At 38.0% G+C, this 245,828-nt stretch overlaps 3 protein-coding genes, 1 long non-coding RNA gene and 1 pseudogene across 5 annotated transcripts; 4 read left to right on the top strand and 1 right to left on the bottom strand.

Annotated features, from left to right (window-relative positions):
• Window positions 1-8,339: 8,339 nt before the first annotated feature.
• Pde12 (phosphodiesterase 12) lies at window positions 8,340-13,526 on the bottom strand. The gene is made up of 3 exons (XM_090322546.1): window positions 12,218-13,526; window positions 10,196-10,274; window positions 8,340-9,805 (listed from the first exon to the last, which is right to left on the bottom strand). Exons 1-3 carry the CDS (start codon window positions 13,523-13,525, stop codon window positions 9,363-9,365), a joined length of 1,830 nt encoding a protein of 609 aa, XP_090178672.1. The 5' UTR covers window position 13,526; the 3' UTR covers window positions 8,340-9,362.
• Window positions 13,527-13,610: 84 nt separating this feature from the next.
• Window positions 13,611-19,555, top strand: LOC150066603 (uncharacterized). The gene is made up of 3 exons (XR_016533415.1): window positions 13,611-14,046; window positions 14,653-14,765; window positions 19,411-19,555. It is a non-coding gene; the product is annotated as an uncharacterized LOC150066603 (long non-coding RNA).
• Window positions 19,556-22,639: 3,084 nt separating this feature from the next.
• Window positions 22,640-183,547, top strand: Dnah12 (dynein axonemal heavy chain 12). 2 transcript variants are annotated; one of them, XM_090322530.1, is made up of 73 exons: window positions 22,640-22,830; window positions 24,835-24,916; window positions 25,490-25,516; window positions 29,378-29,567; window positions 31,810-31,882; window positions 32,676-32,834; window positions 33,761-33,956; window positions 36,806-36,994; window positions 37,713-37,869; window positions 38,692-38,783; window positions 42,183-42,361; window positions 45,557-45,692; window positions 46,790-46,915; window positions 48,516-48,650; window positions 49,371-49,564; window positions 50,013-50,256; window positions 52,259-52,444; window positions 53,786-53,986; window positions 58,159-58,353; window positions 60,711-60,832; window positions 60,932-61,214; window positions 63,908-64,027; window positions 64,723-64,879; window positions 65,446-65,618; window positions 69,860-70,012; window positions 70,264-70,503; window positions 71,145-71,390; window positions 71,931-72,050; window positions 75,018-75,127; window positions 77,789-77,972; window positions 78,098-78,238; window positions 80,277-80,360; window positions 81,170-81,358; window positions 83,011-83,130; window positions 86,974-87,162; window positions 89,637-89,788; window positions 92,080-92,218; window positions 92,818-92,984; window positions 94,016-94,271; window positions 96,579-96,878; window positions 98,423-98,601; window positions 99,164-99,356; window positions 109,967-110,128; window positions 111,456-111,650; window positions 113,068-113,201; window positions 113,972-114,134; window positions 116,147-116,227; window positions 116,573-116,749; window positions 117,795-117,926; window positions 120,084-120,173; window positions 121,021-121,161; window positions 123,453-123,694; window positions 126,028-126,175; window positions 127,058-127,203; window positions 131,032-131,246; window positions 131,907-132,099; window positions 134,908-135,100; window positions 135,316-135,488; window positions 137,694-137,834; window positions 141,877-142,035; window positions 144,499-144,643; window positions 146,417-146,567; window positions 146,789-147,042; window positions 147,445-147,585; window positions 152,379-152,516; window positions 156,120-156,353; window positions 157,379-157,567; window positions 158,677-158,780; window positions 176,894-177,098; window positions 178,298-178,435; window positions 178,907-178,998; window positions 181,266-181,333; window positions 183,302-183,547. In XM_090322530.1, exons 1-73 carry the CDS (start codon window positions 22,643-22,645, stop codon window positions 183,490-183,492), a joined length of 11,901 nt encoding a protein of 3,966 aa, XP_090178656.1. In that variant the 5' UTR covers window positions 22,640-22,642; the 3' UTR covers window positions 183,493-183,547. The 2 variants fall into 2 exon arrangements, with proteins under 2 accessions (XP_090178656.1, XP_090178663.1); XM_090322537.1 differs by having other exon boundaries at window positions 22,696-22,772.
• LOC150066602 (ragulator complex protein LAMTOR3 pseudogene) lies at window positions 67,300-67,820 on the top strand (annotated as a pseudogene).
• A 1,794-nt stretch (window positions 183,548-185,341) lies between the features above and the next one.
• Asb14 (ankyrin repeat and SOCS box containing 14) lies at window positions 185,342-205,996 on the top strand. The gene is made up of 10 exons (XM_090355268.1): window positions 185,342-185,469; window positions 189,684-189,737; window positions 190,127-190,260; window positions 190,355-190,513; window positions 193,809-194,054; window positions 196,964-197,135; window positions 198,322-198,865; window positions 200,558-200,711; window positions 202,401-202,601; window positions 205,240-205,996. Exons 1-9 carry the CDS (start codon window positions 185,345-185,347, stop codon window positions 202,577-202,579), a joined length of 1,767 nt encoding a protein of 588 aa, XP_090211394.1. The 5' UTR covers window positions 185,342-185,344; the 3' UTR covers window positions 202,580-202,601; window positions 205,240-205,996.
• Window positions 205,997-245,828: the final 39,832 nt, after the last annotated feature.

Genomic DNA, 245,828 nt, shown 5'->3' with positions numbered 1-245,828 from the left:
CTCTGGATTCGATTCCTCGATACCATATACTAAGAAAAAGCCAGAGCTTAATGCATGCTATCTGAGAATTCTTTACCACTAGGCTACATTCCTAGCCCTACCCTTTTGTGTAAAAATTCTTTCTTTAAACATTTGTATAATCAGCTAATTTTTAGGAAAATATTGATGGTCATATACTAGCTATACTTTTTTTTTTTTTTTAACCAGTCATGGGGCTTGAAATCAGGGCCTCAGCACTGTCCTTGAGCTTTCTCAAGGCTAGCGTTCTATCACTTGAGTCACAGCACTGCTTCCTGCTTTTTCTGTATCTGTGGTACCGAAGAATCAAACCCAGGACTTCAGCATGCTAGGCAAGCAACTCTACAACTAGACCACACTCCTGGGCCCTAGCTTTACATTCTTAAATCTTTTTTTTAAATCTTTTTTTCCCCATATATTTTTAATTCTAATTGTAATTGATAGAAGGGTTACATTATATTCACCAGATAGAAGGTGGATTACTTCACAAACATTGTTACCTTTTCTAATGTCTTGGTCCCCATTTCCTTCACCCCCCCACCCCTCATCTTTTTTTCCCCTCTTCCCTATCCTATTTCAAATAACCAAATAAGCATATATACAGTATATCAGATAACAAGGTGAGATACTGTAACAATATGAGATAACCAAGGGACAGCAAAAGAGATGAGCGATAATATAGTACATTAAAGACATTCACTCATTATATGGCTTTTGTTTCTATATTCTGGAGGTGTTTTCATTTAGCATCATACTATATGGCCTTATGTATCTAGGTTTTGTTCTATTGTAAATCTCTGCTGCTTTTGCTCAAGGCTAGTGCTCTAACACTCCAGACATAGCTCCATTTCTAAGTTTTTAGGCAGTTATTTGGAGATCACTAATTGGAAATTTACTAAAGGGATTAGAAAAAATTTATAAGATAGTCCCCCCCACACACATTATTTTGGTAATCTGGTGAATGTTATCACCTCTTGAAATTGCCTTTTCTTCTATCATAGTATTAAATTTTAACTTCTCAATGGAGAAGTTTTAGTTTTCAAAGAAAAATGATGAAATGCTTCAGGAAAATGCTAGGGTTGGGTTATGAGATAATCTTAGAATATCCTATACTATAACAGAAAAATCTATCATTGTCCTGGTTCACTGTTCAGTAATCTTACTAGATACTGTTGAGAGTCAATGCTAATTGTTAACTCAGTTGTTAAAACTAGTGTTGGTCCGGCAGTAAGATATCTCAGTGACTTCTCTTTATTATGCAGAACAGTTCATTGTATCCCAAGACTAGAAAGTGTTAATCTTACAGAAACTGAAGACAAATTGTGATTCCCTTTGTTCATTGGCATCAGATTTGGAAGATTGTACCATTATCTATTGTCTATTGTAATAGTTTTGTGCTCAATCATACTGTCTTTTGTGTGGCTTATCAGTTGCTTTTCTGTGAGGGTAGTGGTTTGCTGTTCTTTTAAAACATTTCAGCTTCAGATTATCTCCCAATTACCTTACATAACCACTTGAAACTGAAAAAATGAAGTATTTGTCTTGAGGACTAGACATTTCATTTACTTAAGAATAGGCAAAGAATTACATGATAATTTCTAGTCATTTATTGGATCAAATTTTGTCAAATGGAGTTTTGAATTGTTATAGAGCTTGGGAAGTAACTTCTTGACATAATGAAAACAAGTACTTTATTGTGGTGGCATTCTGGATACTTCAGAAATTCAACTTCAGTGGTAGTAACATGAAAATTAGGTTGAACAAGTAGAAAATGGTGTATGGAAAAATTAGTGAAACATCTTGTCTGATGACCTACTCAAAAGGTTCAGTCTACAGAATGTGATAGAAATACTCTATGAACAGCAGTTCCTACATATCTAGTTAATCTTGGAATAATACTTTTATTTTAAGAAAAATATTGGCAGTGACATGCTAACTTTACATCCTTAATCTAAACATTTTGTTTTAAGGACTATTGAAAGCCAGGTGCTACCTTCTTTAGGCTGACATCTTGAGACAAGGTTCAAAACATTTTGGGTAGTAAAATCCCAGTAATCCTTATCTCCAGTTAATCAGCAAAAAGCTGGGAATGGAGCCATGACTCGTGACAGTGTAGTAGCCTTGAATGAAAAAGCTAATAAGCAAGATTGTGATGTCCTGAGTTAAGGCTCTAGTGGTGGCACAAAAAAATACCTATATAGATACACAAAATGGGAATGTTGAGGACTGGGCTCCATTCACAGTGGCCAAAAGTTGGAAGCAATCCAAATGTCCATCAACTGACAAGTGGATAAATGTGGCTTAAGCCTACAATGGGATATTCAAAATCAAGATGAATAGTACTGATGGATGCTATAGTCTGGAGGCACCTTACAGAAATGTTACAAATGATTCCATTTATAAGAAATGTCCATTAGACTTCTATGTAGACAGGAATATGAAGTAAGTGGTTGCCAGGAACAGGCAGGAACGCAGTGAGTGCTCATAAATATAGGGTTTCTCTTCAGGCCAATTCTTGTCACATGGAATGACCAAAAGCTCTTCAATATTGAGGAGAACCGGACCAGGAGTTTGGCCTAGTGGTTAAAGTGCTTGCCTACCATGCATGAAGACCCGGGTTCGATTCCTCAGTACCACATACATAGAAAAAAGCCAAAAGTGGTGTGAGGCTCAAGTGGTAGAGCTCTAGCCTTGAGAAAGTCCAAGGACAGTGCTCAGGCCCTGAGCTCAAGCCCAGGACTGGCAAAAAAAAAAAAAAAAATATTGAGGAGAACCAGATTATGGGGATATCTTAATTAGAATAAAGAAAAAGGACACTCTAGGTAATGCAATTCATTATTTAGGATTCTTAAAAGGTCTGCTTTTATGGCGTAAAATAATCCATTTAACCAAGCTTTTCTAAGGAAGGCCCATTTTATTCTAAGTAATTTTGTATCTGGATACATAATTTCTCTAATTTACTCTGATATTCTTAAATTTTAATATAAAAAAGCCAAGTAAAATATTGGATTTTCTCCTTTGCCAACTTCAGTATGGGAAGAGCATAAAGAGAATGAAGTAGCTAAAATGCATCCTGGGGATTACTTCACTGTCATTACTATAGGATAACATTTTTGTTGTTGGTCATGGGGCTTGAACTGTCAGGTCCTGGGTGCTATTCCTGAGCACTTTCACTAGGTCATGGGCTTGAACTTTGGCGGGCACTGTCCCTGAGCACTTCAGCTCAAGGGTGGCACTCTTATCATTTGAACCACAATGCCACTTCTGGTTTTCTGGTAGTTAATTGGAGATGAGGCTCACAGGCTTTCGTGCCGGATTGGCTTTGAACCATCATCCTCAGATCTCAGCTTCCTGAGTAGTTAGGATTACAGGCATGAGCCACCAGCACCTAGCTCAGAATATCTTTAGAGCGAGTTACTGGCCAAGGACTGTAAGTCATTGAATCAGCACATAAAATGAGAAGATGGAGACTGAAGTTTCTCAAGAAAATTCTAAATAGAAGTATAAACCCAGAAATATATGGGCTTTGACAACCTGGTTTACTATTGTAGGTGAATCCAGCTGGTTTTAATGTATCATACAAAAATTTTAGGATCTAACCATGATGTGATTTAATATACTGCAGGTGACTTCTCCCACATTAAAAATGTTTTAAATGCCATTGCTTTACTATACATATATATATATATATATATATATATATATATATACACACACACAACATTTTTTGGGGGGGCAGTATTGGAGATTGAATTCAGGGCCTCTGGCTTATAAGGAAAACATTTGATCCATGTCCCAGCCCCTTTTTGCTTTGGTTATTTCCAAGGTAGGATCTCATTTCATTATCCTGGGCCGCTCACTGTATCTAGGTATTGGGATGGAATTCTTTGAGATCTTTTATCATGGGATGGCCTTGAACTTCCATCCCTTGATTTGTGCCTCCCAGGTAGCAAGGATTATAGGCAAGGCACTGTCCTTGAGCTCTTTAGCGCAAGGCTAGCACTCAACATTTGAGTCACAGTGCTATTTCCCTAATAAATACTTTTAACAGGATGAAAGCCAGAAAAGGTATACACAGGCTTGAGCCACTTTAATAGACATTTAACATTTTTTTCAACTTGTAAGTTTATCTTGAATGTAGGGTTTTAAATATTGATTTGATAACAGGCAGTTTAATCTGTGATTATACATTGTAATTTGGTAAGTTAGCCACAGCCACCACTTCAGAACATTTAAGCTATTGTCTACCTAAATTGGAAATTTGAACTATTTGAAAGCCAGTTAGCATGTTTTCTTTCAAATCACTAGAGTCACATTTCTAGAATTACATGGGGCTTGAACTCAGCCTGGGCACTGTCCCTGAGCTCTTCAGCTCAAGGCTATCTAGAGATTAACTAGAGATTAGTGTCTCAGGTCCTTGTATGCCTTGGGCTGGCTTTGAACCTCGATCCTCAGATCTCAGCCTCCTGAAGAGAATTGCATTTTTTAAAGGCTTATTGTTTAATTATACACAGAGCTTCAGTATTCTTGGGAACTTTTGTATTCCCAATTTGCTTCTAGGGAAGCAATGAGACTAATCCTTTCCCCTTGTTAAAGAGTAGTGGAAGGTGGGATCTGACAAAATGTGATTGGGTAAACCATTGTGAATGATCTTGATGATGACTATATTATTTCAACTGAATGAGGTAAAGGTGTGTTAATATGCCATCACTGCATAGCCATTTAGATGGTTAACTCAATAGAAAATAGGTCTGAGGTTGTAGAAAAAATGTAAAATGGTGCAGCCACTGTGGAAAACAATCTACCAATTTTCCAGTGGTTAGAAAATGACCATATAACCTAGTAATCCACTTTTAGGTATATACCCAAAGGAGCTGATAATGGTACAAAAATGTTCATAGCAGCACCTGTTGCAATAGTTAAAAGGTAGAGACAATCCATGTCATTTAGATAGCAAAATGTGGTATGCATGCAGAATATTCAGCCATAAAAAGGGATGGTTGTAAATATATACACATGCATAAATATACACATGAGATATATATATATATATATATATATATATATATATATATATATATATAGTCATCGGGCTTAAGATTCTGGGCTGGACACCGTCCTTGAGTTCTTCAGTGCAAGGCTAGCACTCTACCATTTAAGCCACAGTGCCATTTCCCTAATAAAAACTTTTACCAGGATGAAAGCCAGATGGAAAAGGTATACAGTCTTTTTTTTTTTTTTTTGGCCAGTTATGGGACTTGAACTCTGGGCCTGGGCAGTCCTGAGCTCAGGTCAAGGCTACTATCCTACCCCTTGAGCCACAGCGCCAGGCCACTTCCAGTTTTTTGGTGATTTATTGGAGATAAAGAGTCTTGCAGACTTTTTAGTGCCCAGGCTGGCTTCAAACCGTGATCCTAAGAGCTCAGCCTCTTGAATAGGTAGGATTACAGGCGTGAGCCACCACGCTTGGCAAAAGACTCCATTTATATGAAATATCTAATACAAGTAGATCCTAAGGCAGAAAGCAAACCAGTATTTGCTGCTTCAAAGATAAAAGGCCTTCTAAAATGTTTAAAACTAGAGAGTCACACACTATGGTGAATGTATAAATGAAGTTAATCTTACATGAGTTATTTCAACATTTTGGTGTCATTTCAAAGTGTGTTATTTTGGTGTCATTGCTTGAAAAACAACCCAAGTTAATACAGCTCTAGCAACTTTAATATCGAAAATGGTACCTGTTCTCATAAAACTGACCACAGAAACTGGCTCATCATTAAAGCTCTTAAAATTACTCCCTGAAACCTACACAGTATTTCCTGTAAGTACTATCTTTTATTTATTTTTTGCCAGTCCTGGGCCTTGAACTCAGGGCCTGGGCACAGTCTTTGAGCTTTCCCAAGGTTAGCACTCTAAACCTTAAGCCACAGCAGCAGTTCTGGCTTTTTCTGTGTATGTGGTACCAAGGATCTGAACCCAGGTCTTTGTGCATACTAGGCAAGCACTCTACCACTATGTCACGTTCCTGGCCCTGTAAGTAGTATCTTGAGAGGAATATTAACATTTTCAAAAACATTTTGATTAAAAATTCAATGCAGGCCATTTTTCAGAGGATTTTCTCTCAAGAGTTATATGAAAACTTTTGCTTTCATTACATATGTATGTATGTATGTGTATTTGTCTTGTGATTGTGTAGGGAACTTTTGTGTGTATTTTTTTTGCCAGTCCTGGGCTTGAGCTCAGGGCCTGAGCACTGTCCTTGGACTTTCTCAAGGCTAGAGCTCTACCACTTGAGCCTCAGTACCACTTCTGGCTTTTCTTTTATGTATGTGGTACTAAGGAATCGAACCCGGGACTTCATGCATCCTAGGCAAGCACTCTACCACTAGGCCAAACTCCCAGCCCTTGCCTGTATTTCACAACTAGGTAAAATGAACTATAATGGTGTCAATTTTGGGGGCAGGGAGCATGGCTGAGTGCTTGCCTAACATGCACAAAGCCCAGGGTTTGATTCCAGAAAATAGAAATAAGCATTTTTCTTTTGCTGTTTTTATTTTCCTTTCATCTTATTTATTTATGTCTTTAGGAGAGTAAGGGGAGGGGGCACAGAAATGGAGGGACAAAAGGTGAACATGCAATGCAGCAGTGGTACTCATGGAAATGAACTATATAACTTGTGGGTGGGGATGGAAGGAAAAACTGGGAGAAAAGGAGTGACGTCCAAAAAGAAATGTCCTGTGCTTATATAACGGCAACCCCTTTGTATGTCACCTTTATAACAAAAAATGTATATGAGTGTGGATGGGAGAGAAACTGGAAGAGTGGAGAAGACATGACATTGTCCATAAGAAACATACTCATTCCCTGACTTAACCCCTCTGTACATCACATTTATAAAATTGAAAAAAATCTCTTCTACCACCAAAAAAGTATATTAGCACTTCAGAATAACATCTCATCTATCTTGAAATACCTGTATAAAATCTGGTTATATTGTTAAGCCAGGAAATATCAAACTTGAAGGGTTTAGGACATGTGATATTTGAAAAGTGCTTAGTTTTCCTACCAGAGTTCAATCTAGACAGCTTTTGTGTTAAAGATCTGGATATTTTTCACAAGCAAGGAGAATCATCCCGGATTATATTTCTTTCAAAACGTTTTGTAACTTTCTGCCGAGAAACTTACCATTGTTTTTCTCTAGTTACTACCAGGGTCTGTCAACACATCTGTTTGAAAGCAGACCAAAACCAACTTTATTTTTTATTATTTTTATTTTTAGGTCTGAGACTGGGACTTGAATTCGATACCTGGCACTTTTGCTCTCTGGCTACTGCTCTACCAACTGATCCATACCCCCAACTCCCAAAACCAATTTTAAAAAAAGGAGGGGGGAAAAAAGGCAAGTCATGTAGCTTCATAGTGTGTATGCTCAGCGTGCTCACAACCCTGGGTTCAATCCCCAGCACCACTGAAAACAGGAGAAAAAGTCTTTTTGCAAAAGAATCAGGTTCTTGCTCTATCTACATATTTATAAATTACTAGTTAAATGTTCTAAAAGATGAAAACAATATTTAGGGGACTGGGATGTAGCTCAGTGGTAAAACCCTGGAATCAATCCCCAGCACCAAAGAGGAAGGGGACAGATTTAAGAAGGCACAATTTGGTAGTATTAAATTTTCTCATTTTTAAGTCTCTGAACAAGATTCCAAGACCTGCCACTTAAATCGTTCCCTTTAAGTACTTTAAATACCTCATGTATCCATGTGAGGTGCACTCTTAAAGTTACACCAGTGTTAACAATATATGGTGACAACAGAATATGAAGCAGACCCATTAAAAATGGACAGTTTTTATGGTATTGGGTTAGACATTAAAGAATTTGAAACAAGGGCTTTTTATGGAAAAACCATAGCTTTTGAGATGAGTAGGCTCTTAATAAGTGAGTTTGAAATTAAAATGCAGGACTATACTTACTTTTATACTTATTTATCATGAAAACTTTTAAAAAGCAAAAGCTACAGCATTACAAATAAAGTATAAAGTGATAAATATTTTAATGTTTGTATTCTGGACAACAAATTTCTAATTTTAAAATTTCGGCTTCCTATTGAAATTCTCTTACAGAATATGAATTATATATACAGTGATGTTTTGTAACTCATATTAGATTGCTCATCTATAAAAAGAAGTTTCTTAGGGCCAGGAGCATGGCCTAGTCACAGAGTGCTTGCCTAGCATGCACAAAGTCCTAGGTTCAATTCCTTGGTACCACATATACAGGAAAAAAAAAAAAGCCAGAAGTGGTACTACTGCTTAAGTGGTAGAGCACTACCCTTGAGAAAGCCCAGAACATTGTCCAGGTCTTGAGTTCTAGCCTCAGGACTGGTCCCCCTTCCCCCACCCCCTAAAAAAAGCTTCTTATTTCAGATGCCAATATTTCTATTACTCTTCTTCCTATTTATAAAAACTGAGAACTGCAAATATTTCCAACAGAGAAATGCTCAGTGGTTCATCCAGCATTTTAAGCTTCTATCAATAAAAGCTTTTTTATAAAAAAAGTTTTTTATAATGTTATGTGTAGTGCTACAGCCTCCAGGTTCTTATGGTCAAATACCCTGTTGATTTAAGAACCGTTTTCATGACCAAGAGTGAGAGTGATTCAAGTTGATTATGTTGCTACTCTGAATACTAAATTGTGCTTGTAATCTAAAAAATAAAATGAGCTGTAATAAGAATTAGAATACAAAGTGTATTAATAAGCAAAATAATACAAGTGAATAAAAATATCTTGTTAGTTGGAAAAGAAGCAATAGCGATGAGTGATTGTATATTTTAATTTTTTGTTAAAGCTTTCAAATTGTAATAACTTCCTAACCAAATTGAGGTAGAAATAGACCCTAATATTTCCTTTCAGACCTTGGGTTTTTTACCTTTACCTGTACATTTCCCCCCCTTAATTACAGGAACATAATTCAATGTGAAATGTTGTATGAAAGAAAAACGGTAAGATCCTTTGAATGGTACTTATAAAATTACCAGTTTTTAAAAAAAACATTTATAAAAGTTTACACAATAATTAAGTTTTCTTTTTGCTAGTCCTAAATATATTTGTTTTTACTCCAAGTCTAAGAAATTAAAAAAGGCAGAGAGAAACTATATGACGCAAACATTATGGATATTGTAACAAAGACTGGAACATAACTAGTAGGGAAGGAACGTGTGGTTTTACCTTAATGTCTGGATATCCTCTTTGAAGGTTACATGTAAGATTTGGTTCAGATTAATGTTCTGCAAAACAAATTACTTCCTTTTTAGACTTAAAACAAATTCTACCAAACAGAAATCTACTTCCATTTTAAATCACATACAATTGCTATGTGATCGGAGGGATGGGAAACACTGGGTAAGGCCTGGTGGGTGGTAACTTCTTCATGGCTAGGTAATGGAATCACTTGTTCAACTTCTAAAGCATTTAAGTCAATGAAAATGTAATCTAGACATCCATGAAAGCCACCCACATAATTTGTGTAAGCAGGTTCACCACAAGCACTCTTCAGTTTGAAGTTGTGTGTGAGAGATATGTTGCATCTTTCCTCTTCCCCATTGGAAGTCCAGTCTTCATGATCCTCTGCAATGTTTCCATTGATGACAAAATGATATGTTCCTGTTGATGGTGTACTATTAAAGTCCCCACAAAATATAACTGGTATACTGGGATACAGATCACATGAGACGTGTCTAATGTGGGCCAAAGCTACAGCCATTTGAATGAGTCGAATGTACCCACCTATGAATAAAAAAAAAAAAAAATTAATCCAAGTACTTATTGTCTTAAAACTGAAACAAAACAAAAATACCTCATAAAGTATTTGGGTTATATCTGAAATGTGGATTTATGTATAACATGTTCAGCAGCTTAAGTCACCTTAACCTAAGTCACAAGCTTCTGGGTGACAATGGAGAAATTTTTGTGGAGCCAGGGATGGATGGTGGTGCATCTATAATCCCAGCACTTGTGAGGCCAAGGCATGAGAATTACAAGTTCCAGACCAGCCCGACCTATACAGAAAAAAACCTGTCTCAAAAAAAAAAAAAACAAAAAACCCACAAAAAACAAACAGAAACAAACTTGTGCAAACTACCTTTGACATCACTTTTTATGCAGAACAAAACCTACCTTTTGGATGCCAGTAGAGATGGGTATTAGCAACACATATCTTTTTAGAGGAGTCCTTTGTAGATTGCAAAACTGAAACCTAAAGTAAACAAAAAGACCGGTTCAGTTAGTGTCTGATTATCTCCTAATGTTTTCCATCCAAGATTACCATGAACTAACTTGATACTAAGATCACAATTTTGAAATCTGACATGTAAACTTTAGGGTATAATGAATATGATCCAGCATAACTTTTGGGTGGACACCAAAATTTACTAGGCAGAAGCTTTATTGCTTTGGCCATGCAGGACTTTTTGCTCTGGTTATTTTTAAGGTAGGGCCTCTCTTTTCTCTGGAGCTGGCCTGGACCACAATCCCTAATTTCCTCATTGTTATAATTGTGATGATAGGTTCATACTATCACACCCAGCCTTTTCTTTTGATCCTCTGATATGCCTGAATGAGATGGAGTGCTGGGCACTGGTGGCCCACTCCTATAATCCTATTTACTCAGAAGCCTGATATCCAGAGAATCCAGCCTTGGAGTCAGGCCAGGCAGAAACATCCAACAGATTCAATCTCCAAAATAACCATCAAAAAGCCTGTCATGGCTCAAGTGATAGAGCACTAGCTGGGAAGAGCCAGTAAGAAAAGCCAGGTGAGCATGAGGCCCCTGAGTTCAGATTGGTTATAAGCAATTGTAAGGATTTCACAATTTTCTGTCTGGGTGGGCTCAAACTGCAATCTTCCCAGATTCATCTCCAAAGTAGGCAGAATTACAGGTGTAAATCACTGGTGCCCCACTTTCATGTATAACTGTACTAACAGTCCAACATATAAGGTTACTATGGAAACACAACAATATGAGGCTTTTCAAGTGAATAAACTCCCCTTTGAACTAGAAAGCTCTGTGTCTGAATACTCAGCATTTTCAGTAGTAGTACACTTCACCACCACACGATGGCTACTATGTGTACTCAAAGGGTGTGAAAAGTGCAGAAAACAGCAGGTGCTGGGGGGGGGGCAGAGACAGGTAGTCAAGTTACCTCGAATAAAACCAGTTAAGAGCTCTGACCTACAATGAACTATTTTTTTGTTTGCCAGTCCTAGGACTTGAACTTAGGGCCTGGGCATTGTCCTTTTTGCTCAAGGCTAGTGCTCTGCCACTTTAGTCACAGCACCATTCCGGCTTTTTTCAGGGCCTCCTGCATGCTAGGTGAGAACTTTACCACTAGGCTAGCTTTGGCCATATAATGAACGTTTTTAAAAAACCAAAGTAGCTTTAAGCTAAATAGCGGTTCACTGGCTAAGAATCATGACTCCATACTTGGGTAAAATCTGAATAAAGAAATTTGACATTTCTGGGGCCTGGAGTTTGGCCTAGTGGTTAAAGTGCTTGCCTAACATGCACAAAGACCCGGGTTCGATTCCTTGATACCACATATATAGAAAAAGCCGGAAGTGGTGCTGAGGCTCAAGTGGTAGAGCTCTAGCCTTGAGAAAGTCCAAGGACAGTGCTCAGGCCCTGAGCTCAAGCCCAGGACTGGCAAAAAAAAAAAAAAAAAAAGAAAAGAAATTTGACATTTCTTAATTTATAAAATGTAAATAATAGCTATAAAATGGGATTACAATGATTAGTGGGGATTAAATGAACCAAATTTGGCCAATAGTTAGGAAGCAACTCATAATGCACACTGAGCACTTAATTCTTTCAAGAACTTTAAAATGTATCAGAATAGCGCCTGAGAAATAGTCAAATATCTTAACTATTACAATATTTTATTTAGCAAATATCTCTCCCTGGATTGTAAGGACGAAAAAAGTCCCTTGGTCTGGTTCAAAGCAATCTGTGAGGTGGCAAGCATAATAGGGCTATTTAATGCACATATACCAGATAAACGAATGAAAATGACACATGTGGGCAAGGTACATGAGCAAAGAATAAAACGTGGACAGTTTCCATTACAAGCTCGCGGCTAACCCTGAACCCTGTCTTCCAGGCAGTCAAAAGTGGGAAGGAACGTTTCGGCGCAGGTGGCTCACCTGGAGGACCGAGGATCTCTGCAGCACCCTCTCCTGTGCCAAAGGGTACAAAGCTAGTTTCTCCAGCAGTTCTTTGTGAAGTGAGTCGGACTCCAGGGCTTCCTGGAATGAAATATCGTGTTGGCTAAGGAGGCTGAACTTGGACTTCCGGTAGAAAGTGGCCAGGCCTTCGTGTTGCTTGATTCGAAACACGCCCTCCAACCCAAAGGCCTCGAGCGCGGGAACCAGGCTGTCCGAGAACACGGCACGGTCAACCTCCTGCAGACAGATGAGGTCGGCGTTGTAGCCTGTGAGCTCTTTCTGGATAAGGTTCTGGCGGTAGTCGAGCTCCAGGGCGTAGGGGGCACAGTATGGGTACAGCACGGTCCTTGAGAAATCCGTTTGGGCGTAGGTATCAGCCAGGATGTTGTAGGACACAGTGCGGATGAGCGCGTCCTCGGTCACTTTTTTGGTGTAGAGATGCCGGAGATCAAAAGTGCAGGTGCCAGGCCCGGCCTCCACCGGGCACACACTCTCTAACTCCCGGCTCGGCCCGAAGCGCTGCCCATTGCCTGGCGTGCAACGAAGCTTCAGCCGCAGCCCGATGTCAGCATTGCACGGGGTGTACACGCGCTCCTCCACACCGGTTTCTGTCCAAGTAGAAGGCGGGGTGGAAGGAGACAATGACGAGGAGCCACTGCCCTCGGTTTCCGCCGCTCCGGGCTTGGACTCCTTGTACCAGCGGAAGAGGGATCCGGCGGGATCCCCGAATTCTAGGGTGAGTTTGGGACACACCGGGAAACCCGCCATGATGTAGCGAGGCAACTGCAGCTCGGTGAAGGCGGGCGGGTTGCGCTCCACCTTGTACTTGACGTCGCCGATCTGCAGCACGGCGCCGTCCTGCCAGGCGTCCACGTTGAGCACGTCGTCGGCCACGGCCTCCTCGCGGTAGTACAGCTTCACCACCGGCTCGCAGGCCGCGGCCGGCTCCGGCCCACTCCCCGCGCAGGCCGCCCCACCGCTCGCGCCGGGCCGGTTCTTCCGGCTCTTCTTGGCGGCCGCCGCCTTGGCGTGGCCCTTGAGAGCGTTGGTTGCGATCCGGCTGAGGGCCCGGCCGAGCGGCTCGCTCTGGTCCCGTTGCATGTTCTTGTGGCTGCCGTCGGCCAGCGAGAACGACAGGCTCAGCTTGGGCTCCGAGGGCACACAGCGCACTACAGCGCGCTCCATGGCTGCCAGCGCCGGCTCAGGGGCCGCCTCGGTCCGGCCGCACTGTTCCAACGCCCTCCGGACCCCACGAAGCGCGGCGCGGAAGCTCGGGAGCCTCCACATGAACCTGGCGGCACAGTGACAAACAAACCTGCCGGCCGAGGCGCCACTCGGTGTCAACTGGAGACCAAGGACCCGCGGCCGCCGGCTGGAGGACTCATTCAGACCCGGCGACTTCCGGCCGGCGAGGAAAGGAGCCCATTACTTTCGCTGCGCACTTTCGTCAGCCCCCCCCTTACCTGCTCCTCTTGTATATCACGCCAGTCGCTCAATTCTAGCACTCTAAATTTTATATCCGAAGTAAGATAAGGGTGAAGTAAATATAGATGTGTTAGGGGGAAATACTAGATTCCTAACTTTTAAAAGTGTTTTGTCGAAAGTGCGGACCGAGGACGAGGGAAAGCTCACCTAACCGGAAGTTCGTGGGCGGGGCCACACGGTCCTCTTGGAAGTAGACGGGCGGCTTTCCCTGACTCGACTACGGAAGAGCTCCTCGGTCCCTGAGCGGCTGTATCTCAGGAGACTGTGGGCAGCTCCAGCAGGATTGCGTGGGAAAACATGACTGTTTTCGTCTTCGTACTGTGGTTGGTTCTGCTTGCTCTGTTGAGAGGCGTGGTGGGTTCCGCTGAGGCGGGGCCGGCGCTTGGCTGTGCTGGGCCGCACATCCTGGAACTCGAATTTAGTGGGCGCCTGGCAAAACCCTGGGCCTTGTTTAAGCCGCCCGGTTCTTGTGAGGTAGAGCTCTCACCCGTCGCTTCACAAGTGAGGTCCAGAGAGACTGAGTTATCCGAGTGTAGAGTGACAAACCGATAGTCCTGACAAACTGCGGAAAGCGGTTGGAAGACCTTTTCTATGTAGAGTGACTAGATATAGCAAATACAAACAGGACTTCCAGTTAAATCTGAGTTACGGAGTAAAAGTTTGACGTACTTAAAAGATAAGTCTTTAGCTGAAATACAGACTTAACTGGGCATCTTTCTGTTTCGGTGCCATTTGCTGGGCTTGAACTTAGGACTGGCGAGCTATCCCTCAGCTTTTTCTCTCTAAGCTGACATTGCCACTTGAGCCCTGCCCTTGGCCAGCTTTCTATGGTGAATCTCGGATCTCAGTCTCCTAAGTAGCTAGGATTACAAGTATGGGTCACCATTGCTCAGCTGACATCTTATATTTTATTTCTGCTTATTTTACAGCTCCTGAAGTATCAACGGTATTAGTGGGCTTGTAGACCAGAAAGAAGTTTTTGACCAAAACAGTTACCCGAGAGAGTGGTAGTAGGCATCAAACAGCCCTCCACATTGATTAGGTTAGTCTTTTTTTTTTGTCGTTTGTGGGGCTTGAACTCAGGGCCTGGGCGCTGTCCCTGAGCTCGCTCAAGGCTAGCCTTCTACCACTTGAGCCAGTGCCCCTTCTGGTCTTCTGGTCGTTAATTGGAGATAACAGTTTCACCAGTTTTTCCTGGCCAGCCTGGCTTTGAACCCTGATCCTCAGATCTCAGCCTCCTAAGTGGCTAGTATTATAGGTGTGAGCCTTCAACGGCCAGCTTAGTCTTTTATTTTTTGTTGTTTGAGATCCAATCCAGGATTTCATGCCAGGCTATGGAAAGTGTTCTACCACTGGGTCGAAAACTCCAGTGCTTTCCCTCCTCTATTCCTTCCTTAAAGACCAGACTTAAATAATATGTGATTGTTGGCATTTTTAGAGTTCTGAACCATGATTAAATCTTAAGATTTAATCCATGGCTGCATATCTTTTTTTTACACCCTTGCTTGTTTATTTTTCTGTAGATAAATTTTGAAATTCAGCTTGAGTTTTCAAATTAATTCCCACACAACTGCATTTTGATTAACCATGGGCTTAGAGAAGGAGAACATAGGCTCTTAGGGAGTGTACCTCCTTGGATCTCAGGACACTTTACCTGCCAGGATCTCTCTGGAGAGATCAAGGGAGAGAAATCACCAAAAAGTAGAGAATATGTTAAGATTTAAAATTTTTTTCATGCAAAGTCTCCAGTAAACATTTAGAAAAGATCCTGGTATGGGACTGGGAGTCTGACCTACTGGCAAAGTGTTTGCCTAGCTTGCACCAAGACAGGGATTCGAACCAAAAGTGGTATTGTGGCTCAAGTGGTAGAGCTCTAGCCTTGAGAAAAAAATGCAAGGACAGTGCTCATGCTCTGAGCCCAAGCCCAGGGCAAAAAAAAATCCTGATATGGAATTCATAGGTATTGAATAAATGATAAGAGGCTGAAAAGAAATAGCCAATGGCTAAGAAGAAATGAGATGTGTAGATAAAAGCTAAATGAAAAAAAAACCCATAAAACTGGTGTTTTATATTGTATGCTATTGTAATTTCCACTCCATGATTAACTGAAGAAGAAATGGGGAAAATTACATTATCCCTAATGGCATATGGTATGATTCTAAACTTAAAAGAACTGAAAGTCTCCATCAGAAAAACTCATTGATCCTATAAACTTTTTGGGAAAATGGCAAGATATAAAATGAACATACAAAAATCAAGTGCATTTCCATATGAAAATAATAGACTGAGAAAGGAATCAGGAAAGTAATCCCATTTATAACCTCAAAAATAAGATGCTTAGGAATAAACTTAAGAGGTGTAAGAACTCTGTAATGTCAATTCTAAAATCCATGCAGAAACATGAAAGACCCCAAATAGCAATAATAATCCTGAATATAAGCAACAATGCTACCGGTATAATATTTTCTCTTTTCATGTTATAGTCCAAAGTAAGAAACAGCATGTACTAGCCCAGAAATGGACATATAAATCAATAAAATACCATAAAGGATCCATAAATGAGCCCAAGTATCTACACTCTTGATTGTTGACTAAGGAGCCAAAAATATATTAGAAAAGACTAGCAATTGTTGAGAAAATTGATGTCTGTATGTAGAAGACTACAACTAGATCTTCATTTTCACCCTGTAACCTTGTACAAAAAATATGGCAACTCCTTTGTATGGCTACTTAAAGATAATTTAAAAAGAATGATGTAAAAATCAATGTTAATAAATTCTTTAATAATAAGAAAAAAGAAATCTGATAACAACAGATGCTGGTAGGGATGTGGTCAGGAGGAATCGCTGCTACACTGTTGGTGGGAATGTAAACTCGTTCAACCACTATGGAAAGTAGTATGGTGGTTCCTCAAAAGACTAAACATAGATCTCCCTTATGACCCAGCAGTTCCACTACTTGGCATTTACTCAGTGGTCCAGAAACGAGGACATACTAAAGCCACTAGCACAACGATGTTCATTGCAGCACTATTTACCATAACAATGATATGGAACCAACTCAGATGCCCCTCAGTAGATGATTGGATCACAAAGATGTGGTATTTATACACAATGAAATTCTATGCTGCCATCAGAAAGAATGACATTGCCCCAGTTGTAAGGAAATGGAAAGACTTAGAAAAAAATCATATTAAGTGAAGTAAGCCAGACCCAAAGGAACATAGGCTTCATGGTTTCCCTCATTTGTAATAATTAGTACAAACCTAGGACTCTCCTAGCAGAGGATTACGATAGCTCAAACCCTGGATACATAAGGCCATTACGATAGCTCAAACCCTGGATACATAAGGCCATATAGGATGAGGCCTAATTAATGGACCTCAAGGACATGGAAACGAGCTTAATTATGAGTGACTGTTCTTAATGTACTATGTTTTTTTTTTTCTCTCTTCTCTCATGTTGCCCTTTGGTTAATCTAATATTGTTACAGTATCTGACTTTGTTACCTGGTATATTTTATATATATACATATATTATATATATATATATGTTTATTTGAAATAGGAGGGGAAAAAGATTAGGGTAGGGGGAGAGAAATGGGGACAAAAACATGAGAAGGGATATCAATGCATGAGAAATAATGCACCTTCTATCTGGTGAATATAACTGTAACCCCTCTATACATTAAAATAAAATAAAAAACAAAGATAATTTAAAAAGAAAAAAAATGGCTTGGAGACCTTAGTGTAATACCTGAAACTACTTTAGGGAAACAGAATACGCTTGAAAATACAGCCTTAGCAACTTTCCTGAATAAGGCTCTGACTGCCCAATATGTAAGAGCAATATTTGCCTAATAGAATTACATCAAATTTCAAAGTTCCTTCACATCCAAGAAAAAAATTACCTGAATTAAGAGGCAACACAATCTTTATAAGCTATTTACCAGAGAAAAGATTAACATCTAAAATATATAAAGAACAAATAAGACAATAAATGGGGAAATGATTTGAATAGATGGTTCTCAAAAGTACAATAGAGTATTATCCATTAAGAATAATGGAGTTCTAGGAAAGTGGGTAGAACTAGAGATCATACTGGATGAGAGAAGTCAGGCTCAAAAAAACAAACATTGCATGTTTTAATTTATGCAGACCCTAGACCTAAAATGATGCTAATGATGGGACATGAGTTTATAAGAGGGATTGTTTTTTTGTGAGGAATGGATGGAAATCAAGAGAGAATGCTGTGGATGAGGAGTGAGATATGATTGACATATATTTGTGAAGATAGCATGATGAAACAAACCCACTAAGTTACTGTTTTAGGAAAGTGTAGGAAGAGAGTATTAGGGATGTAATAGACCAGGTGAATTTTAGCAGGTGAATTTTATCAAAGCACATACACATAAGGAAATATTACAGTGAGGTCCTTTTCTGCAGTTAGTTTAGATTAATAAAGTATTTGTATCATTTTCATTATATATCACATAGACCATAATATAGTTATATTTAACATAAAAAAGTTCAAATAAAAATTCAAAGAAACTGTAAAATGCACTCAAATTTAATTTTTTTTTTTGCCAGTCCTGGAGCTTGAGCTCAGGGTCTGAGCACTGTCCTTGGGCTTTCTCAAGGCTAGAGCTTGACCATTTGAACCACAGCACCACTTCCAGCTTTTTCTATGTATGTGGTATGTGGTACCGAAGAATTGAACCCAGGTCCTCGTGCATACTAGGCAAGGACTATCAGTAGGCCAAACTCCTGGCCACTATTTTTTTTTATTTTTTAGAATAAAAGTTTTGTTTTTTTTCTTTTTTAAAAAATTGAGGTAGAAGTCTTCCTAAATCCCCCCTCCCAACCCCTGTGGCCAAGCCTCTAGCTTTGAGTTTCCCAATCTCAGCTACTCAAATGGCTAGGATTATAGGATTACTGGCTGTGCTACAAGTGACTTAGGAAAAAAAAAAAGCAAGCCGGCAACATTGTCTCACGCCTGTAATTCTAGCTACTCAGGAGGCTGAGATCTGAGGATCAAGGTTCAAAGCCAGCCCCAGCACAAAAGGACCTGAGACCCTTTATCTCAAAGTAAAGTCTGGAAAACAGGAAGTTGGGCTTGGCTCAAGGATAGGACAGTAGCCTTGAGCTGAAGAGCTCAGGGGACAGTGCCCAGGCTGTGTTCAAGTCCCAAGACCACCCCCCCCAAAAAAAAGATGCCAAAAATTTCAATGGACCAGCACTGTGTTTTCAGCATATAGTACTGAACCAGTTGTGTATTCATATGCAAAAAATTTACTTTGGCTCCAAAGCTGTTAGCACATAGGAAAATTAAGGAGACCATAGATGTAAACATAAAAGAAAACAGTCTTCATGACCTTATCTGCCTTTCATAGATGACTTCAAAATCACATTCTGTAAAAGAAAAATAAAAGGTACTTTGAATCTAATCTAAGTTAAAAACTTTTGCTTTTGCTTTTGTATTAATGAAAGGATGAAATAAAATAGATATAGACTGGTCTGATAAGATTAAAAGTCCCAAATGCACTAATAAACATCCAGTTAGAATTTTTTAATGTTATTTAATGGTGATATCCAGAGAGATTACAGTTACATAAATCAGGTAAAGAGTACATTTCTTTTTGGTTATCCCTTCCCTCACTCTGTTTTTCCCTCCCATCCTTATCTACAGGTTGTATAATTCATTGTCTGCATGGTGTCTATTAGTACTACAGCTGCTTTTGCTCACCCTTTGTCTCTCCATTTCTGTGCCTCCCCTTTATCCTCCCAAAGATAGATAAACGAACACAGAAGACACAAGGAAAAGAAAAGAAAAAAACAGCAAAAAATAAAAAACTTCTTGTTTCTCTTTCCTGGAGTAAACATTCATTTTGTAGAATCAGATGTATGTAGATGTCGTGTCTTCGTGTTCCTCTCCTAAGAGTATCCTCCTTTGGTTTCACTGTGTGTGAATGCCTGGAGCCTTAGATAATTTCTCATGTCTCTGAGTGTTTTAGATCTATCTTCTGCATATGAGAGAAAACATACACCATTTGTTTCTCTGAGCTTAGGTTGCCTCACTTAACATGATTTGTTCTAGGACCACCCATTTCCCTGCAACAAACACTCCAAGTTGAAAGTGGACAAAAGGTTCGAATAGACATTGTATTAAAAAAAAATTACAAAGTGGGCTAGGGATATAGCTCAGTGGTACAACATTTCTAACATGTATGAAACCCTAGATTTTTCATCCAGCACCATGTCCCCCCCCAAAAAAAAACCCAAGTATATCACTGCCTGATAAGCTTATGAAAGGTAGTCAACAATATTAGACATTAGGGAAATATAAATTAAAGCCACAGTTAAGTACTTACCAGGGTTAGCAAAGATATGGACAAACTAGAATCTTCATCCATTATTGGTGGGAATATAAAATCAATAGGTCACATTGGAAAACAACCTGCCCGTTCCTAAAAAGGTTAATCACAGACTTCCTGTTCAATCCAGTAAGATCCTATTTTAGACTTTGCTCCAGGAATGAAAATGCTCATCCAGAAACTTGGGAACAGATCTTCATAGAAGTACTATTAATAATAGTCCCTAACTGGTAGCAATCCATATATCCATCAACAGGCAAATGGATAAATCGAATATATTATATGTATGTATGCCATTATGTGTGGGTATACAATGGAATACTATTTAGCAATACAAAGAATGAACTTGTGTTACATACTATGCATAGATGAACTTCAGATTATCAAGTGAAAGAAGGCAGATGCAAATGATTACATAATACTGTTCATATGAAATTTTATAAGCTGCAATTTTAGAATTGGATTGTGGTATTTGTTGCTAATACAATTCTTTAAATTTATACCCCCCCCACACACACAAAGAAAAATTGTGTGCCAGCAGCTCACCCCTGTAATCTAGCTACTCAAGAAGGCTGAGATCTTGGATTTCAATTCGAAACCAGTCTGAGCAAGAAAGTCCATGAAACTCATCTCTAATTAATCACAGAAAAAAACAAAACAACAACAACAAAAAAAACCCAGAAGTGGTGCAAGTAGTAGAGTGCTATCCTTGAGCAAAAGGAACCCAGGCTTAAACTTCAAGCTCCAAGACCAGAACAAAAGAAAGGAAGGAAGGAGAGAAGGAAGGGAGGGAGGGATGGAGGGAGACAGAAAAAGAGAAAGAGAAAGAAAGAAAAAGGGGATTACTTAAAATATTTTCAGGAAGTTACTATGGGGGTCACTTGTGGGTGTATTTATGTAAAATTATTTTCCAGTGGATCTAAATTCCCAGTCTTGCACTTTCCCTCATTTTGAAGAACCGGATTTCCTGAATCCCTTCAAAAGTAAAGCAGTTAACTTGAAAAAGAAATCTCATTCCCTCATGCTCTGTTTACCTGAGTGAAGATTGTTGTGATAAACAATCCTAACCTGTTCCAGTTCAGCAAAGACCATCCATCTAGGCAACCTTTCTTCACCTAGTCCTCCTGGCAGCTGCCATTACTGTTTCCATAGAGACACCGTTGTTGACCTTGCTTCTACCGGTTCTTCGCAGGAACCGTCTACCGGTTTCTCTGCGGGAACCGGTGCAGTTCTCGGGGTTTCATCCCGTGTTACTGACTTCCTTTTTTCAGAAAAGACCTCTTTGCAAACCACTCTCGTCGGTGGAGCCCAGAGGAAACCACCAGGGAGGTACTGGATCTCTGCATTTCTCACTTCCTTTCTAGGGCAGTTCATCAAGATTCAGGTGCCAGCAACAATATTCTTTCAAGGCAGAAGTCTCCAAAACCTGTGGGAATTTGTGAAAATTGTCTGTCCCACAGTTAAATTATTTAGCTATGTTTTCAATACATTAAAGTGTGATTATTTTTGCCTGGTCAATTTTTTGGAAAGTAGATATAATATTAGTGTTAAAATATTAATAAAATTAAAGGTCAAACTTTTGGGGGAAAAGACTTTTTTTTTTTTTTTTTTGGATCATGGGCCCTGGGTGCTGTGACTGAGCTCTTCAGCTCAAGGCTACCGCCCTACCTCTAGAGCCACAACCCCACTTCCCTGTTTTCTAGTGATTAATTGGAGAGAAGAATCTCATGGTTGTGCCAGGGCTGGCTTTGAACCAATCCTCAGATCTCAGCCTTCTGAGTAGCTAGGATTTCAGGTGTGAGCCACCATGCTCGGCTTCTGGTGAGAATTCTTAACTAGACTTTTTTTTGGGGGGGGGATGTTGTTATTAAAGTTTGCATCTAGGGAACATTCAAATTGAGGAGATTAGAGCTAAGAGAGATTGAGAGCACAGAATTCAATTTCTAAATTTCAGTTTCTAAAGGGAAAATGTGTGGATTCATTTCTTCATAGCTAGTGGGTGGCAGAGCTCTACTAAGACATTCTGTCCCTCATCTTTTTTTCTTTTTTAATTGTAATTAATAGAGGGGCTACAGTTATATTTGCCAGATAGAAGGAACATCACACACATTGATATGTTTTTGTCCCTATTTCCCTCCCCCCACCCCCTGCCCACTCATCTTAACCACCATTCTTTGTTGTTGTTGTTTTGCCAGCCCTGGGGCTTGAACTCAAGGCCTAGGGACTGTTCTTGAGCTTTCTCAAGGGTGGTGCTATACTACTTGAGCCACCGTATCTCTTCTGGCTTTTTCTGTGTACCAAGGAATTGAACCCAGGACTTTGTGTATGCTAGGCAAGCACTCTACCACTAGGCCACGCTCTAGGCTCTCAACCACTATTCTTTAGCTCTACTATACTGTACTCAGGAGGAAGATCTAAAAAATTATGTAGAATTTTATTTTTGGTATTGATTTGTAAGGTATATTATGAATATATTGTGGCATCCTTTGTGATAATGGCTGGATATTTTTTCTACCTGAAAGTTGTTTTAATTTCTAGGGAACCAAGATGTCAGACCCAGACCCAGACCCAGACCCAAGGCAAGCTGCTATTGCAGCAGAGAAGGAGGCTCTGAACTTGAAGTTACCCCCCATTGCCCATCCCTCAGAAAATGTTGGTGTTGACACACCAAAGCAAAGTAAGTTACTAAACTACAAAAGATCCACGGAACAGCAGAAGAAAATGAATAAGTTGTTGTAAGTAGCCTGTTAATAAATAATTCTTGCTTGGAATTTAGTTGAAATGATTTGCATTTATAGGCTCATAAAGTTTCATCCATAGCCTGGGAGTCAGATCACCAAGAAGTTGAGATATACTAGAAGTCTGGCCTGTATCTCCTTCCTTCCTTCCTTCCTTCCTTCCTTCCTTCCTTCCTTCCTTCCTTCCTTCCTTCCTTCCTTCCTTCCTTCCTTTTTCAATTGGCATATACATTTGATTTTCTAGAATGCCCACAAAGCTTTGGCTTTCTCTGGGTTCCCATATCATCATCATCATCACCACCACCACCACCTCCTCCTCCTCTTCCCCCTCCTCCTCCCCCTTCTTCTCCCCCTCCTCCTCCCCCTCCTCTTCCTCCTCCTCCTCCTCCATGTTTTCCTCCTCCTCTTTTTTTTAATGCCAGTCCTGGGTCTTGAACTTAGGGCCTGAGCACTGTCCTTGAGCTTCTTTTGCTCAAAGGTAGCACCCTACTACTTGAGTCACAGTGCCACTTTTGGCTTTTTCCTGCTTATGTGGTACTAATGAATCAAACCCAGGGCTTCATGCATGCTAGGCAAGCATTCTACCACTAAGCTGAACTCCCCACCCCTGGTAACTTCAATTATCTTCAGTGTCCTAGTCTCTTGCAGCTTCTTCCATCATGGCCATCACATTTGACAATCTCCAATCTTCTTTCTGATCTCTTTCCTTTCCCTTGTATATATTTTTCTTTGATCATATCTTATCGATATGTTTTATCAACTATTAAGGAGATCTTCCTGAGCATGTTTACATGCTTAAAACTCTTAGTGATTCCCCACTGCCTTTTGAAGAAAAAACTTGCTATTTGAGGCCATTAACTGCATTTTTTCCAAACTAGTTTCCTACATTTCTCTCCATATCATCTGATCAGTTTTGGAGGGATTTGATACCTTTGTTTCCTCTCTTTCTCTATGTCTCTTCCTTTCCTTTGCTTTCCTGTTATTCAGGGTCATTTTTTTTAGATTCTAGGAAAAAAACACATTTCTGTAAAAATCCTCTTTCATTTACAGCTCTTTTGCAAATGTTTAAATGTTAATGTGGCCTTCTTTTTCCCCAAACCACTGGTGTGATCATATGACAGTTTTTATCCTCTTATTAAGTTTCTTACTTTCTATAGATTTGTAGCTGTTATATTGTAATAGCTGTTATGGTAACTTATGGTAATATAGGCATTCAATGAATATTTGTCGACAGATTGAGTGGGTTATTCAATATAATAATACGGTTCAAAGAGGAAATGACATTTTAGGTATGATTAAAATCCATAAGCGGTTTGAAAGGCAAACCCTTATTGAGCAATTACTACTATGCATGGTTACTGTTAGAGGCATTGGAGACTGAGCATGAATATATAACATTTATGAAATGATGGTAAGTGCATATAATGTAAATGAGGATAAAAAGTATGGATAGTGGAAGAGGTGCTTTAGAGGGAAAAGGAAGTATTCTCTGATAGGTGAGAACAGAAATGATGTACTCTATATCAGAATTAAAAGTTTGATTTTGGCTAGGTGTTGGTGGCTCACACTTGTAATCCTAGCTACTCAGAAGGCTGAGATCTGAAGAAAACCTTTTGAGACCAGCCCAAGCAGAAAAATCAGTGAGACTCTTACCACCAATTCACCACTATAAGCCAGAAATGGAAGTATGGCCTAAGTAGTAAAGTTCCAGCCTTGAGTGAAAAATCTAAGTGAGGGAATATGGCCCTGAGTTTGAACCTCAGTACTCTCAAAAAGGTTTTATTTTTTTTAGACTCATTCCTTTATATAATACCTGAATAATTTTAAAATTAAGGCCTTATCAATAATTGCTACTCTGGTTTATTTTTCATAGATTCAGTCAGATTAACAGCTCTTAAACATCCTTTTAATATTGTTGAAAATATTCAACTTACAATGTTTTAATAATTAATACCAATTCTATTTTCAAGAGTCATGCATTGTTCTAACTATAAATTTCAGAATTGATGGAGCAAAATCAAATCTAGCCAGAACTCTAGATAAAAGAGTACCTCCAGAACCAGAACCTGATTACCCTCCAACTGTAAGTTATAGTTTTTCTTTAAAAATTTTTTCTTATACCATTTTAATTCTTTTTTTTTGCCAGTCCTAGTGCTTGAACTCAGGGCATGAACACTATCCTTGGGCTTTCTCAAGGCTAGGGCTCTACCACTTGAGCCACTTGAGCCACAGCATCATTTCCAGCTTTTTCTGTGTATGTGTATGTTCAATTGAACCTGGGTCTTCCTGCATGCTAGGCAAGCACAGTACCACTAGGCCAAACTCCTGGCCTACCATTTTAATTCTTAAGTAAGTCAGTCTTAGTATAGCTAAGTTTTAAAAACTGATTTGTTTAAGGCGGAGAGCATGGTGATAGCGTGCTTGCCTCCCATGCACTAAGACCTAGGTTCCATTCCTTGATACCACATACACAATAAAAGCCAGAAGTGATGTTGTGGCTCAAGCGGTAGAGCCCTAGCCTTGTAGGATAGTGTTCAAGCCCTGAGTCAAAGCCCCAGGATTGGAAAAAAAAAAAGCTGATATATTTAAAACTATGTATGTAGTTTTAAAATTTAGTTTCCCTGGTTTAATTGTCATTTTGTTTTTGTTTTGACAGATGACCAGTGAACTTAAAAAAAAAGGAGTAAGTTCAATTTTTTGGCTATTAAGATAAAGTAATAATTACAAAGCAGTTTCTGAGTGCCATCCTAGGAGAGAAAGAAATTCAGACCATTTTGATTTTTTTTTTTTTGTCAGCCGTGGGGCTTGAACTCTGGACCTGGGCAGTTCTTGAGCTCTTCAGCTCAAGGCTATCACTCTACTTCTTCCACCATACCACTTCCGTTTTTCTGGTGGTTAATTGGAGATAAGAGTCTCATGGACTTTAGTGCACTGGCTGGCATTGAACCAGGATCCTCAGATCTCAGCCTCCTGAGTAGCTAGCATTACAGGCGAGAGCCACCATGCCCGGCTCATTTTTGTTTTCTTTATCTCAGAGAACAAGCATGTCATAGAGAACAAAATGGTTTTTAACAACTACATTGTTTTTGAAAATTTTTTCCATATATTTTTTATTGTAATTAATAGAAGGGTTACATTATATTCACCAGATAGAAGGTGCATTACTTCACAAATATTGATATCCTTTCTCATGTCTTGGTCCCCTTTTCCCTTCTCTCATCCCTGCCCCTCATCTTGTTGTCCCTCCTTCCCTATCCTATTGCAAATAACCAAATAAGCATATATATATACGATATATCAGATAACAAGGTGAGATACTGTAACAATATGAGATAACCAAGGGACAGCAAAGAGATGAGAGATAACATAGTACATTAAGGACAACAATCACTCATTATATGCCTTTTGTTTCAATATCCTGGAGGTCCTTTCATTTAGCACCATACTTTATGGCTTTATGTATCCAGGTTTTGTTCTATTGTAAATCTCTGCTAGGAGAGTCCTAGGTTTCTACTGAATGACAAATGAGGGAAACCATTGAACCTGTGTTCCTTTGGGTCTGCCTTACTTCACTTAATATGATTTTTTCTAAGTCTTTCCCTTTCCTTACAAATGGGGCGATATCATTTTTCTGACAGCAGCATATAATTCCATTGTGCATAAATACCACATCTTGTTGATCCACTCATCAACTGAGGAGCATCTGGGTTAGTTCCATATCTTTGCTATGGTAAATAATGCTGCAATGAACATCATTGTGCTAGTTGATTTAGTATGTCCTTGTTTCTGGACGTTTGGGTAAATGCCAAGTAGTGAAATTGCTGGATCATAGGGGAGCTCTCTGTTTAGTCTTTTGAGGAACTGCCATACTGCTTTCCACAGTGGTTGAATGAATTTGCACTCCCACAAGAGTGTAGTAGTGATCCCTCCTGGCCACATCCCCTCCAGCATTTGTTGTTATTAGATTTCTTGATCCTGGCCATTCTAACTGGAGTGAGGTGGAATCTTAGAGTTGTTTTGATTTGCATTTCTTTTATGGCCAGAGATATCGAACATTTCTTCATATGTCTATAGACCATTCTTATTTCTTCTTCAGAGAAGACTCTTTAAGTCTTTGGTTCATCTTTTAATGGGATGGTTGTTTCTTTGGAGATTAGTTTTGGAGTGATTCAGTTTTTTTTGAACTATAGATATATTTTAGATATGAGGCCTTTGTCTGTTGTATGGTTAGTGAAGATCTTCTCCCACTCTGTAGGCTTTCTAGTTAATTTGCTAGTTATATCCTTTGCCATACAGAAGCTCTTCAGTTTAAGGCAGTCCCACTTATCCAGACTTTCTCTGATTTGTTGTGTTTCTGGGTCCTTATTAAGAAAGTTTCGACCTGTGCCAAGGAGACCTAGTGTATTCCTTCTTGTAAAGTTTTCAGTTTGTAGGCTTTTACCTCCAGTTCTTTGATCCATTTGGAGTTAATCCTAGTGTAGGGTGACAAAAAAGGATCCAACTTTAGTTTTCTGCAGGTGCTTAACCAGTTCTGCCAGCACCACTGTTTTTCTTCTATTCTATTTTTTTGGCTCCCTTATCAAAGATTAGGTGGCCATAGGTCTGTGGGTTAATATCTGGGTCCTCAGTTCTTTTTTTTTTTTTTCTGCCAGTCCTAAGTTTGAGCTCAGGGCCTGAAGACTGTCCTTGGATTTTTTTCAAGGCTAGAACTCTACCACTTGAGCCTCAGCACCACTTCTGGCTTTTTCTAAGTATGTGGTACCAAGGAATCAAACCTGGGTCTCGTGCATGCTAGGCAAGCACTCTACCACTAGGCCAAACTCCCGGCTCCAGGCACAACCTATTTTTAGATAGGAAATGGATTTGAACTCAGGACCTGCAGTTTGCTTGGCTTGCTTGTTTGGCTGGTGCTCCACTACTTGAATAATGTCCCCCAGACCTGCTTTTTTTCTTGTTATATTGGAGTTGTAGTCTTGAGAACTTTTGTGCTTATGCTAGCTTTGAATTGCAATTCTCCAGATCTCAGCCTCTTGAGTAACTAGAATTACAGGTATGAGCTACCACCACACAGCTTGACTTGATGATTGTTTACTGGCCTGTCTATTCATGCACTGCATTGTAATTATATAGGCTTTGTAGTATTTTGCAGTGTTTCTTAAGGTAAGTCCCATTGTATATTTTTCCTCAAGGTTTTCTACCTATTCTTGCATTTTTATTTTTTTCCACCACAACTTTACTATCAAGTTATCTAGTATTATAACATGTAGGTATTTGTAGGATTTTTTTTTTTAACCAGTCCTGGCTTGAACCTGATCGGCCTAAGCATTATCCTTGGAATTTCTCAAGACTAGAGCTCTACCACTTGAGCCACAACATCACTTCTGGACTTTTCTATGTATTTTGTACTGAGGAATTGAACCCGGTTCTTTGTGCAAGCACTCTACCACTAGGCCAAACTCCTGGCTTATTTGTAGATTTTTAATAGAAATTGTGTTAATTTGTGGATAAACTGAAACTTTCATGATATTGAAATATTACTAAGATGAGGTATTTGTTTTTTCATTTGCCATTTTTGTCAGATCTTCCTCTCTCTCTCTCTCTCTCTCTCTCTCTCTCTCTCTCTCTCTCTCTCTCTCTCTTTCTCTCTCTCTCTCTCTCTCTTCCTACCTTCCTTTCTTTTTTGTCAGTCATGGGGCTTGAACTCTGGGCCTGGGCATTGTCCCTGAGCTTTCAAGGCTACCCCTTGAGCCAGAGCTCCACTGCTGGTTTTCTGGTAATTAATTGGAGATAGGAGTCTTACAGACTTTAGTGCTGAGGGCTGGCTTTGAACCACAATCCTCAGATCTCAGCTTCCTGAGTAACTTAAGATTATAGGCATGAGCCACCGCACTCAGCCAAACTTTTCATTCTTATGGAAGAATTGGTGAATTATACACACTCTTGTATCAAATTATATCTCTTGTATCAATTATCCCATTCTTGTATCTTAGTATAATTGTCACAACATGGGCTTTATTTCATACTATATACTCAGCAGTCAGAACAACGTTTAACTGCTTATTAAATTAATGAGCATTTGTTCAACAAAAGAGTAATAACTTAGACAAAGGATTGCTTTTGTCTGGAGAAAATGAAGTCTATAATTAAGAATATTAATTTTTCAAGAACTCATCATAAATAAAGGATAAAATGTCTACTTTTTTTTTCCAGTCCTGGGCTTGAGCTCAGGGCCTGAGCACTGTCCTTGGACTTTCTCAAGGCTAGAGCTCTACCACTTGAGCTTCAGCACCATTCCAGCTTTTTTGTATGTATGTGGTACTGAGGAATCGAACCCGGGCCTTTGTGCATGCTAGGCAAGCACTCTACCACTAGGCCAAACTCCCAGCCCAAAATGTTTACTTTTTAAGGCATAGTTTTGGCTAAAAAATTTTTAATCCTGAAAACATGCTTTTATAGAACATTTTTTATTATAAAGAAATACTGTCTTAGGAGTTACACTGAAATATATCACACAGATTATTTAACTTTTGTATTATCTTCTCAGTTCAACTATATTTATATGAAAGAGTGTGTAGAAAGTAGTCCTATAGTACCTATTCAGCAAGAATGGCTGGACCACATGTTAATGCTGGTACCTGAACATTTAAAAGAAGGGAAAGAAAGAGAAGAACTGATTGAAAGCCTCAAAAATGAGGTATCAAATGATTTTGAAAAAAGCATGAAGAGATATTTGGGTAAGTAGCATTTGATACTTTTACTTTTGCTTCTAAACAGAATGAACACTATATAGTTAAAGCTCATGGGATCAAGCATGGTGACACATGTATGAAATCTTAGCTAGCTAGGGAGTATAAGTAGGAGGACTTTGAGAGACTATCTGAAAAATAAAGTAAAAAGTGCTAGAGGTATTGCTTAAGTAGTAGAACACTTGCCTAGTACGTGTAAGGCCCCAATACTGGGGAAAAAAGAACAAACCCTATGTATACATTTCCTAGATATTATTTGTACTTAATTTTTATTCTGAAACTGTGATGTAATTTAAGTGCTTGGTAATTTTTTTTGCCTGTTGTGACTGCTTGATTTATTTTTTGCTTTGTCTTTATGGTTTTAGCTATCTTATTTACAGGATTTTTGGGAAATGTTAGTATTTTTGGAAGTTTTATTAGAAATTTAACCTTTACAATTTTTATTGGAGTTTTTCTATTTCTTTTCTTTTTTGCTAATCCTGGGGCTTAGACTCAGGGCCTGGGCACTGGCCTTGGGCTTTTTTCTCAAGGCTAGCACTTTACCACTTGAGCCACAACACCACTTCTGGCTTTTCTGTAGTATGTGGAACTGAGGAATCAAACCTAGGTCTTTATGCATGCTACGCAAGTACTCTACCATTAGATCAAAGTCCTGGACTGTGGAGTTTTTTGTTTATTTATTTGTTGTTGATCAGAGAACTTGAACTCTGGGCCTGGGCATTGTTCCTGAGCTTTTCAGCTCAAGGCTACCACCCTACCCCTTGAACACCACTTCCAGTTTTCTGGTAGTTAATTGGAGAGAAGAGTTACCATCTTTAGTGCCTGGGCTGGCTTTGAACCTCGATGCTCAAAATCTCAGCCTCCTGAATTGCTAGGATTATAGGTGTGAGCCACTGTGCCTGGCGATTTTTTCTTTCTTTTTTAATTGAAATATATATAAATATATATATACATTTATCATGAACAACCTGTTTTGAAATGTGTATACATTTTGTAATAGCTAAATTAAGTTATTTACCAGATCTTATGGATCATCTTTGTGTGTGTGTGTGTGTGTGTGTGTGTGTGTGTGTGTGTGTGTGTTGGTATTAGGGTTTTGTGTCAAGGTCTTGAGCTTGTCAGACAGGTTCTACTATTGAGTCAAGCCTACAGTTATTTTGTGTGGTGGTTATTTTTTGAGAGGCTTTCACTTCCTGCCTAGGTAGCTACCTAGTCTGCAATCCATTTATTTTGTAGCTAGAATAATAGATGTGTGATAAGTGAATAATAGATATGTGTCTAAGTGTCTAACTTTCTTTTGAGAAAGGGTCTCATGAGCTTTTTCTTCTCACGCTGGCCTCAAACTATGATTTTAACTGTGGTTTTTCTTAGCCTCCCATGTAGCTAAGTGCAGGCACGAGCCACAGGTTCTCTGCTTAGCTATAATTTTTTTCTTTTTTGTTGGTAACATTTAAATTTTCTCTGTTAGAAGTAAGTATTCATAGTGCAATACAAAGCCAAGTATAGTGGCTCACTATTGTATTCATAACCATTCCAGAGGTAGAGAAAGGAGGATTGTGACTTCAGAAGTGAGGTAGGAGGATTATAGTTAGAGGCTTACATAGGAAAGTGTGAGACTTTTTTCTGGAATAAAAAAGAAAGAAAAAAAAAGACTGAGCATGTAGGTCTTTGATTTCAAACCCCACTACTACTACTACAAAAAAAGGTCATTGTTTTTCACTATAGTTTACTTAGTTCTGCTGACCTTGCTTCTTCTTATCTACTTAACAACCCATCTCCCCAACTTCCTTTCCCATAGCATCTGGTAACTACTATGGAAAGTTTAAAAATGTATTAAAAAATAAATTTTAAGGAAGTGGCGATGTGGTTCAAGTTGTAGAGCCTTGAGCTGGAGAGCTCAGGGACAGTTTCCAGGCCCAGAGTTCAAGCCCCAACTGACAAAAAAAAAGCAAAAAGAAAAAGAAATTTTAAGAGATCATACCAGTGATCTTGAGTAGATAGAATGTAAAAGAAGTGGATAATAAAGTACTTTTCTGTTTAAATTTACTTCAGAAGTAAGGCAAAGGTAGTGCTAAGTGCTTTACTTTGTTTCAAGTAATATCTTTTTTCCTTATATTCATTTTAATGCACAACAATTTATAATATCCAATATCAAAAGTTAGACTTGGATATAAATAGGTCTTGGAAAGGAATTCCAAAAAATTAATTATATTACAAATGTCTATTTTAGTTCGAAGTGTTCTTGTGAGACCATCAATTGACTGGCTTGAAGACGAAGGAGGCCCCTTACCTGAATCCCCTGTGTGAGTAAATTATTTTGAAAGCAGTATTTTATGTAGGTTTCCATATGCCTTATATTCAAGTATAAAATTATGAAATGCAAAAATATTTTGACATACTGTAAAGAATCCAAAGGTGTCCTGTTCACTATTACTTATCAGGTTTTGCCTACATAACCTGGAGAGCCTTTATGAATGAATATCCAGGTTGACCTTGAGTAAACTTTGGTGTATGTCAGACAGATTTTTCTATTATTTTTCCCTAATTCCAAATACTGTACGCTTAACCTCTCTGTCTTTGGTAACTAAGCCAGAGAATAGAAGAACACTCACATTGGCCTAGGAATCTGTTAACCATAGACTATCTTTCTTTTCTTTGGAGATAATGCACTTTCAAAATTTTGATGTGGGGGCCAGGAGTTTGGCCTGGTGGTTAAAGTGCTTGCCTAGCATGCATGAAGACCCGGGTTTGATTCCTCGGTACCACATATAGAAAAAAGCCGGAAGTAGTGCTGAGGCTCAAGTGGTAGAGCTCTAGCCTTGAGAAAGAAAGTCCAAAGACAGTGCTCAGGCCCTGAGCTCAAGCCCAGGACTGGCAAAAAAAAAAAAAATTTTTTTTGATGTGTTTATCCTAACCATAAGAAATATTTCATGGGGGGGGAGGGAAATGGGTACCAAGTGAAAGGGTATCAATGTATGTGAATTAATGCACCTTCTATCTGGCAAATATCATGTAACCCTTTTACTAATTACAAAAAAAAAAGAAATATTTCTTAAAATGTAATATATATTATTTAATCATGTTTTTCTTTTGCAGAGGACTAGATTATTCCAAACCATGGCATTCTAGCTATGTACATGCAAGAAATCAAATATTAGCTAATTTACACATTATTCATCCAACTATGAAAATATTACTGGACCTTGGTCATGAAACATTTGCTAATACAGTTTTGCTGGACTTCACAGGAATTAGGTAAAAATTTGTATTTATTGAATAGCATTTAAAGCTTGAATATTTCTGTAACATTTGTTTTTGTCTATATAATTTTATTTTTTCCTTGCCAGTCCTCACGCTTGAACTCAGAGCCTGAGCACTGTTCTTGGGCTTTCTCAAAGCTAGCACTCTACTCTTGAGCCGCAGCACCACTTCCGGCTTTTTCTTTTTGTGTGGTACCAAGAAATCAAGTCCAGGGCTTCATGCATGCTTGCAAGCACTCTACCACTAGGCCATATTCCTGGCTCCTGTCTGTATTATTTTTACTTTTTTTTTTTTTTTTTTTTTGTCAGTCCTGGGGCATGAACTCAGGGCCTGAGCACTATCCTTGGGCTTTCTCAAGGCTAGAGCTCTACCACTTGAACCACAGCACCACTTCCAGCTTTTTCTATGTATGTGATACTGAAGAATCGAACCTGGGTCTTTGTGCATGCTAGGCAAAGCACTCTACCACTAGGCCAAACTCCCTTCTAAGAAGGAATTCACGGGCTGGGAGTTTGGCCTAGTGGTTAAAGTGCTTGCCTAGCATGCATGAGGACCCAGGTTCGATTCCTCGGTACCATGTACGTAGAAAAAAGCCGGAAGTGGTGGTGAGGCTCAAGGGGAAGAGCTCTAGCCTTGAGAAAGTCCAAGGACAGTGCTCAAGCCCTGAGCCCAAGCCCAGGACTGGCAAAAAAAAAAAAAAAAAGAAGGAATTCACAAATGTTCAAAATGTTTATTTATATTTTTTGATGCAAGATTTTTTTTATTTCAATAACGTTATTAAAGTGAGCTTTACATATGTTGTGGTCTGGGTTCAATTGCCAGCACTACCCAAACAAAATGAAACAAAGCAAAACCTCTGAAATCCTATCATTTATTTAATTCTATAACTTGTTATTTATTTTTATTTTTCCAATAAATAGAGGTAGAGGCCCAATTGATTGTGATACACTAAAAAGTGACCTATCAATTGAAACTATAAAGGCAGAAGAGAAGATAATGAACACATGGTATCCAAATGTTATAAATCTCTTTATCAAGAAGGACGCACTGGAAGGAATTAAGCCTGATAAATTGGAGTCCTTTTATAACTGTGTTTCTACACTTATGTCAAATCAGGTAAATATATTACCTATATTAAATTTTAGTATTGTTAAAATTAACTATTTTAAATAAAATCCTGTTAAACACAGTGCTAATTACTTATTTTGAAATAAAATTAAATATGTTTAATTACAGTTTTTATTTAAAAAGATTTAGCCAAAGAGTTTTTGAATAAGAATGGGATTGGAGATATAGCTTAGTTGTAGAGCTCTTGACTAATATACATGAGGTTTGGATTCGATTCCCATCACCAATGAATGAATGAACCAACAAACAATAAAGAAATAGGAAAGCTTGGGGTCGGGAGTTTGGCCTAGCGGTAGAATTTTTGCATAGCATGCACGAAGGCCCAGGTTCGATTCCTCATTACCACATACATAGAAAAAAGCCAGAAATGGTACTGTGGCTCAAGTGGTAGAGCTCTGACTTTGAGAAAGCCCAAGGACAATGCTCACGCCCTTAGCTGAAGCCCAGGACTGGCAAAAAAAAAAAAAAAAAAGAGGGAAGCTTAAAAATATGTGTTAATAGTATGAATGTATGTTAAGAAAAGCACTACTCTAGTAAATTTATTTTTTTATTGTATCTTATTGTCAGGGTAAATTTATTTCTGAAGTTTTCACATCCTAGATTGGTTGTCATTTTGTTCTCTGTAAAATGTAGGTTCAAAATGTTATTGATTGGGGGGCCAGGATTTGGCCTAGTGATAGAGTGCTTACCTTGCATGCACAAAGACCTGGGTTCGATTCCTTGGTATCACATACATAGAAAAAGCCAGAAGTGTGCTATGATTCAAGTGGTAAAGCTCTATCCTTGAGAAAGCCCAAAAACAGAGCTCAGGCTCTGAGTTCAAGCCCCAGGACTGGGAAAAAAAGTGTTATTGATTGCCAGGAGTTAGTGGCTCACACCTATAATCCTAGCTATTCTGGAGGCGGAGATCTGAGAATCTTGATTTGAAGCTAACCCAGACAGGAAAGTCTGTGAAAATCTTATTTACAATTATTGAAGAGCAAGGAGTAGGACTTTGGCTCAAGTAGTACAGTGTTAATCTTGAGTAAAAAAAGCTAAAGGAGGGGCCAGAAGTGTAGCCTAGTGGTTGCCTAGCATGCACAAAGCCCTGAGTTCGATTTCTCGGTACCACATACACAGAAAAAGCTGAAGTAGCAATGTGGTTCAAGTGGCAGAGCACTAGCCTTGAGCAAAAAGTGTCTGAGGATGGTGCCCAGACCCTTGTTCAAGCCCCAGAACTGGCAAAAACAACCAAAAAACAAAAAACTAAGCACAAAAAATGGTATTATCTTTCAATGATAGTTAATGCAGAATATTAATCTGTGCAATTGTATATAAGCTCCTCAAAATTTTACTATTGTATGATATAATTTTAGAAATTTAGTTTTGAATTAAATTTGGTAAAGATCTCTAAAGATTCCATGAATGGTGCCTTATATCTTTAACTAGATAATAAGTTTGTTTATTATCTACCTGTAATATTGTAACCAGTACACATGATTTTCTTTCCATCTTTTAAGAGTATATGGTTGTGGGCCGGGAGTTTGCCCGAGTGGTGTAGAGTGCTTGCCTACCATGCACGAAGACCTGGATTCAATTCCTCGATACTACATACAAAGAAAAAAGCCAGAAGTGGTGGCTCAAGTGATAAAGTTCTAGTCTTGAGAAAGTCCAAGGACAGTGCTCAGGCCCTGAGCTCAAGGTCCAAGACTGGCCAAAAAGAAAAAAAAAAACAACAAAAAAACCGAGTATATGGTTGTGTAGTAAGAAGTAAAGAAATGATCATTTTAGAGATCATACAGATCCACATTTGTTGGCTGGCCTAAATCTCTGGTAGTTAATTTTTGTGTAAGAATACATTTTTTTTAACCAATCATGGGGCTTGAACTCAGGGCCTGAGCACTATCCTTGGGCTTTCTCAAGGCTAGAGCTCTACCACTTGAGCCATAGCACCATTTCCAGCTTTTTTTTCTATGTATGTGATACTGAGGAATCGAACCCAGGTCTTTGTGCATGTTAGGCAGGCCCTCTACCACTATGCCAAACTCCCGGCCCAAGAATACATTTTTAAATCCTTAGAAACATCATGCATCTTTCTAAGTTCTAGTGGCTTCACTTTTACCAGGTGGTCTTCTAGAAATACAGCTCCAAAGGAAAAGACACACAGGATTCTAATGTTTGGTGAATTCTGCTTTATAAACAGTGTCATCATTATGGGTTTCAAGTTGCTCAGGTTTAGCAGCTCCTAACACCATTGGCTCTTGTGATAATAGGAACTAGCTTTAGTACACACACTCTGTGTGCCTGCTAAAATCTCACCTGCAGTTGTCAGGCCTTCTTTATCTCCAGTTTTCATATTGCTGTCTCTCTGAAATGTTTTATGTGCCAGGAGAAGACTTATTAAAGAACATGGAAAATTCTGGATTGTTGTTTTTAGGTTGTTGATAGTCTCTATAAAAGTTGTGATTTGTGTATATTGTTGTATTTATTGCTTTAGATTCCATTCATTAAGATTCTACTGTGCTGGGGCTGGAAGTTTGGCCTAGTGATAGAGTGCTTGCCTAGCATGAACCAGGTTCGATTCCTTGGTACCATATAAATAGAAAAAGCTGGAAGTGGTGCTGTGGCTAAAGTGATAGAGCTCTAGCTGTGAGAAAAGTCCAAGGACAGTGCTCAGGCCCTGAGTTCAAGTCCCAGAGATGGCAAATAAAAAAGATTATACTATGCTTAATGATGAGAATTTCAGGACTACTGTAGATGATTTGATAAAATGGCTTAATTATGTACATTAATTCATTGGTTTTAGTTTCCTAAATTTGTACTTTCCAAAATAATAGTAATTTTATGATATCATATAGCTAAAGGATTTCTTACGGAGAAGTGTAGAAGAATTTGTAAAACTATTTGACCCAAAAGATCAAGAACGGCTGCCAATATTTAAGATGGAATTGACATTTGAAGAAGAAAAAATGGAATTTTATCCTTCTTTTCAAGATTTAGAAGATGTTGTTTTGGGATTGGTAGAGCGAATAGCTGACACTCTTCAGGTATTACCACAGCTCTTCCCACCATGTTCTTTAAATGGCTCTATTATAGAATTTAAATTTATTTGAGTTGAATACCACTATAGCATTTGTATGTTATCTCTTTGATTTTCTTTCCTTTCCTCAAATATTTAAAACTAGAGTGTGGTTTCTTTTTGTAAATGTCTTCCATTTGAAGGTGATATTTTCTTCTTTGATCTTTTCTTATATTTATGAACTAATTATTTGTGCATATCCCCTCTAACTACAGATTTGTGAGCTTCTGTTTTGTTTTTTTTTTGGTCGGTTGTAGGACTTGAACTCTGGCCTGAGTACTGTCCCTGGGCTCTTCAGCTCAAGACTAGCCCTCTACCCCTTGGGCCACAGCACTACTTCCTGTTTTCTGGTGGTTAATTGGAGAAAGTGTCTCATGGACTTTTCTGCCTGGGCTAGCTTTGAATTGTGATCCTCAGAGCTCAACCTCTTGAGTAGCTAGGATTATGGGCATGAACCACTAGCACCCTGCCCAATATTAATAGTATTTTTTGAGTGAAAGAAAACTAAATCAGTTAAAGTTTTTATATTGGACTACAAACAACTCACTTTCGAACTAATAATTTGCATTGAGTAACCTTTTTTGGATCCTGAAAATCTAAGGAGAATGTTAAAATATAATTTAAGATCTCCATATCGATTGGTTGCAGTTACTTATTTATTACATGTGTTTTTATTTTTGTGATAGCATGTCCAAACAGTATCCTCTTGGCTATCAGGAACTCAAACACCTGTAACTCTCGATACAGAACTTCCTGAACATGTATTAAATTGGGCACTTAAGACACTGAAGAAAGCAGTACATGATAACCTAGAAGGTGCAAAAGGACACTATCAGGCATATGGTATATATTAAATATTTCATATTATGTATCTTTTATGACTTATAGCTAGAATTTGCTCAGATATTTGGTCTGGGGCTGTTATGAAGGAGCAAGAAGAGTCAAAGTGGGAATAAATGTGACTTTTGGTAGTTAGGGATCAAACCTAAGGAATCACATTTTGCTGAGTAGTCCAAAGGATGAATGAATGTTAATGGGAGCAAGGTGTCCTTATGATCAGGACAGATGATTGTTGTTTGACAGTCTATTAGTTAAAAATTTTCTATTATGTAACATTATCTGTTTCTTTAAGTCAGCTTAAAAGCATCAAATTCTATATTGCTTTTATTCTAAAAGATATTTTACTTAACTAAATCCTTTTTTGTTTGCCTGTTACTTTAAATGTAGTAATATATGTATATTTATGCTCTATTAATAAAATATTTGAGGAACTGGAGGCATAGCTCAAGTGGTACAGGTTGAAACATAAACCAGGCAAGGGCATGCGGCCCTGAGTTCAAAGTCTAAAAAATAGCAACATAAAAATATACTTGAGGGTTGGAAGTTTGACTTAGTGGTAGAGTGCTTGACTAGCATGCATGAAGACCCGGATTCAATGCCCCAGTTCCACATATATATATATAAAAAAAAAGCCAGAAGTGGTACTGGGGCTCAAGTGGTAGAGCTCTAGCCTTGAGAAAGACCAAGGACAATGCTCAGGCCCTGAGCTCAAGTCCAGGACTGGAAAAAAATATATACTTGGGTAAGCTACTCTTATTGTATGATAATGCAAAATGCATCTTATTCAATGCTATTAAAATTTTTAATTAAAATATTAATTTTCAGTTAAAAAATATAATTGGCTCTTGGATGGGACTGCAGTGAAGTTGTTAAAAACTTTTCAGTCAGAAAATCATAGTTTTGATGACTACACAGATGTAAGTAATAATTTTATTTATTTATTTTATTATTATTATTTTTTTTTTTTACCAGTCCTGGGCCTTGAACTCAGGGCCTGAGCACTGTCCTTGGGCTTTCTCAACGCTAGAGCTCTATCACTTGAGTCACAGTACCACTTGTAGGTTTTTTTATTTTTTGGAGGGGGGTCATGGGGCTTGAATTCAGCCTGGGTGCTGTCCCTGAGCATTTCATCTCAAGGCTACCGTCCTGCCCTGGGCTTGGGCATTGTCCCTGAGCTTTTCAGCTCAAGGGCCCACTTCCCGTTTTCTAGAGGTTAATTGGAGATAAGAGTTTCAAGTCCTTTTGGTGCCCAGGGTGGCTTTAAACCTTGATCCTCAGATCTCAGCCTCCTGAGCAGCTAGGGTACACGTGTGGGCCATTGTGCCTGGGAACTAGCCTTTTTTTTTTCTTCTTTGTATGTGGTACTGAGGAATCGAACTCTGCTCTTTGTGCATGCTAGGCAAGCACTCTACCACTAGGACAAACTCCTGGCCCCTTATTTATTTATTTATTTGCCAGTCCTAGAGCTTGAGCTTGGGGCCTGAGCCCTGTCCTTGGGCTTTCTCAAGGCTAATGCGCTACCACTTGAGCTACAGCATCATTTCTGGCTTTTTCAATGTATGTGGTACTGAGGAACTGAACCCGGGTCTTGGTGCACTTTAGGCAAGCATTCTACCACTGAGCCCAACCCCTGGCCCATAATTGTACTTTTAAATTAATATTTTTCATAAAAAATTAGGATCTTACTGTTCTAGGTATGAATGCTACTTTAGATTTACTGTGTATTTTTTGATAGTTTTTCCTGCTTTATTTTGAATTCTATTTACATAGAAAAACCTTATTTTATCTTATACATTCAGTCTATATGTGTCCTTAGAGGTAAAACAATTTTTTTTTGTCTGTCATGGGGCTTGAACTCTGGGCCTGGGTGCTGTCCCTGAGCTCTTCAGCTCAAAACTATTGCTCTGCCATTCGAACCACAGTGCCACTTCTGGTTTTCTAGTAGTTAATTGGAGATAAGAGTCTTACGGACTTTTGTGCCCTGGCTGACTTTCAACTGTGATCCTCAGATCTCAGCCTCCTGAGTAGCTAGGATTACAGGTGTGAACCACTAGTGCCTGACTAAAACAAACATATATATATATTTTTTTTTTGCCAGTCCTGGGCTTGGACTCAGGGCCTGAGCACAGTCCTTGGGTTCTTTTTCTCAAGGCTAGAGCTCTACCACTTGAGCCTCAGCACCATTTCTGGCTTTTTTCTATGTATGTGGTACTGAGGAATCGAACCTGGGTCTTCGTGCATGCTAGGCAAGCACTCTACCACTAGGCCAAACTCCCGTCCTAAAATAAATATTTTTATAGACAATGTTTAGTTGGGCCTTAGGTTTTTGTTTTTATTTGCTTAATACTTCTGTAGTGTTCTTCCCTTTAGTTAGAAATTTTAACCCATTTGCATTTAAGATAATATTGATAGGTAAGGTCTTCTGAGAATGATTTTATAACTTGTTGTCTAGTTATCTTTTTTCTTTCTTTCTCTCTCTTTTATAGTTAAGTGAGATTTTTATTTCAAATATATATTTCCCAAGTTTTAATGAATTTCAATTTTGTTTTCTTTATTTTATTCTTATTTCTCTTAACTATCTTGAAAATATTAAATGTATTTCTGGTAGAGATTAGGAATATTGGATGATATAACTTTAGTTTAACATATAGCCCTTTTCCATTTTACCCAATTTTTCTGTATCCCACAAGTGTAACACTGATTTTGTGATTTTTTTTTTGTTGTTGTTGGTTGGGGATCTTGAACTCTGGGCCTGGGCGTTGGTCCCTGAGCTCTTCAGCTCAAGGCTACCGTAACCTTACCCTTTGAGCCTCAGGGCCACTTCCAGTTTTCTGTTGATTAGTTGGAGATAAGAATCTCACGGACTTTTTAGTGTCCTTAGTGTCCAGGCTGGCTTTGAACCGTTTTCCTGAGATTCTAGCCTCCTGAGTAGCTAGGATTTCAGGTGTGAACCACCATGCCCCGTGGATTTTTATTTTTATTCTTTGTCATTTCTACATTTGGTTCTAGGGATTGAACCTAGGACATTGCTCTTACTAGGAGAGCCCTTTGCCATGGAGCTATATCCTAGCACTCTGAGGACATTTTTATGCAGTTTTATATCATTTGTAATAGATACTGTCCTTTCAATTCCATATACCTTTTATTTTTCTGACATTATTTGGCTAATATCTCTGAGACATTGTTCTTTTCCATTCTTGGTATATTAATTAATTAATTAATTTTTTGCTAATCCTGGGGCTTGAACTCTGGGCTTGAGCACTGTCTTTGGGCTTTATCAAGGATAACACTCAATCACTTGAGCCATAATACCACTTCTGGCTTTTTCTGTGTATGTCATACCCAGGGCTTCCTGTATGCTAGGCAAGCACTCTACCATTAGGCCACTAGGCAAGTACTCTACCACTAGGATCACGGTTCAAAGCCAGCCTGGGCACTAATGTCCCAGGCACTAACACTAATGTCCAAGAGACTCTTATCTCCAATTAACTACCAGAAAACAGGAAGTGGGTCTGAGGTTCAAGGGGTAAGGTGTTAGTCTTGAGCTAAAGAGCTTAGGGACAGTGCCCAAGCCTGGGGGTAGAGTGGTAGCCTTGAACTGAAGAGCTCAGGGACAGAGTTCAAGCCCATGACCCACCAAAAAAAAAATCTCATCTGCTTTTTATAATTGTAGATTTCTTTGTCAGTATTTGATGTATTGTAGTTGAGAAAGTATGCATATTTGGAGGGAGATTTTGAAGTTATTGAAATACAAGTTAATTACGGCAGCATAGTCTCATAGAGGAGAGGAAAGAGAATAGTGATTTCAAGGATAGCCCAGGCAAAAGGACAATGAGACCCTAATATCCCCCAATACAAAGCGGGGGGGGGGGGGCCAGTAATGTGAATGCATATCCCAGCTGTGTGGGAAATATAATAGGAACACAATTCGGTCTGTTTGGGAATAATGGAAGATCCTATTTAAAAATAATAAAAGCAGGAAGGGCTAGGGGCATGGTAGAGCACCTTTCTGGCAATTGCAAAGCCTTGTGTTCCAACCCATGTACTATCAAAAAAGATTTAGGAGGCTGAATGTGTAGCTCAATGGTAGAACCCATGCCTAATATCTTGAGTTCCATCCTTAGTTCTGAGTTCAATCCTTACCATCAAGAGAGAGAAGAACAAAAATATTTATGTAAGAGAAGGAAATTTTATTCATTAGCAAAAAGAATGAATTCTTAGGATTAAGAATGATTTTTATCATGATACACTTCTATGAAATCAATGATAAATTAGACATATCTAACCTCTTTTTGTTTTAAACATTTTTTTTAAAGTTAATAGAAGATTTTTTCAGTCTTGCCTCAGAAATAACACTTTTGTCTCAGTGGGTTCATTACCCTATGGTGCGTTTGGATTGTGAAGACTTGAAGACAGGCTTGACAAATAAAGCAAAAGACTTTGCAAATTTATTATTAAATGACATAGCTTCAAAACATAGAAAAGAAAATGAGTGGTAAGTAGAGTTAATTACCTAACTAAGGATAATAGGGCCCAAACAAACATTTTGCTAAAATTACCCTTTTTTGCATACAAAAGATTAAGATATATAAGTGCTTACATCTTTGCCTCTACAGCTGCCTCCTAAGGAAATTCCTTTAAAAATATTATATCTTATATAACATATAAGATAGTTTTATTTTTTGCCAGTCCTGGGGCTTGAACTCAGTGCCTGGGCACTATCCTTGAACTTTCTCAAGGCTAGTGCTCTACCACTTGAGCCACAGCACTACTTCCGGCCTTTTCTGTGTATGTGGTAACCAAGAAATCACACACAGGTCTTCGTGCATGCTAGGCAAGCACTCTCTTCTTAGACCAAACTCCTGGCCCTATATTATAGGCTTTTTATGATTGTGGGAAGATCTGGAATCATTCTTTACCCCAACATTGTGTTTTATAAGTTGTCTCACTTGTAAAATGGAGGTAGTGTAACTGACTTTGTATGGTGGTATGAAACTGGATTCAAAATCTAATGGCCTGCCATCTTTATGTGCCATAGAGATAAGTTTTAATTCTTTCACACTGTTTTACTTTGTTTTAAAAAAATTCAACTTGCTGTCAACATTTGAAAATCAGATAACATACTATCTCATATCCATATACATATGACACATTCTAGACTTCTTGCTTTTCCTAAAAAATGAACAGTCTATGCCACATAGGGCCTAAAATAGTACATGGAACTAAGAAGCAATTTTTCTCTTTTTAAAAAAGACTGTGACTTGTGTTTTGTTTAGTTAGTACTCTGGTACTGAGCACTCTGGTACATTCAATTAGTGACTGGTTTTCTGTCTATCCCAAACATGTGAGTTCTGTAAAATTAAAATATAGCACAGAGTCTGAAACATAGAATGTAATAAAAATTAGCTAATATGCTTTATTTCCCCAAATCAGTGTAAAAAGTTAAGTATTTTGTCATCAGATTGACCTGAATTTGAATTTTGGATTTGCCATTAATTCATTTTGTGACTCTGGGCAAGTTACTTAATTTCTCTGATCTCTAGCTTCTTGCTGTGATATCCATGAAGAGTACCTTCCTTGCAAGACTGATGCAGATAATTTACAAAAAGCATTTGAAATCTTTTAATACCATATCTGACATGGAATAGTAGGTATCCCAACATATTTTTCAGACTGTCAGAAACTGAAGCATTTATGAGGTGTATTTTGTGCAAAAATGTACACACAAAATGATGAGGGTGTATTAGCACCCTTTCCACCCCCCCTTTCTTTCTTTCATTCTCATCAGTATAGGGCGGGAACTAGAGGACTGGGCACTATCCCTGAGCCCCTTTGTGCGCAAGGCTAGTACTATACCACTTGAACTTACAATGTCACTTCTGGTTTTTGAGTAGTTAATTGGAGATAAGAGTCTCATGGACACTGTTCTGTCCAAGCTGGCTTTGAAACTTGATCCTCAGATTTCAGCCTTATGTGTAGCTAGGATTACAGGTATGAGCCACCATACCCAGCGTGAATTTTTTTTTGAACCACTTGCTTAACGAGGACCTTTTCTTTCTAACTGGGCAGAATGGAAGTCTTTGAATAAGAGATATTTCAGCAAAAATAGGCAAATAATATGATGAGTGCAAGAAATGTACTCATTACCTTACTTACATAACTGTAACCACTCTGTACATCACCTTTAAAACAAAATAAAAGTAAATTTTAGAAAATAAAGGGAGGGCTGGGAGTTTGGCCTAGTGGTGGAGTGCTTGCCTAGCATACACGAAGACCTGGGTTCAATTCCTCGGTACCACATACATAGAGAAAAGGTAGAAGTGGTGCTGAGGCTCAAGTGGTAGAGCTCTAGCCCTGAGAAAGTCCAAGGACAGTGCTCAGGCCCTGAGCTCAAGCCCAGGACTGGCAAAAATAAATAAATCAGAAATAAAGGGAAAGGTCTAGGAAAAAATAGTAATATGATGATGAATGCAAGGTGGCCTAATCTGATACTAAACTGATCTATGAAATAAGCCAAATGTCCTTTAATGATCCTGCACTTAACCTAGTGACACATATTTTCTATAGCTCAAGTATGGTATTTAAATAGGAATAACTTCAGAAAGTAGATGGAGGGAAACAGGAGAACTTTTCATCTGCTTTAATATCATGTGTTTATAAGATACAGTTATTTTATTGGAAATTATAGAATTTTCTGGAAATGTTCACAGCTACTATTTAAAAATTTTAAACTTTATAAGTCTTGTTAAACAGGGTACAGTGGCTCACACCTATAATCCTAGCTACTCAGGAGGCTGAGACCTGAGGATTATGGTTAAAAGCCAGCCTATGTACCTAAAGTCTGTGAGACTCGTCTCTAGCCACTAGAAAACCAGGAGTGGTGCTGTGACTCAAGGGGTAGGGTGGCAGCCTTGAGCTGAACAGCTCAGGGACAGCGCCCAGGCCTAGAGTCTAAGCTCCACGACCGACAAAAAAAAAAAGTCTTGTTAAAATTATTTGTAAAGTAACTATGGCATTGTCATTGCTCTTACTCAATAAGATGTTTTAAGACTTTCTAAAAAGGATGAGTAGAGCTGGGCATGGATGGCTCACACACACCTGTAATCCTACTCAAAAGGCTGAGATCTAAGGATCAAGTTTCAAAACCAGCCCAGGCATTAAAGTCTGTGAGACTCGTATCTCCAATTAATCACCAGAAAACATGAGGTAGCCTTGTGCTGAAGAGCTCAGGGACAGCATCCAGGCCCAGAGTTTAAGCCCATGACAGACAGAGAGAGAGGGGGGTGGGGAGAGAGGAGAGAGAAAGAGAGAGAGAGAGAAAGAGAGAGAGCGAGAGAGCGAGAGAGCGAGAGCGAGAGAGAGAGAGAGAGAGAGAGAGAGAGAGAGAGAGAGAGAGAGAGAGAGAGAGAGAGAGAGAGAGAAAAGAAAATGTCCTCTGGAAGATCATCTTTCTTGATGAGATCATTAGAAAAATATTTTAAATAGGATGAATCTGATTTTAAAATATAACCTTAATTTTAGGGTTTTTATTGACATAGGATGCAATATAAGTTCTATCAGACTTGATACACTTAATATTAGGTAATATATTAATGAATGAACCTATTTTTTTAGGATATCAAGTTCTTGTAATAGTAACATTTATGCATGTCAATTACTGTAAGTATAGTAACACAGAGTATTATGTCAGCATTTGTAGTGATTTTGAAGCAATTAAAGAACATGCATTAAAAGTTCCTGAGTCAACAGAAGAAATGATGGACATAATAACTTACGTTGAAAAAGCTCGGACTTCAGGAATAAAAGAATTGGCTACAAGGATCCAGGTAAGAACTTTAAATTTACATATTTTAGTTTTTCCATTGTGTAATATGTTTTGTATGTTAAGAATATATGAAAGAGTTAGGTAAATAATTCTGAAGTGAGCCTTATACTGTCACCACTACCCGGATCAGAAAGTCAGATAACTCCAGAAGTCCTTTTCTGTGCCTTTCTGATCACATCCTTAACCTCTCTTTTCTCTTCTCTAGAGGTTTCCATTTGACTTCTATGATAAATGTAGTTTCAATTTTCTTTCATTTCTTCAGTATTTTGTGCACTTTAAAACAATATGAACTTTTTATGGTACTGGGGTTTAAACTCAGGGCCTTGCACTTACTAGGCAGATGTTCTACCACTGAGCCACTCCACTAGCCTTTTATATTGGTTATTTTCCGGATAAAGTCCCATTTTCTCTGGGCTGATTTGGACTGTGTTCCTCCATTTTGCGCTCCTATGTCACGGAAGCACAGACATACACCATTGTACCTAGTCATTGGTTGAAGTGGAGTCTTACAAACTTTAGTTTTTCCAGTCCTGGGGACTGAACTCAGGGCCTGATCACTGCCCTTGGATTTTCTCAAGGCTAGAGTTCTACCACTTGAGCCTCAGCACCACTTCCGGCTTTTTTTCTATGTATGTGGTACCGAGTAATCGAACCCCGGGTCTTTGTGCATGCTAGGCAAGCACTCTGCCACTAGGCTAAACTCCCAGCCCCAACAATATAATTTTTAAAAATACTTTTTCTTGTATACTTCATGCATCTAATACAATGCTAATAGTGTACATGCTCGTCTATTTTTTTAATTTTGAAGGCTGGTAACATAACTCAAGCATCATAGGCATGACTGGTACCTGGCTATGAAAACTTTTGGAAGGCTTTTTTGCCAGTATAAAAGTACCGTTGTCGGGGCTTGATGCTAAATTCATGTTGTAGCCATTGAAATACTTGTGCGGTCAGGAAAAACCTGAAAGTGTAAAACCTTAGTTAATAATATGAGTCACATTGAAATTTGAAAGAATATTAGACATTGTTGGTTCTTTCCTCTTTCATAATGCCTTAAATTTCCCATCTGGCATGTTACATTTAGGGTTTCTTTTGTAGGAATCAAAACGACAAATGAATTACTTTTTAGATGTTTATCTGTATTCTCCAGAAGACTTAGCTTTAAATGCAAATGTCCTCTTGTGGCCTACGAAAATTAATCCCATCTTTGATGAAAATGATGATGTAAGTATGTTTTTAGTCTATATTTTATATTTTGATGTTTTAAGCACAGTATATATATCAAATATTCATATTTAATTGCCATGTAACTTAAAAAACTTCACATGTCAATATACATTTGAGTATTATAAGAATTATATCCTTTCTGGAGTAGGGCAGGCATTTAGGGAACTAGTGGTAGACAAATCAGAACTATTTTGCAACTTAATGATAGTAAGCATTAAACTAAGTGCTTTTCATTTATGTCACTAGTCATGCTTCTATTTTTACTATTTTATAGTTAAAAAAAGGGAACCTAGGGATATCAATATCACAGATGTAAGAGGTAGCAGATTCAGGATTTTATGATTTATTTTTTTGTTTTTTGCTTTCTCTCTCTCTCTCTCTCTCTCTCTCTCTCTCTCTCTCTCTCTCTCTCTCTCTCTCTCTCTCTCTCTATGCCTTCCTCCCTCTCTCCCTTCCTCCTTCCCTCCCTCCCTCCTTCCTCTCTTTTTCTCTTTCTCTCTTTCTTTCTTTCTGCCAGTCCTGAGGCTTGAAACTCAGGGCTTGAGCACTGTCTCTGGGATTTCTCAAGGTTAGAGATTTATCACTTGAGTCATAGCACTACTTCTAGCTTTTTCTATGTATGTGGTACTGAGGAATTGAACCCGGATCTTTGTGCATGCTAGGCAAGCACTCTACCACTAGGCTAAACTCCCAGCCCAGAATCAGGATTTTAAGTCAGACTGAATGTAGTTCAAAATTTGAAAAAGTCCTGAAATGAAGCAGTTTATGATAAATTGAGAGGAAACATGGAACATTATACAAAGCACAGGTTTCAATCAGATAGACCAAGGTTTTTAATCTAGACTTTATCTTTTATGATTTTATGACCTTGGATGTGCCTCTTGATTTTCATGTCTTGATTTCCTCATCTCTGAAATGAAATATTAATAGCTGTAATAATGTAGGTATAGTATTTACTAGTTCCTTATATATGAAATTTGTTAAATAAGTGGTAGCTTTTATTATTAACCTAGGATCTACTTAATAAATAAGTGTCTATTTAGTAAACAAGAGTTATGAAAGTCACTTCGGAAAGACATAAGATAATTTACTATATGGTTTCTTTCTTTCTTTTTTTTTTGGCATTAATCCTGGGCTTGAATTTAAAGTCCTGGGCACTATCCCTGAGATTTTTTTCTCAAGGCTAGTGCTCTACCATTTGAACCATAGCTTCACATGTGGCTTTTTGCTGGTTAGTGAATTTCATGTTCTTTCTTGCTTAGCTGGCTTTGAATTGTGATCCTCAGATCTCTGCCTCCTGAGTGGCTAGGATCACAGATGTGAACCACTGTCGCCAAGAAAAAGACAATGTTCATTTTTGTATTTTTCATCTGTTGGCTTAAATTATTTACAAAGCATTCTTTTTTTTTGTTTTCTTTTTTGTCGGTTGTGAGGCTTGAACTCTGGGCCTGAGTGCTGTCCCTGAGCTCTTCAGCTCAAGGCTATTGCCCTGCCCCTTAAGCCATAGCGCCACTTCCAGAAAGCATTCACATTTCTTGTGTAAGAATTCTTTACTATGTACCACAATAATTAGCATCATTACTATTTTTCTAAACAGCTCATTGAGACTGTTAAACTTAAGAGAGAAAATGAACTAATAGCCAAGAGGGAGAAACTGATTTTGGAATTAGAAAAGGAGTCACGCCGTATGGAAGAGTTTGCTGAATATGCAGAGTTGGAACGCATGCAGCAGGTGAGATGTCTTTAAGGCAATGGTTGTGGAATACCATTCATTCATAAAAAAAATTTTTTAGGGGCTGGGAATTTGGCTTAGTGGTAGAGTGCTTGCTTAGCATGCACAAAGACCTGGTACCACATACATAGAAAAAAGCCGGAAGTGGTGCTGTAGCTCAAGTGGTAGAGCTCTAGCCTTGAGAAAGTCCAAGGACAGTGCTTAAACCCTGAGCTCAAGTCCAGGATTGGCAAAAAAAAAATTGTTTAGTATAAATTTTAGCTGTAGGAGAAAACACATTCTATGGCAAAAGATTTACTTGATGTTGGTTTGTTTGTTTGGTTGTTTTTGTCAGTCATGGGGCTTGAATTCTGGGCCTGGGCACTGTTCCTGAGCTTTTCAGCTCAAGGCTAGCCCTCTACCATCACTTTCTGGCTGGCTTTGAACTCTAATCCTCAGATCTCAGTCTTCTGAGTAGCTAGGATTGCAGGTGTGAGCCACAGGTGCCTGGCTTACTTGATGTCTTATTCTTGTACTAGCTGATCTTTTTGTGACTTAATTTTCTATTTGTAAAGTAGATAAAGCAGCATTTTTTGTTTTCTACCTTAGTAATGTTGTGAAGTTAATATTTAAAGTGGTTATATAAATATACAAAAGAACATATTTTAGGTTAATGCCATATAATCTTAATTTTATAACATTACTGGGATATTTTTTGAGATGAAAATTATTTGCTTTCAGTATGTGATAGATGTAAGACAACTACAAAAACGTATTCAGGATTCCGAAGAAGCAGTTCAGTTTATCAATAAAGAAGAAGAACTTTTCAAATGGGAAATGACAAGTTATCCCGAACTGGATAAGTTAAAAGTTACCATTGAACCCTATCAGAAGTTTTTTAATTTTGTCTTGAAGTGGCAACGAACAGAAAAACGGTAATTTCTAGAATGTGATAAAGATTAAGCAAAAATGTAAAGGGATATATAAAATATAATTTTTATTTATTTATTTTTGGTTAAAAGTGTAAAAGTAGGGCTTACTCACTCACTTGAGTAAGAATGAAGTATCATATTAGAGAAGATTCAAGTTAATTAAATTTGACTAATAATTAGCAATATATATATATAGATAGATAGATAGATAGATATAGATAGATCCAAACACTATTTGGATAGTGTTTGTTACCTATCTGTAATCAGGCACATATTTTAGCATGTGCAGTATAGCTAAAATGGCAATTTGAGTTCTGTCTCTCTGCCTTCAGCTCTACCTGTGTGACTTTGCCTTCCCTTGCTCTTTTATAAAACAGAGGGGTCTAGCCTAAAGGTTCTCCAATGTCTCTCTATAATTCAAAGTCTGAGTTTAATCTTTTTTTTTTTTTAGGTGGATGGATGGAGGGTTTTTGGACCTCAATGGGGAAAGTATGGAATCTGATGTAGATGAGTTTTCCCGAGAAATATTTAAGACACTGAAGTTTTTCCAAACAAAGCAAAAGAAAGAGTTGCAAGAAAAAAGAAAAGCAGCAAGAAAGCGATCTCTGATGGAAGAGACATTCGAAGAAGAATTAAAAGAAAATCCTACAATTACTATGTGTTCTACAGTAATGGAACAGATAAGGGTTTTTAAGGTACAAATGTATTTAATGCAAATGGACTATTATAAATATTTTCTCAATTTTGTGTTGTGAATTGATCATCAGATCTTACTCTTTTTTTTCCTTTTGTCCAGTCCTGGGGCTTGAACTTAAGGCCTGGGCACTGTCCTTGGATACTTTTTGCTCAAGGTTAGCGCTCTGTCACTTGAGCCACAGCACCACTTTTGGCATTAGTTCTGAGTATGTGGTACTGAGGAATTGAACTCAGAGCTTCATGTATGCTAAGCGAGCACTCTACCACTAGATTACTCTCCTGGCCCTAATCTTACACTTCTTTTTTTATAACGATAGTCTAGCTTTTAGCCAGCATTATCTTTGTAGGCATCTGACTGAAGATAAACATATATTAATACATCATCTTTCTGGCTATAGTTATTTGTTTAGAGATAAGTCTGTGACCTAAGTGGGGCTGATTGGATGGTGAATTGTAGCATCTTGGAACAAAGAAGAACATACATATAGGGTCAGGTCTGGTAACATGCACACGAAGAGTTCCTCTTACCAAAGAAAGGGTAGTAGGAAGTTGCTTAGACCTGTTATTGCATATTGTACATGTCTTAAAAATGACACTTAATTAGCTCATGGAAACAAGAAGATTGTATCATTTTTACAACACATTATAATAAAATTTTTAGCTTCCTATTACTTTAACAAAACATGTGAGACAATTAAGAAGAAGAAAAGTTTATTTTGGCTCACAGTTTCAGAGGTTGATGTCCATGCCTAGTAGACTCCATTGCGTTTTGGCTTTGATGAGGTAGTATATCATGCATGGTAGGGCAAGTTGCTCGCTTTATGGACAGAAAGCAGAGAGGGGATAATATGGGAACATAATGGAAGAGAGGGAAAAGAAAAGGAGTTGAAGAAGAGAAAAAAAAAGATTGGAGAAGTTCTAATATCCCTGCCATGGGCATGCTTACATATGACACGAAGACTTCCAACTAGGTATCACCTCCTAATTGTACCATGAGCTGGGAACCAAGCTTTTACCAACACATGGACTTGGGGAGAGCAGTGGGGACACTTATCCAAGCCATAGCAAAAACTAAGCGAATAAGAGGTGGGGATGTGGCTGAAGTGATCAAGCATCTGCCCAGCAAACATGAGACTCTGAGGTTAAGCCTCTGCATAGTCAAAGGGGAGAAAAAGACTCTTGTCCTTTAATTCCTCATTTCCTTCATTGATAAAGAGAATAATAACAGTCTTTTTTGACAGTTAATTTCCAAAGGCAGTATGAAAGCAGTTCTAGTTTTAATAGTTCTTTTTTTTTTTGCCAGTTCTGGGGCTTGAACTCAGGGCCTGGGCACTGTCCTTGGGCTTTCTCATTGCTAGCGCTCTGCTAATTGAGCCACAGCACCATTTTTGGCTTTTTCAGTGTATGTGTTACCAAGGAATAGAACTCAGGGCTTTGTGCATGCTAGGCTAGCACTCTACCACTAGGCTTTAATGATCATAGTTATCACATACTTCAGTATCTTATAGAACAAGAAAAATGAGGGATAAGAGTCTTCCTTTTTACTTTAATAATTTTCTTTGCTATGTTTATTTATTTATTTATTTATTTATTTATTTTTTGCCAGTCCTGGGCTTGAGCTCAGGGCCTGAGCACTGTCCTTGGACTTTCTCAAGGCTAGAGCTCTACCACTTGAGCCTTAGCACCACTTCTGGCTTTTTTCTATGTATGTGGTACCAAGGAATCGAACCCGGGTCTTCGTGCATGCTAGGCAAGCACTCTACCACTAGGCCAAACTCCCAGCCCCTCTTTGCTATGTTTATATACTTATTGTTGCAGATGAACTTTAGAATCACTTTTGTTTCTTTTTTCTTCTTTCAAATGTAATTGAAATTTGATTGTTTTCATGTAATTGCATTAAACAATTTAAATAAATCCAATGTTTATATTATCAAACCTTCATTTATGAAATCTACATGTATGAAAATAATATGACACTAGTGTTTATATTTTTGCTATCAGGAATATATTCCTACTGTCTCCATTCTGTGCAATCCAGGCATGAGAGCCCGTCACTGGAAACAGATGTCTGAAATTGTAGGTTTTGACTTAACTCCAGACTCTGGTACTACACTCAGAAAAGTTTTAAAATTAAACCTTACACCATACTTAGAAAAGTTTGAAGTGATAAGTGCAGGTGCAAGCAAGGTAAGCATGAATATGAATGGAAAAATTTAATGTGTTTATTAATCTAATAATTACACTTTTTAATCCTGACTTAAAGTGTATAGCACTATATGGCAGGAGGAGGAGATGGACAGAAAAATGATAGAATTATATTTGTTTCACATACATAGTGGGTGCTTGCTTGCTTGTTTAGAATCTTAGTTAGAAATTGCATCTTTAACCTCTTCCTACTTCTTCCATATTGTGATGAGTAGATGATATACCACTAGAAATATCTAATTATTTTGTTAAGAATTCTGAGTAGGGTTTTTCTAGCCACATTTAATACCGAAAGGAAAGGCATCCAAGAGAAGATGATGACTGGGCCCCTGCTATCATGAAGAAGCAGGAGACCAAGAAGGAGTAGATCCTCTATTTGAAAAAAAAATGCTTAAGAACTTCAGCCAGCCCCAAAGGGACCTGACCTACTTTGTTAAATTACCCCACAACATCTGACTGTAGCCCAAAAGGGCTATCCTGTAATAGTAGTAGTGGAAAGTAAGCTATAAGTAACCAGTTCATCTAGGCCTTTGATTTTCAAATAGCCACACAACTATTTTAGCTTGCTCACAAGTAGGGGAGGTGAGGCAGAGGCCAAGGTTGTCAGCCTAGGCTGAGAAAGCTTCTGGCAAAGAGCTAGCTCCACCTAGACACAACCTATCCTACAAAAAGGCATCAGTACTGCCACTGGCTTTGTAGAGAACAGAAAGGCTCAGCTGACATTGCTTGTACAGGATGTGGATCCTATTGCTCTGTTGCTGCAAGATGGGAGGTTCCGGACTACATCATCAGGGAAAAGTCCAGGCTGGGATAGCTAATCCCAGGAAAATATGTACCATGGTTCCCTTCAACATAAGCTAACTCAGAAGACAAAGAAGCTCTAAGTTGCTGGAAGCTATTAGGACAAATTACAATGGTAATTTGTGATGAGGGGGCTACCCCTGAGGAGGTGATGTCTTGGTCCAAACTTAGTGGCTCACATTATCAAGCTGAAAAAGTCAAAAGCAAGAAACAACAACAACAAAACAGGCCAATAAATGGAATTAAATGTGTAATGTTGAGTTCTCCATACATGAAGATAAGAAAAATTGTATTTCCTCAATTACCATCATTATCGCCCTGGCTAGATACATGGGAGGTATCTGTGTCCCAGCAGAATAAGTATGGCCCTTGTCAAAGAGGTCTTGACCTGGCCCTATAGTCACAGATTGTCTTAAGGAAATTATAATACAGTGTATGAATTCTTATTGAATATCCTAGGAGGGTTAAGTGAAATAAGATTCTTAATTTCCTTCCCATTGTTACTCCATTTTTCTCTTTTAGGAATTTTCTTTAGAGAAAGCCATGCATACAATGATGGGAGCTTGGGATGATATTTCTTTTCATATAAGTTTGTATCGTGATACTGGAGTTTGTATTCTTTCTTCAGTGGATGAGATTCAGGCAGTCCTTGATGATCAAATTATAAAAACTCAGACAATGAGAGGCTCACCTTTTATCAAACCATTTGAGAAAGAGATCAAGGTATGTTATGTAGGATAGTCTGCTGTTGGTCATTTATGAAAATTGCAATGTTATTACATAGTTGCTCTATTGGACAGAGGTCCATTTGTTGAATAGCTTTACATTTCTAGTTTTGTCTGTTATTGTTATTTTTTTTTGATACTGGAGATCAAACCCAGGGCCTCATTCTTGTGAGGTAAGCACTCTACTACTGAAGCAACCCATTTCTTAAACAATTTATTCAAATTGTATCAAGGCAATAGTTCTATGATCAGAATATTAACTTGCTAAGATACAGAAACATAGGTCAAGATTAGTGTAGAGACATACACAATGAACCAAAAACATATAATGTTAATTGTTTTGAGAGGAGAAATAAATTTTATTAAATTCTTCTCCAATGATAATGATAGACTTGGAAGGAAAGCAATCTCTTTCTCTTTGTCTCCTCTGTTTCCCTCTCTCCTGTCATTTTCTTTGTCTTTTTTTTTTTTTTGTCTCTGGCTTTGTGCTTCTGTTTCTGTTTTTCTCTCAGTCTTTTGACAATTCTCTAATTGTGTTGATAATAGAGCAGGACTTCTCAACCTGGCAGTGTTGATATTTTGGGCCAGGTAATTTATTGTTATCGGGACTGTTCAGTTATAATAGGTACTTAAAGCTTCTGTTAAAAAAAAAAAGGACATAGCCAACAGACAAGATAAAATAATGGCATTCACAGGGAAGTGGATGAATCTAGAGCAAATCATGTTGAGTGAGACAAGTCAAGACCAAAGGAACAAAGGCACATGGTATCCTTAATATGTGGCTATTAGATCTACACAGTACAAGAGCGAGGACTCAATATTTGCGTACCCAATGCTATGGACATGGTATTGGAAATATAAACACAACTACATAGACATAAAAATTTATGACTCTATAGACATGTTTTATTACATAGATTAATATGTATCTATGACATACAAATCCTCAGTCTAATTTTAATTATGTTCTAAAATCTAAGTGCCAGTGATTGTATATAGAGATTCCCTTCTTGAATACTTATTTGTTAAATACATCATTTGAAATATGATGTAAAAATCAATGTTAATAAATTCTTTAATAAAAAAAGGAAGGACAAGACCAATCAATTACATCTTTAGAACAAAGGTCTGAAACTACCTGCAGGCAAGGAATAACAACACTTCCTGACACCCCCTCCCCCAAATATACCATGACAGGAGTAATCATCCCATTGGAACCAGATTCCTCCCTTCAATAATGGCTTCTCTGGAATTCTTTTCAAAACTACAGTGGAGACAGTGATCAATGAGGCCAACTCTACCAGAGACTATTTAACTATGCATACCTCTTTCTTTCTGCTCCAATATTTCGTTTACTTAAACTTAATGCACAGGTTTACACTCTGAGAATGGGCTAAAATGCTTACTTTGACCTTTCCTGTGGCATAGCTGTGCTTTTCATTGGATAGCTACACCCTTCATTTCTGCCTTTTAGAATCTCTCTCTCTCCCTCCCTCCCTCTCTCTGTCTCTCTCTGTCTCTGTCTCTGTCTCTGTCTCTCTGTCTGTCTCTCTCTCTCTCTCTCTCTCTCTCTCTCTCTCTCTCTCTCTCTCTCTCTCTCTCTCTCTCTCTCTCTGTCTCTCTCTCTCTCTCTCTCTCTGTCTCTCTCTCTTCCTTCCCCCCTCCTCTCGATTGTGGGGCTTGAACTCTGGGCCTGGGTGCTGTCCCTGAGCTCTTCAGCTCAAGTCTAGTGCTTTACCACTTTGACCCACAGAACCATTTATGATTTTCTGGTAGTTAATTGCAGATAAGAGTCTCATGGATTTTCGGGCCAGGAGTTTGGCCTAGTGGTTAAAGTGCTTGCCTAGCATGCATGAAGACCCGGTTCGATTCCTCAGTACCACATACATAGAAAAAAGCCGGAAGTGGTGCTGAGGCTCAAGTGGTAGAGCTCTAGCCTTGAGAAAGTCCAAGGACAGTGCTCAGGCCCTGAGCTCAAGCCCAGGACTGGCAAAAAAAAAAAAAAAAAAAAAGAGTCTCATGGATTTTCATGCCCAGGCAGGCTTTGTTTGAATCATGATCCTCAGGTCTCAGCCTCTTGAGTAGCTAGAATTAGAGGCCATTGTCTTTTTATTTGATGTATTGGGCAAATGCCTGGTCCTGATGTGTTAGTACCATTGGAAGTTGGACTACTGGTGCAGAACTCTTACTACACTGTAAAATATAGGACACTGGCAGTATTTCTGTCTTTTAGCCACTAGGTAATTGTAGCACCTTCTTCCTGTCAGTTATGATAACTGACACAGTGATAGTTCCAGATACTGTCAAATGTGGAAAGCAAAACCCACAAAAGTTAATAATCACTGGTGTAAAGTAGGACATATTCTTTCAGAACTTAGACTTTTTTTCTTTACAGATTAGAGAACTGGTTTAAATAACTTTATAATCACTTACAAATGTAAATTCCAATGATACAGGAAAACCCCATAACCTTCTAGTTTTTCAAAGCACCCAAAGTAATCTTATAAGCTGTTTTATATTGACACAAAAAGATTGGGAATTTAAAATAAAATTTTTAATAATTCATACTTTTTTATTTTTATTTTATTTATTTATTTATTTATTTATTTATTGCCAGTCCTGGGCTTGAGCTCAGGGCCTGAGCACTGTCCTTGGACTTTCTCAAGGCTAGAGCTCTACCACTTGAGCCTCAGCACCACTTCCGGCTTTTTTCTATGTATGTGGTACCGAGGAATCGAACCTGGGTCTTCATGCATGCTAGTTAAGCACTTTAACCACTAGGCCAAACTCCCGGACTTATTTTATTTTTTATTAAAGAATTTATTAACATTGATTTTTACATCATATTTCAAATGACATGTTTAACAAGTGTTCAAGAAGGGAATCTCTATATACAACCACTGGCACTTAGTTTTTAGAACTTAATCAAAACTAGGCTAAGGGTTTGTATATCATAGATACATTAATTTATGAAATAAAACAGTATGTCTATAGAGTCATAGGTTTTTATGTTTATATAGTTATGTTTATATTTCCATTACCATGTCCATAGCATTGGGTATGCAAATATTGAGTCCTCGCTCTTGTACTCTTTGGATCTAATAGCCACATATTAAGGATACCATGCGTCTTTTGTTCCTTTGGTCTCACTCAACATGATTCACTCTAGGTTCATCCACTTCCCTGCGAATGCCATTATTTTATCTTGTCTATTGGCCATGTAGAATTCCATTGTTTATATATATATCTCACATTTTCTGTATCCATTCATCTGCAGTAAGGCATCTGGATTGTTTCTATCGCCTGGCTATTGTGAATACTGCAGAGATGAACATAGCTGAGCAGGTGTCCTTATCATATCTTGGGTTATGATGTTCAGGGTAGATGCCCAGAAGTGGTATGTTGGGATCATAGGGAAGGTCTATTTTCAGTTCTTTAAGAAACCTCCACACTGCTTTCCAGAGTGGCTAACTAGTTTACATTCCCACCAGCAATGTAGTAGGGTTCCTTTTTCTCCACAACCCCGCCAGCAACCGTCATTGTCTGAGTTCAAAATCTTGGCCATTCTTATTGGGGTAAGGTGGTATCTTAGGGTTGTTTTTATTTGCATTTCCTTTATGACCATAGATGATGAACATTTTCTCATCTGCTTTTCTGCCATTTTAATCTCTTCTTCTGATAGGTCTCTCTTTAGTTCCCTTGCCCATTTAGTGAATGGTTTGTTGGGTTTGGGGGGGATTAGTTTCTTGAGTTCCCTGTAGATACTGGATATTAAGCATTTGTCAGATGTATTATTGGTAAATATTTTTTCCCAGTTGGTTGGCTATCTCTCTACTTTTGCGACTATGTTTTTATCTGTACAGAAACTTTTTATTTTTAGGTAGTCCCATTTATCGAGTCTCTCTCCAATCTGTTGTGACCATGGGATTCTGTTCAGGAATCTTTTGCCTGTGCCTATGAGTTCCAGTGTCTCTCCTACTTTATCATGTAGCAGATTCATGGTTTCCAGTCTGACATTGAGGTCTTTGATCCACTTTGAGTTAATGCTTGTGCATGGCGAAAGGCTAGGGTCAATTTTTAGTTTTCTGCATGTGGCTGTCCAGTTTTGTAATTCATACTTTTTTATGTAACTAAAATTTGCTTATTTAATTTGGTATTCTTTCAATTAAGGCCTGGGAGGACCGTCTGATTCGAATACAAGAAACAATTGATGAATGGTTAAAAGTACAAGCTCAGTGGCTGTACTTGGAGCCCATCTTTTGTTCTGAAGATATCATGCAGCAGATGCCAGAAGAAGGACGTCAGTTTCAGACAGTAGACAGACATTGGAGGGACATAATGAAGTTTTGTGCAAAAGATCCAAAGGTGAAGTGTTTGGCTTTTCTCTTTAGAATAAATGAACCTTTATTTTTGGATAGTGAAAACATTTGGGCCAGGTGCTGGTGGCTCATGCCTACAATCCTAGCTATTCAAGAGGCTTCAATCTTGAGGTTGCAGTTCAAAGCCAGTCGGGGCAGGCTCTTATCCAGTACACTACTCAGAAAAAGCTGGAAGCTCAAATAGTGGAGTGGTAGAGGCTCAGGGACTGTATGCAGGCTGTTCCTGAAATTGATTTTATTTTTTCTGATAACAAAGTTTATCTATTCCTACCAGTTGGAAAGTTTTGTTTTGTTTTTTACCAGTCCTGGGCTTGAGCTCAGGGCCTGAGCACTTTCCTTGGACTTTCTCAAGGCTAGAGCTCTACCACTTGAGCTTCAGCACCACTTCCAACTTTTTTTCTATGTACGTGGTACCAAGGAATCGAATCCGGGCCTTCGTGCATGCTAGGCAAGCACTCTACCACTAGGCCAAACTCCCGGCCCCATAGGAATGTTTAAAAGCATTAAAGTAATTTTATTTTTCAATTCATAAAATACAGTACAATTCTAATATATATTTACATAGTAGAGCTATATCAAGTGTATATTTAATTTACTTCTGCCACTCCTTACAGATTAAATAGATAAATAAAATGAAGATAGGGGAAATAATGGATAAGAACAAGTGATTCTCTATATGTTTGAGCATAGCACTTGTGTGTGATTCTAATGTTGACAGGCTATGTGTTTTTCATGCATGTACACATAGACCGTAGCTATAATCTACTTTTTATTGTTTTATTTTTTCATGTCTTGGGGCTTGTCCTTGAGCTTTCTCAAGGCTAGCACACTACATTTAAGCTATAGCACCACTTTTGTTTTTTTCTTTTCTTTCTTTCTTTTTTTGCCAGTTCTGGGGCTTAGACTCAGGCCTATACTTGGGCATTCCTCAAGGCTAGTGCTCTACGACTTGAGCAACAGTGCCATTCTGGCTTTTTCTGTGTATATGGTACTGAAGAATCAAACCTGGTTCTTTGTGCATGCTAGACAAACACTCTACCACTAGGCCATGCTCTTGGCCCACTTTTGGCTTTTTATGTGTACACAGAACTAAGGAATTGAACCCAGGGCTTCATGCATGCAATACATAAAATTTCCAGTGTCTGTAAAACACTGGCAAGCAGTCTAACACTAGACCATACTCCCAGCCCTTTATTGTTATTTTTAAGATTTGTTCAAAGGAATTATAATTTCAAAAATCCAGTTATGAGTGCAATGCTTCTTTTATATCTCTTTTTTAAAATCTAGCATTCATCAAGATGTATTATACTTACAAGATGATTTGTTGAATGGTCCAACTACTTAAAGAGAATAAAAACATAATTTAAAATATCTAAAATTTAAGTTAAAAGACAAGAACTTATTCCACTGGTGAATAAAAGCCTAACTTAGTAAGTGTTAGATTTATTAAGAGTCAATAATGTACTGAAATTTAATAGTTTCAAGGTCTTGGTCTTACCTGTTGACTTTAGAAACTTAATCATACCTGGTTTTATATAAATCAGAGGTCAAGAATTTTTTCTATGAAGGCATGATAATAAATATTAGGCTATATGAAACATGCTCATTTTTTCTAGCTATATTTTGTTTTGTTTTGTTTTGTTTTTTTGCCAGTCCTGGGCTTGAGCTCAGGGCCTGAGCACTGTCCTTGGATTTTTCTCAAGGCTAGAGCTCTACCACTTGAGCCTCGGCACCACTTCCAGCTTTTTTTCTCTGTATGTGGTACCAAGGAATTGAACCCGGGTCTTCGTGCATGCTAGGCAAGCACTCTACCACTAGGCCAACCTCCCGGCCCCCTCTAACTATATATTTCTAATTAAAATTTTTTAAAGGTGATGTACAGAAGGGTTACAGTTATGTAAATTAGAGAATGAATACATTTTCTAAGTGCTTAATTCTGTTTTCATTGTAGTGAAGAAAGTAATGAGACAATATGTAAATAATGGATGTGTTTGTGGTACAAAAAAGTGTTTTATAGACACTGAAAATTTTACCTATTATGAAGATATTGTTTTAGGATTTGTAACCTTTTTTCTGTGTGTGTGTGTGTGTGTGTGTGTGTGTGTGTGTGTGTGTGTGTGTGCCAGAATAGTACTAGGGCTTAAATTGAGGGCTAGGTGCTATTCCTTCCTTATTTCTCTCTCTCTCAATATTAGAGCTCTACCACTTGAGCCACAGCTTCACTCCTGGCTTTTTGGGTGGTTATTTAGAGATGAGTCTCATGGACTCTGGTTTGAACCACAATGTTTATATCTTATAAATTTAATATATAAGAGTCTCTTAATATAAACATGTCTCTTTTAGGTTCTTGCTGCTACTTCTTTAACAGGTCTACTGGAAAAACTACAAAACTGCAATGACCTTTTGGAGAAAATTATGAAAGGACTTAATGCATATCTTGAAAAGAAGCGTCTTTTCTTCCCTCGGTATGATGGATAATCAATTAATTGGGCCATACTTTAAAGCATTTTCTAATGTATGGTCAATTATCACTAAAACTTTTGTATTTGCATGTTTTTCTCTAGTTTTTTCTTCTTATCTAATGATGAAATGTTAGAGATTTTGTCAGAGACCAAAGATCCACTTAGAGTTCAGCCACACTTGAAAAAATGTTTTGAGGGCATTGCTAAATTGGAATTCCTTCCCAATTTGGACATCAGGGCCATGTACAGCTCTGAAGGTGAACGAGTGGCACTTATTGAACTTATTTCCACATCTGCAGCGCGAGGAGCTGTAGAAAAATGGCTCATTCAAGTGGAAGATCTAATGCTCCGAAGTATTCATGATGTGATTGCTGCATCCAGGCTGGTATGTCTCCTATGGCTTGATATAGACCTGGTATTCTACAAGTGTTGTGTCTTAAGAAATTTTTAATGAGTTCTAGTAAATTATTTTAAACAACTTATTTTATTTTTCTATTTGTTAGTAACAACATCATCATTGCGGTACTATTGTTTTGAACTGAAAGCATGTGTTTGCTATGCTCTATCTCTTGGGAACCTTTTTGCTTTAGTTAGTTTTGAGTAGGGTCTCATGGCTTTGCCTGGGGTGAGCCTTGGAATGCCATCTGCTTCTTTTGAGCTGGAATGACAATGACTATGTTTGGCTTATTGGTTAAGATGAAAGTCTTGCTGACTTTTTGCCCTGGCTGGCCTCCATCTATGATCCTCATTATCTCTGCCTCCCAAGTAGCTGAGAGTACTATGTACAGCTGATACTAACATTATTAAAAATAATAATACTATTAAAAGGTACACATTTTTTTCAAAAACTGCTTTGTTATATGGCAACTCCTCTGTACAACTATTTAAGGATTAAAAATTATTAGTAAGCCAGTGCTGGTTGCTCATGCATAGCTTTGAACCGTGATCCTCAGATCTCAGCCTTCTGAGTAACTAGGATTATAGGTGTGAGCCACAGGTGCCCAACTTAAATTTCTTTTAAGTGTAATGGAAGGCTATTGGTATTTAGATGTAATCTGACTAATATTTTTAGCCACTGTGGTTATAGTATAAAGGATAAATTACTCAGAGAAAATATAAAGACACATTAAGAGACCCTTGAATAAGCTTGAATATAAGTTGATATGACAGAAGACAAACTAGAAAAAAAGTAGAAAAGTAAACAGGTTTACATTATTTGTTATTGTTTTCTTGATAATGACCTTTTTTTTTTTTTTTGGTGGTTCATGGGGCTTGAACTGGTCTGGATGCTGTCCTTGAGCTCTTCAGCTCAGGGCTACCACTCTACCCCTGGGCCTGGGCATTGTCCCTGAGCTATTCAGCTCAAGGCTACCCTTGAGACAAGCCCCATTTCTCATTTTCTAGGAGTTAATTGGAGATAAGAGTCTCAAGTCCTTTTGCGCCCAGGGTGGCTTTGAACCTTGATCCTCAGATCTTAGCTACTCTGTTCCTCAGAGTAGCTAGGATTATAGGTGTGAGCCACTGCCCCTCCCCCCCACCACACGCCGCCCTCCCCCCCCCCAGCTGATAATAACCATTCTAACTGGGGTGAGGTAGAATCTCAGTGTTGTTTTGATTTGCATTTCCTTTCTGGACAAAAATATTGAGCATGTCTTTATGTGTCTATTTACTTTTTTTCCTGAGAAATATCTCTTTAAGTCATTAGCTCATTTATTAATTGAGTTTTCTCTTGAGGGCTTAACTTTATTGAGCTCTAAGTACAGTCTGGATATTATATCCCTTGTTTTTTGTTTTTTTTTTGTTGTCTTTTTACCAGTCCTGGGCTTGAGCTCAGGGCCTGAGCACTGTCCTTGGACTTTCTCAAGGCTAGAGCTCTACCACTTGAGCCTCAGCACCACTTCTGGCTTTTTTTTCTATATGTGGTACCGAGGAATCGAACCCGGGTCTTCATGCATGCTAGGCAAGCACTTTAACCACTAGGCCAAACTCCCGGCCCTTATCCCTTGTTTTTTGTGTGGCTGGTAAAAATCTTCACCCATTCTTATAGGCTTTCTTTTTAGCTTGTTAGCTATACCCTTTGCTATGAAGAAATGTTTAAGTTTGATGCAATCTTATTTATCAAGTTGTAGCAAATTTAAATTATGATTTTTTTCTCTAAAAATATTTAAATCATTTTCAAACAAAAGTATTAGTAGCAAATGAAAACATACTTTGGACTCAAAAGCATAGAATGTTCAATGGTACATAATTGAACAAATACAGCATGGTCATACAAGATTTTAAGTAAGTTATAGATAAAATAATATGAGTTCTAATTGCTACTCCAGTTTTTTTTAATTTTTTTATTAAAGAATTTATTAACGTTGATTTTTACATCATATTTTAAATGACAAGTTTAACAAACAAGTGTTTAAGAAGGGAATCTCTATAATCACTGGGACTTAGTTTTTAAAATATCTAGTCTCCTTTTAAACTGAATCTTAGTATCAATATAACTAATCTATTTGGGTCTTTTAGTTAATGAAATATCTATATTTTCATTATATTAGAATATATTTTCATTATATTAATTCTTTGTCAAAATTTGATGGCCAACCCAGCAAAGGCACATAAAAATCATAAAAAATAAACTTAGGAGAATCAATAATCAAATATGTTTAGTGATAATTCAGTCTTATCATTATTGGTACCTAGTTTTTCATGCTTTTTTTTTTTGCCAGTCCTGGGCGTGGGCTCAGGGCCTGAGCAGTGTCCTTGGGTTTTTTCAAGGCTAGAGCTCTACCAGATGGACCAAGCACCACTTCTGACTTTTTTTCTATGTATGGAATCAAACCCAGGTTTTTGTGAATGCTAGGCAAGTACTCTACTCCAAGGCCAAACTCCTGGACCTTCATGCTTTTACAAGCACAAAAATTAAAAGTGTAACCATTAATGTTCAGTTCAGGTCTTTTAAGGTTTTTAGTGATTATATGATAGTCTATCTTATAAATGTTCCAACTATTACATTTCTTATTGTTAGACATTGGCTTCTTTTCCTTCTGCAATCTTGTAAATTAGACATTCATTTTGGTTACTTAGGCTTATCCAGAATCGGCAAGAAGAGACTGGGTTAGAGAATGGCCTGGTCAGGTTGTACTTTGTGTTTCTCAGATGTTCTGGACTTCCGAGACACAGGAAGTTATAAGTGGTGGGACAGAGGTAATGTATGATTTTTTTTTTTTTTGCCAGTCATGGGGTTGAACTTAGGGCCTGGGCAAATGTCCTTGGATACTTTTTGCTCAAGGCTAGCACTCTACCACTTGAGCCACAGCTCCACTTCTGGCTTTTTCTGAGTATGTGGTACTGTACCACTTGAGCCACAGCTCCACTTCTGGCTTTTTCTGAGTATGTGATACTGAGGAATCGAACCCAGGGCTTTGTGCATGCTAGGCAAGCACTCTACCACTAGGTTATACTCCTGGCCCCATTATTTGATTTTTTTTTTTTTGCCAGTCCTGGGCTTGAGCTCAGGGCCTGAGCACTGTCCTTGGACTTTCTCAAGGCTAGAGCTCTACCACTTGAGCCTCAGCACCACTTCTGGCTTTTTTCTATGTATGTGGTACAGAGGAATCGAACCCGGGTCTTCATGCATGCTAGGCAAGCACTTTACACTAGGCCAAACTCCTGGTCCCAGCCCATTATTTGATTTTTAACAGCGTTCTTTTCTTCATTCTATATTTCCTAGTTTGCTTTTTCGTTCTTTATGAAGTTATAATTCCTTCATTAAAATGATGCAATTATTTGAAAAATTTTAATTTTAATAGGTTTACCCAAAATTTTGTTTCATAAATGAGTCTATAGAATGTTTGAAGTACTATGTATATAATCAATTAAATTACTCTATTATTTTGTAGGGATTAAAGAAGTACTATAAAGAACTCCAGTATCAACTGAATGATATTGTAGAGCTAGTAAGAGGAAAATTGTCTAAACAGACCAGGATTACTCTAGGGGCTTTGGTTACAATTGATGTCCATGCTAGAGATGTGGTCATGGATATGATTGAAATAGGTATGTGACTTTTTCTCTAATATTAAGAAACAAAGACTTATACTCTAAGTCCTTCTTTTCCTCTACAAGAGTCTTTTTACATGCTATTTTCTGTAAGTTGGGAGACATGATTTATTTTGATATTCATTGTTATAAAAGATAACACAATGCCTGGGTCCCTCTGATCATAAAAAAGTAATATTTATTGAAATGAACTCCAAGAAATGGAAACAAGAGGTTTTTTTTTCTTTGCTTTTGTTTTATTTTCTTTTTGTTTTATCTATCTGTATGTGGGAGAGTAAGGGAGGACAAAGAAATGGAGGGACAAAGAATGAACAAATACAATAGATACTATGCTGAAAATGAACTGTATAACTTATGGGGGGAATGAGAGGGAAAGACTTGTAAAGAACAAGGGAAGGAGTGACATTGTCCAAAAAGAAATGTCCTCATTACCTGACTTACGTAGCTGTAACCTCTCTGTATATTACCTTTATAATAACAATAAAAACAAATATATATATAATATTACAACATTTATTTTGAAATCATTTCGATTTAAGGATTATATGTCTTATTCTTTCTAGGAGTCTCACAAGATACAGATTTTCAGTGGCTGGCTCAGCTTCGTTATTACTGGGAATATGACAATGCTCGAGTTCGTATCATTAATTGCAATGTAAAATATGCTTATGAATACCTTGGCAACTCACCGCGTCTTGTCATTACTCCTCTAACTGACAGGTGTTATAGAACATTGGTATGTATTTAAATGATTTTATTTTGAGCACTAAAGATTAGTTTTTGGTGTAATAGCCTATTTTTTATCCACATTTAGTGTTGACCATCTTCTATTATTGTATCTGTAACATTTGAATTTAATTATCCCTTTGTCATCCCAAATCCTTTTAAAGTGCAATCAAGATGAATATTTACTTTTTCTCTTTTTTCCCCATATATTTTTATTGTAATTAATAGAAGGGTTACATTATATTCACCAGATAGAAGGTTCATTGCTTCACAAACATTGGTACCCTTTCTCATGTCTTGATCCCCATTTCCCTCCCCCCATCCCCATCCCTCATCTTGTTTTCCCCCCTTCCCTATCCTGTTTCAAATAACCAAATATACATATATACAATATATCAGATAACAAGGTGAAATACTGTAACAATATGAGATAACCAAGGGACAGCAGAAGAGATGAGAAATAACATAGTACATTAAGGATAACAATCATTCATTATATGGCTTTTGTTTCTATATCCTGGATGTGTTTTCATTTAGCATCATACTATATGGGCTTATGTATCTAGGTTTTGCTCTATTGTAAATCTCTGTTAGGAGAGGTCAAGGTTTCTACTGATTATGACATATGAGGGAAACCATTGAGCCTATGTTCCTTTGAGTCTGGCATACTTCACTTAATATGATTTTTTTCTAAGTCTTTCCATTTCCTTACAAATGGGGGGATGCTATTCTTTCTGACAGCAGCATTGAATTCCATTGTGTATAAATACCACATCTTGTTGATCCAGTAATCAACTGAGGGGCATCTGGGTTGGTTCCATATCTTTGCTATGGTAAATAGTGCTGCAATGAACATCGTTGTTTTAGTGGCTTTAGTATGTCCTTTTTTAGTATTTGAGTTCTACTGTTAATGTCATGGGTCACTTCCATTGGTAATAATTAGAAAAAGGAAGGAACTGGAAGTGTAAAGACAAAACCAAGCTGCAGAAAGTAATACCTATTTTTATAGTGGAGTTATGAGAGTTGATAAAAAGATGAGAAAGGCGTTTTGGGCTCTTAGAACTGTAAATTAGTGTCTCTGAAAGGAAGGAAGAGCTGAATGTAGTGGTTTGTGATGAAGTCTGTGCTTGGCTATGCAAAATAGAACTATAACTACTACAACCCTAGGATAAGGTAGCCAGATAAACACAGAACTTACAGGCAAATCTGAATTTCAAACAACCAACAATTACAATCATGTCACTTAATAAGAGACACATTCTGGGAAATATATTATTAGGTGATATATTGTTATTATGCCAACAGCACAGAACGTACATAAAACTAGATAGTATGGGAAGTGGAGGTATGGCTCAAGTGATAAGACATCAGTTTTGAGCAAAAAAGCAAAGTGAAAGTGCAAAGCCATCCTAGTACCAGCAGTGAATAAATAAATAGATAAATAGTTTACAAAACTAGATGGTATGGTCTTCTATATACCTAGGCAGTTGTCTGATGATAAAGCAAATTTGGGTAGAGCACCTAAGCTTCTATGATAAAACATGTCTGTAGAACTTCTATTTTTTTTCCAGGAAGTTACTTGAGGGCAAGGACCATGTCTGTTTTATTCTGAATCCCTGTGATGAATTAGTACATAGTTATTCCTAAAGATTTGTTGAATAAATGACTCTTAAGCATTAATGTCGGGAGACTCGTCTGTTGCTCTAACGCGGTGGGGATATTCCGGTGGCCGGGAAACCCAGGCGTGCAAGATTGAGCCTCCAAGGGGAAAAGGGTTCGTCATGGCAGATGACCTAAAGCGGTTCCTGTATAAGAAGTTACCAAGTGTTGAAGGACTCCATGCTATTGTTGTGTCAGATAGAGATGGAGTACCTGTTATCAAAGTGGCCAGTGATAATGCTCCTGAGCATGCTTTACGACCTGGTTTCTTGTCTACTTTTGCCCTTGCAACAGACCAAGGGAGCAAACTTGGACTTTCCAAGAATAAAAGCATCATCTGTTACTCTAACACCTACCAGGTAGTTCAATTCAATCGTCTACCTCTCATGGTCAGTTTCATAGCCAGTAGTAATGCCAACACAGGACTAATTGTGAGCCTAGAAAAGGAACTTGCTCCATTGTTTGAAGAATTGATCAAAGTTGTGGAAGTTTCTTAATCTGATGGTGGTTTTGATGTATACCTTATCTTGTTATAAAAACACAAGTCAATCTAGCAATCTTTAGACCACAATAATACTTTTCTGTATATGTATGTAAGACAGGGCCCCCTTTTCCACCTTATACTAAGAATCAGCCTGTAAGTTTAATTTATAGACAGATCAGGTATTACATTTACTTTGTAAGGTCTTTTCTTGAGATTTGAGGGTAACAGGGATAATCTGAAATGGTTCCGTCTGTCACAGCTCCCGTGGAGTTAGTGCAGTCACCACATATGGATGGGATCCTATTCAGTGGATCAGAATCAAAATGGTTCATTGATCCACTCGAGCCCTTGAGTGCTTCCTATCATAAAGGACATAATGAGGACATATTTTTCTTCCATTGTGTTTTATTTCTTTGCATTGAGTGTGAGGAAGATAAAATGGCTTAGTAAAAGTAATAAAAGCAGTACAATCACTAACTTTATATATAGTTACTTTGCGGTTTAGATATCTATCACTAATGAGTTCTTTTCAGAGGGTGCTTCTCTTTAATGAAAAGTAAAACTATAGCTTACTCTTTTCATCCAACTTTGCTCTCTGTAACCAATCAGTATTTTAATGATTGTTCTTTATAAAATTTAAATATGACTTGTTAATGAATCCTGTTTTCAGTATGTATATAAATGATAGTTTTGGCCATTTTTTTCATACATGAATATAAATAAAATAGTATTTTTAAAAATAAAGCATTAATGTCTTATCTGGCACTTTACACTGAATGTATTTCTAAGGTAGAAGTTGATTATTCTGAATTTTAAAAATCGGAATCACATTAAACACTTGAATACAATATTAGACATTGAAATAAGTCTCTTGATACATTTATTACTCAAAATAAAGGGAACATTTTGTGAGCAAATTCCAGAAACCTGAAGTTCCCAGCAATCAAGTTAATGGACATTGGCAGTTCAGCCTCTATTAAGCTAGGATGGGTAGAGAGTATCATGGATACTGATTTTTATTTACTTAGTTATCTGTTGTGGGCTTCTTTTTAGTACATGTAATATTATCATTTCATAGGTTTATTTAAAATTGACATTACTTATTAGAACAGATTCAGATTCATAGCAAAAATAGGGGGATTGCTCCTGTTCTCCCATTATGCAACCGTGATTCTTGACCCAATTTTCTCTAAAAAGAGTTGTCTCATACACTCTCATGGTAAGTTTTGTGAAGCAGATTTCATATGCTTCTAAAAGTTTCTGGCCACTGTCCAAGTCAAAGTATACTCCAGCAATAATTCCAATATGGCTGAACTTAAACATTAGGTAAGAAAAAAAAAAAACAGTGTATGTAGTTATATGTAACCCAAAGTAGAAAGTAGAATAGAACAGTAAGATAGGAATGTAGAAAATTAAGAACATTCAATAAAAAGACAAGTTAGGCAAGTCATAGAATTATATAGTAGGTTATCTGTTTTTCTCCCAAATATGGGCTCTATTCAAGCCACTCAATTTCAAGTATCTACCACCTGGGCTGTTAACCATCTTGACTATGTCGTTATTGTTCTCTTCTACCCTCTCTACAACCACTTTTAAGGAAAACCTTTCTCAATTAGGTTTACTTAATGTTGTCTAGTTTCTCTTTATTATTGTCTTTTTACTTAATGTTGGCTAGTTTCTCTTTTTTATTGTTTTCTTTTTAAAAAAGAAAATGGGTACATGTGAAATATTAGAAGAAAAAAAGTAGCTAGGGTAACAGGCATAAGCTACCAGCAGCCAGCTCTTAAGTCATCTCAAGTCATCAAATGTTAGCTTTCCATAACTGTGGTAAGATACCAGAATAAATCAGCTTAATGAAGTAAAAGTTTTGATTAATAAAAAAAGACAAGGAGATTTTGTTTCACTCATTTGTCTTTTATGTCTTATTGAACTGCTTTTACTTTGTGCAGCTAGAAAAGTTTGTGCTAAAAGTAACTGAATGTAATTAAATAACTAGTTTTTCTGAAGTTACAAATAAGAAAAACAATGTATGTGGTAATCCATTATGTGAGTTCGTTTTTTTTCTAGCTAAGCATAGAATTCTTTTCATATACATATTTTCTTTTCAGATAGGTGCCTTCTATTTAAATCTTGGAGGCGCGCCAGAGGGTCCAGCAGGCACAGGAAAAACTGAAACAACCAAGGACTTGGCTAAAGCTCTTGCTGTCCAGTGTGTGGTATTCAACTGTTCAGATGGGCTAGATTATCTAGCAATGGGAAAGGTAGTTTACTGAATTGATAATAATTAATGCTACATAGGTACAGCTAGGGCTAATTACATATTCTCAAGCAAAGTTATCTTTAAATATTATTTGAATATTGTTTAAGCATTACTTGATCTTTGTTTTTAGGAGTAAAAAACATTGTTTTTATCTTTCTAGCAAACTTTTCCAATTTGACTTAGTTAAATATTATTTTAAGAAATAATGTCATTTCCTAAGGGAAAATATTACCTCTTTTTTCTTGTTGTTAGTTTTTTAAGGGATTAGCTTCTTCTGGTGCTTGGGCTTGCTTTGATGAATTTAACCGAATTGAGTTAGAAGTATTATCAGTGGTGGCTCAACAGATCCTCTGCATTCAGAGAGCCATTCAGCAGAAGTTGGAAGTATTTGTTTTTGAAGGGACAGAACTTAAGCTTAATCCAAACTGTTTCGTAGCTATTACCATGAATCCTGGCTATGCAGGACGTTCTGAATTGCCAGACAATTTGAAGGTAAATTTTCTTTTCTTTTTTTTTATTGTTGGGATAATGTATAGAGTTATATTCATCAGGTAGTAGGTGCATTATTTCTCACATCCTGACACCCCTTCTCATGTGTTTGTCCCCATTTTGAAGGTAATATTTTCTTAAGAGTGTAAGTGTGTTCATCAAAAACAGCAGCATAATTTTCCCATGTATTTATCATTTTCCTTTCGCTTGTTTTCACTTGATAGGAGGTAAATAATTAAAACCTTTTTAGATATCCAAGAGTACTAAGTACACAAAAATATTCTGGTGAAAAAATTAGTTTATGAAAATATGTTTGGGGCTGGGAGCATATCCTAGTGGTAGAGTGCTTGCCTAGCACACACAAAGACCCAGGTTTGATTCCTCAGTACTACATACACAGAAAAAGCTGGAAGTGGTGCTGTGGCAGAGTGCTAGCCTTAAGCAAAAAGCATTCAAGGACAGTGGGTAGGCCCTGAGTTCAAGCCCCAGGACTAGCCAAAAAAAAAAAAAAAAAAAAAAGAAAAGAAAAAAAGAAAATGTGTTGAATATGGAGACTCTTCAGCTTATTGTTTTTTGAGGATTGTACTTAGCTTAAAAGTGGCAGCTTTTATGTAAATTGTTTGTTTCTTTTATTATACTTTCAGGTTCTCTTTAGGACAGTGGCAATGATGGTCCCAAACTATGCCCTAATAGCAGAAATCTCCCTCTATTCCTATGGATTTTTGAATGCCAAACCTCTTTCTGTGAAGATAGTAATGACTTATAGGCTTTGCTCAGAGCAGCTCTCATCACAATTTCATTATGATTATGGAATGCGAGCAGTAAAAGCAGTTTTAGTGGCTGCCGGAAACCTAAAACTAAAATACCCAAATGAAAACGAGGATATACTGGTATGTGTTAAATATGTACTTTGTGAAAACCTCAGTAGAAATTTTTTTTTAGTAAGACCAATCAGGAACTGAATATGGGTAACTGAGAGGGTTATTGATTCAAGTTATATATGTTGAAATAATTGCTTTGGGTTATGTTATTTATTTCAGTGTATGTTATTGGTTTAGTTATTAGTTTTTTATTATATGAATTCCATGGAGTAATGTAAAATAAACTTTCACTTTTAGGCCAGGCATGGTGGCTCATGTCTGTAATCCTAGCTACTTAGGAGGCTGAAATCTTAGGATCGAGGTTCAAAGCCAGCCTGGGTACTAAAGTCCATGAGACTCTTATCTCCAATTAACCACTAGAAAACCGGAAGTGGAGCTGTGGCTTTATGGCTAGGGTGGTGGCCTTGAGCTGAAGAGCTCAGGGACAGTGCCCAGGCCCAGAGTTCAAGCCCCACGACCGACAAAACAAAACCAAACACTTGCATTTTTGTCTAAGGGGATGTATAACTATAGGTGATTAATTTATGGTATCCATTTTTGTAATTTTAGCTTCTTCGATCAATTAAAGATGTAAATGAACCAAAGTTTCTATCACATGACATACCTTTATTTAATGGAATAACTAGTGATTTATTCCCTGGTGTTAAACTTCCTGAAGCTGACTACAATGTAAGTAAATCTATGAGAATTATTAACACTGTATGATAAATTTAGCTGATGCCTTGATTATTTTCAAAGCTTTATCACCAAGGATAAGTAAATTGTGATATTATTTTATTGATGTATCTTCAAGATTAATAATCGTTTTTTTTGGCTTTTTTCAATTTTCTGATAAACTCATTCAATGAATCTTTAACTACATTTTTTGTTTTTGTTTTGTGGTATGTTTAATTTGGTTCTCTCTCTCTCTCTTTTTTTTTTTTTTTTGCCAGTCTTGGGCTTGAGCTCAGGGCTTGAGCACTGTCCTTAGACTTTCTCAAGGCTAGAGCTCTACCACTTGAGCCTCAGCACCAATTCCAGCTTTTTTCTATGTGTGTGGTACCAAGAAATCGAACCAGGGTCTTCGTGCATGCTAGGCAAGCAATCTACCACTAGCCAAACTCCCGCTGTTTTTTTTTTTTTTTTTTAAATAGTAATTCCTGGGGCTGGGAGTTTGGCCTAGTGGTAGAGTGCTCGCCTAGCATGCACGAAGACCCGGGTTTGATTCTTCAGTACCACATACATAAAAAAAAAAAAAGCCAGAAGTGGTGCTGAGGCTCAAGTGGTAGAGCTCTAGCCTTGAGAAAGTCCAAGGACAGTGCTCAGACCCTGAGCTCAAGCCCAGGACTGGCAAAAAAAAAAAAGCAATTCCTCTATTCCTCTTTTCTATCTTTTCCAGTACTTTTCCTTCTTACCTGATTTCTTTTATAACTTTATAAAAAGTTGTTCTAAATTTCTTATTTGCTAATTAATATATCTTAATCATCTGGGAGTTTGTTTACTCTCATTACTTATAAGTTATGATTTTGTTAAGTATTATAAAAACAATTGTGAAAACTAAATGAATACTTTTTTATTATTACATTTATTGTCAGGGCGATGTATAGAGAGGTTACAGTTACATTCATCAGGTAGGGGTACATTACTTTTTTTTTTTTTTTGTGGGTCATTGGGCTTGAATGCAGTCTGGGTTCTTTCCCTAAGCTCTTCAATTCAAGGTCTCCACCCCACCCCTGAACCAAGCCCCACTTCCCATTTTCTAGTGGTTAATTGGAAATAAGAGTCTCCGGTCCTTTTGTGCCTACGCTGGCTTTGAACCTTGATCCTCAGATCTCAGCCTCCTGAGTAGCTAGAATTACAGGTGTGAGCCACCACCCCTGGCTTACATTACTTCTTGAACATTGATACCTTTTCCCATATTTTTCTCCCATTTTCCCTTCCTCATCCCCTCCCCTTCATCTTGTTTTTCCCCTTTCCTTCCCTATTTCAAATAAACATATATACAATATGCCAGGTGCCAAAGTCAGATACAGTAACAACATGAGATTAAACCATGAGAAAAAAAGAGAGAAAAGAACTTCACATAGTACATTAACAACAATCACAAAGATAAACCTCTTGTTTCATATCCTGGAGTTCATTTCGCTTAGCCTTTTCCTATATGGCCACATATACATAGCTTTGAGCTATTATAGCCTTCTGCTAGGAAAATTCTAGATGTACACTAATTATTATAAATGAAGGAAAGCATGGCACCTATGTTTCTTTGGGTCTGGTTTACTTCACTTAATATGATTTTTTTTTCAAGTCTTTTCATTTCCTTACAAATGGGGCAATGTCATTCTTTTTGATGGCAGCATAGAATTCCAGTGTGTATAAATACCACATCTTCTTTTTTTAAAATATTTATTCATATGTGTTTGCATTTTTATTGTAATTAATAAAAGGGTTACATGATATTTGCCAGATAGAAGGTGCATGTCTTTCACATGTCTTTGTCCCCACACATCTTCTTGATCCATTCATCTACTGAGGGGCATCTGGGTTGGTTCTGTATCTTAGCTATGGTAAATAATGCTGCAATGAGCGTGGTTGTGCTAGTAGCCTTAGTATGTCCTTGTTTATGGACATTTGATTAAATGCCCAAGAGTGGGATTGCTGGATCATAGGGGAGTTCTATGTTTAGTCTTTTGAGGATGAATACTATTTTCTCTTTTCTTTTATTGCCAGTCCTGGGCCTTGAATTCAGGGCCTGAGCACTGTCCTTGGGCTTTTTCAATGCTAGGGCTCTACCACTTGAGCCACAGCACCACTTCCAGCTTTTTCTATGTATGTGGTACCGAGGAATCAAACCTGGCTCTTGGTGCATGCTAGGCAAGCGCTCTACCACTAAGCCAAACTCCTGGCCATGAATACTATTTTCTAAAGGGAAAATATGTATTTCCATTTTCCAGGTAGCAATGTTAAGGTACTGATCAATTCAATCAGGAGTGGACCTAAGTTGGAATTCTGTTAAATCATTATTGAGCTGTAGTTTACCTCTGGTTTCAAATATCTTTACAGAGATATTTACAGAGATATTATCCTGCTTTATTATAATAGGTTCCTCTCTCCAGCAGGATTTTTTGATCTAAGCATCTGAAACAAAAGGAGTCCCTTATCTGTGACTTTCCAAATGAATTCTTGGTCTCTTGTGGAATTTCATGTGAAGTAAAAAATCATGGGCAGTGGAAAGAATCATCTTGCATTGGAGTTTTGCATTGAGGTTCCTACAGATTCTAACCCATCTTATCAGTCCACACAACTATTTCAATCTCTGCTAGTTTCTCCTGATTTCGGCAAAGTCTGTCTGTTATTAGCAGGCTCAATCAGATGCTCACTAGACCCATACTTTAAAAATGTTAGCAGTGATAGAAGTAACTGTCAGCTCTATGTAGAAAAGATTCTCCTTTCTGAAATTGGATTTTCTTTAGATTTATTTGCATCTTAAATGCTTTTGTGTTTAGCATATGTTATGCAGTACATAACCCACTGTTGTACTGCTATGACCATTAACATGTCTAATTGTTCTTACATTTAATTATGCAAATAAAGCCTTTTTGTAGTAGTTTATAATAACATTCTATAGAACTACATTCTATATTTCTTTTATTTTAGGAATTTTTAGAATGTGCTAATGAAGCCTGCTCTGAACATAATCTTCAGCCTGTTAAATTTTTTATTGAAAAAATGATTCAGACATATGAAATGATGATTGTTAGACACGGGTAAGATAACATCTGTCATAGTTCGAATTGTGGGTTTTTTTTTTTTTTTTTGCCAATCCTGGGCTTGAGCTCAGGGCCTGAGTACTTTCCTTCGTCTTCTCAAGGCTAGAGCTCTACCACTTGAGCCACAGCACCACTTCTGCCTTTTTTCTATGTATGTGGTACCGAGGAATCAAACCCAGGTCTTCGTGCATGCTAGGCAAGCACTCTACCACTAGGCCAAACTTCCGGCCCTAGATATTGTTTTTTTTAAGTTAACTGCTAAAACAACTAAAATTGAGAACCAAAAAGACAACAAACTTTATGTACTAGATAGGCTAGGAATTAAAGAAGCACTTTCTTCTTAGTTGTTAGACAAAGATTTATTACTCTGCCATACCACATGTCTAACAAGAGTTAAGAAGGAGCTGGGCAGAGTGGTGCATGCCTGTAATCCTAGCATTTGGGAGGTTGAGACAGGAGGACCAAGAGTTTAGGCCAGTCCACTTACATGATGAGAACTTTCAATTAAAAAAAAAAAGGAAAGGAAAAGAAAATATAAACTGATAAAGAGCATTTATTCAAGCCTAGCACCAGTAGCTCATTCTTATAGTTCAAGCTATTTTGGGAAGCAGAAATAGGGAGGATCATGGCTTGAGGCTAGCCTGGGCAGAAAGTTCATGATATTCTCTCTCTCTCTCTTTTTAAATTTCTGCCAGTCCTGGGACTTGAATTCAGGGCCTGAGCACTGTCCTTGGGCTTTCTCAAGGCTAGAGCTCCACCACTTGTGGCATAGCGCCACTTCCGGCTTTTTCTGTATATGTGGTACCAAGGAATCAAACCCAGGTCTTTGTGTATGCTAAGCAAACACTCTACATGGCCCTTTCCTTTTTTTCTTTTTCTTTTTTTTTTCTTGGTCCTCTCCTTCTTAACCTATTTCTTCATACAGGGTCACATCTAATGCTCCAAGTGAGGCTGAGATTAGAAGGCACACTGTTCTGGACTAGTCCAGGCAGAAAAATATATGGAACACTCCATGGAGGGAAGCTGAGATGTAGTGATATGTGCCTGTTGTCCCAGCCATGACAGAAAGTCAAAGGTGATGAGTTAAATAAAGCTTGACACTTGTCTGAATAGGAAGCAAAGTCCTATGTCAGAAATAGCCAGCAAAAAGTCAGGGCTAGAGGTGTGGCTCACATGGTAGAATACTAGCCTAGCAAATGTAAGTTCCTGAGTTAAAACTCCAGAACTGCCAAAAAATAAAAAGCCGGGTGTGGTGGCTCATCCCTGTAATCCTAGCTACTCAGGAGGCCGAGATCTGAGGATCAAGCTTCAAAGCCAGCCCAGGCACAAAAGGAGACTCTTATGTCTGACTAACCTTTAGAAAAGGGAAAGTGATGCTTGGCTTAAGAGTAGGGTGGTAGCCTTGAGCTGAAGAGTTCAGGGACAGACAATGCTCAGGCTGAGTTCAAGCCCCATGACCCATAAAAAAAATGAAAAAGAAAAAAGAGGAAAAAGTTTATTCAGTGATTTAATAGTAATGACTACTACAGTGTGCACTCTTAAGTATCCATAGTATTTTCATATTCCTTCTACTCTATTTCAGTCAGACCTGCCCTGCTGAAATATATATAGTTCCTTGTTAAATCCAGCCATGGCCTTTCATTATATAGTAACACTCACTTTACTATTCTTTCCCTGTAAAACTTGAATTTCATTACCTGTATTATCTTCTAGGTTACCTAAAGGGATACATTTATCTAATGTAAATTATTCTGGAAAAATAATTGTTAATCTTTTAGATTCTGATATATGTTCATTTATGACCTGTGATCTGGCTGTTAATGCTGTGTATATTAAGGGCTTATTATTATTGCAAGAATATCTTCCTGTCTTGTAGCTACCAAAAGCTGTTATTAAGTATAAGGTACTCTTCTGTAATTGAATTTAGTTACTTATAAAACAAAGGTTTATTTGTCACTTGTGCTAGATATTATAGGTTACCAAGGAGGCTCTGCTTATAGTCTTTCAGATCTTATGCTGATAGAGAAGGTATACCTCAACATTATGGGTCATATCTTTGCCTAGAGGGACATAGATATTTGTGGAAGTAATACCCATTAATTTACTTTTATCACTCATTAGTTTAGGACTAGTCACTTGGTCTTTTCAGAGTGTTTAGGAACCTTTGGCAAAAGCATTAGTAATTATGATAATAAGTAAATCCTTTAGAAACAGAAACCCTTCCCTCTTGTCTTCAAGCCACAGTTTTTATTTTAAGAACAAAGAAACATAGCTGGGCCTTTGTGGCTTACACCTATAGTCTTAGCTACTCAAGAGACTGAAATCTGAGGATTCTGATTCAAACCAGTTTGGGCAGCAAAGTCCATGAGAATCTTATCTCCAATTAACCACCAAAAAAGCCAGAAAGAAGTAGAGGAATATATAGACATAATGTCTTTTGTTGTCATTTAATGAATGTATTAGATTCTGTTTTGTTGATAAATGATATTAGTGTGAAAAATGTGATATAGAATCAATCAGTTTAAAAAGTGAATGTGTTTTTGACATATAACTAAAATTATATGTGGAAATTATTTCAGGACAATGTTTTATATACTGGTATAAGTAATTTAGCTTGTTAATTTTTATAATCTGATTGTATTATTACTTCTTTAATAGTTTTATGTTAGTAGGAGAACCTTTTGCAGGTAAGACAAAAGTTCTGCATGTACTGGCTGATACTTTAACTCATATGAACGAACGAGGCTATGGAGAAGAAGAGAAGGTCATTTACAGGACTGTAAACCCCAAGTCAATTACAATGGGCCAACTTTTTGGACAGTTTGACCCCGTGTCTCATGAGGTAATCTATCATACAACATTCTCAACTCTACTGCTGAAGTGCATGTTAAAGCAAGAAGTTTGAAGTGTTTTAAAAAAATCTTGTTTTATAAAAGTAACTTCCCAGTTCTTTCTATTTTTTCTCAGTGGACTGATGGTATCGTGGCAAACACTTTCAGAGAATTTGCCTTATCTGAAACACCAGACAGAAAATGGGTTGTATTTGATGGTCCTATTGATACTTTGTGGATAGAGAGTATGAACACAGTGTTGGATGATAATAAAAAGGTAAATCATCATGCTTAAAAGCAGCACAGATTCAGACATGAATAAACAATTATAGGGCTACAAATACTTTATAAAAAGGGTACAACAAATTAAGTAGGTTTATAAATTATCTTTTAAATGAAAACTTTATTATAGTAAGTCCTGTTTTTTTTTGTAGAAAGAGAGTAATTATATTCAGAATATTGAATGGGCAGAGGTGATATCCCATGCCTGTAGTCCTAGTACTTGAGAGGCTGAGGCAGGAGGATTAGGAGTCTGAGGTCCGCTTGTTATGCTCACCCTCTTAAGCATTGAATGAGGTTGGAGTTACAGTAGAGAGGAGACAGGGCCAATCTCAAAAGCATTAGCAAATGAGGAGGGAATTCTTTTTTTTTTTGGTTGGTTGTAGGGCTTGTACTCTGGGCCTGAGCACTGTCCTTGAGCTCTTCAGCTCAAGGCTACTGCCCTACCCCTGGGCCTGGGTGTTGTCTTTGAGCTCTTCAGCACAAGGCTACCACACTAACCCTTGAGCCACAATACCACTTCTGGTTTTCTCGTGGTTAACTGGAGATAAGAGTTTCATGGTCTTTAGTGCCCAAGCTGGCTTTGAACTGGGATTATCTCAGCCTCCTGAGTAACAGGATTACAGGTGTGAACCACCGAGCCCAGCTTAGAGAAGGGAATTCTTGACTGATGAATGACAGCAAGGGTTGTGAAAAGGGCAAGAGATGTAGCAAAATAGTAGAATAAATGGTATAATAAAGAAAATGCTAGTCCCATGGACCTGGGAGTTTGGCCTAGTGGTAGTGTGCATGTCTAGCATGCACAAAGACCTGGGTTTGATTCCTCAGTACCACATATATAGGAAAAAGATACATGCATAGAAGTGGTGTTGTGGCTCAAATGGTAGAGCTCTAGCCTTGAGAAAGCACAAGGACAGTGCTCAGGCCCTGAGTTCCAGCCCTGGGACTGGCAAAAAAAAAATGCTAATCCTACCTCTCAAACTGGAGGAACAAAGGAGAATGTTTACTGAAAAATTTCTTTCTTTCCTTCCTTCCTTCCTTCCTTCTTTCCTTCCTTCCTTCCTTCCTTCCTTCCTTCCTTCCTTCCTTCCTTCCTTCCTTCTTTTTTTTTGCCAGTCTTGGGGCTTGAACTCACAGCCTGGGCATTGTCCTTGGGCTTTGTCAAGGCTCTTTCTCAAACACTCTACTGCTTGAACCACAGCACCACTTCTGGCCTTTTCTGTGTATGTAGTATGGAGGAATTGAACCCAGGGCTTCCTGCATGCTAGGCAAGCACTCTACCACTAGGCCACACTCTTGGCCCCCTGTAACATTTATTTTAATAAAAGACTAAATGTATATCTTGACCAGTACTGTTGAGCAGAACTTACTGAAGTGTCGCAAAGACCCATACTATCTGATAAGGTAGATGCTAGTTACATGCAGCTCTTTAGCATCTGAAATGTATCATGTTGCATTTGGAAAACTGAACTACAAATATTATTTAATTTTATGTTGGTAAGTAAATGTAAGTAGCTCCTTATAGTTAATGGCTACAATATTGTACAATAAGAGCTGTAAACCACTCATATATTTTATAGCTAAGAAACTGAATCCAGAAACATTAATCATGTCAATGTTGACATATAACTGCATAGAGATAAAACTGGGGATACACAGATGATTGTGGAAGCACTAAGATGATGAATTTAGAAGACTCAGTCCTAATGTTAACTTAGTATATAAATACTTAACAATTATCATTGATACTACTAAAAGTAATAACTCCAAAGATGAATCACTGCAGGAAGGTTGAGTAATAATAACATAATAAGAATCTGAGAGAAAAGAGGCAATTTTGACATCTGATAAAAAAGTGTTTTAAATTAAAGGAAACTAGAATATGTAGAGCTAGGCAAAGCTAGACAAAGGTTTTCTGCTTCCATTCTAGTACTTATTGTATCACAGGAGACACTTTGTTTTATAAATAGAGTAAGTTTTTATTTAAGAAAGTTGAAAATATTTTAATAATGACTGGAAAAAATTCTTGCCTTTAGCTTTGCCTCATGAGTGGAGAAATCATTCAAATGTCCCCTCAAATGAGCCTCATCTTTGAAACTATGGATCTTTCTCAGGCTTCAGTAAGTTCCTCATTCAATATAATAATACTTTAATTTTTGCTCATTCATTGATTTAGTCAAAAGTGTAAGTGGTACTAGGATTGATATAAGGGATACTGGGACCAAAAAGATGAATAAGATAGAGCAATGTTTTGAAAGGATGAGACGTACACTAATAAATGTAGGTACTTGTTAAGTCTCTGAGGGTATGGAAGAGACTAAGGATTCCCAAAAGAAACGGGTAGAGAATTGGAAGTGGAAGTTGGAAGTGGGAGGTGTTGGAACGTTTGATCTGGTTTTGAAGACAATATGAGTTCTTTAGGGGGCTGAGTTAGGCCTAGGCATTCCAAAGTATAAGATGGTCTGTAAAAACATTGAATGATAACATAAAACTGGACCTTAAAGTAGTTTTCTGTAAGGGAAACATGCATGTGAGGCTGTAGAGGAAAACTGGAACATGAAGGACCTTATGGTGTCATACTAAAAAGAAACAATTCTTGGTATCACTGATCAAAAAAGTTACTGCTGGGTGCTGGTGGCTCATATCGGTAATCCTAGCTACAAAGGAGGCTGAGATGTATTTCGATTAGAAGTTAGCCTGTGCAGAAAAGTTCCCATGAGACTCTTATCTTGAACGACCACTCAAAAGCTGTCAGTGGAGCTGTGACTCAAAGTAGTACAGTGCTAGCCTTGAACAAAAGAGCTCAAGGACAGCACCCTGGCCAAGTTCAAGTACCCATGATTGGCAGAAAAAAAAAAGCAGTTATACAAAAGGAAACCTTGTTTTTGTTGTTATTATTTGTTTTTGTTTTTGTTTTCTGTCTCTGTAGCCTGCCACTGTAAGCCGTTGTGGCATGATTTATTTGGAGCCCTCACAGTTAGGGTGGGAGCCACTTGTATCTTCATGGTTGAATTCACGGGAAGAGCCTCTCAGTCAACCAGATCACCAAGCTCTTCTGAAAGCACTTTTCCAGTGGTTAGTCCCACCTGCTTTAAGGTTTCGTAAGAAAAAATTAAAGGTAATACCATAATTCTCTGACCCATGCAAGTTTTCCTCCTCTCTTCTTTTTCCCATTCTCTTTCCTTCCTTTTTAATGCTAACTAGGAATTGAACTGAGGATTTGCCTCTTGGCACTCCACACTTTAATTATGCCTCCAGTCCTTCTTCTTTTATTTTTTTTCCAGATAAGGTCTGGCACGTTTGCCAGGGTTGACCTCAGTCCCCTTGTATTTGTCTCCCAGGAAGCTGGGTTTATAGGCATGTGGCACCAGGCTCAGCCCTGTACATCCTATTTTCATATCCTAGGATCTCCTTTGTAATCTACATGTTTCACATCTCCATTTCTTTGAATGTGTGGTTTCTCTTGCATTAGACATTTTCCCTTTCTTGCCTACCTAATTTAATATTTCCTTAAAAACTCAAATTGGCTATGACTTCTTCAGGGAATTCTTTGGCTTACCTATCTTCAATTTCTGGGTCTGAGTTAATTGTTATCCCTAATACTCCAGTAGTAGTTTCCATCTACCCTGAGACTTTGTCTGTCACAGTGTTATTACATTTTTTTTTTCAGTTGTGGGGCTTGGACTTTGGGCCTGGGCATTGTCCCTGAGCTCTTCGGCTCAAGGCTACTGCCCTTCCCTTTGAGCCATAGTACCTCTTCTGATTTTCTAGTGGTTAATTGGAGACGAGTCTCATAGTCTTTCGTGCCCTGAACTGTGATCCTCAGATCTCAGCCTCCTGAGTAGCTAGGATTATGGGCATGAGCCACTGTGCCTGGCTATACCATATTATTTTTGTCTATTTAGTTTTAGCATCTTTTCTTTTCATGTCTCCCAGCTTGCTATATAGGTGTGTAGCTATGGTATGTCTTTCATAAATGTTCATTGAGTACATAAGTGAATGAACGGCTGTAAGAGACTTCTTTTGTGTCATATGTAAAGCGTTGTTTATTCTCTCTTTTTATAATTGTGTTTTATTGTTGGGGTAATATATAGAGCAGTTACAGTTACATTTGTCAAGTAGTGGGTACATTTTGAACATTGACACCCCTTCTCATGTTTTTTTTTTTTTTGAATTTTATTTGTTGGGGTAATGTACAGAGGGGTTACAGTTACATTTGTCAGGTAGTGGGTACATTACTTCTTGAACATTGTTACCTCTTCCCATAATTTTCTCCCACTTTCTCATTCCCACCCCTCCCACTCGTCTTGTTTTTCCCTTACCTTCCCATTTTCAAATACACAAATAAACGTGTATATATAGTATACCAAGTACCAAAGTCAGATACAATAACAACATGAGATAAATCTTAAGGGGAAAGGAAGGAAAAAGAAATATCTTCATATAGTGCATTAAGAATAACAGTCACAAAGATAAACCTCTTGTTTCCATATCCTAGAGTTAATTTCACTTAGTCTCTGTACCTAGTTTTTATTTGTCAGAGGATTTAGGATAAGAATATACTCTATAGAATTTTATGATATAATATGCCAAACTAAAATCTTTAAGAAAATTTTTATGATGCTGAAAATCTCAATTCTTTTAGTTTAAATGTTATAGAGACCATTATGAACACCATCTATGTTCTTATCAATTTGTAAAATTGAAGTATTTGCCTTCTTTTATTCTCTAAGAGAAAAGTTAAAAATATCTTATCCTTTCACCTTGCAGGAACTGATTCCTACAAGTGACATCAACGTGGTTGTATCTCTTACACGCCTCCTTGAAGTACTGCTGTGTAATGTGCTAACAAATGATCCTTTATCCAAGCATATTCGGATTTGGATAATGGTTGGTTTTTACATTTACTATAGAATTACAGAATTAGGTTTGATTCTGGCAATTTATTTTTATTCTGTTAGACATTTATAAGATTTGAAGCAGTTTTTTTTGGTGATCACTGAAGGGGTAGCTGAAAACACTCAAGTTGCCTTGGCCTGGTATTCTGATACAGTAAAAAGCACTTCAAGGAAAGCAAAATGTGTAGAATGAACACATTGCACTATTGCTTATGATATAATTTGATATTATCCAATTTGGATATTATTTAATATCCCACAATTAATATTCATATTAAACCTATTTGGACTGAATTAATTTTGTGTTAACATTTAGGCAGCAAACTAGGTATGAAAGACCAGGAACTGCTGTCCATCCACTCCTTCCTTCCTTCCTTCCTTCCTCCCTCCCTCCCTCCCTCCCTCCCTTCCTCCCTCTCTCCCTCCCCCCACTCCCCACTCCTCTCTCCCCTGTGGTTTGGAACTTAGTGTACTTGGCAGACATGCTGCTTCCTGAGTCATATCCCATCCCTTTTTGCTTTAATTATTTTTGGGACAGAGTACTATGTTTATACCAAGGTAGCCTGGATCACAATTCTCCTATATTAGGCTTCTCATGTAACTGGGCTGTCAGGTACACATACCACCTTGCCTAGCTGTTGGTTGAGTTAGAGATCTCATGAACTGGGCTGGCCTTAAACTGCAATCCTCACAATCTCTGCCCTTTGAGTAGCTAGGTTTATAGGTATGAGCCACCATATTTGTTTACCACTTTATTCTTAATGTCATGAGGTTCTCTTTTCTTTTCTCTCTGCTCTGTAACAATAGCACTTCCTTTTCATCAATTTCCCTTCATCTTATCTTTTCAGAAAGCCTTCTACCTCAACATGTCACATTCCAGGGATCCTTGCTAACCATATCCTTTACAATTCTGCCTTGCTTTTTACCTTTATGTACCTCTACTTTTGAAGAAATGGAGTAGACATGTTCGAAATATACTCTATTTATTACCTTTCTCCTTAGGTTTGGAACTATCTCTCACACTTCCAAACTCTGTCCCATACCTATCATTGTTACCTTTTATAAAACTATCTGAGGATTAGTCCCCCTAAATATAACCAGAACATTTTTTGTTCATTTGATCAAACCAAATTCCAACTTTTTCAAGTTTAGAATTGCCCACAAAGACTTCTGTTTTGATACCTGATTGAGAATTTTCTTCTAAAGTATACAGTATTTGATTGATTTATTTTTGTTGGTCGTGGGACTTGCACTCTGAGCCTGAACGTTTTTTCTGAGCTTTCAGCTCAATGATACCACCCTACCCCTTGAGCCACAGTGGCACTTCCGGTTTCTGGTGGTTAACTGGAGATAAGAGTCTCATGGACTTTCTGGTTCAGACTGACTTTCAACCACTATTCTCAGATCTTAGCCTCTTGAGTAGCTAGGATTGCAGGCATGAACCTTTGATTTTTTTTTTTTTTGCCAATCCTGGGGCTTGAACACAGGGCTTGGACACTGTACTTGAGCTTTCTCAAGGCTAGCCCTCTACTACTTATGCCATAGAAACTTCTGGCTTTTTCTGTATATGTGGTACTGAGGAATAGAACCCAGGATTCATGCATGCTAGGCAGGCATTCTACTACTAGGCAACAGTCCCAGTCCCTGATTGATTTTTTTTGACTAGTAAATTATATAGAGAGTGTAAATTTCAAAAAGCAAGTGGCTTTTCATTTGTACCAGTCCTCTAATCCTATGTAGCCATCTAGAGAAATAGTGTGTGTGTGTGTGTATGCAAGTGTGTATCCTCCCTCCCTTCCTCCTCCTCTCTCCCTCCCTTCCTTCCTTTTTTGGTGCCAGTTCTTGGCCTTGAGCACAGGGCCTGGGCACTGTCTCTTGTGCTTTGGTTCTCAAAGTTAGCTGTCTACCACTTGAGGTACAATTCTACTTCTTGCTTTCTGGTGATTAAATTGGCAATGAGAGTCTCACCAACTTTCCTGTGTGGATGCACGGGCTTTGAATCACAGCCTCCTGAGTAGCTAGGATTATCGGCGTGAGCTTCTCTCTGGTGCCTGGCTTGTGTATACAGTTTTTATAAATGTTAGCAAACTATCTGCACTAATTTGTATTCTCACTCACAATATGTTTTGGGAATTATTTGAGAGTTCTCTTAGTTGTGTGTGTGTGTGTGTGTGTGTGTGTGTGTGTGTGTTGGGGGGTACTGGGATTGAACTCAGAGCCATGTCCATTTTAGGCAAGTGCTCTGCCACATGATCTATATTCTAGCCCTTTGATTTTTATTTTGATTTGAACAGTCTTTGTTTCTAGGCTGGCCTCAAACTTGCAATCCTGCTGCTGCTGCATTTCTGAGTAGCTGGGATTACAAGTGTCTGTCGCTTCTTTTTTAAAAAGCTGCGTGTATGTATGCATATGCACTATAATTTAAGCAGAATTCCTGTTTAAGAACACTTGATTGTAGATAGTGCAGTATTTTTGAATAGGAATTGTTTTCATAAGTGGGAATATATTTGGTTGCCGCAGACCGACTCAGCGGGAGTGCGGGGAGGCCAAGTCTGAATTCACAGGTCAGGAATGGATTCGGCGATGACAGACAGACACAAATGCAAGGGAGGTTTGAAGTCTGCTGCGAAGCTTTACTTGTTGAATGTGAGATTATATACAGTCAAAGTAGGAGCATTTTCTTTCAGTTGGCATAAGGTCAAAAGATTACAATCATGTTTAAGAATGGTTACAGGGTACATTTTTCTGAGTAGAAAAGAAACTTCTCCCTTCATTCTAAGAAGCCATGGTTAATAAGTCAGACATTATGGTTAGGCGTCATCCGCCTTGGCATTAATTAATATTAGTTTTGTTTACCATTGTTTCATTCTAGTTCTTCCTATGATTCTGTTTCTGAGTCAGTAATTATTACCCTGTGCCAGGAATTGTAAAACCTTAAACCTAAGAGTCCATTGTTGCTGTTCAGTTAGAGCACACCACAGTGCTCTAGCCCTTCTAATCCTTTCCCATATGATTCATTATGTACTTGCAACATTTACACAAGTAATGCAAACGCATTAAAGGCATATTCAGGCAAACTAACATTTATTACTAATTCAAAGATCATATTTTCTGTTTTAGTTTCTAATTCTGTCTTATTATTAATAGTATGCATTGAGGTCATTAAGGCTGCTGTGGGTGTGTCTTGCGCCAGAGTAGCCGAGCATGCACTTTTAGTTCCTGGAACATCTAGTCGCTCAATCAATTGTTTAGGCCAGTAGCTGGCACAGAACATTACTGCCATACCATCAACTATCAGAAATGAAAAGAGTGATAAAAGAATCCCAGCACCCAGCATTATGAGCATTCCACACATATGTCCCGGTCTCTGCCAGGGACCTCCAGGAGGCCTGATCACCGCTGGTGCGAACCTCAGGACTGGCAGCCATTCAAGCTCTTTCTGCTCCATGCTGCACAGACTCCACTGGAGTGGGTGTAGCATTTGGTATAACGTAAAGAGACATAGTCTGTTTATTTGGTATGTGAAGTTAAAACTTTTTTTTTTTGGTCAATAATAGGGCTTGAACTCTGGTCCTGGGTGCTGTGCTCTCTCACCCTACCCTTTGAGCCAAGGCACTACTTCTAGTTTTCTAGTGTTTAATCAGAGGTAAGAGTCTCATGGACTTTTGTGCCCAGGGTATCTTTGAACCACGATCCTCAGATCTCAGCCTCCTGAGTAGTTAGGATTATAGGAGTGAGCCACTGGTGCCAGGCAAAACTTTAATAGATAATTTACTTAGCTGTGCTTGGTTCTATTTAAAAATAGTATAAATTAACTTTTTGTTTTCACCAACAGGCTTGCTTTATATTCTCTTTGGTTTGGTCCCTTGGAGCAAGTTGTGATACAGACGGTCGTGTTTTGTTTGACACTTTCATCCGAACAATGGTAACAGGGAAAAATGAAGAGAACCCATTGCCAGACACTGTGGGTAAATGGGAATGCCCATTTGATGAAAAAGGCCTGGTCTATGACTACATGTACGAGGTATGACATTTAATGTTTGTCATGATAAACTGTAAAATTCAGACTCCTAGATCAGTACACCAAGCACCCATTCACATCTCAAGAAAATTTTTTCACTCCTGAGAATAAACTTTATAATCTCTTCTCTGTAGTTCTCCTCTTATAATTTGTGGACAGCATAAATAATACCTTATAGTTGCATATTTAACTTTATTTTTCTATTTTATCAATGAAGTCACATGTTTCTTTAATATAGAAAGCATTTAAATACTCATTTTTTCATACAAATTGTATTTTACAAACCATACTATCTGAATAGAGTCTTACTGATGATTTTATATACATTATAGAAACTTAGAAAGTGATTGCCCAGCAAAGCCAGAACTCATACTCTGTTCTGACTAATAATGTAAGACTCCTTCTAAAAGCTTATGTGAATTCAGAATTTTAACAATATGACCAAAAAGGGGAGTATATGAGCCTTAGTTAATTAATCATAGTGAGACGTCAATAAACTAACCTATAAAAGTGAATAATCAGGGGCCGGGTGGTAGAGTGCTTGCCTAGCATGCATGAAGACCTGGGTTTGAGTCCTTGGTACCACATACATAGGAAAAGTCGTAAGTGGTGTTGTGGCTCAAGTGGTGGAGCTCTAGCCTTGAGAAAGCCCAAGGACAGTGCTCAGGTCCTTAGTTCAAGCCCTAAGACAGGCAAAAAAAGTGAATAATCAGAGGTGGTAACACAAACATACTCTGTGAATTGAAGGTAAATACTTAAATATACAGTTTGATGAGATACAGGAAGTTGCCATAGGGAAGGGGAACATAGGAGTAACATCTTAAAAATGTTTCACTCTAAAATATGTGTATGCATAACTAACAGAATCTAAAATAAAAAAACAAAGAAATGTTTATCAATATTTACAAAATCACCACTATCCAAACATAAAACATAAGGACATGTTACATGTTAGCAACTCGGAAAAGAGCCAGCAGTAGCACTGGAAGAGAAATCCTAGATTCTTGCTTTGTGTGCTGTGAGCTCTCTTCCCCACCCCCCAGAAAGCAAAATATTCTGAAGTTTATTTCTAGGACCTTAGGTAAGGAGACCTAGCAATGCATGATTATTTATTTATTTATTTATTTATTTATTTATTGTCAGTCCTGGGCCTTGAACTCAGGGCCTGAGCACTGCCCTTGGGCTTTCCAAAGACCAGAGCTCTACCACTTGTGAGTTCTTTTTTGTTAGTAGAAGGCCTGAGGATTTCCAGGGAGAGGAAAGGACAATGTAGAGAAGAAAGAAATGAATGAGAATGATGGAGAGTGGGAGATAGTTGGATGTGTCAGCAGCTCATTAAGCAAGTGGTTCAAAAGAATTTCAAGCCAGGCATGGTAGCTAATGCCTGTAATCCTAGATACACAGGAGGCTGAGATCTGAGGATTGCAGTTCAGAGCCAGCCTGGGCACTAAAAACCATGAGACTCTTATCTCCAATTAACCACTAGAAAACTGGACATAGAACTGTGACTCAAGGGGTAGGGCAGTAGCTTTGGGCTGAAGAGCTCAGGGACAGTGTTCAAGCCCCACAACTGACAAAAAGAAAAGAGAATTTCAATACTATACAATTAGTATAGCTATGCTTCTAGATCCTGGCTAAATATTAGCCTAGATCAGATTATTAGAGAATATTTTTAGAGAACCAAATAAAGAAAGTTCATATGACATTTTATTTTATTTTTTGCCAGTCCTGGGCTTGAGCTCAGGGCCTGAGCACTGTCCTTGGACTTTCTCAAGGCTAGAGCACTACCACTTGAGCCTCAGCACCACTCCCGGCTTTTTTTCTATATGTGGTACCGAGGAATCGAACCCGGGTCTTCATGCATGCTAGGCAAGCACTTTAACCACTAGGCCAAACTCCCGGCCCTCATATGGCATTTTAAATTAAGGTAGCTTATTGTCATTTACTTCAAGAGGAAAAAAAACGTGGTGTTGGAGGTGTGGCTTTAATTGGTAAGAGTACTAGCTGATAAGATAGTCAGGTATCAAATACAAGTCTTGGTCTCAGACCTAAGAATAAATAAATAAATAAAAATAAAAACATGAATCCAAAATTTAGCAACTTTACAAACAAACATGAAAACAGCTTTGAGATACATACTCAGTATATTAAAAAAACCAACTTAAAGACATTTTAGGGAAGATTAGATGTTAAGACATAAAAGATATGTAGGATTTATGACTATCTTTACATTCTTCAGCTTTTTGTTAAATAATGAAAGTCAAAGAAAATATGTGTCTTAAATTGGATGGTAGGTTTATAGATGTTTATTTTAAATGTATTTTATGACTTAAAAGAATAACTTACATTCTTTTAAATGAATCTATTCATTATAAACCTATTTTCATAATAGTTATTAAAAGCAAGTGAGTATTGAAAGAGCCCTTCTGATATAGCTCATGTATAATCATAATATTTTAAAATATGCTCTCTTATAGTTGAAAAACCGAGGTCGCTGGGTCCATTGGAATGAGCTAATTAAAAGTATTAATTTAGAAGATAAACGTGTCAAGATTCGAGATGTTATAATCCCTACAATGGATACAATTAGATACACATTTCTCATGGATCTGAGTATTACCTATGCAAAGTAAGGCACTCTAGGCATGAATTTTAAGTGTACCAAAATGCATTCAGTTTGAGGTAGTGGAATTGATACATCACTAATGGCTTTTAGCAAATCAGATAAGTTTTTTTTTTTCTTTTGGTAGTACTTGGGTTTGAACTCAGGGCTTTAAGCTTTAGATTAAGCTATGCCACCCATCCACTAATAGAAAACTAGAATCCAGGTTTCCTACTACCTACCCCAAAGCCCTTGGCTTCATATTTTGTTGTCTCAGTCTCTTATTTCCTCTTATGTATAAGAGCAGATCATAATGCAATGTTCCTGTTAAAAGCTATGTATTTGACTTAAAGGTTTAATATATTGACTGATCATGATTAATATTCTCCCAGTGCACTTAGCATTCTCTAACTTGAAATGAATATTAAAAATTAAACCTGGGGCTGGGAGTTTGGCCTAGTGATAGAGTGATTGCCTAGCATGCACCAAGATCCGAGTTCAATTCCTCGGTACCACATACATAGAAAAAAAAAAGCTGGAAGTGGTGCTGAGGCTCAAGTGGTAGAGCTCTAGCCTTAAGAAAGTCCAAGGACAGTGCTCAGGCCCTGAGCTCAAATCCAGGACTGGCAACAGCAACAACAACAAAAAATTAAACCTGAAGGAAGTAAAGGTGTGGTAGAGTGCCTACTGTGAGCAAAACATCAAATGAAGAATGTGAAGTTCGGAGTTCAAGGCACAGTTCCAGAATAAGAAAATTCAAATTGAATTGAGAAGAATACATTATTAAAAAGACTAAAAAATTGTGATCATAAACCTAGACATTGATGCAGGTCTATCAATACCAGTTTTCTTAAATTCCTATAGTAAATTCCTACTACAGGAATTCTTTTGTGTTAAAAATAATACTTTAAATGAATATGTATAAATATGTAGGAAAAAACAAAATAACATATTGGTTTACATTTAGTAAAACATATTTGGACAATAGTGATTTTAGGTATTAGAACAAAACAGTTGTACTGTTTAAGGTGACATTTGTGATTTGTGTTGGTAACTAATACTATTTAATGATAATTGATGTATTTTTGTCATCCAAGTTCACGGATTTTTTTTTTAATTCTAAGGATTTCTTTAGATTAATTATTTTTAGATCACTTATTTATTAAACTTACTTTAATGAATAGTGTTCATAAAATATTATCCCAGAACATGTAGGTAAATTCCTAGAAATCACTCTAGTTCTTAAAGAAATTTAATTTACTGTTTATACTATTATGATAATTAAATTTTTATATTAGCATAATTTGATATGAGCCTACTTTCTACTTAATATAGTACCAGTCTTTGTGCTTGTCTTAATGTATCGAAGGTTGATAACTTACCATCCCAAATGAAACTAAATTTTAATGCAGTATTTCTCAAATTTGGATTCCTCAGTGTTTTGTGAACATAAATCTTCCTGTTTCTCCTTAACACTAATAAATTTCACTCAAGGATGAGAAATCAAACTTGAAGCTCTGAAGCCCCACTAAATGAGGAATTTTTGAGTTTGTTTTTGGAGAAACATGTCCAATTATTAATTGAATAGGTTTTAAGTTGTTATTAACAGTTGTACATAATTATTCACTTTCATTCTCACATAAATTTTATACTGTTTAGTTAATTGAAACATCCTAAATCTATCTACTGCTTTCACCTAAGTTTTTTTACCTACTTTTTTTTTTTTTTTTTGGTCGTGAGGCTTGAACGCTGGGCCTGGGCACTGTCCCTCAGCTCTTCAGCTCAAGGCAAGTGCTCTTCCACTTGAGTCACAGCACACTTCTAGTTTTCTGGTGGTTAATTGGAGATAAGAGTCTCACAGACTTTTGTGCCTGGGCTGGCTTTGAACTGCAATCCTCAGATCTCAGCCTCCTGATTAGCTAGGATTACAAGGGTGAGCCACTGGTGCCCAGCTTCTATTCTACATTCTTACCTCCACTTCTATTAAAAAAAAAGTAAAAGAAAAACAAATACACTGTATTTTGAGGAGGCAAACTGACTTCTTTTGAAAAGCTAAGCATGCTACTTGTCTTATAAGTACTTTATATATAGCAATATTAATCTATTCAAATAATAATGTATTATGTTTCATTATCAGGCAAAATGTATGTATGTCATTACTTTGACTAGGCTTTCAAGGAATAACAGTTATATGTAAAAATGTAATGTTTGCAGGTTAAAATGATTTATTAAATTTTTAACTAAATTCTGCTTTCTTTAACAAAAACATATTCTGACTTTCTTCTGTTTTGAATGACATATTCATTATGTTTTTAAAGGCCATTGCTTTTTGTGGGTCCAACTGGCACAGGAAAATCAGTGTATGTGAAGGATAAGCTAATGAATCACTTGGTGAAGGATCAGTATTTTCCCTTTTATGTTAATTTCTCTGCACGGACCAGTGCCAATCAGGTTCAGGTTAGTTTTAATGCAGATACAGGTCTGTAATTATTATTTGCTGTATTTGATAAAAATTTAAGATTATATATCAAATGAGAAATATGTAAAACTCCTTATAAATTCAACAGGGATATTTTCTTAATAATAGCTTGTTAAGTTTTGTCACTTTTGTTGACCTGACAAGAAGCAACAATTAACTGGAGAAGAAAAATATACTCTCTATAGCTGTAGTGGTTGGGAAAGACAGAATTTTCACTTTTATTTTCTGCTTATTGGATCTTTAACACCATGACTTATTGTATAACAGAAACCATGCATCCCAATATTTGCCTCTAGATATAATAAGATGAAACTATTTCATGAAACCTTTTCTAATTGCGCATTTAGCAATTAGAATTATTCAATAATTTAGCATTTAGCAATTGTGTCTATCCATTCCCCTAACTAATTATTGCTCTACTGGGGATCAAGCCCAGGACCTTGTGCATACTAGACAAGTGCTCTACCACTATGCTCCATGCCCCAGCCCTTGATACTGATTTAACATAAGCAATCATCATAATGATAACTTTGTAATACTATCATAGGTAAATGTAACATTTTTTCTAACATTTTAGAACATTATTATGGCTAGATTGGATAAAAGGCGCAAAGGAGTTTTTGGACCACCTATGGGGAAGAAATGTGTAATTTTTATAGATGATATGAGTATGCCTGCATTGGAGAAATATGGAGCACAACCTCCTATTGAATTATTACGTCAGTTTTTTGACTGTGGACATTGGTAAATATTTAAAGTCTTAATAAGCTGTACCAAAGTTGTCTCCCAATATGTGTTTAGTTTGCAAAGAAAAATACTAATTTTCAGCTTATAATCCTAGCTACTCAGGAGACTGAGCACTGAGGATCATGATACAAAGCCAACCCTTATCTCCAATTAATAGCCTTGTGCAAAAGGAGCTTAGGGAACCCAGTTCCAGGGTTCAAGGCCTAGGATAAACAACAAAATAAAATAAAAATGTCAAATTATTTAGAGAATATAATGATTGATTAGTCTTTATTATATAGGAAGTTTTGGGAGAATTTTCTATTTTTTTGCAGTAGTACTAGGGATTGAAGCAAGGTCCTCTTGGATAAGAGACAGGTACTCTACTACCTAGCCATACCACCAGCCCAAGAGTTTTTCTTTTCAAAGAGGAATCTCATTATGCTGCCAGTGTTGGCTTGAACTTGTGTATTGTGAATACTTTCCATAATAGACTCCTTTCTATATAACAGTATATATATATATATATATATGGTTTAGATATCCTTTATGTATAAGGTTATGTATAAGATTTCAAATGAGAAAAAAAAGGAAAAAATGATTTTTCTTTAGTGTTACTAGGTTATTGATTGTTCAGAGTAAGACAGTTCTGCAAATAAAATGGGAAAGTTACTGATAATTACTCCAGGACAACAAGAACAAATCAGACTTATCCTAGGTAAACTGGGATGTAGAGTCAGTCAACCAATAACCAACTATAAGTAGGTTGTAGATGTATCCTTCTATGAGTCTAGTTGGAGAAAAGGAATAATTGAGTCAAATTGGAAGGAACAATCTTAGGAGAGAAAGGGAAAGGGTAAGGAAGGGATATTCTAGACACAGATTATGGGAAATAAAGTTTGTGGCACTGAAAGGAAAATAGAATTCTTTAAATAAAATATTTTCTTTTACTAGAGGCATTATCTAAAGTTATTCCTTTTATAGAAGCTAACATCATATTGAATTTCTAGGGACTATTTCATTTTATATTTCTTTAAATTGCTTTCCAGGTATGATCTTAAGGATACAAGTAAAATCACACTTGTTGATATAGAGCTAATTGCTGCCATGGGCCCTCCAGGTGGTGGCAGGAATCCAGTCACTCCCCGGTTTATTCGTCATTTCAATATTTGCACTATTAATTCTTTTAGTGATGAAACAATGATTCGAATTTTTTCATCAGTTATGGCCTTCTACCTTAGGACTCATGAATTTCCTCCAGAGTACTTTTTAATTGGGAACCAAATTGTCAATGGGACTATGGAGGTAAACAAATAATGCAATGTAAAATGTTTCAGTATTATATATTACTCTCATTTGGACTTTTAAAAAATTTGTATTTTTCCTTGGAATTGGAGTTGTGGTTTAAGTCATAGAGCACTAGTCACTGAACTAAAGCAAGCATCAGATATTGACTCTTAGTCCCAGAGGTCTTGGTATCTACTTTGTTCATTATTAGAGAAGCTGTTTAGAAGATTTGAAAGCAGAAAGATCACAGACTTTAAAAATTCATACTCTTTCTGGGATTGAGGCTTTTGTGTGTGTTTCCTAGCTCTATAACAGAACAAGTGATTTGACCTTTCAGAGACTCAAAGTTCTCTCTCTCTGTCTCTCTTTCTGTCTCTCTCTGTCTCTGTCTCTCTGTCTCTGTCTCTGTATCTGTCTCTGTATCTGTCTCTCTGTCTCTGTCTCTCTCTCTCTCTCCCCCCCCTTAGTATCCCTTTCTCCTCCCCCTCCTACAAAAAAATAATTCTTTTTGGGTTTCCTATTGTTTAAAAATTCAATCATATTCATCCCATATAACTCTCTACTTCTGTGATTTCTTTTCTTTTCTTTTTGCCAGTCCTGGGCTTGAGCTCAGGGTCTGAGCACTGTTCTTGGACTTTCTCAAGGCTAGAGCTCTACCACTTGAGCCTCAGCACCACTTCTGGCTTTTTTCTATGTATGTGGTGCCGAGGAATCGAACCCAGGTCTTCATGCATGCTAGGCAAGCACTTTGACCACTAGGCCAAACTCCGGGCCCCTACTTCTGTGATTTCTTTTGGTTCATTCCCCCCCCCCATTAAAAGTCCCACTGAGAGGCTATTTGGAATATCATGTCTTTCTTCTATGGTTCCTTCTCCCTCCAGCTTGTTTCAATGTAAAATTTGTGCTATTAAAGTAGAAAAGGTATGAGCAAAAAGATATATGCTAGTCACCTCTCCATTACTGTAACAAGTAAGAGATCTTTATTTTGGCTCATAGTTTCAATCCATGATTGGCTGACTTTATTGTGATAGGCCCAAGGCAAGGCTGAAAAATCAAAGCAGAGGCACAGGTGATGGAGCAGAGCTTCTAGGCTCATGGCAGCCTCCAAGTAGATTTACAGGAAGGAAATGGTGACAAGGCATTTCTTTCATGACATGAGCTCAGTGACCACCAGTTAGGTTCCTCTTCTTAGCTTCTATCATCTCCCAATAATGCCAACATGTTATGCATCTCTCTAGGGATAATCCATTCATTAGGTTAGAGCCCTTAAGATCCCAATAAGTTCTTTAAAACACATTAGTTGGCATCCAAACCCAACATAAAAACTTTCAAGGGACATTTCAGACACAAACCATGACAAAATAGTACATTTATTCTGATATAGAACAGTGCTTATTTTAATAAAATACAATAATTTGAGCATTGCTTTGAAAAGTAGGGGACTTGTGTAGAATGTGATATGGAAAAGAAGAATACTCTCCCTTTTTACTTTTTAGAATCCTATGTGTGGAGTTTGACACAGAGGATGAATTATACAAATCTAAAATACAAATCTAAAATAACTTTGCTATTATTTGTCAGATTATATTGCACATATGTAAATTGACTTCCTTAAAGAAAATGTTAACCTTCTGATAAATATAGTACAAATATATTTTATTTCCATATTATACCAAGAGTATATAAGGAAGACAGAGAGGCTATATAAAAGGATAAAGAGGGGGTATCACAAAGAGACAAAGAGAGAAGTAATGTACCTACTATCTGGCGAATATAACTAACATTACAATAAAAAAAGGACAAAGAGAAAGAAGATGATGTACAGATTTGTTTTTTGTGTTTGTTTTTTTATTATATCCTATTACATCTATAATGTACAATTTATTATGAAGCATAGATGGAATGATATTTAGGAATTTTACAGTATAATTTTATTGTTGTTATTGAAGTGTTGATATGTTTTGAAGTCAATGATAATAGGATATTATCTCATCCTCCTTATTTGGAAAACTTCAGAATGAGTTATCTGATTTCACTATTGCAGTTTTAAATTCAAGTCATCCTTAAGTGGAACAGTGATTACAAACAGGAAATAGAGGTAAGATTGGACAGAATCTAAGCTGAGGGATTGTCAAATTCTTCAATTTCATAATGCCTGCTTGAGCAGAATAGACAAAAATAAACATAAATTCTACATTAGGCATGGTATTTGACATTTTTCCAAGTTGATATAACCTGATAGAACATACAATTCTTACATTATTTGTTACAGATTTGCTAATTAAGAGCATTTCATTTTTGCTTTTTTGTATATTCCATATACAGATATATAAACAATCCATGCAAAATCTTTTGCCCACTCCCACAAAATCTCATTATACCTTCAACTTGCGTGATTTTTCACGTGTCATCCTGGGTTGCTTACTCATTGAAAGAGATGCTGTGGAGAGCAAGCACACTATGATTCGTCTATTTGTGCATGAGGTTCTTCGGGTGTTTTATGATCGACTTGTTAATGATAATGATCGAAACTGGCTCTTCAAATTAATTAAAAGTGTTATAAAAGACCATTTTAAAGAATCATTTGATGGTGTCTTTTCACATTTGAGGAAAGAGAATGCACCAGTGAGTACATTTAGTATATATTAGATCATGTCAGTTTAAAGCAGTTTAAAGTTTTATGAATTATTACATTTTATGAATTGTTATCTATAAATATTTTATTATCTAAAATATATAATTGTTATCTAAAATATATTATTACTTGTTACTGAACTTATTCTTTCAAATTCTGTCATGGGTAGGTGTTTATTTTGAGAGGTTTTCAGAGGAATATGTGCAATGTATAAGTTATTTAAAGATAAAGTCTTACATGATAGGATTAAATAATACAATAAATGTGATGGTATTAATCTCTAGTAATTACTTGATATATGGAGTTACACAAAATGATTCTAAAGACTATTAGGGAAAAGAACCTCAGAACTTTGTTTTTCTTCAAAAATTTTTTATTGTGATTAATAGAAGGGTTACATTATATTCACCAGTTAGAAGGTGCATAACTTCACAAACATTGATAACCTATCTCATGACATGGTAAGAACCTCAGAACTTTTATTGTTATTTCATAAAGATAGAATTTTAGGGAAGTGGTGATGTGGCCCAAGAGGAAGAGAGCTAGCCTTGAGGTGAAAAGCTCAGGGATAGTGCCCAGGCCAAGAGTTCAAACCCCATGACCCGACAAAAAAAAAGATATAATTTTAAATACTACCTTTATATATTTATATATTAATTTTAGAACAACAGTATTTCCTACCTTAATGTTCAAAAAATGTCCTACAATATACGAATAGATCAAGAAAATGTGATAATATATAATATATGATATATATAATATGTGACATAGTATATCACATCTAGTATATAATACATATAATTGAATATTAATATGTAATAATTGTGCATATACTATATTTTGTAGAATGGAATATTGTTCATCCATCAGGAAAAATAATGTTATATCATTTTGGGGAAATTTATGGACCTAAAAAAATTATGTTATGTAAATTAAGGCTTAGAGGGACAAAAAGGACATATTTTCTCTCAGATGTTGAAGTTAGATTTAAAATATAAACATATGCAAGATACATACATGGCCATTATTATACAAAATTAAATGGACTAATGTATGCATATGCAGGAATAGATTCCAATGGTGTAATTCCTTGAACAATTAACTTACAGTTTAACAAAATGAATACTCAGGAAGCTGAAACATGTTTTGTCTGAGAAGGGTGCACCTTAAGGGGAGAGAGCAAAAGAATGGAGAGAGGCATGATAGGCAAATATAGTCACAGTACTCAATATACATATTGAAAATGAAACCAGGTAACTTAAGGAGATGAGTAAGATTGGAATAGGTAAGGAGGAGAATGATCAAAGGAGTAACACTGACCAAGATGCATTGCATTTTGAAACAAACCCCTATGCACAACTATTTAAAGATAATAATAAAATAAAATAAATTTTAAAACTAAGTCTATATGCATGTATATGTACATATATATAATGACCTTTCCTAACACGAATAAAACGAAATTTTGTACATTTCTTAAGCTTATTTTTAAAAAGATTTTAGATTTTGTAATTTATCCATTTTTGTCCTATAGGTATCTGAGGAAGATTTAAGGAATCTCATGTTTGGTGATTATATGAATCCTGACCTTGAAGGAGATGATAGAACTTATATTGAAATTCCAAATATCCACCATTTTAGTGACATTGTAGATCAGTGCTTAGATGAGTACAATCAAACTCACAAAACAAGAATGAATCTTGTTATTTTTAGGTACTTTCATTTTTATATTGATGCTAGAAATTTCTATTTATGAAATATTTTAAATGTACAAAAAGATATAAAGAAAAATATAACACATCATTTTTATATGAAGATATGAAATACAAGTAACTTTTTTGAATTCTCTTTTGTAGCTAGAGACTCACTTTGTCCTCCATCATAACCTATGTTTCTTTGAACTTTCTCTATATGTATATATTCCTACATTTATAAGAACAGCCTAGGCCGGGAGTTTGGCCTAGTGGTTAAAGTGCTTGCCTAGCATGCATGAAGACCCGGGTTCGATTCCTTGGTACCACATACATAGAAAAAAGCTGGAAGTGGTGCTGAGGCTCAAGTGGTAGAGCTCTAGCCTTGAGAAAGTCCAAGGACAGTGCTCAGGCCCTGAGCTCAAGCCCAGGACTGGCAAAAAAAAAAAAAAAAAAAAAAAAAGAACAGCCTTAATTTGCAAGTTTTTATTTTAAAAATAAATTTTGTGCATATTTACAGGGAAATATATGATGTCATAAAATATGTATATTGTCATGATAATAAGATTGCCATTTTCTGGCAGGTATGTCTTAGAACACCTATCAAGAATATGTCGAATTTTGAAGCAATCTGGTGGAAATGCTTTGCTTGTTGGACTTGGAGGAAGTGGTCGGCAATCTTTAACTCGTCTGGCTTCATCTATGGCAAAAATGCAGATTTTCCAACCAGAAATTTCAAAAAGCTATGGTATGAACGAATGGAGAGAAGATCTGAAGGTAAAATTATGAACAAACCTTATGTTTAAAATGCTAATAAAGGGATAGCTAATCTGTGTGGTGGTGATTTTAATATTATCTACTCAGTACATGCTATGTGTGCTGCTCCCCATCCTGACCACTTTACTTACATGATCTTATTCTACATGTATGAGAGCAAAATGCAGCAGGCACAGTTGTCTCTCTGTTTTACCAATCAGGACACAGATGCTGAGAGAGATGTGCTGTTAAGCAAGTCTTTCTAATAGCAAGTCATGCTGGTAATTGTGATTTTTTTTTTGCCAGTCCTGGGTCTTGAACTCAGGGCCCTAGCACTGTCCTTGGTGTTCTCAAGGCTAGAATTCTACCACTTGAGCTATAGCACCACTTCCAGCTTTTTCTATATATGTGGTATAGAGGAATCAAACCGGAATTTTTGTGCATGCTAGGCAAACATTAGGCCAAACTTCCGGCCTTTGTTATTTTTTTTTTTTGGCGAATGGGGTGGGGGGCAAGGGGATGATGGGACATGACACTGTCCCTGAGCTCTTGAGCTTAAGGCTACTGCCCTATCCCTGGGCCTGGGTGCTGTCCCTGAGCTCTTCAGCCCAAGGCTACCGCCCGGCCCTTGAACCACAGCCCCACTTCCTGTTTTCTAGTGATTAATTGGAGATAAGACTCTCTCAGCTTCAGTATTGTCCGGGCAGGCTTTAAACTTTGATCCTCAGGTCTCAGCCTCCTGAGTAGCTAGGATTATAGGTGTGGCCCACGGGCTCGGCTCTTAATCATAATTTTAAACTTTGTTCTGGGATATATTTCAGATAAATATACTTCCAGCAGATGGTAAAATATGAGCCTTATGGGCTGGGCATGTAGCTTAGTAGTTGAGTGAATACATAAAATGTACACAAAATCCTGGGCTAGATACTTAGCACCTAAAAAAATGAACTTCATGATTTCAATCATGAAAATGTCATTGTTTTAAAAGTTTCTTCAGAATTTTGTTCCTGTCTCAGCAACCAGGAGAGTAGTGCAATGTACACTTACTGCTTCATGCTTATCTTGGTCTTTTGTAGAGAATTCTAAAAGAGAAATAATGTAGAAAAAGAAAGGAGATATTGCTAGTCTTCCACTCTCATAGATCCTTCTCAATTGAATTTTTGTATTCTAAAAATTAAAAGAGAACTGATTTTTCTTGAGTCCTTTGCAGTTCACTTACTATTTTCACCTACCATTTTCACAATGGTAGAACCCAAGCCAAGCAAAAAAGGGCTATAGAGATATAAGAAGAAAAAAATATTTTTATATATATTTTTATTGTAATTAATAAAAGGGTTACATGATATTTGCCAGATAGAAGGTGCATTAATTCACATACATTGATACCCTTTCACATGTCTTGGTAACCTCCCCCCACCCACCACCGACTCCCCCCCTTCCCTATCAAGTTTCAGATAACCAAATACAAATAAATTCAATATATCAGATAACAAAGTGAGATACTGTAACAATATGAGATACCCAAGGGACAGCAAAGGAGATAAGAGACAACATAGTACATTAAGGACAACAATCATATTATATGGCTTTTGTTTCAATATCTTGGAGGTCCTTTCAATTAGCTTCATACTATATGGCTTTATGTATCAAGGTTTTCCTCTATTGCAGATCTCTGCTAGTAGAGCCCAAGGTTTCTAGTGATTATGACAAATGAGGGAAACCATTGAGCCTAAGTTCCTTTGAGTCTGGCTTACTTCACTTAATATGATTTTTTCTAAGTCTTTCCATTTCCTAACAAATGGGGCGATGTCATTCTTTCTGACAGCAGCATAGAATTCCATTGTGTACAAATACCACAACTTGTTGATCCACTCATCAACTGAGGGACATCTAGGTTGGTTCCATATATTTGCTATGGTGAATAATGCTGCAGTGAACATTGTTGTGCTAGTGGATTTAGTATGCCCTAGATTCTGGATGGTTGGGTAGTGGAATTGCTGGGTCATAGGGGAGTTCTATGTTTAGCCTTTTGAGGCACTGCCATACTGCTTTCCATAGTGGTTGAATGAGTTTGCACTCCCACCAACAGTGTAATAGTGATCCCTCCTGGCCACATCCCCTCCAGCATCTGTTATTATTCGTTTTCCTGATCCTGGCCATTCTAGCTGGAGTGAGGTGGAATCTTAGAGTTGTTTTGATTTGCATTTCTTTTATGACCAGAGATGTTGAGCATTTCTTCATGTGTCTATAGGCCATTTTTGTTTCTTCTTCAGAGAAGACTCTCTTTAAGTCTTTGGCCCATTTTTTAATGGGATGGTTGTTACTTTGGAGGTTAGTTTTGGAGTGATTCAATTTTTTGAGTTGTTGATATATTTTAGATATGAGGCCTTTGTCCGTTGTTTGGTTGGTGAAGATCTTCTCCCACTCTGTAGGCTTCCTAATTAATTTACTAGCTATGTCCTTTGCCATACAAAAGCTTTGCAGTTTAATGCAGTCCCACTTATCCAGCCTTTCTCTGATTCGTTGTGATTCTTGGTCCTTATTAAGGAAGTTTCTACCTGTGCCAAGGAGGCCTAGTGTATCTCCTATTCCTTCCTGTAAAGTTTTCAGTGTGTCAGTTTTACCTCCAGGTCTTTCATCCATTTGGAGTTAATTCTAGTGCAGGGTGACAAAGAAGGATCCAACTTTAGTTTTCTGCAGGTGCTTAGCCCGTTCTGCCAGCACAACTTGTTGAAGAGGCTGTCTTTCTTCCATTCTATTTTTTTGGCTCCCTTGTCAAAGATTAGGTGGCCATAGGTATGTGTTTTAATATCTGGGTCCTCAGTTCTATTCCATTGGTCTTCAGGCCTGTTCTTGTGCCAGTACCAAGCTGTTTTGAGAATTATGGCTCTGTAATAGAGTCTAAAGTTTGGAATTGAAATTCCTCCAGCGCTGTCCTTTCTGCTAAGAAGTGTTTTTGCTATACGGCGTCTTTTATTATTCCATATGAAATTTTGAATTGCCTCTTCTATTTCTTTAAAGAATGCCATTGGGATATTGATGGGTATTGCGTTGAATTTGTAGATAGCCCTTGGCAAGATTGTCATTTTCACAATGTTGATTCTTCCAATCCAGGAGCATGGGAGGTTTTTCCATTTCATTAGTTCTGCTTTAATTTCCTTTTTTAGCGTTTTAAAGTTTTCATCAAAAAGGTCCTTTACATTCTTAGTTAAGCTAATTCCTAGGTACTTTATTTTCTTTGAGGCTACTGTGAAAGGGGTTTCTTTCCTGATTATTGCCTCGTTCCTCTCACTGTTGGCATAAAGGAAGGCAGTTGATTTTTGAGGGTCAATTTTATAGCCTGCTAGTCTTCCAAAGTTTTGAATCAGCTCAAGGAGCTTGGGAGTAGAGTCTATAGGATTCTTTAAATACAGAATCATGTCATCTGCAAAGAGGGATAGTTTTATTTCCTCTTTCCCTACTTGGATCCCCTTTATGCTTGCTTCTTGCCTTATTGCACTGGCTAGGAATTCTAGTACTATGTTAAAGAGGAGTGGAGAGAGTGGGCATCCTTGTCTCGTTCCTGATTTTAGAGGGAATGGCTTTAGATTTTCACCATTAAGTGTAATACTAGCAGTGGGTTTCTCATACACAGCCTTTATTACATTGAGGAATGTTCCATGGATTCCTAGTTTCTCCAGAGCTTTTAACATAAAGGGGTGTTGGATCTTGTCAAATGCCTTTTCCGGGTCTATTGAGACAATCATGTGATTTTTGTCCTTGCTCCTGTTGATGTGTTGAATTATATTAATTGATTTGTGTATGTTGAACCAGCTTTGCCTCCCTGTGATGAATCCAGTTTGATCATAGTGTATAATTTTTTTGATGAGTTGTTGTAGACGGTTGGCCAGTATTTTGTTGAGAAGTTTTGCATCGATGTTCATCAAAGAAATAGGTCTATAGTTCTCTTTCTTTGATGAATCTCTGTCTGGTTTGGGGATGAGGGTAATACTGGCTTCATAGAATGAGTTTGGTAGAGAGCCTTCATTTTCAATTTCGTTGAAGAGCTTGAGGAGTATTGGTGTGAGCTCTGCTTTGAAGACGAGAAGAAAAATTTTATTTAGATAATTTTTTTTGCCAGACCTCAGCTTTAGCTCAGGGCCTGAGCACTGTCCTTGGACCTTTCTCAAGGTTAGAGCTCTACCACTTGAGCCTCAGCACCCCTTCTAGCTTTTTCCTATGCATGTGGTCCCAAGGAATTGAACCCGGGTCTTCGTGCATGCTAGGCAAGCACTCTACCACTAGGCCAGACTCCCAGGCCCTTAGATAATTTTTTCACACTAACCTTAGAGGAAAAAAATCATTCACCTCTAATCACAGAATAGACTTAGCAGCATATTTTCTGTTCTGCTTCTTAGAAGTAATAACATGGACTTTGAAGTTAGACAAAATTTAGTCTTGGTTTCTGTTTTGTATTATTTGTTAACTCTGTTGTCTTGGGTACTTTACTAATTTTTTTTTTGCCAGTCCCAGGGCTTGATCTTGGGGCCTGAGCATTGTCCTTGGGCATTCTCAAGTCTAGAACTGGAGCCACAGCACCACTTCTGGCTTTTTCTATGAATGTGGTACTGAGGAATTGAATCTAGGATTTCGTGCATGCTAGGCTAACATTCTACCACTAGGCTACACTCCTGACTCATCTTTGCTAACTTTTTGTGCTGTAACTATTTCTATAATCTCATTCATCTTTTCTAGGTTATTTAACTTGTTGTAAAATCATGGTTCATACTATTTTCTTTCTTCTTTTCTTAATCTACTTGAGGCTTTGTCAATGCTGATGATGATGTGTGTGTGGGGGGGGGTGTCATGGGGCTTGAACTGGGCCTGGGCATTGTCCCTGAGTTCTTAAGCTCAAGGCTACTACTTTACCCTTGAGCTAAGCCTCACTTCCCGTTTTCTAGAAGTTAATTGGAGATAAGAGTCTCAGATCCTTTTGTGCCTGGGCTGGCTTTGAATCTTGATCCTCAGATCTCTGCCTCCCCAGTAGCTAGGATTACAGGCATGAGCCACAATACCCAGCAAAGCTGTTGATTTTTTAAAATCTTAATTTTATTGATTTTTTCTATTCTATATACTATATCTCTGCTCTTAACTTTTAGATTTTTTTTCATTTTGCTAACTTTGGGCTTTGTCTTTTACTTTTCTAGCTTCTTGAAAATATATACTCATTAATTTGAGATCTTTTTCTTCTTTTTAAATACAAGCAAATCAATGTTAAGAGGAACTTTCTCAGCATAGTCTTTTTTTTTTTTTTTGGCCTGGGCTTCAACTCATGGTCTGAGCACTGTCTTTGGGCTTTCTCAAGGCTAGCGCTCTATCACTTGAGCCACAGCACCACTTCCAGCTTTTCTATATATGTGGTACTGAAGAATCAAACCTCACTCTTCGTGTATGTTAGGCAAGCACTCTACCACTAGTCCAAACTCCTGGCCAGCATAATATCTTTTAGCCTATCTTAATTGAACTTTTGTGAGTGTGTGTGCTGGTCTTGGAGTTGGTGCTCTACCACTTGAATCACAGCTCCACTTCTAGCACTTTGGTATTTCATTTGAGATGAATCTCTTAGACTCTTGATCTGGCTTTGAACTATTATCCTTAGATCTTGGCCTAATGAGTATGTAGGATTACAGGCATGAGCCATTGGCCATACTGCTTATATCCATATTTTACTTTATTGTAAATTTATAAAAATTATTTTCAAATTTTGGTTGCATTTAACAATCTGCTTCAAAGTTCCTGAATTTTTTTTTGCCAGTCGTGGGCTTGAGCTCAGGGCCTGAGCACTGTCCTTGGACTTTCTTAAGGTTAGAGCTCTACCACTTGAGCCTCAGCACCACTTCCAGCTCTTTTCTATGTATGTGGTACTAAGGAATCGAACCCGGGTCTTCGTGCATGCTAGGCAAGCACTCTACCACCAGGCCAAACTCCCGGCCCAAAGTTCCTGAAATTTTACCAGTTCCAGCACACTGCAGAGTCCATCTTTATTTTGGTTACAATTGGCAATAACAAAGGAAAGAAAAAACAGTTCAAGCTATTTTAAGCAAAAGAAGAAATATGCCTTACATATGGCCTTGATTGGGCCTTTGTGGGCTTAAATTATATCCTTAGAAAATTATTCTTTCTCAGAATCAACAAAATTGACAAGCCCTTAGCAAATCTTACCAAAAAAAGAAGAGAGCATATCGAAATAAACAAAATCGCAGATGAAAATGGTAATATCACGACAGAAATTACCAAGATCCAGAATATCATGAGGGAATACTTCTCAAACCTTTACGCCAACAAATTTGAGAATCTAGATGAGATGGATGAATTCCTAGCCAATATTAACATACCCACACTGAACCAAGAAGAACTAAGCCAACTCAACAGGCCTATTTCAAGCTCTGAAATAGAAATGGCAATTAGAGAACTTCCACCTAAGAAAAGTCCAGGGCCAGATGGATTCACAGCTGAATTCTATAAGGTCTTCAAAGCAGAGCTCACACCAATACTCCTCAAGCTCTTCAACGAAATTGAAAATGAAGGTTCCTTACCAACCTCATTCTATGAAGCCAGTATAACCCTCATCCCAAAACCAGACAGAGATTCATCAAAGAAAGAGAACTATAGACCTATTTCTTTGATGAACATCGATGCAAAACTTCTCAACAAAATACTGGCCAACCGTCTACAACAACTCATCAAAAAAATTATACACTATGATCAAACTGGATTCATCACAGGGAGGCAAAGCTGGTTCAACATACACAAATCAATTAATATAATTCAACACATCAACAGGAGCAAAGACAAAAATCACATGATTGTCTCAATAGACGCGGAAAAGGCATTTGACAAGATCCAACACCCCTTTATGTTAAAAGCTCTGGAGAAACTAGGAATCCATGGAACATTCCTCAATGTAATAAAGGCTGTGTATGAGAAACCCACAGCTAGTATTACACTTAATGGTGAAAATCTAAAGCCGTTCCCTCTAAAATCAGGAACGAGACAAGGATGCCCACTCTCTCCACTCCTCTTTAACATAGTACTAGAATTCCTAGCCAGTGCAATAAGGCAAGAAGCAAGCATAAAGGGGATCCAAGTAGGGATCCCCCTACATGTCATCCTCTTTGCAGATGACATGATTCTGTATTTAAAGAATCCTATAGACTCTACTCCCAAGCTCCTAGAGCTGATCCAAAGCTTTGGAAGAGTAGCAGGCTATAAAATCAACCCTCAAAAATCAACTGCCTTCCTTTATGCCAACAGTGAGAGGAACGAGGCAACAATCAGGAAAGAAACTCCTTTCACAATAGCCTCAAAGAAAATAAAGTACCTAGGAATTAGCTTAACTAAGAATGTAAAGGACCTTTTTGACGAAAACTTTAAAACCCTAAAAAAGGAAATTAAAGCAGAACTAAGGAAATGGAAAAACCTCCCATGCTCCTGGATTGGAAGAATCAACATTGTGAAAATGACAATCTTGCCAAGAGCTATCTACAAATTCAATGCAATACCCATCAACATACCAATGTCATTCTTTAAAGAAATAGAAGAGGCAATTCAAAATTTCATATGGAATAATAAAAGACCCTGTATAGCAAAAACACTTCTTAGCAGAAAGGACAGCGCTGGAGGAATTTCAATTCCAAACTTTAGACTCTATTACAGAGCCATAATTCTCAAAACAGCTTGGTACTGGCACAGGAACAGGCCTGAAGACCAATGGAATAGAACTGAGGACCCAGATATTAAACCACAGACCTATGGCCACCTAATCTTTGACAAGGGAGCCAAAAAAATAGAATGGAAGAAAGACAGCCTCTTCAACAAGTTGTGCTGGCAGAACTGGTTAAGCACCTGCAGAAAACTAAAGTTGGATCCTTCTTTGTCACCCTGCACTAGAATTAACTCCAAATGGATCAAAGACCTGGAGGTAAAAGCTGACACACTGAAACCTCTACAGGAAGGAATAGGAGATACACTAGGCCTCCTTGGCACAGGTAGAAACTTCCTTAATAAGGACCAAGAATCACAACAAATCAGAGAAAGGCTGGATAAGTGGGACTGCATTAAACTGCAGAGCTTTTGCATGGCAAAGGACATAGCTACTAAACTAATCAGGAAGCCTACAGAGTGGGAGAAGATCTTCACCAACCAAACAACGGACAAAGGCCTCATATCTAAAATATATCAACAACTCAAAAAATTGAATCACTCCAAAACTAACCTCCAAAGTAACAACCATCCCATTAAAAAATGGGCCAAAGACTTAAAGAGAGTCTTCTCTGAAGAAGAAACAAAAATGGCCTATAGACACATGAAGAAATGCTCCACATCTCTGGTCATAAAAGAAATGCAAATCAAAACAACTCTAAGATTCCACCTCACTCCAGCTAGAATGGCCAGGATCAGGAAAACGAATGACAACAGATGCTGGAGGGGATGTGGCCAGGAGGGATCACTACTACACTGTTGGTGGGAGTGCAAACTCGTCCAACCACTATGGAAAGCAGTGTGGCAGTGCCTCAAAAGGCTAAACATAGAACTCCCCTATGACCCAGCAATTCCACTACTTGGCATTTACCCAACCATCCAGAAACAAGGACATACTAAACCCACTAGCACAACAATGTTCATTGCAGCACTATTCACCATAGCAAAGATATGGAACCAACCTAGATGTCCCTCAGTTGATGAGTGGATCAACAAGTTGTGGTATTTGTACACAGTGGAATTCTATGCTGCTGTCAGAAAGAATGACATCGCCCCATTTGTTAGGAAATGGAAAGACTTAGAAAAAATCATATTAAGTGAAGTAAGCCAGACTGAAAGGAACTTAGGCTCAATGGTTTCCCTCATTTGTCATAATCACTAGAAACCTTGGGCTCTACTATCAGAGATTTGCAATAGAGCAAAATCTTGATACATAAGGACATATAATGTGAAGCTAATTGAAAGGACCTCCAGGATAGTGAAACAAAAGCCATATAATGAATGATTGTTGTCCTTAATGTACTATGTTGTCTCTCATCTCCTTTGCTGTCCCTTGGTTATCTCATATTGGTATAGTATCTCACTTTGTTATCTGATATATTGAATTTATTTGCATTTGTATATTTGAAATTTGATAGGGAAGGGGGGAAAACCAAGAAGGGTGGGGGGTGTGGGGGGGGAGGGAAACGGGTACCAAGACATGTGAAAGGGTATCAATGTATGTGAATTAACGCACCTTCTATCTGGCAAATATCATGTAACCCTTTTACTAATTACAATAAAAAATAGAAAAGAAAAAAAAACAAAGAGTTTCTAAATTTTCTAAAAAAAAAAAAAAAAAGAAATTATTCTTTCTGGGCCAGGAGTTTGGCCTAGTGGTAGAGTGCTTGCCTAGCATGTACAAAGACCTGGGTTCGATTCCTTGGTACCACATACATAGAAAAAAAGCTGGAAGTGGTGCTGAGGCTCAAGTTGTAGAGCTCTAACCTTGAGAAAGTCCAAGGATAGTGCTCAGGCCCTAAGCTCAAGCCCAGGACTGGCAAAAAAAAAAAAAAAAGAAAGAAAGAAATTATTCTTTCTAGCTGGGCCTGTTGGTCCATTTCTGTTGTCCTTGCTATTCAGATATGAAGAATGGTAGTTAAAGTCAGATTAGGGAGATATGTGCTAGTCCATCTCCAAAATAACCAGCAAAAAGCATTGCTGGAGCCAGGAGTTTGGCCTAGTGGTAGAGTGCTTGCCTAGCATGCATGAAGACCCAGGTTCGATTCCTCGGCACCACATACATAGAAAAAAGCTGGAAGTGGTGCTGAGGCTCAAGTGGTAGAGCTCTAGCCTTGAGAAAGTCCAAGGACAGTGCTCAGTCCCTGAGCCCAAGCCCAAGACTGGCAAAAAAAAAAAAAAAAGAAAGAAAGAAAGAAAAAGAAAAAAAGCATTGCTGGAGGCATGGCCCAAGTGGAAGAGCATAAGTCTACCAAGCATGAAGCCTCAAGTTCAAACAATTACTTTCTTTGACCCTGCTGTTCTCCACTTGTGTTTTACCTACAGCAGGCTCATTCCATAAGGAAACACATGGTCCCAGTAATTGAGACTGCAGCCTTTAGGACCCTCCATTTCAGAATAAGCATTTTTTTTTTAAGTCCTTCTTAGTGAACTATCAGTGGAATTGGGTCCTGCTTAAATCACATATCTTCTACTTAATCAATGGTTATTTATTTGGGGAAACCGACTAGTTTGTATTGTCTACGTACAAGATGAAAATAAAGGGGGCTGGAAGTTTGGCTTAGTGATACAGTGCTTGCCTAACATGCACAAAGACCCAGGTTTGATTCCTTGGTACCAAATACATAGAAACTAAAAGCCAGAAACGGTACAGTGGCTTAAATGGTAGAGTTCTAGCCTTGAGAAAGCCTGAGGACAGTGCTCAGGCCCTGAGTTTAAGTCCCATCAAAATTTAATAAAAATAAAAATAGAAAAATAAAGACTGATTGACAGCCCCTCCAGAAGCAAAGTACCCTTAACTAGACATGTTGTTAAAAGAACAAGAAAGCATTGGAAAACAAAACCCACAGGCATCTACAACTTTCTGCTTACAAGTGCATTTTTTCTTTAAGGCTCTGTTGAGAAATGTGGGCATGAAAGGCCAGAAGACAGTGTTTTTAATCACAGACACTCAGATTAAGGAGGAGGCTTTTCTAGAAGATATTGATAGTGTGCTCAATACTGGAGAAGTCCCTAACATTTTTGCAGCAGATGAAAAGCAAGAAGTGATGGAGGTAAATGCTTTTGGGAAAATGTCTCAGCATAGGAGTTTTCTTATCTTGAAACCTTTTTCTAACTTTTAGGATTAAATATAGTTTATACAACTAAAAATTAAAATGTATTAGCTTAACACATAATTTTTAAAATCATGTATTAATTTTAGATTCTTTCCAATATAGTAGCGAGGCATAATTTTACTTTTATAAATCCTATCTTCATAATAATAGGTGTTTTACTTGGCATGGTTTTAGCATGGCTTATTAATAGAGTTTAATAGAGTTTAGAATCTTAAATTGATACTAGAAAGCATGACTTGAGGATGGGAGGAAGATAAACATGACTTTAATTATTCTTAACTAGCCTTATTCTTAACTTTTCTTATAGCTTACTATTACTCAGAAACAAATTTTAAACATTGAAATATGTTGTCTGACAATACTGTTACACAAAAGCCAAACTTTTAAAATATTATTTTATTGTTATTCTTATGTGTTGCACAGAGGGATTACCATAAATTTTAAAAGTCATAGAGCACTTATGCATCAGATATCAAATACTTGTATCCTAATTTCTAAAATGCTTCCACACAAGAGCTCTTGTAGTAGTAATTTCTCCCTTTCTCATTTACCAGCACTACTTTTTTTGGTGGGGGGTAGGGCAGTCCTGGCCTTGGGCTCAGGGCCTGGGCATTGTCTTTGGGTTTTTTTGTTGTTTTTTTCTTTTCAAGGCCAGAGCTCTACCACTTGAGCAACAGCATCACTTCAGGATTTTTTTCTGTGTGTGTGGTACCAAGGAATCGAACCCAGGTCTTTGTGCATGCTAGGCAAGCACTCTACTACTAGGCCAAACTCTCGGCCCTACCAACCCTACTTTTATCCGTAGAGTTTATCACTTACACCTCGATGTCTCATTCTGTCTCCAGAGATACCATTTACATTGAAGTACATTCAACGTAGTAGATTAGGCAGCCTGCTGTTCTAAGTAACAAGATAATACCCTCTGAGGTCTGGGAATCAAATAAAACACACATTTATGTAGTGCTAGAAATGTAGAAAACCTCCAAGAAGAATATAACTAGTTCATGGCCTAGTTTGGGGGAAGAAGAAAAGAAGAGAAAACAAAATGAAATAAGAATTATTTGCTTTTTTGTGGGAGACATCAAGACTATAACAAAGGCTGATATGAAATAGCAATTCTCCTAATTCACAGGAGAAATTTAACCTCCATATTCCCATTTAAAGAACAATCACCTTTGGAAAGTGGCAGTTTCTAAGCACTACCAGGCCTTCCTGCTCACATTAGCTGTTATCTGTCTTTTCTTATCATTTTGATATTCTCCAGGGTGTTCGCCCAGTGGCTCAGGCTGGCAGTAAGCATGAGGAACTCAGTCCCTTAGCCTTGTTTGCTTTCTTTGTGAATCGCTGCAAGGATAATCTTCATGTGGTGGTAGCCTTTAGCCCCATTGGAGATGCATTTCGAAATCGATTGAGACAGTTCCCGTCACTCATCAACTGCTGCACTATTGACTGGTTTCAGGTTTGTTATTTGTGGGGGAGTGTTAACTCTTGGAATTTTACTCAAATCGTATTTAAGTATTTAACATACAAGTAGAGCTTGGCACCAGGAGCTAATATGATTAGATATTCTCCAAAAGAAACTTATACATTGCAAGACACAAAAGGCATCCAGCAGCCAAAATTATATAAAGGAGCCATAATGTTGACATGTAAAAGGTATTCATATGAAGATAGCAAATTTCTGAAATATTTTGAAAATGAATTAGTTGAAAGAAGGGCATATAAGGAACCATAAAACAGCATATATACATGCTATTCATATTATTAATAATTTCTAGTACATTTGTTTTTTTCCTTTTGTCAATTGATTATCAATTTTATGCTTTTAAACTATTTTATCCTTATTCAGATTCATATGTGCATGTATATGTGTTATACATATTTAGAGTTAAAAAGAGATTTATTGTAAGAATTGGATCACATGATTAAGGGGGAAACAAGTTTCAAGATATGCAGTCAGCAAGCTGGAGACCTGAAAACCAATTATGTAGTTCTGATCTAAAGGCTTAAGATCCAGAAAAACCTGATGTTCCACCTTAAGACTGAAGACACTAAAATCAGTGTCTCAGTTTAAAACTGAGAAGATGAATTCTTCCCCATTTGGAAGAAAGCCAACATTTTTTGTTTTATACCGGTCTTCTATTGTTTGGATATGGTCTGCTGACACTGAAGAGGACAATATACATTACTTACTCTTTTTATTTAAATGTTAATCTCATGTAAAAATATCCTCACAGAGAAGGTGAAGTTGATTCAGATTTAGTGTTAACATGTATGGAAGTGTAACAATGAACTCCTCTTGCCTGTAAAACTGATATGTCAGTAAATAAAAAGAAAAATTAAAAAAAATCCTCACAGAAACATTCAGAATAATGTTTGAACAAATATCTGGGCACCTCATGGTCCAGTCAAGTTGACACATAATGTTGATCTTGATCTTCCTAAGGGAGTAAAACATGGTTCAATATGGGAGGTTGAAGGAAAAAAGATTCTCCCCATTGGGATATCTTTTTTTTTTTTTGGCCAGTCTTGGGCTTTGAACTCAGGGCCTGAGCACTGTCCTTGGGCTTTCTCAAGGATAGAGCTCTACCACTTGAGCCACAGCACCAGTTCTGGCTTTTTTCTATGTATGTGGTACCAGGGAATTGAACCCGGGTCTTCTGGCCTGCTAGGCAAGCACTCTACCACTAGGCCAAACTCCAGGGCCCAAGAAGAAGATTCTAACCAGAGCAAACAGCAAGTCCAGAAGCCCAATGGCAGGAACAGAGGGGTTACAATTACATTAGTTGGGTAATAAGTCAATTTCTTTTGGGGAAGTGTTACTCTTCTATTGCTCTCTCCCAGAAATTTTATAAACCTATTTTTCTTATTTTTAGTCATGGCCTGAAGATGCTCTTGAACTCGTAGCTGTAAAATTCTTAGAAACATTGGAGCTTACTGAAGTTGAACGACGTGAGATAGTTCCAGTCTGTAAACACTTTCACACCTCTGTTATGAATCTTTCAGAGAGGTTAGTAGTAATAAATTTTGAAGTGATGTGAATGCTTTGAATTTTAAAGCATCTGTTTAAAAGTCCAAAGTTTTAACATTATTATTGTTTTCTAAATCTTTCTGATCATTTCATTATTAACATCATCAACCTTCAAGTAATAGAAGTAAAGGAAGACTTTATTGTAAAGATCCCCAGGGTATTTCACAAACTCAAGAAACAAAAATACTACTGGTTCTCAAAAGTGACTGGAAGAAGAAGTTTGAAAGCAGTGTGCTACAGTATGCAGAATTTCTCTGAGATACCATTTTTCCCACATCAATATATAGTAGTTTGTACTTGGGACCTTATGTCATCAACCTACACATAACATACTTGTATGAGGAATGACACATGCTCATAGTTCTATCTATAGTCCTCTTTCCAACTCTGCGAGTGTGTATTACAGGTTTGGATCCTTTACAGGGTTAGATCCTTGTGACTTATTAAAGATCTAAAAATAACACCTGTATCTTTTTTGCTATAGTTCATCTTTTATATACCTCTTCACGGATTTATACTTTTTTCATATAGTTTTTTGTACTTTTAAAACATCATTTTTACTTGATATTTTGCTGACAGGAAATTAAAATGTAGTTATGTGTAGAAATACAGAGCTTTATAAAATTCAAGGATCAGCAGTTTCTGTATAAAACTTAACATTTGTTCTTGAAGATTGTGTTAATATTGTGTTGCTTTATCCTCTTGTGAAATTTCTTATTTATCATAAGGCTATACCTACTCTCCTTTAGGTTCTTGGAAGAGTTAGGTCGACATAACTATGTGACCGCTACTTCTTATCTTGAACTTATTGGGTCATTTCGACAACTTTTGACTAAGAAGCGGCAAGCTGTCATGAGAGCAAAACAACGATATGTAAATGGACTTGACAAATTAGCCTTTGCCGAATCTCAGGTAAAATGGAAGACTTGTGCAAAATGTATTAGAAACACAGGGCCAGGAATGTGGCCTAGTAGTGGTTGAGTGTGTGCCTAGCATTCACAAAGCTAGTACCACATACACAGAAGAAACAATGATAAAAGCTTCAATTTGTGGAAATTAAATTTTATGTTCTAGGCTCTGCGTTAGGTGCTTCACACTCATTCCTTCAGTTATTCCTCATATAAACTCCATGAGATGCACACTTTTATGATCCTCATTTTATAGATGCACACAATACTTTTTAGAGAAATTCATTAAGTTGCAGGTACCACAGGGACTCACGCACATTTGGTATTATTTTAAAGAATTTTGAGGATATTTGGAAAAATGTAAATGATTTTTATTGTTACTGCTATTAAATACAACATGCAATTTGGGGTTATTTTTTTGGCAATACTCAAGTTTGAATTCAGGGCTTTGCACTTGCTTTCTTTACAAATATTTAAAAATGTTTTAAAAAATTTGTGTTGATGCTGGGCTTGAACCCAGGGACTTAAGCTCTCACTTTGCTTTCTTGTGTAGGACTGCTGTTCTACCACTTGAGACACTTGGTGGCTCAATCTGGCTTTGAACTTTAATTCTCCAGATTTCAGCCTTCTGAGTAGATAGGATTAGAGGTAGGAACACTATTGCCCAGAAACACTGATTTTTTTGAGACAAGTTTCTTTTTTTTTTCTTTTTCGTCTAGGCCAGCCTGAGCCATGATTCTTTTTTTTTTTTTTTTTTTTTTGCCAGTCCTGGGCTTGAGCTCAGGGCCTGAGCACTGTCCTTGGATTTTCTCAAGACTAGAAATCTACCACTTGAGTGTCAGCACCACTTCCGGCTTTTTTCTATGTATGTGGTACCGAGGAATCGAATCCGGGTCTTCATGCATGCTAGGCAAGCACTCTACCACTAGGCCAAACTCCTGGCCCCTGAGCCATGATTCTTTATTTACACTCTTACCATATCTGAGATGATAGGTGCATTCTGCCCACCCTCAGCTTTTTTCTGAGATGAGGATATGTGAACTTTTTGTTTTACACAGATTTGTAACTCTCCTGTTCTCAGCCTTCTACATAGTTGGGATGACAAGTGTGCCTTTGTATCAAGTTACTGGTTGAAATAAGGTCTCACAAACTTTTTGCCTGAGCTGGTCTCAAACTCTGATTCTTTCCATCCCCTCAGTAGCTAGGATGATTGGCATGAACCATTAAGCACCTTGCCTTTGTTAGAGGTAGTTCTGTATAAGCAAGAGAGTTTTTTTGATTCATTTTGCCTTGTGATCTAATAGGAACACCTGAGCTGCTGCTTTCTTTTCTGGTTACATTTCTTTCATGACCCTGGCATTTTTCTACTGCAGTGAGATATGATATACCTCTGCTGTATTCAAGGCAGAGAAAAGTAAGCTAGATACACACTCTGTTTTTTTTTTTAATTTTTTATTTTTTTGGTCTGTAGTAGGGCTTGAACTCTAAGCCTGGGTGCTGTCCCTGAGCTCTTCATCTCAAGGCTAGTGTTCTAGTACTTGAACCACAAGGCCACTTCAGTCTTCTGGTGGTTATTTGGAGATAAGAGTCTCACAGAACCAAGTACGGTGGCTCACACCTGTAATCCTGGGCTACTCAGAAGGTTGAGATCTGAGGATCAAGGTTCAAAGCCAGCCTGGGCACAAAAGGACCTGAGACTCTTATCTCCAATTAACATCTAGAAAACAGGAAGTGGGGCTTGGTTCAAGTGTAGAGTGGTAGCCTTGAGCTGAAGAGCTCAGTGACAATGCCCAGTTTCAGGGGTAGCCACACGACTTTTGTGCCCCAGCTGGCTTAGAAATGCAATCCTCAGATCTCAGCCTCCTGAGTAGCTAGGATTATAGGCATGAGCCACCAGCACCCAGCGCTTTCTTGGTTTCTATCATGCAAAAAATCGGAAAAATATGCTAATATTTTTGTCTCTATTTTTTATATCTATGATAACAATGGACATTGAATGTCAAATTGACTGTTTAGGTTGGTGAAATGCAATTGGAGCTTGTTCAGTTACAGCCCAAGTTGGAAGAGGCTAGAATCGAAAATGCACGAATGATGCAGGTATGTTTCATTGATGTCAAAAGATAATTACAGAATGTAAAATTAGTCTTGAAATTAAGCCATAACTTTGTATCACTAGAGCCTAAGGACATTAACTTTTTTGACTGATGGAATATCTTCATGGTGTCCCATATGAAATTTGTCATTTTTGAAAGGAAATACCAAGCCCATTTCTAAATTAGGTCATACATATTTATGTTTCTCTTAATTTTATCCTAAGCCTTTCTATCCTTTAGAATTACCTGTTGCATTCCCTAATTCCCCAATATTCTTTTGTCTCTAGGATTGGGGAAATAGTAAGTTACTTGAGGAAATGTTCTAACTTAAAAAATTCTCTTCTTTTAGATTATTGAGATAGAATCTGCACAAGTGGAAGCAAAAAGAAAGTTTGTGAAATTGGATGAGGAAATAGCCAGTGGGAAGGCTGAGGAAGCCCAAGCTCTGAAAAATGAGTGTGAAAGTGACCTCGCAGAGGCAATTCCAGCCTTAGAAGCAGCTCTGTCAGCACTGGATACACTTAAGGCCAGTGTTGGAATTAGCCACCTTGAGTATCATTAACAAAATGAAACTGTATACAAATCTGGTTTATTAGCTGTGGTTCTATTTCAGTGTGTGGTATCATATTGTTTTGGTCAATGAAACCTGTCCAGCTAAGACAAGACTCTTAATGCCATCAAACGCCATCACTTTGGCTCATTAATCTTAGGCTCTCCTTTCATTAAAAAGCTGTTTTTGACACCCTTCCTGGTATACAATACTTTTTTACTATATAAGTTAGGATTCAATTCAGAACAGAGTTTACTCTTGTATTAACATTATAAATTTATACAGAATTGTTGGAAGTGCTATCAAAATAATCCTAAACTAGGTATCAGTGGCTCACACCTATAATCTTAGCTACTCAGAAGGCTGAGATCTAGAAGATAGGAGTTAGATAGATGCTAACTTGGATGAAAAAGTTTGCTAGGCTCTATCCTCCCAAAAAGCAGTAAGAAGCAGGGAAGGAGGCACAGCTTGAATGATTGAGCACTAGCCTAGTAAGCATGATTCATCTTTCCCCTGAAAGAAACAGATCTTATACTGAGTCAAATGTGAAATGTGCTGCCTAGTATAGTTGCAGAAATTGTGTACCAGAGTTTTCCCTCTGAGAAGACAGCCTACAGAACCACAGCCTCTATTATAATCCATATCAACAAAATGGAAGCCTTATACTATTAATACTCTTTCCATGTACTATCCCAGTTCTAGTACCACTCAACTGATCTGATAATGGAAACTAATTACCAGAGTTTGTAGCATAGGAAAGCTGTTAGTGTTTCAGCATTTGCACCACTATAAGAAATGTCAGAAGAGGACTGATATGAGTAATAAACAAGCCTTAATGATAAAAATATACCTATCTATCATGATAAAAGATAACTATTGAGAAATTAAGTTGACAATGCAAAGAAAAATATTACAATTTCAAATTTAAAGGGGTACTTTTAGTATTCCCCAACATTACTTTTAAAACTCTTATTTAAAAAAATGAACTGTTCTGAAGATGTCTTGTTTTCTTTTGATGTAGCCAGCTGATATTACAATTGTAAAATCAATGAAGAACCCTCCATCTGGTGTTAAACTAGTTATGGCTGCTGTTTGTGTCATGAAAGATATAAAACCAGAAAGAATCACAGATACTTCAGGAACTGGAGGCAAGGTAATAAATAACTGGACACAGATTTAAATAATGCCTTTGAAAGTACAGAACTTGATTGTAGCAACAATTACCAAATTACATATTAAACATACTCAATCTGAGGGAGAAACACTATTTTTCTAGTTGAACAGATTGAGAATCATCTGCAAACAACAAACAACAATAAAACTTACCACAATGCTAATGTGAAGATTAGATTAGTTAATACATATTTGGCTCTTATGTACAAAGCCTTATGAACAATAAACTCAAAAATGTTAGCTGTTATCATAATTGTCATTTAAGGGTATATACCTTATAAAGGAAGGAATAGTCCCCATCTAAAATGGAATTAATAGACTTTTCTTTTTTGGAAGAACAAAATTAATTATCTGCATACAAAAACATTGCATATCAAACCAAATTTTTAAAAAGAAATAGTGAAACAATAACTCTACTGAAGAGTAGCATGCAGTTTATTCAGAATTATTCTTCTGAAAAATATCTTTATTTGGTAGTTATCAAACTTTTTTTCAGAGTTATGTAATAATTGGATTTGGGCTTCTAAATTAGAAAATTGGGCTTTTTTTCTTTCCTTTATTGAGATAATTTTTTTCTTTTTGCTTAAATTCCATTTCTTTCTTTCCTTTTATTTTTTTTATTTTTTAAATTTTATTTTTTATTGCCAGGGTAATGTATAGAAAGGTTAGAGTTACATTCACCAGATAGTAGGTACATTACTTCTCACACATTGATACTCCTTAAGTTTTTGTCCCCATTTCCCTTGTTTGTTTGTTTCTTTCTTTTTTTATTGTTGGGATAATGTATAGAGGTGTTACAGTTACATTTGTCAGGTAGTAGGTGCATTACTTCTCACACATTGATACCCCTTCTCATGTTTTTGTCCCCATTTCCTTCCTCTCACCCCTGAGGTAATATTTTTTAAAGCTATCAAATTGTTCAAATTATTCTCATTTAGGGGCCAGGAATTTGGCCTAGTGATAGAGTGCTTGCCTAGCACGCACGAAGACCCAGGTTAAATTCTTCAGTACCACATATGCAGAAAAAGCGGGAAAGTGGTGCTGTGGCTCAAGTGGTAGAGTTTCAGCTTTGAGAAAGCCAAAGGACAGTGTTTAAGCCGTGAGTTCAAGTCCCAGGACTGGCAAAAAAACCCCAAAACTCTATTCTCATTTACACACACACACACACACACACACACACACACCTCTCCCAGATAAATCTTCTGGAAGTGGGAAAATAATACTGAATTTGTTATTAAATATTATTTTCTAACGTTTGGCTTTGTTCTGTGATTAGCAGAGCAATGTATAAGCATTAATTTTCTTCATTCTCATCTTATTTCAGTCAGCAAATCTAGATAGGTGAGCAGATTATCATTAAGAAAAAAAAAATTTTTGGTCAGTCTTTAACCCTGGGCCTGGGCACTCTTCCTGAGCTCTTCAGATCAAGGGTAGTGCTCTCTCAGTTTGAGCCACAGTGCCACTTCTTTACTTTGCTTCTTATTTGATGAATCAAAGAATACAGGAAAACAAAAATAGAACAAATAAAGTTGTGTTTTTTATTTGATTTTGTTTTTGCTTCTTGAGGCAGAATTTCACTAAGTAGTACAGGCTGGTCTGGAACTTGAAAAGATGGCTTCAAACATTAATATCCTACTCAGTGCTAGGACCACAAGTGTGTGCCACCACACATGGTAACACAATGTATTTTATTTTTCTTAAATATAATTTAATTATTATAAAGATGTCATTTAGAGGGGTTACTATTTCATAAGTCAGATAATGAGTACATTTATTTTTTGGATAATATCACCCGTTATTTTATATGCAATTGTGATAGTGTCTATGTTACCAGCTTTTCTTACATTTTCAAAAGAAATAATCACACATTTCCCTTTGATGCTTAATTTTTTATTAAAATTATTGATAAAATTAATCTCATTAAATTTCTAGATTCATGTCTGTATTTAAATTGTGTCATATATTTAAAATGTGGTTAGGGAGTAGAGTCTTAGTTTCTAAGGAGATTTATAAGTTGATATTTTGAAAGTGTACAAGTAGTTTTCGGTAAATAGTATGACAAACTTTAAGAAGAAAAGATTTACATTGAGTATTTTTGATCATACATTTAATAAGTTACTGTAAATTTTATTTATAGATATTTGATTACTGGGGACCTAGCAAAAAACTTCTGGGAGATATGAATTTCTTAAGAGACTTGAGAGAATATGACAAGGACAACATTCCAGTGAGTTAGACTTTTTCTCTTAATGTGACTTTGCCAAGATATATAAAATCTTTTAAATTATGGTATATCTTTATTTTTGTATTATTCCCATTTCCCAGAGTTGGGATATCTTATAGAATATAAAGAGATAGTCCTTTTGGTGGAGTGTTAAGATAATAAAGATACATTGCGGGGCCGGGAATTTGGCCTAGTGGTTAAAGTGCTTGCCTAGCATGCACAAAGACCCGGGTTCGATTCCTCGGTACCACATACATAGAAAAAAGCCGGAAGTGGTGCTGAGGCTCAAGTGGTAGAGCTCTAGCCTTGAGAAAGTCCAAGGACAATGCTCAGGCCCTGAGCTCAAGCCCAGGACTGGCAAAAAAAAAAATAAATAAATAAAGATACATTGCATTTATTAGTGACAATATTATAAACTCTCATAATGCATAAAACATATTTATATAATTAGAAAGTTATCAGGAAGTTATTATAACCAGTGTATTATTAACTTGAAAGAGTTCTGTCTTGTAACAGTAATCCAGTTTATTAGGAAATTTTATGCATATCTTTATGTAAGATTTAAAAGTATCATTTTCCTCTCAAAACTTTTTTAATGCTCAGTTGCGCTTTTCTCTTGCTTTCATTTATTTTGTTAACCCTCAAAAATCTTAGTATTCTTGGAAGAAACAAACTGTATATTTTTTTACAAATGTTTCTTATATTTCTGCTTCGATTATGCTTACAAATATCCCGAAATATGATTTTGGTTTTTGAAAACAATGTAACTTTATATTCAGATGTATGATTTTTAATTTTATGATTATTATTGTATATGCTAAAATTTAAAATCTAAATATGTATTGTATAGGTAAGTGTTATGCAGAAGATTCGTAGTGAATACTTGACGAACCCTGAATTTGACCCTCCAAAGGTTGCCAAAGCTTCTTCTGCAGCTGAAGGTCTGTGTAAATGGATCATGGCCATGGAAGTATATGACCGAGTTGCAAAGGTATTTTGAAGATGAGCACATCAATTTTCCTAGTTAAAGATTCTCATAAATTAAAACCTCTGCCTATATTTTCCTTTGCTCCGAAGGCAAAGGTAAATTAGAATTTGATGAGAAAACAGAAATAAAAAATTAACTCAGGGAAATAGAGATATGGCTGAAGTGGTTTAAGCCCCCACTCCAAGCACAATTTAAAAAAAAAAAACACTCAACATACCCCCAGCTACTTGGAAGAATGAAATAGGAGGATTACAAGTTCAAGGCCAGCTTGAGAAATTTAGCAAGATTTTGTTTGAAGTTTAAAAATAAAACAAAGAAAGCTGGATGCTGGTGGCTGACGCCTGTAATCTTAGCTACTCAGGAGGCTGAGATTTTAGGATCGAAGTTCAAAGCCAGCTCAGGCATGAACGTCCAAGAGACTCTTATCTCTAATTAACCACCAGGAGACTGGAAGTAGCCCTGTGGCTCAAAGTGGTAGAGTACTAGCCTTAAGCTAAAGAGCTCAGGCACAGTGTCCAGGCCCAGAATTCAAGACCAATGACCAACCAAAAAAAAAAAATCAAAGAAGGGCTAGAGTTATAACTTAGTGATAGAGTACTTGTAGGTATAAGGCCCTGGTCTCGCTTCTGAATACAAAAAAGAAGAGAGAGGGGAGAAAAAAAAGACTATTAGTTTTAGAGTCTATTTATGAGGGAGATCATGTAATACTTGTCTTTCTATTCTTGTATTCTTTCACTTCCCATAGCATCCCCCAAGTTCATTTGTAATAATGACATGATTTCATTCTCTTTGTGGCTGAATAGCATTTTATTGTGTATAGGTACCATATTTAAAAAAATCTTATCCTGTATTGATGGATACTTAGGTCAATTCTGTTATGATGGGTATATAGGTATCTTTTTGACATGCTGATTTTACTTTTTTTTGATATATTGAGTAGTTATCATAGACTTGAGATGTTAGTAGAAGAGAGGGTTAGAGGAGATGCTGGTCAAAACAGTAACTTTAGAAAGTCCTTTTTTTATTAAAGAATTTATTAACATTGATTTTTACATCATATTTCAAATGACATGTTTAACAAACAAGTATTCAAGAAGGGAATCTCTATATACAATCACTGGCACTTAGATTTTAGAACAAAATTAAAATTAGGCTGAGGGTTTGTATGTCATAGATACATATTAATCTATGTAATAAAACATTACGTCTATAGAGTCATAAATTTTTATGTCTATGTAGTTGTGTTTATACCACCTTACACCAATTAGAATGGCCAAGATTTTGAACAATGACAGATGCTGGCTGGTTATGGAGAAAAAGGAACCCTACTGCACTGCTGGTGGGATTGGAAGCAAGTTCAGCCACTCTGGAAAGCAGTGTGGAGGTTTCTTAAATAACTGAAAATAGAACTTTCCTATGATCCTGCCATACCACTCCTGGGCATCTATCCTGAACATCATAACCCAGGATATGATAAGGACACCTGCTCAGCTATGTTCATCTCTGCAGTATTCACAATAGCCAAGTGATGGAACCAATCCAGATGGCCTAAAGCAGATGAATGGATACAAAAAATGTGATACACACACACACACACACACACACACACACACACACACACACACACACACACACACTGGAATTCTACATAGCCAACAAACAAGATAAAACAATGGCATTCGCAGGGAAGTGGATGAGTCTAGAGCGAATCATGTTGAGTGAGACAAGTCAAGACCAAAGGAACAAAAGGCACATGGTATCCTTAATATATGGCTATTAGATCCAAACAGTACAAGAGCGAGGACTCAATATTTGCATAGAGAGTCCTTTTTACTCTGAATGAAGGGTGGAAAAATTTAATTTTGTGAAATGGAATATAAAGGTTTTCCTTCTTTGTATTATCAGTCTTAAGATACATTTTAAGGCAGTTGTGTGCCTTGGGCTAACTGGAAAGAAGATCGTAGATGTGGGTAGGTAATGTAAAACGCCAAGCTCAAAAACATTCATGTATTTTAAACAGTAATACAGAAACAAAACTACAGGTCTTTCTCTTAATTGAGTGGCAATTTCTTCTTATTTCAAGACTTTGCTATAGTACTTTTTGCTGTATTTATTGTGACATTTGCTAATTTATTTTGTGTATGACAGTTTACTAATCTTGATGATTAATATATAAGATGTGTGATTTATTGCTATAGTGCATTTAAAATTCACAATGCCTGTAAAGTAATGAAAGTGTTTCAATTGCACAGAGTATACATCACTCCTGCACATATTTTTTCCCCCACAAACAGGTTGTGGCTCCTAAGAAAGCTCGTTTAACAGAAGCTCAGAAATCCTTAGCTGAGACCATGGAACTTTTGAATCAGAAGAGAGCAGAACTGGCAGAAGTAGAACATCATTTAGAAAATTTACAAAGGACATTTCGTGAGAAAACTGAAGAAAAGGCTGCTTTAGAAGATCAGGTGGAACTCTGTGCTAAGAAACTTGAAAGAGCATCACAACTAATTGGGGGACTGGGTGGAGAAAAATCAAGGTCAGATTTCTACTCATTTTCAACAAGATGTAAGAATGTCAGGGTTGAATTTGTGACCTCTTTCATATTTATTATGATTGCTTCTGACTTTACAATGGCTGAGTAACAAAGTAGAAATTCTATAAGGCACTTGGCTGAGTCTCCCAAAGGAGGACTGTTTATGCTGAAGACAGGTGGCTTTTTGTTTGTTTGGTTTTGTTTTGTGAAAGGATGATGAACTGTTTATTCCTATTTTGTACTGTGCAGTATGCATTACTAAAACCCAAAGCACTTCAGTATACCACTTCTCCTTTCCTGTTGTCAACAAGAAGTACATAAGCCCCTCAGTGATGGACAGTATTTATCACTTGCTTTCAAATGGTTAGAAAAAGGGAAAAATAGGGCAACAGTGGATCACTCTTTAATCCTACATACTGTAGCTAAGATTTGAAGATCACTGTTTAAACTCAGCCTGGGAAGAAAAGTCCATGAGACTCACCTCTAACTTAGGACCAAAAAATCTGGAAGTACAGCTGTGTTTCAACTGGGAGAGCAGTTAGCCTTGGGCAAACAAAACAAAACAAAAACAAACAAAACACCCGCAGGATGGCACCAATTCTGAGGTAGAGCCACTGAGCCACTCTAAAAAATAAAAATAATAATAAAAATTAAAAAGAGGGAAAATATGAACGAGGCATACGTTAACAAATCTTTTGATCTAAATAGTCTGTGATTGTTGGTTATATATTTCCTTTCCAATTTTTATGTATAAGGTTTTTTTGGGGGAGGGGACAGTCCTGGGGCTTGAACTTAGGGCCTGGGTGCTGTCTCTGAGTGATTGTTTCTTTTCTCCATTCAATTTTAGCATTCTACACTTGGCCTTACAGCATCATTTGCACCTTTTTGGTGATTAGTTGGAGATAGGAGTCTCATAGGCTTTTATGCCCAGGCTGGTTTCAAACCACAATCCACAGGTCTCTACCTCTAGAGTATCTAGGAATATAGGCATGAGCCCATGGGTGCCCAGCTTCAAAACAAAATGTAAAAAGGTTTTATAAAAAGATTTTATAGGGCCAGGAGCATGACCTAGTGGTAGAGTGTCTGCCTAGCATGCATGAAGCCCTGGATTGGATTCCTCAATACCACATACACAGAAAAAAGCTGGAAGAGGTGCTGTGGCTCAAGTGGTAGAGTGCTAGCTTTGAGAAAGCCCAAGGATAATGCCCATGCCCTGATTTCAAGCGCCAGGTCTGGCAAAAAAAAAAAGCAGAAGTGGTGCTGTGGCTCAATGTTGGTAGAGTGGTAGCCTTGAGCCAAAAAGCTCAGGGATAATGCCCAGGCCTAGGGTTCAAGCCCCACAACTGACAAAAAAAAAAGATTTTATAAAATTTTGGGGAGGAGTATGTTTAGTTGGTTAAAATTTATTTTACAGAAGATGTATATACTATGCTATTTCTCATTTCTTTTGCTGCCCCTTGGTTATCTCATATTGTTACAGTAGCTTACCTTGTTATCTGATATATTGTACATATATTTCTTTGTTTGTTTGAAATAGGATAGGGAAAGGGGGAAAACAAGATGAGGGGCGGGGGGAGGGAAATGGGGACAAAAACATGAGAAAGAGTAGCAATGTTTGTGAAGTAGTACACCTTTTATCTGGCAAATATAATGTAACCCTTCTATTAATTACAATAAAAATATATTAAAAAATAAATAAAAGGGGGTAAATTTTTTTAAAAAAGATGTAATTGGCTTGATTGAACAAAGCCAGTTAGCTTTAATCTGTTTCCTTGAGCCACATGGCCAGTTAATTTACCTATTTATTCACTTCAACCAATATGATATGGGAATAGGTCTTTGACAGTAATTTGTAGCACAGGTTATATAGTTTGAGAATAACATTTTATTTTAAGGATTTTATTGAGTGGAAAATATGAATCTTAGAAATAGTGTCTCAATTTCTGTACTGCTTATGTGTAATTTTTTGTAATGGGCTTCTATACTTTACAGTCTAAAAAATACCAAAACAACAGAATTACAAAAATCAAATCATACTAACGATTGTTACTAGGCAAAAATACTGGTGTTTTGTTTGTTTGCTTTTGCTTATTCTAAAGGATCAAGTTCTCTAAGAAATACCGAATATTTTAGTAATGTGAGGTAGATTGTCATTCATGTAATATAGGTGTAAATTATGGCACATTAGAAATATAAGGGACCTAACTTCATCTTCCTTATCTGGCAGATAAGCCCTCTTTTGCAATGAAAGTTGGAGAAGAGGGTCCTTGCATCTTCAGTTACTGTCTTCTGCAATTTCCTATTGAGAATCTGTTTTGTCTTTGGTTGTTGCACAGATGGGCCCAGGCTGCACAAGACCTTCAAATAGTATATGAAAACTTAACTGGTGATGTCTTAGTATCAGCAGGAGTAATAGCCTATCTTGGTGCTTTCACCTCTGGCTTTCGACAAATATGTACAGAAGATTGGAGTTTGATGTGCAAGGTAGTAGCTTTATATTTAGTAAATTTTGTTTCAGAACATTTAGAGTGTATTTTGGGATATTCATAGAGATAATAAGGACAGACAAAGGAAGAAGCAAATGAAAATACTTTCTTTTTCTTTGTTTCTTCCTTGACTAGTAAAATAGTTCTATATTCAATTTTTAATTGTTTTTTCCCCTGATCCTTAGAGTTAGTACCCTATACCTAATGATAGGGTATATTTTATTTTATTTTATTTTTATTTTTGTGAGTCATAGGGCTTGAGCTCGGCCTGGGCATTGTCCTTGAGCTCTACAGCTTAAGGCTACTGACCTACCCTTGAACCAAGCCCCACTTCTCGTTTTCTAGTGGTTAATTGGAGATAAGAGTCTCTAGTCCTTTTGTGCCCGGGCTGGTTTTGAACCTTGATCCTCAGATCTCAGCCTCCTGAGTAGCTAGGATTACAGGTGTGAGCCACTGCACCCAGCTAGGGTATATTTTGTTTATTTTATTTTTTTTGTCAGTTGTGGGGCTTGGGAGCTGTCCCTGACCTCTTCAGCTCAAGTCTACTGCCCTACCCCTTGAGCCACCACACTACTTCCAAATCTATACTTTTTTTAAATTTTTCTTTTTTTTTTGCCAGTCCTGGGCTTGGGCTCAGGGCCTGAGCACTGTCCTTGGACTTTCTCAAGGCTAGCACTCTACCACTTTAGCCTCAGCACCACTTCCGGCTTTTTTCTATCTATGTGTGTGGTACCGAGGAATCGAACCCAGGTCTTTGTGCATGCTAGGCAAGCACTCTACCACTAGGCCAAACTCCCAGCCCCAAATCTATATTTTAATTGTAAAGTATTTTACTTAGCAAATTGAGAACAAAAACCAGACTATTATTTATTTCTTATAGGATAAAAAAATTCCATGTTCAGAGGAATTCTTATTGAGTAAGACCCTGGGTGATCCAGTAAACATTAGAGCCTGGAATATTGCTGGATTACCAACAGATACCTTTTCTGTAGATAATGGAGTGATTGTTAATAACTCTAGGCGGTGGTAAGTAACAACAAATTTAACATTTTCCATTATTTTATTTTAAAGTTTTCAAGCATATATAAAAAGTTAAAAAAAGATAAATTCTAGTCTTCATGTGCCACCTACTAGATTCTGCAGTTAGCAGTATGTTGTATTTGCTGCTTTATTATTTTAGTATAATATGAAAACATGTATTTCTGTCCACATATTTCCCCATGCATATCAATATTTGTTTATCTTTTCCTTTTCATTGTAAAACTTGCATGTGATTTTAAAACACACAAAATGTAAATATACCATGTGGTAAGTTCCCAAAATGAATGTACCCGTGCAACCCAAATCAAGAACACATCAGGTACTGAAGGCTCATACCTATAATCTTAGCTCCTCAACTGGATGAGGGCAGAGAAGGACTGACTGAGATTTGAAGCTAACCCAGGCAGTGAAGAAAGCACATGCAGAGTAAGTATGTTCAGTGCAGTGACAGCTGTTAACCCACTGCTGTTGACAAAATTTATTCATGATGGTATAATTGACATTATACTGTTGAGTCAGTCACATAGCACCTATGACACAGAGACTTTCTTTTTTTTATTGCCAGCCCTGGGGCTTGAACTCAGGGCCTGAGCATTGTCCTTGGGCTTTCCCAAGGCTAGCGCTCTACCACTTGAGCCACAGCACTACCTCTGGCTTTTTCCATGTATGTGGTACCAAGGAATCAAACCTGGGTCTTTGTACCTGCTAGGCAAGGACTCTACCACCAGGCTAAACTCCTGGCCCCACAAAGACTTGATCTGTGATTCAGCTAGTTCAGTACTTAGATCAAGATTGAGGTTGTTGCTGGGAGTTTAGCCTAGTGGTAGAGTGCTTGCCTAGCATGCACAAAGACCCAGGTTTGATTCCTCGGTACCACATACATAGAAAAAAGCCAGAAATGGTGCTGAGGCTCAAGTGGTAGAATGCTAGCCTTGAGAAAGTCCAAGGACAGTGCTCAGGCCCTGAGCTCAAGCCCAGGACTGGCAAAAAAAAAAAAAAAAAAAAAAGATTGAAGTTGTTTTTGACAAATGCAGTAATTCTTTTTGTAAGGCAACAAAAGTTCAACACCTCCATCTATAGTAATTTTAGTGTAAGTTTCTCATTGATAAAATGTCTGTCATGCAAGTGATAGCAGTTTCTCTCCCTATTCAAGCTCTACATTTACCCATGAATGAAAATGGCCAATTGGGCTGAATTTGTTATACCTATTGTCATCACAGGCCAGAGAAAATAATTAGAAATCTACTGCAGAGTCCTTCAATACTTTTTCAGTATCTGTGCTAAATCAGTAATTTGATCTGAGATAGTTCTCTTGAGTCAAACACTATGAATCAACTTTAATCTTTGTGGTGCTAACAAACTTTGCAGCAGCCACTAAGCACTGTCACAGATTTTGCTTGTATAACAAGCCTCAGGTCCTTTGCAATTAGCTTGCTTGCTAAGTCATTTGTCTGAATAATATTGTCTCTGTTTCAATGAGACCTAGTAAAACCAACTTGTGGTTTCAAACTCTGGAGGAACATTCTTTTTTAAAGTTTTTAAAAATTAAATTTAATTTTATTGTAAAGGTGATATACAGTTGGGTTACAGTTACATAAGTAGTGCATTTCTTGTCGAACAGTGTTACCCTTCCCTCCTTTTCTCCCATTTTCCCTCTCTCCAATTCATTTTATACAGATATATTTGGCATAATTGAGTTGAGCATGTTTTGAGATTTAATGACACACAGATTGGCTCTTTTCATTAATGCTAACACACCATCATACTTAGGTTTGCCTTTGACTCCAAAAAAATGAAATCATTTGTCCATTTCTTGTAAAGATTGAAACTTTATATCAACTTGTCATTGTAGAATGTCATAAAATTTAAGTTTTAATACCTGTCGTGTGTGTGTGTGTGTGTGTGTGTGTGTGTGTGTGTGTGTGTGTGTATGTGTGTGTTGCCAGCAGCATGACTGTTTTGCTTTGATTTGCTTGGATACAGAATGTACTCAACATTTTATCATTGATCCTTGGTGTTTTTTCTGTGTGCTGTAATGCTTCAATTTTCATTTGGGATTCCTTTTTTTTCAAGGATTGTAGATACATGGATAAAAGTTGGGTTGGAGAAATCTTCTGTGTTGACACAGTCATCTGAGGCAAGGCCATTCATGCCAGGAAGCATCTAATTATATCTCATATCACCATCATTAGATTGCTGTAATTTCACCACAGTGTTTTAACACTTCTGTAATGTGTACACTTCCAGACTGCCTGACATTGGCTGGCCTTTGAGTCACTATAATACAGGCAGATGGGCAACGGGGCAAAAAAGGAGACGCATAAGTGTCTGTCTGTCATATACTTATAAGGCTGCAGTTTATCCCATAATGGATGTTGCCTGCTTGTCCCTCAAATTTATGTTGTTATATTTATTAATATATTAGATATTATTATATTTATATTAAATAAATATAAATTTATATTCTATGGAAAAAACCCACTAGATTTATTGAATTTTAAGTCCCACCTACAATTGCCTTAAAATGACCAGACCAAATGATTTGACAGATCTTATACAACCCACAGATGAAATCCTACTTTAGGTATGATTTCAGCACAATTTGAACTGAGAAAGAAAACGACTAGGTACCTAGTTTTGTCTTGGAGCAGGAAAGAAAGTCAAAGAGTATACTTGTCTTGGAGTAGTTGATTTATAAACCTGTTCCTTTGTGTCTGACTTACTTTACTTAATAGGATTTTTTTCCAAGTGTTTCCATTTCATCCTTTCTGATGGCAGCATAGAATTCCATTGTATATGTATACAACATCTTCTTGGTCCACTTACCTACTGAGGGGCATCTGGGTTGGTTACATATCTTAGCTATGGTAAATAATGCTGCAGTAAATATGGTTGAGCTGGTAGGTTTAACATGGCCTTGTTTGAAGAAATTTGGGTAAATGCCCAGGAGTGGGATTGCTGGGTCAAAAGGGAAGTCTTTTGAAGAACTGCCACACTGCTTTCCAGAGCAGTTGAACAATTTTACATTGCCACCAATGATGTATTAGTGATTCCTTCTGGCCACATCTCCATCAGCATCAGTTATTATTATATTTCTTTTTTCACTAGTCCTGGGCCTTGAACTCAGGGCCTGAGCACTGTCCTTAGGCTTTCTCAAGGCTAAAGCTCTACCACTTGAGCCTCAGCACCACTTCTGGCTTTTTTCTATGTATTTGGTGCAAAGGAATCAAACCTGGGTCTTCATGCAAGCTAGGCAAACACTATACCACTAGGCCAAACTCCTGGCCTTGTTTAGATTTCTTGATAATGGCCATTCTAACTGAGGTGAGGTGGAATCTCAAAGTTGTTTTTATTCACATTTCTTTTATGGCCAGAGATGTTGAGCATCTCATTGTGTGTCTATTGGCCATTCTTTCATTTCCTTTTTTTTTTTTTTTTGCAGTTGTGGGTCTTGAACTCTGGGCCTAGGTGCTGTCCCTGGGGCTCTTCAGCTCTAGCACTTGAGCCATAGTGCCACTTCCAGTTTTCTGGTGGTTAACTGGAGATAAAAGTCTCTTGGACTTTTTGTGCCTGAGGTGGCTTTGAATCATGATCCTCAGATCTCAGCCTCCTGAGTTGCTAGGATTTTAGTTGTGAGCCACCGGCACATGGCCCTTTTACTTTTTAACAAGACTTTTGTGAAGACAGATCCTGATAATACATATGAAAATCTCAATATTTATAAAGATGAATGGTGATATCTGATTTAAATTACATACTTTTAAGAAATTGCACCATTTATATATTCCTTAGAAGTTTTCTTTCTGTTTCTAGGCCTTTAATGATTGATCCCCAGGGTCAAGCCAATAAATGGATCAAAAACTCTGAGAAGGAAAATCAACTTAATGTTATTAAGCTATCAGATTCAGACTATATGAGAACATTGGAAACCAGTATTCAGTTTGGACTTCCACTTCTATTAGAAAACGTTGGTGAAGAACTAGATCCATCTCTGGAGCCCTTACTACTTAAACAAACTTTTAAACAAGGTAGAATGCAGTTAATATTACTTGGTAGAACTGAAAAAGGTTTGAGTTATTTTTGAGGGTTAAAAGACAAATGCTACATAAAGATAATGCCAGTATTTCAGAAATTCTGTATCATTGTTGTTGAAAATTTGTCTCAAGTTAGCAGGAATGAACCTTGATTTATTCCTGGAAAATACTCTTTCTTCTTTACCTTAACTATTGGTATGTAGACTTCTGTTCTACAGAGAACATTCAGAAATAAGAAATAATTTGTAACTTTTGGCCACACAGAATCCATTACTATGAATAGTGATATTGGATAGTGATATGGACCAGTGTCGTGTTTAACTAAACATTGGCCACTTACAATCTTACTATTTATGAAAATTTTATCTCTTCCAAGTCTAGTACCTTTAAGAACTTCAGTAATACACAGGTATTTTGGAATCATGATTGAAATGTAGTTGAAAGGAGCTCTTGATTTATAAAGTTCCATGATAGAGAAAATGTCCTATAACTACTCCAAGATGAGTCCTATTATGTTGTTACTTAATCTATGTGTCTGTGACTTTTTACACACCTATTTCTACTTCAGATTTCTTTAGGATATTTTACTCATAACCTGAACAGGCATTATATAACTTTTAGTTACTTACTATACATTCTTTTTCTGAAATGTAGGTGGCATTGATTGCATTCGACTTGGTGAAGTCATTATTGAGTACTCCTTTGATTTCAAATTTTATATCACCACAAAGCTAAGAAATCCACACTACATGCCAGAACTGGCTACAAAAGTTTCTTTGCTCAATTTCATGATAACCCCAGAAGGACTTGAAGATCAGTTACTAGGTATTGTTGTTGCAAAGGAGCGGTACGTATCTTCTTAGATGCCTCCAATGATTTAGAGTGGTTTGTTCTTAAGTAGCTGTACAAAGGAGTTCCTATTCAACTTTATGTTGTAAGTATAATACATATAATCAATGTTACTCCTTCCACTATTCTCATCTGTTTCAACCCCACCCATCCTATCAAGTTACTTGTTTCCATTTTAACATATGAAATTGAAATATTGACTATCTGCTTACCTTAAAGAGGAATATTTGTAGGTCATTAATATTTTCATTTTGTGATATTTTGAAAGTGGTAAATGTTATACTTTGCAATTTGAAGTTAAATAATTCCTTTAAATTTGCCATATAAGCCAACTATGATATATTAGAGTTATAATGATGGTCATCCTGACTTCTGAGACTTAGGCTTCACATGTAGGAATCTATGCTATACACATAATTTAAAAAAATACACTTTTGCTGGGTGCCAGTGGCTTGTACCTGGAATCCTAGCTACTGAAGCTGTGAGCTAAGGATTTAGTTTTGAAGCCAACAGGAAAGCCTGGGAAATTCTTATCTTCAGTTGTTGACCAAAAGAGCTAGAACACTTGGTTGCTCTGGAGTAACAAAGCTCAGTGACAGTGTCCAGGCTCTAAATTCAAGTCGCAGGTCTGGCGTATACAAACATACACATGCACACAAAAATGTATTCTAATACTTTTGTACAGAATTTTTATAAAGCTAGAAGGAACAAGAAAGAAAAAAGTAGGGTAAATAACTACATATAGTAGGCATAATATTTTATTTAAAATTTTATGAATGAGAGCTGGAAATGTGGCTTAGTGGTAGATTTCTTGCCTAGCATGCATGAGGCTCTAGGTTTGATTCCTTAGTACCGCATAAAAAATGTATAAGTAAAATACATTTTAAAAAATTTATAAATGAGCTGGGCGTGGTGGCTCAACGACTATAATCCTAGCTACGCAAGGAGTCTGAGATCTGAGGATCAAGGTTCAAAGCTAGCCTAGGCACTAAAGTCCATGAGACTCTTATCTCCAGTTAACCACCAGAAAACCGGAAGTGGAGCGGTGGCTCAAGGGATAGGGTGGTAGCCTTGAGCTGAAGAGCTCAGGTCAGTGCCCAGGCCCAGAGTTCAAGCCCTATGACCAACAAAAAAAATTGTACATGGATATCTATAAATATAAAAAGAAAAACAAGATTAGAAAGGAACATTCCTGAATTCTAAAGTGATTTTCATAGTGTAGTAAGACTTGGGTACCAAAAAAAGATTTCTCTTCCTGTTTCATATCTTTTTTATATTTCCCCATTACTTCTCTGTAATTTTTTTTGCCAGTCCTGGGCTTGAACTCAGTGCATGGGCATTGTCCTTAAGCTTTCTCAGGGCTAGCACTCTACCCTTGAGTCACAGCACCCACTTCTGGCTTTTTCTGTGAATGTGGTACCAGGCTCAATCCTAGGGCTTTATGCATGCTAAAGCAAGCACTCTACCACTAGGCCACACTCCTGGCCCACTATGTGATATTTTCAATGAAAAAAAAAATAGTACCTGCAGCTGGTTGCTGGTGGCTCATGCCAATAACCCTAGCTAATCAGGAGGCCTGAGGATCCTGGTTCAAAACCAGCCTGCACACAAAAGTCCATGAGACTCTTATTTCCAATGAATCACCAGAAAACCAGAAGTGGCGCTGTATGCCAAGTGGTAGATCACTAGCCTTGAGCTGAAGATCTCAGGGACAGTGCCAAGGCTCAGAGTTCAAGTCCCAAACTCACAAAAAAAATAATAAATAATAAAATAATAGTAATAATAATACCTGGAGAAGCTGTAGTAAAGAATTTCTTTTTCTTTCTTTTTTTTTTCTTGCTAGTTCTGGGGCTTGAACTCAGGACCTGGGCACTGTCCTTGGACACTTTTTGCTCATGGTTAGCATTCTGCCACTTGAGCCACAGCAGCACTTCTGGCTTTTTCTATGTATGTGGTACTGAGGAATTAAATCTAGAGCTTCATGCATGCTATGTGAGCACTCTAGCACTCTATTACTAGGCCTATACTCCTGGTTCCTGTAGTAAAGAGCTTCTTCTGAAAGAAAATCTTTGGTTCTACTTGAATTTTATTTCCAATATTCCCTTGGTATAGTATTGTGACAGAACTATGTCAGACCATACTTTTTAACATGGTGTATTTTTTTGTTTGTTTGCTTTTTTTTTTTTTTGCAGTCCTGGGCTTGAGCTCAGGGTCTGAGCACTGTCCTTGGACTTTCTCAAGGCTAGAGCTCTACCACTTGAGCCTCAGCACCACTTCTGGCTTTTTTTTTCTATGTATGTGGTACCGAAGAATCGAACCTAGGTCTTAGTGCATGCTAGGCAAGCACTCAACCACTAGGCCAAACTCCCGGCCCCTTTATGGTGTATTTTTTAAAAATATTATACCCATCTTTATTAAGATGCACATGCCGGTTTTCCCTTTCACTTAAAGAGCTAGTTGTCTGACTTGTTCTGTTTGCTAGTGCAGAAGAAATGATGAAAATGAGAGTGATCACAAAGTCAAGGAATAGATTAAAAATTTCTACTGTGAGTCACTTGTCTCACTCTGATTCCTATGTATTTGGATATACCATAAGGATAAATCTCATGTACTTTTATATTTACTTTGGTACAATGTATGTGTGCAAATACATACATATATATATATATATATTTCCTCTTCAGTTATGGCAGAAAATTTAGTTTGTGTTACATTTATGTAAAATGATTGCAAAGTTTAACATTTTGATGAATGATATTTAGAAATAAGGACTACAAGTTTATGCTAAATGTTTTTACCTATTTAGACCAGAATTGGAAGAGGAACGGAATGCTCTTATTCTTCAGTCTGCAGCCAATAAGAAACAACTAAAAGAAATAGAAAGAAAAATTTTAGAAACATTATCATCTTCAGAAGGGAACATTTTAGAAGATGAAAGTGCAATCAAAGTCTTGGACTCTGCTAAAATTATGTCCAATGAGATATCAAAGAAACAGCAGGTGAGAAAAGCAGCCTAGAAATGTTTTGACTCTAAAATTTTAATTTGCAACCAGCCTATGAAAAAATTCTATGATACGTTTCCTGGGGAAGAAAGAATTCATGAAAGAGGAAAATACTGAAACTTTTAAAACTCACAACAAAATATCTTACTTTTGAATTAATCAAAAGTGTAAAAATCCATATGTATATTTTGTTTGTAATTTTTCTCTTCTAGATTGCAGAAAAAACAGAGCTCAAAATAGCAGAGTCTCGAGAAGGCTATAGGCCCATCGCTAAACATTCTTCAGTATTGTTCTTTAGCATTGCAGACCTGGCTAACATTGATCCCATGTACCAGTATTCTCTCACCTGGTTCGTGAACCTTTACATCAACTCTATTCATGACAGGTAAACACTCTGTAGCTTCACCATCTTCCTTAGATTGGATTTTCACTATCCTTTTAAAAAAGTACACATGTATGTATTCATTGTAGAATATTAAACAGTGATAGAGGAAAAGGAGAGAGAAGGAGTGTGGGAAGAAGGAAGAGAGGAGGAAAAAAAACAGGGAGGAAGGAAAGGAACAAAAGAATGGTAATGATAGCCTTTCTATTTTAAGTTGCTTCATACCTACTTAAGATGTAGATATAGAAGTATTCATTTTAGACTTTCCTCCTCTCTTTTAAATATTCCAGCAATACACAGTTAACTTTTTCCAGCCTTAAGGTGTCCAAAAAGCTTTAGTTCCCCATTTCTGTTAGCTTGCTGCATACTTTCATTTTAATTAGTGAACGTATATAGATTTTTGGAATTAAATCTCAGTTTTGCCCCAGGAGTGGCAGGAGTAGTGCAGTAGTATAGGCAAGTCAGTTATCGTTTCTCTAATTACCTCAATTTCCTTTACCTATAAAATAGAGGTAAAGTGTCTAGTAACTAATGTATTTGTTAAGTAAATAAAATATAATTTATATATACATATAAGATAATTTATATAATTCATAAAATATAACATGGTAGCCTACTGTAATTATTTTATTACAAGATTAATTGTTAGTAGAATGATCTCCTCTGAGTGATTAAAATCACATTTGAAATTTGAATTTCAAATCGTACATGATTAAGTTCTTCAAGTTGAAGAACTGACTTAAACAGCAATAATAAGTTTCAGTGAAATGTGAAATATAAAATTGAAAATCTCATATAGTACTGGGAGGGTTTTTAAATAGAATAGTTACTTTGGAAGTTCTTCAGATATTAAACATATTGTCCATGTGATCCAGCAATCCCACTACTAGGTACATACTCAAGAGAGCTCAACTTAGAAGTACACAGAAACCCATATATATAAATATATATACATGTATATATAAATTTTTGTATTCAGAAGTTATTGTATTGGGTGCCAATAGCTCATGCCTATAATCTTAGCTACTCAGAAGTCTGAGGCCGTAGAATCTGAGTTTGAAGCCACCCTAGGCAGGAAAGTCTGAGAGACTTTATATCTAATAAATTAATCACCAAAAACTTGAAAAATGGAAAAAAGTTATTTGAGTTAAACGTTTTCCTCTTTAATCAGATGATGTTAATTATGGAATACAAGTAGGACTCCACTTAGGGAACAGTTAGGTTTATTTGCATATATATATACATATATATGCATTTTTTTGCCAGTCTTCAACCTTGAACTCAGGGCTTGAGCACTGTCCTTGGGCTTTCTCAAGGCCAGTGTTCTACCACTTGAGCCACAGCACCACTTCCATTTTTTTTTTTTAATGTATGTGGTGCCAAGGAATTGAACCAGGTCTTTGTGCATGCTAGGCAAGCACTCTACCACTAGGCCAAATTCCTGGCCCTATTTTTATATTATATGTCAAGGTTTCCCCTCATTCTTAGTGCATTAGTTTATTATAGGTTTGAATACATAAATCATCTACCCCAAAAGTCAATTCTATTTCAGAAAGAGACAGTTTCTACAGTGATAACATTTTAAAAACCTATTGAACAATATCATGATTAGAGATTGACATTAATATAATTATGATAAAAATATTTTCATCACTACAAGGAGCTACATGTTGCCCTATAGTGGCTCTACTCACTTCCTTCCCATCCTTTCATTTCCCTCTCTAGCAGAGAACCTGACACTAGTAGGTTCTAGTGTTTTTATTTTTAAATTGGCTGTTTTGGATCATTTTGGCGTAATATAAGACATTTTGGATCTTTATTACAGATGCTGTAAATCCATATTCACTTTTTCATGGAGACATGCCCTATGTTATAAAATTTGAACTGCATTCACAACAAAAAGAACCAAAAGAAATGTATAGAGAAGCCCTGTATAAATGAATAGTGAGGCCCCATGTCCCTTTAACTCTGTTTCTCAGTAGTAACATCTTGTACAACTACAGTACAGTATAGCAACCAAGAACTGACCTTGTTATAATCCATAGAGTTTATTCAAATCTCTTTGGTTTTATATTCACTTCTGTGTGCAATTTCAAATATTTTAAATAGTGACTACCTAGCTAAAAGAAAAGTTGCCTACATATTAATTCATATTACTTATTTTTTTAGTTTCACTTGACAATTTATTTTCCTTTTTCAACCTTTTAGCAATAAATCTAAAATTTTGGAAAAACGCCTGCGATATTTAAATGACCATTTCACATACAACTTATACTGCAATATATGCCGATCATTATTTGAGAAGGACAAGCTGCTATTTTCTTTTTTATTGTGTGCTAATCTTCTTCTGTAAGTTACTTGCTTCTTCTTAATTTCCTTATTTTTGAAACTAAAGTCACAAATTTAATGTGTAAATATGACTTGTCACAGAAGAATCTCATGTTGTACTTAATTTAACTAGAATTTTATTAAAACCTTTTATTAAAGCTGAGCTTTTACATCATATTTAAATGTCATGCTCCACAGTTCAGTATTCAAGAAAAAAATCTCTATGTGCAATCACTGGCATATAGTTTTTTAATTTTTTTGTTGGGGTAATATATAGAGGGGTTACAGTTACATTTGTCAGGAAGGAGTGCATTACTTCTCACACATTGTTACCCCTTCTTATGTTTTTGTCCTCATTTCCCCCTCCCCCCATCATCTTGTTTTCCCCCTTTCCCTTCCCTATTTCAAATAAACAAATAAATGTACAAACAATATACCAGGTAACAAAGTCAGATACAGTAACCACGTGAGATTATCCATGAGGAAAAAAAGAGAAAATAGTACATTAAGAACAACAATCACAAAGGTAAAGCTCTTGTTTCCATATCCTAGAGTTCATTTCATTTAGTCTCATTCTATATGACCTTATGTGCATACCTATTTAATTATTTATTTTTATTGTAATATATAGAGGGGTTACAGTTATATTTGCCAGATAGTAGGTGTAGTACTTCTCACACATTGATACCCCTTCTCATGTTTTTGTCCCCATTTCCCTCCACCCACCCCCTCCCAATCATCTTGTTTTCTCCCCTTCCCTTTCCTATTTCAAATAAGCAAATAAAGATTCAAATGAAGATTCAAAATGACAGCTATTATTTACTGCCTTTTATTCTTTCTAAGCTGTGGGAATGCATGAAATTGTGTCATCTAGTAACCTCCAGTCATTAGACAACTAGATAGAAGTTTTGAGTGGCCAAGATGGGTGCTGCTTATTATTCTAAAATATGGAGATGTGTCTAGGCCTACTTGAAACATAGATACAGTAGATGCACTTTAGGATTTCCTTTCCTCAGATAAACTTTTCATCTTGTAATCACTACCAATTTTTTATTTTTTTCATATATTTTTATTGTAATTAATAGAAGGGTTACATGATATTTGCCAGATAGATGTTGCATTAATTCCCATACATTGATACCCTTTCACATGTCTTGGTCCTCATTTCCCTCCCCCCCACTCCCACCCTCATCTTGTTTTCCCCTGTTCCCTATCCAATTTCAAATAACCAAATACAAATATATCCGATAATCAGTTCAAGGAGCTTGGGAGTAGAGTCTATAGGATTCTTTAAATACAGAAGGGTAGCAGGCTATAAAATTAACCCTCAAAAATCAACTGCCTTCCTCTATGTCAACAGTGAGAGGAATGAGGCAACAATCAGAAAAGCAACTCCTTTCACAGTAGCCTCAAAGAAAATAAAGTACCTAGGAATTAGCTTAACTAAGAATGTAAAGGACCTTTTTGATGAAAACTTTAAAACCCTGAAAAAGGAAATTAAAGCAGAACTAAGGAAATGGAAAAACCTCCCATGCTCCTGGATTGGAAGAATCAACATTGTGAAAATGACAATCTTGCCAAGAGCTATCTACAAATTCAACGCAATACCCATCAATATCCCAATGGCATTCTTTAAAGAAATAGAAAAGGCAATCCAAAATTTCATATGGAATAATAAAAGACTCCGTATAGCAAAAACACTTCTTAGCAGAAAGAACAGCGTTGGAGGAATTTCAATTCCAAACTTTAGACTCTATTACAGAGCTATAATTCTCAAAACAGCTTGGTACTGGCACAAGAACAGGCCTGAAGACCAATGGAATAGAACTGAGGACCCAGATATTAAACCACAGACCTATGGCCACCTAATCTTTGACAAGGGAGCCAAAAAAAAAAAAATAGAATGGAAGAAAGATAGCCTCTTCAACAAGTTGTGCTGGCAGAACTGGTTAAGCACCTGCAGAAAACTAAAGTTGGATCCTTCTTTGTCACCCTGCACTAGAATCAACTCCAAATGGATCAAAGACCTGGAGGTAAAAGCTGACACACTGAAAACTTTACAAGAAGGAATAGGAGATACACTAGGCCTCCTTGGCACAGGTCGAAACTTTCTTAATAAGGACCAAGAATCACAACAAATCAAAGAAAGTCTGGATAAGTGGGACTGCATTAAACTGCAGAGCTTTTGTATGGCAAAGGACATAGCTAGTAAATTAATTAGGAAGCCTACAGAGTGGGAGAAGATCTTCACCAACCATTCAGCGGACAAAGGCCTCTTATCTAAAATATATCAACAGCTCAAAAAATTGAATCACTCCAAAACTAACCTCCAAAGTAACAACCATCCCATTAAAAAAATGGGCCAAAGACTTAAAGAGAGTCTTCTCTGAAGAAGAAACAAAAATGGCCTATAGACACATGAAGAAATGCTCAACATCTCTGGTCATAAAAGAAATGCAAATTAAAACAACTCTAAGATTCCACCTCACTCCAGTTAGAATGGTCAAGATCAGGAAAACGAATAACAACAGATGCTGGAGGGGATGTGGACAGGAGGGATCACTACTACACTGTTGATGGAAGTGCAAACTCGTTCAACCACTATGGAAAGCAGTATGGCAGTGCCTCAAAAGACTAAACATAGAGCTCCCCTATGACCCAGCAATTCCACTACTTGGCATTTACCCAACCATCCGGAAACTAGGGCATACTAAATCCACTAGCACAACAATGTTCATTACAGCATTATTTACCATAGTAAAGATATGGAACCAACCTAGATGTCCCTCAGTTGATGAGTGGATCAACAAGTTGTGGTATTTGTACACAATGGAATTCTATGCTGCTGTCAGAAAAAACGACATCGCCTCATTTGTTAGGAAATGGAAAGACTTAGAAAAAATCATATTAAGTGAAGTAAGCCAGACTCAAAGGAACTTAGGCTCAATGGTTTCCCTCATTTGTCATAAACAATAGAAACCTTGGGCTCTACTAGCAGAGATTTGCAATAGAGCAAAACCTTGATATATAAGGCCATATAGTATGAAGCTAATTGAAAGGACCTCCAGGATTTTGAAACAAAAGCCATATAATGAATATTTGTTGTCCTTAATGTACTATGTTATCTCTCATCTCTTTTGCTGTCCCTTGGTTATATCATATTTTTACAGTATCTCACTTTGTTATCTGATATATTGGATATATTTGTATTTGGTTATTTGAAATTGGATAGGGAAGGGGGGAAAACCAAGATGGGGGGGTGAAGGGAAGGGTAATGGGGACCAAGATTTGTGAAAGGGTATCAATGTATGTGAATTAATGCACCTTCTATCTGGCAAATCTCATGTAACTCTTTTATTAATTACAATAAAAAATATTTGAAAAAAAACAAATATATCCGATATATCAGATAACAAAATGAGATACTGAAACAATATGAGATAACCAAGGGACAGCAAAAGAGATGAGAGATAACATAGTACCTTAAGAACAACAATCATTCATTATATGGCTTATGTTTCTATATCCTAGAGATCCTTTCATTTAGCATCCTACTATATGGTCTTTTATATCAAGGTTTTGCTCTATTGCAAATCTCTGCTAGGAGAGCCCAAGGTTTCTACTGATTATGACAAATGAGGGAAGCCAATTTTTAAGGAGTTGGCAGGGTTGGACTTTCTTGTTTCTTCTTCAGACACTTTCAGAGGAGAGGGAAGATAGCTCCAGGTAGGCTTCCACTTCCAAGGGCTTGTAACTTATTACCTAAAAGGAGAGGTAGTGAGAACGAAGTTTGAATGCTTTATCAGTTGCTTCTTAATTTCAGTTCCCAAGTCTGGCCCTTTTGATATTTGTTGAAAATAATACAATTTTCACATAGCCTCATCTACTTTTCCTGTCTTGATTCTCCCCTTTTCTTCATATATTTTTATTGTAATTAATAGAAGGGTGACATTATATTCACCAGATAGAAGGTGCATTACTTCACAAACATTGATATCCTTTCTCATGTTGCTTCTCCTTTAAAAATCAGCAATTTACTATAGCTCTTATTTTGAGAATACAGGGCAAGGAAAGAAATTGAATACCAGGAACTGATGTTTCTTTTAACGGGAGGAGTAAGTCTTAAGAGTGCAGAAAGAAATCCAGATCCAAGTTGGCTACAGGATAAAAGCTGGGAGGAAATTTGTAGAGCAAGTGAATTTCCTGCCTTCAGAGGACTCAGGTAATTGCTTATATTTGATGGTTTTACATTAAATATTAATGGATAAATTTGTTATCTAGTGATTATTTCCCATGTTTCCTCAAATTTATTGTTCTTAGTCCTTTGCATAAACATTTTACAAACTAAAGTACCAGTACCAAAAAAATCCAAGCTAATTTTCTTTGTACCTGAGTCCTTGATATCCAAATCATCATAATAGAAGCAGAATTACTAACAACTTACATACATTCTGTATGTATGGTGCCCCAACAAAGATACATTCAGGAGTGCCTTAAACTTTCCCCACTTAAAAGCAGTCATCTTCCCATCTAATACCTGTGAATGACAATAAAGGGAAAATCCTAGAGATCTGTGGTTGAGTTTGATGGTGATGGTGAGTGTGAGAAGGCCAAGTTTACCTTTTTGTAAAGATTAAATATGACCTCCCTGTCCTCTCCATCCCAGCTGGCTTTCTCAGTTATACCTACATGTCTTCCTAGCACCCAGCACTGACTGCTTGGTCTCACCATTAGATTTCTTCAAACGGCTTTTGTGAAATAATAACATTTAATTGAGTTATTTTAGTTTTTGTCAATCTTCAGTCCTTAACAAAATAACTGTTTTGCTTTACTTTTTAAAGCAGAACATAGAGAACCATTTTGAGGAATTGAACAAAAAGGAAATAACTACTTTGTTATGAAAAAGATTTTCATTAATTGTTTAATTGAAATAATTTTATAAAGCATCCTCTTATAGAACATTTAGTGCCTTGCTTCTAGCAGCTGGATAGATGGGATCTGTGTGCTCTGGGCATCATTTAGAATGTCCTCATTAAAAATGGAAATAAGTTACTCTTTACTCTCTTAAGTCAAATCACATTCCCTCAGGCAGTACCTGGAATACTTAGTTAGCTATAGTGGGAATACTAAAGTTATGTAAGGTGGCCATATACAACTCCAGTGCTCCCCAGAAATCCCTGAGCCAAGGAAAGAAGGCTGTGCTTGCAATGTTGCAATGAAGGTGAGGTATAGTTACAGTTCTGAACATATAGTAACTGTGAAGTGATTTTTGTATAGCAGTCTTAACTCATTGTTAACAGGATTCCTCCTATTTTGTGTATATGCCAGGGCAATGTGATAATCACTCATGTGACTGTCATATTGGTTCATAGTATCCTTCAGGCACACAGCTTGATCCTTCAAGCATGTCTAATTACTATTCAATGGAAATTCCCACAGAGGTTGCTGCTGAGTTGTGGAATGGGGAGAGTGATCTTCTAACCCCCTTCTTGGCAATGCAGAGCACTGGTAGAGATTGCTCCATAATGTTAACCATTAAAAGAAGAGAAGCCCAGAGTATAAACTACTGGACCATGGTATCATAGTTGGTCCTACTTGATCGTCTTCACATCAGTCAGATCAGTAAGATCTGCCTGAGACAAGCACATACTAAAATAGTTATTTGCCTGGATGTTCAGGGGCCACACATAATACCAGATATCAGGGATCTGGAAACTTTAGAGCAAGCCAGGCTGGTCTGTACCTGGGAAATTCCTAAAGTGATAGTTGAAGTTTCTGTGAGACCTGTGAGGCACAATACAGCATGGGAACTCAAATGAACCCAGTAAAGCTTAACACATAGAATTCATCTTCCATTTGATGAAGTATAAGCATGCACCTTCAGCATGAGGTATTTGGGCTATTCAGATTGCTGATGGTACACTTGGAGCCTCTAACTTCAAATCCCATTCTAGCTACTTTCTTTTGCCCTGCTTTCCCTTTTCTCTGCTGCTGGTGCAATCCTCTCTTTCCCTTTACTTTGCCAGATGCTCTCCTTTATGAAAGGTTTACATTTTGGGGGTCAGGCAAAAGCAGTATTTTTTTCAGAGTCAAAATAATACCCTTTTAAAGATGGTACAGGAGAACTGCCAGGGACACTGGATGATGTCAAAGGAGACTTGTTATCACTGTGGCCAGTCTGGCAGGCTGTGTGTTACTCATTATACCTATACATCTCTTTCGAGTAAAGGTGTTGAACCACACATTTTATTGATGGTTTCTTTCATATCTTCTACTCTACCAGCTGCTTTTATTCATCTCCATTCTTGATTAACAGGTACTTTCTGCTACATTTTTTGTGCATATACTTCCAATATTTCCCCAGATATATGTTTTTTATTAGCTTATTTAAGTTTCAGGGGAAGGAGATTTTATTGTTACATTTTCACAAACATTTACATTGTACTCCAATCAATTCTACCCCTCTGTCACTTTCTTTTCCCTCTTTCTCCCCACTCTCCAAATTTCAACAACTTTCACTGATGTTTTCATAGTTGCAAGCAATCTATTTCAACCAAGTTCACCCTTTTTCAAATCCAGTGATGTAGAAATGGCCCTGTCGCTGTCTTATTTCCTCTCCTTGCTCAACGATCTCTTCTAAAATATTTCCCAATGAAAATAATAATAATAATACTTTTTCCACTAGGGAACATTTTCATGAACATAAAGATGAATGGAGGGAAATCTATGACAGTAAAGAGCCATACAATGTGAAGCTTCCAGAACCAATGGACAAGAATTTAAATGAACTACAGAAAATAATAATTCTCAGGTGTTTAAGACCTGATAAGGTAAAAGACAAATAAGTTCTGTTTGGAATTGAGATAATTTGTCATTTGTCAAGTATCAGTCTTAAAGATACAATAATGTTCTGCATAATGGTATTTCAGTCTTTCAGTCAAAGATTTCAATTCAGCTTTTGCCTTTTGAAGATACTTTTTAAGGTTTATTAGTGATGACCAACCTTTCTTTTTTCCAGTCCTGGGGCTTGAAGTCAGGGCCCGGGCACTATCCTTGGGCTTTCTCAAGGCTGGCATTCTACCACTTGAGCCACAGCACCAATTCTGGCTTTTTTTGTGTATATGGTACAGAGGAATCAAACCCAGGGCTTCGTGCATGCTAGGCAAGCATTCTACCACTAGGCCATGCACCTGACCCCCAACCTTTTCCTTTCCTCCACCCCTCCCAATCATCTTGTTTTCCCCCCTTCCCTTTCCTATTTCAAATAAATAAACATATATACAATATACTAGGTAACAAAGTCAGATACAGTAACCAGATGAGATTGACCAAAGGGCAACAAAGGAGAAGAGAAATAACAGTACATTAAGAACAACTGCACAAAATAAAGCTCTTGTTTCCATATCCTAGAGATCCTTTCATTTAGTCTCATTTTATATGACCTTATGTGCATAGTTTTTGAGCTATTGAATCCTCTGCTAGGAGAGTCCTAGATGTGTACTAATTATTACAAATGAGAATATTGAGAATCAGATTGTCATAGAGAATAACTAGAAGTTCTTTAATCCTTTTCTGGCTTTTGCTATGTTAGTTATAATCTAGAATTTTATGACAAAAATCATTTTAAGATTTTATGTATAAAATTATATCATACTTTTCAGTTTGTATATAAATTAATCATTTCAATTATGCTTTTAATGGTTTTTTCCAGAACTGAGCATACAAAAAACATTATCACCATTGTTATTGTCAGGATTTTGGTTCATAGTGACTAGATCATGGTACTATTTTACTCAATAAAGTTATGAATTTTGCCGAAAAGCAAAACAACAACAAAAACACTAGGCCAACCAGATATCATGGATAACTTTTTTATATAACCATGTGATAAGTAAAAAGTGATATCTAAGTGCAGTTAAATTTGTGTTTTGCTTGTTGAGTTACTTGTTTTGACTTAGAGATAGGATTTTGCTCTATAACTTAGGCTAGCCTGAACTGGCTATAGAGCCCAGGTCAACTGCAAAGTCTCAGTTCTCCTGCCTCAGTATAACAACTGCTGGGATTGCAGACTTTGTTTCTTGAGACCATCCAGAAGCTCAGGTTCTTATTCTTATATTTGAAAATTCTCTTAGAATGTAAGCTCCATCAGCAAGATTGGAGCTGCCTTGGGAACATTACATCTGCTTAAAGAAAAAAGTGTTGAAGTCAGTCAGCTTTCTTAAATTTGATCTGAAAGGTACATATATAATTTGTAGCTGTGTCCCTTTGGCCAAAACAGTCATGTGGCAACACTAGCAGAAAGAATGTTGGGAAACAGGTAGGGTTCTGTTACCAAAATGAAACTAAGTCAGTGGACAGTTTTCAGTCTCTGCTGTAATGAACAAGCTTGAGCATATTTCCAGGTTAGTACCATTTGTAGTTCTTTTTTCTGTAAACAATCTCTTCTGTTATTTTCTTTTTGGATTGTTTGTTCTTGTTTTATTGATCAATAAATATTTGATCATTTTACTTAAATTTTATTCTTTATTATTGTTCAAGAATTAAAGTTGTTATGTAAAATTTTTAAGAATGCTCCAATGACTCTTACCTCCTCTCTTCACTAGATTACCCCAGCTGTTACAAATTATGTAACTGACAAACTAGGAAAGAAGTTTGTGGAACCTCCACCATTTGATTTGGCAAAGAGTTATTTAGATTCAAATAGCACCATTCCCTTAATTTTTGTGCTGTCTCCGGGAGCAGATCCTATGGCTAGTAAGTGCATATACCGTAACCTTCTAAGAAACTTCAAATAAAACATTTTGTTTTAATTTATAGGATTATAATGAACAAGTTCTAGGATTATAAATCAGGTTACTACCTGAGTGTGTTTATAGGGAAAGAAAATGGGAATTTTCCATTATAACATCTAAGCAGATATCTGAAGGCATATTTTATAATTCTAGAGTGAGAGTTTCTTTTGGTGTCCCCTGTAGGCCTGCTGAAGTTTGCAAATGATAAATCCATGTCTGGGAATAAATTTCAAGCCATTTCACTGGGACAAGGACAAGGACCAATTGCAACAAAAATGATTAGAGCGGCACTAGAAGAAGGAACATGGGTTTGCTTACAGAATTGTCACCTTGCTGTCTCCTGGATGCCCATGTTGGAAAAAATATGTGAAGAGTTTTCTCCTGAAATTTGTAATCCATCCTTTAGACTTTGGCTTACAAGTTACCCATCTCCAAAAGTATGTTTGATTTTGTTGAGTTCAGTATGTTTACCATGCTGTCATACTATATATCTTTTTTTTTCTGATTGTTTTTCTTTTTGCCAGTCCCGGGGCTTGTACTCAGGAACTGAGTACTGTCCTTGGGCTTTCTTAAGATTAGAGCTCTACCACTTGAGCTACAGCACCATTTCCTGCTTTATCTGTGTATGTATTGCCAAGGAATTGAACATGGATCTTGGTGCATGCTAGGCAAGCACTCTTACCACTTGGCCAAACTCCCGGCCCCACTATATATTTTAATTTCTTTGAGAAATATTTCTGGAGTTTTCTATGTATTTTTTATTTTAGCTCGGTAATTTGTGTAGTTTTAGGGCTCAAGATTGCTATCTTTTATAATACTTTACATTTATTTTGTCTTAGTTTCCAGTAACAATTCTGCAGAATGGGGTGAAAATGACTAATGAGCCTCCCACAGGTCTTCGGCTGAATCTCCTTCAGTCATACCTCACTGATCCAGTTTCTGATGAACAGTTTTTTAACGGATGTCCAGGAAAAGAACAGGTACCCATTAATTTCTGAAACCTTAATCAGTGTTTTTATAATTATTAGATATTCAAGTTGCATAATTTTACAATGATTAGCTATTTTATGTGATCTATTTTAAACTTTGTGTATTTCCTAACAGGAGAGAAGTTGTTCATAGCTTGCTCGTTTTATCCCAATTCTCTGTGTTCTACTTATAATGCAGTATACAGTGAATTTCTTTTTGTGGTACCAAGATTAGAATTCATAGCCTTTTGTTTGCCAGGCTAGCAAGTGTTGTATCACTATAGCCTCACTATCAGTACTTTTTGCTTTAGTTATTTCTACAAATAGACTCTCTCATTTTTTTTACTCCACCAGCCTTAACCCACGGACCATCTCATCTATGTATGCCTTCCAAGTAGCTAGAATTGGAGGTGTGAGTGTAAAATAAAAAGCCCAACTGGGATTTCAACTATTATATGTATTAGATACGCTCCTAGATACAAGTTATAAAGTAAAGACAACAAATAGAACCAAAGAAATCTGCTTTTCTATAACAAATTATATTGGCAACATTGTGACATATTAATAATGCTTTCAAGCTGAGCACTGTGGCTCATGTCTGTAGTCCTAGGTACTGAAGAGACTGATATCTGAGGAATGTGGTTTGAAGCCAGCCATTGCAGGGAAGTCTATGAGACTCATATCTCTGAAAAAGTCACAAGTAGAGTTGTGGCTCAAATAGTATAACACTAGCCTTGAACAAAAGAAGCTCAGGGACAGTGCTCAAACCTGAGTTCAATACCCAGCACAACCACAATAATAATAATAACAATAATAATAATAATGTTTTCAGTATATCTACTTGAATAGTTCTCTGTAGTTGATATAGTTGATATCATGGTCATTTTAATTATCTAAATGATACTTCCAGAAATAAATTGCTCTATTTAATTCAATAAATATTTGTAAAGCACCTGCTAGATGTAAGGCACTCTTCATGGAACTGGTAATTTGGAAAATATATATAAATATATACAAATTTTTAAAAATGTGACCAGGCGCAGTGGCTCGCACCTATAATTCTAGCTACTCAGGAAGCTGAAATCTGAGGATAGTGGTTTAAAGCCAGCCCAGGCACTAAAGAGTCTATGAGACTTATCTCCAATTAACTACTAGAAAACCAGAAGTGGTGCTGGGGTTCAAGGGGTAGGGTGGTAGCCTTGAGCTAAAGAGCTCAGAGTCAGTGTCCGGGCCCAGAGTTCAAGCCTCAGGTCTGACAAAACAAAACAAAACAAGCCACTGTTCCCCTGGACAGCTGATGGAAAGCTATGGAAGGCAAACTGAACCATAATCTTACAAATATGTGGAACTTAATAAAGCTGTAGATGCCTATGCCCTACACCAGGATAATGTATGATTAAATGAAAGACTTAAAAACCGCCTATTTGTTTCAATAGATACAGAAAAATCATTTAACATAATTCAGTATTTGTTCATGATAGAATATGAACTAGAAAGAGAAGAAAATTACTTCAACATAGAAAGGTCGTATATAAAAAAAACCCCACAGCTGATATCATGCTCAACAGTAAAAAACTGAAAGCTTTTCAGGGTCAAGAACAAGGCAAGGATGCTCACTCCTACCACTTCTATTTGACACAGAAATGGCAATGAAAAGGAACAAAACAAAAGGCATCCAGATTAGATTAAAGGAAGACAATTTACTCTTGTTTGCAGGTGAAATTATCTCTCATATAGGAAACTGGCAATTCCATAAAAGAACTTTTAAAACTAATAAACAAAATCAGTGAGCTTACAGAATATAAAACATACAAACATCAATTGTGTTTCTATACACTGACAAAAAACATTTGAAAAGGAAATTAGGAAAACTATTTATAATAGTACCAAAAAATAAAACACAGGAATAAACTTGAAACTAAGGAAACAAAAGACTTCTACACATAAAATGACAAGAAAGATGAGTAAACTAAAGAAGATACAAGCGTGGAGAGACACCCCCATCCATGGGTTAGAAGATTCAATATTCTTGGAATGCCTAAACTACCAAAAAATATTCTACAAAGTCAGCAAAACATCTATAAAAATCTCAGTGATAATATTTTTTTTTTGTCGGTCATGGGGCTTGAACTCTGTGCCTGAACGCTGCTCCTGAGCTCTTCAGCTCAAGGCTACTGCCCAACCTCTCAGCCACAGCCCCACTTCCCTTTTTCTAGTGATTAATTGAAGATGAATCTCTCCAACTTTAGTGCCCGGGCTGGCTTTGAACTTCGATCCTCAGATCTCAGCCTCCTGAGTACCTAGGATTATAGGTGTGAGCCACTGCTCCTGGGTGCTTTTTAGATCTTAAATGAACTCCAAGAGTCATATGAAATTACATGGTGCTTCAACTAGCCATATCAGTGATGAGTAAGAACAAAGTGGGGGCACCATACTTTCTGATTTCACAATACATTACAAAAATAAAGTAATAACAGGCATAAAATAGACCAGTGGAACAGAATAGAGTGCCTAGAGGTCGGGAGATCTTTCCTAGCAAGCCAAGAGTAGACAATGGGGAAGAACAGCTTCTTCAGCAGTGTTGGGAAGACTGTATTTCCACGTGTAAAAGAATGTGTTCTTTTACTATATAAGATTTTTGAGTACTTTGTATATTCTAGATATTAATGTTTATCTGATGACTACCTGTAAGTTGTCTTTTTTTTTTTTTGCCAGTACCGGGGCTTGAACTCAGGACCTGAGCACTGTCCTTGGGCTTTCTCAAGGCTCTACCACATGAGCCACACAGCTCCACTTCCAGCCTTTTCTGGGTATGTGGTACCGAGGAATTGAACCAAGGTCTTCACGCATGCTAGGCAAGCACTCTACCACTAGGCCAAACTCCTGGTCCCGTGAGTTGTCTTTTTATACTGATAATTGTTTCCTTTGATGTGCAGCTTTTTAGTTTGATGCAATCAAACTTGCCAATTCTTATTATTGTTTCTTGGCTGCTTAGAAAATGATGGCCTATACTTACATATTTCCCAGTTTTTCCTATGTTTCTCTCTAATTATTTCAAAGTTTCAGATCTTACATTCATGGATTTTTTAAAATCTATTTTGAATTAACTTTTGTATAGGGTGAGAGTCTAGCCCAGTCTAGTTTTGGATTTTTGTATGTAGGTTTGCAGTGTCCCCAGTACAATTTGTTAAAGAGGCCATCTTTTTCTCCAATATATTTTTGGCTTTTTCTTTGTTAATGATCAAATAGGTGTAAGTTTAATTCTTGAGATTCCATGCTAACCAACTGCTGGATTCATGTTATCCCAGCACAAAGAGGAAGCACCAATACTCAAGTGGTAAAGTTATTTTATTGCTTAGCAAAATAAAGCCCTGAGTTCAAATTCCAGTACCACAAAAAATACTGTCGGGTATATTGTATATATGCTTATTTGGTTATTTGAAATAGGATAAGTAAGGGGGAAACAAGATAAGGGGCAGGGGTGGGGGGAAGGAAATGGGGACCAAGAGATGAGAAAGGGTATCAATGTTCGGTTAATAATGCCCTTCTATCTGGTGAATATATTGTAACCCTGCTATTAATTACAATAAAATATATGGAAAATAAAAACCTACTATGACCAGTTTAACTGGAAAAAAATACTGTCAGGGAGGCAGAGAAAAGGGTGATTTCATATAATATTGGTAAAGGAGTAAATTAGTGAAACCTCTGAAATCAGTATGAAGATTCATGAAAAAGCTAAAAGTGGACCTATCTTCTGACATTTTTCATAACACTCTATGGGCATACATCTGAAAGGATGCAAATAAAAATACAAGGTAACTGCATACCCAAGTTTATTAAAGCACTGTGTAGCCAAGTTGAGGAATCATCCAATCAACGGTTAAATAAAATATGGCATATATACACAGTGGAGCACTGTGCATAAAGCTCTAAAGAAAAATGAAATTATGAAGTTTGCATGAATTGCAGGAAATGTATGGAATTGAAGATCATCATATTGAGCAAGTATTGTATTTTTTTGCTTATATGTGAAATCTATGGTAATAGTAATAATGATGAAACTAAGACATGAACATAAATGAAAGAGTATTAAAGAAGAATTGGTGGAAAGGAGGAGGAGGATATCAGAGGGGAGAAGATGAAGAGATTTGAAGGATATTACATGTATATTTATGAAGATAGACTAATGAAACTAACCAAATATTATTGAAAAGGAAGGGGCTAGCACTCTACCATTTGATTATAGCTACACTTTGAACTTTTTTTGGTGGTTAATTGGATATAGCATATTTCCTGCCCAGGCTGGCTTCAAACTATAGTCTTCAGATCTCATACTCCTGAGTAATTAGAATTTCAGGCATGAAATCCTAGTACCACTGCCCAGTACATGAATGCTTTTTATTTTTACAACATGTTTTTTTTTAAAATAATATGTCTTTTTAAACATTTTTTATAACATGTCTTTTAAAAATAGACATTTAGCCAGGAGCATGACCTAGTGGTAGAATGCTTGCCTAGCATGCATGAAGGCCCTGGGTTTGATTCCGCAGTACCACATACACAGAAAAAACTAGTGGTACTGTGACTCAAGTGGTAGAGCACTGGCCTTGAGAACGCCCAACGACAGTGCCCAGACCCTGAGTCCAAGCCCTAGGACTGGCAAATTAATTAATTAGTTAATTAATTAATAGAAATTCATGATTATAGAATCTTGTTATATAAAGATTGTTCATCTCTCCTTATATCATTGATGGTAACCTTACCAGAATTTTTGTTGTTTTTGTCTAATTTTTACAATACAGGCATGGGAGAAGTTGCTATTTGGAGTTTGCTTTTTTCATGCTCTTGTGCAAGAGAGAAAGAAATTTGGTCCTCTTGGTTGGAATATTCCATATGGATTTAATGAATCGGATTTACGCATCAGTATCCGGCAACTACAGGTAAACTTGGAAAGGAATAACATTTATAACAGAGGACTGTTTACCAGACCATAGGCTATAATTAGTTAATAGTATTTATAACAGATTTGAAAATTTAAAATTATAACATTATTTTATCTTATTTATTTATTTATTTATTGTTAAAAATATTTTTTTACCAGTCCTGGGCTTGAGCTTAGGGCCTGAGCACTGTCCTTGGACTTTCTTAAGGCTAGAGCTCTATTACTTGAGCCTTAGCACCACTTCCGGCTTTTTTCTTTTTTGCCAGTCCTGGGCTTGAGCTCAGGGCCTGAGCACTGTCCTTGGATTTTCTCAAGGTTAGAGCTCTATCACTTGAGTCTCAGCACCATTTCTGGCTTTTTTCCATGTATGTAGTACCAAGGAATCGAACCCGGGTCTTCGTCCATGCTAGGCAAGCACTCTACCACTAGGCCAAACTCCCAGCCCATAACAGTATTTTATAGAAATTGTTGATATTGAGATGGGTATACAGATTAGTAATATAGCACTTGACTTGCATGTATAAGGCCTTGGGTCTGATTACCAGAACAGAAGAGGAAAAGGAGGAAGAGAAAGGAGAAAGAGGAAGAGAAGGAGAAGGACAAGGAGGAGGAGGAGGAGAAGGAGAAGGAGAAGGAGGAGAAGGAGGAGGAGGAAATCATTAACATGTTACCAACTTAATAAAATGAGTAGAAGCCTTAACTAAGTCCGTTAATTTGAAAATCCTAATACAATCATTAAAATTGGTGCTTATGAGATTGTCATGACATATGCTAACTTTTGCTTTAAACATCGGTTTATGAGACTGGCATTGTTTGTAGAAGCTGGAAAAATATTCCAGTGTGATGGTAAATCAAACTGCCCATAATTAGTCAACTGGCTGTTCATCATGTAGCTAGGCTCCAGTCTTCAGTCTCCAGTATCATCGGCCTTCCTAACCAGGACATTGAAATTTACAGGCATCATTTAGTCTTGTCTCTCATACGCTAGTGACTACAATATGAAAGGAGATCTATCTGCATGCCATCTTCACTTAATATACCAGTAGGAACATCTCTTCAAAAAAGCAAACCAGAAAACTGATGGCCAACAGGAGGGATCACTACTACACTGTTGGTGGGAGTGCAAACTCGTTCAACCACTGTGGAAAGCAGTGTGGCAGTGCCTCAAAAGGCTAAACATAGAACTCCCCTATGACCCAGCAATTCCACTACCCAACCATCCGGAATCTAGGGCATACTAAATCCACTAGCACAACAATGTTCACTGCAGCATTATTCACCATAGCAAAGATATGGAACCAACCTATATGTCCCTCAGTTGATGAGTGGATCAACAAGTTGTGGTATTTGTACACAATGGAATGCTATGCTGCTGTCAGAAAGAATGACATCGACCCATTTGTTAGGAAATGGAAAGACTTAGAAAAAAATCATATTAAGTGAAGTAAGCCAGACTCAAAGGAACTTAGGCTCAATGGTTTCCCTCATTTGTCATAATCAGTAGAAACCTTGGGCTCTACTAGCAGAGATCTGCAATAGAGCAAAATCTTCATACATAAGGCCATATAGTATGAAGCTAATTGAAAGGACCTCCAGGATATTGAAACAAAAGCCATATAACAAATGATTGTTGTCCTTAATGTACTATGTTGTCTCTCATCTCCTTTGCTGTCCCTTGGGTATCATATTGTTACAGTATCTCACTTTGTTATCTGATATATTGGATATATTTGTATTTGGTTATTTGAAATTTGATAGGGAAGGGGGGAAAACCAAGACGGGTGGGGGGGTGGGGGGAGGGTAATGGGTACCAAGATATGTGAAAGGGTATCAATGTACGTGAATTAATGCACCTTCTATCTGGCAAATATCATGTAACCGTTTTACAAATTACAATAAAAATTAAAAAAAAACTGATGGCCAAGTGTGCAGAAAACTGTATTCCTTGCATATGCTATAGATTTAATATTAAATTCTACTGGGGCTTCCTTCTTCAGTTTTGGCTAATGAGGGGACTAAGTTGAACATACTTTTGCCTTTCTCCCAAAGGGAAGAAAAATTCCTCTTTTTTACAAAAAATTCACTCTCTGAAAAGATGGTTTTCTCTCTTTTTGGTGCCCCTCTGAATTAAGACTTAGGCCTTATTTTAGCATGACTCTGGAGAATATAGAAAATATTTTTTAAACTATGTAGCATTTCTACTATAATTTCTGCTGTTGTAGCTAAATTACAGGGGCAGGCAGAACTCTCAACTAGTAATATGGCATTGAAATACATATACTATCCTAAAATCCTGTATACTGGAGATCAAGAACTGGAACAAACAAATTCAGGCCTTCGCTTACTTTTGCATTTTTTAACTCCATTTCTTCTTTTGTATAGTTATTGGGAAATGAATAAGACTATGAAAGTATGCAAGTTGTTTTTTCATTACTTTTATTACTATTATAATAAGGAATCGAGAAACACTATGTGTCATAGTGAATAAACAGTGCTCAGGTACCAAGTTTTTTTCCATATATTTTTATTGTAATTAATAGAAGGGTTACATGATATTTGCCAGATAGAAGGTGCATTAATTCACATACATTGATACCCTTTCACATGTCTTGGTCCCCATTACCCTCCCCCCCACCCCCACCCCTCATGTTGTTTTCCCCCTTGCCTATCCAATTTCAAATAACCAGATACAAATATATCCGATATATCAGGTAACAAAGTGAGATACTGTAACAATATGAGATAATCAAGGGACAGCAAAAGAGATGAGAGATAACATAGTACCTTAAGGACAATAATCATTCATTATATGGCTTATTGAACAATACATTTTATTTTATTTTTTCATATATTTTTATTATAATTAATAGAAGGGTTACATGATATTTGCCAGATAGATGGTTCATTAATTCCCATACATTGATACCCTTTCACATGTCTTGGTCCCCATTTCCCTCCCCCCACCCCCACCCCTCATCTTGTTTTCCCCCATTCCCTATCCAATTTCAAATAACCAAATACAAATATATCCGACATATCAGGTAACAAAGTGAGATACTCTAACAATATGAGATAACCAAGGGACAGCAAAGAGATGAGAGATAACATAGTATCAGGTACCAAGTTTTTAAAATTGTTTTGTCACATCATGCAAGGTGCCTAAGCCAGACACCATGATCCTAGCTTGGTGCTTACAACATTGAGGGCTGTAGGAAGTTGTCCTGTCCATTCATAAGTGACATCCCAGGACTCTACCCAGTAGATACTAGAAGGACTTCATATCTCTCCACTGTTATGACTATCTAAATTATGTCCAGATACTACTAGATGTCTTCCCGGAGACAAAGTTGACCCCAGATGATAAGTTTATCCAAATTTATAGTAAAATAACTTGGCTATTTCTATGTCAGCTTTTATAAATTAAATGTTTTATTACAAGAAATGTACATATATAATCAAACTCAGTTGATGCTAGTAATTTAAAATAAAACATTTATCTTAATTACAACCCATAATTCTTAATACTTTCAATCCCTCTTAAGTGTAGTAGATAGATAATATGGAAATGAGGTGAACGAATTTTCTTTTTTCTTTGTTTCAGTTATTTATAAATGAATATGATACAATTCCATTTGAAGCTATCTCTTACCTTACTGGAGAGTGTAATTATGGTGGAAGAGTAACAGATGATTGGGACAGGCGCCTCCTGTTAACCATGCTGGCTGACTTTTACAACTCACATATAATTGAAAACCCTCATTATAAGTTTTCTCCCAGTGGAAACTATTTTGCACCTCCCAGAGGTACTTATGAAGAATACATTGAATTCATCAAGGTAACATAACACTAAAAATAAGGTTATGTTTATGTGTGATTTTTCTAAGAGCAATGTTGAGACATTCCCTTCTAATGTATACATTTAGTCAAGTATTGCTTTGATCAACTTTGTCCTTTTTTTTCCTAGCAATTATTGGAAATGGAAAAGTCTGATGCTTCTATTATTTTATATTTGATTGTAGGGTTTTTTTTAGATCTTTTCAATCTACACATGTCTACTTTATGACTCTCCTGTTTTATAGGAGATAAAAAGGAGAACTTTCCTATATCCTCTTAAACTAATGGCTGTGGCCTCTAAATGAAAATAATTTATTAAAAACAATACAAAAAGAACACAAAAATGGATGGACATAGAATGAACATATGCAGCAGTGGTACTCAGTAGAAACTATGATGAAAATGAACTGCATAACTCGTGGGCAGGGATTGGAGGGAAAAACTGGGAGAGAACAAAAGAAGAGGTGACATTGTCCAAAAAGAAAAATATACTCATTACCTAACTAATAAAATGGCAACCCCCTTTATTATAACAACTTTTTAAAAACCAAATTAGCAGGAGAAAATGTATACAATTTGTATTGATATAAATGTTTTATGTCTAGAGGGGCTTCACTGAAAAGTGAAAAGCAAAAGAAGAGGTTTTATTTAGGAGTATATAAACTACTGAAATAAAAGGTAACAAATTATGGAAAACTGACTAAAGAAGAAAAAAATAGCTTGGGCTTCTAGGGGAAGTAATTAGGAAATATGTGGGGAAAACTAATAGAAGACAAGGGCTGAGCATGATGTGCATCTGCAGACTATCCTCAGTGCTAGGAATAGTACCTTTCTTCATTCTGCTGCAGGATGGGGGTGCTGGGTGGATTACCTGCTGTTAGGCAGATGAGGGAAGAGCAGAGAGCTTTCTGACACTATTGATGTGTTTACTCAATCCTAGGGCAAAGTGGCATATTCTGGTATGGCACATTTTGATTCCTTTCAGTATCCAGTGAAAATGTGATGCATACTTTTTTTTTTTGGTAGAAACTTCCATTTACTCAAGAACCAGAGATATTTGGATTGCATGAAAATGTTGACATCTCCAAAGATCTTCAACAAACAAAAACCCTTTTTGAATCCTTACTCCTCACTCAGGGAGGCTCCAAACAGACAGGATCCTCAGGAAGTACTGACCAAATTCTGTTAGAAATTACCAAAAACATACTGAAAAAGGTAATGTTTATCGTATGATAGAAACAAAGGAAGTACTGATATGATGTTCTGAAAATGCACTTCTCAGCATTATGACTCTGAGCCAGATATTTTACTTCTCTAAGCATTACTTTCCAAATCTGGCCTGTGATACATCAATGGTATATGAATGCCAATTTATAAGGTTTTGAAGACATTAAAGAGAGAACTAATTTAAAGTTGTTTCCAAGATGCCTGCTACACAGTTCAGATTTTAGTAACTATAGTTATAGATGAGCTAATGTATACAGATATAGATGAGCTAATATAGTTGACCTAATGTGAAATTTTCATTTCAAAAGAAGTACTGATATGAAAATGACTTTTAATCTATAGTCTAGGAGGTAAGGAAGTACAAGAAATAAGATTGGTGCCAAGTTAGCATTCTGTTTTTATAATGTACTTAACCCTAAGGAGTAAAGAGGAGTGCTCTCTATTGTCATTTTGTTTTGGAACTGCTGGATAATTATGTTCCTAAACACAGATTTTTCCAACTCCCTTCCAAGGAAGAAGGAGCCCATATTTCAGTTTCAAGCACACTCACAGGGAAGAATCTGCTCCCTAGTCCACTTGCCTCTGAAAGCACAAACAGCACCACTACTTGGTTCTTTAGGTGGAGCTGTTCATCATAATTTTGGCTATGGTTGCTGGAGAAGGGAGAAGAGAAACACTGCGTGCAGTCAAGGGTTTGCTTCCGCAAACCACTTCTGCCGTCTTCTCCAGACACTTAGCCCCTACTTCGGCAGTTTGTCTCTGTAGGGAAAGGGTCTTGCCCTCATACAATGGGGCTTCTACAAAAGATCCCCCAAAGAATAGTTGGGATAAGCATTTTGGTCACATCTGGGTGAAGAGGTAGTGCTGAGACAAAGGAGGGCCAGTAATTTAACCTCTTCTAACTTAAAGATCTTTGTCTATAAAATGGAAATAAAAATAGCCACTTAAGATTATATGGCAAAGAAAACTCATGCAAAGAAGTTAGCACAGTGCCTGCTGCATAGATAGACCCTAGTGTTAGCTATTATTGATATTATAGTTGGATGAAACTATCCATTCTGGAAGTAATTTGTGGTCTTCAAAATCCATTATTTTAGCTCCCAGGTGACTTTGACATTGAAACAGCACTACACAAATATCCTGTGAGGTATGAAGAGAGCATGAATACTGTGTTAGTACAAGAAATGGAACGATTTAACAAGTAAGTATATCCACAGTGATATAGAAAATAATTTACTAAAGTTGATAAAATGGGACACTGGCAAAGAATTAAATATTTTTTTAAGAGGAGCAATTTAGATTCCCCTTTTAAAATTTCTATGCTGTTTTGCCCCAGAAGGGTATCTTTTTCCTTTTTTTTTTTTTTGCCAGTCAGTACATGGCTGTAACTCAGGGCTTGAATACTGTCCTTGGGCTTTCTCAGGGCTAGAGCTCTCCACAGCACCACTTCTGGCTTTTTTTTATTATATATGTGGTACCAAGGAATTGAACCCAGGTCTTCATGCGTGCTAGGCAAGCACTCTAACACTAGGCCAATCTCCCAGCCCAAGAGTATCTTTTATAATGTAAAATAGGTTGTGGAAAAGAGAGCTGTTCTGATTTAAATACTCACTAATGATAACTTCACACCCATTTGTTACTATCCTCTTCAAAAAGACAAACTGAGAATTATCTAGACCTATGTGTAGTTATATCTTTTGTCATTTTTCTGCTATCTAACACACATAGACCTCACTCTTTATACTAAATCTAATGGGTTTCACCACATAGTAATAAAATATTTGCTTTACATTTTTATTGAATTTTCTGCAATTCGGTACTAGGTTAAGGAACAAAGATTTGTTGTGTTTATGAATTTTTATAGTGCTTCCAGGTTTATTTTGGTTTCTAGACTTGTTGACAGAAAAGTAAAGTATATTAAATACCATGTTATACCCGTTAGTTTAATTTCACAGTTGTTATTGTCAGTATTTGGAGGGTTGTGTAGTTATTGATTTTTTGTTTTGTTTGTTTTGTTTATGGTGCTGGGGATCATACCAAGGGCTTACTTATATGCTAGGCAAGAGCTCTACCACCAAGCTACATCCCTAATTCTTAATTTGGTATTTCTTATACAAAGACTATTATTTATATACAATAGTATATTATCTCTCAGGTACTCAGGCTTCTGTCTCACATGGGTATGTTTATGATGTTTTTGACTGTTTGGGTCTAAATGGAAAGCAAAGTATTTGCATATATATATATATATATATATATATATATATATGACTCTCTGCTTAAATTAGCTGAACTACGAGTCAATGAGACTCATATCAAACTTCCAACCTCATTTTTATACATAAAGAATAAAAATTCTAAAACTTATATGGAACCATAAAATACCCCAAACAGTCAATCAAAAAAAAATTAAACTAGAGGCATCACACTACTTCATTTCTTGCTATCCTTTCAAGTGACTATATTTAAAATACAGATATATTAATCAGTATAACAGAAGAGAAAGCCCAGGAAATAAACCCATACATATAGGGCCAATTGGTCTTTGAGATAAGTGCTAACAATATACAGTAGAAATGAGACAGTCTGTATGATAAATGGTTTTGGGAAAATTAAATACGAAAGAATAGAATGGATTCTTAAAACATACACACAAATCAGCTCAAAATAAATCAGAGACTTAAACATAAAATTTGAACCTATAAAAATACTGAAAAAAATTGACAATGATATTTAAGATCTGATCCCTAAATGTAAAAATAGACAAATAGGATTACCTAAAAATAGATTATTTATAGCAAAGATTGCTACAGAGTAAAGAAATACATTACACAATAGGAGAAAATGTTTGCAAGTCATACATCAGATAAGGTATTAATATTACCAGGATATATAAAGGTTTCAAACAGAAGAAGGAAGATGGCTCCGAGACAATAGGGACGCTGCCTAGCTCTCTTTCACAAAGAGAGAACCAGGGAGTCCCATGAGCCAACTACCTTAAGAAATCCACAACAAAAAACTCAAAAAGCAACGGAGAAGGACTCAAACTGGAAAAGAAATCCAGATAAAGCTCACATCCAACTTTCTCAAAGAATTCGGAATGTGAGGACCCCTCCCCCACCTCTCGCCGCTGGCTCCAAGCCACAAAAGCTGCGGAAAGCCAAGAAAAGCGGCAGCAGTGGAGGGCGCCAGGCCGGGAACCTTACTGCTGCAGAAACCAGCACAGAACCGGGCCAGCGAACAGCGGAAGCAGCGGAACCCAGATGCGGAACCAGAACAGCAAGCAGTGGAACCCAGACACAGAACACAGGCGGCGGCAGCGGAGACCCGAGGGGAGTGAAAGACTCCCCACCACCGTGGAACACCCGCAGACGGACGCAGAGGCGTGAGTAATACAGCGCATCCCCAAACACATCGGGAAAGCAGAGCGGGTACCAAGCAATAGAACTTAACTCAGACCCCTCCACCCCGCCTGAGAAAGACTGGCGGGAGCAAGGGGGCAAGGAATTTAGAATCCTGTCCCTTCCCTCAACAGCCCCCTCCCTCAGGCCATTGACTGGAGATTGACAGGTGGGCTACCTAAGACCCAGCACCCCACCAAGGGAGGCGGGGCTGTCCCAACTCCCACGCACCCAACGGGCTCAACCCCGAGCCCTCTGACTGGAGACTGACAAGCAGGAGGACCCTAAGACTCAGCACCCCACCAGGGGAGGCGGAGCTGTCCCAGCTCCCACCCACCCACCAGGCTCCTCTCCCAGGCCACTGGATCTGGAGAGTGGAGGGCACTGGGACCCTGCCTTACAACAGTGGGTAGGGGGTGCGGGAAAATAGGAGCCAGCATCTGCCCCTCCTCAGTTCTTGAGCGGGGCATCTTCCAGCTGGGAATCCTGAGCAAGACAGCACTGAGGGGCCCCTCACAGTCACAGACTCTGACAAAGCAGTGGAAACACAGCAGGGATCTGAAGGGCCAACCAGCAGCCAAGCTCTGCTTCTGAGAATCAAAAAGGCGCGGCTCTGCCCTTGGAGCCCACGTCCTCAGCTGGGCCCCGCCCCTGGGAATAGAGGGGTCTCCTGCTGGTCCTGCTGAGAGGCCCTGGAAACTCTAAATCCCCAGACCCTTGGCCTGGGGCCGCCCCTGGAAGCAGCACAGGAAAACGTCTGCCAACCACGCTCAGACGGAAGCTCGCAGATCCATCCCATGGTCCACTGTGAGGCCACTGGATGGGCTAAGAGCTAGTCGTGCAGCAACACATAAGTTTTATTCTAATACTTTCCAAACTTTGTACTCAAATACGCCACCTACTTACCAACTTAGGTCAGTTATCCTTATGCTATACCTTTTCTTCATTACTACAATATTCTTACACTCCTACGTTAATCCTCTTGTACCTCCCCTGACCTCTCTCATTCTATTTTTCTATCTCTGGACCTCTATTCATCTTTCAACCCTTATACTGCATGGATCTACACTTGATGGCTGTTGAGCAATACTGTATATCTAGGTGTTTAATTATTCTCTAGGCTCAGAGGGACTTAACGACAATAGAGATTGAATTGAGAGGCTTATTGTTTTGGGTATAAATTGCTTATCAGTGGATATATTAGACTGGTCTGTAACTGCACAAAAAGAAAGAGTGATAACACCAATCAAAACTTGTGAACATCTAGTGTCTGCCAGCTACAGAGGTCTAGGTTGGTTATATCTGAAAAACTATGATCGTGTTTAGTATTAATCTTGCTCCCATTTTCAAATGGGCAGAACAAGAAACTCAAGAAAAATGTCAAATCAAGAAACAACATCCCCCACCCAAGGTAAACAGACAACGGAACAGTCACTGGCAAACCTAGAGGAGAGTCTTCCAACTGCTATACAAATGCAATTGATAAACATCATGAATGAAAAACGTGAAAATATAAAGAAAGAGATAAGGGAGGAAGCCATAGCTGAACAAGAGGAAACCATAAACAAGGTGAAAAGTGAAAAAGAAGAAGCCATAAAGGAGGCCATAATAAAGGTTTTTCAAAGAAAGATGGATGAATTCATAGAATCCACAAATAAAAAGGTGACCGAACTCCAGCAAATGTTCAAAGAAAATAAAGCTACTGAGCTAACCACTCAAATGGAAATCAAGGAGCTAAAGAAATCCATACATGATCTAAAAGAAGAGATGCAAGGCATCAAAAATGAGCAATTAGAAGCAAGGGAGATGAAAAATGAAGTAGATAGCTTTGATAGCAGGTTAGACAATGCAGAGGAGAGAATTTCCGGGGCTGAAGATAATTTAGTTATTATAGAGAAAGAACAGAAAATGAGTCAATCCAAATCTAGGAAAAATGAGAGAGCGCTTCAGGAGGTCCAAGATACAATTAGGAAGCCTAATTTAAGGCTAATCGGTATTGAGGAGGGTGTGGAGAAAGAGGTCAATGGTATTGGAAATATACTTCAGGGAATCATCTCAGAGAATTTCCCAAATACCCAGAAGGGCAGGCCAATCCCGATACAAGAAGCTTTTAGAACCCCAAACAGACCTGACCAGAAAAGAACATCCCACCGCCACATCACAATCCGAACTGGATCAATAGAAACCAAAGAAAGGATCCTAAAGGCAGCCAGGGAAAAGGGATCAGTAACCTATAAAGGAAAGCCAATAAGAATAACCCCAGATTTCTCAGCAGAGACCATGCAAGCAAGAAGTGACTGGAAGCATATATGTCATGCCCTTAAGTCAAATAAGTACCAACCAAGAATACTGTACCCAGCTAAGCTCTCATTCATAACTGAGGGAACAATAAAAACATTCCATTCCAGGGAAAAGCTGCAACAATATGTCGCAACAAAACCAACACTACAGAGAATTCTCAAAGATCTTCTATACATAGAAAACCAAAATAAATGCAATATAGGGATAGAAAGGCACCTAAACAGCATACCATCTAAGGACCACAAGAACTGTCAAGACACAGGCCCAAATAAAAGCTTTTAAATATGGTAGGAACTAATAAATATCTCTCAATCCTAACTCGCAATATCAATGGACTTAACTCTCCAATTAAACGGCATAGGCTGTCTAGTTGGATCAAAAAGCAAGAGCCATCATTCTGCTGTCTTCAAGAGACACATCTTACCCAAAAAAACAATCATCTTTTGAAAGTGAGAGGTTGCAATAAACTCTATCAAGCTAACGGCCCCCATAAACAGGCTGGAGTTGCCATCCTCATATCAGATAAAATAGACTTCAAACTAAAATTAGTAAGAAAAGACAAAGAAGGTTACTACATACTACTAAAGGGATCTTTCCTCCAGGAAGACATAACGATCCTAAATATGTACACACCCAATCCCGGAGCTCCGAACTTCATCAAGCAAACTTTACTTACACTGAAACCATACATAGATGGAAATACAGTGATTGTCGGTGACTTTAACACACCACTCTCACCTATGGACAGATCAACAAGGCAAAAACTCAACAGAGAAACCTTAGAACTGAACAACTATATAGACCAACTAGATCTAACAGACATCTGCAGAACATTCCACTCAGCAACAACACAATATACGTTTTTCTCAGCAGCACATGGAACATTTTCCAAAATAGATCACATCTTAGGCCATAAAACAAACCTGGTCAGATTCAGAAACACTGAAATTATTCCATGCACACTCTCAGACCACAAAGGTATCAAATTGGAACTGAACACACATCTCTACCAACGAAAACCCTGTAACTCATGGAGACTGAACAACACATTGTTGAATCACCAATGGGTCATCAAAGAGATCAGAACAGAAATCCAACAGTTTATGAAATTGAACAGTAAGGAGCACACAAAATCCCAACTCCTTTGGGACACAGCAAAGGCAGTACTCAGAGGAAAATTTATAGCGCTGAGTGCCTACAACAACAAGTTGGAAAAATTGCAAACCAACAAGTTAATGTGTCACCTTAAGCTCCTGGAAAAAGAGCAACAAACCAACCCTAATCCCAGTAGAAGAAAGCAAATTATTAAAATCAAAGCAGAATTAAATGATTTGGAATCCAAAAAAACTATAGAAAGAATCAACAAAACAAGGAGTTGGTTCTTTGAAAGAATTAACAAAATTGACAAGCCCTTAGCAAATCTTACCAAAAAAAGAAGAGAGCATATCGAAATAAACAAAATCGCAGATGAAAATGGTAATATCACGACAGAAATTACCAAGATCCAGAATATCATGAGGGAATACTTCTCAAACCTTTACGCCAACAAATTTGAGAATCTAGATGAGATGGATGAATTCCTAGCCAATATTAACATACCCACACTGAACCAAGAAGAACTAAGCCAACTCAACAGGCCTATTTCAAGCTCTGAAATAGAAATGGCAATTAGAGAACTTCCACCTAAGAAAAGCCCAGGGCCAGATGGATTCACAGCTGAATTCTATAAGGTCTTCAAAGCAGAGCTCACACCAATACTCCTCAAGCTCTTCAACGAAATTGAAAATGAAGGTTCTTTACCAAATTCATTCTATGAAGCCAGTATTACCCTCATCCCCAAACCAGACAGAGATTCATCAAAGAAAGAGAACTATAGACCTATTTCTTTGATGAACATCGATGCAAAACTTCTCAACAAAATAATGGCCAACCATCTACAACAACTCATCAAAAAAATTATACACTATGATCAAACTGGATTCATCACAGGGAGGCAAAGCTGGTTCAACATACGCAAATCAATCAATATAATTCAACACATCAACAGGAGCAAGGACAAAAATCACATGATTGTCTCAATAGACGTGGAAAAGGCATTTGACAAGAGCCAACACCCCTTTATGTTAAAAGCTCTGGAGAAACTAGGAATGCATGGAACATTCCTCAATGTAGTAAAGGCTGTGTATGAGAAACCCGCTGCTAGTATTACACTTAATGGTGAAAATCTAAAGCCATTCCCTCTAAAATCAGGAATGAGACAAGGATGCCCACTCTCTCCACTCCTCTTTAACATAGTGCTAGAATTCCTAGCCAGTGCAATAAGGCAAGAAGCAAGCATAAAGGGGATCCAAGTAGGGAAAGAGGAAATAAAACTATCCCTCTTTGCAGATGACATGATTCTGTATTTAAAGAATCCTGTAGACTCTACTCCCAAGCTCCTTGAGCTGATTCAAAACTTTGGAAGAGTAGCAGGCTATAAAATCAACCCTCAAAAATCAACTGCCTTCCTTTACGCCAACAGTGAGAGGAACGAGGCAATAATCAGGAAAGAAACCCCTTTCACAATAGCCTCAAAGAAAATAAAGTACCTAGGAATTAGCTTAACTAAGACTGTAAAGGACCTTTTTGATGAAAACTTTAAAACCCTAAAAAAGGAAATTAAAGCAGAACTAAGGAAATGAAAAAACCTCCCATGCTCCTGGATTGGAAGAATCAAAATTGTGAAAATGACAATCTTGCCAAGGGCTATCTACAAATTCAACGCAATACCCATCAATATCCCAATGGCATTCTTTAAAGAAATAGAAGAGGCAATTCAAAATTTCATATGGAATAATAAAAAACCCCGTATAGCAAAAACACTTCTTAGCAGAAAGAACAGCTCAGGAGGAATTTCAATTCCAAACTTTAGACTCTATTACAGAGCTATAATTCTCAAAACAGCTTGGTACTGGCACAAGAACAGGCCTGAAGACCAATGGAATAGAACTGAGGACCCAGATACTAAACCACAGACCTATGGCCACCTAATCTTTCACAAGGGAGCCAAAAAAAAATAGAATGGAAGAAAGACAGTTCTGCTGGCAGAACTGGTTAAGCACCTGCAGAAAACTAAAGCTGGATCCTTCTTTGTCACCCTGCACTAGAATTAACTCCAAATGGATCAAAGACCTGGAGGTAAAAGCTGACACACTGAAAACTTTACAGGAAGGAATAGGAGATACACTAGGTCTCCTTGGCACAGGTAGAAACTTCCTTAATAAGGACCAAGAATCACAACAAATCAGAGAAAGGCTGGATAAGTGGGACTGCATTAAACTGCAGAGCTTTTGTATGGCAAAGGACATAGCTAGTAAACTAATCAGGAAGCCTACAGAGTGGGAGAAGATCTTCACCAACCAAACAATGGACAAAGGCCTCATATCTAAAATATATCAACAACTCAAAAAATTGAATCACTCCAAAACTAACCTCCAAAGTAACAACCATCCCATTAAAAAATGGGCCAAAACTTAAAGAGAGTCTTCTCTGAAGAAGAAACAAAAATGGCCTATAGACACATGAAGAAATGCTCCACATCTCTGGTCATAAAAGAAATGCAAATCAAAACAACTCTAAGATTCCACCTCACTCCAGTTAGAATGGCCAGGATCAGGAAAACGAATAATAACAGATGCTGGCGGGGATGTGGCCAGGAGGTATCACTACTACACTGTTGGTGGGAGTGCAAACTCGTTCAACCACTATGGAAAGCAGTGTGGCAGTGCCTCAAAAGGCTAAACATAGAACTCCCCTATGACCCAGCAATTCCACTACTTGGCATTTACTCAACCATCCAGAAACTAGGGCATACTAAATCCACTAGCACAACAATGTTCATTGCAGCACTATTCACCGTAGCGAAGATATGGAACCAACCTATATGTCCCTCAGTTGATGAGTGGATCAACAAGTTGTGGTATTTGTACACAATGGAATTCTATGCTGCTGTCAGAAAGAATGACATCGCCCCATTTGTTAGGAAATGGAAAGACTTAGAAAAAATCATATTAAGTGAAGTAAGCCAGACTCAAAGGAACTTAGGTTCAATGGTTTCCCTCATTTGTCATAATCAGTAGAAACCTTGGGCTCTACTAGCAGAGATCTGCAATAGAGCAAAACCTAGATACGTAAGGCCATATGCTATGAAGCTAATTGAAAGGACCTCCAGGATATTGAAACAAAAGCCATATAACGAATGATTGTTTTCCTTAATGTACGATGTTGTCTCTCATCTCCTTTGCTGTCCCTTGGTTATCTCATGTTGTTACAGTATCTCACTTTGTTATCTGATATATTGAATTTATTTGTATTTGGTTATTTGAAATTGGATAGGGAAGGAGGTAAAACCAAGATGGGTAGGGGGTGTGGTGGGGAGGGCAATGGGTACCAAGACATGTGAAAGGGTATCAATGTATGTGAATTAATGCACCTTCTATCTGGCAAATATCATGTAACCCTTTTACTAATTACAACTAAAAAAAAGTTTCAAACAACTGAAAAGAAAACAACCTGATTTTAAAATGTGCAAGAGAGGGTGCGGAAGATAGAGCCAAGACAATAGGGACGCTGCCTAGCTCTCTCTCACAAAAGAGGGAACCAGGGAGTCCCACAAGCCAACTACCTTAAGAAATCCACAATAACAAACTCAAAAAACAACGGAGAAGGACTCAAACCGGTAAAGAAATCCAGATAAAGCTCACATCCAACTTTCTCAAAGAATTCGGAACGTGAGGACCCCTCCCCCACCCCTAGCCGCCGGCTCCAAGGGGAGAAAAGCCATGGTGGAGGGCGCTGGGCTGGGCAGCCCCGACTGCTGCCGAAACCAGCATAGGACTGGGGCAGCGAGTCGCAGAAGCAGTGGAACCCAGACACAGAACCAGAACAGCAAGCAGCAGAACCCAGACGTGGAACACAGACGGCGGCGGAGACCCGAGGGGAGTGAAAGACTCACCAACACCGTGGAGCATCCACAGATGAACGCAGAGGCTCATGAGTAGCGCAGCGGGTCCCCAAACCCATCGGGACAGTAGAGCTGGTGCCAAGCAATAGAACTTAACTCAGACCCCTCCACCCTGCCCGAAAAAGACCGGCAGGAGCAGGGGGGCAAGGAATTTAGAATCCTGTCCCTTCCCTCAACAGCCTCCTCCCCCAGGCCATTGACTGGAGACTGACAGGCAGGCAGTGGTAAGACCCAGCACCCCACCAAGGGAGGCAGAGTTGTCCCAGCCCCCACCCACCCACCAGGTTCCTCTCCCAGGGCTCTGACTGGAGACTGACAGGCAAGCTACACTAAGACCCAGCACCCCATCAAGGGAGGCAGAGGTGTCCCAGCTCCCCCCGCCCACGAGGTTCCTCTCCCAGGCTTCTGACTGGAGTCAGACAGGTGGGTTAGGCTAAGACCCAGCACCCCACCGAGGGAGGCAGAGCTGTCCTAGCTCACACCTGCCCAACAGGTTCCTCTCCCAGGCCACTGGGTCTGGAGAGTGGGAGGCGCTGAGACCCTGCCTTACAACAGCTGGTGGGGTGGGCGGGAAAATAGGAGCCAGCATCTGTCCCCCTCAAATCTTGGGTCGGGCATCCTCCAGCTGGGAATCCTGAGCAAGACAGCACTGAGGGGCCCCACCACAGTCACAGACTCTCTGACAAAGCAGCAGGGAACTGGAGGGCCGACCAGCAGCACCGCTTGCCTTCTGAGAATCAGAAAGGCATGGCTCCACCCTTGGAGCCCATGTCCTCAGCTGGGCCCCACCCCTGGGAACAGAGCAGACACCTGCTGGTCCTGCTGAAAGCCCCTGAAAACTCACAAACTCCAGACCCTTGACTGGGGCCCACCCCTAGAAGGAGCACAGGAAAACCAACCGTCTGCCCAGCACGCTGAGACTGAAGCTCGCAGATCCATCCCACGGCCCAATGTGAGGCCACTGGTTGGGCTGAGAGCTAGTCATGCAGCAGCACACAGCCTCTGGGAACAGGCCAGAACACCTGAAAAAACTGCAAACTCTGACCTAGTCAGCAGAGGAATCAATTTGGCCGAGAACCACAGGTATTCCCATATTCCCAGAACCACCGGTCCCAATCCAAGTAAAGACCTCTACCTACTGACCACAGAGCAAACTACAACAACAGTTCTCGATGCCGAGGAGAGCGCAAAGATGAATTATGACATACATAAATAAAGTCCCACGCAAAGCCCAAAAGGAAACAAGAGAAAAGGGATGAGAGAGATGTCACCATCCCAAGAAATGACACCTGAAGAGACATGAAACATGACCCTATTCAAGGAGATGATTGTGGACATGACTAAAGAGATTAAAACAGAATTCCAAAAACAATTCCAGGAACATAAGCAGGAAATCACCAAAGAGCTCCTCGAATTCAAAAGAGAAATAGAAGAAAAGATTAATATCCTCCGAGCAGACATGATCAGCTCAGTGTCCACACTTCAAGCAAAAATGGAGGCATTAAGCAGCAGATTGACGGAGATGGAGAATCGAACATCAGAAACGGAAGATAAAACACAAGAGCTGGAACAGAGAATCGCCACCTTGGAAAAATCAGTCAGAATCTACCAGAGAGAGCTCCAGGAACTGGCAGATGCACCAAAGAAGTCTAATCTTCGTATAATAGGGATTGAGGAGGGGGCCAAATTATAGGACAAAGGTATGCAACCTTTATTCTCCAAAATCATAGCAGAGAACTTCCCCAACTTCAAAAGGGGAAATACTCACATTATTGAAGGTTTCAGGACCCCAAACAGGCAAGATCCTAGAAGGAACTCATCTAGACATAGCAAAGACACTAAACCCGAATACCAAGGAATTGATCTTAAATGCTGCAAAAACAAAGAAGGAGCTATATTATAATGGGAAGAAAATTCGAATTACAGCAGATCTCTCCATGCAAACCCTAAATGCAAGAAAAGCTTGGAAAAACATCATTGATGTCCTGAAGAGCAACAACTGCCAACCCAGACTGATATATCCAGCAAAACTAGCATTTACGTTTGAGGGAGAAACAAGAATATTTCGCTCCAAAGAGAAGCTTTATGAACACGTGCACACTAAACCAGCGTTACAAAGAATACTAATTAATCGAGAACAAATTGTAGAACATCAAGAACCCCCATCAAGAAGCAAATATCTATAACTCACTAATCACAAAAGGGGACAAAAGAGAAAGAAACTTAGAAGTAAAAATAAATAATGACAATGGATACTGACCACTTCTCCATAATCTCCCTAAATGTGAACAGGCTGAACAATCCAATCAAAAGACACAGAGCAGCAGACTGGATTAAGAAACACCACCCATCCATATGTTGCCTCCAAGAGACCCACCTCACTGCCAAAGACAGAAACAAATTCCAAGTGAAAGGATGGAAACCAGTTTTCCACTCCAATGCACCATGCAAAAAAGTGGGAATAGCAATCTTAATCTCCGACAAAATTAACTTCTCAGTAAAATCAGTACATAAAGATAGAGACGGCCATTATGTATTAGTAAAGGGTACAATCCATGCCCATAATATTACAGTTATAAACATCTACTCCCCCAACACGGGAGCACCCAAATTCGTCAAACAAACTCTTTTAGAATTACAGAACAAGATAGACTCAAACACAATCATAGTGGGAGACCTCAATACACCACTCTCAACAAATGACAGGTCAACTCAACAAAAGTTAAGCAAAGACACCATCAACTTAAATGACACCATAGCCCAGCTGGGCTTAACAGATATACACAGAGTCTTCCACCCAACGGCAAAACTTTTTACATTTTTCTCAGGAGCACATGGAACACACTCCAAAATAGATCATATAATAGTTCATACAGAAAACTTAAGCAGATACAAGAGGTCTGATATAATCCCATGCATTCTATCAGACCACAGTGGAGTCAGACTAATTCTGAACAATGCAGTCAAAGTCAAAAAACGTTCAATCACATGGAAACTGAACAGCACACTTCTGAATAACTCCTGGGTAACGGATCAGATCAGAAATGAAATTAAAAACTTCCTTGAATGTAATGACAATCAAGAAACATCACAAAGGATCTTATGGGACACAGCAAAGGCAGTTCTAAGAGGCAAATTTATCGCACTAGGAGCGCATATTAAAAAGACAGGAGAAGAGCATGTAACTAACCTAAAAAAAACCTGAAACACCTAGAGGAGCAAGAAAAAGTTAATTCTAAAACAACTAGAAGGACAGAAATAACAAAAATAAAACCAGAAATATCAGAGATTGAAATAAGATCTACTATACACAAAATTGATAAATCAAAAAGTTGGTTCTTTGAAAGAGGCAACAAAATAGACAGACCCCTGGCAAGATTAATCAATAAAAGGAGAGGGGAGACTCAAATAAACAAGATTAGAGACCCCACGGGAACAATCACAACTGATTTCCAAGAAATTCAGTCCATAATGAATAAGTACTACCGGGGCCTATATTCAAAGAAAAAAGAAAATCTAGTAGAAATGGATGATGTCTTAAATAAATATAGGCATACTGAACAATGATGAGATAAACAAATTGAACAAACCAATTTCTTACAACGAAATTGTGGAAGCAATCAGGGAAATGCCAACCAAAAAGAGCCCAAGTCCACATGGATTCACTGCGGAATTCTACAAGACGTTTAAAGATGAAATAACACCCATACTCTTGAAACTCTTCCTAGAAATAGAAACAGAAGGAGCAATACCAAACTCATTTTATGAAGCTAATATTACTCTCATCCCCAAACCAGGGAAAGACCCAACAAAAAAAGAAAACTACAGACCTATCTCTCTAATGAACACAGACACAAAACTCCTCAATAAAATATTAGCCAACAGTGGGCTTCATCCCACAAATGCAAGGCTGGTTTAACATTTGCAGATCAATCAATGTAATACATCATCATATCAATGGAGTTAAGGATAAGAATCATATGATAATTTCTCTGGACGCGGAGAAGAAATTTGACAAAATACAACATCCATTCATGTTGAAAGCACTAGCAAAATAGGAATAAGAGATACATTCCTCAAAATAGTGAAAGCCATATATGAAAAACCTACAGCCAGTATTATACTAAATGGTGAAAGACTGAAACCATTCACCTTAAAATCAGGAACTAGACAGGGATGCCCACTCTCTCCACTTCTCTTCAATATAGTGCTGGAACCCTTAGCCAGAGCAATAAGGCAAGAAAAGGACATCAAAGGGATCCACATAGGGAAAGAAGAAATTAAACTATCCCTATTCACAGACGACATGATCCTCACTTGAGTGACCCAACAAACTCCACTCCCACTTTAGCAAAGTGGCAGGATAAAAAAATCAATCTTCAGAAGTTAGTAGCCTTCTTGTACACCAACAATACACAAATAGAAGGCCAAATCAAGAAAATGATCCCATTCGCAATAGCCCCGAAAAGAATAAAATACTTAGGAATATACTTAACCAAAGATGTAAAGGAATTATTCAATGAAAACTATAAAAGCCTAATGAAAGAAATTAAAGAGGACACTAGGAAACGGAAAGACATCCCATGCTCATGGCTAGGGAGAACCAACATAGTGAAAATGGCTATACTGCCAAAATTGATATACAAATTAAATGCAATCCCCATCAAAATCCCAAAGACATTTTTTACGGAAATAAAAGATATAATCCAAAGATTCATGTGGAACAAGAAAAGACCTAGAATAGCCAAAACAATTCTAGGCAAAAAGAGCAGTGCTGGTGGTATTACAATACCAGACTTCAAGCTCTACTATAGAGCCATAATAACAAAAACCGCTTGGTATTGGCACAAAAACAAACCAGAAGATCAGTGGAACAGAATAGAAGACCCAGAAATAGAACCACATACCTATAGGCAACTTGTATTTGACAAAGGAGCCAAAGATATACAGTGGAACAAACACAGTCTATTCAATTATTGGTGCTGGCAAAACTGGGCAGCCACATGCAGAAAACTAAAAATTGACCCTAGCCTTTCGCCATGCACAAGCATTAACTCAAAGTGGATCAAAGACCTCAACGTCAGACCAGAAACCGTGAAACTGCTACATGATAAAGTAGGAGAGACACTGGAACTCATAAGCACAGGCAAAAGATTCCTGAACAGAATCCCAGGGTCACAACAGATTGGAGGGAGACTCGATAAATGGGACTACCTAAAAATAAAAAGTTTCTGTACAGATAAAAACATAGTTGCAAAAGTAGAGAGATAGCCAACCAACTGGGAAAAGATATTCACCAACAATACATCTGACAAATGCTTAATATCTAGTATCTACAGGGAACTCAAGAAACTAATCCCCTGAAAACCCAATAAACCATTCAGTAAATGGGCAAGGGAACTAAAGAGAGACCTAGCAGAAGAAGAGATTAAAATGGCACAAAAACATATGAGAAAATGTTCATCATCTATGGTCATAAAGGAAATGCAAATAAAAACAACCCTAAGATACCACCTTACCCCAAAAAGAATGGCCAACATTTTGAACTCAGACAATGACAGTTGCTGGTGGAGAAAAAGGAACCCTACTACACTGCTGGTGGCAATATAGACTAGTTAGCCACTCTGGAAAGCAATGTGGAGGTTCCTTAAGGAACTGAAAATAGACCTTCCCTATGGTCCCGCCATACCACTTCTGGGCATCTATCCTGAACAGCATGACCCAGGATATTATAAAGACACCTGCTCAGCCATGTTCATCTCTGCACTATTCACAATAGCCAGGCGATGGAAACAATGCAGATGCCCTACTGCAGATGAATGGATACAGAAAATGTGGTATACATACACAATGGAATTCTACATAGCCAACAGACAAGATAAAATAATGGCATTTCCAGGGAAGTGGATGAATCTAGAGCGAATCATGTTGAGTGAAACAAGTCAAGACCTAAGGAACAAAAGGCGCATGGTATCCTTAATATGTGGCTATTAAATCCAAAGAGTACAAGAGCAAGGACTCAATAACTGCATACCCAAAGCTATGGACATGGTAATGGAAATACAAACATAACTATATAGACATAAAAACCTATGACTCTATTGACATAATGTTTTATTTCATAAATTAATGTTTCTATGACATACAAACCCTTAGCCTAATTTTGACTAAGTTCTAAATACTAAGTCCCAGTGATTGTAATTAGAGATTCCCTCCTTGAACACTTGTTTGTTAAACTTGTCATTTAAAATATGATGTAAACATAAGCCCTATAATGAATGATTGTTGTTCTTAAGGTACTATGTTATCTCTCATCCCTTTTGCTGTCCCTTGGTTATCTCATATTGTTACACTATCTCACTTTGTTACCTGATATATCGGATATATTTGTATTCGGTTATTTGAAATTGGATAGGGAACGGGGAAAAACGAGATGAGGGGTGGGGGTGGGGGGAGGGAAATGGGGACCAAGACATGAGAAAGGGTATCAATGTATGGGAATTAATGTACCATCTATCTGGCGAATATCATGTATTAATTACAATAAAAATATATGAAAAAAATGTGCAGGAGATCTAGATAAACATTTCAAAGAAAATATAAAAACCTCTTCAAGGGGCTGGAGGATGGCCTAGTGGTAGAAAACTTGCCTAACATGCAGGAAAACCTGGGTTCCATTCCTCAGTACTATATACACAGAAGAAGCTGGAAGTGGTGCTGTGGCTTAGGTCATAGAGCACTAGCCTTGAGATAGCCCAGGGACAGTGCCCAGGCCCTGAATTCAAGCCCCAGGACTGGCAAGAAAAAAAACAAAAACTGTTCAATATCAGGGAGACAAAAATCAAAACTGAAATGAAATATCACTTTACTCTGACTAAAATGGTGATTACTAAATAGTCAAAAGAATTTTTGGTAAAATGTAGATTAAAGGGAACCTGCATACATGGCTGGTGGGAATGTAAATTAGTATAATCCTTATGGGAAACCCTATGGTTTTTCCTTAAAAAACTAAAAAAAGCATTTATCATTGATAATGCAATCTCACTTCTAAGTATTTTTCCAACATTTTGAAATCATTAGATCAAATATGTCTCTGCTATGTTTATTGCAGTAGTATTTATAATTGCCAAGTTATAGAATCAACTTTAGTATCAGTCCAGTGCTAAATGGATAAAGAAAATATGGCATATGGACAGTAGAATTGTATTCAGTCCTAAAAGAGCAAGAAATCCTATCATTTGTGATAACAAAGATGGAATACTGTGAGATGAGAGAATACTGTGCCAAGTGAAAAAAACAGAAAAGCAAATATTGCTTCTTCTTACTGATGTGTACAATCTGCAACACTTATATACGTGTGTGTGTGTGTGTGTGTGTGTGTTTGGTTATGGGGCTTAAACTCTGGGCCTGGGTATTGTCACTGAGCTCTTCAGCTCAAGGCTAGCACTCTATCACTTGAGCCACAGTGCAACTTCCAGTTTTCTGGTGCTTATTTGGAGATGAGACTCTCACAGACTTTCGTGGCCAGGCTGGCTTTGAACTGTGATCCTCAGATCTCAGCCTCCTGAGTAGCTAGGATTGTAGGCATGAACCATCAGCACCTGGCAACCTTAGCATGAAAATTATCATAGATCAAGTGATAGGGGAATAGAGAGATGATGTCAGAGGGTATAAAGCCGCCATCAGAATGAACAAGTTTAGTTTTTAGCTATATTAGCTAATATATATTAGCATATATATTAGGTATACTATATAGCATATATATTTAGCATACATTAGGTATGCTAATATAGCTAATAAGTGTGTACTATACATTTCAATACAGTACTGAAAGTAAATTTCTAACATTCTCACTACAGAAAATACTAAATATCCTCAGTGATAGATGTTTCAATTACTTTAACATAATCCTTACATTAGATTAAAAACTATGACATTTCTCTGTAACCCAAAATTATATTTTGTCAATATATAATAATTTTCAAAATTATTCAGATTTTAAGCAATGATAGCCAGTAAGTCAGAATATTTTTGTATGCTAAAACTGCTCTTCTATATTTTAAAATGTGTATAATATTTAAAATTTTTAAATGTTTATTCAAGAGAGGGAAAGAGTGATATTGTCCAAAAATAAATGTACTCTTTACCTGGCTTATGTAACTGTAACCCTTCTGTACATCACTTTTATAATGACGATGACAATTGTTTTGTTTTTTTTTGCCAGTCCTGGGCTTGAGCTCAGGGCTTGAGCACTGTCTTTGGACTTTCTCAAGGCTAGAGCTCTACCACTTGAGCCTCAGCACCACTTCCGGCTTTTTTTTTTCTATGTATGTGGTACCGAAGAATCGAACCCGGGTCTTCATGCATGCTAGGCAAGCACTTTAACCACTAGGCCAAACTCCCGGCCCCACGATGACAATTTTTTAAAAGAATATTTAAGACAAAATTTATTCAAATAAATCAAAGTCACCTCACATATCACCAGTGGGAGGTCATTATACTTTGTGATGTACTCTCATGTAGCCATGAATGTGATTCTTGCTATTTCTTCTGACAAAATTATTGTATTGATTATTTGTTATCTATCTATGACAATTTCTTAAATTGTAGTTTAAGCAGAACTATACGCAATACTCTACGAGATCTTGAAAAGGCTATTAAAGGCGTAGTTGTAATGGATTCTGCACTGGAGGCACTTTCTGGCAGCTTGCTTATTGGAAAGGTTCCAGAAATGTGGGCCCAACGATCATACCCAAGTCTTAAGCCCCTGGGAAGTTACATCACAGATTTTCTAGGCCGACTGAAATTTTTACAGGTAAAAGACTGTATGCATATAATGTTAACAATGGCCTGCATTCATATTAATGTTTCTGTTGAATGGGTTATGGCTAGTGATTCCATAAGAATCTAAAAAATTTACAAATACTGAAAACCACATCTCCCAAATATTGAATAGAAAGTATAAATTTTGCTTTAATCAAACCCAAGAAATAAGTGGCATTTTTATTTATGTATTTGATCTTAGCAAAAAGTCAAAAAGTCTTAACTTGTTATTTTTGAAGGCTTTAAGTTTGTAGTTGGTTTGTGGGTCTCTGAGACAAGCTCAACGCCATGAGAAACCCTGGTATTGTAGTAAGAAGAGAGACAAAGGAGGACAGGGGGCAGAGAGAAGAGAAGAGAGGATTGATGAGGAGAATACTCTAGGGCTAGATGTGTAATTAAAAAGCCCTATCTTGGGCCAGGAGTTTGGCCTAGTGGTTAAAGTGCTTGCCTCGCATGCACGAAGACCCAGGTTTGATTCCTTGGTACCGCATACATAGAAAAAAGCCGGAAGTGGTGCTGAGGCTCAAGTGGTAGAGCTCTAGCCTGGAGAAAGTCCAAGGACAGCGCTCAGGCCCTGAGCTCAAACCCAGTACTGGCAAAAAAAAAAAAAAAAAAAAAAAAAAAAAAAAAGCCCTATCTTGAATGGGAGACTAGTGGTCTTAAATCTTTACTTGAGTCATTAAAGAAATATGTAAGATGATAAATCTGAACCAAACCCTGTGTGACTAGGTGTATTGTGGCAGCATTTTCTGGGTGTACTGTTTGGAGAGAGGAAAGAAACAAGAAAACTGCACAGAAAGAAGACCCTGAATTTTGGCAGGTCCTCTGGGCATAGAGACAAAGGAGATCAAAGGAGTTAACACATGAGACTATATTTAGACTGTGTATCAGATGTCTAAAGATGGTAGCCTTTGAATGGAGTATAATAATAAATCCTCAGATAATTTATACTTGACCTTTTTGTAGAAGATTTGAGTCTTCCAAACTGTGACCCATTCATACTAAAATATTGTTTTGAATTTCTGAGAAGAATAACTAAAGGTGGAAAGGTGTGTTTGATTTTAGGGATGTGATAGAAAGAGGGATGACACACAAAAATCAGAAACTACGTGCGATGTGATATTTATATGAATACAAAGGTGGACCTAATGGTTTTTTGTTGTTGTTGTTGTTTTTGTTTTTCTTTCATAGGACTGGTATGATGCAGGAAAACCCTGTGTGTTTTGGCTCTCAGGTTTCTTTTTTACCCAAGCCTTTTTAACTGGAGCTATGCAGAATTATGCCAGAAAATACACTATCCCTATTGATTTACTAGGATATGAATTTGAGGTACAGTAACTCCTTACACTCAATAGTAGACTGTTATATTGACGCCATATATTTAAACAAGAAAGATATGCAGAATTTATATATTGCAACCCATTATAAGCAATTGTACTGTTTTTCATTCTTTATGACCCATGAAGAAAACATGTTTGTCTTGCTATCTCTAAGGATAAAACTTTCTTATGTCTTAGTGTTTGATTCAAACAATCCAAATTCGTTATTTTATTTTATTTTTTAAAGTGTGAGGTACAATAAAACTTGATAAAATGCTTCAAGAAGAATTACACAGTGTTGCATACTTCTGTATGCCAATGCTGAAAATATTTCAGTCTAACAAGCTATTTCATAGTAGAGTTTCTCTTAATGTGTCCTGAATATTTAGCTAGTGTTTTTTTTTTCTGTATGAGTACAAGGTAAATGGAAGATAACATTAGTTATGCGGACAACATTAATAGTGGTGGTCTCTTCCTTCAGATTATTCCTTTAGATGATTATGACATGGCACCAGATGATGGTGTTTACATCCATGGATTGTATCTTGATGGAGCACGCTGGGATAGAGTAAGGTCAGCACTTGAAACGTAACAATTCTCTTTGGTTACCTCTGAATCATAGATGAACTAGGAGGTCTGCTTATTCTAGGGAATAAGTCAAGCAAAGTACTATCAAAGTTTTTATGTAAATCACTATTCAATCTGTGGTAATTGATAAGTGATTTTAGGCCCTAGATGATTTTTTGTTAATATTTCAGTGGTCTTTATAGTAGAACCATTTTCTGAAAATATTTTCCTACTTGTTTTCTTTTATATCACTTTCCAGCTTAAAAAAGTTTTCTGGGTTTGTTTTGTTTTGTTTTTCTTGTCATTCATGGGGCTTGAACTCTAGGCCTGGGCTCTGTCCCTGAGCTCTTTAGCTCAAGGCTAGTGTTCTTGAGCCACACCACTACTTCTGGTTACCTGGCAGTTAATTGGAGATGAGTCTCAAGGGCTTTCACTCTCTCAGATCTCAGCCTCCTGAGTAGTTAGGATTATTAATGTGAGCCACCAGCACCCAGCTTGTTTGTGTTGTGACAATACTGGAGCATAAACTCAAGTCCTAGATGCTATCCCCTCATCATTTTTTACTCAAGGCTGGCATTTTAACACTACAGCTCTGTTTCAAGCTTTTTAGTGGCTAATTCGAGATGAAAGTGTCATGGACTTTGGTGCCTGAGCTGGCTTCAAACCAGAATCCTCAGATCTGATCCTCTTGATAGCTAGATTTATAGGCATGAGCCACTGATGTCTGGCTAACTTTACAGTTTGTGATGTGTAGCTGATAGTATTAGTAACATTCCCATTAAGTCAATGGAGAAAAATTCCTACATTTTGATGAGAAAATAAATACATATTTCAAATAAATACTAGGTTCTCAGCAGGAAAATAAGAAGCTATTTCTGGTTTAAAATAAATAGGAATAAAAGAGAAGGAAGGAAATATTTCTCTTAGAGCCTTGGGTTTTTAAAGATTCTATTTATTTATAAGCTGGCGCATCAGTGGCTCATGCCTCCAGCTGCTCAAGAGGGCTGAGATTTGAGGATTTCAGTTAAAAGCCAGACCAGATAGGAAAGTCTATGAGACTCCAGGTAAACACACACACACACACACACACACACACACACACACACACACACACACACACACACACACAGAGCTAGAATTGGCTGGGCACTGGTGGCTTACACCAATAACCTTAGCTACTTAGGAAGCTGAGATCTGAGGATCATGGTTCAAAGCAAGCCTGGGCAGGAAAGTCCATGAGACTTATCTGCAATTAACCAACAGAAAAGTAGTAATTGTGCTATGACTTAATGTTGTAGAGCACTAGCCTTGAGAAAAAAGAGCTCAGGGACAATGCCCATGCCTTGAGTTTAGAAAGAAAGAAAGAAAGAAAGAAAGAAAGAAAGAAAGAAAGAAAGAAAGAAAGAAAGAAAGAAAGAAAGAAAAAGTAGAATTGTAGCCCAAGTGGTGAAATGCTAGCCTTAACCAAAAAGGACAAGGACAATATCCAGGCCCTGAGTTCAAGTAGTAGGACCAGGATCAGCATTAAAATCTATTTATATGCATAATTTTCTGTTTCTAGAGACTTTGTTCCAAGGAGATCTTCAGAACTGAGATAGGAGAAATTGCCAGAGGGAATAGTAAGATGATTCTGCATAGAGAACTGGACAGAGTTAGGAAATAAACTCAACTACATATAGTTCACTTTAGCATTTCTTTTTCTTTTTTTTATCATTTTGTTGCCATTTCCCCTGCTGTATATATTCATTGTTCTCCCTTCTTTCCTTCCCACTTTTCCAACAAAGAACGTAGCATAGGAAAAATAAACCATTTCTAGATAGGCAGATCTATGCTTGAATCTTGACTCTGGCCCTTAAAAACTGTGTAACCAAAAGAAGTGATCATTTTCCTTGAACCTTCAGTCTTTACCTAGAAAATACAAATGGGAATGGGGATAGAATCATTGTGAAGGTTCAATGCAATGGCGTAATTTATGTTTTGTGGATAGTATGTAAAAACTGGCAGACACTGACATTTATCTACCATTTCCTACTTTGCCTTTACATAATTTTCTTTTGTTCCTCTTCTGCTTCCTCCCCTCTCCTTCTCCCTTATTGCTGTTTCTCCTCTTCCTTTTGTTTAGTCATATGGCTCGTTTTTCTTCTTCTATTTCTAATATTTCTTTTTTTCATCTTCCTAATCATCTCATATTAGAAGCTAATATCTAAGTAGCAATATGTTCTAAGAAGCAGATTTCAGAATAACTACTAACTTTTGTCAATTTCTCTTCACAGTGGATTGCTTGCTGAACAGCATCCCAAACTTCTGTTTGACCTGATGCCTATCATATGGATAAAACCCAGTAAGTATATTTCTAAACAAAATTTTCTCAAGGCTTAGGGAGAAGAATGATAGGTATTATTAGCTGCTCCCCAGATAAGATTTTGCTTTAGCCTTTTAGGATTTGTCCCAATTTACATTTTAAAAATGATAGAATATCTACATTGGAAATATATTGTTACTCCTTTGTGTGTGCTTCATTTACGCTATATCAGAAATACCATTCTGCCTCTTTATATTCTTATCCAATGGGAGGTCTCATTTCCTTACCCTTCTCTTACTCTTCTATAAATTGTTTCTGAGCTGGACTCTGGTGGCTCTTGCCTGTAATCCTAGCTATTCAGGAGGCTGAGATCTGAGTTCATGGCTGAGATCTGATAACAGCTCATGGCTACCTGGACATGAAAATCTGTGACACTTTTATCTCCAAGTAACTACCAGAAAACTGGAAGTGGCCCTGTGGATCAAAATGGTAGAATGCTAGCCTTGGGCAAAAGAGCTCAGGGACAGTGCCTTATCCCTGAATTTAAACTCCACAACCAACAAAAATACACACACACACACACACACACACACAGCTATACTGCAGGGAAAAATTTGTTTTCCGATTTCATACACAAAACAATTCAAGACACTAAATCTAGAATTGAAAATTCTCATCACTTAACACGTTGCTGCTGAGCCAATACATCACTGGGTTTCTCTGGTTTTATAATACTATAGTGATTTCTGCTCTACTGTCCTCCATCCCAGAAGAAAAAGCACTGAGTTCATACTATTCACACTGACTGTATTGTGTCATATACACCTAAACCTGCCTTTAGGGCTGCCTACCAAGCTGTTAGTCACTGAGCTCAAGCCCAGGACTGGCAAATAAACAAACAAACAAACAAACAACAACAACAACAAAACTAGCATATAGAGCAAGCCTTTTTGTGGAAAATCCTTCACTTAAAAAATAATCATTGCAGGGCTGAGAGTTTGGCCTAGTGGTAGACTGCTTGCCTAGCGTGCACGAAGACCAGAGTTCGATTCCTCGGTACCACATACATAGAAAAAAGCCAGAAATGGTGCTGAGGCTCAAGTGGTAGAGCTCTAGCCTTAAGAGAGTCCAAGGACAGTGCTCAGGCCCTGAACTCAAGCCCAAGACTGGCAATAATAATAATAATAATAATAATTGTAGATTTTCTGCAAAAAAACAAAAGCATTGTAATTCAGAATATTGAGTTTTTAATTTAAAGAAAGATATTTTGCTTGCAGGAAAAATACTACAGATTCATTTCAATGAGAATCTTTGAAATGTATTTATCTTTAGGGCATCTGGGCATCTTTATGCTGTTTGTCTTATGTCTTTCTCGAAATAAAATGTATATATATGGCTTTTGTTTCCTTATCCTGGGGGTCCTTACATTTAGTGTCATACTGTTTGGCCTTATGTCTCTAGATTTTGTTCTATTGTAAATCTCTGCTAGGAGAGCCCAAGGTTTTTACTGATTATGACAAATGAGGGAGACTATTGGGCCTATGTTCCTTTGAGTCTGGCTTACTTCACTTATTATGATTTTTTCTAAGTCTTTCCATTTCCTAATATACTATGTTATCTCTCATCTCCTTTGTCATCCCTTGGTTATCTCATATTGTTACAATATTTCATCTTGTTATCTGATATATTTTATATGTGCTTAATTGGTTATTTGAAATTGGATAGGGAAGGGGGGAATCAAGATAAGCAGGGGGGGAGGGGGGGAGGAAAATGGGGACCATGTCATGAGAAAGGGTATCAATGTTTGTGAAGTTATGCACCTTCTATCTGGTGAATATAATTTAATCCTATTAATCACAATAAAAAATATTTAAAAATGTATATATGTTACCTTTAAAAAAATCTTCAAATATGGTAATCAAGATCATCACCATTTCATTACAAGATAGTTGTACTAGAGGCTATTTTCATCATATTAAGTGGATATATTTCTCTCTCTTTATTAAGCGGAAAAGTCTCACATTGTGAAGTCAAATGCCTATGTTTGCCCTCTGTACAAGACAAGTGAACGTAAAGGAGTTCTTTCCACTACAGGACATTCGACTAACTTTGTTATTGCAATGTTGCTACAGACGAGTCAACCTCCTCAACACTGGGTTAAGCGTGGTGTGGCTTTGCTTTGTCAGTTGGATGACTAAATCGGGCAAACCTAAAAATAAAAAAACCTTGTTTTCACATAAAAATGTTATAAAATCAAGTGTCTTTGTGTCATTATTTGAAATCGTTTTTGCACTGTTCTCCTCTATGCTATACCACTCTTGACTGAAGTATAGCCTTCTGACTTTTGGGATTAGACCCAAACATCTAGGGAAGAAAAATTTGAAAAAAATTGTTACCTTGAAGCCATGTTGAGTTTATGAAATATGAATTGGGGAAATTAACTAGATAATATTTAACAGGAAATATTTTTCTCACTATTGCTGTAATTTCTTCAGCTTCAGTAGTAGTTTACTTTCTGATCACTTACTTGAATTATTGAACATTTTAAATGCTTAGGTATTTTAAGTAAAGAAATCTTAATGAACAATTAATATTAAACAAAGTGCCCATTTTCTTATTGTACATATTCAAAATATTTGTCCCATTACTCAGAATAACTGATGTGATAACTAATGTAGCTACCTCAAAGTGAAGTTAACATGTAAAGGCAGTAACGTGGCTGGCAGGATACTCCAGATCTTACACTTGAAGTGGCTTTGTACTTTTTGGTGTTTGTTTTATATTTAGACATATCAAGTATTCCTTTTGTTTATTCTTAATTCTTAGTATTCTTATTATTTAATGTGCACCCATTACACTATATATATATGATTTAGCAACTCTTACAACTGAAATTTCTTGTCAAAATTGTATTACTAGGTGTGGAATGGACACTTAGGATCCCAAGGATGTTTAAGGCTGCAGTTCTATAACCTCAGGAAATGTGGACATAGCTACTCAGTGAATCTGGGCCATTGGGACAGTCAACTTGATAATTCAGACAGAGAAAAATGTTTGGCTTCTCTTAAATAAGCTATGCTTGTTTACAATGTCTATGTTTACATTTCTTAAGAAAATACATTATCTGCATGGACAATCCCCTGCAACTGTTTTTTCTTCTAATAACAAAATGGAATCCTTTATATCTGATGAATCTAGCAGTGAAGAGAAGAGATCATGTGTACAAACATAACTAAATCACATGTGGAAAACAAGGAGAACATGCCAGACTTGTCTTATGATCAAGTATTTATAGAAAACTATTTATATCATTTGCTGCAGGGGAGAGGTAATCCTAAATATAAATGAAAATTCTGAGGTTAGCAGGCTAATCCTTAACAGTGAAAACTCCAGTGCTGTCCTCCAGGTAGAACAAAAGGTAAAAATTTCGATATGTGATCAAATCTATATTAAATCAGCAATGTTTTAAAACTATGTATTGCCTAATATAATACGTGGTTACTACTGCTATTCCTATCATATATTAAGAAAGTACATTTGTTTCTAAAACATGCTTATTTCAATGTTTACTAATAAAATATGTAATAAAATAATGAAAAAGCAATGTAAACATAAAATTATGTATCCTTTTAGTATAATTTTGTGTAGTAGGAAAGATGTTTTTTGGGGGTATACTATTGCAATTCAAAACTTAAAAAGTTAAGTCAAAATAGCTAAATGTAAATATTATGCATGTTATAATAATGGCATGAAAGGTTGTTTTCCCAAATAAGCTTTAAGTAAATGGCTACTCTTGAAGCTTCCATTTTATATGTAATCTGCAGCAGTCCAGAAAACTTTCTAATTTATTGATAAAAATGAATATTTTATTAAACATTTAATTTCTCTGATGCAAATGAAAATTTGTATTTTCAATTATCAGTAGTATCAACTTTGAAATTACCTTAACTTCATAATTTTAAGAACATTAATAATCTCTTCACAAAGAATTTCACTGGAAAAACAATTTTAATTTATTCCTAGTTCAAAGTAAACCTGCCAGTGATTTACATGGATAATTACAACAGTGATGAAGACACTGATACTGACTTTGACACACAGCTGGTCATTCAACAGAGTTTACTCAGGGATATTTACAAATTGGGAGCAATACAACATGAACCTGAAGATAACAGGTAATGGTTTTCTCCCTGACAATGTATTCAATGTATGTCAATTAAGTATTCAACTGTTGAAACTTGTTATTAGCATAACTAGTGTCCTAGCAAAAACAAGAGAGAAGGTCAGCATAGAGAAAGATGTCTTTCCCCCACCCCACCCCCCAGTGCTTTGGATAGAACTCAGGGCCTCATGTATCTTATACATATTATATGAATGTTCTACCACTGAGCTACACCTCAAGCCAGGAACTGTCATATTTAAAAGTGTATCCAATGCCTCAGAAAGCAAGAAATATGTGTGAAGACATTTAATTAATCAGGGAAATTGTTGAAGGAAGTTAGTGGCAAGTATGGATGAGAGATGCAAACTAGAAATCATAAATGATGAAAATATCTAACATAGCCTATCTTTAGGAAATAAAGAAATGTATAAATCCAACCAACACATACAAAGTTACTGAGCTCGTGAGGAGGGGGTCCAGTTTTTTATCTATTCAAGTCAAACAGGAATTATGTAATTTTAGCCACCAAAGAAACTAGCCACTGAAAATGTGAATTCAGACTTCTGTGACTATTAGAAAATGGCCAGTGAGTCATTGAATGGTGTGAAAATCACCCTAGATATGAACAGTACAGTTAGGCTGATCAGCAACCTCAGCTCCATAAAGTAGGAACCATTGTTTTCTGAAGTGATAAGCCAAGTTTGTGTGGTGATCTCTATTTTCTTACTGAAGGTATGATTATTCAAATGATGAAGTACTTTAAGCTTACACAATTTATTAAAATATTATAAACCCATGTAGTGATCACTATGTGTCACAATATTTAAAGCATTTCATACATAATTGAGTTGAAATTCTAGTTACTTATTAAATATCTATCATTATTATCCTCATTTAGAGTTAAGGAAAATGAGGCACAAAAAAGAATGATAGAAGGGGTAACACTGATCAAAATGCATTAGAATAGAAAGTGAAGGTACAGAGCTAGGAATTGAAGAGCCAAGCAATCTGATGAGTCAATTTTTTTTTTTTTTTGCCAATCTTAGGGCTTGAATTCAGGCCCTGAGCACTGTCCTCGGGCTTTCTCAAGACTTCTGGTCTACCGCTTGAGCCAAAGCATCACTTCAGGCTTTTTCTTTTTTTTTTTTTTTTTTGCCAGTCCTGTGGCTTGAGCTCAGGGCCTGAGCGCTGTCCTTGGGCTTTCTCAAGGCTAGCACTCTACCACTTGAGCCACAGCACCACTTCTGGCTTTTTCTATGTATGTGGAGTGCTGAGGAATTGAACCCTGGTCTTCGTGCATGCTAGGCAAGCACTCTTACCACTAGGCCAAACTCCCAGCCCCCACTTCAGGCTTTTTCTATGTATGTGGTACTGAGGAATCAAACCCAGGGCTTCATTCTTAGTGGCATTCTACCACTAAGCCATGCTCTTGGGCCCTAGAGTCATGTTCTTAACCACATACCATATCTAGGGAGGAAAAGAGAGAAGGAGGGAAGAAGAGAAAGAAAGAGAGAGGGGGAGAGAAACAGGGAGAAGAGAAGGGGTAGAGAGACCTGGGAGGCAACAGAAGACACAGCCCAGCAATGCTGGTTTTGAGAAAGTAAGAAAGGGTCTAGTCTGAAACAATGTGGACAGCTTCTAGAAGCTGAAAAGGCAAAGAAATGGATTCTTTTTTTTTTTTTTTGCCAGTCCTGGGCTTGAGCTCAGGGCCTGAGCACTGTCCTTGGACTTTCTCAATGCTAAAGCTCTACCACTTGAGCCTCAGCACCATTTCTGGCTTTTTTCTATGTATGTGGTACCGAGGAATCGAACCCAGATCTTCATGCATGCTAGGCAAGCACTTTAACCACTAGGCCAAATTCCCAGCGCAAGAAATGGATTCTTACAGCTAGAAGAATTCAGTCCAGCTGATACTTTTATTTTAGTTTACAGAAATCAGTTTTATTTCTGAACAATAAAGCTGTAATTTCTATTATTTCTAAATTATTATTTCTATTATTTCTAAATTAATTGTGATCACTTTTATAGCAGTCATAGGAAAGAACATAAAACTAAATCTGTAAGTACAATTTTAAGAGAATTTAATTGGTTAAACTGTGAGGACAAATTGACTAAGGGAATTTTCCCATTCAACCTGAGTTTGTTGAATAACTGAAGCAAATAAGTGAAATCCATTATGTATTAGATTTGAATAGGCATCAGTGGCTTATCCCTGTAATCCTAGCTTTTCAGGAAGCTGAGATTGAAGGATTGCAGTTCCAGACCAGACCAAAAAAAAACCCCCAAACACAAAAACGCTTATGAGAATCCCCCCACACATACACACACCAAATTAACAAAGAAAGGTGGACGTGGTAGTGCATGTCTGACATTTACATTGTAGAAAGGAGGATCATGGTCCAAGCATAAGACTGAACACTATTCAAAAAATAACTAGAGTAAAAGGGGCTGGAGGTATAGCTCAAGCAGTTGCGTGCCTGCCTAGCCAGTTCCACACCACCCCCCCCCCAACCACACACACACAGTTCATACAGCTCATGGATTGAGCTTAAATGTTTTTCTTTTGTTGGTCATGGGACTTGAACTCTGGGACAGGTGCTATTTCTGAGCTCTTAAGTTCAAGGCTAGCACTCCACCACTTGAGCCATGGTGCCACTTTTGTTTTAATTGGAGGTAAGAGTCTTGCGGACTTTCATGCCTAGTCTGGCTTTGAACCGCTTTCCTCAAATCTCAGTTTCCTATGTAACTAGGAATACAGGCATGAGCCACCAGCGCCCAGCAAAACTTTAAATACTTTAAAAACAGTATTTAAACTATTCGTAAGAATTCTAAAACCATGAATTAAAAAAATTCTCATGTGCCTATTTGTTATTTTTAAAGTAATCTTTGATGGAATTATTGACGTCATAGAGGAGACATCAAGTTTGTCATGTGATGTGCTATTTCAGGCCTAGGCAGGTTTGAGTCAGTCCAGCACCATTGATGGAGGGTATACCATTATCCATACTTTCATAGTCCTCATCCAGGGAGTTTTCCTAGACTGTTTTATATAGCACACTGCATTTGACAAATAGATCCTTTCTTTTTCTTTCTTTCATCTCTCTTTTCTCTTTTTCTTTCATTCACTCCTCCTTCCTTCCTTTCCCTCATTCCTTCCTTCTTCCTTTCTTTCCTTTCCTCTTTCCTCTCCCTCTCCCTCTCCCTCTCCTTCTCCCTCTCCCTCTCTCTCTGTCTCTCTCTCTGTCTCTCTCTCTCTCTGTCTCTCTCTCTGTCTCTGTCTGTCTGTCTGTCTCTCTCTCTCTCTCTTTCTCTCTCTCTCTCTTTCTCTCTCTCTCTCTCTCTCTCTCTCTCTCTCTCTCTCTCTCTCTCTCTCTCTCTCTCTCTCTCCTTTCCTCCTTTTTGTGTTTCTTTCTTTCCTCCCTCCCTCATTCTCTGCCTGTCCCCCTCCCCTGCCCCCTGCCCTGTAGTACTGGAAACCAAGTCCAGGGTTATGTATGTTAGCCAAATACTCTCCCACTCTGTCACAGCCTCAGCCCATGAAAAGTATGTCTATTGTGCCTCAGAGATATTTTATTGAGTCTCAGTCATTTTTTCTTTTTTTTATTGTCGGGATAATGTATAGAGGAGTTACAGTTATATTCGTCAAGTAGTAGGTTCATTTCTTCTCACACATTGATTACTCTTCTCATGTTTTTGTACTCATTTCTCTCCCCCCACCCCCTCCCTATCATCTTGTTTTCCTCCCTTCCCTTTCCTATTTCAAATAAACAAACATATATACAATATACCAGGTAACAAAGTCAGATACAGTAACAATATGAGATTAACCATAAGGGCAAAAAAAGAGAAGAGAAATAACAGTACATTAAGAACAACAATCACATAAGATAAAGCTCTTGTTTCCATATCCTGGAGGTCCTTTCATTTAGTCTCATCCTATATGACCTTATGTACCTAGGTTTTGAACTACTATAATTCTCTGCTAGGAGAGTCCTAGGTGTGTACTATTATTACAAATGAGGGAAACCATTGAGTCTATGTTCTTTTGGGTCTGGCTTTCTTCACTTAATACGAGTTTTTCTAAGTCTTTCCATTTCCTTATGAATAGGGCGATGTCATTTTTTCTTATGGAATTTGTTTCTGATTACCTATCCCTTTTCCTTTTGGTTTATATCAGATACTGTAGTTTTCTCTCCCTTTTGGAATTAACTTTTTTTTTCTATGCAGCTTCCATTCTTTTTTGAGTGCTGACTATAAGAAGATACTCAAAGCAATAGAGGCAGTTAAGTACTCTTCCTGTTCTCCCTACAACTCGTGGTAAGATGTGATGGTGACAATTGGCAGGAGATGGAGGGCACAGTGTCTCATCAGAAGTCTGTTGGCCTTTTCTGAGAGAAAATACTTAGGAGCAATTCAGCAAAGTGCTCTTGAGTTCCTCTGCCTCCAGTGGTTGGAAATACTTTCTGTATGAGAGAAGACATTAAGGGCGTTTGTTCTCAGGCCAAGGTGGTGTGCAAGGTTAGGTGACCAGACTTGTCCTATGCCTTTCATCTAACTGGCACTCTCCCTTCTATTGTCTGTGTACTCACTTTGGTACTAGAATTCAGCAGCAGTATAGGCTGCCTTGTATTAGGGCCAAATGTGATTCTGTTCTTGTTTTACTTGCTAATAGGTGAGGAAGATGCACTGTCACACTTAACCACGTGCCATTCTGCTTTTGATGAAGCAGATGAGATTGGCTGGATTCCTCTTCATAAGGCTGCAGTGCAATTAAATAAGAACATTTTAGAAATAACACTGAAAGGTAAACTCTCCCTTTACTTCTCTTGAAGCTTGGAAAGAAAATCTAAAATTGATTTATACATTTTAACTTGTGTGGTATGATGAATTTATTGCAGCTTCAAAACCCAGTATGTGGGAGCAAACAACCCACAATGGAGAAACACCACTGTTTTTGACTGTCAGTAATTGTCTCTTGGAAAATGCCAGTTTTCTTCTTCTCAATGGCTGCAATCCAAATGCTAAGAATTTTGAAGGCAATTCTCCTCTTCTAACAGGTAAAGGTACATCTTGACTCTGGAGAAAAGTCTGAAGTTCTGTTTCCTCCACATCCACAGGTCTCAAAAACAACAGCTGTGCCCCTGTCCCTTTGATCCTAATTGATCAGATTTGGGAAGCCTAGGCATGGTGGTACACATCTGTCATCCAGCATCCACAGGCTGGAGCAGGAGGATTGTTAGTTAGAGGCCACTGAGAGAAGCAGAGTCTTGGAGCACAGGTAAAGACAGGCAGTTGAAATATTTAAGAAGCAGGCCAGCAGAGCTCTAGATTGTTTTTCCCACTCTACCTACTAGGACAAACTTTTCCCCAACCCCAGGAGATTTGGGAGGTTTATTCTCTAGACAGCTTACACAGAGGGTCTCTGGAAAGAAGTTTGTTGTTGTTTGTCAGTCACGGGGTTTGAACTCAGAAATTGGCACTGAGCTTTTTTTGTAAAGGACTAGCACTCTACCACTTTGAGCCACAGCTGAACTTCCAGTTTTTAGGTGGTCAATTGGAGATAAGAATCTCATGGACTTTCTCATGCCCAGGCTAGCTTTGAACCATGATCCCAGATCTCAGCCTTATGAGTAGCTAGGATTGCAGGTAAGAATACCAGCCCCAAGCTGGACAGGAGATTTTAAGTGAGAGTTGGGAGTACTAGTTTGAAAGCAGTAGAGATATTATGCCAACATAGACAGAGATCTCCAAGGACTCCAGAAAGCTGTCAGATTTATTCTTTATTCTTTATCCTCCAAAAAGAGGCTTAGTTTTAAAGGTACTGACACTTGGGGATTCCCAAGAAATAGCCTAAACATACCAACCTATCGCCAAGCTCATAGGAGTAAGTCCCAACCACTGTTTAGAATTTCACCCAGCTTTGTAGTCCTTAGATCCTATTTATGAACGGATAGATAGCAAAGGGCTATCTGTGGAAATTTTTCAATGGAATAAAATAACTTAGAGGAAACAGATTATTTAAGGGGGAGAAATAAATGTAAGGGGAAGTTATAATTAATTACGCCAGAGAAATGAGGAAATAAGAATAGGGTAGTCGGCTGGGCACTGATGACTCATGCCTATACTTCTAGCTCATCAAGGGGCTGAGATCTAAGTACCATGATTTGAAGCCAGCCCATAGAAGGAAACTCCATGGTACTTTTGAAGAAGTGAAAAAAAAAAGCACTGAGCAAAAGAGCCCGCACTGAGAAAGCAATTTATAAGCCATGAAGCACTATCTGAAAAAGAACTCTGGATCCAACCTCCCTCAACCTCATTATCCTTGTCTCCAAGATGAGGATGATAGTATTGTGTGTGTGTGTGTGTGTGTGTGTGCGCGCGCGCGCGCGCGCACAAAGGTCATGTATAAAAAGCATTAAACTATAAAGCCTGTGATAATGATACCAGTGAAGAGAGCTTGTTTTCCTCTTCTGGCTTCTGCCTAGCCAGCAGGTCAAATCCTTTTCTGTGTTAAATATTTCCCTTTTATAGAACATGGAACATACTGGTTATAGTGATGCAAGATTGAGTCTTGCCAGGTCTGAGTGGCTCATGCCTGTAATCCTGGCTACTCAGGAGGCTGAGATCTGAGGATCACAGTTCAAAGCCAGCCTAGGCATGAAAGCCCATGAGACTCATCACCAATTAACCATCAGAAAACTGGAAGCGACGCCATGGCTCAACTGGTAGAGTAGTAACCTTGAGCTGAAGAGCTCAGGGACGGCACCCAGGCCCTCAGTTCAAGCCCCACAACTGACAAAAAAAAAAAAAAAGATTGAATTTTCATTGCAAGATTTCTCAGAGGCTTCAATATAACAATATGTAACGTAGATTTTGGAGAGAGTAATAGAATGTATAGCTTTCCCAGCTGCTTATATGCATGCACACATGTATGTGTGTGTGTGTGTGTGTGTGTACATGCACACACTGTTGGATATTGGCTTTCAACCAAGCCTTGCACATGCTAAGCAAGCACTGTACCAGAGCTACACCCCCAAGTCCTGTTTTTGTTGTTGTTTGTCACTTTTATTAACTTACTAGTTATACAGGGAATGTTTCATTGTTGGTTTCTGTAGCTGTTGGTAACTAACTATAGAATTATTGTCTTTTTTTTTCTTTTTGCCAGTTGTGGGGCTTGAACTCAGGGTCTAAGCACTGTCCTTGGACTTTTCTCAAGGCTAGAGCTCTACCACTTGAACCATATCACCACTTCCAGCTTTTTTTTTTCTATGTATGTGGTACCGAGGAATCGAACCCGGGTCTTCTCGCATGCTAAGCAAGCACTCTACCACTAGGCCAAACTCCCGGCCCCTATAGAATTGTTTTCTAAAGAAAAACTTTAAAGCCAGGAGTTTGGCCTAGTGGTAGAGTGCTTACCTAGCATGAAGCCCTCGGTTTGATTCCTTCGTACCTATATACATAGAAAAAGCGAGAAGTGGTGGGACAAGAGAGGAACTGGAGGGCAAGACTGTTGTGTCCCTCGCTTAGGAGCTCTTCCAATGATGGAGGGGATAAAATGAAATAATATATGCCTGGCACAACAGTAGAGATTCAATAAATATTCTATTCCTTGCTTTTCTCCATTATTACTGGCATCCTTGTTTCCACAGTAACAAAAAAAGAAAGAAAGAAAGAAAGAAAGAAAGAAAGAAAGAAAGAAAGAAAGAGAAAGAGAGAAAGAAAAGAAAGAAAAGAAAGGAGAGAAAAGGCTGGAAGTGGTGCTGTTGCTCAAGTGGTAGAGCACTAGCCTTGAGAAAGCCAAAGGACAGTGCTCAGGCCAAGTTCAAGCCCTAGGACTAGCAAAAAATAAAATAATAAAAAGAAAAAGAAAGAACCTCAAGATGTCTGCACACCACACTTTGGAAACATAAGCTCAAATCATCATTTTCTTTGGGCTCAGTCATTTATCCAAATATGCCTACTTAAATCACATTCTAGTCATTCATTTCCTATGGTAGATTGCATTGCTATTGTGATTTTTCTTCTATTAAAACAACTATAAATATTTCTAAGATTGTATTTTGTTGCTAGGGTCCCATTTTCTTGAGAAAATAAACATAGTGAGGATTTTTTTTCAACTATGAAAGCTTGACCAATAGATGATGAATACTTGGTTGTGGCTTACAGAAAAGCAAATGACCATTAGTAGAAGTCACTACTAATCCTATATGCTGTGTGCCTTATTTTATAGTGTGTTTCCTAAACACAGAATGGTAGCACATGGGAGTAGGTAGGAAGAGCTCCTTATAAGCCTGAGGGACACCACCTTAGTCCCTGGTGAACCTAATGCCAACCTCACTTATAATTTTCTAGCTGTTCTGCAAGACTCCTATGACATGGCTGCTTTGTTGATCCACTATGGAGCAGATGTTAATCTACGGTGTGCCAACGAGAGGACAGCTCTCCATGAAGCAGCCAAGCTAGGCAGACAGGACATGGTGAAGCTTATGCTGGTTTCTGGGGCACAGCCTGACCTACAGAGCTCCTATGGATTCACTCCTCTTGCTCTTGCTGCCCAAGGTGGACACACTGAAGTTATGGAACTGTTACTACAGAAAGGCAAGATTTTCTATACAGTCAGCATGCTATCAGGGGTGATGTAACCCAGTGTTTTCTTCTTGGTCATGATTCAAAGTGGTATAAAATAACATTTCATTTAAGATAAATATAAATATTTGATAAAATGATGTATTGGTTTCTAAAATACCTAATGTAGATTCAATTTAGTTGGTCTGAAAAAATTTCCCTAAAGTTATTAAGGAGCCAGGTAACCGTTTTATTTAATATTTGTGCTGAGGACTGTTTTTAAAGCACACTTTTTCCTAGCATCAAAATCAAAGTCACAGTAACCATTCTATCTGTCTCTTCTGTGCTATAATGAGACAGTTTAATCTTTTATCCAATGGCTTTCGGGAAATCATCGCAATTTCTTTTCTTTGGGACCCAGTTCTTTTCTTTAGTAATAACCAGAACTTTAAGAGAAGTGGAGGGGCAATTTACATTTATTGAATGCTTTCTACACACCCATGAGTTAAGCTACTTGTGTTGCCTCATGTAATACTTCAAAAATTCTAGCTGGGCCCAGTGACTCACACCTGTAATCCTAGCTACACAGAAGGCTGAGATCTGAGGATCAAGGTTCAAAGCCAGCCCAGGCACAAAAGGACCTGAGACTCTTATCTCCAATTAACATCTAGAAAATGGGAAGTGGGGCTTGGCTCAAGGGTAGGGTGGTAGCCTTGAGCTGAAGAGCTCAGGGACAGTGCCCAGGCCAAGTTCATGACCCACAAAAGAAAGATATTAATAAGGCATTTTAAATAAGATGTTTGGAATAAGCGATGTGAAGGATGTCTAAAGAAACAAAACTACTAGTTTTTTAAATGTGAGGAAAGAGTAATTGAGTCAATTAATTAGTTACTTTTTATGAATCTGGGGCTTTGCAGAGGCTAGGCAAGTGCATTATCATTGAACTACACTTCCAGGTTGAGTAATATTTGTTTAGATCACTGATTAAAATCTAGAGAAGATAGGCAACAGTTTAAATTTTTACCCTTGAAAGAATTCAGTATTGGTTGAGTGCAATGAATTCAGTGATTGACCATTTTCCTAAAGTCAGCCCTTCCAAAGTAATTTGTACAAAATGTCATATTAATGGCAAAATAGGCATTTGAAGCCCCATCTATCTGATTTCAAATCATATTAGCTTAATAATCTGTGTGGCAATACAGCATTAACAAAAATAAGCCATCATCTTAGAAGAGCTGTGCACAAATCTTAATCAGCTTGGTTACTAGCTGTGTGTCTTTAGGGAATTCATCTAAGTTCAGTAAGTCTTGCTTTCTTCATCTTTAAAATGAGGGATAGTGGCACCTATTTGGAGGGTTATTGGGAAGTTTAGAAGTTATTATGCACATAAAAGAACCAGAACATAGTTAACACTCAAAAAAAATGAGGGCTGACTTTGGTTAATCTCATATTGTTACTGTAGCTGACTTTGTTACCTGGTATATTTTATATACATTTATTTGTTTATTTGAAATAGGAAAGGGAAGTGGGGGGAAACAAGATGATGAGGGGGTGGGGGAGGGAAATGGGGACCAAAACATGAGAAGGGGTATCAATGTGTAAAAAGTAATGTACTTACTACCTGGCAAATGTAACTGTAACCCCTCTATACATTACACTGGCAATAAAAATAGAACAAATGGTAGCCTTGAGAAGAGCTCAGGGACAGTGCCCAGGCCCAGAGTTCAAGCCCTATGACTGACCAAAACAAACCAACCAACCAACTTGACAACAACCAAAAAAAAAAACAAAAAACAAGTAGTTGTCGGGGCTGGGAGTTTGGCCTAGTGGTAGAGTGCTTGCCTAGCATGCACAAGGACCCAGGTTCGATTCCTCAGTACCACATACATAGAAAAAAGCCGGAAGTGGTGCTGAGGCTCAAGTGGTAGAGCTCTCTAGCCTTGAGAAAGTCCAAGGACAGTGCTCAGGCCCTGAGCTCAAGCCCAGGACTGGCAAAAAAAAGAAATAGAACAAAATAAAAATTTAAAACAAAAGAAATGAGGGCTGATTCTTATGCATTCTGAAAAAGAGGTTTTTGGTCAGTCACTGTACCTTGAAGATTCTTATGGAATATGTACTAAATTCAAGTTACAATATCTGTTATGAGTTGTAAATGTGTCTAGAATGCTCTCTTCCACTTTGGTCATTCAAATGCTACTTTCTTCAGAGTCTGTTTTATGGAGAAGATTTGCAAAACCAACCCAACTCCTTTCTCTTCATAACCTCAGCCTTAGATCTTCTGGAAGCCACTTAGGCCATACTCATATCCTTAATTTCCACACCACTCAGAGGACATGTAGAATACAGTTCTACAATTTATCTTCCTAGTTATCGGCAGTTCCCAACTTCAGTTAAAAACTGTGACAATATGTCTTTCTTTCTATGTATGAATTAAAACAGAACAAATGCTCCTTTCTATTAAAACATTATTAGATAGCATGGTGATATAATCCAATCAATTTTAGCATCATATGTAGCTATCATGTTGTGATACATATATATATAACTACAGTAATAGGAATCATATAGTAATATTAACAATGGAGTAATCAATCATGTTGTGGCTTAAGTAGCTTTCTAGTAGGCCATTATAGAAAAAATATCCTCTTGTTATAAAAATATTTCTACTGGAATTTTGAGTTTCATACAAATAACTTATAAAATTATTATGAAAGTCAGCCTAACTATAATTTACAAACTATCTACATCATTAATTTTTCTCCCCAATTAGTTTATAAACTGAAAATAGGAAGTATAGATTTTATTTCTTTGGTTCCAAGGGATTTGCTAGAGTAGTTATTCACTCACTAATTATTTTTGAATGTTAGTGATCTTTTTTTAAGATTGCTTAAGCCATACAATGGAAATAAAATTTTGTATAATGAGACTCTTTCTCCTCTTAGGAGCTAATGCTCAGGTTCAGGCCTCTGATTCTTCCTCCATCTTACTCGAAGCTGCTAGAGGAGGAAATCCAGACTCTGTGACTCTCTTGCTAGAGTATGGAGCTGATGCCAATATCCCTAAAAGTTCAGGCCACCTGCCCATTCATGTAGCAGCTGACAGAGGCCACTTATTGTAAGTTCCATTACATTATTCTCAATGGTAGAAATAACAATAAAGTCATGTGGTTACTGTATCTGATTTTGTTACCTGGTCTATTGTATATATGTTTGTTTATTTGAAATAGGGAAGGAGAGGAAACAAGATGATTGGGAGGGGTGGAGGTGTAAAGGGGGACAAAAACATGAGAAGAGGTATCAGTGTGCAAGAGGTAATGTACACTCTACCTGATGAATGTAACTGTAACCCCTCTAGACATTATCCCAACAATAAAATTTTTAAAAAAAGGAGGAGGAGGAGGAGGAGGAGAAAGAGAAGAAGAAGAAGAAGAAGAAGAAGAAGAAGAAGAAGAAGAAGAAGAAGAAGAAGAAGAAGAAAAAGAAGAAGAAGAAGAAGAAGAAGAAGAAGAAGAAGAAGAAGAAGAAGAAGAAGAAGAAGAAGAAGAAGAAGAAGAAGAAGAAATAGCAATAGCGGGAAGTGGTGCTGTGGTTCAAAATGATAGAGCACCTAGCCTTGAGCAAAAGAGCTCAGGGACAGTGCCCAGGCCCTGAGTTTAGGTCCCACCACTAATAAAAAAAAATAGCAATAGCAAACTTTTTAGAGCAACTTGTAGGAACTTGATGAAATTCCTAGAACTTTATAAACTCAAAACTTTTTTCTCTGCTCCAACGATGAAAACTCCCTTTTAAGAATCTCTTGATCAGCTAGAAAGTTGTCAGACACTTTTCACTAAAGATAATTAATTCTTTTTTTTTTGCCAGTCCTGGGCTTAAGCTCAGGGCCTGAGCACTGTCCTTGGATTTTTCTCAAGGCTAGAGCTCTACCACTTGAGCTTCAGCACCATTTCTAGCTTTTTCTAAGTATGTGGTACCAAGGAATTGAACCCGGGTCTTCGTGCATGCTAGGCAAGCACTCTACCACTAGGCCAAACTCCCAGCCCAGATAATTAATTCTTATTATTAGAAACATAGGCACTATAGAAAGCCTTCATCTCAGCTGCCTGGATTTATTCTGAGTTTTTAATCTAGACAATAGTTTCATTAAATTTTACTTTATGTGTGAAGGAATTAGCATTTCCATTGGGGATTCTAAATACTACCAGATATAAACTAAACCATCCTCTGTGAGCATGAAAAAATTACAAACGTGTCAACTCTGAATCTTAACAAAACTATTCACAAATGTACTTCTTCCCTCTCAGAGCTCTGAAGATGCTGGTTCCCGTTACAGATCTTGCTGCCATCAAGCAGAGCGGGATAAGTCCTGTTCACTGTGCAGCAGCAGGAGCTCATTCTCAGTGCCTGGAACTTCTCATACAGGCAGGATTTGATGTGAATTTCATGCTAGATCAGAGAATTCGAAAACACTATGATGACCAGAGGAAGTCAGCTTTGTATTTTGCTGTATCAAATGGTGACCTCTCTTCAGTGAAGCTGCTGCTGAGTGCTGGAGCTCTACCCAATCAAGACCCAGTTAACTGCCTGCAGATAGCCCTCAGGATGGGCAACTATGAGCTAATAAATCTGCTGCTGAGGCATGGGGCCAATGTCAATTACTTCTGCAGAGTCAACCCTTTACATTTTCCATCAGCACTGCAATACACATTGAAAGATGAAGTCATGCTCAGGATGCTGCTGAATTATGGATATGACACAGAGCGATGTTTTGATTGTCCTCATGGGGACAAAGTTCATCATTCCCATACTTTTGAAGGCTGGACACCTACAGTGATTAAAGATACTATGGTAAATTCACAGTATTGATGGCATCATCTTTAATATAGTTATTACCTAAAGATTTAAAATGACAGCTGTATCAGTCTATAAGCTCATGGTTGGAAAAACTCTGATATGATAAACATACCTATAATATGATAAATAAAGCAAAATAGAAAAGTATAGAAGATACAGAAATAATTCAGAGGAAAAGGTGACTTTAACTAAACCTATCATACCTGAACAAGGTGATAAAGAATAAATACAGCCAAAGCTGGGCGTGGTGGCTCATGCCTGTAATCCTCGCTACTCAGGAGACTGAAATCTGAGGATCACGGTTCAAAGCCAGCTCAGGCACTAAGGACCATGAGACTCCTATCTTCAGTTAACCTCTAGAAAACTGGAAGTTGCACTGAGGCTCAAAGGGGTAGGGTGGTAGCTTTGAGCTGAAGAGCTCAGGGACAGTGCCCAGGCCCAGAGTCCAACCCCCACAGCTGACAGAAGGGAAAAAAAAAAAAAGAATACAGCCAGGCACCAGTGGCTTATGCCTGTAATCCTAGCTACGTACGAGGCTGAGATCAGAAGATTGCATTCTAAGCTAGCTATTGCAGGCAATTGCCATGAGAATCTTATCTCCAGTTAGCCACCAAAAAGCTGGAAATAGAGCTATGGTTCAAGTGGTAGAATACTAGCCTTGAGGGTCCTGGAGTTTGGCCTAGTGGTTAAAATGCTTGCCTAGCATGCATGAAGACCTGGGTTCGATTCCGTGGTACCACATACATAGAAAAAAGCCAGAAGTGGTGCTGAGGCTCAAGTGGTAGATCTCTAGCCTTGAGAAAGTCCAAGGACAGTGCTCAGGCCCTGAGCTCAAGCCCAGGACTGGCAAAAAAAGAATACTAGCCTTGAGCAAAGAAATACAAGGGTAGCACCCAGGTTCTAAGTTTAAGCTGCAGGACTGGCACACACATACACAAAAGATTAAGGTGGACGTATATTCTTACTACATATACTTTTTCCTTGAAAGAATTAACTAGCAGCTAAAATGTTCAGGGTCCCAATATATATACCCTAGCTGCTTTAATATTTGATTAAATGGCTTCTTTTCCTGACTTTTCTGATGAAAATGAATCATGGTAAGCAATTGCCTCTCACCTCTTGTATTTAATATATTTTCCTCACATCATTTTTCTAGTTTGCTGTTATCTGGCCATTTATAGCTGTAAGTGAAGCTGGAAAGGTAATATTTATTGTAGACAGCCAGGTGACCAACAAAGGAGTTAACAGATACCATGGAAGTCTCTGTTTCACCCACCTAACAGATTGGTTTTGAGAGTATACTAATAAATGTTTTAGGGCTAAAAGATAAAATGAAGAACGTGAGACTTTGGTTCTTAACTTTGAGTTCAGTATTTGTGTGTGTGTGTCAGTTGTGAGGCGTGAACTCAGGGGATAGGCACTGTCCCTAAGCTCTTTTGCTCATGGCTAGCACTTTGAGCCACAGTTCCTCTTCAGTTTTTGAGTGGTTAATTGGAGATAAGAATTTCATAGGAACTCTTCTGCCCTGGCTGGCTCTGACCTGCAGTCCTCAGATCTCAGCCTCCTGAGTAGCTAGAATTACAGGCTTGAGACAAAAGAATTGGGCTAGTTCAGTATTCTTTTGATGACTATGTTGAGCTGCAAGTACTTAGTGCTTTCACTTACTTTCTGTTTTTCCCCCATCAGTTCTGTGAAGTAATAACATTGTCCTGGCTTCAACATCTCTCTGGCAAGGTTGTTCGAGTGATGCTTGATTATGTTGATCAAGTTCAGATTTGTTCAAAGTTGAAAGATGTGCTCCAAAAGCAGAGGCTGTGGTCAGAAATACATTATATCTTGAGTGAGTTTCTTGTAGGAAATTTTTACGAAAATATTCATTGTATTCTTATTTTTTAGAACATTCTTCTCTGTGGTTAAAAGGTTGATGTAAGAAACAAACAAAAAAAGAAAACTTTTTTTAACTGATAGTGTTTATAACTGTATTTTATTTTCCAGTAGATAAAAATCTGTTAGTGTATTACTTATTATATAGGTAGGTAGTACTTTTTTCTTAATTAAATCATTATTTTGAAGAAACACTATATGGATAAGAATTAAAACCTGTGAAATAAAAGAGAGGGATGATGTTGTGTGTGTGGTGGCTAATGTCTATAGTCCTACCTACATAGAGAAGCTGATATCATAAGGATCATGGTTTGAAGCCAGTCCAGGCCAAAATAAAAAAAGCTCAAAAGACCCTATCCCTGTTAATAAAAAATTGGTCATCTTAACTATACAGGATGCATAAATAGGAAGATAACAGTATATGCAGACCTCAGGAAAAAGTGAGACATCCAAAAAAATAAAGTAACTAAAGCAAAAATGACTGTAAGTATGGCACAAGTGGTAGAGTACCTGCTTTACAAGTGTAGGGCCCTAAATTGAATCCTTAATACTGAAAACAATGAGAAAAAGTTAAAAATTATACTTGTAAAGAGTATCAGACTTCAAAGATGGCATCTACTCTCTGAAAGTAGATCATTAGATTAAGAATTAAATGATAAAGTAAAAATTTACTAGTCATTTGTAGGGGAAAATCATATTGAGTGAAGTAAGTCAAGTTCAGAAAGACTAAGAGTGCATATAATCTCCCATATGTGTACGTTAGACCTAAAATACAAATATCTGTAAAAACACATACAGGGCCATCTGTGTGTGTATGTGTATGTGTATGTGTATGTGTGTATCTATCTATCTACCTATCTATCTATATCTATCTATATATAGTCAAATTGAAGTATGTTATACTCAGGAGTGAGTTGTCATGGTGTAACCACTTTGAACATTTAACAGATTTTTTTAAAATGAGTGTCAAGTTGCTGAAACATGTTTAGAGTAAGAAGGGGTTAAGGGATAAAAGGAGGGATGGATGAATGGAAAAAGGAATAGAGTGAAAACAGTTATAATGCATGATATGCATACATGAACATAGAACCAAGAGACTTGATGAGGTGGGAGGAGATGGAATGGAAGGGAGGGAAGAGAATGATGGAAGGAGTGACTGATCAAGATGCATTGTACACATAACTGGACAGGTCAAATCGAAACCCCTTGGACAACTATCTGAGGACTTAAACAAGAAGTCAATGATGAAGGAATTAAATTGTTCCTTCATCTTGTTTGTCCCTGAGTGCTCTTCAGCTTTAAGCCTGTCCCTAAGGGCCAGATTGGGTGGAGAAGCTGACAGATTTAAGGACTGGAGAGTCACACAGGTCAGACCCAGAATGCATGCAGACTTTTGTGGCCCTGAAACCATGGGTACATGAAAAGCTGAGAAGTAATGTTGGATGGAAACCCTGTGTATAACTACTTAAAGGCTGAAAAACAAAGGAACAAAAGGAAAAGTTGGCTCCCTATTGACCTTTCCATTTAGTCATAGTGAACACAAAAATCCCTGTGGCTTAAGTATTAGATATATTGCTAGCCAAATGCTAAACTAAAAGGCAGTTATTTTTCCTTTTGGATAATGTATGTACTTCTTTTATTTTAGCAAACCCTCGCTCCCTAAAACATTTATGCCGCCTTAAGATCCGGAAGTGTTTGGGGCGTTTACATTTGCGCTGCCCGGTCTTCATGTCATTTCTTCCATTACCCAATCGTCTAAAAGCATACATCCTTTACAAAGAATATGACCTTTATGGACAAGGAACTTTTCCTGGAACGTGGTAATCAAGCTATTTTAAAGGAAAAGGTATAACCCTGCAGCTATTTTTCTTAATATTTGACTTATTGCATATAACTCATTTCTTTTTATTTACCCAGCAATTAACTGGTAAGTATAGCCTACATTCTTTAAAAAGGTGCTTTCAATGGCTAGAATTCTAATGACAGCTTAAGAAAAAAGTCAGCTAGGCATTGTAGCACAATCCCAGCCATTTGGGAGGTTGAGGTAGGAGGATGGTAAGTTCAAAGCAAGCCTGCATTAAATAGTGAGATATGGTTTAGAATAATTAATTAAAATTAAAATTTCATGAGTAAAAATTCACTGAAATACCATGTTTTAATTCTACTTTGATCTTATAGTAAGTGCAAAAGCCTGTTCTTTGTGTTCAAGATAATTAGATACACTCTCTGACAATTGAAGATGATTTTTAACAGTAATCTTTTTATGCAGAATATATGTCTTAGGGATTGTGAATATATATTGATCTGATTACATGAGTATATGATCTAGAAGTTAGCTCTCCATGTAAAGTCAGTGCCAGGTTAGAGTCTAACAGTTTCTTTGTAGCCAAATTCAAAGATGAGGTGAATTTCGAATTGAAATATAACCTTCATCTTCAACAAAACCTTGTTGCTGATAAATACCCCTGGAATAGAATAATTACACTTTAGTTATGGGGGTTTTTTTTGCCCCTCTCTCCCTCCCTCCCTCACTGCCTTCCTTCCATCTTTTTTGTTTCTGTTGGGTCCTGGACCTCAATATCTTGTGCTCTAACTTGAGCCATGTCTCCAGCCCATTCAGGTAACGTGGTTTTGCCTGGGGCAAGCCTTAGACCATGATCTTCTAACCATGTCTTTGATATAGCTGGAACCACAAGAGGATGGCACCAAACCTACCTTATTTTTGTTGAGATCTTTTTGTGGGGGGGGGGGGGAGTCATGGGATTTGAACTCTAGGCCTGGGCACTGTCCCTGAGCTCTTCAGCTCAAGGCTACCACCCTACCCCTTGAGCCACAGTGCCACTTCTGGGTTTTGGTGGTTAATTGGAGATAAGTCTCATGGACGTTAGTGCCCAGGATGACTTTGAACCTCGATTCTCAGATTTCAGCCTCCTGAGTAGCTAGGATTACAGGTGTGAGACACCGTGCCACCGTGCCACTGGCACCAGGCTGAGACAGAATCTTTTTTTTTTATTGTATTTTATTGTCGGGATAGGGATTATGTATAGAGGGGTCACAGTTACATTCATCAGGTAATGGGGAGACAAGGATCTTAACATTTTTCCTGGGCTGGCCTTGAACTCACTTCAGAGTACAATAGTGAGCCACCATAGCCACTCCACTCCTAAGTGTGTGTGGGGTGGGGGAGGGGGGTCATGGGGCTTGAACTCTGGCCTGGGTGCCATCCCTGAGCTCTTCAGCTCAAGGTTTCTGCCCTACCCCTGGGCCTAGGTGATGTCCCAGAGCTCTTCAGCTCAAGGCTACCACCCTACCCTTGAGCCACAGCCCCATTTCCCATTTTCTAGTGATTAATTGGAGATAAGAGTCACATGACTTTTGACTTTGTATTGCCCAGGCTGGCTTTGACTATGATCCTCAGATCTCAGCCTCCAGAGTAGCTAGGATTACAGGCGTCAGCCACCATGCCCAGCTCACTTTGATTTTTGCATCAGTGTTTGATGACTCCAAAACAGAACTGTCTGAGAATCACACTTCATGCTCTGTGGTCTTTGTGAACCTTCTCAGTAACCATAGCACAGGGCAAAACCTTTCATGTTGATTGATCATAGCTGCCTCCAGCCAAAAAGTGCCTACAGTCACTTAACCAAAGGTAGTGCTATAGCCACAGCTATGATATGAGGTAAGTGAGAGCGCAGGTCACCTTGCACTTTTCCCAAGGATGTTGTGGATGCCTCCTGGGTACCAGGGATGAGGCTTGAGTGTCATTCCCTTGCCCTACCCACACCACTGACCTGAGACTGTGCTGAAATACAGGAGCTGCAAGTGGAAGGCAGATTTTTATGGAAGTAAGAGGAATGAACAGGCATTTCTAAAAGTTTTCAGGAGAGAGGAGAGAGAGAGAGGGAGAGGGAAGGAGGAGAGGGGGAGAGGAGGGAGGGAAAGAGGGAGAGGGAGGGGGAAGGGGAGGGAGATGGAAGAGAGAGAGAGAGAGAGAGAGAGAGAGAGAGAGAGAGAGAGAGAGAGAGAGAGAGAGAGAGAGAGCGAGAGAGAGCGAGAGAGAGCGCGCGAGCGAGCGCGGGAGGGAGGGAGGGAGGGAGGGAGGGAGGGAGGGAGGGAGGGAGAGAGAGAGAGAGAGAGAGAGAGAGCAGGAGAGAAAGGGAGGGGAGGGAGAGAGATTGGCCCATGATCATTGCTGGACAATAGAAGGCATTGCTCTGACAATAGTCAAGGGACCCAGACAGTCATTCTAAGGAAGATCTTGGCCCTAGGAAGCCTGTCCTCTCCTATTGTGCTGCTTCCTACAGCACCGGGACCTCAGTGCCATCTTCCCAGTGAGCTGTACATGTTGACACCTACGTCAGTATTCTTTCCTCTAGTACATTTCCTTGGTGGGGACCTTACTCTATCTGAACTCTGTCAAGTCTGACCCTCAGACAGAGATGACTGATACCCAAATACAAAGGATGTTCTATTCTGTCTTCTAGACTAACGACTGACCCTTGGATACCTGTTAACTTCCTAGGACTGGCTTCCCTCTCGGGCTTGCCTACCTGCTTTTGGCTGCGGCTCTGCTGTCCCCTGCTGGTGGAATAGAATGATAGCAGGAACTTCCCTCAGGTTACCAACCCCCAAAGCCTGTCACCTGAAAGGATGTAGACAAGGACTCCAGCCACACAGACAGCTACTCCTTTGCACCACCCTGTCCATTGCCCTACACATGGTGATAAATGATATAAGAAGAGGCACAATGATCCACTTTCCGTTACCATGTGCTTCATCTTGTTAAGAGAGAACCCACACGTCCAGTTTTCAGAGAGCCTAATATGTGTGACACAGGAAGAGGCAACTTAAAGGATCTTTTAGCTGGCCTTGTAAATAAAGTAAACACAGGACACTCTGCTTTACCTCCCCCACCTTTGCATCTGTGCTTTCTGAGTGGAACGGTTCCCTCCTGCAGTCACTTTACTGTAGTCACATTGGGCTCCAGGAAGAACAGAATTCAACAGTAAGTATCTTCTGACAAAAGGCAAACTGTCCCTCAGATGTAAATGCCATCTTCTTATCAAAAATAGCCCAAAGCTAAGAACTACCTTCCAGGCCTCTGGCGTCAAAGACTGAGCTCATGGTCAACCAGGCCACACCTACCACTTGAGACTATTTTAACCATACAGAATTTTCTTACCTACTTCTCCTTACTCCCAATTCTTCCTATTTAACCTGAGGCCAATGGCTGAAGATGTACCGAAGTGCTGCCTTTCCATGGCTTCTATATAATAAATCTTTCTCTGCCATTCACCATGTCTTTTTATTTGGCATACAAGAGTAAGTGGCCATACCTAATGTGGGATTCCTGGATACTGGGCCTGGGGTCTAAAAACCTTGATTTTAATATCCTATGAGAACTGAGGCTTCCTAGGCATTTCAGAGGTAAATTGAGGAGTGTGCAGAGGAATGATGAAGGAAGTGTATCTGATCAAGTATGTGAGGATGTCAAAATGCAACTCTTTTTATACTAAAATACACTAATAAAACTCAATGTGAAAATGAATTGATCAGATGGTTTTCAAAAGAAGTATAAATGATCAAGAAATACATGAACAAATGTTAGATATCCTTGGCTATAAAGGAAATAAAGACCAGATTAACAATGAGATTCCATTTCAGCCCAGTCAGAATGGATATATTCAAATCCAAAGGCCTTTCCTCGAAGGCCTTAAAACATAGAATGGCTGTGTGTTCTCAAATATTTTGCAGCCTAAAATGAGCCCCTCTAGGCTGTGACCATGATGCTGTGGGAAATTTTCTTCTCTTTAGTGGGTGTTGAATGTGGAAACTGTTTTAGAAGAGCTGGTAGAAATACACATAAGCAATACTTTTATTGGTATATGAAGAAAATCAGTGGAATGCTACTTTTCCATGCTCATATCCAAGAAAAAGATTGTAGGTTTTTTTTGAAAGAGATAAATTTGTAAGAGCTTCATAACCTCATTTTAATACTAGGCAAGCACTCTACCACTAGGCCACACTCCCAGCCTCTAGTTTTTTGTCTTTTTATGGTGCAACCTTCCCTTCCCTAAGGTTTTCTGACCAAAGAGAAGAAAAGCTCTTTGGTTTTTTTAATTTTGTAAAAATATAATTTTTTTTATTATCAAGATATTGTACAGAGGGGTTATTTCCTAAGTCAGGTGATGAGTACATTTCTCTTCTGGACAATGTCAACCCTTCCTTCACTTTCCTTTCCTGTACCTGTTCTCAGGTTAAACTTACTTTCTTTTGCACTGGGAATAATTAAATGATAATTAAACCTGTTACACTTTCTGTTACAATCCATGTGGTAATTGTGGAGGGAACAAAAGTTGTACTTTAGGGCCGGGAGTTTTGCCTAGTGGTTAAAGTGCTTGCCTAGCATGCATGAAGACCCGGGTTTGATTCCTCGGTACCACATACATAGAAAAAAGCCGGAAGTGGTGCTGAGGCTCAAGTGGTAGAGCTCTAGCCTTGAGAAAGTCCAAGGACAGTGCTCAGGCCCTGAGCTCAAGCCCAGGACTGGCAAAAAAAAAAAAGAAAAAGAAAAAAAGTTGTACTTCAAGGCTGAAACTCTCCAGACTTTCCTCCTCCCTGTCAGGGAGACAAGTGTGGAAACTGAAGTGTCAGCTGTGGAAACTGAAGTGTCAGCACTAGTTTCTAAGAGCTCTGAACACACAGAAGGTACAAGTATGACTTGAGAAGCCTCCCTTGGCCAGAAAAACTAAGCCACAGCTAACGTGGTGAGTAGAACTTACAATTCCTTATTGTACAACGTAATCTGTGCTACAACAATGTCCCTCAGAAACTTGAACATTAGCCTCTTTGCTTGAATCAGGGCATTAATAACAAGGCTTGGGGTAACTCACAGGAAATTTTATCCTAGTACTATGTAACAACAGGCAACCATCTTATTTTTATTTTATAAAATGGCCAACTGTGGGCATTAACTTGCTTTAGCTATTGGATGCTATGCCTGGATAGGGCTTTATCCACTTAGCTTATTTTTTTCTTTTTAACTTGTTAAAATTAAAACCATTTTTACATCATATTTCACATGTCATGTTCTATAGTCAAGTATTCAAGAAAAAAATCTCTATATGCAATCACTGGCACATAAATTTAAGAACATAATTAAAATTAAGCTAAATCTTTGTATGTCATAGATACATACTGATTTGTATATAATAGATCAATATATGTCTATAGAATATATATGCTATTATAGACCTATATGTCTATATAGATATATTTATATCTCCAAATTCATGTCAATGACTTGGAATACCTGAGTATTCAATTCATCGTTCTTGTATTGTTTAGATCTAATACCCACATATCAGGGAGAATATGTGCCTTTTGTTCCTTTGGTCTTGACTTCTTTCAGTCAAGAGGATTTGTTCTAGTTCTATTCACTTTCCAGAGAATGCCATTATTTTATCTTGTCTGGTAGCTATGTAGGACTCCGTTGTACATATGTGCCACATTTTTTGTATCCATTCATCTGTATTGGAGCATCTGGGTCATTTCCCTCTCTTGGCTATTGTGAAGAGCATAGTGATGAACATGGATGTGCAGGTGTCTTTATCATATCCTGGGTTATGTTGCTCTGGGTAGATACCTAGGAGTGCTATGGCTAGGTGATAGAATAGGTCTATGTTTAGTTTTTTTTTTTTTTGAAGAAAATCTATTTTATTGGCTTTAAAAATAGCAAAGAAAATGCAGAAGTAAAACAAAATTGTTATATGTTTAGTTTTTTGAGGAAACTCCAAACTGTTTTTCAGACTGTTGTACTAGTTTACATTCCCACCAAGAGTGCAGTAGGGTTCTTCTTTCTCCATATCCCTGACAGCATTTGCTGTTGTCTGGATTCAGAATATTGGCCATTCTGGTTGGGGTGAAGTGGTATCTCAGGGTTGCTTTTATTTGCTTTTATTTTTTATAGGTGTCTCTAGTTCCCTTACTCATATAGCAATTGGTTTGTTGGGTTTGGGGAGGGGATTAGTGCTTTCTTGGGTGAGCGTGAGAGGGGTCTGAGTTAAGTTCTGTAGCTTGCCACTAGCACTGGTCTCCCATGGTTGGCAGATCCTGGTGGGCTACTCACTGATTCTGGGTCTGGCTATGGGCTGTGGGGCAGTGTTGAAGGCTCCTTCCTGGTTTGTATGTCTCCCCTTGGGTCTCAGCCCCTGTCTATGCTCCTGTTCAGATCTCAAGCTGCATGAGTTTCCTGCATCTGGGTTCTGCAGCCTGCTGGAATCTTGGGGTTCCTGGCCTTCAACACTGTGGGGCTGCTTTTGGGACTCCTGGACTCCATGAAAAGGGATGAGGGATGGAAGGGGTCTTCATGATTCTTTTTCTTTTTTCATTGGTTATGAACTTTTCTGTTTTTCTTTTTCAGTTTGTATGGTTCTCCGTTTCTTTTTAGTTCTGTAGTTGTCAATTTCTTAGGACAGTTAGCTCTCCTCAACTCTCTCTCTCTCTCTTTTTTTTTTGTGGGTGAGAACTAAGATGGGTCCCTAGTGTCTTGGGGGCTATCCTCTCTCTCTCTCTCTCTCTCTCTCTCTCTCTCTCTCTCTCTCTCTCTCTCTCTCTCTCTCTCTCTCTCTCTCTCTCTCTCTCTCTCTCATTTGTCATGGGGCTTGGACACTGGGCCTGGGCACTGTTCCTGAGCTCTTCAGCTCAAGGCTACCACCCTACCCTTTGTGCCACAGCACCACTTTCTGGTTTTCTAGTGGTTAATTGGAGCTAAGCATCTCATGGACTTTAGTGCCTGGCTTGGCTTTGAACTGTAATCCTCAGATGTCAGCCTCCTGTGTAGCTAGGTTCATAGGGGTGAGCCACTGTGCCAGGCTTCTCTTTGTTTTTGTTTTTTCACAGAAAGGTAAATATTATGGAGTATAAACGAAGTAGTGGGAAGGTCCTGGATGTGGGAACTGTTTTTACTGTGCATAAGAACAGACACTTGCCCTGTGTATGCCTGCTTCCCCTCTGTGCAATCAGAATGGTAATACAATCTAGCATGCAAGTTAGGAGAGGGTTGAGTGAGGGCATACATGTAAAGTGTTATATGGCCTGTCCAGTAAAGTGATTGTGAAATCCTGCCCAAAAAAGCCACTTCGACTGTCACAGACGGCAGCTACTCAAACACTATCCTTTCAGTTACTTATAGTTCCAGTGTTCCCCCTTAGATTGTTTTCTGTACTTTGTTTTTGTTTTTTAGTAGTGGAGATCACGCTGGGGAACTCAAACCTACTAGGCGAGCTGAGCATTAATTACCCTGCAGCCCTGCCGTCCTTCCCAAATTGCTCAGGTGAACCTCAAATTTGAAATCTTACTGCTTCTGTCCCTCAATTTCTGAGATTATAGGTGTGCACACATCTGCCTATAATTCTCTTTTCAAATTTATTTTGATGAAGGTTTTTTTTCTCTTTGTCTGTCTGTCTGTCTGTCTGTCTCTCTCTGTGTCTCTCTCTCTCTGTCTCTGTCTGTCTGTCTCTCTCTCTGTCTCTCTCTCTCTCTGTCTCTCTCTGTCTCTCTCTGTCTCTCTCTCTCTCTGTCTCTCTCTGTCTCTCTGTCTCTCTCTCTGTCTCTCTCTCTGTCTCTCTCTCTGTCTCTCTCTCTCTCTCTCTCTCTCTCTCTCTCTCTCTCTCTCTCTCTCTCTCTTTCTCTCTCTCTCTGTCTCACCTGTGTTGTCACTGGGGCTTAAACTCAGGTCCTAGGCTCTACACCTTAACTTTTTTGATCAAGCTAGAACTCTAATACTTAAACCATAGCTCCACTTCTAACATTTTAATGTGGTTATTTGGAGATAAAAGTCTCATGGATTTTCTTGCCCTGGCTGTCTTTGAGACTCAATCCTCAGCTCTCAGCCCCCTGAATAGCTAGGACTATAGGACTATAAACATGAGCTACTGACATTCAGCTAGTTCTTATTCTTAAATCTGGTAGACATTACTTTATACAATTATTATATACCCCACCCGACAAGAGAAGCTGGAGAAAAGGAAGAGTAACTACTTCGCTCCATGGGTCTCCATTTACTCTGCCCAGCAAATAAGTGATGATGAATCTGGGACTAGAAAGTCAGAGATGCCTGAGGAGAGCCCAGTTCTGAGTCATATTTTCATTACTGTTAAAGCTCTCATCTGCTCCAGCTTCTGTAAAACATACCTAAGGGCCTCTGCCTGGGTCATCCTGTATCTGCTCTAACATGTATTGATCCGGCAGTACAAATGCATTTTGTTCTTTTTATTTCAAAGATAGTTACAAACACTGGTTTCTATTTAATTTTCATTCTATTCAGGCTCTCCTTTCTCTCTGGCATAGGTTCCTTCCTGATCATTTATTTTTGTTTGCTGATTTTTTTTATGTAGTGATCAAACCCCAAACTTCTATCCCTGCAGATCAGCTATCCCTGCACTGACAGAACTTGGTTAGTAGAACTGTCTTCTCCCAAGTGCTCTCTTTAATGCAACACAGGAAGGGCACTTACTTGACTCCAGTGACTTCAGGAGATGTATGCATCATGGACACATTTGGTTAAGGGTTTATGTTGGGCATGTGTTGGAGATAGTTGAGACAGAACAAAACTGAATCCCAGATGCTAAGGCTCTTTACATGTATCATCAGCAAAAACTTAAGGAAGGCCCAGTCTTCTCAAAGCACTGAGATAAAGGGATGAATTACATGTGGTCCTTAACCCGAGACCCACTCAGATCACTCTGCAGAGAGGAGGCATGACTGTATTAGAAACAAACAGGTGTGGCTAATAACTGACAGTTCATAAATATTTCAAGAATTCAGATGAGAAAGGTTTTACAAAGGTCCTGTGGGATTCTTAAAGGCTGTAAGATAAATTAACCTTTTAACTGGACTTTAACAAAAATTAAAACTCAAACAAGCAGTACAAATAACTACTGCAAGGACATAACATCTAAGTGCACATCTAAGTACTCATATATGTCAAAATTCTTTTGATTGATAATGGCCAAAACCCCACTCAAAGGTCAAATGACGGAAACATGACTTAGATAACAGAAGTCTAAGAAGGCATGATCTTGACTTCAGGTCTCAAGTGATACCATCATGAGGGCCTAGAAAAAATATCAGACATTAGATCTTTTTCTAAACTTAAAACTTTCACCTCCTTACATTTTTTTAGATTGCTGGTTTTTCTATATTTTTTTTCTATTTTTTCTTTTTAGTATCCCTATTTCACATTTACCAACTACCCTATTGGTAGTTTATTCCACCTTCCATGTGCATGCGTGAGTGCAAGCCTATGTGTGTGTGAGTGTGTACACACATGTGTGTGCAGGTATGTTCATGCAACTGGTACTGGAGCTTGAGCTCAGTATCACATTCTTGCTTGGATTTTTCACTCTACCATTTGAGCCACAACTCCACTTCCTGCTTTATGCCAGTTAATTGGAGGTGAGAATCTCACTGATTTGTCTACCTGCAGCTGGCTTTTAACCTTTACCCTCGTTCTTGGACTCCTGAGTAGCTGTGATTACAGGCATGAGCAACCAGTGCCCAGTTCTACCTCCTTTTTAAAAATTTTCAACTGTCCTATCCCCTCAAAATCTATGAAAAATGCCTCTATCCATAGCTGAACTATATTCCCACACACTAGTATTTTGTAAACTTTCAGGCCTCACACCTCACAAAAGTTGTCTCCATTTTCTTCTTTCCTTATTTCATGTCTCAATTTCCTTATTCTCACCACCAAAATTGTAACTCCTGTACCCTGCTGAACCATGTACTAATTTACTCCATATAAAAAATTAGTTGTCAGATAATGTTGCCAGTGGTATTTCAGTTTTTGTAAATATCTTCATTGGTATGGAATCATGTAATTTGTAGGTGTTGAGTTTTACCTCCCCACCCCCCTGCCCAGGCAAGTGCTGAGAAACAACAAATCAACCCAGCCAATAGCCAGACCTGCCAGATAGAATTCAAATGACTAAAACCCTAAACCACAAACTGAATTCATATGAACAATTTTCATCATAGGAACACTAAAAATATGAAAGATAAAGGCAACATGACACATCAAAAACTCAACAATTATATAACCAAGGATCAAAATGATATTGAAGTAGAAAAATTCCAAATATTGAACTGAAAGTAATGATAAAATGATCAGTGAAATGAAAGAGAACATGTATAAATTCCAATGTACTGTATAGTGCCTAGAATATAGCAAGTAATTGAGTGCTTGTATGTATATATTCATGGCTGGCTGGCTGGATGGATGGACAAATAGATGAATTTTCTGTAGGGAATGGGTTGGATCTACATATAGATTACTCCCACCCAACCCTCTGCTCATCTACCTCTTCCAGAGATCACCAGTAGTAAAACACATCTAAACTTCAAACTATTTGTTGGACTCTTGCTCCCCCCCTACTTTCTCTTTTAGACTTTCCATTGGGGCTGAGATTATGGCCTAGTGGTAGAGCGCTGACCCAGCATGCACAAAGCCCTGGATTGGATTCCTTGTTACATATACACAGAAAAAGATAAAAGTGGTATTGTGGCTCAAGTGGTAGAAAGCTAGCCTTGAAAAAGCCCAAGGACAGTGCCCAGGCCCTGAAATCAAGCCCCAGCACTAGGGGGAAAAAAGACTTTCCTTGGGTCAGAAAAACAAAGTAGTAGTTGCTGAAAGATGCTCAGAAGCAAGTTTCCACGGCAACCTTACCCAAACAGTATGACAGTAGATGCTACTACTTCTCTTCAGATTTGGGCACTCTGCCTGGTCTTGGCTAATGGAAGAGAGCAGAGAGACACTCGGTAGCCTGACAGTGTGACAATTTGTGCTGTTCCTGTCGCCTCCTCATTTCATGCTGTAGTTGTGAGGCTTGCTTTTCTGTAGGAATTTTGCTGGCTTCAGATCTGTGATGGTAAAAGTGGGTGGAAAGTGAACACAGCGTACCACAGCCATCTTTTTTTTTTTTGAGGTATTATAATTTGAACTCATGACCTTACTCTGCTCTTATTTTTCAGACCAGGTCATATTTTTGTTTGGGGCCAGACTTCTATCTTTGCCTCCATTGTAGCTGGACGATAGGGATGCACTTTAGGCTTGTGTTGTTAAGAAGGAATTTCAGTAACTTTTTCTCTGAGCTAGCCTCAACTCTCCAGAATTATAGTCAAGAGCTACAGTGCCATCCCCAACTCAACTTTTTCAATGTTTCATAAAAAAGTAGGACTACACCCAGGGTTTCCTGCTCCTAATCCAAAATGTATTTGGGAGAGTAGTGACAGGAAGTCCTGCTTAGTACTTATAAGCTTTATTTGTGAACAAAATATTATTAGCATTGAGCCAAGACAAGCCATAGGTGTGTTGGACAAAGTCTTTGATTGGAGGATTGGGTCAAAAAGGACTTTTTCATTTTCTACAGTGCTGCTTATTAGGTCACTCATCAATGTCACAGGGAAAATATCTTTGTATTTTCTTTAAAAAAAAAACAGTCATGAGAAGCCCTCCCTTCAGCAAGAGAAATTAGAACCTGGATAAAGTTTCTTTTTCTTCATGTGAACTGATTAATTTTTTTCTTATGAAAGGACAGAGGACTTCATATGCCTGTTGGAAGCTCTTAGCTATATATTATATCCAAAATGGTATTTTCTCTGTCAGTGAATCTTGCAATGTACTTCTTGAGATTCTTTTCTATGGCTTTTATTGAACCTTGTTTTTATCAGAAATTATCTTCTCTTCCTGGTAACTGAGGATGGGATAAGAATAATAAAGTCTTCTTAGTATATGGAAGAATTTCAATAATCACATATTGTCCTCCTAATTTCCACAGACTATGACAGGTTGAATCCTCCCACTTAACAATATGGCCTTCCTTCTCATTTGTGAAATGTCTCATTTGGGTTTTTTAAATTGTGGTCTATTTGTTTAAAATTTCATCTCTTCCCCATTGATTCCTCCTCTTTAAGCACCCTAATTCCTCGCCATCTCTAATAGGCTACACTTACCTGTGGGTCTAGCTGACACAATGCTTTTAGATGTTTCTTACATCTTTGTGTGTGTGTGTGTGTGTGTGTGTGTGTGTGTGTGTGTGTGTGTGTGTGTGTGCGCCAGTCCTGGGTCTTGAACTCAGGGCCTGAGCATTGTCCTTGAGCTTTTTCCTCAAAGCTAGCACTCTGCCACTTGAGCCACAGTACCACTTCTAGCTTTTTCTATGTATGTGTTACCGAGGAATCAAACCCAGGTCTTTGTGCATGGTAGCAAGCACTCTACCACTAGGCCAAACTCCCAGCCCAACATCTTTTAAACTGGAAAATATCACTTAAAATTTAGTAGAATAAGCTGGCACAGAGGCTCATACCTATAATCCTAGCTATTCAGGAAGCTGAGATTTGAGGATCGCGGTTCAAAGCCAACCGAGGCACTAAAGACTACGAGACTTTTATCTCCAAATAACCACTAGAAAACTGGAAGTGTCACCTTGAGCTGAATTGCTCAGAGACAGTGCCCAGGCCGAGTCCAAGCCCCACAACCAACAACAACAACAAAACAAACAAAAGCCAGTACAAACTGTGTCACATCTGTACCAGTCAGAAAAAAGTTGATTTCAGGACTTTTTCAAAGTCAGGCTCAAAGTTAAAAAGTTTACTTTTCTAGAAGGTGATTATGTATAGGAGATTCTAACCTATAAAGAATATTGGAAGCCGGGTGGGTGACTCACACCTGTAATCCTAGCTACTCAGGAGGCTGAAATATGAGGATCAAGGTTCAAAGCCAGTCAGGGCACAAAAGGACCTGAGACTTTTATCTCCAACCAACACTTAGAAAATGGGAAGTGGGGCTTGGCTCAAGGGTAGGGTGGTAGCATTGAGCTGAAGAGCTCAGGGACAGCGCCCAGGCCCAGATCAAGCCGCACGATCCACAAAAAAAAAAAGAAAAAGAAAGAAACAAAACAACAACAACAAAAACAAAACTGGGGGCAGCTAGGTGCAGTGACTCATACCTATAATCCTAGCTACTCAGGAGGCTGAGATCTGAAGATGGCAGTTCAAAGCCAGCCCAGGCAGGAAAGTCCCTGAGACACTTGTTTCCAGTTTACCACCAGAAAACCAGAAGTAGAGCTGTGGCTCAAAGTGGTAGAGTGCTAGCCTTAAGCAAAAGAGCTCATGGACAGTGTCTTATCCCTGAGTTTAAGCTCTACAACCACTAATAACACACACACACACACACACACACACACACACACACACACACAGGGCTACATTGCAGGGCAAAATTTGTTCTTCAACTTCATACACAACACAATTCAAGACACTAAATTCAGAATTCAAAATCTCATCACTTAGCACATTGCTGCTGGGCCAACATATCACATACTATGTTTCTCTGGTTTTATAATATCATAATGGTTTCTACTCTACTGCCCTCCCTCTCAGAAGAAGCACTGAGTTCAGATTATTCACACTAACAGTTACTGAGGTATTGTATTGTGTATTGCCAGATACACCTAATCCTGCCTTCAGGGCTGCCAACCAAGCTGTGAGTCACTACATGCTCAGAGCTCAACTTTGAGTCCATCAAAAATATAGACTCATAGGTTATAGTTGGGCCATCTTCCAGCTATTGTCAGCACTCTTAGATTGATGAGTACCTGGGCTCAGAGAAATAAAGTGTCTAGGTGAGCACATTTCACAAAACTATTAGTAGTGCCAGGACATGAACTCAGATTCCCTGACTTTTTGGCCAGAGGGATTTATTGCTTTGTGATTTTTTTTTCAATAAGACTGGTTCTACTGTCCTTGCCCTGCCCCAAATGCACCTTTGCTTTCCTTCTAGTTACCTCTAACTCAAATCAATCCTGGAGCCTTACACCTATGACCCTAGCTATTGAGGAGGCAGACACTGGGAGGATCAAGGTTTAAAACCAGCCTAGTAGGGGGAAAAGTTCATGGGATCCTCAACAAAATAAGTTTAAAAAAAAATCCAGCTGTGGCAGCACATGCCTGTCATTCCAGCTACACAGGAAGCATAAACGGGAGTGGTTAAGTCTTCCCAGGCGTAAGTATGATGACCTAGTTGAAAATAACTAAAGCAAAAAAACAAAGACAACACTTCTGTCTAGCAAGCTCAAGGTTCTGAGTTCAAACACCAATTCCATAATTTATTGAAAATCCAGGATTCTGTCATTACATTTGAAGCCTCCTTAACACTTAGGCAAGAAAGGCTTTATCAATAGAGTCTTTCATTTTCTGTTCATTAGAAAGGGACAAAGTAGGCTGGGAGTGTGGCCTAGTGGTAGAGTGCTCACCTAGCATGCACAAAGTCTTGGGTCTGATTCCTTGGTACTACATACACAGAAAAAGCTGGAAGTGGCACTGTGGCTCAAATGGCAGAGCACTAGACTTGAGCAAAAAGTGTTCAAGGACAGTGCCCAGGCCCTGAGTTCAAGCCCCAGGACTGGCAAAAAAAAAGAAAAAGAGGAAGGAAGGAAGGAAGGAAGGAAGGAAGGAAGGAAGGAAGGAAGGAAGGAAGGAAGGAAGGAAGGAATGAGAGAAAAACGAAGGAAGGAAGGAATGAAGGGACAAAATAAAATTAGGTGGCCGGGAGTTTGGCCTAGTGGTAGAGTGCTTGCCTAGCATGCACAAAGACCCAGGTTCGCTTCCTTGGTACCACATACTTAGAAAAAGCCAGAAATGGTGCTGAGGCTCAAGTGGTAGAGTTCTAGCCTTGAGAAAAATCTGAGGACAGTGCTCAGGCCCTGAGCTTAAGCCCAGGACTGGCAAAATAAAATAAAATAAAATTAGGTTTCCCAAGTCCATCAAATAGTTCAGATTTGGTAGATGGTTCTAAGAGTCATGCATCAGCTTAGGAAAGAAATGGGCCCAAGAATTTCTTGAACATGAGACCCATGAGTCATGTTGTATCCATTGGGAGTCCACCAGGAGAGGGATACAAAGGAAAGATAACTTTCTCCATGGCTTGGATCGGGAGATGTAGTTGGCTTGTTCAGCCCTCTACCTGTCCATTGGTAAACAGAGATTAAGTCTATTGGACAACCAGAAAAGAAATGTTGTATGGGCACTAATTACTGTGATTAAGTAGGATCAATTACTAAGTCATTTATTTTGATAGTACTGGGAATAGAACAAGGTTCCTGTGTACAATATGCAAATATTCTGCCAGCAGACTCACATTCTTCCACCCAAACATGCTGATTCTATAGTAATTGAAACTAATAGAAATGGCGGGTGATTAATTACTACAATCTACCTCAGATATTGAAAATAAGGTGAAAAATAAGGTTTGAAGAGAATAGTTCTTATCATGCTGAGTTCTCAGGATGCTTGTTCTTTTCCATTCCACATCCTGGAGGCATAAACCTGGAGGCCATTGACTGCCCCTCCTGGCCACAGTCTGCAGTGACACCACACAACTTCCATCATAATTCCAGAGGTTGACTCCTCAGAACTCAGAGCTGAGAAGAACTTCAGAGACTATGCAGGGAGAAGGAAGTGACTTATTAAAACTCATAGCACTTACAGTCATCTTGAAACACTTGCTGTGAGGATGTCCTGCAGCTTTCTGAAACCCAATCTACAACTACTAACTAGGAGTCTGTGACATGTATCTGTGTGTGCATCTTTAGGAGCTTACATTGTGATCAAAATGTAGCTATAAGATGGGTAATACATCCTCTGATATATCATTTCCTAGCATCTTATATCATTTTATTGGTTTAGCAAAAAATATACAAGCCAAATATAATAAAAATTTTACCTTGTGTTATATTAACTTGTACAGGAGCAGTGCCCGTTGAAGTAGATTAGGGAGTTGGAAAATGAGTAAGAAAATCTTCTGGACATTATGTTTAAACATTGCTAAACTCTTACTCAAGAGTTAAGTGATCCAAAAAAGTTTCACTATATGATTTTCTATTTCCTATAGATCAAAAGGAATTAGCAAATAAAATATTTGCTATAGTTAAGCATACAGCTATTGAGAAAGGGCAAATAATAACAATATTCTAAAAATGAAATTAATAAGTAGAGAATAGCAATATTGGATTATACAAGGTGTCTTTGTACCAACAAAAATTTCAGTTCATGAAGCTCTTACAATTTAAGGTGTCTTCTTCATGAAAAAGAGTAGACATATATGAATATAAAATTAAGTTCTAAAATGGGTATTTATTTGTAACAAAAAGACATACCAAATTACCAGAATCCTAGAGATTAGATCCCTTTCTTCTGAAACTCTAATTTATAAGGAAAGTATAAAAATAAAAGAATCAGTTATTTCAGCCTCGTTTCCCCTTTCCATCTAGAATGTGTTACACTCAACATCCACCAGCATTCGGTACAAGCCTGTACTGGCAAATGAGAAGCACCAGGTAATCAGCTCGCTGTAAAATTGCTTCTGCCCCAAGGAGCAGTGGCTATCCTGTTCTTCCGATAGATGTCCCAAATCCTACAAAAGAGTTAAAATAATATGCAGCAGACCTCCTTGAAAAAGGATGAAGTCCTGGAGTGTGGCTAAAGGACAAAGGGCTCTTTAGCAAATGTGAGGCCAGAGATTGGAACTGCAATGCCACAGAAAGGAGTAAGGAAAACTAGAGAGTAATTGTTTTTCTTAATAGGTATAATAATTTTATCTCCAATTTACTGAAGGATACTATAGTTCTGAGAATCTTAACACTTGTCTACTATTTGTATCATAATCAAGATAAGTACATCAATCATTGCTTAAAGTTCTCCCCGGTACCTGGCGTGGGTAGCTCACACCTATAATCCTAGCTACTCAGGAGGCTGAGATTTGAGGATCATGGTTCAAAGCCAGCTCAGTCAGAGAAGTCCATGAGAGTCTTATCTCTAATAAATGTCTCTGAAAAGCTAGAAGTTCTGCCGTGGCTCAAGTGGTAGAGCACTATCCTTGAGCAAAAGCACCTCAGTGACAGCACCTAGGCCCAGGGTTCAAGCTCCAGGACTGACAAAGCAATGTTTCATGTAAAAGTATCTAAATGTAAAAGCAGCATTGACAAAGGTAACTTTCATCACCTATACATCATTACTATGAGATACTTTATATCACCCAACATGGCCCAAGAAGATACCACAGTAATATGGATCCATTAAATAAATTGCAAATGAGCTTCAGAGCAACTTGTAAAGACCAATTTCTAGGTTCTCTTTCCCAACTCAGCTAGGGTGAGAACATGAGAACTGTGGCCAGAGCCCTGCTCAACACCACTAAGGCATGGGTTAGACCACAATGATCATTCATGCTTTTGAGAGCTGGTTGGAGTATGTCCTTTTCATCAGGGTCAATGGAGCTTAGAGGTAAGAACTAGATCTCAAGATGACATCTGGCTCTGGGAATTTGCCATTGTTCCATCGCCCACTTTCATTGTTCTAACTTGATTTCTCCATGACATTGTGGGGTTGAGTAGTGTTTTGAACAAATTTTCTACCTAGAACTTGTATACTCCAGAGACATATTTACAAGCAAAATGCACCACATCTGAGAAAATACTCAAAGAGTAATATCCAAGAACATCAAGTCCTCTCTGATTACATAGTCTGTTGAAAAAAACTGTAGGCCTAAAGGGAAATGGAGGGAAAAGCCCAGTGATTACATTGAGAGGTACATTCAAATGTTTTTTCTTGGGGCCAAAACTCCATTCTCAAGATGATTTTGTTTCCACTGTGACCTGAGTGCAAAGTTTTCCTGTTTTTCATAACCTTTGAAATATATTTACACACCCATGAACCTCCAATATGTGGTAGTATCTTATCTGAGACTGCCAGCTTTGGAAAACCTTTATACTTACTGGTGATTTAGGCAGCCATGATGATTTATTATATGTGCAGCTGAGCGCCTGAAATGAGATTAAGCTACAGCAAAGCTAATGGTTGCATCCACTTGAGCTCATGAATGACGACCAACTGTGGGAAGGAAAGTCAAAACCTAGCCTGCCTGGCTCTCAGGAAATTGCTTTTGAAAAGGAAAACAAAATAGCCTTCTGTCTAAGAAGGATGACAATATTTTTGAATCTAGATATGAGTCTTAGATGTTAGGGCAAATCCAGCTTCAAATGCATGGTGATATTTGCTAGTTAGAACATACAGCTTTGGTTGCCAGGAAGGCTCGGCTGCAGAGGGAATGTTGGGGGACTCAAATGATGTCACGAGAATGACTTCTTCCTTTTATAGTGGACATGCTTCTTACCCTGAATTGTACCTGGCATCTTTGAGAATAACTAAAGCTCCAGTGCAGTAAGAGGAATTGGTTGTGAGAATAAAAATTGTGTTTAAAACAACACATGGGGCAAAGAGAACATAGACTTCTATTATTTTATACCTTAGTTGAAGCCAATTTCATTTTGTATGAATCATCAGTGACACCATATTTGCCATGAACATTCTAAATGTGAGACAATGTCAGATATGGCCTTGAGGTTGCCTGGTAGGAAGCAAGGACTATTTAACCACTGATCCTCTGCCCTAAACATTCTGTATGCTTTCTGGGTTTTTCTGCCTGTGTTCTTAACAAGAGAGTTGAAAACACTGCTTCATTTTTAGAATTTCTCAGAACAAGAGATTTTCACAGAAGTCTTTTAGACTTGGTTGGCACCTCTAAAAACCAATGTAGTCCCTACATAACATATGGTCCACTTGAGAGCCCTTTAAGACAGTGGTTCTTAAATTTTGAGACCTATTATAGTCACATGGGAGGTATTGGATGTCCAGATGCTCAGGTTGTTTCTTAAACCAGTTTCATCAGCTTTTCTTGAAAAGGGGTGCAGGCTTCAATATTTTGTAAATGCCCTGGTTGATTACAACATGAAGACATGTTTGAGAACGTATGCTTAATAATCTCCAGAAGTTTGGTATTATGATCTAGGACAAAACTCTGCATTCCATATGGGTGAATGGTACATACAGAGGAATACATTTGCCTAAGATTAGTGGGGAGGAGTATAGTATCTCATAGTTGTAAATCACTATCCCTCATAAACAACATGAGGCACAATATGTGTGTCTCATCAGAGCCTCTACTGCTGCTTCATAAAGAGCACAAAACATGGATCTTAAATAGCAAGCTGACCTATCAATCTTTTTTGGGGGGGATGGTCATGGGGCTTGAACTTGGCCCTCCCCCTGGGCCTAGGTGTTGTCCCTAAGTTTTTCAGCTCAAGGCTAACACCCCACCCTTGAGCCAAGCCCCACTTCTCATTTTCTAGATGTTAATTAGAGATAAGAGTCTAAGGTCTTTTTGTGCCTGGGCTGACTTTGAACCTTGATCCTCAGATCTCAGCCTCCTGAGATTACAGGCATGAACCGTATATTAAATTTTTTTAATTATTTAAGTAGCTAATTCCCTGTGTTACTGGGATGGTAGATATATCCCAGCCATTGGCTGAAATGGAGTCTCTCAAACTTTTTCTTCCCAGCTTGACCTATCAATCTTGACTAGTAACTAGCAAACATTTTAACCACCTCCAAAGGCCCCAGTTCAAAATTCTATTGCATTGGAGTTACATCTTCAACAAATGAATTTGAAGGGAACACAAATGTGCAACTTCTGTTTCTTTTTAGAGATACTTCATATAATATATATTACCAATTCATTAACATTTAATTCAGAAGTAACAGCACCATAACACCTACCTAAACAGCATTTTTATCAGGCAGGTACATCACATCCTTCTTGAGCTTAGAAACAGTAGGCAGAACTTTAGGACTGTGCTTTAGGATAATTTTCAATAGTAAAATTATCAATGAAAAAGGACCAAAATGTGAAAAAATGGCAATAAATTGATCACCAAATGATATTTGGGAGCTAAAGTGGGAAGGAAGAGTCCCCTGTTTAATATTAGCAGGGATCATGTGCTCTGCGCATCTTCACTGCTGACTGAAAATGATGTGAGTATTTATTTTGGAGTTAGAAATAATTTTTGTAAGCATATGGATTTGAAAATAATGAGGGTGTATTTCCATGAGATACATATTGAGAATGGGTTTATCAAATAATAAAATACACACACTTCGAGTCAAATTTCTTCCTTCCCTCTATTTAAAGGTATATTAGTTTAACTTTACTAACAATAGTCTGTTAGAGTGCTTAGTTTTCTATATCCCTGTCATCCCTAGTGAAATTGTCAATTTCAATATATAAAGAATCTCTCTTATGATATCTGTATGTTGCTTAAATGTGGGGCACATCACATCAAGGGTAGGCCTACCTCATGGCCCAATGTTTACTTCCTGGTTTTGGAGATCCAACCTGCCTGTCTCCTGGTTGGGAGGTTTGGCTGTGGTTTGTGATGTAAAATAAGGCTACCTCGAACCCATGGATTGGCCCCACAGCCCTCTCTGACCGCACCTACCTCCCCTGTCCTACCTACTTTTATGTTAATAGATTCCTGCTTCTTACTTTAGCCCCTGGTATCTTCCCATTAAACGAGTCTGCTGTGACATTCTCCCTGGCGCGTCTGTGTCTTCCCTCTGGAGAAGGGAGGGCTGGGTGAAGGCGGCCAGCCAGCCCTATCCTTTCTCGTCTTAGTCGGGGCGTGTTCTCTTTGACCTTCCTGCTGGTCAGGAGGCAAAGAGTGCTAAAAACCCCGGCACTTAAATCAATAGTTTGTCTGTAGTCCTAGACACTCAGTAGGCTTAGATCTGAGAACTGAGATTCAAAGTCAATCTGGCTAGATAAATCTATGAGACTCCTATCTCCAGTTAACCAGGAAAAAGCCAGAAACTGAAATATAGTTCAAGTGGTAGCGAGTGAGCTATGAACAAACTGTAAAGCAAGGCCTGGAATTCAAGGCCAAGTGCTGGTAAAGAAAAGTGAAACAGGGCTGGGAGTTTGGCCTACTGGTAAAGTGCTTGCCCAGCATGCACCATGACACAGGTTTGATTCCTTTGTACCACATATATAGGAAAAGCTGAAAGTGGTTCTGTGGCTCAAGCTCTTGCCTCAAAAAAAAAAAAAAAGTACCCAAGGACAGTGCTCAGGCCCTGAGTTCATGCCCCTGGACTGGCAAAAAAAAAAAAAAAAAAAGAAGAAGAAAATCCAATGATGATGAAAGGACCCACCTTTTCTCCACAATGACCAAGGACTACCAAAAGAAATTGCAGACATCTTTTGCAAAGACAATATGCAATTGATTTGTCATTCTATTTTGTTATGAAACATTTTTTAAACCAAAGACACTAATTAACACATGCAATCAAGTTTTCCAAGTACTTTAATGATTTAGTTAAGTTACTGGAACATTCAGGAACACTGGAAGAATTGAAGACAGATATGTGCTGCCCAGCCTGCTGAAAACGATAATGAGGAATTCACCTCATTTGCAAGGACAATGTATTCATTGAACATCCACACTAACGAAACAATGAATCTATTCCTAATTTTCTCCAGTTTTATTAATAGATTATTTTGTAGACAAATGCAATTATATAGTAGCTATTCAAGAGCACACAATGAAATTCATGAACAGATCTTTCGTGAACAGATCTGTGTAAATGCTTTCTTTGATTGCACTACATGGAAAACATTCTCAAAATGAGAATTCTATTCTCAATTTACATCATCAATTTATGCTTGCACACAATGTATTAACCAGTTCCCTTTTTTGTGAAAATTCCAAGTTGTTTATTGGTCTAAATGCATTAACATTTAAAATTCCATGGGGAAATATTTTTGACAGGGTCTCACTATGTATCTTGGTTGGTTTCAGTCTGGTAATTATCAAGCCTCAGTGTCCTGAAATCTGGAATTAAAGGCCTGCACTTAACCATGCCTAGCAGAAGTAGTAAATACTTGCTTAGCAAGTGCTTGTGACAAAAGGGAAACTGCTCCAATGAAAGAGAATAGCTAACTTTTCACCAAGATGGTGATGAAGACAAAGAAGGGAGCTCCTGCCCCTCCTAAAGCTGAAATCAAGGGAGAAACTTTGAAGGCCAAGAAGCAGTGCTGAAAGACATCCACCGCCACAAGAAGGAGAAGATAGGTATTTCACCCACCTTCTGGCAGCTGAAGATGCTGCAGCTCCAGAGACAGCCCAAATATCCACGGAAGAGAGCTTGAAGAGAAGCAAACTTGACCACTATGCTACTACCATCAAGCACCCCCTAATTACTGAGTCAGCCATGGAGAAGACACTAGGCAACTTGTTACTAGTCAATGTAAGTGACAAATTCTGGGCAACTCCTCTAGAAACGAAGACTGAAATAATGGTTGCAGAGCAGAGTGATACTTGAAGGATTGTGGTTTGAAACAACTTAGGCATAAAGTCTTTTAGACTTTTTTTAGATTCTCAATTTTTAGGTTAAATCAGAAGCATTTGAAGACTTTGTTAAAACATAGACTGCTGGTCCCTATCCCAGAATTGAAATTCAGTAGCTCTGGTTTAGGACCTGAAATTGTATTTCTAAGAAACTCCCAGGGATGCTGATGTTGCCAGTCTGACCACACTTTCAGAATCATTGATTTGGAAGAACCAATGGATTTTAGGGCTTGTTTTCTCTAATGTGGGAGTAAGGCTAAAACCAGGGGATAGATTTAGTCCCCAATGAGTGCTAGGGGGAGGTATTACTGCTGTTATTTCCTTTATTTTGAGCACTGATACAGCTTTTTATACTCCAAAAACAAACATACAAAACATGGTGGGTTCCATATCTGCTGGGATGGAATAGGCTTCCTGAAATGCTTTGTTTGCGAATTGCGAATGCCAAGGGGCGTGTCTCTAGTTCAATGATTCAAAAATTCTGTTGGGCATGAGATTCCTTTATTAAAAAGCTTATTTCTAAAGTGCATTTCTGAGGCTCACCTAAATGATAATTGCTGCAAGTACTTACACATGTTCTATGTGTCATGTAGTCTTATGAGTACATACATGAACTTGATACTGTTCCAGCGTCTTAGATCTTTTTTTCTCTCTACCAAATAAAGAATTATGATGCAGGAAAAGTGGGAACAGAGGCAACATTTATTTGAAAGTGAGGGTGAGGTGACAGGAAAGCTGAGGGAAACCTTTTAACTATGGATTGGTACTAACCTCTGACTGGTACTGCCAGCTGTGAGGGGCCACTTTCTGCCATATGACGTCTTGTCTACTTGTTTCCTAAGCAAGGGGAGGAGAAAAGAGAGGGGGGGGAGGAGAAGGAGGAAGACAAAAAGGAAGAGGAGGAGGAGGAGGAGGACGAAGAGGAGGGAGGAAGAAGAGGAGGAGGATGAAGGAGAAGAAGAAGAAGAAAAGAAGAGGAAGAAGAGGAAAAAGAAGAAGAAGAAGAAGAAGAAGAAGAAGAAGAAGAAGAAGAAGAAGAAGAAGAAGAAGAAGAAGAAGAAGAAGAAGAAGAAGAAGAAGAAGAAATGAGGGAGGAGGAAGGAGGAGAAGGAAGAGGAAGAGGAGGGAAATGAGGAGGAGAAGGAAGAGAACAGACTTCTTAGTGCAAAAAAAGAGAGAGAAGTAGGCCTGGAAATTGGTAGCCCTTTATATGGGGTATCCCTTTTATATTCCTTTTGAGCAAGTCTCAGCTGTCCTGCCCTTATTCCAGAGAGAAGAGTTTCTTTCTCTTGTGAGACCTACAGCTTGTCAGGGGCATTGCTTCTATCAGGGTTATCTTGGTTTCCCAGGATCTTCAGGAGGATGAGAGAACGTCTCCTCTATTGGGCTGTCTCTGTTCTACAGGGTCTCTAGGAAGAGGAGGGGCTACTATCTTCTTTACCGTTCTCCCTATCTGCCTAATCCTTTTCCTTTTGCCACTCTCAAAGCCATTTAATCTTTCCTCACACCCTAGAAGATAGCTGCTATTGAAAATGGTTTTTAGATTCAAGGCCCAAGGTCTAGGAGTCTTGTTGTTAAGTCTAGCCACTCTCCCTCATATGCCAAATAAAGAGACATAGTGGAAAGCAGAGAAAGAATATTTATTATTATTTAGCATTTTAAAGGCAAGAAAACTAGAGTTGAAAATTGTCAATAACTAATTAGCTATTCATCAGCTTATTAAAGCTGGGGCCAAAATGTTCACCTAGGCATTTGGCTTCAAAGTCTTCTACTCACCCAAACTCTACCTCTTCTGAGAAGAAGATCCTTAATTTGAGTCTCCAAAGAATACCCCGGAACTAAAGATATATAAGTAAGCAGTTTATTGGAGTGATTGTCTCAGAAGCATAAACAAGGACTGGAGGAAACAGAGTCAGGGAAGAGTGCTAATGAGCAGGTTGTTGATGTGGGCAAGCAGAGTTTGGTCTTGCAGAGACTCTGAGGAGCCATGAAGTACAAGCTTTAAAATTGCCCCACTGGAGACAGAACTGGCTGAAGTGTTTACTCACTAATCCGGGTCTCATAGTGGTCACATTTACAAGCTCTTTTGAAGCCAGAGAATAGCCTTCAGGGCATAGTAGAGCTTTGTGCAAGTGAATCATCTCTCACAGCTGCTGGCAAACTATGAGGCAGACTTAGGGTGGGGTTTCAATAGGAGCCTACGGTTTAATATGCTGTCTCAGTAAACACATATACCATATTTATTTATATGAACATATTTTCATGTAACTTACATTATTGAAGTTCTAAAGTTGCCTTGGCTATATTTAATATGTACCAAATGTTGCTATATATATATATATATATATATATATTTTTTTTTTTTTTTTTTTTTTTTTTTTGCCAATCCTCGCTTAAGCTCAAGGCTTGAGCTCTGTCCTTGGACTTTCTCAAGGCTAGAGAGCTCTACCACTTGAGCCTCAGCATCACTTCTGGCTTTTTTTTTTCTATGTATGTGGTACTAAGGAATCGAACCCAGGTCTTTGTGCATGCTAGGCAAGCACTCTACCACTAGGCTAAACTCCCAGCCATGCTTAATGTCTTATATATGTGTATGTTGTGCTGAGGATTGAATTCTAGGCTTTTGAATGTTAGGCAACTAAGCTACATCCCCAGCCCTAGATCCATACCTCTAGATTAAGTATAAGATTTTATCCAAATGTGAAAAAGCCAGTGATATCATCTTCCTGATATATTTTGGCAGACATTCCTGCTATCTATTACCTAAGATATCATGAAGCAACGAGTAGTAAATTACTTTGAAAAATCAGCATGAATTCTACACAATTACAAACAAAATTTCATTGTATACTGAGGAAATTGTTTTACAGTTTGTGTGTAATTGTGGTCATTAACTCATTCCATCAAATATTCCACCAACTAATCACAATCAGAAGTCATCTGACCATGTGTTATGTGTCCATTTATATATATATATATACACACACACATTTATGTGAATTTATATCATTTATATTTTGAATATATGTGTGTGTGTGTGTGTGTGTGTATGTGTGTGTTTACTAGAGATTGATCCCTAGGTCTTACCCATGCTAAGCATATTTAAACATTTGAGCTGTATGTATGTATGTATGTATGTATGTATGTATGTATGTATGTATGTATGTATTTACTTATTTATTTATTGCCAGTCGTGGGGCTTGAACTCAGGGCCTGAGCGCTGTCCTTGGACTTCTTTCTCAAGGCTAGCGCTTCCCAGATGGGAAGGTGAGGTCCAGTCCCTGAGCCCGGCTCTGTCCCGCGATGCGCCTCAGATTCCTGGGCTTAGGCTTGGCTGATGCTAGGCTTGCTGATGTTAGATAGCATCAGAGCTGCGTGGAGAGAGAAAGCTGGGGTATTTCCCAACCATCGCAGCCCCCCTCTCGGTTTTCACTAAGGAAAGAGGAGGACGTCTTGGGGTGGCATCTTCACCCCAGACCTCTGCGTTGAGAGGGTTGTAAAACCAGAAGGAAGATTGATGCGGGCTCCAGGAGCCGGTGCCTGTGGGCTTGGCAACCCTACCACAATTGTGTAGCAACCCTGCAGCAACTTCCTGGCTGCCCTGTACATTGCCTCTGGCCGCCTAGAAGCTGTCCATTTGCTCAGACCTAAGCGCTTTTCTCCAAAGCCTGCAGTAGTTGGGCATACTAGCAAATAGAAGAGTGGGTTTTCATAAACCCTTTTCTTGGGGGTGGAGCTGAATGAAGCAAGGGAAAACTATTTGGATAAATAACGGTACGGTGGGGATAAACCCTCTGTTCCAGTGGCTGAACTCTTTGCCCTAAGAAGTATGATGGTGGAGATTGTATTCCTGTATTTGCCTCTTTATCTCCCCCACCCCCCAAGGCTAGGATTATAAGTACCATTTCAAGGCTATTGACAAGTGAAGGCACTTGAGAAACCCTAGACAAAAGCCAAAGTTAGACCTGGGTTCTGTCTCCTGTTGTACACCCAGATATAAAGGCAGCATTGCTGATTATGATCATAATCTCTCTTTAATGAGAGCAAATGCCTGTGACATGGTTCAGTGTTTGCTACTTAGCCTGGAGCACAAGAGTTTATGGTCTTCCCGCAGTGAATAGATTTTTTTAGGTTTTTCAGTGAATGTGATGCTGTAATTTTTGGGTGTACTCTGTACTACCCACCCAGCAAGGTAAGTGGGTTTTTGCATTTTAAACTGAGGAATGGCTCTAAGGCTGCAATAAATGAACGCTTCCAGGAGCATTTAAGAATTTGAAAGAGGATTTTTAAATAATGAGAAAGGTAGTTCTTATCCTGAAGACAGGTGTGGGAGCAGAATAGAAGTTAGACATAATGAGAATGGTGATCTCTAGGTGCAAAACTTTCTTAAAACTTTTGGACTCATGAATGATACTATTCTAATTTTTATTCCAGTTCAATGTTAAGGATAATGGCAAATCTGTAACATCAGAATAAGTTAACGTGTCCAGGGGCTTGTCTTTGGAATTCCATGGGTATCTGACCACAAAGTAAGCTCTTTCCTTGTATTATTTCTGAGTCTGGGTCTTGTTATATTATATTGCTCAGGGTGGCTTTGGGCTCCACAGATTCAAAGGATTCTCCTACCCCAGCCTCCTCACTATCCACGATGAGAGAAGGGATCCACAGACCAGCTGTGAATGCATTTTCTTACTATTGAAAAACCTCATGTAATGTTTCCCCATAATATTCCGACTCAGAGAGTTCTAGAAATGGGCGAATGGTTCCCCATTCCCTTACAATAGATGGAAGGGATCGTTGTCAGTGTCACTTTGGCTATGCCTTAAGAATGTGTATCATTCCAGTAAAATCATTTGCTTTTTAAATATTATTATCTTTAAGTAGTTGTCCAAAGGGGTCTCCGTTCAGCAGGTCAATTGTTTAAGTACTACGCATCTTGATCTGTGTAACCCCTTCCATTGTTCTCTCCTATCTCTCCCAGCTCCACCTATCAAGTTACCAGGTCCAGTTTTACATGTGTCCATCAAATATTATGACTGTGTGCACACACGCATCCTCTCGCCATTGTAAAATGATTTGTCCTTCGCTTTTGGTAGGCTAGGTGTTAAGAGGATTTAAGAGATGATTGAGACCCAACTTCCAACTCTGAAAGCTGTTGTTAACTTTACCAACCGAGGTCCAATACCCTCTCCATCACATTTCCTAAGTTCTATTTCTAACTCCAGTCACCCACTCCTCACCCAGCCCAGGGCTCCTGCTACCACATTTACTGTTTCATCACTCTTGGGCTAGCATAAACACGCTGTGAGGATAGGAATTTCTGTTTATTTTAATTACTGATATATTTCACATAGCAGAAGATCACTTGGTATGGTGTAGTCACTCCAAACTTGCTGAAAGATGGAAGAAATAATTACCTATCTGTATTTTCCATATATAAAACAAACATCTTTAATAAAGTAAATGGTACGCAGGATTGCAAGAAAGATGTTTGTTTTGTGTTCTGTTTCTAGAAAGATATGATAAATATTAGCATCACTGTCAGCATTCAGGATGTCCTAAATGAGATTCATTGCTGGCCAATACTTTATAGACTTGGTTTACAGATGAGGAAATGGAAGATGTGGTGGCACATATCTTTCTAGAAACAGAACACATTCTGGAGTCATTGTACGTCAGCACATAACACTAAATGAGGAGAAAAGAAAGGTCTTGAAAATCAAAGTCTATAAATTGTCAATTCATCTAAACATAGATTCCAGGAGGTGTGTATTACAAATACAGTTCAGAATGCGTGTATTTACATCAGAGCCAACAGGCACGCAAGCTCACCCTGCAATTTGTCTACTGTTAAAACAAATGAAAATGTTTTGGGGGAGGATGTGTGATAATTCCTTCTGGGTTGCTGGATTGTTGCTTGGCTTTGGTTTCTTGGAGACAGAATCTTACTATGTAGCTCATGCTGGCCTCTAATTCACCATCCTTTGGCCTGTTTACTTACTACACGCTGAGATTACAGGTGTCAGCCACCACATTCAACCTCTTAGTGACTCGTGTCTGTTGACAGCACACTTAGTGATTCTTCTAGTAAAGCCACAAAGCATGATAGTTTCCTCTTATCACTCTTCTTCCCATAATTGTTAGTTTCATTTCTCGGGAAAAGGTATTTTTCATACATGAAACACTAGCAATGCATGTGTCATAAATTTGTAACTATTCTTAGCATTTGTTTTATTTGATGTTGTTACACATTCCTTTTTCAAAGCCAGGGGTAAGCAACTGACAACATTTAAGTCACAAAACAGAATAATGACATCAATACAGTATTAATTGAAGTTATTTAAAATGCATGAATTGTCTGATTCAGAGATTTTTCATTAAAAATTTTCAGACTGTAATTGGCCAAAAAAGACTGAAATCATGAAATATAGACTCAATAAAGGTGACTTGTGTAAGTGGGTACCAGTGGCTTATGCCTGTAATCTTACTTACTCCGGAGGCTGATATCTGAGGATTGCTGTTCAGAGACAACCCACACAGGGTTAGTGAAACAAAGAGAATAAAGAACAGACTTGGGATCTTGCTTGCCTCAGGAAATTGTTCTGAAATCCATCCAAGATTCTTCAAGGACCACAAAGCCCCGAAGTCTATACTGGTTTTTTTTAGCATGCGGAGAAGGTTTTCAGATAATTGTTCCAAACCTTTAACTCCAGTTTTCTTTATTATTCAGTGAATTCTGCCTGGTTGAAACTTTCTGTGTAATTTTACTCACAGCTAAACAAACACCTGGATTCCAGAAGTGAATCACATTGATCTAATGTCATTTTCCTTCCTGACTTCCTTCGTGACTGGACAATTGATTATATGCTTTTGTTCCTTGGCCAGCAGTGACTCCCCCCCAACAATGTTACTGCATATGAGACATTCTTGAGAGCTACATTACCATTTCCAGAAATCTTATTGTACAGCGGTGACACACAGGACTGTTGAGATGCACATGTCCACACTCATATGTCTGAGACATCATAAATACTCAATAAATAGTGATTCAGCATTTGTAACAACACTAGCAACATAACAATGATTACTGTGAAATATGGTTACTTTTCTAGATGTAGCATTTACCAACACTTCTCACAATTAAGACCAACACTGCATCACTATGCTCTGTCAAGAGCTTCTGATACGGATGAAAGAAACAGTATGTGACCTCAGAGGACAAGAGTCGAGTTTTCTGGCCTGAGCTATGCCTGGTCTTGGACAGCCTTACTGAGTACTGCTTCAGAGGAGTTCCTCTTCCATCAATGGCCAGCAAGGGATGCACTGACAAACTGACAACAGTAGTATAAATATTAAGAGCTTAGAAAAGCAGCCAAAGATAACCTAATGCAAATAGAAAACATTATATCTCATTGGTACATAGCCATGGTGTTGACATTGCTATGTTAGATCCAAATGTTCTTGTTTCTAAGGTCAGACTAAAACTTCAAATCACTAGTATCACATGGTTTTGTATTGGCTTAGGTCTCCAGATCTCTTAATAATACACTGCCATTTTCTCTCTATTATCATATGTAATGATGCCAAAGTTAATTTGCCACGTTTTCAGTCTGTGATGAGCTCATTTTCTTCCAGGAGGTATAGTCTTTCAGTGTGGGTCTCAGAGCGGAAAGGATCTGCAAATTCATTAGTATGGCGCATCTAATAGCACTAAGCAATTGCAGAGCATGAGACACGGGCAGCTATTGAGCTCTTCAAATGTGCCTGCTATGACTGAGAAACTAAATGTGTTTTTAAAGATTCAATTACTACTAGGCACTGGTGGCATACATCTGTAATCCTAGCTACTCAGGAGGCTGAGATTTGAGGATCACAGTTCAAAACAAGCCCAGGCAAGAAAGTGTGAGACTCATATCCAATTAACCACCAGAAAACCAGAAGAGAAAATGTGGCTCAGAGTAGAAGAGAGCTAACCTTGAGTAAAAGAGCTCAGGTACAGTGCCCTGGCTCTGAGATCAAATCCCATAACTGACCAAAAATAAATTCTATTAATATAAACTTAAATAGGCCTATGTATCTAAGATTACAGATTAGATAGCAAAAATGTAATTGAATCCCTTCATTTCATGAATGAGTTGCTGTGACCCGCTGGTTAGACAATGCAACACTAGTTAGATCCATGGGAAACACGAAGAGCTAACTCAGTACTTTGTCTGATACATCAGAAAAGTTTGGAGATAAAAATATCTTCCACTGGGTACCTAGCTCACACCTGTAATTCTAATGACTCAGGAGGCTGAGATATAAGGATTATAGGTTCAAAGGAAAACAGGGCAGAAAAGTCCTTGAAAGTCTTATCTCCAATAAACTCGGAAAAAGCCAGACATGGTGCTGTGGCTCAAATAAGTAGAGTACTAGCTTTGAGCAAAAGAACTCAGGGGCCGTTCCCAGGCACTGATATGTTTATTTGTTTATTTGAAATAGGAAAGGGAAGGGGTGGGGAAACAACATGATTGGGAGGGGTGGGAGAAGAGAATTGGGGACAAAAACATGAGAAGGGATAGCAATGTGTGAGAAATAATGCACCTACAACCTGACAAATGTAACTGCAACTTCTCTATACATTATCAGCACAATAAAAAAAAAAAGAAAGAAAAAAAAGCTGGGCACTGGGGGCCGGGAGTTTGGCCTAGTGGTAAGAGTGCTTGTCTAGCATGCATGAAAACCTGGGTGCGATTCCTTGGTACCACATACAGAGAAAAGCCAGAAGTGGTACTGTGGCTCAAATGGTAGAGCTCTAGGCTTGAGGAAAGCCCAAGAACAGTGCTCAGGCCCTGAGATCAAGCCCAGGACTGGCAAAAAAAAAAAAAAAAAAAAAAAAAAAAAAAGCTGGTGGCTCATGCCTGTAATCCAAGCTGCTCAGGAGGCTGAGATATGAAGATTGCAGTTCAAAGCCAGTCTAGACACTAAAGTTTGTGAGATTCTTATCTCCAGTTAACCACAAGAAAAATGGAAATGGTGCTGTGGTAGAATGATAGCCTTAAGCTGAAGAGCTCAGGGATAGCACCCAGGCTCAGAGTTCATGCCCCATGACTGACAAAAAAAAAAAAGCTTTTCATATATCCACTCCACATACAAGGTAGGAAGGAAATGATGGAGAAATGTAAGCAGCAAGCAGCTACCATGGCCCATTACCTATGCAAGCACTTTTTGGCCAGTCCTGGGCTTGAGCTCAGGGCCTGAGCACTGTCCTTGGACTTTCTCAAGGCTAGAGCTCTATCACTTGAGCTTCAAGCACCACTTCTGGCTTTTTTCTATGTATGTGGTACCAAGGAATCAAACCTGGGTCTTCGTGCATGCTAGGCAAGCAATCTACCACTAGGCCAAATTCCCAGCCCTATGCGAGCCTCTTAAGAAGAATCTGGAACACTATGAAATACTATTCAGCAATGGCTCGAACCTATAATCCTATTTACTTGGAATTTACTTGCACTTACTTGGAATCCCATTTACTTGGAATGCAAAGATTGCTAAGATTGAGATTCAAGGCCAGCCTGGGCAAAATGTTAGTCAGATCCCGTGTCAACATATCTGCCACTTTACACCCTGTTTGAAAATTAACTAAAGCAAAATAGGGCTATGGACATGGTGTAAGTGGTAGAGTACCTACCTAGCAAATGTAAGGTCCAGATTGAGAACACCAATATCTCCAAAAAATAATAAAAATAGTCTAAAGGACAGAGAATAGCTAAGGAAATGTGAGCTGAGGATTGGGGTAGTAAAATATGTAAATTAAATAATAATCATATGGAATTTTTTCACAGTTATGTTTCTATAAAATAGACTTTTCCAGTTAAAAATAAATTTGTTAAATCCAGTTACCCACTAGGTAACTGTAAAAAGCTCACTGCTAAGTATATGGGAGGTTTCAAAGAAGCATCCAATAAAACCTCCTTCCTTTCTTCACAGAACAGAGCTTCTCGTTGGCTTCCCCTACAAATGACACTCCAGCAGGAACAGTAAAACATAGCAACAGGCCCTAAATAATTGCCAGATGTCCTTGTGAAAAGTGCTGACCTGAAAGACACTGATACATGGCCTCCACTTCTGAGAATAAACTCCACTACTAAGTGCCTTCTATTTTGGGATATTCGTTAAGTTTAGTCTTCACCTACGGTGTGGTGTGGGCCAACTTACAGCCCAGAAACAGAGAACAGAATAGAGTAATGTGTTCTCAGAGGTCAGAGCCATTACTGACTATGCAGCCTACATCAGATGATGATGTCTTTGAACTTTACTCATCTGCTCAAGAGAAGAGTAACTTTAACTGAGCAGGTTGTTATCAGTACTTACCACACAGTTTGGATCTGGAATGCCTCCAAAGACTCATGTGTCAAAGCCTTTGGTCCCCAACCTGTAACACTCTGGGAGTGTGTTGGAGTTGGCAGATCCTTTAGGAAGTGAGTCTTAGGGAAAGGAAGTGAGGTTATGGGGCATGTGTTTTACAGACTATTGAGACCCTCCTAAACGGTCTTTTGCTTTCAGGCCCTCAAGAGATGAATGTTTCCTCCATCTCGTGTTCCCACTATCAGGTACTGTCTTTGCCACAGCCCACACGAGCAACCGGCCAACCAACCACAGGCTGAAATCTCCAAACCTGTCACAGTTTTTCCTCTTTCTAAGCTGTTTGTTCAGTAGCCAAAAGTTAATTGGCACATCATTTATTGATCCACCCAACCCATATTGTACCCCATTTCCAAATGAGTCTAGGAATTCCAGCTTTTTTGGACACTTCATACTCCTCCCTCTCTTAGTTATTAGTACTCTGCTTCTTGTTTGGATGTAGAATTCTTAGCTGGTATTAGTGCCTTGAGTGTATCCTGAGAGCTCAGGCATGTGTTTCTCTGGCTTGCTTGTTTGTTATTGTTGTTGTCGTTTGTTTGTTTGTGTTTGGAAACATTCTGGGGCTGGCTTTCTGAATTTTCTTTCCTTTATGATAGGAAGGTGGATTTGGAGAAGACAAATAATAAAATAAGAGTGATATAGTACTTGGCACAAAGTAAGCTTTTAATGAGAAGAAATTAGATCCCTGTTAAAATGTATTAGACTATCATTACATGCCAGGCATTGATCTAAGTCTTTTACATATATCAAATCGTCTAAGTCTCCTAAGACAAAGTTCAAATAAAAGCGATTTATTAAGGCAATGACTGCTCCTAGGAAAAGCTTTGCAGTGAAGGAAGGAGAATGGCAGAGGGGGGAAGATGCAACTCTGGGCAAAATCCCACAGAGGGATGCTGTAACCTGATCTCTAGGGGAGGTCTGGAGTATACACCATACATATGACTCTAGTATTCAGGACCCTGAGGGTCATTCACCCAGGAACAGAGCAGGGAACCCCCAGGCATTCCAGCTCTCTGCTATTAGAATAATGGGAAGATAGGAGAAAATGGAGAGGATAAGCACCAAAAGTGTTAAAAAGGCATTTGGGACTGGATCCATCTCGAAAATAACCAGCAAAAGGTATGGCTCAGAGCAACAGAGCAAGCAATGCAAACCAACCCATGTGCCCTGAATTCAAACAGCATAATGCCCCCCCCCCCCCAAAAAAAGGAAAGAAAAGCAGCCAGGAGCCAGTGGCTCACATCTGTAATTCTAACTACTCAAGAGGCTGAGATCTAAGGACTGAACTTCAAAGCCAGCCCAAGCAGGAAAGTCCATGAGACTCTTATCTCCCATGCACTAGCAAAAAGCTGGAAGTAGAAGTGTGGATCAAGTGGTAGAGCACCACTGTGAGTGAAAAAGCTAAGGGACCCCCAGGACTTGAGTTCAAGCTTCAGTACACGCACACACACGCACACACACACACACACACACACACACACACACACACACACACACACAAAGACACATAAAGGCTATAGGCCTGGGGACGGGGGTGAGTCTGCGCAAAATACTGATTACTACAAAACCTCACAACAAAGGAGCAGAGGAAGTTAGGCTATTATTTGCTCTCATCATGTAGGGTATTAAGTAAGGATCCAAACCTTGGTATCTTGCTTTTACCTTTGAGCCCTTCTGCCGAGGGAAGTGTTTCCTACCTACCAGACACTCCTTTTAGACCTACTTCTCTCATGTTGGCTAACCCTAGAACAAATCAAAGTGTTCCTCCACATAGGAGATGTTTTTTTTTCTTCACCAGTCCTGGGGCTTGACCTCAGAGCCTGAGCACTGTTCTTGGGCTTTCTCAAGGCTAGAGCTCTACTGCTTGAGCCACAACACCACTTCTTGTTTTTTCTATATATGTGGTACTAAGGAATTGAACCCGGATCTTCATGCATCTAGGCAAGCACTCTGCCTCTAGGCCAAACTCCCAGCCCCAACATAGGAGATCTTTTGTCATCCTGACTTCTCTCACCACGGTCATCATAATACAATCACAACATGTTTCTTCCCTGTCAGCTTCTAATTTCTGTAGTTTTCACTCCATAGCTCACCTTATCTTGCCAGTGATTCTGGCACTATTCATGCTTGCTGGACACAGATACAGGCTACCAAGACCCCAGCTTTTAAAAAAAATATTTATTTTTATTAAAGAATTTATTAACATTGATTTTTTTTCACATAAGGTCACATTTGTAAGTCCTCAGACTAGGTGATGGTGGCTCGTGCCTGTAATCCTAGCCATCAAAAGGCTGCGATCTGAGGATTTTTTTTAAAGAATTTATTAATGTTGATTTTTACATCATATTTCAAATGACATGTTTAACAAGTAGGGAATCTCTATATACAATCACTGGCACTTAGATTTTAGAACATAATTAAAATTAGGCTGAGGGTTTATATGTCATAGATACATATTAATCTATGTAATAAAACTATAGAGTCATAAATTTTATTAAAGAATTTATTAACATTGATTTTTACATCATATTTCAAATGACGTGTTTAACAAACAAGTATTCAAGAAGGGAATCTCTATATACAATCACAGGCACTTAGTTTTTATTTATTTTTATTTATTTATTTTTTTTGCCAGTCCTGGGCTTGAGCTCAGGGCCTGAGCACTGTCCTTGGACTTTCTCAAGGCTAGAGCTCTACCACTTGAGCCTCAGCACCACTTCCAGCTTTTTGTTATGTATGTGGGGTACCGAGGAATTGAACCCAGGTCTTCGTGCATGCTAGGCAAGCACTCTACCACTAGGCCAAACTCCCGGTCCCAGGCACTTAGTTTTTAGAACATAATCAAAATTAGGCTAAGGGTTTGTATATCATAGATATGTATTAATCAATGTAATAAAACATTATGAAAGACCCCAGCTTTTTATGTGAAAAAAAATTCAATTTAATTTTAACATTTCAGGAAATGTACTATCTTCAACATGCTAAATCAGTCTTTGCTTGAAAGACTTTGGCTGTACTTTTTCCCTCTAAAAATAATGCTCAATATTGGAGGTTTTTTTGTTTTTGTTTTTGTTTTTGGAGACAAGAATCTCTTTTTTTTTCCTTGCCAGTCCTGGGCTTGAGTCCAGGGTCTGAGCACTGTCCTTGGGTTTTCTCAAGGCTAGAGCTCTACCACTTGAACCTCGGCACCACTTCTGGCTTTTTTCTATGTATGTGTTACTGAGGAATCGCACCCAGGTCTTCATGCATGCTAGGCAAGCACTCTACCACTAGTCCAAAGCGGGGAGGGGAGAACAAGATTATTGGGAGGGGGTGGGGAGAAAGAAATGGGGGCAAAAACATAAGAAGGGGTATCAATGTGTGAGAAGTAATGCACCTACTATCTGACAAATGTAACTGTAACCCCTCTATACATTATAATAAAAATATATGTAAAAATAAAAAATAAAAATGTTCAAGTGCTTCTTACTGGGTCGAATGATTAGAGAAAAAAAATACAGATTTCATAGCCCCTTTCAAGCTAGTTCAGAAAAATCATTGGTGCTAGATAACATCTAAGGGTTATTTGATTGCACAACTTCTGGCCCTGGGGAGAATAGGCTATGAACTTCTATGGTATAATTAATACATTGATGATGATAAAACTTCATTTAGTATATTGATAACATTTGTCTGATTAAGCATATATTACTTTTTATGTGTTACTACTTAGCAATAACCCTCGCCTTTGCTCAAGAGATAACAATAATACTACCTCTAACATCTACAAGTTGTAATAATCAAAAACAACTCCAAACATCCTTTAGGAAGCAAAATTACTAATGGCTCAAACTACTGTGAGCAAAGACAGTAACAAAGAAGGGGCATGTACCAGTGTCCTTACTGGACTCATACCTGCCAGGTTTCCGTCTCTTAACAGCTGGTTCTTGGCATCTGTTTTGCTAGGGTTTCTGAGTTTGTCTAATTTAGGTTCCCTGTACTTTCTACAAATCTTTCTAGCAATATTCCACGTACCATTGTCTCTCAGATGTGGACCCTCATTTCCAGTTCAAGTTTTTGAACAGTGATTTCATCTTTGAACCTGGAGTTGAATTCATTAGCTTCTCCTCTATGATTTCAGTAGATATTTTTTTCTTCAAATATTATATACAAGGGATAGATGTCAAAAGTAGGCAGAAAAGACATCATGCTGCAGCTGTACATTTTTAACACTTTCCCTGAGTTTGTTTCAACCTTCTGATCCATATATTAATGAGAGAAATAAAAGTGATGCAGAGTGAATCATTTGGACATGTCAGAGAGAACTGATACTGGAAAAAATATAGGTTTTCTCAGATCTATAAGAGATTTTTCAGCTGGGCCCCAGTGGCTCACACCTGTAATCCTACTCAGGAGGCTGAGATCTGAGGATCTCAGTTCAAAGCCAGCTTGGGCACAATAGTCTGTGAGATTCTTATTTCCAATTAACCACCAGAAAATGGGACTCAGGTGGTAGAGGGCCTTGAGCTGAAGAGCTTAGGGACAGTGCCTCGACCAGGAGTTCAATCCCCAGGACTAACAGAGAGGAGGCGGGAAGGGAACTATCTTTATACAAAGGGGGAATCTAACAAACATTTGTTGAAGTTAAATTTTGGTAAAGATTACTCTAGGTCTTGTAGTGCCACCTAAAGATTGTTGACCAAGAGCTGGGCGCTGATGGCTCATGGCTGTAATCCTAGCTACTCAGGAGGTGAGAGCTGAAGAACATCGTTGGAAGTCATCCCAAGCAGCAAAAGTCTCTGAGACTCTTGTCTCCCCTTAAAACCCAGATGGAACTGTGGTTCAAGCACTAGCCTTGAGCAAAAAAGCTAAGGAACAGTGCCCTTAGATCAGTCCCTGAGTTCAGGCCCCCAGTACTAATGTACACACACACACACACACACACACACACACACACACACACACACACACACACACACGATTGTGTGTGACTGAGGATGAAAGGAAGAAGAGTAAAATAAAATGACAGAAGGAAGAGAAAATAAGAAATACGAGCCAGGAAAGTGTTGAATTGGTTGCTCAGAAATGTTTACATACCAGAACTTTGTAGATGCAATATGCTTTCCTGAAGTCACAATGAAGTGATAATAACATGAGACCATGTTTGTTTCTTCTGATGATAAGGACCATTACTGAGAGCTAAACAGACCCATTCTCCTCATGACCCATGGTTAAAAATGTGTAGAGAAAGGAAGCATTTCAATTTAGGATACAAATAGAGCTTGTTTCCTTCCTACTAAATCTCATTTCCTTTGGATGCAAAGCCCTAATATTGTCTCAGTCTTTTTAGGCCCTTGTAATTATGAAGGATGGGGAAATGAAATACTTCTTTATTCATTTGGAAATACCATGACTTCTCTAAGATGCAAACTATCCATATGTTCTCTTCCTAGAGCAGGAACTTTGATAATGTAATGGCATTTCCTTCTAATACAAAATCCAGCTGCGAAGATCAGGATTTTCCATTCTCAAATGGACTCTGCAGCATTCTGCAGCTGCTGCTTCTGCTTTCACTGCAAGGCTGTGATAAACCACAGTCTCACTGGCTCATACTGGTATTATTGTTAGGGTATAAAGGAAGACAGTTGAAATGGAGAATTTAGTTCATTGTAAGAAAGATTTCCTAACCAAGAAGGGAGCTTGACAAGCCAGGCTCAAATTTCTGTGGTCTTGATCCCATAGTTTGTGGAAATCACACAGCCGTAGGGAAAGGACCTCATCAGGGCAGTCATGTGTGAAATGCAATGAAGACAAGAGGGAATGATGTCTTTGGGGTAGATAAGTGTCCATTGAGTATCTGCTTGGTACTGTTTGGGAACAAACAAAATGGGTAGATAGAATTAAAAGGATATGGTCACCTAGGAGGTTTAGTCTAGGGAAATGAGTCTGCCTAGATCCTAAAGTCCCAAAGATATGATTCACTGAGGTAGGTGGGATTCAGGACAAGTGGGAGCTGGTGCTAGGAAATCCCAAGTCTGAAAACCCCGACTCAGTGATAAGGGGTCTTGTTTCTGCCGTCTGTGAAAAGTTCACAGCATGGAATAAAAGGACTGCTTTTGCAGGGAGTCATCTGTGAGATGCCAGCAGAGAGATGATGAAATTGGTGACATGGGGAAGGACTGGGGATGGGCAATCCATAGCTATGCCTTCCAGGAGAAACCTATGGGTTGGAATATATGTTTCTGTCTTATCCATCTGACTCACACAGGTGATCCTATTGGTTTCTGAAGGTCATAGACTTTTACGATGTGGTACCATTCGATATCCTCTGGGTTCTGAATATTTAATGAGGGGATGCCTTCCAGTTACTCACGATATTTATAGTTTTGATATATATAGTTCCCATGATCTCAATAAGATGGAGATGCTAGCACCCCCAGTCTAGAAGCTGTACCACAACAGGTTTAATTGATGTGAGAAGACTGAAGAACGTTACTGACTTGCCATAGAAATAGCCTTACTCACATTACATGGTAAGTTCATCACTCATAATCACACAAGTATTTTAGTGAATCATAATTCTCTTTTTTAGAAATCGATTGAGGATATATTGAACAGCATTTTTTTCTGTACTGGAGTTTGGACTTCGGACCTCATATGTGCTAGGCTGAAACATTGCTGAGCCATGCTTCCTGCCCTGTATTTCACTGGCTATTTTTAGGATACGGTCTTACTTCCTGCCCAGGATCAGACCAGGACTGTGTTCCACTTACCTTAGGCTTCACATCATTCTCTGTTTCTTTTTTTTAACTCTTTCACCAATAAATTTTTCTTCCACTCCCCTTATGCATACTCACTAAGAAACCATGAAAATCATTTTTTTCTTTTTTTATTGTAATGAATACAAGGATTACAGTTATATTCGCCAGATAGTAAGTGCATTACTTCACACACAATGATGCCCCTTCTCACGTTTTTGTCCCCATTTCCCTCCTCCATCCCCTTTCCTCAAGGCTTCACATCATTCTTAAGATCACAAGCACCTACCAGGATATCCATCTTTTCCATGTGGAGATGGCATTTATGGATTTTTCTGCTTAAGCTGGCCTAGAACCACAAATCTTCCCAATCCCAGCCTGCCAAATTGCTTGAATTGGCAGTCTCACAACTGCATCCAGCTATGGGATGAGAAAGATGCCTTGAACTTTTTTTCCCAAAGCTGGCCTTGAACTCTAATCCTTCCCATCTTACCAAAGTTACTGTGATTACAGATGTGGAAGATTGGACCTTTAGTTTTGGCATGTTCTTTACGCTACCAAAAAACAGTAAGAATAATAGTAAGGAGAAGAATCAATGAATTAAGAAGATGGAAGCCAAAGAGAGGGAGTGAGAGATGGGTTGACACTATCCGAAAAGAAATGAGCTTATTACATGACTTATGTAACTGTAACTCCTCTGTAACTCCTTACCTTTATAACAACTTACATTTTTACTTAATTAAAATAAAAGATAAAAGCAGAATTGCAGGAAATGAGGAAGTAAAGTGATTTAGCAGAAAATCAGTAGCAAGATGGGGATACCTTGCATATCCCTAGCAGCAAACTTAACTGGCTTTACATATTGGCTCGGACACAGCCTATGGTTTCCTTAATTGTTAATCATATCACAGACATTATTAGGCTTAGTATCGAAGTAACTTAGTGTAGGATATATTCAATAGTCACAATGCGAAGCATCCAGATTCAAATTTCAGAACTGGTTTGCCTCTTGTGGCCAAACAGTGGCATCAAATATGTAAGTTATTTCCAGTAAGACCCTTGTCAGCTCCATGTTATGGTTCGCTCCAGTCTTTCATGCTGATTTCTACATCAAGTAAGAAAGAAACAGCTGAAATCTGGTTTCTTGAGAGCAAGGAAATTTATTTCCTACAGTAGAAAATTGCCAAGGGTTCATTGGTATAGATTCAAGCCAAGAGCCAATCACTGTAACAAGGGAAATGCAATTGAATTAAGCATTTCTATAACCCACCACAGGGTGGACAAAGCTGCTACTCAGTGGGGAAGGGACAACAAATGATGCTGGTGTTGCTATTTTCTCACTAATTTTAGTTTAAAACAAATATAAAGAGTAAACGAAGAAGGAACTATCATTATTGAATATTTCTTAGGTTTTACATATGCTAACTCATTCAAGCTTTACAATATCGTTTGTAGTAAGAACTTTGATTTTGCAGGTGATGGTGGCTCACGCCAGTAATTTTAGCTGCTCAAGATGCTGATATCTGAGAATCACAGTTCAAAGCCAGTCTGGGCAGGAAAATAAGTTCAGGGACATTGCCCAGGCCCTGAGTTCAAGCCCCATGACTGGAAAAAATGTCATCATGAAACACATTAATTTGTAGAATAAAAACATATTTATATTACATAGTTTTTCTTGTCCTGCTAAAGATTCTTTCTTTAATTAAAAGTGAAAAAAATAAGTTTTGTCTTAAACCCAGTTTTTCTATGGCCTTAGAGACTGATCTATTGGTGGCCTGATATAACCAAGTTATCTCCAAGATGACTAACATGGTATTTTCCCACAAAAGTCACCTATCATGTAGCCAGAGGAGTCAATCATTCCGACACATGAATCACCATGTTCTGATTTTCCTATTGTTAAGGGAATGGTTTCTGAGTTCACTGGAGGCTGGTTCCTTAATTGCTCCCTTAACTCAGCCTTACATAAAGCCACCTACTCTCATGGAAATTTTTATGAATAAATAAAAAGAATTCTGTTTTCTCCATCTGTGATTACTAAAAGGACGAGAGTTAGAATGTGGATTTAGAGCTCTTGATAGCCGAGCTGTATTAGTCATTTATTTCCCCCTTATTTTCTGACAACTTGACTAAGCATAAGAAATGTTAGATTTGGGGGCCAGGAGTTTGGCCTAGTGGTGGAGTGCTTGCCTAGCATGCAAGAAGATCCAGGTTTAATTCCTGTGTACTACAAACATAGACAAAAGCCAGAAATGGTGCTAAGACTTAAGTGGTAGAGCTCTAGCATTGAGAAAAAGAACCCAGGGACAGTGCTCAGGCCCTAAGTCCATGCCCAGGACTGGCAAAAGAAAAAAAGTTAGATTTGGTATTTACCTGTTGCATGTGGCTTCACTTGATATTAAGTAGACTGTCAGAGGTATTGATTGCATACACTTATGGTAAATATGGTTTCATTCTACCAATAATCAGGCAAGAGGAAGTAGCTCAGAGAAATAAAGTTTGTGCTTCTGACTTTGGGAAAACTTGTCTTTCTTTTTTTTTTATCTGAGTAACTTCTTTAGCTTTTGTGCTCCTTCAGCCTGCATGAGCAATTTTTCTTATAGCCCAGGGAAAAGAATCTGTAGGAGGAATTTATCAGAAGCAGATATAGAGACAAAGATTCATATTCATGTGCCTTATGAGAAAGGGTCTCAGAAAGTAACAACAGGGGAGCAGAAAGAGTGGCTACGGAGTGGAAGAAATTCCAGCAGAGCATTGTTCTGTTAAGGATGAATGAAAGTTGAGGAAGACCCTCTTCTAGGGCAGTTGTCTGCAAAGAAATGATGATCAAAGTATTTGCAATCTACTCATAAATGAGTAGTTAAGAGCTCTACCGCACTGGGCCCTGGAGGCTTACTCATCTAGGATTAAAGAAAGCTGAGATGTGAGAATCACAATTCAAAGTCAGCCTGAGAAAAAAAGTTCATGAGACTCATTGTTGATGAGTTACCAAAAAGCCAGAAGTGGAGCTGCAGCTTAAGTGATAGAGCACTATCCTTGAGCAGTAGAACTCAAGCACGGTGCCCAGATACTGACACCAGCCATATACACACAAACACATAAAGGGCTATTCCAGGCTCTGTGGGCCTTGTATGTATACAGACCAACCAAAGTAGCTCTGGAATCCTTAGGGCAATGCCTCCTTAGTGTGTTGCCTCTTTTCTTCAGCCTTGGTTCCAGATGACAAGATGGCTGCTGTCTTTTAAGTCATTACATGTTCAAGGAAGAAAGTAACAAGTTTGAGTTTAAAAAATAGCATTACGTTTGTCCTTCTCCTTTGTTCCTAACCTTTCCCCAAGTTTATCCCAGAACATTTCCTGTAAATGAATTTTAATTTTCCCTGAGAACCTACCTTCCTAGGGCAGGTAGCCAGTAGTTTTTTGTTTCCTCGGTGTCACATCATGGCTCTTCTGCCTATCCCCCCACCCATCCGTATAAAACAATCCACTGTCTGGGTTTGCAATGCTTCAAATAACTACTTGAAAAGTTAACACTATCGATCTGTCTTGCTGATAAAGCAAAAGCTTCTGTAAAATGCAGGATTTTCATACGTGTTTGTGACCAGAATTTGTCCACTTGACCTCTCCAGAAAGGGAA

This window comes from Megascapheus bottae, chromosome 2 (assembly GCF_031878675.1).
Source record: "Megascapheus bottae isolate mThoBot1 chromosome 2, mThoBot2.hap1, whole genome shotgun sequence".
Taxonomy (NCBI): Eukaryota; Metazoa; Chordata; class Mammalia; order Rodentia; family Geomyidae; genus Megascapheus; species Megascapheus bottae.
The sequence above is the reverse complement of the archived record's forward strand: the minus strand, read 5'-3'. Positions and strand labels throughout refer to the sequence as shown.

Bases quoted from the DNA above. Each gene is read 5' to 3' on its own strand.
- Asb14 (XM_090355268.1), top strand. From the start codon at position 185,345: ATGGATAATTACAACAGTGATGAAGACACTGATACTGACTTTGACACA. The intron at 189,738-190,126 runs AGTTAAGTACTC...TTACTTGCTAAT, and splicing joins ATACTCAAAGCAATAGAGGC to AGGTGAGGAAGATGCACTGT. The intron at 198,866-200,557 runs GTAAATTCACAG...TTCCCCCATCAG, and splicing joins CAGTGATTAAAGATACTATG to TTCTGTGAAGTAATAACATT.
- Dnah12 (XM_090322530.1), top strand. From the start codon at position 22,643: ATGTCAGACCCAGACCCAGACCCAGACCCAAGGCAAGCTGCTATTGCA. The intron at 42,362-45,556 runs GTAAGTAGAGTT...GTATTATGTCAG, and splicing joins CATAGAAAAGAAAATGAGTG to CATTTGTAGTGATTTTGAAG. The intron at 132,100-134,907 runs GTACGTATCTTC...TTACCTATTTAG, and splicing joins ATTGTTGTTGCAAAGGAGCG to ACCAGAATTGGAAGAGGAAC.
- Pde12 (XM_090322546.1), bottom strand. From the start codon at position 13,525: ATGTGGAGGCTCCCGAGCTTCCGCGCCGCGCTTCGTGGGGTCCGGAGG. The intron at 10,275-12,217 runs GTGAGCCACCTG...TGTTTACTTTAG, and splicing joins AGAGATCCTCGGTCCTCCAG to GTTTCAGTTTTGCAATCTAC. The intron at 9,806-10,195 runs GTAGGTTTTGTT...TTTTATTCATAG, and splicing joins TCTCTACTGGCATCCAAAAG to GTGGGTACATTCGACTCATT.